The sequence below is a fragment of the Schistocerca nitens genome, chromosome 3 (assembly GCF_023898315.1).
Source record: "Schistocerca nitens isolate TAMUIC-IGC-003100 chromosome 3, iqSchNite1.1, whole genome shotgun sequence".
Lineage (NCBI taxonomy): Eukaryota > Metazoa > Arthropoda > Insecta > Orthoptera > Acrididae > Schistocerca > Schistocerca nitens.
This window is the reverse complement of record NC_064616.1, coordinates 673437062-673725419: the sequence shown is the minus strand read 5'-3', so window position 1 is coordinate 673725419 and position 288358 is coordinate 673437062.

Here is a 288358-nt window from a genome sequence, read left to right as displayed (position 1 = left end):
CATAACGCTACAAAGCCGCGCACCCATAGCACCTATATTCCACAGATACACATACGACACTACTCCCATATATTCCCAATGTGAGCGGAGGGAGAATACCTTTCCTGACAGACGGCTGATTCCACCCCGTGGGACATCCCATCCAGCAATACCATACGATATTTATATTCTTATTCAGACTACAAAACATTAATATACCCGTTCAGTTAACAATAATAGCTGAGATACTTCCCTAGGGGTTAATTATTAATGACTACTACAAAACTGGAATACTGTAAGGTGGATTTGAATGGAGTGCGTTGGTGCGTCTCATTGCCTTGTTACAATCGGTGTATTGTGTGATGCTTGGTTTCCACATTGTGTGTGGGAGAACACAGTGACAGTGGGCGGCGGTTGTTACGTGCATGGAATCTACGATGGGACTGAGTGGGACCTGGTTTTCAACAGTAATGACAGTGAACGACAGTCATCGCTTACACTCACAACCACAGTCGGGAACTGTCTTCTGGCAGAAGTGCAAGTGTTTCAGTTCAGATGTAGAAACGATGTGTTCTATAAATATTTAACGGAGTCTCTTCTCTCCTACAATAGTCACCCTGAACGTGCCCTTGCATTTGAACAGCCAGTTCTATCGACTGAACATGTTGTTAGCAGCTGTCATTGTTTCTGAGTAATCGAGTCTGACTCCACAGGTAACAGACACACACTATCTTATTCCGGAGTAACGTTTTGTTTACTGATATCTCTCTCACAATCACAAAAATACATGTTTAGTAGGGTCCTAAAGATTAATGGCCCTTGGCTAGAGCTCTATTTAGTTGATTGAACACTCATGATCACCTGTTGACCAACAGCAAGTGACTTACTCCTCGTTTACACAAAACCTATCACTGGGCATCGGGATGACATGCTCATCTAGGAGACATCACACACAGCTGCAACATGTTTTAACAATTAAGTAAATTAGCAGCAGCAGTAACTTTATTATGTTTATTTCAATTAGGAGCTTGGTATTAATATTGTAAGTAATGTCTTACAGCACTTAACAACTTTAGTTTTATCAAGAGTCTTTGTCTAGCTAAAATAAAATTAATTAGAATGGATGGCTTCGGATACCAACTGCATAATAAACTTATTCTAAAGCTTCAGAGTTGGTTAGTGTTCGAGCGTAGTTCCCAAGGCCACACAATGAAAGTATTTAAGTTCACCAAAAACATTAGAGTCATACAATGAGATGATTCAGATACATCCATGACCCTATCCAAACAACATTCGCGAAGTTGGAAGTGTTGATAGCATCGGCATTTGTTGGAAGTCCGACTGCTCACGTGACTTTCTTTAAGTTCATGAAAACAAATACGGACCATAAATTTCAGATTATTACAAACTATGTGACCCAATTGGTGCCCAAGTAATCTCATGTTCGTTTCTAACTTCGGTCTACCAACAGCACTCATGTGCAAAATCATACATACCCCTCGCTCGTCACGTGCGGCCTTAAACACAATGAGCCCGACCATTCCAGTATTCCACTATTCATAATCGTATAATTCTGTTACATTTTGTAGTCTAATTTCCACGTATTAATTACTGATATAGATCTAAATTCATCGTCGTATGGAATCTATCATGATGAATAAACTCGTGTCGCGAACTTTTCAGCATATCTTATTGGTTTGTGGCAACGGGTTGCTAATTGCTTTTTCGATTTTGCACAATTTACATTTCACAATAAAATCATATGATAATCTCATATATGTCATTATTGCGAGTGTTTGTTAGTGTGTGTGTGTGTGTGTGTGTGTGTGTGTGTGTGTGTGAAAGAGAGAATTAACATGTTTCTTACTCTTTCACGCTGAAACGGTTCAACGGATTTGGATAAAATTTGGAGGTAACTTATACCCTGAATTAACATATAGTCTACCTGATATATACCTGTCTATCAAAGGGACAGGCGTGGAAAGGAAGTGTAGACAACGCACGAATACCTATACTTTATTCATCCAGTACTTGAGAATAAGAGTACTTAGAGACTTGCAGCAAACTGTACACATAATATCAAACCTTTATAAAATATTTTATGGCTGACAACCTCCACAAAGTGACGAAAGGAAAAAAAAAGTTTATCACGTACTACACTTTCATTATTCATGCGGCATGATGCATAACATTTTAATTTATCGTATCTTTATTACTAACTATATTCGTGACATTGTTCAGATAGTATTCACATATACCACTGCATGTACCGGCAAAATTACATCATTCTACGACACACAGCTAAAGAGATATGACGTCACAAACGCTGAGCTGCATGAAATCTGCCGCATAATGCATGACGTTTATATTTACTGCTTCTTTGCTACTAAATTTATTCGCAACACATTTCGTAGACGGTATCCACATATATCGCTGAATGTACCTACCAAAGTGTATCATTTTACGACACACAGATATGACGTCAAATACTGAGCTGCGTGAGTAACTGCCACATCATGCATGAATTATTAATTTATTATTTATTTATTACTAACTCTATTCACAACATCATACGGTATCCACATATACCATTTGATCCACCTGAAAAATTATGTCACTGTAAAACACATAGTTCAGGGTATACGACGTCATAAACATTGTGCTGCGTGAAAGTGCAACTGCTGCGCGATATTCGCTAAAGATACAGCCGGCATGTGTGTAAAAGTACGTGTTAAATGGAAGTGAAATATATTTGGCAAATGCGTATGGGGTAAACCCACATGCAAAAAGCTGATCATATACCACTGGAAGGTTTTTGAACAAATTTAATACATACATTATTTGCGATCTGGAAGGAAATACTATGTTACTGTGGGTGTAAGAATCACCACCACCCCCTGTTAGGGAGGGATGAGAACGTGTAGAGAGAAAGGGGGGGGGGGAGATGGACAGAGAGTGCGAGAGGAGGAAACTAACAGAGAGAGGGAAAAGGAGGAGATGGGCAGAGAGAAGAGAGACGAAGAAATGGACAGAGAAATGGAAGAGGAGCAAACGGACAGAGCGGAGAGAGGAGGAGATGAACAGTAAGAGGGAGGAAGAGGAATTGGGCAGAGAGAGGGGGTAGAAGGAAGTCAAAATGGAGAGGCAGAGGGGGAGATGGACTAACAGAGGATTGGAATAAGTACATACACGGACATGTTTTTATAAGCAACTTCTTAAGGGTAACACCACAGGTCGGAGCTAATAATACGTAAAATATAATAGCACATTCAACATGTTAGATTTTGTGTGCTTTTTCACGTGGTGTAGCCGACTTAAGGTATGAAGTACAGAGTGCTAGTATATGAAGCTCAGTTAAATAAACGACAGAAAAATTTTATTGCGATACATGTAACTTCCCATAGGTTGATGTGCTATGTTATATGTTCGTATTTAATCTAAATGGAAATCGTTGATTAGCTGAAATTAATATTTTCCATCCTCTTGCGGGTCTGAAAATAATAGTGCAGTTCTGGATAGCAACTCATCTATTATTTCTCTTCAGTGACCGAGAGTTGATACATCGTTTATTAGTATAGTTGTCTGCATTTAATTGCCACTAATATTGCAGTGATCGTACTAATTCCTTGTTTTCAATTATCTTTAACTCTTGAAGTGAAAACCGCAAGAAAACGTCGACAGACAGGTAATTTTAATCAGAATGCACCTTAATATGGTGTAACAGGCATTTATTGCCCTTATACTTCTATTAGTTCTGTTATACTCTGTAGGTAATGCACTGCGTCTTTACTGTCATTTCCCAGCTGCCGTAAGTCCACCACTAAGCATGTCCAAAACTGGATTTGCCGGCATCTGCTTCTGGCGGCTGTCCGCTTGTCCGTCACTGGCAATCGGCGCCATGCTGAATCTGACAGTTGCCTCTGCCAGAGGCGTGCCCATCACTCGCGCGTCCTTGTCTGTCGTCTCAGAAGGTCCCTCCCGTCACTACTATGGTACTGCTATTAATGGCGTCTAGTGTGCGATTTTTTACTACGTACTTCATTCTCCTGTGTTTGTGGTCTCCTTTTCTATAAATCTAGGATAAAATCAAAGTCTAAGCCTGCAGTATCAGGCTGAACGCTAGCCAGTATATTCTCTCTCCGTGATTTTGTGGCTACATGGTACGTACTCGCATCGGAGTAGCACTATGGTGCATATACGCTACAGCAACGCCTTCTCGATCGCCTCTTTTGTGTTTTTGGTTTACCACATCAAAATAAGCTGCATGGTGATGAAACGGCCTCCGGCACCACTCCTCCCATAAGCTTCGTGTTTTGCCTAATACGCGATCTACGAAATTCGCACAATGCACCCACTCTTCTGTTTTATCTATACAGCAGTTCTGTGAGATCGAGAAAAGTAGTCCATGGGCCCGATGTCACAGTCCAGTGCACCACAGGCAGGTCGAATAGATCACTTTACTTCTTTCATATAATAACTTTTGTGTGAGACAGACTCAGCTGCTAACTAGTTATATTCTCGAATTAATCTTGATAGGCGCCTTAAGCAGAACCTAAATCCTTCATAAAGATCACGTTTCCATATGTTTTGAATGTCTTAACGTGTTCTTATATACAGGGTGTAAACGGTATAAGGCGCCAAAATTATACAGATGGCACATCTCGCAATGCTTGACAAAAGAAGTCTAGTAACATGTTTGCGTATTTCCTACGGTTGTCCCATAAAAAAAAACAGTTCGTCTCAGGTTAATGGTTTTGGAAAAGTAGATACTTGGCCGTGCACGTACGTAAGCAATCGGCTCCTGTTATTGCCCGCTGCGCGAGTTGACATCTCGAGCGTAAATCGTAAACACATGGGCAACTGCGGCCTGAGTGGCTGCGTCATTGTAATACACCGAGCGACGACAGTAGGCGGGTAACCTGTGCAGATGTTATTGCAACTCTGTTAACTGTTAGGATGGAAAGGAGATTTACTATGGCTAAACTATGCGATATGCATTTTATTTATGGCGAGGCAAAAGGCGTTGCTAGGGCAGCTGTACGAATTTATCGAGAACGCTTCCCACAACGACGACTTCCTGCAGGAAAGACATTTGCTGCCGTGCACCAAAGGTTTGTCATTGTAATTCTCTACTTGTATGCGATTATCATGCATTTACATCTTAATAAAGTACAGTAGTTATCTGCACCTTTGTAAATTTTCGTCCGTATGCGAAACGTATCTTCTGTTCTGATATGCTTTTCGTTTTTGTTACATCATGACAATACAACTGAGAGTACGTATTTAATTTCCTTAGATTGAGAGGTACTGGCTCTGTACTGCCCCGCGCAGAAGGCAGATGCCCACAACGCGCCGATTGTACATTGGAAGCTGAGGAAAGAATTCTGGACCACATCCAGGAGGATCCTTCTCAGAGTACTAGAAGCATCGCCCGCCACGTGGGTATATCGCACACTGTCGTTCATCGCACTTTGCAAGAGGAGCGTCTGCGGCCTTACCACATTCAACGCGTACAAGCATTGGAAGAACAAGATTTCCCTCCACGACGTGAATTCTCAGAGTGGTTTTTGTTACACAGTGCGCAGCATGATTTTGTCAACAAAATCCTCGTCACAGATGAAGCGTGTTTCACTCGCGACGGAATAACTAATTTCCATAACATGCGCACGTGAAGTGTAGACAATCCTCGCCACGTAGTGGCAAAACATTTTCAGCGACGATTTTCCGTAAATGTGTGGGCGGGTATGCTCGATAATTACATTATTGGGCCCTATGTTTTACCTGTACGTTTGACTGGTAACTATTACCGAACGTTTCTAGAGGAAACATTGTTACCAACGTTGTTAGAAGACATTCCGTTAGGCATACGTCATAACATGTGGTTCCTCCACGATGGTGCTCCACCCCACATTGGTCACAGAGTAAGCAGATTTTTGGATAGGTGATTTTCAGGACAATGGATCGGGGGTTCGGGTCCACGTCGATGGCCAGCACGCAGCCCTGATTTAAATCCACTGGATTTTTACTTTTGGGGCCATCTGAAGGAACTTGTTTATGCTGAGCCAGTAAATAATGTGGACGAATTGAAACACAAGATTTTAGATGCTGCCAATACCATAAAGGCCAATGTGTATGTGTGTGAACGAGTGCGACGAAACTGGGTCTTCTGTAATGAAGCATGTGTAGAAGTGAATGGTGGTCATTTCGAACATTTATTGTAGTATTTGTGTAAGAGGAAACTAAGTAATGGGTTTTCTTTTGGTTACGATGTTGTTGTACAGAAGGAAAATAATGTGAATTTAGTATTCGTTATGGCATTGCCGTAAAAAGGTGAAACAGTTGATTGTAATTAATGCACAACTATCTACTTGGTGATTGATTGAATTTGTACTAATGGAAATACATTGTGTTTGATATTAGCTAGTCATTACTACTACGACCTTCGTTATCGACTTGTTGAGAAATAGACTGGTTGTATTAAATTCACGTAAAGCGAATTACACATTCTTCACAACCCAAAAACCGTTTACATTCCTTTTTTCGGTTCCACCTGATTATCACACCACGTCGTTGTACACGTCTAATGATTTCAATCCTCTGGTCGGCTCGTTGCCTTTCTCTGGACGCCCCGTCATTGTAGGCAATAAGCTCGGTACGCCGTGTACTGTCGGTTGACTACGTAAACAGAAATGCGTATACTACCTACCCTACGAACATTAGGTTTTAACAATACAAAAATAAAGTACATGATACAAGAAAATGTCAGACTTTTTTGTCAAGCACACCGAGATGTATCATCTGTATAATTTTGGCGCCTTATACCGTTTACACCCTGTATACACAAACCTAAGTCCACAACTGCCAACACTGATTCCTGTTTTATCTGGGAATTTCATCATGATACTTTCTCGCTCGGATATCTCAACGTACTGTATACAACTGCAAACTGAGACGGAAATGTATAGATGCCAGTTGAACACATACCATGCTGTGCAGTCGTAGGTAAATGATTTTGTGAGGAACGTGGATGTGTAACACAATTTGGGTAGAAGTGTCAGACCAGCTGGGTTTGGCTAATTTGATTACTGATCGATACCTATTACATATTGTACACTTAACGAAGCACAGTCACGAACGTTCATTTGGGAACTGCAGCTGGGGTAGTATGATCCCAATTCTTTTTGCTGCCGTAATATTCTTGACATGAAGAAAATTTCGCCCCTTTCAAGTCAATTAGATGCTCTTCTCTGCAATTTTTTATAATAAATTATGTATTAACAAAATTTTTCTTTGGTTTTATTCCTTCCAATTCCCTCTGTAATATATTACAAAGAGGAAGATTAACTATAGTGATAAGATGGCATACTATTTGATATGAGAAAGAAAGTGACATCAATTTTAGTGACAGTAATGTACGCAAAAAAATTCCTGGTAGTGCCACTTGCATTTATAAGCATTTTGAATAGCTGTTTAACTTCTTATTGGAGGCTAAAAACTTTTCCACTAGCACCATCTAGCATATATTTAACTTTCACCATAAATGCTTTTTTGCTGTTTGAAATTTCCTACCAGAACCATCTTGCATTTTTAAATTTTCTGTCAGTTTCATCTTGAAATTTTTAAGTTACCTGCTAACCACAAATTTTTAAATCTCCCCCATTTGCCATCTTGGGTCTTTATATTTCCTGTTGTTTGCCATCTTGGACCTTTCAGCGACTTCAGCGCCAACTGCGGTCTGGAGTGCGTGTACGTATCCCACTAGCGTCGTCAAATAAACCAAGCTATATCACTCTGTAGTAAATCTGAAAGCCGCATCTTTGGAAATTGTGGGAACCAGCTAACTCTGTCGAACTATTGCACCAGGGAGTCAATGTTCATGTATACTGACGGCAGCGAGGTGTCGTACCTGATATTAGGTTATGAGTGTTTGTGTAAGACTTTTTATATTTTTCGGCTCTAAATTTTTCATCCTATAGCCAAAATCAAATCTACGAGCTACGTCTTGAAAATATGTAAACTAGCCTTTCCTAGAGTTATAGATTAATCAGCAACAATGTTAAGCCTACTTAATACAGTTGCTACCATATTTTCATGCACTTTCGGTCCTGCAGTCAGAGCAGCAGCACCGTATCTACCTATCCATCTCGTCATAACCTGCTTCACTTCACTCATTTTTCACACATTTTCCTTAATTTTGAGAAAAACACTGTTGTTCATTAGTCCGAAGAAATATTTTCAGTATCGTTCCATGCATTAATTGGAATATGCAGTTTCATCCTGGGAACTTGAAGGAAAGGTAATGTCCGGTGAATTTTGCTGGGATAAGACACTGCTTTAAGCTTCTGTAGTGAATCATGTAACTTTTATATCATAGAATGTGGATATAAGAGTCTTTGAAGCTCTCAGCTTATTGATGTTATGTAGTTGTACACTTTTATCCAGACATAATGGTATATCAGTGACAAATCCATGTAAATTTTCTGGATGCCTGAGATCCACTTCTAAAATGTACCTAATGTCTGCATCAACATGTTCATTACACCAAAACTGTCAACAGGCATCGACGAAAATCAGCGACTGGCAGGTTGTGTAACATGCCCCAACTGTACAGACTACGTGATATAAATCAAATTAATCTTGATTTTCATGAACTTATTGTGTGTGTGTGTGTGTGTGTGTGTGTGTGTGTGTGTGTGTGTGTGTGTGTGCGCTGTGGACAATACCACCTATGCGTTCACAACCATAAAATCGTAATTGTTCTATTGCACTTTCGCTTTAGTAGTTTTCAGCCAAGCCGGGTGAAATAGAGTAACGAGCATGATCCCGTTCAAATATTTTAAAGATGGAGGCTACAAAACTTTTTTAACCTATAAGTAAGAAATAGCACATCAGTTTAAAAAAAATCGGAATATTCTCTTAGTGTATACAAATGAATACATACCACACACTGTAAACTCTTTGGTACTCACCTTCTGTTATAGCTGTTCTTGTTAACAAACTTTTAAAATTTTCAATTTTGGGTAAGTGACCTTGCACTAAACATGGTTCGTTGCTTACCTACTGGTATGGAAAATTGACCTTCTGATTAACTAAATGCAGCTACGGATTACGAGAAAATATGCAATTAATATCTTATTTTAATCTGATTTCTGGTAAGTTGCATAGTTTTGAAGAGTGCAAGTGAAAAACTTCAGTGAATTGATAAATCGGAATTTTATATTGCATCTCCTCTTTTTTTTGCGATCAAGATATGGCCACTGTCATTACTAAGGTAATGGAGTTCGATGGGGACTGTGTGGTAACGCCTGTAGCTCACGTTGCAGCTTGTATGAGCAGTACCCCTACATATGTCAGAGAAATGGTAGAGGTCTCTGTGTTTAATATTACCTTTCTTAAAGTGTACCTGAAATATATGTCAACTGTCAGCTGATCGAAATGTTTATTATTCCTTGGGGCTTGTTTTCATCTTGTTATTTTGCATTAAAATTAGATTTACAGTCTCAGCGATTATATATAGCTGTTCGGTAAACTATTTCACGAAATAACTGCCTCTATACAATTTAAACCTGGAATATCCCTCATCACTGTCATAGCGGATGTAGTAGGATATTGTGAAGGGTGATTGTAATGCGAATCAGAGTCACGGCTACGATTACAAGTAGCAGCTTAGAACGAATTGCTACTTATTCTTTGTTAGCATAAATTACAAATGTCTGTTTCAGATTGTTACTACGATTGCTAAACTTTATAAACTTGTCCTTGCCACTTGCAGTTATACTATGGACCAGGTAAAACTAGGCTCAAACAGATAAATGTGCCTCTAACTTTTCCAGGGTTAAAAAGAGCAAGCTATAGTTCATATACTGTAACTGAATGGTAATAACGAATAGTGCTCCTATGTGCAAGCCTCAAAAAGTTCTTATGCAACAGAAGTGATATGCATCTGTAAAGGCAACCTGCAGCGTCAATACTGTTATATGTTTCTCGAAACTGTGGTATGTCACATATAACGGTACAATTGAAATTTCATTCTCGTTTTTCGTGTCATTGTCACCTATCCACTCGTAATCAGATTATATGGATGCTGTAGTCGTTTCCACAGCCATCTTCCTCTACATCTTCATCTTCATACTCCGCAAGTCACCGCATGGCGCAGGTTACTTTGTAACAACTAATTACTTCAGATACTGTTCCACTCACAAACAGAGCGAAGGATAAACGACCATCTATAGGCCTCCGTATGAGCCATAACTTACTCGTATTTCATCTTCATTGTACTTAAGCGAAATGTACGTTTGCCGGCAGTAGAATCGTTTCGCAGTCATTTTCAAATGCCGGCTTTCTAAATTTTATCAATATCATTTCACGGAAGTAACATTGTCTCAGCTCCAGGGATTCCTATTTGAGAGCACAAAGCATTTTCGTAACACTCATATGTCGAGTGAACCTACGGGTAACGTCTAGCATCCCCCACAGAAACGCTTTGACGTCTTCTTTTAATCCGACCTGGTAGGGGTCCCAAATCTCAATCAGTAGTCAAGAATGGGTTGCACTAATGTTCTATATGCGGTCTCGTTCATAGATAAACCGCAGTTCCCTAAAATTGTGACAGTAAACCGAAGTCTACCAATCGTGTCGCTACTACCATCCTCACGTGCTCGTTCCATTTCATATTGCTTTGCAGCGTTACGCCTAGATATTTAATCGACGTGACAGTGTCCAGAAGCACACTACTAACACTGTATTCAAACATTACGGGACCGTCTTAGCTACTCATCTGCTTCAAATTACATTTTTCTACATTAGACAGCTGCCATTCATCGCACTAACGAGAAATTTTGTTTCCATCTTGTATCCACCTCTTTCAGACACTCAGTGACGACACCTTCCCGTACACAACAGCGTTACCGGCAAACAGCAACAGATTGCTGCTCATATTGTCCGTCAGAACATTTATGCACATGACGATTTAGACCAGTCCAATCACGCTTACCTAAGGCACCCAAGACGGTACCCTTGTCTCTGATGAACACTAGCCGTCGCGTACAAAGGACTGGGGTCTATTACTTAAGACTTATGCCGTACCTCGCTTTGAAACCAGAACAGGCATGTTAGTTGCCCACAAACATTGGTTCAAATGGCTCTAAGCACAATGGGACTTAACATCTGAGGTCATCAGTCCCCCCGACTTAGGCCTACTTAAACCTAACTAACCTAAGGACATCACACACATTCATGGCCGAGGCAGGATTCTAACCTGCGACCGTAGCAGCTGCGTGGTTCTGGACCGAAGCGCCTAGAACCGCTAGACCACAACGGCCGGCAGAAGTCTTCGAGTCACTCACATATCCGAGAACTTCACCCATAATCTGTGACATTCATTAACATTAGACAATGGGGCGCTTTCCAGAAACCTGGGAAAATGGATTCTGCCTGTCGCCCTTCATCCGTGGTTCGCCGTATATCATTTGAGAAAAGAGTAAGCTGAGTTTTCCATGAAAAATGCTTTCTAAATCTGTACTGATTTGTCTCCAGAACATTTAGTATAATCGAACTGATGAGATGTTCCAGAATTCTGTAGGAAACTGATGCTAAGGATCAGCTACCCACCCAATAATATTACCTGCATCTAATTTAATGTGTTATGGTGCCAGTTCATGTTTTATTGCGAACTTGACACTAATAAAACAATATTACTAGGTTATCCTCAAAGTCGTTAACAATGTCTACCATGTTCAGCTTACTGAGAGACTTGTCTTCACTGGTCGAGAACAAAGCACCGCGTATTACAATTTAAGAAGTCTTCGAGCCACTCACATATCCGGGACGTAATCCATACTCTGTGACCTTCATTAACATTCGACAGTGATGCGGTTTGTGAAACGCTTTCCAGGAATCCCACACACCACAGCGTCATCAGCAAACAGCTACCGATTGCTGCCCACCCTGACTGTTAGATCATTTACGTATATGAAGATTAAGACCGGTCCTATTACACTTCCCTGGGGCACTTATCTCTGATGAACACTTGCTACTCTCAGAGCGGATACTGTAAAGGGCAGTCACTGTAGTCTTTGAAGTGCTGCTCTGATGAGGTAATAGTCAACACCTGCAGCTTGCAGACTCTCCAATAGTGAATCAAAAAACTTGTCTTAGCTACAGGAAGTAGATGAAATTGTTTTAATTCACAGGTATGGCAACGTCGGAATAGACTGGATAACTGGCAGAAAGAATGCAATTGAGTAATGGATATTACAAATGCGGGAACAGTAGACTGTGAATGACTTGCATAAGCAGAACTGTTTCAGGAAGAAGAAGAACCATCAATAGGTGGAAGATTTAAGATTATTCATAGTAACAAAAATGTCAGAAGTAAATAATTTTTGGAGACTAGCCAAATGTGTCGAATTTTCCTCACAATTGGATATGATTCTCGTGGGTGTGGAGCATGTCCGAAAGTGTAACAGAAAAACATAAAACATTTGAATATAATACTTACTACCCTGATCATTTGTCAGGAGATTGTCGAAATAGATGAATACAATGCGGTAAAATGGAACAGCTAATATTTACAGAATTAACACGTTGTCAGAATGAAACATTGTTATGCACTATTAATAAAATTATCATACACAAAATACCTGATCTCGACTGTTGTGACCAAGTGTTGTCAAAACTGAACTCAAACAGACGTTTTTCCTGAAGCTGGTTTAACAGTCTCTGTTGCTTAAATATTTGCGTGTAACGTTGCAAAGCGATATGAAATTTATAAAGTATTTAAGAACCATGGTATTGGAGGCGAATGGTCGATTTGAGATAGTTTTAGGAAAGTGTGATTCATCTGTATAGGAGACCGCATGTAGGACACTGGCGCGACCTATTCTTGAGTACTGCTCGAGTGTTTGAAATCTGTACCAGGTCGGATTAAAGGAAGACATCGAAACAATTCAGATTTGTTACAGATTCGACCAACATGTAAGTGTTATGGAGATGCTTCAGGAACTCAAATGGGAATCCCTGGAGGGAAGACGATGTTCTTTTCGAGGAACGCTATTGAGAAACATCTTCAAATTTTGTAGTCCTGTCTTCCTCCGTTGCGTGTAATATTACGGTGTATTGATGATTATTACTTTATGGACCGTCTGACAGCAACTGAATGAAATACGGTTTCATGTAATACGCGTTTCGCCTTTATTTTTGGCAGGTCATCTTCAGTGGATTGGTATATATACATATGTTTGCTATTTAGTTTACATTTTGCTAACTGTACCTATGGGTTGTAAACAGTTCAGGTTGTTGGTTTTTGCTATTATGAAGTAATATTTTGAACTGTACTTACAGGTTTCTTGGACGATTTTCTACATATTACTCTCCTCTTGCATTTTTGGTGTTGATTTTCTTCTTATAAATGCCAATTAGTGTTTTTCCCACGTTTCACAGCACTATGAACTGAACACTAATTTTGATACAATGTTTTGGTTTGTGTTGCTGACTGTCAGATGCTATTGCCATAGATCGAATGTTATTGCCATCTTTCGAGTGTAATTATTGAAGTATCTGTGATCTGTTTGTGTATGCATGTGTGTGTGTGTGTGTGTGTGTGTGTGTGTGTGTGTGTGTGTGTGTGTGTGTTTGTGTGTGTGTGTGTGTGTTTTGCCAACTTTCGAGTGTAATTATTGAAGTAGTTGAGATCTGTTTGTGTATGCATATGTGTGTGTGTGCGCGTGCGCGTGCATGTCCAGGAGACGCAGGTTTCGGCTGTAACTACCCCAAACCGACCCTCCCCTGTCGCTGTCACCCCATCGCCATTGGCAGACTTCCCACTGCTCCCTGCTCCACCTCCGACAGGCTCCAAGCCAGCACGGATATCGGCTCGCCCCTCCATGGTCTCTGTGCCACCCATAACCCCACCTTCTGCGTTATCCGCCCCTCAGGGGGAACTGCCCCCCCCCGCCATCTCCCTCACCATCCCATCTCCCAGCCCCCTCTCCACACTGTCCCCAATGCCTCCATCTCCCTTCTCATTCCCCACAAAGACCAGGTCCTCATTAAATCCCCCAATGATTCCTTCCACACCGATCTCCCCTCCCGAATTCCATGTATCCAATTTGGTCAATGAGTCACCCTCACCCCTACCACACCCCGTCCTCTACCTGACAGCCTCAACCCCCCCCCCCCCCACGTCCGTCAACCTTCACCACCCTGATCACGAAGCTCAGCCCCATGGTTGCAGAGGTTGAGGTGTTGGCAGAACTCAACTCCCAGCTCAATATCGAAATCCGCTCAGCCCATCACATCTTTAATAATGCCAGGCTGACTTATCTAATGTGGGTATTCACTGAATTCTCCCCCTCCATTGACCGCCTCCTTACAGAGGCAGCCCTCGTATACAATTGCCATCACAAAGTGGACCCCTCCCGTTTCCCAGTCCAATCCTACCGCTGGCAACGCTGCCTCAAGTACAATGACCATGTTACCTCCACCTGTAACAAGCCCCCTACCTGTCCGCACTGCAAAGCTACACATGTCTTACAGAACTGCCCAAACCTCTCCCTCTACCAGCTCCTGCAACACATGTAACGAACGTCATCATACCTGCAGCTCAAAGTGTAAAGCGAAACCGCCTCCTGTCACCCCTGAGCTCACGATCCCTTCCAATGGTCCTGCACCATTTCCCATATAGCCCTTGCTGCCCTTTACATCTTCCATCTTCCCACCTATGCCACCTACTCCCACAACCAGGCCCACTTCACATTCATACCCCTCACCACCCTCGTCTAACTCTCCACTCCCATGGTGCGACAACAATACAGTATCCTGTACCATAATATCCGCTCCCTGCCCACCCACAAACTCCTCTTCCTACACACCTTCCATCAGCACTTTGTGGATGCCTTCATCCTAAATGAAACCTTCCTTCAACCCCGTATCTCCATCTCCTCAGCTCCTTACACCCTTCACTGCACCAATAACCTGTACCATTTGGCGCATGCCAGGGTTGCTATAGGCCAACTCAAGCACCTCCTAGTTCGGCCCAAACCTCTCCTTAGCAATCCTTCTACGCATTTCACCCTCAGCCTCTTCTTACCCACCCTTACCGTCACCTGTGCCACCATTTGCGTCCGCCCTCGAACCCCCATCCCGTACAATTTCCTAGCCCACATTGTCCACATCTTCTCCACTTACGTGATTGCTGTTGACCTCAATATCCACAGCTGTGCTCATACCGACCTCAAGCAGTGGCATCGGTTTATCACAACCCTCCATGGTAACATAGTTCCCCCACCCCAGCACACCCAACCCGAATCCAACACCACCCCCGACGTGATCCTCACCTCTCCCAACCTACTAGGGCACATCACCACAGATGTCCTTGACCTCACTGGCAGTGACCATACTCCCGTTGTCCTTACTGTCTCTAATGGTCGCCATCCCCACCCCACTCCTCACCCTGAGATCCCTACTAAACTTGTTCATGATTACTCCCTTGCCAACTGGGATGCCTACAGGGACTCCATTCACACCCAGGTCGAAGGACACAGCCTTACCCTCCAATCTCCTGATGACATCTCCCGCACCGCTGCCTTCCTGCACCAGACCTTGTCTGATGCTGTCGCCACCCATATCCCCACCAAAGCCATCCACCCTCACCGCCCAGCCCTATCCCCACATTCCGTCCTTCTCCTTCATGAATCCCGTCGCCACTACCGCTCTTTTCTCCGCACTCGTGACCAGCCACCCTCACCTGCAACTGGCAATTACAACGACACATCCACAATGTGCTTACTGCGAAGAAATGCTGTGCATGGCGACAGACATGTACCCAACTCAACACCATGCTCCCAATAAATTCTTCCAGGTATTGGTCTGCTTTCCATCGCATTACTGGGAACAGCCCCACCCCTCAGTACCATCTTCTCCTTGATGACCTTCCCTTTCCTGCCAACCTCAGTAAGGCCAACCACTTTGCCTCTCACCTATCTGATATTTTTCCATCCCAGATGATCCCCAGTATGATTATTCCCTCTTCCATGACGTCATCGACTGTATGGACACCTCGGTTCCTCCCCTTGCTCCTAGCTTCCAGTACTTGGGCCACACACCACTGTCTGAACTTAACACTCCCATCACTACACAGGACATCAGTCTCACACTCTGCATTAAGCACAACACTGCTCCCAGCAACGACCACGTTACCTACTGCCACCTCAAACACTGCTCTCCCTCCTGCCTTGCAGTCCTTGCCACCCTCTACAATGTAATCCTTGCCACTGGCTTCTACCTCGACCTGTGGGAAACCTCCCGCATCCTGATGTTCTCCAAACCCAACAAACCTCCATCTGATGCCTCTTCCTATCACTCTATATGTCTCACCTCAGTGTTCAGCAAGCTCTTGGAATCCATCCTTACCCATTGCATCCATCACCACCTCCACAGACACCACCTCCTCCCCAACACCCAATGTGGCTTTCGACCTTCTATCTCTGCCAATGACCAACTCCTATGCCTCACTCACCTCCTCTCCCCCCAGCTTAACTCCCATCGCTCTGCCATATTCATCTCCCTTGACCTCAAAAAGGCCTACGACCATGTCTGGCATCCCAGTCTCCTGTTTAAACTCCAGATCTATGCCCTTCTTGTCAACTACTTCCATTTGATTGACTCCTTCCTCTCCCACCGCCCCTCCTATGTTACCACCCATAGCGCCGATTCCCGCACTTTCTATCCTTCTGTAGATGTGCCCCAGGACACTGTCCTCTCCCATCTTCTCTACCTCCTGTACATGGCAGATATGCCCCAACACCCCTCAACCTGCAGTACACCTCCTGCAGTATGCCAATGACACCACATTCCTTGCCTTCGCTCCTACCCTCCAATGGTCCCAACGCATTCTCCTTAATCACCTTCACCTTTTAGCTGCATGGTGTAATCAATGGCTGCTGAAAATCAATCCTTCCAAGACACAGGCAATCATTGTAGGTCGTATCACTCACTCCTTCCAGCTCCTTGATTTCTCCCTTACCATCTGTATCCATCCTGTCCACCTCTCCCCAACCCTCACCTACCTTGGCATCACCATTGACCATCACCTCAATTGGATCCCTCATCCAGTCCAAAGCCCACCACCGCCTGACTGCTCGACCTCCTCTCTGGCCGGACATGGGGATTGAACCCCTCTAACATCCTCCACACCTACAAATCCTTAATCCGTCCCCCTTTGTTATGCCAGTCCTGCCTGGATATCCGTTCCCCCCCCCCCCCCCCCCAAATTCTATAAGTCCCTACAGATCCTCGAGCGCCATGCACTCCGCCTCACCTTCCGAATAAGCCTCTCATCCCACATGTGGATCCTCTACGATCTGATTCCTTTCCCCCATCTGCTCCTAATCCTTGAACATATCCGCATACTCTACACCTCCCGCCGCCTTGATTCCCCTCATCCCCTGGTTGCTCCTCTCCACTGAAATGCCCACCCTCTGCTGCACCTTCACCGTTGTCCCCCCCCCAACCCTCCATCTTTACACCCTTCATCTCCTTTCCCAAGGTGGCTTCCGTTTACTACCCATCCTGGATGATGCCCTCTCTCCCTCCATTTATCCCTCCTATCAACTCTGATCCACATCTCCCCCTCCCTTCCTCTGCCCTTTCCCTGGGCTCCCTCTCCCCCTCCTTCCATCCTGTTTTTTCCACACCTACCCTCTCTCTGCCTCCCTTCTCTCCCCCGAGTCCTTTTGCATTTGCCTCCTCTGCCTTTCCCCATTCCCTCTCGCATCTGCCCTGTCTCCCTTTATGAGTCCTCTGCCTCCATCTATTGCCCCCTCCCTTTTCTCCTCTCCTCCCCCCGTTTGTCCCCCTCATCTGTCCAGATCCCCCGCCCCCCCCCCCCCCCCATCTGCCCTTGGCTGTGGTGTGTCATCTTCATGCCGACTTTTTAGTGAGTGCGTATTTTCCGAAGTGTTGTGAACGGAAATAATACTGTCGCTGGGTGTGATTTTTATATCTCTTGCGAACAGAAATCAGACTATCGCCGTGTTTTTGAATTGTCTGTCTACTATTTTACCTGTCTGCTTCCTGTGGATTTTATTAGCATCGCCAACTCTTTGTTTTATGTTTTGACTTTCAACATTTTACAATTTAAGTCACCGATTCATCGCCTGCTTTTATTGTTTCTTATTTTCTTATTATGTTTTAAAAATTCTGCTGGCTGAAGAGCAGTGTACTAAGCTGCTGCCAGCCCGCCGCCTTCGGGGGCAATCCAAATTCAATAAAGCAAAAAAGAAAATCAAGGTAAATAGGAATATAAAGAAAGGTAGGGAGGTATTTCTACTCACTAATAGCGACAAGAAACAGATTTAAGACTACCTGAGCGGTCAACATGAGAATTTCGTCTCCAACCCTGAAAATTCTGCGTGAGAGTGGATGAGATTCAAGAGAATCGTACAATATGCTTCATAAAGGTATGTGCCAAGCAAAGTCTGGAGGATGGGAAACACACCCCGTGGTTTCATAGCCGTGTTAGAAAGTTGCTACAAAAGTAAATGAAGCTTCACTGCAAATTTAAACGAAGCCCAAACCTCCCAAGCAAACAAAAACTGAATGAAGCTAAAATTAGCGTAAGGAGAGCCATACGTAAAGCATTGAACGAATTCAAAAGTAAAATTCCATCTGCCAATTTGGCAGAAAATTTTATGTTAAATCAGCAAACGGACGGAAATCATATGTCTAGACACTCTTTGGCCGTAAAGACACCGAAACGGAGGATCTACAACCACGTCAATACTACCATAAAATGCAAGCCACCTCACTGTGTGTGGCGGAGGATACTTTCGGTCCCACATAAAATTAATCGCAGGTAAGGTGGGTGCCAGACTGAGATTCATCGGAAGAATCCTCAGGAAATATAGACCACGCACAAAGAGGATTAATTTCAAATGCCCTCGTTGGACCAATATCTAGATAATGCTTGTTAGCCTGGGATTCGTACCAGCTAGAATTGATAGAGCAAGTAGAGAAAATCCAACGAAGTGCAGTGCGTTCCGTTAGAGGTTACTTTAGTAAGAACGAAGGCGTCACGGATGTGTTAAGCCAGCTCCACTGGCAGATAATGCAAGAGAGAGTTTCTTGTTTATGGTGTGGTTTACTATTAAAGTCCCGAGAGCCTACGTTCCTAACCGACTAAAGCAATATATTGCTTCCTACTACGTACATCTCACGAAAAGGACACGAAGGTAAAACTAGAGAGATTCGAGATGAGACAGCGGCTTCTTAACAATCGGTTTCCCGCAAACCATTCGTCACTGGAACCCGAAAAGAGGGAATTGACACTGATACACAAAGTACCCTCCGCCACCAACCGTAAGGTGGCTTCGGAATAAAGCTGTAGATGTAATGCAGAAAAATCTTATTGTAAGAGAAGCATGAATTATTTGAAACATATATTACTAGCGATAAGGCTTAACACGAAACATAAATGAACCATATCTTACGGAGGGGGTTTAAGCGCTCAGTGAACTATATCAAAGCACATAACGGTAAAGCTACCTAATTACACCACCCTATTTCAATCAATCCAGGATCTCACAACACATTTACTCAAATTGCATTTGTGCATTTGTGTAACTCATTTCACTGAAACGTAGAAATGAATTAAAGTGTACACTATATGATCAAAAGTATTCGGACACCCCTAAAACGTAAGTGTTTCATATTAGGTGCATTGTGCTGCCACATACTGCCAGTAACTCCATATCAGCATCCTCAGTAGTCATTACACATCGTCAGAGAGCAGAATGGGGCAATCCGCGGAACTCACGGACTTCGAACGTGGTCAGGTAATTGGTGTCATTTGTGTTGTCATACGTCCGTACCCGAGATTGCCGCACTCTTGAATATCCCTAGGTCCACTGTTTCCGATATGATAATGAAGTGGAAACGTGAAGGGACACGTACAACACAAAAACGGACACGCCGATCTCGTCTGTAGACTGATTGAGACCGCCGACAGTTAAAGAGGGTCGTAATGTGTAAAAAAGGTAGACATCTATCCAGACCGTCACACAGGAATTCCAAACTGCATCAGGATCAACTGCAAGTACTATGACAGTTAGGCGGGAGGTGAGAAAACTTGGATTTCATGGGCGAGCGAATGCTCATAAGCCACATATCATGCTGGTAAATGCCAAACGATGCCTCGCTTGGTGTAAGGAGCGTAAACATTGGTCGATTGCACAGTGGAAAAACATTGTGTGCAGTGATGAATCACGGTAAACAATATGACGATCTGGTTGCAGGGTGTGGGTGTGTCGGATGCCCGGCGAACGTCATCTGCCACCGTGTGTAGCGCCAACTGTAAAATTCGGAGGCAGTGATGTTATGGTGTGGTCGTATTTTTCATGGAGGGGCTTGCACCCCTTATTGTTTTTTGTGGCACTATCACAGCACAGACCTACGTTGATGTTTTAAGCTCGTTCTTGTTTCCCACTGTTGAAGAGCAATTCGGGGATGGCGACTACATCATTCAACACAATCGAGCATCTGTTCATAATGTACGGCCTGTGGTGTTGCTCCACGACAATAACATCCCTGTAATGGACTGGCCTGCACTGAGTCCTGACCTGAATCCTATAGAACACCTTTGAGATGTTTTGGAACGCCGACTTCATGCCAGGGCCGATCGTGGTGGACGAGCGGTTCTATGCGCTTCAGTCCGGAACCGCGCGACTGCTACGGTCACAGGTTCGAATCCTGCCTTGGGCATGGATATGTGTGATGTCCTTAGGTTAGTTAGGTTTAAGTAGTTCTAGCAGACTGATGACCTCAGATGTTTAGTCCCATAGTGCTCAGAGCCAGTTGAACCATTTGAACTTCGTACCAGGCCTCACAGACCGACATCGACACCCCTCCTCAGTGGAGCACTCTGTGAAGAATGGGCTGTCATTCCCCGAGAAACCTTCCAGCACCTGATTGAATGTGTGACTGCGAGAGTGGAAGCTGTCATCAATCCTAATGGTGGACCAACACCATATTGAATTCCAGCATTACCGATGGAGTGCGCCACGAACTTAAGTCATTTTCAGCCAGGTGTCCGGATACTTCTGATCATGTAGTGTATAACGCGAGACAAATATTTACATTAGACAATTGGTATGCAATGTGACTTTGCTACTATACAGAGAAATGGAAGTAAACTAAGCTGTGCCACATACATAACTAAATTAGTTAAATAATAATTTGGAACTGTGTAAGTCTTATTAGTTACTAGAAACTTTCTTCGAATATAGCCGTGAAAATGATTACTTTTAACAACTCATCGTAGAGGAAAATAACTTAGGTTCTTGAGAAAGACGCAACTTGTTTACTCATAATTCACACAAAAATACAATATTCTTCACTTTGGCTTTAAGTTTAAGAGTTTGGTTCTGCCTCACACATTGTAACGTGGCTATAGCAACAGCTTGCCAATCAGCATATAAGCAGTGCGTATACGGTGATCCAACCCTCGTTGCATTAGAAACAGCAAGCGTAGTTTCAAACGCGTTATCATCATTGCAAACTAGTGGACGGAGTTTGTTGCCTCATTGTCTCATCTTAACATTTCGCCCAGTCACATTTGTCTCCGAAGATCGGAAGTTGGCAGGTGACTGCTTGGCATGCAGTGATAGTCTACACTACTTTGATACTCTGAGTTCATCAATCTTTTCTGGTAATAACTAATTATGTCTTCAAAGATGTACATTTGCTAGGGTATCTAAATAATTGTGTATCTATTAATTTCACACTTATGTTGTTAACATTTTCGCTGGTTAATTAGACACACACATACACACAATATATATATATATATATATATATATATATATATATATATATATATATATATATATATGGTGTTTGTATAAAACTAATTGCACACGGACGATACAATGCAGAGGATGAAAGACAAAATGGTAGTTATGCACGTAGCTGATCCGTAACATGGTCACTACAGAAATTGGAATGGACCATTAGCAGGCGGAAATGTTAATTCTCGGGAAACAACTCCCTACAGTGCGTCCTGCAGAAGAGTAGGCAGCGAGGAGAGAGGAGGAAATAGAAACGTAAACAGAACAGAAAGAAACAAAAAGATGAAAAAGAGAATGAGGAGCGGAACTGAAAGGAGACAGAACAGGCGGAAGGGAAGAGTACTCCGTGCGCCAAATGAAAAATTAAAATGTGTGCTTTTAAAGAACGCTCTCTGTACAGAGAAAGTGGGAGATATCGAAAAAGGGTGGCGCAGGGGAAAGGAGGGAGGAGCTATCTGCAGATCTTGGTTCCACTACAGGCGCGCATTCGTTTGTCTGCGTGAGCGTGCGTGCGTGCGTATTGTTAGCGCTGGCTTCAAATGAATCGATTGGTTGCTGATGCTGCGGCGCCTAGTACATGCAGCAGCTCGCGGAGGCTGAACACGCCCTGCAACGTGGAGCGGCCGCGTCATTTTGAGCCCTCCGGCCTATGCGAGAACCAGTAATGTTGCCACAGGTATCACTCGGCTTAGTGTAACGTATTCAGACAAATGATACAGACGTTAGTGGTACAGTACTACTTCTTGTTCTAAATTTTTTTGTTTTAATACGTTTCAGTACATTTCAATACATTTTGGGCTCAGAAACGGGCGGTTCGGGCAATAAGTGGTGTAAGTTCACGAACCTCTTGTCGACCTCTGTTCACGAGTCTGGGTATTTTGACATTGGCCTCTCAATATGTATATTCCTTATTGTCGTTTCTTGTTACCAATATTACTTTACTCCCAAAAATAAGCAGCTTTCACTCGGTTAATACTCGGCAGAAATCAAACCTCCATTTGAATCGGACTTCCTTAACTCTAGTGCAAAAAGGTGTGCAGTATACTACTGCATCCATTTTCAATAAGCTGCCACTCTAATTCAAAAATCTTAGCAGTAATCCACGCGCTTTCAAATCGAAACTGAAGAGTTTCCTCGTGGGTCACTCCTTCTATTCTGTCGAGGAGTTCCTTGAAAAATTAAGCTGATTCTTTTTGATTGCTGATAGAGTTTACTTAAACTTATGGACAGACTTTTTTCAGGTTCATGAACGTTTATTTTTATGTGTTATTACTTTTATGTTGTGAGTTCATGTACTGACACGTTCCATGACCTTCGAGATTTGCTCCTCAATTTGGTCCTACGGAAGTTGACATTTAAATAAAAATAAAATTCGAATTCACTAGCTCTTTTCTTTCAGCTTTAGTACTGCTTACATAATTAGTTTAGCGATGTAAGCACAATAATCAACTGAAATATAATACTTCGCTGAGGTCACTATCCCACCAATACAAATCACTAATGCTCTAGTGTCCGACTCAGATGTGAGTAATGGTCAAGTTATTAATAGTGAAAGAAAAGTTCGTTACCTGGATGTGGTTGGCGCGGGGACGAGAGATGGTGGCTTCTAATTCATGGTTACCACCTTCTGACAGTGATCTGTCCGTCACATTAGCAAGCTACATTCGACAGCTCCAGATGATCTATAGTAAAGAAGTATCTTTTTCTATTGACAATTTGTTGGCTTTTGGGATGTGTCCATACAGCCATCTTAGTAGTGGAAAGACAATATGGCAGTGTGATTCGACAATTTAGAATATTCACTGAAGTAAATCCGTACGATGGTACGACGTTACATAGGGTGAGACTTGTCATATGAAGCCATGCAGTTTATTTTCGTGTCATTTATAACGATGCTAACATAAAGATAACACAACACTTAGTGTTCGAACGGAGAAACTCTCCGACCTGGTGCGAAATCGAACCGGGCCCATTCAATTAGTAATCTGGCGCGCTGACCCAATACCTACCGATTCCCACCCCTTTCGAGGATTTTATTAGCTCAGGGACTGGGTGTCTGTGTTGTCCTCATCATTTCATCATCATTTTTAAAAGTGGTGATATTGGACCGAGTAATGATTGGGAATTAGTACGGGCGCTGATAATTGTGCAGTTGAGCGGCCCACAAACCAATCATCATCATCATCATCATCAGCAGCAGCAGCAGCAGCAGCAGCAGCAGCTTTCATTGCGATAAGCAATGGCAACAATAAAAATCGATCTCTGCATTGCACAAGCCCTTAACCATTATTTACACGATTTAGCTGTACACCTGACACACGCTGCAAGAGAAATAGCATTTCTTTTCATACCACTAACACCGATCAAACTGAGTCAAGTTTTCGGTTTTAATTGGCGATTAAGTTAAACAACTAAGCTCTGAATAGAGAACTCGCCTATCTTACCTATAAAAATAGGATATTGTAAGTGTAAATTGTAACCATTGAAATGGTTTTTACGAAAATGTTTGTGAAAGATATTTCATTGATCATGATGATAGTTACTTAACAGTGTAAGATTAAAAACGGGTGAGTCCTTCGCTCTGTTACACGCTAAAATCTCCAGTCGAGCCGGCCGAAGTGGCCGTGCGGTTAAAGGCGCTGCAGCCTGGAACCGCGAGACCGCTACGGTCGCAGGTTCGAATCCTGCCTCGGGCATGGATGTTTGTGGTGTCATTAGGTTAGTTAGGTTTAACTAGTTCTAAGTTCTAGGGGGCTAATGACCTCAGCAGTTGAGTCCCATAGTGCTCAGAACCATTTGAACCATCTCCAGTCGAACAAAGCAGACTAATTTTTAAAACAATTACACACTCATTTCATCACCTGCTAGAGGGCAGATCAGCAAGATGGAAATGTGCATTCTGGGTCATGGGATGGGAGTAACATAGATTCTGGACCAAGTTGGATCTGAGACCGTCGGTTTGCCTACATGCAGTTGAAAACGCAGGACGTCATCATGCTCTGAATGAATTGTCGCCAGGCATATACTTTGTTTGTCTAAACACGATGAAGTCCTTACAGACACTCTCTGAGGGCTCTGAAGTGATATAATTTAGGACATTGTGCAGTGCAGTTCAAACAGGTAAAATTCGCATCAATCACAAAAAAGGAAACGAAAGAACAAAATATACTGAGATATGTACCTCAAATTATATTATGGAAGTGTGTGGTTACATTGTCATAATACATTACTTACATCTTTTCTACATCTACAAACAATATGGTAGTATTATATTTTCATAAAATATCTATGATGAGTGCGTAAAATTTTCAGCACATTATATTTAAATCTCTTCTACACCTATAACCAGTGTTTTACATTTTCTATTCTAATATTCTTACAGCACATAGGTTACAATTTCAGTCGATTACACTTAAAATGTAGGTTAAAATTTCATTTTGATCTATTTTAGCTTCAAATATACTTTAAATTAGTTCCTTCTGCACACATATTTGATGACTAACCCTGTCTTCTAGGAAATGAGCCCACGCTACAATACTCTTTGTATCATCGAATAAGACGCTTTTAGTGTACATTGCATTATGGAGGAAGCATTATACATCTTGAATGAAATTATATACCGAACAGTCGATTTATCAACATAATTTAATACACCTTCTCGGTAACCATCAATGCTTATTTCCGTAGCTGATCGGTGTTTCACACCTCCAGCTCCATGCATGGCACCTACTGTTTCAGTTTCGGCAATGTACAAAAAGCTCTCAGTCCTATGAATTCTGCTATAATGTCCCTTGGTCATTCATATTTGATTAAGTTCACTTTCTTTTGTGATGCACACCATGTTATAAATGTAATGATCGGGGTAACCGAAGAGTCAAATCACCTACACACATCACTTTTAGTGTCATATATACGTGAGGTAGTTGCGTCATACACTACTGGCCATTAAAATTGTTACACCACGAAGATGACGTGCTACAGACGCTAAATTTAACCGACAGGAAGAAGATGCTGTGATATGCAAATGATTAGCTTTTCAGAGCATTCACACAAAGTTGTCGCCGGTGGCGACACCTACAACGTGCAGACATGAGGAAAGTTTCCAACCGTTTTCTCATACACAAACAGCAGATGACCGGCGTTGCCTGGTGAAACGTTGTTGTCATGCCTTATGTATGGAGGAGAAATGCGTACCATCACGTTTCCGACTTTGATAAAGGTCGGACTGTAACCTATCGCGATTGCGGTTTATCGTATCGCGACATTGCTGCTCTCGTTGGTCGAGATCCAGTGACTGTTAGCAGAATATGGAATCGATGGGTTCAGGAGGGTAATACGGAACTCCGTGCTGGACCCCAACGGCCTCGTATCACTAGCAGTCGAGATGACAGGCATCTTATCTATATGGCTGTAACGGATCGTGGAGCCACGTCTCGATCCCTGAGTCAACAGATGGGGACGTTTGCAAGACAACAACCATCTGCACGAACAGATCGACGACGTTTGCAGCAGCATTGACTATCAGCTCGGAGACCATGGCTGCGGTTACCCTTGACGCTGCATCACAGACAGGAGCGCCTGTGATTGTGTACTCAACGACGAACCTGGGTGCACGAATGGAAATACGTCGTTTTACGGATGAATTCAGGTTCTTTTTACAGCATCATGATGGTCGCATCCGTGTTTGGCGACTTCGCGGTGAACGCACATTGGAAGCGTATCACCCTGCGTGATGGTGTGGGGTGCCATTGGTTACACGTCTCGGTCACCTCTTGTTCGCATTGACGGCACTTTGAACAGTGGATGTTTCATTTCAGGACTCTACCCTTCATTCGATCCCTGCGAAACCCTACATTTCAGCAGGATAATGCACGACCGTATGTTTCAGGTCCTGTACGGACCTTTCTGGATGCATAAAATGTTCAACTGCTGCCCTGGCCAGCACATTCTTCAGATCTCTCACCAATTGAAAACGTCTGGTCAATGGTGGCCCAGCAATTGGCTCGTCACAATACGCCAGTCACTACTCTTGATGAACTGTGGTATCGTGTTGAAGCTGCATGGGCAGCTGTACCTGTACACACCATCCAAGCTCTGCTTGACTCAATGCCCAGGCGTATCAAGGCAATTATTACGGCCAGAGGTGGTTGTTCTGGGTACTGATTTCTCAGGATCTATGCACCAAAACTGCGTGAAAATGTAATCACATGTCAGTTCTAGTACAATATATTTGTCCAATGAATACCCGTTTATCATCTGCATTTCTTCTTGGTGTAGCAATTTTAATGGTCAGTAGTGTATATTAAGTTATTCTTGTCTGCGTAACACATTTCAAAAAATTTCTCCCGCAAATTTCTTCAACATATAACAGGTGATCAAAAAGTCAGTATAGATTTGAAAACTGAATAAATCACGGAATAATGTAAATAGATAGGGACAAATTGACCCACATGCTTGGAATGACATAGGTTTTTATGAGAACCAAAAAATACAAAAGTTCAAAAAATATCCGACAGATGACGCTTCATCTAATCAGAACAGCAATAATTAGCATAACAAAGTAAGACAAAGCAAAGATGATGTTCTTTACAGGAAATGCTCAATATGTCCACTATCATTCTTTAGCTGTTATCGAGATATAGTGTTGTGAACAGCACTGTAAAGCATGTCCAGATTTATGGTGAGGCATTGGCGTCGGATGTTGTCTTTAAGCATCCATAGAGATGTCGGTCGATCACGATACACCTGCGACTTCAGGTAACCCCAAAGCCAATAATCGCACTGGCTGAGGTCTGGGGACCTGGGAGGCCAAGCATGACTAAAGTGGCGGCTGAGCACACGATCATCACCAAACGACGCGCGCAAGAGATCTTTCACGCGTCTGGCAATATGTGGTGTTTTTTTTTTTTGTTGTAATAAAATCCCATATCATTCCAAGCATGTGTGTCAACTTTTACCTTTCTGTCTACATTATACCTTGGTTTATTAAGTTTTCAAATTTATACTGACTTTTTGATCACCCGGTATTTATAATTGAAATCTACAACAGACACCTTATAAATGTCTAAAACACCAATTTCTAAAGCTCATGGATGTGTCAAAAACAATGCTAAGTCTAATTAATTCTGCAGCAATCACACTTTCGTTGTATACGACACTGCACTTGAAACTTGGTCTTGCAGTCGAATTAGCAGTCCCGATCTACGTCCTCAACGTGCTACGAATTTTACGTCACTTATTTGTCGCACATGATACCTACTTTTACTACGAACGCTGTTATTAATTAATGTGAATAATTCGTTTCCGTATCGTTTTCAGCATTCATACATTTCTCAGCATTAATACCAGTATATGGTTTCATTGAGGGAACTTGATACAATGATTATATTCAAGAAACTTAAAAATGGTTCAAATGGCTCTGAGCACTATGGGACTTAACATCTGTGGTCATCAGTCCCACAGAACTTAGAACTACTTAAACCTAACTAACCTAAGAACATCACACACATCCATGCCCAAGGCAGGATTCGAAGCTGCGACCGTAGCGGTCACCCGGTTCCGGACTGAAGTGCCTAGAACCGCACGGCCACATTGGCCGGCCAAGAAACTTAGCTTGGTATGAGATTACTGCTCAGGCACTGCTTTAATTTTCTATTGCGGATGACACAATTTTTTATAGTATAATGTGGAAATCAGCTTATATGGAGCTCCTGGCTTGTTGATTCTTGGTAGTGATATCACTTTCTTTGGGCATAACGGTAAATTGGAGTGATGTTCATGGATATTTTCTAGACACTCAACCATCTGGAATACTCATTACGTCGAAACTGGTCGTAGACAGCCATATGAAATCAGAAACGGTAGGTGACGCATCATTTTCCAGCTCTAGAGGCTATTGACATCGAGGTACTTAATACAAAATTCATTGTTATTTTCCTTATGATCAGCAGTGAATCTTTTGTTTGCAACAGCGTGTCTATTCGATAAGTGAGCAGTACCACCTCCGTAACCGTGCTCAACCAACTGTAACTGTTGTTTGTTCGTTACGTGTTGCAATTTCAGTAGTTTTCAAGAAAGCACTCCACGCTACACTACGTGAAGTCACACAATGCTTTGGATCCTGTTCGTAAATATTGGGAAATAGGGCTTAGAAGTTTTCCAAAGACATCAGCCAATTGCAAGCTGTTACTTTTCAAAAATAATTAAAGTAATATCGTCATGTCTTGCATTTAAAGGAACGTGAGACAGTGGACACGTTTTTGTGTCGAAATGATGTTCCACTGTGGTAGTTTTAGCAAATGTTTTCTATTTTTCCACGTTGATCACAAAAATGCCCTGGATCTATATTCACCGTGTTATTGTGCTCATTTTCTTTCACTTGTTTACAAAGGTTCATCATTGTAAAATGAGCATCATAACTGGTCGAAGTGTGAAACTCTACTGGCACTGTAAAATTAACTCAGCAACCTAAATTGCATGACCACATGCAGCTTTTCTCCGCTCTGGGACTGGGTCTTGCGTTGTCTTCTTCATCATTTCATCCCCACCCGGCCCGCAGGTCGCCCAATGTGGTATCGAATGTAATAAGACTTGCACCAAGGCGGCCGGACCTGCCTCATAAGGGGCCTCCCGGACAATGATGCCTACCACATGCAGCTCATCTAAATCTGCCGGTAAACCCACAGTGATCTCCGTGTGTCATAACAGTTTACTTGAAACGTGATCTCCGTGTGTCGCAACAGTTTACTTGAAACGTTCCTTGGATACGTGGAAAATGTGAGGGTTGAAGCTGGTGGTTGTGAAACAGTAGCGATCATTGCGATAGCTAGCAAGTTATGTGTCATTGTGAAAAAAGGATCTTACGAGCAAAAAATAGGTATATACAGCGTACAACTGATACCACTGCATTGATTTGAAGTTGCAGATACTGGTGGAATAAAGAAACAAATTATATGAAAATGAGATACAGCGAAAAAGTAATGAGAATTATGGACATGGTGGTATCAGATCGGGATATAAATTTTATTATAAGGAAGAATATGTTGGCACATCACGATGAGGTCGTGAGTTTGGAGAAGGGCAGTATGACTGTTAAGGTAAATGCTATGAAGAACAGAATGAAATTTGGATATATTGATGATCTGTTGCACAGAAGTTATAAGCGATGCTATGTGGCGATTATAAGCGAATGTTTTCGATACAAAACTGTAAGGCTGATATTAAAGCAGAAACGGAAAACAATAGTCAGATCTTTGGTGGAAAAAAAACCCACCAAACTGTGAAATGAGAGTTAAAGTAAAGGAAATTAATATAAATAACAATATGGTGAAAGTGAACAGTGAAGAATTTTATTTTGTAGTACGTGAATGTATTTGCAAATAGTTAGAATGTGATGAAGAATATTGGTAAATTATATAATGTCACTGACAGAACAAGAGTAATACATGAAGCAGTAGAAAGAGGGCTACATAATTTGTTTTCACGAAACAAGACGTATTATAGAAATGTACGAGATTAAGTGAAATTAACAAATAATCATTCAATACTAAGGACAAAAGTAAAGGCGTATTATGAGAATTCTGAAGTGTATTATGAGCAGGTTACATAGACGAAATGCAGTAGAAGTGGCGGATTCTGAATCCAAAATAATAAGAGGCATATATGATGTAATTGATGTTAAGAGATACCGTGGTAGTTAAGGGGAAGCCTACTGGCTCTGACAAGTTTAAACACGAGCTACCGACAAGAACATCTTCTTCGCAAACATACATATTAAATGTTCTTTAAAGATCCAGATATGACGCGTAATTCACTGTACATAGAACAATATGAGGGTAAGATTATTAAGAAAAACAATAGTTTTAAGAGTTATGAAATAACGTGTGTTCACTTCCATGTTTGTATACGATAAACAGTAGGAGTTGAATGAGCTCCGCGAGTGCCAAGGGTTAGACGTGTTGTGATGCCTGCAAGGCATTTAAAGAACCAGGGCGGTTGGAGAGGAGTGGCTGCCGGTGTGTGAGAACGAATCTATGCAGGCGTGATGTAATGAAGGACACATATCAATGTGTCTGCTAGTATAGAAACGAGGTGAAAGGTATTGACCTAAAAGAATGCCGATAAATGAACTTCATACGTATAACTGGTTTCATGTAGAGATTTATATTATTTATGTTTAAGTGATCAATTAAACGAATAATATCATGAATCATTAGGTAATGGACTTAGAAATTAAAACACATTTGAGGAAGATATTCAAAATATTAGTGTATCATATGATGACTTAGTTATTCATTATGGAACAATTAATTAAAGAAATGCGTTTAAAACAAGTATTCCTAAGTTAATGAAATTAACATTTGAAGAGTCTTTTGAATTTGCCACTTCAGTGCAATAAGAATGTTGTTATTAATACATTCAGTTTGGGAAACGTAAACAATTGTTATGATCTGGTTTCTAAGACTTGTGTTCTAGTTTCATATACTCTTATTAAACCTAACGGTCGGTGGAAACACGACCAAATTTGGAGCACATATAATCAGATGTGCATGAGCAGCCAAACCAGATGAGCAGTCAGCAACAAGAGACGCAGTTGGCATACGTACTCATGATGGCTGTCATCAGGGAAACACAGAGGGAAAAAAAATGGTTCAAATGGCTCTGAGCACTATGGGACTTAACATCTATGGTCGTCAGTCCCGTAGAACTTAGAACTACTTAAACCTAACTAACCTAAGAACATCACACACATCCATGCCCGAGGCAGGATTCGAACCTGCGACCGTAGCAGTCGCGCGGTTCCGGACTGAGCGCCTAGAACCGCTAGACACCCGCGGCCGGCACACAGAGGAAACATATGGCCTAGGATCAGCAACTTCGGCAGGCAAGTAGGAAAAAGAAAGTCCGTGCAGCATACGGTGGCCGATGCGCAGTGACCAGTTTCTGTCCAAAGCGCTGGGTAAGTTCATCCTTTTGTTTGGACGGGGAGGCCGACAAATGTTGTCCCCCTTATTCTCGATTACAGAATCGAGGTGTACGCCCTGTAGTCTTTCTCAAACGATTTTATAGAAACTATTCAGTAAAACAATTTCATTTGTACGTTATTTATAGTTTTGTATACGAGCTTCGTGATGAGGTGCCCATAATTTCGTTAATGGTCATAGTTTTTGAGATATTTGTATGGAAATAAGACATTGAGCGAAATTCGAAAAAATTTACAATGAAAAGTAGGGATCGCTGTGATTTTGTGTTTGGTGCATGTCACATAATATGTTGCTGTGTATAAAATGCAGGTAACATATTCAATATTTCTTCAGGTTTGGTTGGATGTCTCTATCTGACACCAAACTCGAGAAAACTGATCAGACGTAGCCCACTCATTTGCGATCGTGAGTGGCAGCGATAAGGCCAGAGTGAAATATCCACAGCATCCACATATTTCACAACCGGTTTGAAATTTAAAAATGAGATTTTATCACATTATGGCACGCAAGGAGGAGACTAATTTTCCATATGGTTATTACGCAAAACTTCATTATCTACAATGTTATTCTAGTAAGTACAAACTTCTTCGATGAAATAACGTAAGTTTGAAGGGTCATCGATAGGTGGTGAAACGAGAAATGCTATGGGTTTTGGTTCTACACAAGTGAAGGCATTGCCTCTACACAACATCTTAGTGAGGTGACACTTGTAAACTATACTGTGTTTTAGCAAAAGAAGCAAATTTGAATGTGGGAACAAGAAAAAGCAGTAGGTATTACCCAAAATTCGCCACTGATGTCGCTTTTCTGAAAGTTACAAATTCTTAACAAGGCAGGCGAAAATAAACAGCTGGTTTTGTTGTATTTTCAGCGAAATTCCTGTCAGATACTAACCAAAGAAAGGCTGGTAGACCTTTTTCAATGCTCAACATGCAAGAATGGTCTTGGAGGCGCTCTACTCAATATTTACAAAAAATGTGAGTGTAGACTTAAGTTTAGAATGGCACATCCCCTCCAGCGCTCATCATTTCCCCTACAGCGCCTGTTCGTAACCCCCACCACTACCGCTGTCCCCATGTGTACCCCACTTTCTGCACCTCCACCAGCCACCAAATTCTGCGTGGAACATAACAGCATTTCAAGCGAAGTCAATGTGTCATTGTCATGAGTCCTCAAATAACAAACTTGAGACATAAATACTCCATAAAAAGTGCAGGGTGAATGTTATAGCACCATAGTAAAGAAAAATAAAGTTCCCATATGTATTGTGTATAATGTGTACGTTTATTCTGGCTATTTAGTTCCAGTATTGTGTAAATTGGGGAAAAATGTTTTGATGGAATTCTTTGGGGCAGCGAAATATTCAATTGGTTTGAATGGCTCTGAGCGCTATGGGACTTAACTTCTGAGGTCATCAGTTCCTTAGAACTTAGAACTACTTAAACCTAACTAACCTAAGGACATCACACACATCCATGCCCAAGGCAGGATTCGAAACTGCGACCGAAGCGGTGGCGTGGCTCCAAATTGAAGCGCCTAGAACCGCTCGGCCACAACGGCCAGCGCAATTAGTAATAACATGTAATTTCATGTAAACATATATTTATAATAGTATGTTATATCATACAGATAACTGCGTACGCTTTCTTGTGGAACTCACTGAAAGTCGCTGCATGAGAATGATGATAAGAGAACAACTTCAATGGATGCTGCTATATCTGTCTTCCATTGCATAAACAAGGGAACAGCAGTCGGAGCTGTTCCCGGAAAACCACCCGGAAATGCAGACAGAGGCAGACTAGAATACTTTGTCTTATACAAATGGGGAACCGTGCTGACACCACGCGTCCGGGATGGCTTACTATTGATTCGCAGCTCTGCTTGCAGAGGTACCTCTTGTCAGAGATACCTTCTCTCTGTTAGTCGAAGCCTTTTATAGTTTCAGTAGTCGATCACTTAGTGCAAAACATTTTTGCTACATGCTCGTAATTTAGAATACGCGGAAGACAATATAATTTTGAAAACTGACACTTCGACAAGCAGCTTTCACAATTTAAATTAGCTGAATTCTTTCGCCAATGGAATATTAGTATCTAAAGACAGACGTAGTTCAGGACAGTAAATGAGAGAAATACATACCGAAATATTTAATAACTTTAGCTGTAGGTGAAGAGAGTATGAACAATGTTGTCTAAATAATGCTGCTACAGAAATTAGATAAGGATGAATAAATATCTACTAAATTTTGCAGCCTTGCGACTGAAATATAAAGAAATCCAAAAGATGACACTAAAAATCACATATTGAAGAAATAGTGAAAGAGACAAATCTATAGAGAGAAAGTGAGAGTGAGAGTGTGAGTGAGAATGAAGAAGGGATGGCGAGAGAGAGAGAGAGAGAGAGAGAGAGAGAGAGAGAGAGAGAGAGAGAGAGAGAGGAGGGGAGGGGAGGTGTTGGGGTAAGGTAGTGTAAAGATGCGTGAAAACAATTCGTTGTTCGAATGAGGTCTGACCATGTAATAGTGCCAGTTTAGGGGTCAATGACAACGCAACGTTTTAGAAAGAGAACTGGGAAGGATATGAGGAAGTCTCTACTTGTTGGAAACAAGATAGAACCGATGATTATAAGTCATCAAAATGGGTGCAGTTGTTTATTCTCACAGTAAAATATGTGTCATATCTCAAGCAACGTGTGGTGCCAATAGAAACCGAAGGCATACAAAGTTGGCATGTAATGACGAAGACAACAAGTGCCATCAAAGCCCATACTAAACCAGTTAAAAAGATTTGTTACTTTATATTCCAGTACCAGGCGTTCAGTTCGGTACATGAGCAGTACCAGAATTGGCTTGGGTTGCTTTGAGGGAGGAGACCTGACAGCGAGGTCATCGGTCTCATCGGATTAGGAAGGACGGGCAAGGATGTCGGTCGTGCGCTTCCAAAGGAACCATCCTGGCATTTCCCTGGAGCGATTTAGGGAAATCACGGGAAACGTAAATCAGGATGGCCGGACGCGGGATTGAACCGTCGTCCTCCCGAATGCGAGTCCAGTGTGCTAATCACTGCGCCACCTCGCTCGGTACCAGAGTTCGGTTTACATACAAAGTCATCCTAGGAATGTTTGATTTTGAGGAAGGTGAACTGTTGCGCAAAGAGATGGCGGAATACGGATATTCCATTTTCAAGTTGGTCGATACACCGAATAATATGAGGATAATAAGCATGTGCAAACAGTGCCAAGCAAAACCACGATCTGAATTAATAATGGTTGATGAAGGGTATTAGATCAATGGACAGAGCAGAGAAGACTGTTTGAAGAATGTAACTATAAATGCTGAACAAGCTATCGGAAATATAACTGATATCCCGAGAAAAATTACTGAAGGTCGGAAAACGAGAACTGCAATATATGCTGTTACAGTTGTCAGGCATGTTTGCAGAGCTACAAAGAGTAGATATTCAGAGAGGCTACTGGTGTTGCAGTTCCTATTTCCAGCAGCAATGCTACCACTTTCAGTCGTGCTGCAGTATAATCTTCTCTCCCCCACCCCCCTTCCCCTCCTCACACTATGAATATCTGGTAAAAATGTTTAATTACGATGGAAGTGACTCACTATCCTGGAGACAGAAACTGACCACATCTTCTATTATACAAGTAAAAATGGCAGGTTGTCAAGATAAGTACCCAACTTACCAGTAAAGACCAAGGACGACAACCAGATTCCAGCTGGGAGCCTATGATGCACGCCGACTCAAAGAGCCCTCATCGTCAAACGATCGACTTGGATGTTGACGATGCTGATGATGTGTGCCTTGTGTTCAGGTGTCCACTCCATTGCATTAGATGGACTGTTCACCGAATCTGAGTTTTAAGATTTTTCCGGCGAATTAAATATTTAAACAAATTTCGTGCTTGCAGCTGGTCGTCGTTCAAAATATTGCATGATATTTCAACTCAGCACCTGCCAGTCGTGTGAAGGTGAACCATTGAAGACTGACCGAGACGAACGAAGACAGACAGACTGACCGAGACGAACGAAGACAGACAGACAGACTGACCGAGACAGACGAACGAAGACAGACAGACAGACTGACCGAGACAGACGAACGAAGACAGACAGACAGACTGACCGAGACAGACGAACGAAGACAGACAGACAGACTGACCGAGACAGACGAACGAAGACAGACAGACAGACTGACCGAGACAGACGAACGAAGACAGACAGACAGACTGACCGAGACAGACGAACGAAGACAGACAGACAGACTGACCGAGACAGACGAACGAAGACAGACAGACAGACTGACCGAGACAGACGAACGAAGACAGACAGACAGACTGACCGAGACAGACGAACGAAGACAGACAGACAGACTGACCGAGACAGACGAACGAAGACAGACAGACAGACTGACCGAGACAGACGAACGAAGACAGACAGACAGACTGACCGAGACAGACGAACGAAGACAGACAGACAGACTGACCGAGACGAACGAAGACAGACAGACAGACTGACCGAGACGAACGAAGACAGACAGACAGACTGACCGAGACGAACGAAGACAGACAGACAGACTGACCGAGACGAACAAAGACAGACAGACAGACTGACCGAGACGAACGAAGACAGACAGACAGACTGACCGAGACGAACGAAGACAGACAGACAGACTGACCGAGACGAACGAAGACAGACAGACAGACTGACCGAGACGAACGAAGACAGACAGACAGACTGACCGAGACGAACGAAGACAGACAGACAGACTGACCGAGACGAACGAAGACAGACAGACAGACTGACCGAGACGAACGAAGACAGACAGACAGACTGACCGAGACGAACGAAGACAGACAGACAGACTGACCGAGACGAACGAAGACAGACAGACAGACTGACCGAGACGAACGAAGACAGACAGACAGACTGACCGAGACGAACGAAGACAGACAGACAGACTGACCGAGACGAACGAAGACAGACAGACAGACTGACCGAGACGAACGAAGACAGACAGACAGACTGACCGAGACGAACGAAGACAGACAGACAGACTGACCGAGACGAACGAAGACAGACAGACAGACTGACCGAGACGAACGAAGACAGACAGACAGACTGACCGAGACGAACGAAGACAGACAGACAGACTGACCGAGACGAACGAAGACAGACAGACAGACTGACCGAGACGAACGAAGACAGACAGACAGACTGACCGAGACGAACGAAGACAGACAGACAGACTGACCGAGACGAACGAAGACAGACAGACAGACTGACCGAGACGAACGAAGACAGACAGACAGACTGACCGAGACGAACGAAGACAGACAGACAGACTGACCGAGACGAACGAAGACAGACAGACAGACTGACCGAGACGAACGAAGACAGACAGACAGACTGACCGAGACGAACGAAGACAGACAGACAGACTGACCGAGACGAACGAAGACAGACAGACAGACTGACCGAGACGAACGAAGACAGACAGACAGACTGACCGAGACGAACGAAGACAGACAGACAGACTGACCGAGACGAACGAAGACAGACAGACAGACTGACCGAGACGAACGAAGACAGACAGACAGACTGACCGAGACGAACGAAGACAGACAGACAGACTGACCGAGACGAACGAAGACAGACAGACAGACTGACCGAGACGAACGAAGACAGACAGACAGACTGACCGAGACGAACGAAGACAGACAGACAGACTGACCGAGACGAACGAAGACAGACAGACAGACTGACCGAGACGAACGAAGACAGACAGACAGACTGACCGAGACGAACGAAGACAGACAGACAGACTGACCGAGACGAACGAAGACAGACAGACAGACTGACCGAGACGAACGAAGACAGACAGACAGACTGACCGAGACGAACGAAGACAGACAGACAGACTGACCGAGACGAACGAAGACAGACAGACAGACTGACCGAGACGAACGAAGACAGACAGACAGACTGACCGAGACGAACGAAGACAGACAGACAGACTGACCGAGACGAACGAAGACAGACAGACAGACTGACCGAGACGAACGAAGACAGACAGACAGACTGACCGAGACGAACGAAGACAGACAGACAGACTGACCGAGACGAACGAAGACAGACAGACAGACTGACCGAGACGAACGAAGACAGACAGACTGACCGAGACGAATGAAGACAGACAGACTGACCGAGACGAATGAAGACAGACAGACTGACCGAGACGAACGAAGACAGACAGACTGACCGAGACGAACGAAGACAGACAGACTGACCGAGACGAACGAAGACAGACAGACTGACCGAGACGAACGAAGACAGACAGACTGACCGAGACGAACGAAGACAGACAGACTGACCGAGACGAACGAAGACAGACAGATTGACCGAGACGAACGAAGACAGACAGACTGACCGAGACGAACGAAGACAGACAGACTGACCGAGACGAACGAAGACAGACAGACTGACCGAGACGAACGAAGACAGACAGACTGACCGAGACGAACGAAGACAGACAGACTGACCGAGACGAACGAAGACAGACAGACTGACCGAGACGAACGAAGACAGACTGACCGAGACGAACGAAGACAGACTGACTGACCGAGACGAACGAAGGCAGACTGACCGAGACGAACGAAGACTGACTGAGACGAACGAAGACTGAGACGAAGACAAGCTTCATTCCGCAGCGTATAGCACGCCTCGAGTATTCCGCGCATGTGTGAAAATTATGTTGACAGACGGACCACACTTCCCGGCGGCTGCGTCCTCGCTGGTGGAACCGCGGAAAGTTCGTTGGTTGGTTCAAAAGAGAAGGGAAGGGACCAAACTACGAGGTCATCCGTCCCCTGTTCCTGATAAAACAATGCCACAAGTGTGAGAATAAAACAGACGAGACATATAACACAAAACGGAAAGAAAGGAAAAACCACAAGAACGAAAGAAAGGCAACGCGCACTGAAAGGAACAAAAGAGGACAAGAAAACAACAGAGACGCCAGAAACAGAAGAGAGTGAAACAAGAAAGCAGATTACAGTGGTTGGCCGATCACGAGAATTAAAAGGAAAAGACGAAAAGCCAGCCACTCTGCATCAAATTAAAACCTCTACCCTAAAAGCACTAGGGTGGAGGACACAGAGGAACAAAGAACATGCACTAAAACTTAGGTCAAATTATAAAACCTATCCTCACCAATGAAACGTAATACTAAATCAGCCATTGAGGCGTTGTCAAATAAAATGAAGGGGCAACGAGTCCGGTGACCCAAGATTTCGTCGCTGGGCAGTCAAAGTGGGAGAGCGCACCAGAATGTGGGCCACTGTCAACCGGGCGACGCACCAACATTAGGCGGGTCTTCACGGCTCAAGACGTAACCGTGGGTGGTCCAAGTGTGGCCAATGTGGAGCCGGCCGAGGACTGCTGGTTCCCTGCGATAGGCCCGCATGGAATACGTCCACACATTCGAAGTCTCCTTAGCAACACGCAGTTTGTTGTGCGTTCTGTTATGCCAGTCCGTCTCCCAAAGCCGAAAACCCTGCGGCGTAAATCAGAACGCATGTCATGTTTAGAGATACCCATCTCCAGAAGCGGTTTCTGCGTAGCCTGTTTGGCCACCCTTTCGGCAAGTTCGTTGCCTGGGATGCCGACGTGTCCTGGGGTCCACACAAACACCACTGAACGACAGGACCGGTCCAGGGCATAGTTGGACTCCAGGATGGACGCCACGAAAGGATGGTGAGGGTAACACTGGTCGATAGCTTGCAGGCTGCTCAAGAAGTCAGTACACAGAAGAAACGATTCCTCAGGGCATGAACGGATATAATGAAGTGCACGAGATATGGCCACCAGCTCTGCAGTGAATACACTGTAGCCATCGGGCAAGGAATGCTGTTCAAAATGGCCACTCTGGACAAAGGCGGAGCCAACATTATTATCAGCCATCGAGCCGTCGGTGTAAACCACTTCAGAGCCCCAGAACACTTCAACAATTGAGAGGAAGCAACAGCGGACAGCCGCAGTGTTAACGGAGTCCTTATGGCCATGCGAAAGCTCCAGGTGAAGTTTCGGCCTACAGCTACACCAAGGTGGTATATGTGAATGGACCTCTTTGAGAGGTGGTGAAGGGAAGGACTGCAGACAGGAGCGATCACACGCAAACCGCAATCATTACCCTTGACCTGGGCCGCCTATGGGGGAGGTGAACCAGCATGGTTGGAAAAAGAAGACGGTAATTAGGATGTTCAGGAGAGCTATGAATGTGTGCAGCCTCCACCAGTACGTTTGTCACCGGACTCGCCCTAGAAGCTCTTGTCGCTAGTCTAACTCCGCAATGGTGCAATGGGTCGAGCAAACGCAATGCTGAGGGTGCCGCTCAACCATAAATCACACTCCCATAGTCAAGGCGGGATTGAAAAAGGGCTCTGTAGAGGTGCACCAGCGAGGAGCGATCTGCAGCCCAATTGGTGTTGCTCAGGCAGCGGAGTGCATTGAGGTGCTGGCAAAACTTCCGTTTAAGCTGACGAAGACGAGGAAGCCAAGTCAAAAGAGACATTGACCTAAGTATCGATATGTCCCAACCACAGTGATCGGATCGTCATTAAGGTAAAGTTCTGGTTCCAGATGAACGGTACAATGCTCACAGGAATGACACACGTCTTCATGGCCGAAAACTGGAAGCCATGGGCTTCAGAAGTCGTCTGCATACAGATAAGTTGAGATGGAGGGCCCGACAGCTGCTGCTAGACCGTTAATGGCCACTAAAAAGAGACACTCAATACAGAGCCCTGCGGGTCTTCATTCTCCTGGATATGGCTGGAACTATGGGAGGCACCAACTTGGACACGGAAAGTACGGAGCGACAGGACGTTTTGGATAAAAATCGGGAGCAGGTCCCAGAGACACCACTCATACAATGTGGCTAGGATATGACGTCGCCGGGTCAAAAAAGACGGCAACCAGGTGTTGGCCTCCGGAAAAGTCTGTTAGGATGGCAGACTCGAGGGACACAAGATTATAAGTGGTAGAGCGACCCTGGCGGAAGCCACCCTGACATGCAGCCTGTAGGCCACATGACTCGAAGACCCACCCCAACCGCCGACACACCATACGTTCCAGCAGCTTACAAAGAACGTTAGTGAGGCTGATGGGCCCATAGCCATCCTCATCAAGCTGGCTTTTACCGGGTTTGAGCACCAAAATGATGGTGCTCTGCCGCCATTGCGATGGAAAGACCCCATCGCACCAAATCCAGTTGAAGAGGACGAGGATATGTCGCTAGTAGTCATATGAGAGAAGTTTAATCATCTGGCTGTGGATCCGATCACACCCAGGAGCTTTGTTGAGGCAATGTGCAAGGGCACTGAGGAGCTCCCACACTGTAAGTGGGGCGTTATAGGATTCACTGTGAGAGGACCTCTAGCCGCCGTTTGAGAGTGCGAAATGCTGGGCGGTAATTCTCCGACGCAGAGGCTCGAGCAAAGTGCTCGGCAAAGAGCTCGGCAAAGAGCTCGGCAAAGAGCTCGGCAAACGTGCTTGCGTCGGTAGATAACACACCGTTTATGGTAACATGGGGAACACCTGTTGGTGTCTAGTACCCGAAAAGACGTTTGATCTTTGCCCAGACTTGGGAAGGTGACGTATAGCACCCAATGGTCGAGACGTATCTCTCCCATGCTTCCGTCGTTTGATAAGTTGGCGAATGCGGGCATGGAGCCGTTTAAAGGCTATGAGGTGCTCCATGGAAGGGTGCCGCTTATGCTGCTGTAGAGCTCGCCGACGCTCCTTAATTGCTTCAGCGTCTTCTGGCGACCACCAAGGGATTGCCTTATACTGGGGCACCCTAAAGAGCGAGGGATCGCGTTTTCTCCCGCAGAAACAATTGTTGGAATCACCTGCTCAACCATCAAATTGATGTTACCGTGTAGAGGGGATTCAACGGTAACAGCAGAGGTGAATGTTTCCCAGTCCGCCTTGTTTAAAACCCATCTAGACAGGCGTCTGTGGGCCTGACGCTGGGGCAGTGACAGGAAAATGGGGAAGTGGTCACTAACACACAGGTCGTCATGTCCTCCAGTGCATAGACGGAAGTCGTGGGCTGCAAATTGATAAATCAATGGCCGAGTAACTACCATGAGCCACACTGAAATGTGTGGCGGCCCCAGCGTTTAAGAGGCAGAGGTCGAACTGAGACAGTAAAGTTTCGACATCTCTGCCTCGGCCAGTAAGCACGGTGCCACTCCACAAGGGGTTATGGGCGTTAAGATCTCCTAAAAGTAGGAAAGGTTTACAGAGTTGATCAATCAGTGCAGCTAATACATTCAGGGGTACTGCACGATCTGGAGGGAGATATACATGCAGACAGTTATTTCCTGTGTCGTCCTTATTCGGACAACCACAGCTTCCAGAGGGCACAGTCTCACTTCAGACTGAGTTTAGGACATAAACGCAAACTCCACCTGACACTCGATTATAGTCACAAAGGTTCGTGTAATATCTCTTATGGCCGCGGAGGGCAGGGGTCCGCATTGCTGGGAACCAGATTTCGTGGAGGGCAATACAGATATCAGGTGTAAAGCTTAACCGTGGCCGTAGCTCAGCCAGGCGGTGGAAAAAACCGCCGCAATTCCACTGGAGGATGACGTCATCGTGATACTGGGAAGGCATGGAACATTCAATGAGGCAGTTTACGCCTCAGCGTCATCTGCTGCCACCGAATTATTGCCTGAGAAGTCTATATCCATTGTGTCTGATGGTCTGGCGAGATCTAGATCCTCAGCGGACGCTAGAATCTCCACCCGATTCTCAGACGCAGAGCTTGTAGGTAGCGGTGGTGTGGGTGCCACAACACTTTCCTTGGTATTAGGTGTCTTCTTTTTGGATTTCTCTCGCTGCTCCTTGGGTTTCTCTGACTGGGAGGTCTTCACTGGCTCAGTCTCCGGGTCTGAGGAAGAACTTGAAGCCCTATGACCAGCTACTTTTGAGCTCTTCATCCACTGGCGGATGTCATCTTTCCCACTAACAGAGATCTGGGAAGTGAGTAACCCAACGGACCTCTGCCTGGCGAGAGAAGCCGAAGAACACTTACGCTTCTCCAGCTTGGAAGTGGGGACGGACGACCCTGATGGTTGGGAGGGGTGGGGGGGGGGGGTGTTGCTCCCGAAGTGTAGGTGGTGCGGGAGCAACAGGGAAGGAAATGGCCCCCCACCATCAAGGGGCAGTCTTCCGGCTCTGAGAGGTGACTGGTGTTGGCGGACCTGATGGTGCCAGACCTATTGCAGCGGCGCCGTAAGTTGATGTCGTACGTACAGGAAGCAGGCGTTCAAATTTTCTCTTAGTCTCAGTGTAGGTCAGTCGGTCAAGGGTCTTTTACTCCATCATTTTGCTTTCTTTCTGGAGAATCCTGCAGTCTGGCGAGCAAGGCGAATGGTGCTCCCCACAGTTGACATAGATGGGAGGCGGGGCACATGGAGTATTGGATTGTGATGGTAGTCCGCAATCTCGACATGTGACTCTAGAAGTACAGAAGACATATGGCCGAACTTCCCGCACTTAAAGCACCGCATCAGGGGAGGGATATAGCGCTTTATGTCTACTGTTTGTAATTATGCAGTGAACTGGAGAGTTCTCTTACTTGCAATATATTCATAGCACCTAACTGCTCCGACATCGTTCGCATCTAAAGTTTCCAGAAGAACCTTTGCAATGGGGGTAGAGTTGGTAATTAACACTAACTTAGGGAGATAGTACATCATTGGTTTAAATACACTCCTGGAAATTGAAACAAGAACACCGTGAATTCATTGTCCCAGGAAGGGGAAACTTTATTGACACATTCCTGGGGTCAGATACATCACATGATCACAATGACAGAACCACAGGCACATAGACACAGGCAACAGAGCATGCACAATGTCGGCACTAGTACAGTGTATATCCACCTTTCGCAGCAATGCAGGCTGCTATTCTCCCATGGAGACGATCGTAGAGATGCTGGATGTAGTCCTGTGGAACGGCTTGCCATGCCATTTCCACCTGGCGTCTCAGTTGGACCAGCGTTCGTGCTGGACGTGCAGACCGCGTGAGACGACGCTTCATCCAGTCCCAAACATGCTCAATGGGGGACAGATCCGGAGATCTTGCTGGCCAGGGTAGTTGACGTACACCTTCTAGAGCACGTTGGGTGGCACGGGATACATGCGGACGTGCATTGTCCTGTTGGAACAGCAAGTTCCCTTGCCGGTCTAGGAATGGTAGAACGATGGGTTCGATGACGGTTTGGATGTACCGTGCACTATTCAGTGTCCCCTCGACGATCACCAGTGGTGTACGGCCAGTGTAGGAGATCGCTCCCCACACCATGATGCCGGGTGTTGCCCTGTGTGCCTCGGTCGTATGCAGTCCTGATTGTGGCGCTCACCTGCACGGCGCCAAACACGCATACGACCATCATTGGCACCAAGGCAGAAGCGACTCTTATCGCTGAAGACGACACGTCTCCATTCGTCCCTCCATTCACGCCTGTCGCGACACCACTGGAGGCGGGCTGCACGATGTTGGGGCGTGAGCGGAAGACGGCCTAACGGTGTGCGGGACCGTAGCCCAGCTTCATGGAGACGGTTGCGAATGGTCCTCGCCGATACCCCAGGAGCAACAGTGTCCCTAATTTGCTGGGAAGTGGCGGTGCGGTCCCCTACGGCACTGCGTAGGATCCTACGGTCTTGGCGTGCATCCGTGCGTCGCTGCGGTCCGGTCCCATGTCGACGGGCACGTGCACCTTCCGCCGACCACTGGCGACAACATCGATGTACTGTGGAGACCTCACGCCCCACGTGTTGAGCAATTCAGCGGTACGTCCACCCGGCCTCCCGCATGCCCACTATACGCCCTCGCTCCAAGTCCGTCAACTGCACATACGGTTCACGTCCACGCTGTCGCGGCATGCTACCAGTGTTAAAGACTGCGATGGAGCTCCGTGTGCCACGGCAAACTGGCTGACACTGACGGCGGCGGTGCACAAATGCTGCGCAGCTAGCGCCATTCGACGGCCAACACCGCGGTTCCTGGTGTGTCCGCTGTGCCGTGCGTGTGATCATTGCTTGTACAGCCCTCTCGCAGTGTCCGGAGCAAGTATGGTGGGTCTGACACACCGGTGTCAATGTGTTCTTTTTTCCATTTCCAGGAGTGTATCTTTTATGGCAGATGCATTCTCAGTAAATATGGTAGCTAACGTAAGTACAGTTCTCAACCATTACTGCAGCGTTAAGATCGGTTAATGAAACGCATTTCCAGAAAGTCTGACTCTATTGGGCTCGTTTTACAAGATGGTGGCCGTTCCTACCGTTCTATAGCGCGCTAAAAGGTAGTTACATTCACTTTTCAGGCTCGTACGCGTCTATTCCATACAGACTCGGAGCTACGATCAGATCTGTAATTCAGAATAGAGTCTTCAAAGGCTTAGCCGAGCGGTCTAGGCGCTGCAGTCGTGGACTGTGCGGCTGGTCCCGGCGGAGTTTCGAGTCCTCCCTTGGGCATGGGTGTGTGTGTGTGTTTACCCTTAGGATAATTTAGGTTCAGTAGTGTGTAAGCTTAGGGACTGGTGACCTTAGCAGTTAAGCCCCATAAGATTTCACACACGTTTGAACAGTCTTCAAAATAGAAGCATAATCGTCGTCTGCGATGCTAGCGTCAAGTGGAAATAGATACAATGTCATCTTTGGTGGGACTGTGCGGAAAACCCCCTACAGGCTGCTACTACAATCCCGTATCTCGACTACACAAAGGGGACGAGCCTTTTGCATCTAAGCACATCCCGCTTGCTTGTGTTACAAAGGATCTACTCTCGAGTCACTTCCACCACTCAGTTTGCCTCACCTAAAACCTCTCTTATCGGTCGTCCTTATCCTACGTCTTTATGTTAATGATTTAGATATATTGCAAGGTTCAGAATAGTACAAAAATGTAATATGTACCTTCTTTGGTTAAAAATCATTACAGTTTTGTTTAGTAATAAATATAACAGTACAAGAATATATACAGGGTGTCCTACTCGTAAACGACCATGGGGAAAGTGTTATAAAAACCTTAATAAGAAAAGGATATTAAACCAAATTTGTACCTGACAGATCTTCATGGTTGAGAAATGAAATTACATTACAGGAGGTGCTGGACGGGACTACCCGCCAACCTTACATGCAGTTCAACACGACGCTGCGTATGCGTGAATGGTAACATGTCAGGCACTTATCATGGTCAGTCTGTAACAGTTCATTAATAACTGTAAACTTGTAGGGACACAGGCCTGTGAAAGAGCTATGCGATACTCCACATTTCTGTGATAAACGGCGAAGAGACTTCATGGGTGACGGCAACAATTGTGTCTTGTTTACCTTACCCACATTGTCTTCCGATAACTTCTCACGGTCCCCGCCTACGCAAACCTAAAAATGTTCCTTCTGTTTCTTGCTTCATCACCAAGCCCTGAATACAGCGTTTAGATGGTTCTTGCCGACTACCGAAACGTTATAAAAATATTCGCTGAATGTGTTAATTGTGCCGCTTATTTATCACTGTTTCACAAGAATCACACCCTAATTCACAGAATATCGATACATCATTAGAGTCAAACAACAACTGTAGGAGCAGGTCGGACAGAATGCCACGAATGGTAGGCCACGCTACACTGAAACATGAGACCCATACACAGCTTGCTGACCTTCATTGTTCTGACGTTTCACAGATGCTGCCACGTCAACGGGTCATGTGAGAACATCCGCCATGAAATCCAATATTCAGGCAGCAACATCCACAAACACGCAGCGCCGTATTGAACTGGGTACGCAGATGGGTAGGCGGGTGGGGAGCTGGAGGAGGTACCTCTTGTAATGAACCTCATTTGTCAACCAATTTCCTCAAGAGAGGGATACCCTGCAAATAACATTAAAGGTTTCTTTTCGAACTTGCCTCTCAGATTGAAAGCTGTATGTGCATGTATGTGTGTGTGTGTGTGTGTGTGTGTGTGTGTGTGTGTGTGAGAGAGAGAGAGAGAGAGAGAGAGAGAGAGAGAGAGAAAGAAAGTAAGTATAGACTACTTTCATAGATAGGACGAATAAGCCCTGAAAAGCTAATGATACGCAGAATGTATACTTCTAATGCTCGAGAGAACAAACATAATAATGCTGCCTGACTCGTAAATTAAATAGAAGATAATCAGACAACAAGAAATCTCATACATTCAGCGCAAAGAAAAGATATGGAAGCCTCAATATTTAATATTTGTAGATAGCATATGAGGGTACTTTTTCGCGAATGACATTTGTTGCATTAAACATGTATTGGACTTCAGCTTGTAGCATCCACTTGTGCAGCGAGACAGACTCCGCGTTTGTGCACAGAAATTCACAATGGAGAAAACAGTTAATTAGTAGAAGGATCATATAAATATCCTAAATCCGTTTGCACGCATTACTGTACTAGGTAAGTGAGGCGGAGCAGCACAGTGTCTTGTAATAACAGTAATACAGCACGACGACGTTCTCAGTCCAATGTATATTTATCAAAATGACTTCGACTCATATGGTTAGTTTACGTGAGACGAGATGGCGGCCAACCAGCGTGGCACTTTCAAGTGGAGTAAATACAAGGAGTGGTAAGGTTCTTGGTAAAATGAAATCGTGACACGTGAATTTCATATCAGTGCACACAAAATAATAATTTAGAACGGCGCAGCGATTTTCACCCTACAACTTCAAGACTTGACTTAAAATCCAAAGCAACATCGTGTGAAAGACGTGATTCAGAATCTCTGAAAAACTAATCTTCACACTTCACGAGAGGTTGACATTTTTTAATTTATAATAGTAGGTAACAAAATAAATTAACATGTGACGCAATAAACAGATTACAAGCAGTGCATGGTAGGAACCTAAGCGCGTCTCTTACTTCGCTGAAGCAAGAGACCTGACACCTACTCGCTGACTAGAACAAGTAAACAATCCGACGCTAAACTAACCATCGACACAGTAGATGAACTGAGCTGATATCGCCAGATTCCTTACTTTATGCATTGTAGTGTCTGCTCAACAGCGTGGACCTTCTCCAGACAAAGGCAACTTCTTTTACAAACACAGCACAGAACGTCTCTTCGACTTTCCCTACAGAGTCCGAACAACGTGTGACCTAAGGTATGGGCATGCAACTTTCAAACGAGAAGCACGACATATGTCCCAAAATCTGCAAAAACAATCACTATTGGTTGATACAAAACCGACTCGTCAAAGCATATTGATCGTGCGAAGAAGTTGCTAAAGAGCTTGTATCTATAGACAAAAATTAGTTAAAGTAATTTCTCATAGAGAATGTAGTCCAATCAAAAAAGGGAAATTAGGGGAAAAAATTCATATAGTCGCACATGTTTGTATAGCAATAGGGAGCAGTGTAATGAATATAATGCTTAATATCCCAGTCGTTAGGGTGTCAGCGTAAGGGTTGTGGTGGGGGAGGGGGGGCTATTTAAAGGTCACTTTTTTGTTTTTCTTGAACACCTCGAAAATCGAATGTTTCACAGTACAAAATTAAACTGCATTACATTCCCTACAAAAAACACTTAATTCATTTTTTCTCTAGGACTGAGTTTCGGCGTTGCGGAGGACGGAAAATTCTCATATTATATAAAAAATAGATTAAATTTATTCGCAATTGCGAATAAGGACAACCATCATCAGCAGAATGGAATGACGATAGTGAAACTTTGTACCGGACCGGGACTCAAAGCCGGACTTCCCGCTTATCGCGAGCGGTCGCAAGTTCGTTTGTTGATCCTTCTACTATTTTTTTTTTTTTTTATTACAGAGGCCAACCAGCTCTCTGACCGAACACGCTGAGCTGCCGTGCCGGCACCATTTGCCTATCCGTGCACGACTCACAGTCAGACCCGAACTTCCATATGTCGTCAATCTTGCGTCTCTTCATCCATTATGTATACTCCCGTACAGGTCAGACGTTGTACTTTAAAGTCGCTTGCCCAGTATCGCCAAATAAATACGATATTGCAGTGCCTTTGTTATTCTCATTACGATGCATGCATGCATGTCCAAAGGAACTTTTCATATTAATGTATATTTCTAAATAACGATGGTTAAAAACAATTATTAAATGTTTGTTCCACATGTAAGTGCAGAAGAACGGTATTATGGGATAAATTGTGTTCCAGTACGTAACAGGGTGAAATGTCGAGGGTGAAGGTAGGTCGCCAGTCGTGATCACGCACTTCCTTCGTTCATAGGTTTGCAAAATGAATTGCAAGATGGCTTCCCATTCTCTCTATCACACTGTGTCACAAAAAGCAACTTAGGGTGTTTCACAAACTTACACCAACCGTTCCGCAGTTCGTCTTAGGGGTCACTGGAGACACAGTGTGCAGACAAGGCCGGGGGCGTTTATTTTCCACAAAGTGCGTTAATACTACGTGGAATTGAGACAAGAGTTACTGATAATACTTATGCAGGAAAATCATGCGGACAGAATGTGCATAAACCTCTGCACACTGTTCTACAATACTTGGAACAAATTGATTCTTGCTTATTCTGCATGGCTGATGTAAAGCTTTTCTGGGAAAGGCAACTTCCTCCATAGCGAGTGGTGCTCACTTTTCAGTTTACAGACGGACTATACCTCTTGAACATTTTCGGTCCAGTTCTCCTATGTGAGTAGACAAAATAGCATCACTGACTCTTGTTTATGTAGTGGATTTATTATCAATTTATTAAGTGATTACTTATTTGCAGTTCTTAAATAAGTTATCAAGTACAAAAGCTCAACAAATGGAGGTGTCATGTTTGTACCACACTCAAGAGTCTGCCCCAGGTGTAGCATGCTATCAAGATGAATTCTACAATGTCGATTTTACTGCCTCCACCAGTAATGGCCCTAATACTTTTCACAGCTTGAGGATATCAAGTGCATCACCCTAGCTGTAACTCCGTCAACACTCGACTAGTCTCAGAGGCTTACTTTCGTTCGATCTATAACAGGAGTTCACGTAAGTGTTATGGAACTTCACATTTTTCAGAATAAGTCAGTCAGTGTATTAAATCAGATTCTTGTTAAGACTTGAGTATGTTCAGTGCCATTCCATCAGACATATTTACACCTACCTTTCAAGATAATTATACTGTGGTTATGTAGTAAGTGGATCCACTAGATGCCACCCACTCTACAAATGCCACCAAGTCCTGAATGAAAGAGATCTATGCAGTCTACCAGCAACATAATTAAAGGTGAGAGAAATATCTACAACACGGTTACACGGCTTTACAATATGTTGCCAAATATTGGTAGCAGCAAGATGCCACATTTGCCAACCAATTCTCATTCCCTCCAGCACTGTATAGGTCACTGAGAATATCACACTAACAAATTAAGGACTTCTCAGACTGGAATGTATTTTACAAGAAAGCTCACTTAACAACTGCAAATAAGTACTCACTTATGAACGGAAAACAACGCCACTATACCAACACGAGCTCATTGAAGCTATATTGACCACTTTCGTAAGAGAACTGAACAGGAAATGCTGTCTGTAAACTTTAAAACGAGGAGCCCATTTGGTGGAGGAGGTAGTCTTTGTCGGAAGAACGCTACAAGTGCCGTGCAGGATGAGTACGAATGAAGTTACTCTATATCAGCGTAGAACAGTGTGCAGAGATTTACACAGAACATGTCCATATATTGTCTTGCGTTTGTGTTATTGGCAACTAATGTCTGCATACAATTCGGTTTCCACACTGTGGAAAATAAACAACCCCCGAGTGTGTATGCGCACTGTGTCGCCAGTAATTCATAATGCGAGCTTCGGAAGGGGCACTATAACTTCGTGAAATATCCTGCAGTAGTTTTTTGTGACTCAGTGTGGTAGAGAGAATTGGGAATTACCTGCTCGGCCTTCATTTTGCAGACTTATGACGGAGGAAAGTGCATGACCATAATTCGGTGACCTACCTTCGCTCACGCCTATAACATACATTCACGCCTTTCCATTCTGTTACGCTCTCAAAATACAGTTTCTGACTGCGGTTCAGTGTGGTACACACATCTAATATTTGTTCATAACCCATTCCCTTTAACAATAATCAACAATAACATACAATTGATACAATATTTTTAATTTTCGGCATTGTTCCATCCCCTTTGTGTGTAAAATATTAACGGTACAGGTCGCGGTTTTGGAGATATTAAAGAAAAACGTGAAAAGTGACCGGCACCCACTCGTCCATCACCCCTCCCCGCATCCCCACGCTCACACTCCACCGGTAACGATGTTTAGTATGTTGTTCATGACATCACCGCCCACCATCCCTTTGGCTTCACAAAAATTTGTGAGTACCCAATTTTCTTCCCAAATCGATGTTTTTTGGTCTTTGTCGACTAGGCTAATAGCAAATACACTAATGTGACAAAAATCATGGGATGCCTCCTAATATCGTGTCGGACCTTCTTTTGCACTTCGAAGTACATCAGTTCGACGTGGCGTAGACTCAACAAGTCGTTAGATGTCCACTGCAGTAATACTGAACCATGCTGCCTCTATAACCGTACATAAATGCGAAAGTGTTGCCGATGCAGGATTTTGTGCACGAATGTTCCTCTGGATTATGTCCCATAAATGTTCGATGGGATTCATGTTGGGCGATCTGGATGGCAAAATCATTCGCTCTTACTGTCCAGAACGTTCTTCGAATGGCTTTAAATGGTCTCCAAGTAGCGAAACATAACAATTTCCAGTCAATGATCGGTTCATTCCATGTAAATACAGCCCACATACTTACGGAGCCAACACCAGTTTGCACAGCGTTTTTTTTGACAATTTGGGTCCATGGTTTCGTGGGTTCTGCGCCACACTCTTACGGCAACATACAGCTATTACCAACTGAAATCTCAACTTATGTGACCAAGCCACGGTTTTCCGATCGTCTAGGGTCCAACCGATGTTGTCACGAGCCGAGGAGAGGCGCTACAGCCGATGTCGTGCAGTTAGCAAAGGCAGTCGCTTCGGTCGTCTGCTGCCGTAGCCTGTTATCGTCAGATTTCACCGCACTGTGCTTACGCTCTCCGTTGTCAAGTGAAGGCCGTCGGCCACTGTGTTGTCCGTGTTGAGAGGTAATACCTGAAATTTTGTATTGTCGGCGCACTCGTGACACTGTGGTTCGCGGAATATTGAATTACACAACGATTTTTTAAATGGGCTGTCCCGTGAGTCTAGCTCTAACTACAATTCCGTGTTCAGAATCTGTTAATTCCCGCCATGTCGGCATAATTACGTCGGAAACGTTTTCACACGTATCATCAGAGTACAAATAACAGCTCCACTTTTTTTTCCTTTATTGTATTTCAATTCCCCATCTGGGCGGGTTGGCAGCAGCATATGCGCTGCTCTTCAGCCAAAAGACATAGAACGAACAATAGGAGACATTTAAACGTAACAAAGGAGAGAATATGGTGAACATAGATATAAAAAAGGGGGAAAATCAGGGAAGGCAATAGACAAAAAACGGGGTGACTGTAAAATGGAGATAAACTGTTTAAAAGTAGCACACACAAAAAGCCACACACTGCGACAATTAAAAGAACACAAGGCACAGTATGACTGGAGCATAAAAGGTATCGACAGATGGCGTAGCACATAACAAACACTGACGGTGAACCTCAAGGCAGTAAACAATTAAAATCACACCTCTTGACGTACAGGAGAAAAAGCACTAATCACAACACTGATGTGGCACACTAACGATGATCAAAACGGATGATCTGCCAGGCGAAAGGAGATGAGGGAGACCGGAAAATGGGAGGGAGGGAGGGGAAGAGAGGGGGAGATGAGCGGGGGACGCGCTGAAGAGGGCCAGGTAGGGAGTGATGTGGCAAGGAAAGAGGCAAGTATGGGGTGCAGGGTCTCAGGGGTAGGGGGGGGGGGGGAGGGAAGGAGGAAAATCCACTCTGGGAGAAGGAGGGGAGAGGAAAAAGGGGGCCCTGGGGAGGGGGGGGACAAAGCCAGGCTATAGTTGGAAGGAAGGGTAGATGTCACGGCGAAGTTCGTCATCCGGGAGGGGGAGGCATTGGAAATTGCCCCGATGAAGGAGATGGAGGGTGTGGAGGTGGAGAGAGGGAGGGATACAGCGATAGAGGCTCGGCAATGGGTGGGGGGTGGAGAGGAAGGAGCAAAACCAGAGGGTGGGGGGGGATCAAGCCTGCGGATAATGTAAAGGATGCGGAGATGTTGGAGGAGGGGGTGGGGGAACGGGATCAGTTCATACAGGAGCCGTGTGGGGAAAGGAAGGCGGATACGGAAGGCAAGGCGGAGCCCATGGCGTTCAAGGATTAGAAGGGCCTTGTAAAAGCGGGTGGGAGCGGAGATCCAGGCAAGGCTGGCATAACAGAGGATAGGACGGATGAGGGATTTGTAGGTGTGGAGGATGGTAGAAGGATGCAATCCCTATGTCCGGACAGACAGGAGTTTCAGAACGCGGAAGCAGGAATGGGCTTTCTGCTGGACGGTCTGGAGATGAGGGGTCCAGGTGAGGTGTCGGTCGAGGGCAAGGCCAAGGTATCTCAGGGTGGGGGGTGAGCTGGATGGGACGACCATAAAGGTTGAGGTAGAAATCATGGAGGCGAAAGGAGTGAGTGGTGCAGCCTATGATGATTGCCTGGGTTTTGGAGGGGTTGAGACGGAGGAACCACTGGTTACACCAAGTGCTCCACCAATGCATTCACCTTATATACATTCTGTACACGATACTACCGCCATCTGTATATGTTCTGTATATGTACACTTGACAGCAAAAAAAGTGCGTCACTGCCGAATACAAATAACATAACGTAGCTGTGTTGCAGGTCCTCTAAACACCAAAAACCGGTGGGGTACAGTCGTTTAACTACACAGAATGGGTACCGCAAGAGACTACTAAGAGACCAAAGGTCTTTATGGCAGTCAGTCTAAGCGTCAAGTAATATCGTCATACAAAACATTAGAAAACACGTTCTTATCGATGAGACACCCCATAACATTCATAAACTAACCTTAATTACAACAAGTGACATTTCAAAAGTTCTGAGAGAACGGATTATTTTACATATATTGTACAGTAATCCTTAATCAAAATTAAATACTTGAGACAATATATGGAGTTACAAAGCTGTACGGCAATTGGAAAAATGTTTTTCGGTCTCTAAAAGGTTTTCCATCCACGTGCTGAAGGTCGCTCAACGGCGAGTGGCTCTGGAAACTGGATATTGGACGAACCAGTAGAAAAACGCGGTTAACGGCTACAAGCACTCTAAGGAAATCTCAACATTAACTGCGAATCACCAGTAATATCATCATAACACATCAACAGCTACGTGTACACAAATCTGAACTTTAAATGACATGACCAACGTCGTCGTTCTGGACCTGGATTCAAACCCAACACCTATAGCCATTGCTAACTAAGCTAAGCTTTGTTTGTGCCTTATTGAGACCAGATCACTAGGCATAAAGAGACGTGAAGTATAGACGTTTGCACCAGTATCAGTTATCAATTCAGATCCTGAAAATAAATGACGAAAATGTTTGTACTGAACTGGGAATCCTGTCAACAGTTACCGTCCTGGGAACTACCCCCAACGATGTTTTATATGGTGTCATTCACAATCAACAAGGGATGTTCATGCTTAAAATTGAAATGCCATCATATAAAGCTTGTGACAGGGATACAAACCCAGCACCTAATCGGATTGTTAACGAAGTACAGTCATGCTCAAAAGTATCTGAACGACCTGGATTGCATTTCGCATGATTCCCATGCAACCCACATAACGCAGCTGTTTAGCAGGACCTCTAATCGCTCCTTGATATAGTCGTTTGACTACTGAAAATGGTACCAACAAGTCACCATAGAAAACACTGCTCTGTACCGCAATAACTCAGGATGTAAAGTAATACCACGAAACTACAAATATCAGGGAACACCTCACCACAGATAAGACAGTCCTTAAGGCTTGTAAGCTCGCATTTATTGCAATAACTGACATACCTGAAATGTTAGCACTCTCATTATTACGTCAGATAGGTAATGCACGTAGTAAGTTCGTCGTATTCATGATTTCCTCTTCAAAGTAACATACCATACTTGTTATTTAACACAAAATGTCATTAAAATTTACGTTATTCACGAGCAGCTAGTTGAGAATATGTATGAACTTCAAATGACACGACGAACCGACTCGTTCTGCATATGGATTCAAACACAGATCATGCAAACTACGATTTCGTGACTGACGGAAATTAACAGTCATTCCTGACTAGGCATAACGAGACTGATATACCTCATTTTTGGACAGTATCAGTTAGCAAATATCAACTTTAAATTACATAAGGTAACATTTTTAACGGACGCGAATTCCTATCCAGCATCTATTGTCACTGTTAACGAACTACGAGAGATGTTACATATTGCTACTTCACAAGTAACTTACTTGAAATATCGTGAGGTAAAGCTTTGTGTTGTACAGGGATTAGAACCCAGAACGTAATTGGATTGTTATCGAAGCACAATCAACTGTGACATATCGGATTTTCTAGGCAGTAGCTAGATGTTTTAACTGAAATGACGAGACGAAACATTAATTTTTTCTTTTCCAGGAATCCAACCTGACACCTATCGCTGTTATATTCTAGAGAAAACGAACGTTAAGAATGGGTTTGTTACAGCAGCAGCGACATGTGAGCATGTTTGAACTAACAATAATATGACAAAGAGTTCAGTGCTGACTAGGAATCGAACCCCACACATATCGTTGTTGACTGCACACAAAGAGACGTCAGCTAACGAATTTTTCTCCACCAGCAGCTCGGAATAACATCCTTGAACTTACAGTTATCTCACAAATAGTTCTGTGTCTCACTGGGAGTCAAAAACGTCAGATATCGTTAGTGTTGACAACGAATGAAAATGCATTAACAATTATTATCCACCAGCAGATAGGTGTTCTCATGCTAGAGCTTGATAATACATAGTGAAAAGTTTAGTGCTGGGCCACGATTCCAACCCATTCATGCGCAATATGTGGAGATGTTGAGGAATCTGCAGTTTTGAACAAACAACAAGTTGTAGTAGAGCTGTATTGTCACGAAGGGATCAAATTCCGCGGTAAGGGCGGTCTGAGTTGCGTTCCCAGTTCAGAACCAATTTTATCGACATACAGAAGCTCAAATAAAAGACGGAATAAGTGTCCTGTGACCATACACAGGGTTTGTTTCGTCACTAGAAATAAGTAACTAGTATAAGAAAGGTTACTGGTGATAGTTTCTACATGTCGCGGCTCCTGACTTTATTGTGGTTCCACCTAACGTCTACTTGGTAGAGAAGGAATATCATGTTTAATGTGATTTTCAGACCACAATGCCATTATACCTTCTTCACTTGGCGTAGCCAGAAGAGAATAGAATCTGCCTCTCCCTATCAAAAAACATCGGCAGAAGTTGGAATGGAACCTAGACCACCAGCATATGAAACTATCATCAGCCAAACAGACTACCAAACACTCTTCTGTACGACTCACTTCTCTATCATAACACCGTTGCGGCACACAAGATGAGAATTCTGACACACAGACTCCCTGTAGTGGTTTGCAGGACGTTCAGTACATTCATTTAGTTGGTTGACAGAATCGCCATGAACTAGCTGCCTTGGCTACCCAGTGCATACATTTGACTATTTTGTAACCACCGAAATAAAATAACGTAACTGCCACCTACACAGAACTGCCAACAGTGTAGGATGCAGAAATTTAAACAGGAAGTTTTCCCTTCCATTTGAGCTACTCTATTGCGCTATCTATTTGTTGAAACCATCGTGCAGTGCAAAAGAATTGCTGTAACTGTCTGTCTCTCAGAAGTCTATATCCGGCCATATGCATTATCTCACAGCACTGTGGAACGCCGCAGATCTGCAGGAACTGTTGTTCACTTCCAGAGGAGCTGTAGCTACGTCACAGCTAGTAGTGTAACGGTAAGCGTCGCGCACTGTTGATAAGACGTCGCGAGTTTGGGTACATCCACTGCTACATTTTTTACAACTCCATACTGCTGTCTGCTGAAATTAGCACTTTAATGGAACTTTGAACATAATTCTCTTCACTTCTCAACACAAAATAATCGCATGTGGAAAAAAGGCTAGCTTCTGCGTCATTTTGTTCTTTTCAGGTTTAATAGTTGGCCAGGCAGCAGATGCATCTCGAAGCTTATGTATTATGTATGGGGAGAGTGCATCGTGCCAAAATAGTCAGAAAAGTATTTTCGACATTAGCTGTCGTCTGGCATTTTATTCTTCTTCAAACCTTGTTTGACAGCTTTAACTCAGAACAAGTTTTCTACATGCATGTAATCAGTATACTGCATTTGCGTTGTCAGACTATTATAGATAACATCAGAGAATTCGCATATATCGTTGATGAATAATTTCTCTCTCATGTTAACTAATGTTTTAACAACACTAAAAGAAACCGTACGAAAGTTGTGCACTGTATTATAAGAAATGAAATAAAACTACCCACAATAACCTTACGACGAAAGTCTGTTTTAACAAAACTGAGTATCTGTACACAAGCGTGCCTCTATCTGCACGAATTAGTAAAATACTACTCACTTAGATTTCGATTGGGTCTGTGTTTAAATGGTATGCTGTGTCATACTGAAGAGGTGTGCAAATGTGGCATTTCATAAATAAAGTTACGTATTCCTAGAAACCCAAGATTTGCTTGTCAGCAGCAGAAAGAGGCGTTACCTGTTGTGCAGCATTGTAAGTTTTTCACCATTGCACTATGAGCTGAAAGTATTTTCTTACGATCTGCTTATCGATGTTTGATCTGACTGCTTGCAGCTCTTACACAGAAGAGATAAAAACGTTACATTCAGCGAGGCTGGAATCGCGAACCACAACAGTCGTATTTCCACAGGTCAAAACGTCAACCCAGAGCTAGCGGATAGATACAGTTTGCGCTTTCTTCTTACGAGGGCAGTTGTGGCTAGAACTCGTAAACCGCTATTTACAGGGCGAGATTAGTTGCGATTGCCACGTTGAATGGCTTTGCTGGGCTGAAAACCGTACATTTACAATCTTCTGTTACACCTCAAGCGATAACAACTCAGGTTATTCAACGGAAATGACACGAGAAATCCAGTGAACTTTGAGGCTTAATTCCGTCCACACCAGGAAGTAACTCGTCGATCACAGAGTTGCCAAACATACCTTGCCTTGTTGCCAAATCCCAGTTACATTACCAGCAGGAAGAAGACGAACCGAGGTGATCCTACAGTGGGCTGGGAAGTGACCATAGCTGACGTCTCAAAGACGTGGCTGCTTTGGCCTGGAAGAAGTGAATCCGTCTGATTCACATTTCTGTAAATGGGTTTAGAGACTGGAGCGTAGTTGCTAATAATACTCAGAACTGACTGCAAACTAAGCCTCATAACTCAGTAACTGTCATAGTTGTTCTGATCTTTCTTTCGTAACTGTACTCAAAACTAAGAAACTCATTCACGGACGTTTTCGTGCCTCGCCGATAGTCCAGCTCAACAAACAAATAAAAATAAAAAGAGAATGTGTGTGTGTGTGTGTGTGTGTGTGTGTGTGTGTGTGTGAGAGAGAGAGAGAGAGAGAGAGAGACCGGGGGGGGGGGGGGAAATTGTTGTAAAGAAATTGAATACTGGTATGTAAAGACATCTTTCATTAAAATGACACGCTCCACATCATTACGAAATGTCGTATTAATGATCTATGGAACAAGTATTAATCTAATCTAATCATATCATATTGCTGACTATCCATGAAGCGTCATGAAGTACCGAAATTTTCGCCTATATCAGTAACCAAATCTAAACTTGAAAATAAAAGACGACAGTTTTCGTAATAAACTGGGACTCCTATCAAGACCGTTTCATCCCTGTTAACTAATCATGAAACATGTCTGATATATCTCAATTCAGAAGTAATGAAGTGTGTATGAAATTAAAAAAAAATGGTTCAAATGGCTCTGAGCACTATGGGACTCAACTGCTGTGGTTATCAGTCCCCTAGAACTTATAACTACTTAAACCTAACTAACCTAACGACATCACACACATCCATGCCCGAGGCAGGATTCGAACTTGCGACCGTAGCAGTCGCACGGTTCCGGACTGCGCGCCTAGAACCGCAAGACCACCGCGGCCGGCTATGAATTTAACGATGAAGTGCATGATGTGAAGTTCTGCGACGGAGATACGAACCCAAGACGTAATCGGATTGTTAACTAAGTAAAATCAAATGTTACGTATCGGTTTTTCTGGCCAGCTGCTAGGTGTTTAATCTAAAATAATGACACAAATTTTTTTGCCTGAGCGACAATCCAACCGCACTCCTATCGTTCTTCTTTATTGTTCACGAATATTGCTTAAGTATCAATTGCTTACTCACCAACAGTAAGATGTGTGTGTGTTTGTCCAGAAATTGTTGGCAACATGAACAGACATTAAAAATGCACGTTAATTTTCACTAGCAGGACGGTGTGCACGTGATAGGGCTTGAAATGAAATTATTAATATTTTTGCACTGGATCAGGATTCGGACCCACATATTTACCTGTGGAGGAGACCTAGAGAAAACTGCAGTCTTGGGAAAAGGAAGGAAATGATTGAACTATACTGTTCCGAGAGATTCAGATCCTCGAAAGAGGAGATACAAATTCGAATTACAGTCCAACACTAAATTTTTCAACGTCTCTAGTTCAGTCAAGTACAGTAAGAGCCCTGTTCCTTTAGACGGCTATCAGTTCATCAAGTAAAATAAAATTTTCCAACGTTAGTAAGTTTACTGGTGACAGTATTTCTGTTTACCCTGACCACCTATGTCATTTTCCAACGTAAACCGGCTCTGCCCAGTTTGGAATGAAGGAACGTGATGATTAATGCGGATTATGGATTATAACAGCTTTCTCTTGAGGTTACCAGAGGTAAAGTAAATATGTTTGTGCCTCTCAAAAGTAAATGCCTGAACCCACGCATTGCACTTGTGATAGTTCGTTCCACCAGATCATTGTGGCCACATTTGCCAGCCCCAGGAGTGTGCTTTAATGGATGATGTGCATAGCTTACTAAACTAGTCATGGTGGGAAAAAACGTGAGTCTATTAAATGGTTAAGTAGAAGCAAGCTTCTGACATGGAGATTATGCTCTTCTCATGTCAGCAGGATGTAAAGACTCTTCTAGGCGTCATAGCCTCGATTTGAAGCCATTTTGAAATTTTCCCTAATTCAGGAAATTTCTTAGTTCCAAAAAATCCACTGTGAAGTGTGAAGTTACCGGAAAATTCGATTATCACCGTCATTATTACTATCATTTTCTTCATACCGCTGCTGGAACATGTGTTCTTTAAGATCATTTAAGTCCTTTTGGTCATTATAGAAGTAGTTGCCCAAGAACAAGTTCTTTCCCTGGCTACGGAATCCTTTTCATGTTAATATCAAACATCAGTAATTACTCGTAGATCACATTAAAACTAAAGTAATTGTTGAAGACGTTACTCGATAACGAAAACCCGTTGCCTTTCTTCATTTACTTGCGCCTGGAAATGGCTGTCTAATACTGCCAAACGAAAAGCCAAGGGATCTTATTGCCTTCCAATATACGTCGCTGTCGGTTCTTCCATATGATTTGGTCGACGTGACCTATTTCAAGTTGTGTATTACACAAAATGTTTCAGAAAATGAATTGTTTTCCTTTGCAATAAACAGAAAGATTTTCATTCAAATCTATCCAAGTCCATAATTTTCGTAATATTAGGTCAAATTTAATAGTCGCTTCCATAATGTAAGGAAAGTATTTCACAGTTTCAAAACCCGCATCCGACTCGCTGTCCTTACACTTAGTCGCTAGCCATAAATTATAGCTCAAAGTGACACCAGTTTAAGTAACCTAATGTAGCGACGACTGTTTGCCAGTGCTCTTTCTCACCGGAAAATATGCAATTCACTCATTGGGCTCCATAAGTACGCTGTAACAGTAATTTCTGTGTGTATGCAATGCATACGGATTGTAGAATTATTTAATGGTGCTCTCTCTTCAACTTCTGTGTACAATATGCCTCATCTAAACGGGCCTTTATTATCGCAAGCCCTGGGCAGTGCAACATCATACTGCAACAGTAACGTGCTTATACTGACAGCCTCACTGTTCGTTTTAGCTGATTTTGTAATCATTTAAATAGAACAACATGACCTTACAGTGGGAGACATTTCGTCCCCCTTTTTCCTTCCGTGAAATTTGTCAGTAAGCTTTTTGCCTCGTAACCAGCGAAACGCGGCAGAGTACGGCTGGTAAACGATATACAAACCACAATTTGCTGCCGTAAACACGATTTATTTAAACATTGGCGTAGCTGAAGGAATTTAGTTTCTTCTTAAATCGTCTTATGCAGCAACGTTCACAGATATCTCAAATAGGAAAAACCCTTTATCCAGGTACGAAAGTTGTAAAACAAACTTCCCACAGTTTGTGTCAGGTTGATCTTTTCGTCTGATAGCACTGCGTAAGTATTTTGTGTAAGAGGTATTGAAGTAGTGTTCCTGCAGCTGTGGGAATCATTGGTAGAAAACGAGTTTCACACCAATGGGTACATTACTGATAAATTTTCAAAGTGATTATTAACCTAAGTCTGCGTTCGTCGACAAACAGAGCCGTAATTGGAATATTGAAGCTAGACTAGGTATGCTTGTCTTCCTTGAGTGGGCATTGGAAGGCGTTTACACACACGTATACTAGGGTAATCTCAAAGGTAAGGTCTCCTAAGGGACACGCAAGTGCCAACGCAGGAACAAACGAGAGATCCTTAATTTTAATGGCAAACGGAAACCACAGTGTTGGCTGGATGGTGGCAAAGTGATAAAGAGCAATAGGGATACGAAGGTCTCAGGTTCGATCCCTCACCAGTCCCACGATTTTTATGTGCCGTTTTACACATACGGGGTGTTTCAAAAATGACCGGTATATTTGAAACGGCAATAAAAACTAAACGAGCAGCGATAGAAATACACCGTTTGTTGCAATATGCTTGGGACAACAGTACATTTTCAGGCGGACAAACTTTCGAAATTACAGTAGTTACAATTTTCAACAACAGATGGCGCTGCAAGTGATGTGAAAGATATAGACGACAACGCAGTCTGTGGGTGCGCCATTCTGTACGTCGTCTTTCTGCTGTAAGCGTGTGCTGTTCACAACGTGCAAGTGTGCTGTGGACAACATGGTTTATTCCTTAGAACGGAGGATTTTTCTGGTGTTGGAATTCCACCGCCTAGAACACTGTGTTGTTGCAACAAGACGAAGTTTTCAACGGAGGTTTAATGTAACCAAAGGACCGAAAAGCGATACAATAAAGGATCTGTTTGAAAAATTTCAACGGACTGGGAACGTGACGGATGAACGTGCTGGAAAGGTAGGGCGACCGCGTACGGCAACCACAGAGGGCAACGCGCAGCTAGTGCAGCAGGTGATCCAACAGCGGCCTCGGGTTTCCGTTCGCCGTGTTGCAGCTGCGGTCCAAATGACGCCAACGTCCACGTATCGTCTCATGCGCCAGAGTTTACACCCCTATCCATACAAAATTCAAATGCGGCAACCCCTCAGCGCCGCTACCATTGCTGCACGAGAGACATTCGCTAACGATATAGTGCACAGGATTGATGACGGCGATATGCATGTGGGCAGCATTTGGTTTACTGACGAAGCTTATTTTTACCTGGACGGCTTCGTCAATAAACAGAACTGGCGCATATGGGGAACCGAAAAGCCCCATGTTGCAGTCCCATCGTCCCTGCATCCTCAAAAAGTACTGGTCTGGGCCGCCATTTCTTCCAAAGGAATCATTGGCCCATTTTTCAGATCCGAAACGATTACTGCATCACGCTATCTGGACATTCTTCGTGAATTTGTGGCGGTACAAACTGCCTTAGACGACACTGCGAACACCTCGTGGTTTATGCAAGATGGTGCCCGGCCTCATCGCACGGCCGACGTCTTTAATTTCCTGAATGAATATTTCGATGATCGTGTGATTGCTTTGGGATATCCGAAACATACAGGAGGCGGCGTGTATTGGCCTCCCTATTCGCCAGACATGAACCCCTGTGACTTCTTTCTGTGGGGACACTTGAAAGACCAGGTGTACCGCCAGAATCCAGAAACAATTGAACAGCTGAAGCAGTACATCTCATCTGCATGTGAAGCCATTCCGCCAGACACGTTGTCAAAGGTTTCGGGTAATTTCATTCAGAGACTACGCCATATTATTGCTACGCATGGTGGATATGTGGAAAATATCGTACTATAGAGTTTCCCCACACTGCAGCGCCATCTGTTGTTGAAAATTGTAAGTACTGTAATTTCGAAAGTTTGTCTGCCTGAAAATGTACTGTTGTCCCAAGCATATTGCAACAAACGGTGTATTTCTATCGCTGCTCGTTTAGTTTTTATTGCCGTTTCAAATATACCGGTCATTTTTGAAACACCCTGTACGTTCAAGAGTTGTGATTTCAGCAGGATGGTGACACTTGTCACACTGCGAAACAGTTGAGTTGGTCCATGAGGCCGAGGAAACTGGAGGGGTTTCCGTTAGGTTCTATTTAGAATATATGGAGGACCTGCCCGTAGTATGTCTGCGGTAGGTCACTGAAGCGTGTTATGTGACAGGAAAAAGGCACAGACCGTCCCATTCTACACGAAGAGTTGCAAGATCGGTGGACAAAGCCTTAGACCAATTTCCCACACATCAATTCCTTCTGTAGCTATGGAACTAAGCACAGCGGACAAAAAGTAAGTCACCCAAGATGACGTCTACTTGTACATGACAACTCTTCAGTTTACTCTTAACTGCCTGGCACAGGGCTCATCGAACCAGTTTCAAGCTATTTCTCTACCGTTCCACTAACTCACAGCGCGCGGTATATCGGTCTCTTAAATCTTTCCGTGCAAGCTCTGATTTACGTATTTTATTTCGATTATCAATTCTCCCTATGTAGGTCGGCGTCAACAAAACTTTTTCACATTCAGAGGAGAAAACTTTAAATGACAGATACACTACATTGCATAGAATCAAACCATGACATCAAAGTTTTTACTAAGAAAGGAGTATACAATTTTGTTTTATCGATTCAATCAAACGACGTTTACAGAAGCTCCACAATGGAACGTTGAACAAAACAGCTACAGTACTCCATAAGAGGACGGACAAGCGTAATGTGGGTAGTCTCTTTAGTGGATTTGTTACCTCTTCTACGTGTTCTCAAAATAAAACGCAGTCTTTGGTTCGTCTTTCCTACAGTATTATCGAGGTGATTTTTCGTAATTGTTATCCCTAGGTATTTAGTTGATTTGACGGACCTTCGATTTATATGGTTTCATCCTACTGTGTGACTGTAACGTAACTGATTAATTTTACAACTCATGTGGATGACGTCACACTTCTCCTCATTCTGAGTCACGGCCACTTTTCGTGCCACACAGTTATCTTGTCTAAATAATTTCACATTGGTTTTCATCTTTTGATGACTTTTCTAGATGGTAAATGACAGAATCATCTGAAAATCCAAGAGGGCTGCTCCTAAATCGTTTATGTAGGTTATATACAACGGAGATCCTGTAACAGAGTTCCTTGGGGAGCATCATACATTAATCGATGACTCGAAATTTGGTTGAAAATCCGAAGAAATTCTGGTCGTATGTTAAGTACACAAGCGGCAAGACGCAGTCAATACCTTCGTTGCGCAGTGCCGATGGTACTGTTACCGACGACTGTGCCGCTAAAGCGGAGTTATTGAACGCAGTTTTCCGAAATTCCTTCACCAGGGAAGACGAATGGAATATTCCAGAATTTGAAACACGAACAGCTGCTAGCATGAGTTTCTTAGAAGTAGATACCTTAGGGGTTGCCAAGCAACTCAAATCGCTTGATACTGACAAGCCTTCAGGTCCAGATTGTATACCGATTAGCTTCCTTCGAGATTACGCTGATACAATAGCTCCCTACTTACAGGGTGTTTCAAAAATGACCGGTATATTTGAAACGGCAATACAAACTAAACGAGCAGCGATAGAAATACACCGTTTGTTGCAATATGCTTGGGACAACAGTACATTTTCAGGCAGACAAACTTTCGAAATTACAGTACTTACAATTTTCAACAACAGATGGCGCTGCAGTGTGGGAAACTCTATAGTACGATATTTTCCACATACCCACCATGCGTAGCAATAATATGGCGTAGTCTCTGAATGAAATTACCCGAAACCTTTGACAACGTGTCTGGCGGAATGGCTTCACATGCAGATGAGATGTACTGCTTCAGCTGTTCAATTGTTTCTGGATTCTGGCGGTACACCTGGTCTTTCAAGTGTCCCCACAGAAAGTCACAGGGGTTCATGTCTGGCGAATAGGGAGGCCAATACACGCCGCCTCCTGTATGTTTCGGATATCCCAAAGCAATCACACGATCATCGAAATATTCATTCAGGAAATTAAAGACGTCGGCCGTGCGATGAGGCCGGGCACCATCTTGCATAAACCACGAGGTGTTCGCAGTGTCGTCTAAGGCAGTTTGTACCGCCACAAATTCACGAAGAATGTCCAGATAGCGTGATGCAGTAATCGTTTCGGATCTGAAAAATGGGCCAATGATTCCTTTGGAAGAAATGGCGGCCCAGACCAGTACTTTTTGAGGATGCAGGGACGATGGGACTGCAACATGGGGCTTTTCGGTTCCCCATGTGCGCCAGTTCTGTTTATTGACGAAGCCGTCCAGGTAAAAATAAGCTTCGTCAGTAAACCAAATGCTGCCCACATGCATATCGCCGTCATCAATCCTGTGCACTATATCGTTAGCGAATGTCTCTCGTGCAGCAATGGTAGCGGCGCTGAGGGGTTGCCGCGTTTGAATTTTGTATGGATAGGGGTGTAAACTCTGGCGCATGAGACGATACGTGGACGTTGGCGTCATTTGGACCGCAGCTGCAACACGGCGAACGGAAACCCGAGGCCGCTGTTGGATCACCTGCTGCACTAGCTGCGCGTTGCCCTCTGTGGTTGCCGTACGCGGTCGCCCTACCTTTCCAGCACGTTCATCCGTCACGTTCCCAGTCCGTTGAAATTTTTCAAACAGATCCTTTATTGTATCGCTTTTCGGTCCTTTGGTTACATTAAACCTCCGTTGAAAACTTCGTCTTGTTGCAACAACACAGTGTTCTAGGCGGTGGAATTCCAACACCAGAAAAATCCTCCATTCTAAGGAATAAACCATGTTGTCCACAGCACACTTGCACGTTGTGAACAGCACACGCTTACAGCAGAAAGACGACGTACAGAATGGCGCACCCACAGACTGCGTTGTCGTCTATATCTTTCACATCACTTGCAGCGCCATCTGTTGTTGAAAATTGTAACTACTGTAATTTCGAAAGTTTGTCCGCCTGAAAATGTACTGTTGTCCCAAGCATATTGCAACAAACGGTGTATTTCTATCGCTGCTCGTTTAGTTTTTATTGCTGTTTCAAATATACCGGTCATTTTTGAAACACCCTGTACTTCCCCTGGGGCAGTGTTTGTTGATGTGAAAAATGCCGAGTTGCACTCTGTCCGAAAGCCACGTAAAACTGTAGGTTACCCTATTAACTGGCTAGGTGAGTCAACTCGAAGGTCAGATGAAAGCAACAGCATACCACCTCCAACAAGTCCGTGCCAATTAAAGCACTGTGGTGTTCAAAACCACTCTTGCGACTGATGACTGCTTTACTTTCTATGGGTTCCAAAACTAATGATCTTCGGGTTATTAACATTTTTGTGTTTTTATGCTGTAGCTTTGATACCAGTAAACGTAAGTAACCGGCCGAGCACTGTCACCGTTCGAGTTGTCAAGGTGGTAGACGACGATGCTGTCGACCCCAGTTACAATTTCGGTCATGGCAATGTTTCAGTCGAATACCTCTGAGTCTTTCTGCGTATTTCAAGATATACTTTTATACACTTGGTACGCTTCCAAATTGATATCTGTTAGTGCTGTATTTAGCAACATGAATCAGATATGTTTTCCGTGCAATATATCGGACAACACGTCAGTGCAGCGAGATTTCGTTTATGTGTTGCGCATGGTGCAAGAAATATTTGTGTTTTGCTTGCTTATGTGATAGGTTTCACCCCACTGAATGCGAGCAAGCTCACGAATAGACTGTCAATAACTGGAATTACGCAATAACACACTTAAAAGTTGTATTTTTGCATTATGTATCCCGATGAAAACAGCTGTAAACAGGTTATGTGCCTACTTACTTATTATCGCGCTTCTCGATGCTTTCCTCAAAAAATTAAAATAAAAATAAAAAGGGAGAGAGAGACAGAGAGAGAAAACAAAAACGTATTTCAAATATCAGCTCAGTGACGCCATGTTGGTCTCGCGATGTAAAGCAAGGATAGTTGATAGGTAATATCTCCTTGTGCTTGCGATATGTATGGCTACAGGGTTCTTTGATTTCTCTCTGCGAACAACTAGAACAAAATTCAGTAACAAAGTGGTAAGAACACCTACTCAGTGCGCCAATTAAACACTCAGCCATTCTTGGTTATTTTGTTAATCGTCTGTAATGCAGTAAACATCCTTCATTACTGATTTGTTACTACTACCTTTGTTATTTTTATTCGTCACCTCAACAACTTTCCTATCACTCATTGCCGCCGATGCACGTAACGAATGGATCAGGATGAATGGAATGTGGGGTGTTTCGTCACGGAGAATATTCACATTTATCTCGGCGTCTTGTGTCAGGGTAATATGAAACTCTCAATAAGAAAAGACGACAATAACACCTAACTATATCTGTCCACTTAACACCATGACGACAGACAAATTGGCGTCTCGGTGTATTTTGATTATAATTCGTTAGCCATTTTGCGACCTCATTTTAATACCTCGTGGGAGCAGGCATAATATTTTGCTTTTTGAACACCGAACAATAACAAAAAAATATAGTAGATGGAAGGATACAAAGAAAAAAATCAGACTCATGGGTGTGGATCCAGTTCATCATAAGAAGACTAAACAAGAGGGAAACATTACGAAAGCAATGAATACGCTGGTTAGTATACATTGTTTGTATAGATCTGAAGATGAAAAAGCGCAGATCTGCACAGTGCCCGCATCTGCACTTTAGTTTCTTCCCTTCTGAATTATCAAATGAATTGATTATTACGTGGTACAGAATAATTTGGTAACCGTGTTTCTTACAGCTTCCATTCGCACCAACATTTTTCTACATTCTCGTGCAATTCATGAAATTCTACTTGTATGATCCCAAGACTGCACATAGATGCAATCGATTTCAAGGTGCAAAGTGTTTGTTATCTTACTTTTCGTGACAGGTTGGCAAAGTTGATTTCCAAAGACTTTTTATTGTACTCAAATAATCTTTTGTAACAAAGTAACAAGGTAAGTGTTTTATTCGTATATATTTTGTGGGAAACTGTAATCGTGATGGAAGATTACACACCTGAATGTTTGACACAGCTGGTAGGAGAAAACGCTGCAAATTAACCAGACCCCGCGCCTCTTCTCCGTATCCTCCTATGACACGAGCACAGGACTCTCCTCCTATAACGCTGTAGAGCTGTTCCTAGCACAGCTGAGAATTGGCAACATCGTCACAAACATTTGGCAACACTGTGACAGTGCAATCACTTCAGCGTATGGTACTGAACTGACTCGCTAAATTCATTTGATATTCCCTTTCCATTTGAATGACTCGTGGTATATAATCCTCACGTAAACTAAGACACTGAGACAAAAATTTCAATTGCTTGGCTAAAGAAATGCCATTCTTCACATAAGTGTCAACTTTTAATATCTTTCACGATGCGTTATGAGGCTGAGCGACCAATACCATGACGAGAGTGGCGTACTGGCAGCGGTGTGTCCGTAGCCCCCTGGTACCGCCCGTGTCTCGTGTTCCAACGGTTAAGAAAATCGTCAGTTCTAACCGTAGTAGGGACAGCGCGTGCGAGCTTTTTTGTGTATTATTTCGTGAAGCTGCGAATTCCCGGAAACAATTCTGTAACAAAGTCAGAAGAAAACCTTTACACCTCAAATCCTCTTGGCATCTCGACTCTAAGTTGTGTTAATGGTCGTATCGGCTTTCTGACTGCCAAGCTGCTATACAATACGAGCGTCTCTGAAGAAATTCGAATCGACCGTCTACGATACGAAATTCAATAATGTTCTTCACTTAAGACTCCCATGCCAGGGTGATAAGTATGAAGGAAATAAATTGATTAGCAAATCGCAAGAAAATACTTTCAGCTCATAGTGCAATGGTGAAAAACTTATAATGCTGCACAACAGGTAACGCCTCTTTCCGCTGCTAACAAACAAATGTTGGGTTTCTAGGAATACATAACTTTATTTAAGAAATGCCACATTTGCATACCACTTGAGTATGACACAGCATACCATTTAAACACAGACCCAATCGAAATCTAAGTGAGTAGTATTTTACTAATTCGTGCAGATAGAGGCACGCTTGTGTACAGATACTCAGTTTTGTTAAAACAGACTTTCGTCGTAAGGTTATTGTGGGTAGTTTTATTTCATTTCTTATAATACAGTGCACAACTTTCGTACGGTTTCTTTTAGTGTTGTTAAAACAGTTAACATGAGAGAGAAATTATTCATCAACGATGTATGCGAATTCTCTGATTTTATGTATAATAGTCTGACAACGCAAATGCAGTTTACTGATAACATGCATGTAGAAAACTTGTTCTGAGTTAAAGCTGTCAAACAAGGTTAGAAGAAGAATAAAATGCCACACGACAGATAATGTAAAAATACTTTTCTGACGTATTTTGGCACAATGCGCTCTCCCCATACATAGTACAGAAGTTTCGAGATGTATCTGCAGCCTGACCATCTATTAAACCTGAAAAGAACAAAATGTCGCAGAAGTTAGCCCTTTTTCCACATGCGACTATTTTGGGTTGACAAATGAAGAGAATTATGTTCAAAGTTCCATTAGATCGATAACTTCAGCAGACAGCAGTATGGAGTTTTGAAAAATGTAGCAGTGAATGTACCCAAACTCGCGACGTCTTATCAACAGAGCGCGACGCTTACCGTTACGCTACTAGCTGACACATAGCTACAACACCTCCAGAACTCAACAACAATTCCTCCAGAACTTGCGTATTGCACAGTGCTGTGAGCTATGCATATGGCCGGATATAGACTTCAGAGAGACAGACAGTTGCAGCAATTCTTTTGCACTGCACGATGGTTTCAACAAACAGATAGCGCAATAGAGTAGCTCAAATGGAAAGGAAAACTTTGTATTTCAATTTCTGCATCCTACACTGTTGGCAGTTCTGTGTAAGTGGCAGTTACGTTATTTTATTTCGGTGGTTACAAAATAGTCAAATGTATGCACTGGGTAGCCAAGGCAGCTAGTTCATGGCGATTCTGTCAACCAACTAAATGAATGTACTGAACATCCTGCAAACCACTACAGGGAGTCTGTGTGTCAGAATTCTCATCTTGTGTGCCGCAACGGTGTTATGATAGAGAAGTGAGTCGTACAGAAGAGTGTTTGGTAGTCTGTTGGGCTGATGATAGTTTCATATGCTGGTGGTCTAGGTTCCATTCCAACTTCTGCCGATGTTTTTTGATAGGGAGAGGCAGATTCTATTCTCTTCTGGCTACGCCAAGTGAAGAAGGTATAATGGCATTGTGGTCTGAAAATCACATTAAACATGATATTCCTTCTCTACCAAGTAGACGTTAGGTGGAACCACAATAAAGTCAGGAGCCGCGACATGTAGAAACTATCACCAGTAACCTTTCTTATACTAGTTACTTATTTCTAGTGACGAAACAAACCCTGTGTATGGTCACAGGACACTTATTCCGTCTTTTATTTGAGCTTCTGTATGTCGATAAAATTGGTTCTGAACTGGGAACGCAACTCAGACCGCCCTTACCGCGGAATTTGATCCCTTCGTGACAATACAGCTCTACTACAACTTGTTGTTTGTTCAAAACTGCAGATTCCTCAACATCTCCACATATTGCGCATGAATGGGTTGGAATCGTGGCCCAGCACTAAACTTTTCACTATGTATTATCAAGCTCTAGCATGAGAACACCTATCTGCTGGTGGATAATAATTGTTAATGCATTTTCATTCGTTGTCAACACTAACGATATCTGACGTTTTTGACTCCCAGTGAGACACAGAACTATTTGTGAGATAACTGTAAGTTCAAGGATGTTATTCCGAGCTGCTGGTGGAGAAAAATTCGTTAGCTGACGCCTCTTTGTGTGTAGTCAACAACGATATGTGTGGGGTTCGATTCCTAGTCAGCACTGAACTCTTTGTCGTATTATTGTTAGTTCAAACATGCTCACATGTCACTGCTGCTGTAACAAACCCATTTTTAACGTTCGTTTTCTCTAGAATATAACAGCGATAGGTGCCAGGTTGGAGTCCTGGAAAAAAAAAATTAATGTTTCGTCTCGTCACTTCAGTTAAAACATCTAGCTACTGCCTAGAAAATCCGATATGTCACAGTTGATTGTGCTTCGATAACAATCCGACTAGGTTCAGGGTTCGAATCCCTGTACAATACAAAGCTATACCTCACTGCATTTCAAGTAAGTTACTTGTGAAGTAGCAATATGTAGCATCTCTCGTAGTTCGTTAACAGGGACAATAGATGCTGGATAGGAATTCGCGTCCGTTAAAAATGTTACCTTATGTAATTTAAAGTTAATATTTGCTAACTGATACTGTCCAAAAATGAGGTATATCAGTCTCTTTATGCCTACAGTCTCTTTATGAAAACAGTAAGCAGATTCAGAAGGATGTAGGTTGCAGTAGGTACTGGGAGATGAAGAAGCTTGCACAGGATAGAGTAGCATGGAGAGCTGCATCAAACCAGTCTCAGGACTGAAGACCACAACAACAACATGCCTAGTGAGGAATGACTTAATTTCCGTCAGTCACGAAATCTTAGTTCGCATGATCTGGGTTTGAATCCATATGCAGAACGAGTCGGTTCGTCGTGTCATTTGAAGTTCATACTTATTCTCAACTAGCTGCTCGTGAATAACGTAAATTTTTAATGACATTTTGTGTTAAATAACAAGTATGGTATGTTACTTTGAAGAGGAAATAATGAATGCATTACCTATCTGACGTAATAATGGGTGTGCTAACATTTCAGGTATGTCAGTTATTGCAATAAATGCGAGCTTACAAGACTTAAGGACAGTCTTATCCGTCATGAGGTGTTCCCTGATATTTGTAGTATCGTGGTAGTATTTTACATCTTGAGTTATTGCGATATAGAGCAGTGTTTTCTAGTGGTGATTCAATAGTCGCCGGCCGAAGTGGCCGCGCGGTTCTGGCGCTGCAGTCTGGAGCCGCGAGACCGCTACGGTCGCAGGTTCGAATCCTGCCTCGGGCATGGATGTGTGTGATGTCCTTAGGTTAGTTAGGTTTAACTAGTTCTAAGTTCTAGGGGACTGATAACCTCAGCAGTTGAGTCCCATAGTGCTCAGAGCCATTTGAACCATTTTTGATTCAATAGTCAAACGACTGTACCAAGGAGCGATTAGAGGACCTGCTAGACAGCTGCGTTATGTAGGTCGCATGGAATCAGGTGAAATGCAATTCAGGTCGTTCGGATACTTTTGAGGACGACTGTACATAAAATCAGAAGTTAAATATGAAATGTTTTCACCAATAGCGAAATGCTTGAACCTTAATTGACGATAGAATTGTTTTTGCCTGGCTGGGATTTGAACCCAGCATCTAGCGCCGTCGTTTTCTAGCCAGTAACAGACGATAAATAGCTATTGTTGGTTCACCAGTAGCGAGATGTGCGCATGTTTAGCTAGATATCAGGCGACGAAAAGTTCTGTGCTGAATGGAATTCAAAGCCCACACACGAGGTCATGAAGAAACTTTAACTATAAAATTCTTTTCCAATAATATCTGGGAATGGCGTGTTTGTACTTTCAATGATGTGATGGAAAATACTCTGCTGGCTAGAAGTTGAATCCACAACATGTCGTCGTTGGTGATCACAACGGACACAACGTCAAACCCAAATCCGTTTTCACCAGTAGGTTGGAGAGGAATCTTTGAACTTGAAAAGATGTAAGGAAACGTTTGATCTTGTAATGTTGTGATAAAAAGCTCATCATGTGGCTGTGAGTTGAAACGAACACGTTACAGCTGACAACGCACGAAGAGACGTTGAAAATGCAACTATTTTTCACCAGTAGTTCGGAGTGCACATGCTAGGGCTTGAAATGAAATAATGAATATTTAGTGCTGATGAGGATTCGAAACCATATAGGTGCCTTTCGAGGACGCCTAGAAGAGTTTGCAATCTTCGGGAACACAGAGAAATCGAATTCTTGTCCCAGTACAGCACCACTATTTTCAACGTCTCAGTTTCAAATAAAGTAAGAGCCTTGTGAGCTTACATGGCCATTGGTTCATTAAATGAAATACGTTTTCTAGTTTACTACGGCTTGCTGGTGACAGAGTCTCTGCCTTACGGAGTTTCTCCATCTGTCACAGCTCAAACGAATGCCCAGTCGGAAGCGAAGGGATGTTATATTTACTGCGGATATTGAACTGCGGAGCTTACTGGCGTTCTGCACTTGGCGTTACTAGAGATGAAGGAGAGCTACTTGTGTGTGTTAAAAATCTACGCCTGACGTGAGATGTGAGCCTACACGTATTACACATCAATACAAGATTAATCCACCAGACCACAGACCCCCTGCCAAGCACATAATTATGAATTGCAGAGTATTCATTTAGATGTAGATGCAGATGGCAAGGGACGCGTAACAGGAATGAGGGCGGGATCTGGGAATGGATAGAAGTGCAGAAGTGCAAAATATAAGCGTGAAATGCTTGCAAAGTATTGCTTACTTAGATGTGTGCCACAGTTCGTTTTTTCTAGGACCGAGAGATAAGGAAGGACTGTTCTCAGAACGAAGAATGGGTTATAGGGAAGGGGAGATCAAAGAATACGGTTTCATAGGTGGTCAGAGGAATGATAGAGAGTAAAGATAGCAGCAATTAAAAGAGAAAATGTAGCGTCATTGGAAACCGCTAAATTTGTTTACAATGTTTTTGGGGAGTGTAATAGAAGGGCACCTGCGGCGATAGTGTCAGAGAGAGAGAGTGTTAGAGAGAAAGAAGAGATATTAACAACGAGTAAACCAAAATGTTCAAATGTGTGTGAAATCTTATGGGACTTAACTGCTAAGGTCATCAGTCCCTAATCTTACACACTACTTAACCTAGATTATCCTAAGGACAAACATACACATCTATGCCCGAGGGAGGTCTCGAACCTCCGCCGGGACCTGCCTCACAGTCTATGACTGCAGCGCCTCAAACCGCTCGGCTAATCCCGCGCGGCGAGGTAACATAATATTAAATCGTTGGCGTATTGTGTGGAGGACGGAGGGTGTATTCATGGATGGAGGGAAAGAGAGCGACGTATTTGAAATAACAAAAACTACTTTGACAAAGTCCATCTACGCTGATTAGTTTGTAAGTATGTAGACAGGGTATAAATGAAATCAAAATAGAATACTTGACAAACTGTGTATTCAAAAGAAACCCTCTTGAATTAAAAGGGCAACCCAAAGGAACGCTAACCCATATTGTATCTTTTCTGTTGCCACGCGATCTTCCACTAGCTCCCAATGAGGAAAAATGACGAAAAAGAAGACAAAACAAAACATTTTAAGAACTCTAATATTTTATCCAAAATCCTTCATTATTTTGTACTTCTATCACGCGTCTTGGCATAGAATGTATAAGCCGTCGGACGTAACAGCCTGAAGAAGCAACTTCCTCCCAAGCTTCCAGGACGCAGTCCCAAAGAGCGTCTGCAGTAGTTGGTTTGGTGGCCATGTCCCCTGTTAATGTTCTGGCGACCTCAGACCACATGTTTTCCATGGAGTTCATATCAGCCGCCCGTGGCGGCCAGTCCATGACGTTGACGCCAATCGTGGAGAGCCCCTGCTGAGCAAATGCAGACTTGTGAATGGGAGAATGGTCCTCTTCCAATGTGGCGTCCCCCTCTGCGTACAGCATTCGCACTGACGGAAGCATCACATTTTCCAGTATATGGGCATACTGCGCGCTGTCCAGAGTTCCTTCTATCCTGTGAAGAATTCCCGCCCCTCTCGCAGAAATCCAACCCCAGCAGGTAACAAATAGCCGGCCACTTCTTCTCGTCGTGGTTACATATTCGCGTCGATGGCGAGTCCCTTTCGGCCTGTAAACGATTCGTGGACCGTCGTTATTGGTGGAAACACCTTCTCATCAGTGAAAATGACGTTGACCCACGACGCCCTCAGAAGGAGCTCCGCAAATGCTAGCCGGTATAAAACGTTGTCTTCGCTGAGCTCTTTTTTCACGGTGGATCGTCGTGCATGCAGTCCAGCGTCCCTCAGCCTTCGGCGAATCGTGTCACTGGAGCCGGGGAAGTTGGTCTCCCGCCGCAACTGCTTCGACTTCAGAAATGGATTTTCTTTGCTCCTAGACACTAGGTCTCTGTCTTCCTGCTGTGAGATCACTCTGTTCCTGCCTGAGCCAGGAGCTCTGTTGGTGGTGCCTCTTTCAAGGCAGATCCTCCATCTCGTTGCAGTGGTATGTGGTACGCCATACCGTCTGCCAGCTTCTCTGATGGAACATCCTCCTTCCTCAATGAGAGCGACGACTCTACCTCTGCCGGCCAGAGTGGCAGAGCGGTTCTAGGCGCTTCAGTCTGTAACCGCGCGACCGCTACGGTCGCAGGTTCGAATCCTGCCTCGGGCATGGATGTGTGTGATGTCCTTAGGTTAGTTAGGTTTAAGTAGTTCTTAAGTTCTAGGGGACTAATGACCACAGCAGTTGAGTCCCATAGTGCTCAGAGCCATTTGAACCATTTTTTTGTCTCTGAAACAATACGTGCTGCACGACGGAATTTACTTTCTGCTGAGGCACTTCATTTACATCTCAATGATACACGACTTCTAGAGAACATTGTTCTTTACGGCAGTCAATCCACTTGTAAATTAACATCATGATATCGCAGATATTAGGCAACATGTTACTAGGGATGAGTAAGGCCTTAAGATTTGCAACTAAACTTGCTACTCCTAGCTACTATTGAATATGAAGTTGATTATTAACGTATCTTCATAACCATGTGTACGGCGTTCGACTCTCAGTCAGCATAGACGTTTTCGTCACCTTATTTCTAGTTAAACGTGTGCACATCTCGCTGATGGTGAACCAACATTGGATATATCTCGTCTGTTCCTGGTTAGACAACGACGGCGGTAGGCGCCGGGATCGAATCCCAGTCATGCAATACTACTTCAGTCATTTAAGGTTCCATCCCTACTACTGGTGACAGACTGTGATATCTACATTCTGATTTTACGTACTTATTCAACAATCCGATTAGTATTACATGAAGTTGATGCGAAACCACTCCCCATTGAACGACGTTCAGCATGTGTTGGGTAAACCTTTTAGACACCAAAGAACTTGTTTCCAATTGCCATACAACTTTATAAATCCATATACTGTCTCAAATATTTAATTGTGCATAACGATTACTGAACGATATATGTGACAAAACTAGTTGTCCCATAACATTTGAAATGTCACTTATTGTAATTAAGTTTAGTTTACAAACGTTAAGGACTGTCTGATCTCTTCTGTACTATCGTGGTGTTACTTTACATCTGGACAGACTGTCAAAGACTGGTGTTCTCTAGTAGTCTCTAGCGGTACCCATTGTGTATCTTACGACGACTGTACTGTGGAGGGCTGCGACTATGTGCAACACAGATATGCTATGTTGGTTGGATACAGTCAGGTGCAGCCTACATGTTGGAATTCAGGGGTGACCCACTTTTTTTGCTGTCGAGTGTACATATCGCTATCCCATGACTTTTGTCATATGAATGTATAATCATTGTGATTCATAAAAAGGAAAAATATGCTGTGAGGAAACAGACACATTTTTCGCTAATGCCAGGCGTTTGTTCTAATCTTAGTGCCACACGCCCCTCTGTCTCTTTGTTTGCTACGCTAAAGACTCGAATCTTTGTACTCTTCAACAGCGCTGCACCATAATTCATAGCTTTGTCAAAATACATCAGAACAGTTACACATCGATCCGCAGCATTTTTGAATTGTGACGTATGCATGCGATTCACAGAACTTGCGATAGCAAACATTCTGTATTGAGCAACGGAAAAAAAAATTGTATGCTTGCATATTGGAACAATACAGGCTACAGAAATATGAACTGTAGTTTATAATGTTTGTCGTGATACAATCGTTAATGATATTTTTCCCATATATTTGCTTAACGGATGTGAATAAGACTAACGCTGAAAGCTGCAATCGTAAATAAGTGCATACGCAAACAATAACTGAAAATGTTAGAGGTCATACACACAGAAATACGCACACGTATGCTCCCATACACATAATCATAAAACTGTACAGCTTCACTAAGCACACATACACATGGACAGAAAAATTGACGCACTCTCGCTCCCACATGCACGCGCACGCGCACACGCACAAGCACAGACGTTGTAGACACTTAACATCCATACGAGATGAGGTATTGTTCTCGTGACTAATCTACCACTCTAGGTGTTACTGAAGAAGCAAGTAAGGAATGCTAAAATGTCGACAGAACCGTGGGAGCCATACCTGACGGGACCAGGCTAAGCTGTAACAGCACAAGGTCTTCTCTCTTAGGGCATGGCGTACTGTGTTCCCAGCGAGATGAGTGTAAGTGGTCACTCGCAGCTGTAAAACAGGGCAATGAGTTTCGACATAAACGAAATGCTGTTAATTGTTAGCGGTACCTGGTTTAGAAGTGGCTTTTGTATTGCTTCCTTTGACGATAAACGTAACTGACAGCCGAATTATCCTAACACGTAGACTAACCAAAACATTTAATCTGGACTTGCTGTAGCCGCAGCTTCAACCTATCGGAAATGTCACTCAAAATCTGAACACTCTACTACATTCGAAGTTTTCCGCACAGTGAGAAATAAAATCGCTGCACACTGTACTTCCCATCTCTCTTTAGCGTTCACCATCGACTGTTTATTGAGAAATGTACATCCGGCCCATTCCAATTGTAAACGCAATGTAGAGTCACTGCCTTAAAGTACAGAGAGTTTTTTGTTACGGGAGAAATTATTTAGTATTGTTTCCAGGTGTCAGTCGAGTGTAGTGGTTGCACAGTGATACGGGTTCAGGTGTGAAAATACCTGCACGCCGAACAAGCACGTATCTGAACTAGGCGTAAATTGATTTTTTATTTAATGGAAACAGAAGTTTGAGATTTACTGGTGCACATACTAACGGTCACATAAAAGTAAATGTTATAGAGAGACGAAATTAGCAATAAACGTGGAAACCAGTAATTAAATTCAGCAGCTCGACTGAAGTGACTGACGTGTATTACTGCTTTAACACAGACAATCATTCACGTGACCTTCTTTCGGCGCAGTATTCAGAAAAATCTGTAAAATCATGAACCATGGAAAATATTTTGATAAAAGGCCTAGAATGTGGTTGTAACATACGATATTACCGAAAAAACAACCTGTCATACCTTGTTTTGGAGCTGAAGCAACCAAAATGGTTAGTACGAGCTGTTTATCGAGTTTCGTTATGTTTCACAGTCTTCGCGTTCCAGCAACTTTCATTTAGCATTTAACTGTTACTTCTCGCTACAATGAATGAAAGTGCTATCAAAACTGCTTATTTTGAGTCATAAATCGTGGTCGTGGCATGTCTGAAAGCACGATTGCTCGACATTCGACCATAGCCGTTTTCCTTTTATATACTACTGACACATTAAATAGGCACTGTCGATTTATAGAATTTTTTGCAACAAACAAAGCATTCATATGTGAGCCACTCGCTGTCCTGTCACCTTCCACTTTATACAGCGGAAGCAATGACGATTTCGTAAGCAATGTACTACTCGGCTGTGCTGGCTGCTAAAGGTCTCTCACCGTATGCCCTCTCTGCTCAGGGTATGAGAAAGTGAACAGATTTTAGTTATATACTGCGCATGTGCCACAACTTAATTTTGGTTGCTGTGGTGCCTCATACCTGGCTCTAGTCTTAAAAACGTATTCACGTCGAAAAGACGCATGAGTGTGGTATGTGAAAATAAGGTGTCACGGATGAATGACATTGTGAGAAAGGTTGACTATCTGAAAGAGCCAGGGAGGGAGGTGCGGCGTGGCGCTTGAAAACTCCACAAGGGCCGGCCCCGCTTTTATACTCTGTTCCGAAAGCCACAGTTCCTCGTCACCAGACGCTACGAGCGACATCGGACGCCACACATACCTTCTGCATGCCTGCGGTGCAGGACCTAGGCTGTGAAACATATTATTGTAACTTTTGTCTTCGCAGAACTTTTCAGCAAACAGAAAATCTTTCACCTATCACTCAATGGAGAATTGGCACTGTATTTACATGGGCAAATAACGATATTAAGTATTATCAATATTTTTATTAATCTGAACACTGTTCGCTCTAATAGGATTGTCGTTGAACAATGAAAGCAGTCTAATACCAATTCCGAAGTAAGTGGTGGATTAGTTGCTTAATACTATTTTTCACCCTCTGTTGCAAAAGACACTGCCTCAAATGTAACACTGTCCACCTTGAGTATCGATTTGATACTTGCATCCGCCATTTGAACAACTTCTTGTTGCAAGCACAGGAAAAGAGATGCTTGTAGCTCACCTTATTATAGCTCACCTTATTACACCCCTATGAAACTATTATAACTAGGTTCTTACGGTCGCCAAGCTCTGAAGGACCTAATTTAAATTTTATTAATTCTGAAATGTATTATGAGTTAAATATGCACTTCCGTTAACTGTTCTTTTTACCTAAAATGCAACAAGGAAGCAAGAAATAATGATTCTATGCATTTGCATAATCCATTTCAAGTGTTACACACTGTAAGCTGGTTAATTATTTTTACCTACAAAGTACTATTTTTTCAAATATTTTAAACTTTTTTCATCCTTATTCAGTAAAGATACTTGCGTCACTTTATTGGTGTCTTTAAATTCTTCATTTGTGTGACCATATTGTCCATAGTTGTTCTACAATTCCTGAGGGTATTTTCGTTCTGTCTTTGCAAGAGAAAGCGTGTTTTTTTTCTTCACAAGACACGTGTCGCTTTATTGAGGGAAAGCATCATCAGTGGTCCAGCAGTTAAAGATATTGACAATTTGATTTGTTTTTAAGATCGAAAAACAGTTTGTTAATAATATGTTGCTTTTTTACTTAAGGTTATTTCAGCTTGGTTTTTCGCCTATATCGGAAAATGTCGTCTGCTAGAACACCTTCGGTGTATTTCTTCATTAGATACTGACGTTTTTAGTTGCTCCGCAGAACTATGCATTTCTAATGTATTACACAGCACACATTTTCACATTCACTGTTTCCTGCTTATTTGTGTGTGTTTTGGTTTGTGTTTTGTATTGATGCCAACATAACATTACTACTAGTTTGTCGTCTGGTGGAAAAAGCACGCATTTTCTTGTAGCTGCAAAGACAGAACGAATATTCCATCAGGAAATATCAGTGTCTACTTACACCAGTAATTGAAATAATGACATTTTAGATACACGTGTTTCACCAGGACAATGGGCCCTGTTGTGTCCATATTTTGCTATACGTTTCAACTTTTGATCATTTAACGAGTCCTTTTCTCGCATTTATATACGTTAATCTTGATTTATTATGCACTTGTAAATTAATTTTTGTCCCAAAGACATCTTTTTCCCATATAATCATGCCTTTATATTTCATGTTACACTTTTATGCATATGTGAAAGTTACAAACGTATTTTATGAACTTGACAAAGATAAAAATTTTATACATACCTTGAAATATAACATCTGAAATTATTGAATACCTTTTATTATTGTTCTGCATTAATATGACATGTAAATTTACTGAAGTTTTGTTCATTCCCACTATTCCTTCAAGTCTGGTTTCTATTAGTCACTTTCTTGGTTCATATTTTCTGAGGTCTGTGATATTCTGTACTTTTAACGGTTTTGTAGATACAGGAAACTCTAAGTAATATCCATTAGTATTGGGGCAATTCACAATTTTAAAGGGACCATTACACACAAACTTGAACTTACTCATCTCGTGGTTGACCTCACTTAATTTGCCATGGGTTTAAACTAAAATTAGGTAATCTATGTCAAATTTTGTACTTTTTAACTTCTCATCATGCCTACGGACCCCTGCTTCAGCTTGCTTGTTCAACTTATCTTTAAGTAGCCCTTTCTTTTCATCAATGGTATTTTCTGTACATGGAGGAAGCCTTATCAATCATTCCATTAAACTTTGGGATTTACTTTGTAACACCTCGGTTCAGTTTACAGTGATAAAAGTTATAGAAAGAATAATTTAAAATTAAGAATAGAATTTTTAGAGGGGAAAATAGTGTAGAATCAGAGTTCGGTAATTGCAGATCAAAATTATAGTATATCAGCAAGTAGCTTAACGTCTAAGTACAGCAAAGCCACAGAAGTTCCGTCATGGAGAAGGCAGTGACGTTAAACTCTTGTGATGAAAAACCTATAAAAAGGCCTGATCGTCATTATTGCCGCCTTGTTTTCTTGATTGTTTCGTTAAAGGGCTGGGAATCCGTGTCAGTCAGTGAGACAATAATTAGATTGAACTTTATCGTGTTAAGATTCACGATAAACTGTTAGAATATTACGGAGATTAAAAGTGATGTAGTGTACGATCTGTGACTGTTGGTAGCAACGGAGTATTAAAGAGATTTTAGGCCTTTAGTGCTAGATTGGAACTTTACGGTCATATAGACGACAGAAACTCAAATTATCTGCTGATACGAGTGAATTCAGAGGTACCCGTATTCAGATATTAACGTGTGGACTTTTGAAAGTGTCGTGTGCCGTTAGTTGCGAATTCGGACGTAGAGCACGTGGATATCGGCATTTGCGGACTATTTAGATTCCTCCAGGCTAGGAACCTTTTAAATAGACCATCATCCATCACCATCTTAATCCCTGAATATAGAGTGAAAGTGAAACAAGAGTGTTGTACTTATTTCATTTACCTAGTACTAATCAGTGAAGGTTTTACGGAACCAAAGCTATTCAGCAGTAAGACAGCACCATCTAGCGGAAAGCGTAGGCATTAACTAACACGTTAACTGAAGTGAACGTTTATGTGTTTTACGGACTGCTTAATATGAACTTTTGTGACTCTTTGACGTCCCCACTCCCACCGCAAGGTGGCGCAGGCTGTCTCAATCATAAAAGGGGAGAGTTTTAGCTGGGCAAATTACTAAATAAAAGCGATATTTACAAGACTCGCAGTAATAGCAAAACACAAGGCCCGCACCTCATCGGAGAGTCGTCGCTGTCACGTCGGGAAGTAAAGCCGGAAAACCTACCGACGATACGTATCTACGAGCAGACGTCGACGTGAAGTACCTAAAAAGGGAACCACAAGAGAGTTGAGGATACTTCAACTTTCTCGCAAAATCTCTTCAAGAGAGAATCCTGTGCTCTCATGGTTCAAATCAAAGCACTCATAATGTTTTCAAATTCCCATACATATTTGCTCCAGGAATGGTGATAGTCGCGACAAGAGATACGACATAGCCAGCCTATGTCATTAATTTAACACACAGCTGGATTGATGGACTGGTCATATAATACTCTATGGATTATTTACACCTTATTTTAGTCCATCCCTTCATTTTGAGCATAATTTGGATCCATCATCAGAAAATATACTTGGATGTTTCCCCTCATTTACAAAATACTCCTTAGTCAGCTTGTTACAAATTACATATTACATATTATTCATATGTACACTCAGTTCTTAGCTATGGCATTATTTTTTGGGGGAACAAACGCACAAAATATGAACACAATTTTCAAATTCCAGAAACGAGCCATAATAATAATAACCAAAAATACTAGTAGAGCTCATTGTAAAGATCTGTTCAAAATACTGGGGATTTTAACTGCTCCATGTGAATACACTGATCAGTCAGTTGTACACATCAAAAATAACATTGGTAATTACTGCACATACAGCTCTGTCCATGACCATGCAACAAGAGACAGACTCAACTTACATTTACAAAGAAAAAATAAACATAAAACTCAAAACAGCATTTTCTACCAGGGAATAATACTGTACAATAAATTACCAAAAGAGATTAGAGGAATTGCAAAAATACACTTATTTAAAGAGGCACCTAAAAAGTACCTGTTATGAAATACATTTTATACATTGAAGGATTATTTAGATAAAACAAAGTAGGTGTTTGATTAAAAAACTGTTATACAAATAAATAATAGTTATTGTAAAACATCCCAACATTCCACATAACTTCATTATATGTTTTTCCCTTCTTTTTTCCATTCTTGAAATACTTACCCCCAAGCTATGCATAGCACAATACTAACACCTCTTCCTCTTTTTGAGCTCAACGTCTCACATTATGGAGGGATGCTGACTCAGTTTTTCAGGATAGCAAATGGGAAGTTGCGATACAGGAAATGGCCCCTTGATCACCAGTGTGTGTGTGTGTGTGTGTGTGTGTGTGTGTGTGTGTGTGTAGTGAGTTAAGTGTTATGAAACAATGTGTGTATAGTGTGTGCAGTGACTGATAGTGAGATATGAGTGAACAGTGTGGCATTACATTATTTAATAAGTTATTTGTAAAATAAGTGGAAGTGAGGCCAGTACGCTAAGTTACGCTGCAATATACTGCGGGAGTAATAACAAAAAACTACCACCGAGGGTGAAAAACGTCCTACTGCCAGATAACCAATACGAATGCAGTAGGATATTCGGAGCCATCCTTCTCCTTATGTGACAGCACTGGTGAAACTCCATGCAGAAAGACATCTATGGCAAAAAGAACAGGCTTCCCCTTTGAAAACGGAACGAGGAACGGTTCTGATCTGAGAGATCGCTTAAGTGTGGCAAAAAACAGCGTCGTAATCAAGAGACCACCGGAATGGAACCGCTTATCTCCGCAATAGTTTGAGCGGATGGTAAAGTTTTGGGGCATGGGGAATGAAACGGCCGTAATAGCTAATTTTTCCCATAAAGGATTTCCGTTCTTGAGATTCTGGGGCCCGGGCATGTTTGTCTATGGCTCGAACTTGCTACTTGGTAGGACAGATTCCCAGCCTGCTGATAATAAAACTAAGGTACTCAACGAACTGTAGGAAAACTTACACTTTTGGAGCTTACATTTGACGCCAGCCTCATTTAATCGAGGAAAGCAAGACTGCAAGTCCGGAAGGTCTTATGTGAAGTTTACCCGCGTAACATTCAATCCTACTCACGTGCAGGACAACCGTTTTCTCGGATATAACGTGGCTACGTCCTTAGAGAGACAGAAGATATCCCCACCAATTGCTTTCAACCTTACAGGAAGACTTTGCCCTCTAATATCATGCACCTTTGCTCTTTCTGGTATATCCAAGAGTCGCATTTATCTTTATGAATGCACCCCTCTGATCTGCATATCTTCTTCGATCGCTAACCTATGATAGTTACCTCTGTTCATCTAGTATGCAGCAGCACATGAATATCACCATTGAAAGGGCTGCTACAACACGTCTAGCAGCACGAAAGTATGAAAGTTTCACGTTTCTTCTGGTAAGTTACAAACATTGACCTTAGGAAAGGGACTATATGGCCTGTGGTTGGTTTATGCGGGGCACCAACAGCTGCAAAACCTGTTTCAACGTTACATTCCTTGATTTCAAGATGAAATTGAAGTTTCAAATTGCACTACTTATTGATATCAGAGTCTGCCAAACAATGAAACGAATGAGGGCCATGTGACCTATACCATTTCTCGATCACATTTTGCGCAAAGTTGAGGAATTTCTCCAAGTCCACAGGCGCGAGTATTTCACACCACATCTCTTGACACTCGCTATCGTGACCAGCAGAATGGCACTCTGCACGAGCACCTTTGATGAAGGAATCGTTCAGGCATTCGTTAGAAAATGATTTAGAAATACTATAGAAGGGTTTAATCTTGGTAATAGAAGTTCCACTACCCTCGCCAGTAAGTTCCGAAGATTTTTCGCATAGACCTCACATCTTGACATCCATCAAGTGACACTATTTAGAAATCCTCTGGAAATGTTAGTTGTCTTGCGTATAACGTAAAAAACACGATTTATTCGAAAAAGCACATTTTAACCGAAACTTTAATATCTACCGGTTCCGGTCGGGGACCATCTTCACAGGATAACTACCGCAAGTACAAACTGAAACGAGTAATGTACACCAAAAAATATAAAATAAAAGATGCGTATTAGATACGTAAGCATACTCTGTTCACGAATCCTTACAAGGTAAAAACAGATCCGATGAACACAATTATCATTTTTTCTGGCTGATACGAAGCCCAAAACGTCATCATAGGTGTAAGAAAAGAACAAAACATGTTCCACACAAGTCTAAGAGATTTGTTCAACGTAGCTATAGTTAACGTAATGATGTATAGAAAGATAAGAAACCGAAGAGATAAGAGCTGTATGGGGTAATCTCTGTAGAGTAAGTTTTGGACCATATCAAAACACGTTCTAGCGATATATATCAAAGTTTATACCTAGAATGAGTCGCAAGCTAATAAGAGATAGAACATCTTTGGAAGACATCTTAGTTGGCAAAAAATGTAAACAAAGAGGAAAATGAGGTTACAGTGAACAAACCGGTAACAGTCATATACAATGAAAACTTGCAGCTGTGAAAACGTAAATAATGAACTAGTAGCATGCTGGCCATACAATAAGCAAAAATACTGTAAATACAATTGTAATACTATTAAGAGAAATTAAAAACATATTGTAGGCAATGTCTACACTGAAGGAGGAGCTCTAACTATAAGCCCATAAACAGGTTAGCAGCAAGTAAGAAAGAAAGATATCCACTCATTCTCCTGTAGTTAACACTCTTCAATTTGTATTGTATGTGTTAAGTAAATTTGTGTGACAAATTTTTAAGATTTTTTATGTCAACCCCCTATCAAATCTAACAGCTTTGGTTTACGAACCTAAATCCTTTTTTGCTTATACACGCGTTTCTAAGGTTTAAATATATTCTGAAACCTTCAGTCTGTAAGCTATCTCTTCACCTTACAGTTCTTCCCCATAAATTTTCCTTCCCTATCCTCTTCTTTACACTTACATTAATTAGTTATTGTATGGCGGTACTTGAACCGTTCTCCCACTTTATTTATTGTCACTCACTGTGCTAGATTGTAGGCACAATTCAGTATAGCTGTATACTATATCTGCCTGATTCAGTATTTTTTTACGTTGAATAGTGATACATATTTTTGTAAATACAAGTATGTGTTATTATTGTTTCGTAATTGGTTTTAAAATCACCTAGTTAGAAGTTAGGTCTATTTAAAGGCCAGTACCTTTCTTTCGTCATAATTTTATTATACTACATTACAGTAAATAGTTCCTGTGGTTACTACTTTTGACCTGTTGTATTTTATTCTTACTTCCTATTTGATACCTGTTGTCACACCAACACCGACATGCTACGTAATTAAATTTTATTATATTTCCTATATGTGTTCGTTTCTTAGATTAACTTGCACACTATATAGATTATATGATGTTTACTCCTTATTCTGTAATTCACTATGTTTTTGGGCGTCATAGTTTTAATATTGATGGTTTTTAAATTCTCTTCTAGTATATGGTACTAAATGGTGTCCCTCTCCTGCTTTCTTAAAAGAAGGCAACTTCTTACTTAATATTCTCTGTGTACTACCCTTACATCTGTTCACAATGGATTTTTGTAATGACTGATGTGTAGCACGAGGTCTACATTTTACGTATATTGCCTACCATACCTTAGTATCGGCACATTATGCGTCGATGACAATACTTTTTCTGTAATGGTTGAAATAACCTGTTTGGATTTGTATTCATTCCACTAATGGAGTATTTTGTATTTACCCCTTGTTCAGTGGTTTGTAATGTTATGATGTGTGTCTGCGATCTACATTGTGCTATTACACATCGTAACATTAATTGTTCATTAGGTGTATCAGTATAGGCTACGATTCACACTACTGCAAAATGAATGTGTGCTAACTATGGTTGCTCACCTGAGACGACAATCACTTGCAGTGTGATCCCACGTTACGTACTTATTACTTACGTCATCAATTGAAGAGGGCTAACTAGATCAATATGAGTGGATATTTTCATTCTTACTTTTTGTTAACCTGTTTATGGGCTTATAGTTCAAGCCGTTAATTAGGTATAGACATTATCTACAATACGTTTTTATTTGTCGTTAATACTATAATTTTATTTACAGTCTTCTTTGACGGTTGTATGGTAAATTCGCTACTAGTTCATTATTTATGTTTTCACTGCTGTAAACTTTTTATTGTATATGACTATTACCGGTCTCTACACTGTAGCCTCGCGCCCCCTCTGCTTACATTTTATGCCGAGTAAGATGTATTTCAAAGATATTCTATATATCTCTTACCAACTTTCAACTTCTTCTAGATATGCACTTTGATATGTATCGATAGAACATGTTTTGATATGGGCCGAGTTATACTACAGACGCTACCCTGTACATCTCTTATCTCTTTGGTTTCTTATCTTTTTGTACATCATTGTGTAAACTGTTGTTACATTGAGCACATCTCTATTAGACTTCTGTGGAACATGCGGTGTTCTTTTATTATATCTATTACGTCGTTTTGGATTTTCTATCAGTGAGAAAAAATTGGTTTTTTTATTCACCTTGCCGAACCAGAGTGTCATGGAAATCTGATAAACACTTGGTGCTGTACACCCCAAGGAAACCTATCAAAGGCTTTTGGCAGAATGTTCGATACAGTCCTGTGCTGTATCCATACGAATAAAACACGGAATATCAAACTAGATTAGTGGCTGCATTGCAGAGTTCTCAGCAAATGGTGTGTTCGTCTTAAAGTACAGGAATTTCAGGTTTAAAAGTAGTTTCATGCATTTTATTTAGAAAGTAGTATTATAGCTTCTAATACAGGTGCCATTTCCCTCAGTTCACTTGACGGTGTTGGCTCCTGTCCTCCTGGGGTAAGTTAAATTGTTTAAACTGTGAATTCATAGTGGTTAGCGGGTAGATTGTTTGAACCTGAATGCCGGAAAGGTATTATTCAAACAACGGACTAGTAGGCTTAGATTAGGCTAGTACCCATAGTTTTAAAGTAGGCTGCAGAACACTTGTTTAAACTGAGATGTCTGAAAGGCAGTCGTTTACACTCAGTGGAAAATGGTCTTACGATTTTTGAATTGAAGTAACACTACACTGTGTGACATATGTGCTAGTCATTTTGAACTTCTCACCAAACTGAAACTTAGGGTAGCAATTAATTAAATGGTGAGGTCAGAGCGGAACTGATTAAGTTAGGAGAGGCAGTTTGGAATTCTACACTTAGAATAAGTGACCTGACTGCTATAAATAGTCCATATTTCCGTAGGACTGGGCTCTCTCTAGCAGGCAAGTCACTTCCCTTTGCCCCAGGGTCTTGTATTCTGACATCACAGAGACTGTGGCAGCATCCCAGGGTTTCTATAGTGCGGACAACAGCCCTGCTTCCACAGTGACGTCAGAGGAAAAACCAGTGGACATCATGAGCTATATGTTGAACACAAGTGACCTACAGTACTTCCACCAACATGACAATGCGCCATCTAGGAGCTTATAATTTCCCGCTAATTTATACTTAGGACAACAATCCTGTGTCATAGGACTGGGTAAATATCTAGACTATTTCTGAATTTCCCGCCAATTTTGAATTTGCCGCCATTTTGTACATGAGGCAACTGGTCTTTGGCAGAGACATGGAGGGGGGAGGGTGGGGAAGTCTGGTGACTTATAAATGACGTCATGAATGACGCCAACGATGACGTCACAGGTGGCCTGAGCGCGCCACAAACGATACTACCTACCTTCTCGCAGAGTGTGAGCATACGCCTTCGACTTCGGCCACTCTAGGTGCTGCAGCTTAAACAGTCCTGTTGTAGAACGCGGCGACCCGAAGTCGTGAGGCTGCCAAGAGCTGCAACTGGCACACAAAGGCAACGGCTTCGCTGACGCCATAGTTCGTCACTGCTGATACACACTCTCCTCCAAGCCTGCAGTTGCTCACCTCAGTGCTCGGCGCGCTGGTAGCCACCAACATAATCGAGAGGCAATAGCGTCACACTTGCTGCGAAACCGTCTCTGTATCAAAATGAAGAAGGGCCTGTTGTAAACATGAGTGATTCATAAACGGCTCTCTGAGAGGTCCCAGACACTACCAGGCCCACACGAGGAAGCGACATCTTTTCCTGACCTACGAACGGCTGCTTCTTCCACCAATGTCGGGATCAACACTTGGCCCTGACAGAGCTTTATAAGTTTGATTGTTTAGTCACCGAATATAATACCAACTGTATTATTTCTGACTTTAGCAGCCATCATATTTAGCTCCAAGATCTCTCGTCATAGCAACTGAGATTGCAGCATTAAGCAGATGAAATAATAAGTAGGGTGAGTTACCAGCAGCAGATGGTATGACCAATACCCCTTTCGTGGTAAAGACCGCATGAATTGTAGTTAGTCACTGTGACTGGCTGCTGTCTTCGGAGGTAGCGCGCCAAAACTCTAATTTTCTGTCATCAATGTTACAGAAATACATGCATTAAATTTCCTTTACATCCAATTATACGCATCTTTAAATAGCAGGCTAAGCTCTACTTATTTCCAAAGTTATAACAAAAAGCAAAACTAACAACAGAGGTTAAACGAAGAAGCAGACGGAGCATTTCCGGTATCTTCAAGTGCTGCCTAAACTGCGCGCCTAAGCGAATTACTCCGGAACGAGCAGCAATGAGGCACAGACGTGCTGTCTGGTGCGATCGGTTGCATTTAAGTTCTATAAAGAGATGTTAAGCCTAGAAACGTCAAAAGAATAAGTAAATGTGTGATCAGTTACCGGTATTCGGCGAGAAAACATGTAACATTATTATTGACGATGGATAAATATAACTTTCCATTTCACGTGTTCTGCTAGAATAACTAGGAGTGGAATCCAAAAAATGTCAAAGAAGCAGTCATGTAAGTAGTATCAGTCCCTCGCTAACAGTCCATCACAGCCTCAAGACAACGAACTACAAGCTACGTGCTATTTCCTGCACAAGGGGCATCTATAGGAGACTGGAGGTTGGTGAACTTTACATAAACTGCATACATTTCACTCAAAAAAGTGAAAGCAACTAGGCAACTTGCGTGTACTGCATTGCCAGTATAAATGGGAACAGTGACACATAATCTGTGGTAACACAGAGGAGGTAAATGGCTCCGAGCCCTATGGTACTTAACTTCTGAGGTCATTAGTGCCCTAGAACTTAGAACTACTTACACCTAACTAACCTAAGGACATCATCACACACATCCATGCTCGAGGCAGGATTATAACCTGCGACCATAGCGGTCACACGGTTCAAGACTGTAGCGCCTAGAACCGCTCGGCCACTCCGGCCGGCAGAGGAGGTAAATATTTCGAAAGGTATACAGAGTTTTTCTTAATTCTTTTACGCTCTATAATCCCTTTCCCCGGATGCATATCTCTAAACGTGAATGTGAGTGATACCTATTGCAATCTAAGGACTTGATGTCGGGCACTGACGAGTTTGCACCCCTTACATTCTGTTGTGCTCTCAACAGAACATAAGTACGGTTTCTGCAGTGAGCATAGAATTACAAGGATATCTAAGCTTTATAGAATGGCTTTCAAAAGTAGAGAAATGAAAGATAAATAGAGGGAGTGTGTGTGTGTGTTTGTTGCGAAGGAAGCGCTCTTTATATTCATACTTACTACATTTTTTCGATGTGTACACAAATCTTTGTGCTCTTATGAAACGATTTTATACTATTATTATCACAGAATATTATTTAAACTGAAACTCATGTCTAGTGACATTAAAGGTTTTGACAGGAAGAAATTGTGAGACAGAATATACTTACAAACAATTTGTTCCTTCGTTTACATAAAGATAGATCAATAAACGGTTGCTGCCTAAATATTCTACATCTACATCTATACTCCGCAAGCCACCCAACAGTGTGTGGCGGAGGGCACTTTACGTGCCACTGTCATTACCTCCCTTTCCTGTTCCAGTCGCGTATGGTTCGCGGGAAGAACGACTGTCTGAAAGCCTCCGTGCGCGCTCTAATCTCTCTAATTTTACATTCGTGATCCCCTCGGGAGGTATAAGTAGGGGGAAGCAATATATTCGATACCTCATCCAGAAACGCACCCTCTCGAAACCTGGCGCGCAAGCTACACCGCGATGCAGAGCGCCTCTCTTGCAGAGTCTGCTACTTGAGTTTATTAAACATCTCCGTAACGCTATCACGGTTACCAAATAACCCTGTGATGAAACGCGCCGCTCTTCTTTGGATCTTCTCTATCTCCTCCGTCAACCCGATCTGCTACGGATCCCACACTGATGAGCAATACTCAAGTATAGGTCGAAGGAGTGTTTTGTAAGCCACCTCCTTTGTTGATGGACTACATTTTCTAAGCACTCTCCCAATGAATCTCAACCTGGTACCCGCCCTACCAACAATTAATTTTATATGATCATTCCACTTCAAATCGTTCCGCACGCATACTCCCAGATATTTTACGGAAGTTCCTGCCAGTGTTTGTTCCGCTATCATATAATCATACAATAAAGGATCCTTCTTTCTATGTATAAGCAATACATTACATTTGTCTATGTTAAGGGACAGTTGCCACTCCCTGCACCAAGTGCCTATCCGCTGCAGATCTTCCTGCATTTCGCTACAATTTTCTAATGCTGTAACTTCTCTGTATACTACAGCATCATCCGCGAAAAGCCGCATGGAACTTCCGACACTATCTACTAGGTCATTTATATACACTCCTAGAAATTGAAATAAGAACACCGTGAATTCATTGTCCCAGGAAGGGGAAACTTTATTGACACATTCCTGGGGTCAGATACTTCACATGATCACACTGACAGAACCACAGGCACATAGACACAGGCAACAGAGCATGCACAATGTCGGCACTAGTACAGTGTATATCCACCTTTCGCAGCAATGCAGGCTGCTATTCTCCCATGGAGACGATCGTAGAGATGCTGGATGTAGTCCTGTGGAACGGCTTGCCATGCCATTTCCACCTGGCGCCTCAGTTGGACCAGCGTTCGTGCTGGACGTGCAGACCGCGTGAGACGACGCTTCAACCAGTCCCAAACATGCTCAATGGGGGACAGATCCGGAGATCTTGCTGGCCAGGGTAGTTGACTTATACCTTCTAGAGCACGTTGGGTGGCACGGGATACATGCGGACGTGCATTGTCCTGTTGGAACAGCAAGTTCCCTTGCCGGTCTAGGAATGGTAGAACGATGGGTTCGATGACGATTTGGATGTACCGTGCACTATTCAGTGTCCCCTCGACGATCACCAGTGGTGTACGGCCAGTGTAGGAGATCGCTCCCCACACCATGATGCCGGGTGTTGCCCTGTGTGACTCGGTCGTATGCAGTCCTGATTGTGGCGCTCACCTGCACGGCGCCAAACACGCATACGACCATCATTGGCACCAAGGCAGAAGCGACTCTCATCGCTGAAGACGACACGTCTCCATTCGTCCCTCCATTCACGCCTGTCGCGACACCACTGGAGGCGGGCTGCACGATGTTGGGGCGTGAGCGGAAGACGGCCTAACGGTGTGCGGGACCGTAGCCCAGCTTCATGGAGACGGTTGCGAATGGTCCTCGCCGATACCCCAGGAGCAACAGTGTCCCTAATTTGCTGGGAAGTGGCGGTGCGGTCCCCTACGGCACTGCGTAGGATCCTACGGTCTTGGCGTGCATCCGTGCGTCGCTGCGGTCCGGTCCCAGGTCGACGGGCACGTGTACCTTCCGCCGACCACTGGCGACAACATCGATGTACTGTGGAGACCTCACGCCCCACGTGTTGAGCAATTCGGCGGTACGTCCACCCGGCCTCCCGAATGCCCACTATACGCCCTCGCTCAAAGTCCGTCAACTGCACATACGGTTCACGTCCACGCTGTCGCGGCATGCTACCAGTGTTAAAGACTGCGATGGAGCTCCGTATGCCACGGCAAACTGGCTGACACTGACGGCGGCGGTGCACAAATGCTGCGCAGCTAGCGCCATTCGACGGCCAACACCGCGGTTCCTGGTGTGTCTGCTGTGCCGTGCGTGTGATCATTGCTTGTACAGCCCTCTCGCAGTGTCCGGAGCAAGTATGGTGGGTCTGACACACCGGTGTCAATGTGTTCTTTTTTCCATTTCCAGGAGTGTATATTGTGAAAAGCAATGGTCCCATAACACTCCCCTGTGGCACGCCAGAGGTTACTTTAACGTCTGTAGACGTCTGTCCATTGATAACAACATGCTGTGTTCTGTTTGCTAAAAACTCTACAATCCAGCCACACAGCTGGTCTGATATTCCGTAGGCTCTTACTTTGTTTATCAGGCGACAGTGCGGAACTGTATCGAACGCCTTCCGGAAGTCAAGAAAAATAGCATCTACCTGGGAGCCTGTATCTAATATTTTCTGGGTCTCATGAACAAATAACGCGAGTTGGATCTCACACGATCGCTGTTTCCGGAATCCATGTTGATTCCTACATAGCAGATTCTGGGTTTCCAAAAACGACATGATACTCGAGCAAAAAACATGTTCTAAAATTCTACAACAGATCGACGTCAGAGATATAGGTCTATAGTTCTGCGCATCTGCTCGACGACCCTTCTTAAAGACTGGGACTACCTGTGCTCTTTTCCAATCATTTGGAACCCTCCGTTCCTTTAGAGACTTGCGGTACATGGCTGTTAGAAGGGGGGCAAGTTCTTTCACGTACTCTGTGTAGAATCGAATTGGTATCCCGTCAGGTCCAGTGGACTTTCCTCTGTTGAGTGATTCCAGTTGCTTTTCTATTCCTTGGACACTTATTTCGATGTCAGCCATTTTTTCGTTTGTGCGAGGATTTAGAGAAGGAACTGCAGTGCGGTCTTCCTCTGTGAAACAGCTTTGGAAAAAGGTGTTTAGTATTTCAGCTTTACGCGTGTCATCCTCTGTTTCAATGCCATCATCATCCCGGAGTGTCTGGATATGCTGTTTCGAGCCACTTACTGATTTAACGTAAGACCAGAACTTCCTAGGATTTTCTGTCAAGTCGGTACATAGAATTTTACATAGCCCTCCTTACGTTAACTTTGACATCGCTTAGCTTCTGTTTGTCTGAGAGGGTTTGGCTGCGTTTAAACTTGGAGTGAAGCTCTCTTTGCTTTCGCAGTAGTTTCCTAACTTTGTTGTTGTACCACGGTGGGTTTTTCCCGTCCCTCACAGTTTTACTCGGCACGTGCCTGTCTAAAACGCATTTTACGATTGACTTGAACTTTTTTCATAAACACTCAACATTGTCAGTGTCGGAACAGAAATTTTCGTTTTGATCTGTTAGGTAGTCTGAAATCTGCCTTCTATTACTCTTGCTAAACAGATAAACCTTCCTCCCTTTTTTTATATTCCTATTAACTTCCATATTCAGGGATGCTGCAACGGCCTTATGATCACTGATTCCCTGTTCTGCACTTACAGAGTCGAAAAGTTCGGGTCTGTTTGTTATCAGTAGGTCCAAGATGTTATCTCCACGAGTCGGTTCTCTGTTTAATTGCTCGAGGTAATTTTCGGATAGTGCACTGAGTATAATGTCACTCGATGCTCTGTCCCTACCACCCATCCTAAACATCTGAGTGTCCCAGTCTATATCTGGTAAATTGAAATCTCCACCTAAGACTATAACATGCTGAGGAAATTTATGTGAAATGTATTCCAAATTTTCTCTCTGTTGTTCTGCCACTAACGCTGCTGAGTCTGGAGGTCGGTAAAAGGAGCCAATTATTAACCTAGCTCGGTTGTTGACTGTAACCTCCACCCATAATAATTCACAGGAACTATCCACTTCTACTTCACTACAGGATAAACTACTACTAACAGCGACGAACACTCCACCACCGGTTGCATGCAATCTATCCTTCCTAAACACCGTCTGTACCTTTGTAAAAATTTCGGCAGAATTTATCTCTGGCTTAAGCCAGCTTTCTGTACCTATTTTGTATTTTGCAGTAGTAAGTAGTCATGGAACGACGTCTGAGGAACATAGCATGTGTGTTTTGTGATTGTAGATATAGACAACAGAGGCGTACGAGGAACCATAAAAATTTCACGAAAGAGCATGAACAAGCTAAAGTAATAACTTTCTTGAAAAAGTGCTCAATTTTCCATAGAGTTATGTCTTTCACGTCTGTAACAGACGACTAAAACTCAGTATCATATATTTTCGCTTATCTGAACCCGTTTAGTTCCAAACAGTCCTGCTGAGTTAATGCACGTAAGATTCCTGCTGAATGAGCTCCACTACTATTGCAAAGGGTTCCTTTACCTACGTATTCTTTCTGTAGTCCTAAACAGTGGAGTCGTAAAACAGCTGAACTTAATAAGTGGATTAACGTACATATAGTGTAGAGTATGTTTTTAAAACGGATAGTAAAAGAAGTTTTGAGTAAATAAGTCCACATGAACATCCTTCCAAATTTCAATAGGCACAGTGGCGCACTTTTTTAACTATCACAGATAGAACAAACGTTACTAATTCAAGAAATACACATTTATCAACCGTATGTGGAACATCAATGTCAAAAGAATTATACTGTGAAAAGACCTGAAAACTAGTGTATTTGTAGAACTATAATTAAAACTTATAAAATTACATACACTTGTAGGTTCATGATTTTGTGAGATTTATTCTGTATGTCACATTTAAACAGCTGTAGCTACGTCCTCTACTGATTATAAGATAAATGTTTATTGAAATTTACTTGCTCGAATTTATCTGTACTATCAATTTCTGAAATTCTTAATGTTCCACAAAAAATACACTATCAGCCAAGCAGACATAACGTGGAAACGGCAAAGAAAATTCCATCATTGAAGCTACGTCGTCCACAGTATTACCTTGCGTTCGCCGTTATACATGAGATTTTATACTCATATTATGCATAAATTCTTTCTAAAACTTACACATGCCCCTCGGAAGACACGTTATTCCTCGCGCCCTGTTCCCTCTCTTCGGTATGCGGCTGTCGGCAATGCTTCAGCCAAAGTTTCTTCTTTGTAACTATAACAAAGCTCTCCAAACTTCAAAGAGGGGAGAAGGTTTTGTCTGAGATACCCGCTGGCACTGTGCTTTTACGCTCCTGGTTTTTGTTACAGTGTCGACCACACCCATTCACGATGTAATCTTTTGCCTACTATTTGACCAGATGCAGTGTTGACGGTGTACAAGGCACGGGGTACTTATTTTGAATTTTGACAAATCTCGCAACACTTCGTAAGTACATTCTGTGATAATATTGCGAACTGTATCATTTAGTTGCTGTTTTTGAGAATGCTCTATAAGACCTTAGCCATTTTATTCTGACTTTTCAAAATAAGTGAAAAGCCTTATTTAGACAATGAACTCTAGTGACATGTATTCTCGATCATTATCAAAATGAGGCTTACTAATTGCAATATGAATGTGACGGTATTCTAGTGATACAATCTTTCAGTGTTACCTTCAGTTTACAAATAAATGTCTTGTAAGTCTCAGTAGGGACTAAACGATAGAAGAAAAGAAAATGAAATAGGTAGACTGCCCGAGAACTTCAGAGACAAAGTCATAAACGAAATCTATTTCTTTGATTACACTGCAGCACTATAAACTCGCATTTTCTCTCATCGAACGTATTACACTTCATACGAAAGTTAAGTCGATCCTTTTCTTCAGAATGAAAAAAAAAATGAATATGTGATAACTGCCCCAAAAAGAAAAACAGACCCGTGTTAGAATCATTTTCTAATAAACAGGAGAGCAAATTTTTTCCTGTGTTGAGACATATATCGTGAAGTCCATTTAAGTAATGTAACAGAAATGAAATTACTTGTGCTGTAAAGTCTTTCAAAGACAGAAATAACACGGAGGCAATACATAATGGTGATCAATATTACGTGGACTTCTGGACATTGTTATGAGAAGCTACATTACAACTATAATTTAAACTTTACAAACAGGACAATAAAAAATTGAAGAAACTTGATGTTTTATGCTATCGATTTATTCCTGCAGGTGAATGTTTAGGAATGACCTTGCACAACCTACTATACAGATAGTTTCAATGACCACAAAAATCTTTCAATAGTGCAACTTTATGAAATTAGTTGTCCATTCCAATCCAGCATTATATTGCCCTACTGTAGATGTATCATCGAGCGGAATTCGACTGCTATTGTCCAGGAACTGTCGGAGTGCCTGTTGTTGCTCACGGTCCATCTCTCCATACCACTACCACGCTAATAGCACGTTTTCCAGAGGAATGTTACAAATGTCATATGCAGTCTTTAGACTAGAATGCTTATAGGAGCACACACTATTTAAGGTCAGGCTGAAAAATAATAACGTTATGTAAATTAATTCGAAAACTCCATTGAAAATACTGACAAACCTATCTTTAAACTTAAGCTACATTTCTTTACCATGACTGAGGACATATCATCTTCTTCTTATTTGATCACCCTGGTTTAGTCTTTCCAATGAAGTTCTTATTATTATCACTAGCGGTATTTTCTGTTGACATATTACCTTCATCCATTTTAAACAAATACCACTAAAGCGTCCGTAAGAATGAGTCGTCAGCTTATAGGCTGCATGCACATCAAAGAACTCAGAGAAATTGGCGCGTAAGTGAAGCAAATGGCAGTAGAACTTCACAGCTGAATCTTCACACTACGCAGTATAGCTAGAGTTGTAAAACTACCGTGGGCTACCGTAGACTATCGTAAGTAAGCGTGGACTACTGTAGTTTCCCTATTAGCTTTGGTCAGTTAAGTTGTAACCGCCTTACCTGTATGTTGGGTGTGTTTGATACCTGTCGAGTGTTATCTCATTTCGATCGCTTTGTTTGGCGTGCGATCTGCTTCTTACTAGGTTCCCCTAGAAACCGGCAGTGGTGAAACTTATAGAAACTGAGTGAGGATGTATAAATGTCATGTAACTTACTGAACATTTTTATTCTATGTAGTTATACTCCTGTCTGTTCCTTAAAAATAAACAGTATTTACAGCACTATTCAAACTGTCAATGGTTAATTTTGGTTTTAGACGAAAATTATTGATTTGTAACACGAGAGAGGAATGTTGTTGCAAAAATAAAAAGCAATACAGATTTATCATACAGCGCAAGAAAATGCAGTTTCCTCAAAAAGAAGGGAAAACAAAAACATATCAACCAGAGCTTCAATATTTCGTCGAGCTTGTTTAGAATAAGTTCCAGCAAATTATGAACAACTTTCGCATTTGTCAATAATAGTGCCCTGATAACCTCGGCGTTGAGTGCCCATAAGCGCCCATCAATAATAACAGGAAACTATGATCATGACGAAGAACGTTCTACCGAGTACAAAATAACAATAATTATACGTTTATGCATGCAATATGCACTTGCATCAAAAATAACTGATTCTGTTGCATAAAAGCGCAGAAATTACGCAGTGAACTGATTTTTATTAGCTATTAAATGGAATATATATTTTTAAGGATATAAAATACTCGGTGGATTGACACCGAAAGATATGCAACTTTCACCATATGAAAAACAAAAAGTAAGCAAAGAGAAGTCTTTGTCTCCCATTTTCTCTCTCACGGATTCATTGAAGTTGCTTTGCCTACATGCTGCCAGTGCTACCGGTAATCCTACCGTTTACTGCATCATTAATGCGCTGTACCAAAATTACCGAACCGTAGTTTTGTAGTTATGGTACAGCGTACAGGCAACCTAGCTACACTCCTGGAAATGGAAAAAAGAACACATTGACACCGGTGTGTCAGACCCACCATACTTGCTCCGGACACTGCGAGAGGGCTGTACAAGCAATGATCACACGCACGGCACAGCGGACACACCAGGAACCGCGGTGTTGGCCGTCGAATGGCGCTAGCTGCGCAGCATTTGTGCACCGCCGCCGTCAGTGTGAGCCAGTTTGCCGTGGCATACGGAGCTCCATCGCAGTCTTTAACACTGGTAGCATGCCGCGACAGCGTGGACATGAACCGTATGTGCAGTTGACGGACTTTGAGCGAGGGCGTATAGTGGGCATGCGGGAGGCCGGGTGGACGTACCGCCGAATTGCTCAACACGTGGGGCGTGAGGTCTCCACAGTACATCGATGTTGTCGCCAGTATCGGCGGAAGGTGCACGTGCCCGTCGACCTGGGACCGGACCGCAGCGACGCACGGATGCACGCCAAGACCGTAGGATCCTACGCAGTGCCGTAGGGGACCGCACCGCCACTTCCCAGCAAATTAGGGACACTGTTGCTCCTGGGGTATCGGCGAGGACCATTCGCAACCGTCTCCATGAAGCTGGGCTACGGTCCCGCACACCGTTAGGCCGTCTTCCGCTCACGCCCCAACATCGTGCAGCCCGCCTCCAGTGGTGTCGCGACAGGCGTGAATGGAGGGACGAATGGAGACGTGTCGTCTTCAGCGATGATAGTCGCTTCTGCCTTGGTGCCAATGATGGTCGTATGCGTGTTTGGCGCCGTGCAGGTGAGCGCCACAATCAGGACTGCATACGACCGAGGCACACAGGGCAACACCCGGCATCATGGTGTGGGGAGCGATCTCCTACACTGGCCGTACACCACTGGTGATCGTCGAGGGGACACTGAATAGTGCACGGTACATCCAAACCGTCATCGAACCCATCGTTCTACCATTCCTAGACCGGCAAGGGAACTTGCTGTCCCAACAGGACAATGCACGTCCGCATGTATCCCGTGCCACCCAACGTGCTCTAGAAGGTGTAAGTCAACTACCCTGGCCAGCAAGATCTCCGGATCTGTCCCCCATTGAGCATGTTTGGGACTGGATGAAGCGTCGTCTCACGTTGTCTGCACGTCCAGCACGAACGCTGGTCCAACTGAGGCGCCAGGTGGAAATGGCATGGCAAGCCGTTCCACAGGACTACATCCAGCATCTCTACGATCGTCTCCATGGGAGAATAGCAGCCTGCATTGCTGCGAAAGGTGGATATACACTGTACTAGTGCCGACATTGTGCATGCTCTGTTGCCTGTGTCTATGTGCCTGTGGTTCTGTCAGTGTGATGTGATGTATCTGACCCCAGGAATGTGTCAATAAAGTTTCCCCTTCCTGGGACAATGAATTCACGGTGTTCTTATTTCAATTTCCAGGAGTGTATTTAGCCGGCCGGAGTGGCCAAGCGGTTCTAGGCGCTACAGTCTGGAACCGCGCGACCGATACGGTCGCAGGTTCGAATCCTGCCTCGGGTATGGTTGTGTGTGATGTTCTTAGGTTAGTTAGGTTTAAGTAGTTCTAAGTTGTAGGGGACTTATGACCTCAGCAGCTGAGTCCCATAGTGCTCAGAGCCATTTTGAACCTAGCTATTTACAATAGAAATAAGAATTTTATCGTTTTCTTTGACAAAGTGGAGTGCAACGCTATTCCTATGGGAAGCATAACACTAGGTATTGCAACTTCATCCGTAGGACATCCATGTTACACTAGTTAAGATACGTATAGCACCTTTTGTAAGCGTAAACATTGGCCTGTAAGTTTTGCATCCATACATGACATGCACCTAGAAGGTTTTGCAACCGTTTGCCGTCTGCGAGGTCTAATTTAAAAGTATTATTGCATGCTTGGGAACCAGAAACATTTCTAAATTACAAGTAAGTATCGTAAAGCAACATACTATAAACTCATTTTCGTAAATTTATACACAAAGGTTGTTTTGCAAATGGGCCACTCGTATCATTACTATAAATTATTATATTACTATACTGCACACTACTACAAGTGTTATATTTCTGCTCGGAGTATTCACAGTGCGTATACCAGACTGATATTTCAATTTGATAGACTTAATTTTTTTTTAGGTTGGAACACAAAACGGGTGTTTTCATCTATTATTAGCAATGTGCCATTTTTCACCTCTTGGCTATGTTTCAGCAAATAATAAATGTACTATTTATGTTGTTATTATTTTCTTACTTTTTGTTAATTTAGGGAAACCAGTGCATTTTAAAATTATGTAAATCACGTAGCATATTTTTATTGGCAGTCATACCAGCGTGCGACAGCATTGCTGCTAGAAACCCCCTGGATTCTGTATTGTTTACATTCCATTTTGTTGGTGTGAGGAAACTTAGATGTCTCTGGCCTCATGTTGTATAACCGAGTCTAATGGTACAACAAATTTTTATTGTGGAGAAATTGTTTTCGCTGATTACAAGAAATGGTTGCGTGACAGGACGTTCAGTTATCATTTTTATAGTGAGAAAAACAATTCTCAATCGGCAAAAGATGTATCCTGTCTTCTAAACTAGAGCAGTGCACGATTAACGCACCACTGCAATATGTGTGAAGATTGTGATCGGATGAACAGAAACTGCGTCAGGATCTAAATTAATTTAGTACATTCCGAAGACAGGTATGAGAAGTCAGACTCTATGGAGAGGAGACAGTGTGTAGAATGTGTACCGTGTGGCAAGATGGAGAGATCTGTAATGCATCCTGAAACATACGAGGGTAGCTCTTGAAACTTTGAGCCTTCCATGATTACTGGTCATTGTTTCATTTCCAATAATGGAGGTCGATAGTGGTATCTATTGCTCTAAGCCTTTTTGCGATAGTAAATAAATGTTTGTAACTTTTCCATAAGATTTTGGCGACTTTTTACCTTCCAAAATTAGGCATCTATTTAGAGAATAGAGATACGAGAATTACTATCTTGAAGATGAAACTTGATCAAGGAGGTCAGTAACGACTTCTTCTCCAGGGAATAAGTTTCGAGACCGAATAATGATTGAAGAGCATTTACCCTTCACCTGTTGCTAAATTCAATTCGGTTTTGCTACCGGATCGGCAGCAATTTAGTAGAGCCTTCACAAAAATCACAGAGTTAAAAAGATAACCTGGCGTTGGATACCCTACTTCCTAACATCTGAGCAACGAACTCAGTGCGTTTCCGTCAGGGATAAAATTCTATAATCAGTATCAGATTCTCCAGGTCAGACGCACCACATGCACCTATTGCAGGCGAAAGAGTGATATTACCTGACAAAAGAACTAAAGTGTTTGAGATAATAATGTACTTTATTCTTAGGTGACAATTCTCCGTTCTTGGGAAAGGTAATCCGGAGACCCAACAGGATATCTATCAGAGAATAAAAACAATCCACAATGAGTCTTTCATTCTGGAACGTATTATGTGCTGTTTCGAAACTTCTTGGCAGATTGTGCTAGGTCGGGATGTGCACGTGGAACCCAGATATCCGCACTTAAAGTTCTTAATGCCTGAGATTTCATTTTTTATTTTATTTTTCCAACTTTTTTAGGTTTCTCTTTTTTTATATATTTTCCTCATTTTTCCCAATATGTCCAAGCGGCTATTTAACAGTAAAATATAAAATAAGTCTTCTCGTGAAACATTCTTCTTAATAAACAAACGTTAACTGGAAAAATACACAGATCACCCAGAGCATTATGATCACCTACGTAATGGCCATTAAGTCCACCTGTGGCACGGATAACAGCGGCGACGCGTCGTGGCATGGAAGCAATGAGGCCCCGGTAGGTTGCTGGAGGGAGTTGGCACCAAATCTGCACACACAGGCCACTTAACTCCCGTAAATTCTGGAAGGGGACGATGAGCTCTTGACGCCACGTTCAATCACAATCCAGATGTGTTCGATCGGATTCAGATCTGACGAGTTGTGGGCCAGCACGTCAACTGGAACTCTAAACTGTTTTCCTCGAACCACTCCTTGTGGTATGGCGCATTATCTTGTTGAAAAATGCCACTTTCATCGGGAAACATGATCGTTACGAAGGTATACATGGTCTGCAACCAGTGTACGATACTCCTTGGCCGTCATAGTGCCTTCCACATGTTCCATTGGACCCACAGATGCCAACGTGAAAGTTCCGCAGAGCGTAATCGGGCCGCAGCCAGCTCGTCTCTCTCCGTCATTACAGATGTCAAGACAGTGTTCCCCTGGAAGACGACGCATTCGCGCCCTCCTACCAGCATGATTGAGAAGGTATCGGTATTCTCCTGACCATGGAACGCTCTCCCACTGCGCCAGCCAGTGCCGATGGCCACTCGCCTATTTCAGTCGTAGTTGCCGATGTGATGTTAATATTGGCACATTCATGTGTCGTCGGCGGCGGAGGCTCATCGTTATGAGCGTTCGGTGGACTGTGAGTTCAGACACACTTTTACTCTGATCAGCACTAAAGTCTGATGTTAGTTCCACCGCAGTTCACCGCCAGTCCTGTTTTACCAGTCTGCTCAATCTACGACGTCCGACAGCTGTAATTAGTGGTGGCCTGCCAACACCACGGCGTCTGGACGTGGTTTCATCTTGGTTTCGCCACTTACTGAAGACAATCAACAAAGCATTTCTCCGACACCCGGCAAGTCGAGCAGTTTCAGAAGTACTCGTGCCGAACCTCCACAATCTGTCCTCGGTAAAACTCGTATAGATCGCGCGCCTTCCCCATTACACAAACAGACGGCACACTCACTGATACTATGTGCACCGTACAGGTGTCTGACTAGCAGTCATTCCTCTGTCGTTCCTGGCCAGGTGACGCTGCTATCGCCCCGACGGGTCTATATCGATAGGAAGTCGGTGGTCATAATGTTCTGGCTGATTAGTATACAGTCGTCTTGAAATCGTCGAGAAGTTCTTCTGAAATCCAAGATTACTATCTAAAAATATGTTTTGGAAAAATAACTCTTCATGGTAATCCAAATATTTTTGCCCATAGGTCCTTTCAGGAAACTAAAATGATTTTGGAAACAAAATTCTTCTTAGAAAGAAAAGAAACAAGTCTTTCTAGAAACGAAAATATTTGCTCCCATATTAATTAAATACGCTTCTAGGGATCTAAAAACTGAATAACAACGTTTTTCCTAGGTCGTGAAAGCAAATACCCTTCTAAAAAATGACATGATCTGTTGAATCTCGAAAACATAGTCCTCTTGAACTGCATTCCTCTACTGGTGCGCAATGATTCCGTATGTGTGTGTCCCTGCGCTTATCGATTGTAAGTGTATTGTTTTATACACTATAATATCAAAAGTATACGGACACCACTACGTACTGCGGAATTGACCAACAAATGTCCGAAACGTGGATCGGGCAGCATAAAAAGAGTTGCTAAGTACTGTGTTGCCTATGGAGAAGTATTAACAACAGAGAGGTCTGTGAACAGACCTTAGTGACTTCCAACGTGAAGTAGCTATTCGGTGTCACCTGAGTGACAAATCCTGTAGGAACACTTCAACCCTTATGAAGCTGCCGAAGTCGACTGTTCGCTATGTGGTTCTCAAGCGGAAACGCGAAGAATCAACCACAACTAAACCAAGACGGAAACCGACCATCGAGCATCACAAAGGGTGGTCGTATCTAATTGCGAGAAATAAGTGAGAGGAACCACTCTTGAGTTCGAAAGTGCTAGTAGCAGTCCACCTAGCACAATGACTGTGCATAAGGCTTTAAAATGAATGAGGTGCAACGATCGAGCAGCTGGTCATAAGGCACACATGTTTTTAGTCACTGCTACGAGACACTGGATGCAGTGGAAAGTGCGACGCCATTGAACAGTAATTTGGAGTGATGAATCAGGCTACAACCTGTGGCAGTCAGATGGAAGGGTTCAAATGGTTCAAATGGCTCTGAGCACTATGGGCCTTAACTTCTGAGGTCATCAGTCCCCTAGAACTTAGAACTACTTCAACCTAACTAAACTAAGGACATCACACACATCCATGCCCGAGGCAGGATTCGAACCAGCGACCGTAGCGGTCGCGCGGTTCCAGACTGTAGCGCCTACAGCCGCTCGGCCACTCCGGCCGGCCGATGGAAGGGTTTGGGTTTGGCGAATGTCTGGAGATCACCACCTGCCAACACGTGTAGTGCTATCAGTAAAGTACGGGGGAAATTGTGTTGTGGTATAGGGGTGTTTTCGTGATTAGCGTGTGGTCTTATTACGCTTAAGAAACCACTAAATCCTGGAGGATATCATCACACCTTACATCGTACAGCAGTGTGTGCTGCGCTCAGTTCGCAGACGATGATTGCTTGAGTTTGATAATGCACGCTGGCATAAAACACCATCTGTGAGGCAATGATTTGTGCACAATAACATTACTGAAATGGTCTGACCTTTCCAGGGTCCCGAACTGGTCCCAGTGGCCCAGCTTTTGGATGAGGTAGAACGTCGAGTTCGCTACAGACCCCAGCGTCCAATGTCGCTATCTTCTCTAGTTCAATATATTGAGGAAGAATTGGCTGTCACTCCTCCAAAGACCAACAGTCACTTCACTGAAAGTATCTCCAACAGACTTCAAGCCGTCATAAACGCGAAGAGTGAACCCACCTGATATTGTTGTCCGCTAATAGTTGTCGGGATACTTTTGATGAGATAGGGTTTGTTCCGCTATTAAATTTCTTGCCAGCCCTGGAAGTTAGATTACCTCTTTTAGAAAGCTTAAGTTCGGAGTGTTGTATTGAGGTAGTCCTGTACCCACTCCTTGTAGGTGGGATTTTGTTTTATGCAGGAACATTACGTGCTTAAAAACTGCATGAAGAATAGGTAAGATTGTGATTTCTGTGATATTCTGATTTGGTGATATAGTCTGTTGTAATTAATGAGGTAGTGAAAAATTACTTGTTTTTTGCGGGTCATTTCCATATTGTAAGTTGCGTCCATAATAAACAGCTGTCGGAATGGGAATCGATTATTTGGCATTTATTCCATAAGCGTGTTTACGAGAATTGTATCTTATGTAATTTTTCTTTGACTGAAAATGTAACATTAATCACTTAGTACCACATGGCTGCCATATAAAACTCGATTGTGGATTTTCCGCCACACCCTTTTCCAGTCGATGGTCAAATATTTTAGTTTTAGTTAGGCTCTCTATCATTAATTACATGTAAAAGGTTTTAGTTGTGGTTTGATGCGTCGAGTCCTGTTAGCAGCTACATTCCATATAGCTACATTCAGTAAGACAAGTCCCTACTTTGTTGGTGTGAAGTTGGTTTATGGCATTCAAAATGTAGATTGGAGTTCCATGAACAGCTTTATTTTGGCGCTATTGTTATTTTGCATCTCTCTGTTCCTTGCTTCGTGTAATAGAGGCATAGTATGGACTGAATTCACTTTATTTTTATTTTATCTGAGTATTTTAGAAATACTGTCGCGCCATTTGTGCCAACAGGTAATATAGTACGTAGAAGTTCCTTGCTTATTAACGAGGGCGGGAGATGCCAGACAGAGAGGGAGTCAAATGGTTCAAATGGCTCTGAGTACTATGGGACTCAACTGCTGAGGTCATTAGTCCCCTAGAACTTAGAACTAGTTAAACCTAACTAACCTAAGGACATCACAAACATCCATGCCCGAGGCAGGATTCGAACCTGCGACCGTAGCGGTCTTGCGGTTCCAGACTGCAGCGCCTTTAACCGCACGGCCACTTCGGCCGGCCAGAGAGGGAGTCCTCAACAAATGTAGTCCACCCACAAAAGAGGTAGCTTACGAAACCCTCGTTCGAACAATACCTGAGCATTGCTTCTCATTCTAGGATTCGTATGTCATAGGATTGATAGACGGAAAAGAGAAAATCCAAAGAACAGCAGGGCGCTTCGTAGCAGGTTCACTTGATGGCGTAAATGCGTCTCAGAGATACTCATTAATCTCCAGTGGCAGACACCAAAAAGGGATGTCGCTCACTTTGTATGGTTTACTGTTAAAATTCCTAGAGCGGACGTTCCCAGAAGATTCTACTAATATATTGCTTCATCCAACGTTCGTGCCGAAAAGACTATGAAGTTAAAATTATAGAGACTCGAGCTCACATGGGGGCTTGTCAGCAATCGTCCTTCTCGCAAGACCACTGAAGACTGCAACCGGAAAGGGCAGGACGACAGTGGTTCAGAAAATACCTTCCGCCACACATCACGCGGTGGATCACGGAGTTTGATTTTAGTTATAGATATAGCTTTCTATAAGGTAATATATTTTATTCAGAATGTATGTCTCTAAAAAGGTTGGCTTTTTGCATACGATTTAATATTTGTGATTGTGTTCTTGATGTGTCCTCCATAAAATGTTGAGTTCGCGGCTCCAGTTACCGAGGCAAATTTTTATGAACTTTGCCACAATTTTAAATCCCAATTATCTAGTTTTAGAACATTATTAATTCACATTTGTTGGAATTCTCTGGTTATGTGCTCAAGTCTGGCAGTGGGGTATGCTGGTAATTTATCGTAGCTCGAGCTGCATCTGCGTAACTGTAACATGTCTATCTAGGTGTCTATATTTCATTTGCCTTTCTAACGACAAAACTCCAGACAAATGGTTTTGATGTGAAAACTTTGTAAACACGACTAAGCAGCAGTTGAATACTAAAGACGTACGGAGTAGCTGATCTACATCTACTCGCATATCTTCAGCGGCATAGATAGTCCGCAAGGCACCATAAGGTATATGGCGGATGATAACTTCTATTTCTCTTATCTCGTCTTCCCTGTCGTTATGCGAAATACGGAAGTAGAATCTTTCTGCAATCAACAGCTAATACTCGCGTTTTTATCGAATCTACCGGTGACCGATCTAGCAGCACGTATCTGAATTGCTTCGATGTCTTCCTTCAGTCACACCAGGTGAGAATCCCGAACACTAGAACAGTACTCAAGAATGTGTCGCACAGTTGCTCTGTCAGCTGTCTTCTTTATAGAAGATATACTTTCCCTGAATTCTACCAATAAACCGACGTCCACCATTCACTTTCCCTACTACCGACCTGAAGAACTCAATCGAATTTGTTTTGCTTTGTAATGTTAGAACCAGATATTTAATCGACATGACTGTGTCAAGTACGTTCGAACATTACAACGTCTTTCCTTCACATATGGCCTACCTTACATTTTTATATTCTTAGAGCAAACTGTCATTCATCACACCGAATATCAATTCTAAGTTATCCTTCATCCTTCTAAAATCACTCATTGACGACAGTCGTTCATATACTATAGTATAATCAGCAAATGGTCGCACATTGATGCTCAATCTATTCGCCATATAGTGTATGTACATGGAGAACAAGAGCAGTGATATCACATCTGCCTCTGGCGCTCCTGACGATACCCTTGTTGTGATTAACACTCGCTGTCTAGGACTGTGCTTGGATCTCTCACTTAAGAAGTGTCCGAACGATTCACATATCCTGAGAACCTGTTCCATATGCTCGGACATTCGTTAATAGTCGCAGTGGGGCTATGTGTTAAATGCATTCCAGTAATCTCAAGAAACTTTATTATATTCGACCTTAGAATTGGGTAACTGAAGGTAGTAACGCCGTACAGGTTTCAACGTCACGTGCAGTTCAATGGTTAGTTTGTAAATATTCCGATGGTGACAGCACCGTGCAAGTAACGAATAACAAAGTGGGGAGATCTTCTGAATGCTTGTAGCATCCTTGAAACAGTATCAACCTCATTGTGAGCTGGACAGCCGTCAGAATGAAGTCGCGTCCTAAAAGTTTGCTTTCTATTGAAGCTGAATATTTTCCATGAGTTAAAGGAGGTAAGCATAAATTTCTAACGCCATCCTCATTTAATGCTTCGATTACTATGTGATTCAAATATATTCATTCACGTATTAATGCATATAAATACACTCCTGGAAATTGAAATAAGAACACCGTGAATTCATTGTCCCAGAAAGGGGAAACTTTATTGACACATTCCTGGGGTCAGATACATCACATGATCACACTGACAGAACCACAGGCACATAGACACAGGCAACAGAGCGTGCACAATGTCGGCACTAGTACAGTGTATATCCACCTTTCGCAGCAATGCAGGCTGCTATTCTCCCATGGAGACGATCGTAGAGATGCTGGATGTAGTCCTGTGGAACGGCTTGCCATGCCATTTCCACCTGGCGCCTCAGTTGGACCAGCGTTCGTGCTGGACGTGCAGACCGCGTGAGACGACGCTTCATCCAGTCCCAAACATGCTCAATGGGGGACAGATCCGGAGATCTTGCTGGCCAGGGTAGTTGACTTACACCTTCTAGAGCACGTTGGGTGGCACGGGATACATGCGGACGTGCATTGTCCTGTTGGAACAGCAAGTTCCCTTGCCGGTCTAGGAATGGTAGAACGATGGGTTCGATGACGGTTTGGATGTACCGTGCACTATTCAGTGTCCCCTCGACGATCACCAGTGGTGTACGGCCAGTGTAGGAGATCGCTCCCCACACCATGATGCCGGGTGTTGGCCCTGTGTGCCTCGGTCGTATGCAGTCCTGATTGTGGCGCTCACCTGCACGGCGCCAAACACGCATACGACCATCATTGGCACCAAGGCAGAAGCGACTCTCATCGCTGAAGACGACACGTCTCCATTCGTCCCTCCATTCACGCCTGTCGCGACACCACTGGAGGCGGGCTGCACGATGTTGGGGCGTGAGCGGAAGACGGCCTAACGGTGTGCGGGACCGTAGCCCAGCTTCATGGAGACGGTTGCGAATGGTCCTCGCCGATACCCCAGGAGCAACAGTGTCCCTAATTTGCTGGGAAGTGGCGGTGCGGTCCCCTACGGCACTGCGTAGGATCCTACGGTCTTGGCGTGCATCCGTGCGTCGCTGCGGTCCGGTCCCAGGTCGACGGGCACGTGCACCTTCCGCCGACCACTGGCGACAACATCGATGTACTGTGGAGACCTCACGCCCCACGTGTTGAGCAATTCGGCGGTACGTCCACCCGGCCTCCCGCATGCCCACTATACGCCCTCGCTCAAAGTCCGTCAACTGCACATACGGTTCATGTCCACGCTGTCGCGGCATGCTACCAGTGTTAAAGACTGCGATGGAGCTCCGTATGCCACGGCAAACTGGCTGACACTGACGGCGGCGGTGCACAAATGCTGAGCAGCTAGCGCCATTCGACGGCCAACACCGCGGTTCCTGGTGTGTCCGCTGTGCCGTGCGTGTGATCATTGCTTGTACAGCCCTCTCGCAGTGTCCGGAGCAAGTATGGTGGGTCTGACACACCGGTGTCAATGTGTTCTTTTTTCCATTTCCAGGAGTGTAGTTTGTAATATATTTCATTATTTTCTAGTAAATTTGATAAATACTGTGAAAGATACCTGCATGTAATAAATCATTTATGTATTTCTCTCATCGAGGTCACGATGTAGGAAAGTCCTGTCAAAACCCTCGTGCAAAGTGGACTGCTGAGGATCTACGGAAGGTCATTGAAGCAGATATATCTGGAATTACTGTTTCGGAGGCTTCAAAGATATTTAACATCCCAGGAAGGGCTCTTCGGGAGTGGCTGAACAAGGATGAAAGGAAGATGAAACTAGGAAACTTTGCCGTAAGCCTGTGTTGAATCCCAACACTAAAAAAGAATTTTAAGAAAAAACTGTTAGGCTGCAGGAAGTTGGTTTTGGTGTCACAAAAAAACCTATGCAACAAGGCAGCCCAAGTCGACTCCTCAAACTCGCGTCCGTCAACCCAAATTTAGGTTTTTCGTGAATTCCCTAAATCGCTCCAGGCAAATGCCGGGGTGGTTAATTTACAAGGGCGCGGCCGATTTCCTTGTTTACGTTACGGCAGGCTTGTGCAACTGTGTATGCAGACAGTGAAGTTATTTTGTGTCATTTGGTTTCGGTGTATTTCCAGACTGAATGTTGCTGCATCAAATTAATTATGGCAGTACTTTCCCTATGACACCAAATGGCTACGTCACTACAGAGGTTTCCTGCTCATTTTTGAGAGATCTCCACCAATTCCGGTTTTCTGGAAAGTGCTTGCTTCTCTTGGACGTCCAAAGAAGTCACATGGATGTCAGTGTACCGGATGTAGCCAAAGAACTAGGTATAAAGATACTCTGTGTTCCTGCCCATTGCAGTCATAATCTCCAGTCCCTCGAAAGAAGTCTTTTCAAATCTCTTAAACTCTACTGGACTGAGGCTGTTGACAATTTCCGTCGTCAGAATCCCGGATGATCACTTGGGAAGCCACACTTTCCAAAACTATTTTCTGAAGCATGGTACACAGCTGCCACTCCTGATAATGCTAGTTCTGTGTTTAGGACAACTGGAATTCTTCCATAAAACCCAAATGTTTTCTCAGAAACGTCATTTGCACCGAGTTCTGGGTCCGAGACAGCGATTTCACAAGTCAACTTGTGAATTCAAAAGGAGAAGTCTCCTGAGAAATCACCATTTCAGTAATTAATGGCAAGTCCAAGGATAGAAAGGAAAGCTACAACAGAGGGTCACTTAATGCCAAAGCAACAGTTCCAAACAGAGAGCAGTTTAACACTCATTCGTCAGCAGCATCAACATTTGGTCTTGCAAATGCTGCCAAGCACACTCCAAGTCCTGTAACAAAGACCTGTACTGCTGTGACTGTGGTGGCTACTTCTGCGACAAAAAGAGCAATAAGGATTGGATACTGTGAAACAATGTAAACCTTGATATTGTGAAACATGAGCTGACGGATCTGTAAAAATCTCAGGGCTGTGCACATTGAGCGAAGATAGCAGCGTTGAACTTGAAAGTGACTAAATTAGAAGTTTATTTATGCTTAAATTCTTTATTGTTTCCATAGTTGCTGGATGTATCACTTCCATTGGTGATTACAATGATGCATTTTTTCCTCATTTTATACTAATGTATGTCACGTTGGGCGTCATAAGTGTGAGAGAATTTCAAGGTGGCGTAATTAACTTCACTACTCCTTACAAACACTAGTTTTCCATTGCCTACATTAAAAGTTATATCTACAAAAATTCTAATATAGGCCAATTATTTTTAAAGGAATTCGTAAGGTAGGTATTAGGGCGGAACTCATTAAAAATTAGACATTTTGCGTATCTCTAGACAATATTAGGGACAATTAGCTGAATGCAGAGCATCATTACCTTCAGTGAGCCTATATTCCACATTTTTGCAGAAAATTGACGTTACGGATACTTGTCTGTGATTTTGCGCGTCCGTACATTTATGCTTCACATATATGATTCACATCCGCTTTTCTTAAGTTGCTGAGTCGTAGCGCTGGGCGAGAGTTTCGCAATAAATACAAGCTACGTTAAGGGCCAGTGCCGAAAGGCACTATCTCTAAAATCGAATTAGGATTTCAGCTGGACATAGCGACTTCTTTGTCTTCAATGGGCATCTCTCCCTCGACGCGGAGACCATAAGAAGGCCATCTATTTTAATTTTGGAAGTGATCCATGAGTGTCATGGTAAATTTTACATTGAGTAATTTAGCTACAGGGCTTCTGGCACTGTAATCATGCGACCAACGCCGAGAGGAACAACGATGTCACAGTCGAAGGTGGCGGAATCCAAAATGGTTTCCGTGGGACATTCAAAATTTTACTGCAACTAAAAATATTGTAGTGACGCGAAATAAATAAATAAATAAATAAATAAATAAATAAACAAGAGGTTTAAATGTATCCGATCAATTTGAATGTTGCGTAAATTGGCACCATGTTCAAAAATATCTGCACGTCCTTAATTATTTACCAAAAATACCTAAAAGGTATACTTTACAGTATTTCCATATGTGTGTTACGACGGCGATCAATTCGTAACGCGACACATTTTTTTCTAAAAGCATGTTGGTTTTATTCGGGATTCGAATACATCACATTATTTCCTACTCTTTCGGCTAAGAAATCCTATTTTTCAACATCATGTCCATTCCGTGCGACGGCCTTACGTCACCTTACTGAGAGGGCCTATATGCCCGCTTGGTACTGGTGTCAACGGATTGCTGCAGTAACAACCTCTCCGTAATCCACATACTGTTTCTCGCAGAGCAAACCTTGATTGGGCCAAACGGATGAAAGTTGGTAAGTGAGAGATCCGGGCTGTAGGGTGAATGGGGAAGAACAGTACAATGCAGTTTTGCGAGCTCCTCTCGGGTACACAAACTTATGTGAGGCCTTGAGTTGTTTTGGAGGAAGAGAAGTTCATTCGCCTTTTTAAAGCGACGAACACGCTGAAGCTGTTTCTTCAATTTCGTGAGGGTAGCACAATACACATCCGAGCTGATGGTTGCACCATAAGGGAGGACATCAAAAAGAATAACCCCTTCAGGGTCCATAAGCCCGTCGCCATGACTTTACTGGCTGAGGATGCGGCTTTGAACTTTTTCGTCGTAGGAGAGGTGGTGAGGCACCACGCCATGGACTTTCGTTTTGCTTCCGGCTCCTATGTTTCACTGTCTATGACTATATTTAACAAAATATTGTTATGTTCAGTCTTGTATCGTGATGGCACTTCCGCACAGTAGGTTCTTGGTCCTTCGTTGTTCTTTACTGTCTTGCGTTAGGCGGCGAAGGGTCCATCCAACTTGTGGACGAGTGTGTCAGCATTACCAATAGCGACATCTTGTTGAGCAGCGAGATGTTTGATTGTGATCCGTTCATTACTTCGAACCAAGCACCACTGCTTTCGGGGGCAGTTTACTATCCTGTTCATATCTGTTCTCTGTAGTGAGAGGATCAGGCTGTGGGTATTTGTTATAACTAATAATAACTAATTAATTTTATTGTTATTCGAAATACGCCACTTTCGGGCAAGATCATTGACAGCAGAGATAAGAAATGACTGCAAAAACAGGGCGGCTATAATTAAACTGTCCCTATTTAATAAGTTATAACACGGAAACTAATTACCGTACGAGGACCAAACTTGGTAGCAGTAACGTCAAGGATGTGGGGAAGAGAAATAATGCAGAATCAGTTGAATAGAAACACTTTTAATGTGCTGATACCTAAAGTACATAGTATCATTACATATCGGAACCATTACTGCTACAAAAGGGGTTCATTATGGCGCCTATCAGTGTGCAGAAAATTCTGAAAGCGCAGGATTGTATTCTGCACAGCAGAACGAAGCATGTCCGTAGGTATGCTGGCTACCTCTCTTGATATGCTGCGCTTCAAGTCAGCACAAGTGTGAATGTTCCTCTGGAAAACCCTGTCCGTCAGGTAGTCCCACAACCAGAAAACACACTGAATGAGATCAGGTCATCGTACCGACCAAGCATTTGGAAACGATCGGCTGATAATTCAGTCGTTTCGAAATGTGTTTCGGAGAAGCAGGTGAACTTCACGAGCGATTTGCGGTGGTGCCCATTTTGCATGCATACTGTTGAGTTCAATGTCTCTCTCTCTCAAGTAGAGCGGATATGACATGCAGGCGAAGCATATCGCAGAAACGCTGGCTAGTCAGACTGCACGTCTTTGGTCCTTGAGCGCCAACCTGTTTAAAAAAGAATAGGCCAATGATGACCGTAGCCGTGAAGCCATACTATACAGTGAGACGTTCACGTTACAGAGGAACTTCATGCACAATGACTAGATGTTAAGATCCCGACTCTCAGCTATTCTGTGTGTTCAGCTCACCCGTCAGAGAAAAATGAGCTTCGTCTGTCCATAGGATGGTCCTGGGCCAGCCCTCGTCAACTTCAATCCTTGCGAGAAAGTGGAGAGCGAAGTCAACAAGTCGTTGTGCGTCCTGTGGTGTAAGCTGCTGTACGGTATGGATCTTGTACGGATACCATTTCAGAATGGTTCGAAGCACCTTACGTAGAGTGGACCACGGGATGTTCATCTGTCGTGACAAAGCATGTGCACTGCCTGACGGTCGAGAATTGCGTGCAGTGATGTCTGCCATAGCAACAGCGATTTCACCAAACACCTGTGGTGCAACCAGTAATCGGCCTCTTCCTGGAGCGACGCCCAGTTGTCCAGTTGATTCGAGCTTCATCATGCTCCGCACAGCAGGTGGAGAATGAGGACCGTTCTCTAATTCTTTCAGCCGGCGATATTCTCGAAGTGTAGCCTCACCAATAATGCCCTGCTCCTTTTGTCCAAGCTCATGTTTACACGTCAACAAGTGCACTGCGACTTGTCAGGTGTGTGAGACCATGAATCACGATGGCTGATCACGGCACCTGGTGGCCATAGTTGGAACTGGACGGTGGCGCTGTGACGCATGGAAATCATATTTTGGACATTAATGCTACCAAGTTTGGTACTCGTACGATAATTAATTATAACGTGTTAAATAGGGTAAGTTTAATTACAATCTGCCGGTATTACCATTATTTACGAGGAAAGACACATTGGTAATACAAATTAGTGACGACATAGCATATTCTGCAATATGGCGGTAAGTATTAACGTAAGACTTTCACATTGCAGTGTGTGTTTAAATTATTGACGTCAAAGGAAACTGTGCAAAATAACGGGAAAATTTTAGTTCTGTAGGCTAATTATGTGTATGACAGAATGTCACCCCACTTAAAACTGCTAGCCAATGCTATTATAATGACTGGGTGCCACCAAGTTTCGTATCTTAATTGAAACCATCAGCAGCAAAGTATTAGAAATTTTCTGAAATTTTCCATAACTTTAGCTGATTTTTTTATACAAATTCCCAGTGTAAGTACAAAACTGAAGCCACTGCTACAGGGAAACACGTTTCCTGCACTCTTACACTGCCTACACTCGTCCTTCTGTGTGCAGTTACATTAAATATTCGGGTACATGAAATGTATTCGCAATTGCGTATAGGAACAACCATTAACTGTATAAGGGAACGACGTCATTGAAAATTTGTGGCGGACAGGGACTCGAACCCTGATTTCCCGTTTTACGCGAGTGGACGCCTTAATCGCTTTTTTTATTGTTACATGTAAATTAAAAGTGGAGAGGGGAAGAAAGGGGATCATTGCAATCAGCTACGTTGTTACATTACGGGGAATCAGTGGCGACCACTAAAAATGTGTACCGGACCGGGATTCGAACCCTGGATCTCCCGTTTACTAGGCAAGTGCGGTAACCACTGCGCGATCTTTTTATTTTAATATCTTGACGCTTTAGTATAGCACAGTCAAATCGTCATCTAATATAACCTGAAAATGGGAGAAAAAATTAAGATAGTCTAACAATAATAAATAAAAGGACAAAGGAAAAAAAAACGGAGAACATAGCCGACTAATCACCACCAAGCTTGCATGATATGTATCAACAATTGTTTTTATATAGTTTTTATATTTCAGTACTTTTCAATTTCTTTATTTTGTATTGACCACGAAATCAGATTATATTCTAAATGGCAAACTAGGAAAAATCCCAATTTAACTGCAAGAGTTGTATACGCTCATGTGTATATATACTTCATCTATATCCTCGATATCGAGGCATTGGCAAGCAAACCCAATAGACTGCACGTACTGCACGTGATCTCCCCCTCGCCATCTACAATATAAGGAACGATGTGTCCCAGCAACCACATAACGGTATGGGTTTTCGACCGTGGAAAGAAGGAAGAACCTGGGGGCAATATGATGTCTGTAGTGTATACAGTCTCAGAAGATTGAGTAAGGAAGGCCAATGTGTCCTAATCCAGGACCAATTTGCTATATGACCTCCACAAGTAAAGCGATGTATCATATCTGTAACTGTACGAGGACTACATAAATCCGCGCCGCTAAGCCCAATACGGAAAAGTCGCTCTTTCGTTGGAATCAAGTTATTTACTACCTTATACCACGAGAACGCTACGCGCATCGGCAAAATCGGAAGACTGACAATGAACCAAACTGATGTCCAGGTTGCCTGCGGCGATTCTCTTCCAACGAGGTTCCCGTAAGGGGCTGTTTCCCAACGAGCCTTTATTAATTTCATGGTGAGGACGGCTCTCCATAAAATATCAGCCCCTAAATAGCACACCGCATGATAAAAGTTACGAATGTGTTTTAAGTTATAATTTATGCGACCAACATCAATAGGGGGTTCAAGGCCCTAGCAGGACGGACACAGAGAAATAAACGAGGCGTGAATGTGTGAGTTCCTTGAGTCATTGTCAAAGCAGTACGACGGACTTAGAGCAATCTGCGTCTTCCTTCGTATATCAGTCAGGTCCAGCCCCCAAAGGAACGAGGCTTCGTGATCACCTCATACCGTAAGCGGAATATATGTCTTTTACATAAAAAACGACTAAACAAGTGTTTTAGTTTCTTCACCATCATCGAGGAAAGCGGATAAACTTGGTCACGTAATAAGCTTTGCGTAAGACATATGTATCCAGTATTCGGACTTCCTGCAGCAGAATAAGAGAACGCCTTTCATGCTCTAGTATCGCTCCCTGACTTCCACTTGAGCGCCGCCATTTTGAGTGGACAAAGATCAATGATAGCCCATGGAAGAACTGTGTCATCAAGACATGGCAAGGTAAGAAGACCGCATTTACCTTCATTAAGCAGTGCACCTGAACTTCGACAAAAGTCATCAATTACAGCCTTTAGTCGAGATATTTCCGCAGGGTTGCGGAGTAGAACCATTACGTCATCCGCGTATGCACGAACAGCTATAGACCCGCCGGAAAGCGTCCAATCTCTCAGCTGGAATGGTAGCATCCGAAGTAGGGGCACCAGAGAACACAAAAAAACTCATTGACAGCGGGCTTCCTTGAGGCACTCCCCTACGGATAATTATCGGTGGCGACAGTTGGCCATTAATATCATCCGATGCCGACATACCCGTAAACAGTTTTGGGGGCACTCGCCGTGTGTCAATATTAAACAAATTGCCTTCAGAATCCGAAGCAAAAGTCGTGATCAACACGATCAAATGCCTTTTCGAAGTCTAGAAAAGCAAAGGCACAAGGGACGGACGTTACTGCAGCAACCGAAACCATGTCGCGACACTCGACTATATGGGTAAGAATAGTTCGACCACGTACGCACCTTTGATGTTTTGCAACAATCGTCTCCATCATATCCGACATCTACTATTAACTGCCTTCGTCACTGTCTAAAGTTTAACAAAGTAATTTAGCGAAAACTCTCAGGGGCAGCCGGTCCAGGGCGTTTCGGGATTAAAAGAATTTTTCCCACTTTGGACGAGATCGCTGCTACTCGACCCTTAGCACTTCATTCAAAAGGGAGGTAATGGTAGCACCCAACAACAGCTAACAGCACACGTAAAATTCTTTGGGAAGTGCATCCAGAGCTAGGGACTTTTCTGAAGGCGATTGCACAATAGGTTTGTAAACTTCCACAGGCTGAAAGGTAGCTAAAAGCGTTTCATTATGTTCAGGTGTAATTGTAAAAGGTTTCACTGGACTCATTAATATCGTAAATGTCTACATAGTTCTGGTGTAAGAAACGCACCATATCAGCTTGCGCCATTACGATACATCCATTATTTCTCTAAAGAGAACGAATACAAGCGCGTCGGCGAGGGGTCCGATGCCGAAGCAAATGATGTAAGGAAGTCAGTTCTTTTGTCACTAACGGACGCGGCTTGGATCGTATTTTCAAACCTTCCATTGGTATTCTCTTCAACGTCACCAATTTTGTCTTTACACGCCTAACATCCACAATTCGCAGAGGGGCGTGATCTGAAGCACCATAAAGTTTTCGCAGAATGGGATAGTAATACACTATTGGCCATTGAAACTGCTACACCACGAAGATGTCGTGCTACAGACGCGAAATTTAACCGACAGGAAGAAGATGCTGTGATATGCAAATGATAAGCTTTTCAGAGCATTCACACAAGGTTGGCGCCGGTGGCGAAACCTACTACTTGGTGACATGAGGAAAGTTTCCAACCGCTTTCTCAGACACAAACAGCAGTTGACCGGCGTTGCCTGGTGAAACGTTGTTGTGATGCCTCGTGTAAGGAGGGAGGAGAAATGCGTACCATCACGTTTCCGACTTTGATAAAGGTCGGATTGTAGCCTATTGTGATTGCGGTTTATCGTATCGCGACATTGCTGCTCACGTTGGTCGACATCCAATGAATGTTAGCAGAATGTGGAATCGGTGGGTTCAGGAGGGTAATATGGAACGCCGTGCTGGATCCCAACGGCCTCGTATCACTAGCAGTCGAGATGACTGGCATCTTATCCGCTTGGCTGTAACGAATCGTGCAGCCACGAATCGATCCGTGACTCAACAGATGAAGACGTTCGGAAGACAGCAACCATTTGCACGAACAGTTCGACGACGTTTGCAGCAGCATGGACTATCAGCTCGGAAACCATGGCTGCGGTTACTCTTGACGCTGCATCACCGACATGAGCGCCTGCGATGGTGTACTCAACGACGAACCTGGGTGCACGAATGGCAAAACGTAATTTTTTCAGAGGAATCCAGATTCTGTTTACAGCATCATGATGATCGCATCTGTGTTTGGCGACATCGTGGTGAACGCACATTGGAAACATGTATTCGTCATCACCATACTGGCGTATCACCCGGCGTGATGGTATGGGGTGCCATTGGTTACACGTCTCGGTCACCTCTTGTTCGCATGGACAGCACTTTGAACAGTGGACATTACATTTCAGATGTGTTACGACCCGTGGCTGTACCCTTCATTCGATCCCTGCGAAACCCTACATTTCAGCAGGATGATACACGACCGTATGTTTCAGGTCCTGTACGGGCCTTTCTGGGGGGGGGGGTGTTGGGGGGGGAGTTGGGGGGCAGTTGGGGGGGGAGTTGGGAGGGAGTTGGGGGGGAATTGGGGGGGGGAGTTGGGGGGAGAGTTGGGGGGGGAATTGGGGGAGAGTTGGGGGGGATTGGGGGGAGAGTTGGGGGGGGGAGTTGGGGGGGGAGTTGGGGGGGGAGTTGGGGGGGGGAGTTGGGGGGGGGGGAGTTGGGGGGGGGAGTTGGGGGGGGAGTTGGGGGGGAGTTGGGGGGGGAGTTGGGGGGGAGTTGGGGGGGAGTTGGGGGGGAGTTGGGGGGGAGTTGGGGGGGGAGTAGGGGGGGGGAGTTGGGGGGGGAGTTGGGGGGGGGGAGTTGGGGGGGGAGTTGGGGGGGGGAGTTGGGGGGGGGGAGTTGGGGGGGGGAGTTGGGGGGGGGAGTTGGGGGGGGGAGTTGGGGGGGGAGTTGTGGGGGGGAGTTGGGGGGGGGAGTTGGGGGGGGAGTTGGGGGGGGGGGAGTTGGGGGGGGGGAGTTGGGGGGGGAGTTGGGGGGGGAGTTGGGGGGAGTTGGGGGGGGGGAGTTGGGGGGGGGGGAGGAGTTGGGGGGGAGGAGTTGGGGGGGGAGGAGTTGGGGGGGAGGAGTTGGGGGGGGGAGTTGGGGGGGGGGAGGAGTTGGGGGGGGGAGGAGTTGGGGGGGGGGAGGAGTTGGGGGGGGAGGAGTTGGGGGGGAGGAGTTGGGGGGGAGGAGTTGGGGGGGGGGGAGGAGTTGGGGGGGGAGGAGTTGGGGGGGAGGAGTTGGGGGGGAGGAGTTGGGGGGGAGAAGTTGGGGGGGGGAGGAGTTGGGGGGGAGGAGTTGGGGGGGGGAGTTGGGGGGCGGGGAGTTGGGGGGGGGAGTTGGGGGGGGGGGAGTTGGGGGGGGAGTTGGGTGGGGAGTTGGGGGAGGAGTTGGGGGGGAGGAGTTGGGGGGGAGGAGTTGGGGGGGAGGAGTTGGGGGGGGAGGAGTTGGGGGGGGAGGAGTTGGGGGGGGAGGAGTTGGGGGGGGGAGGAGTTGGGGGGGAGGAGTTGGGGGGGAGGAGTTGGGGGGGAGGAGTTGGGGGGGGAGGAGTTGGGGGGGGAGGAGTTGGGGGGGGAGGAGTTGGGGGGGGAGGAGTTGGGGGGGGAGGAGTTGGGGGGGGAGGAGTTGGGGGGGGAGGAGTTGGGGGGGAGGAGTTGGGGGGGAGGAGTTGGGGGGGAGGAGTTGGGGGGGGAGGAGTTGGGGGGGGAGGAGTTGGGGGGGAGGAGTTGGGGGGGAGGAGTTGGGGGGGGAGGAGTTGGGGGGGAGGAGTTGGGGGGGAGGAGTTGGGGGGGAGGAGTTGGGGGGGGAGGAGTTGGGGGGGAGGAGTTGGGGGGGAGGAGTTGGGGGGGGAGGAGTTGGGGGGGAGGAGTTGGGGGGGGAGGAGTTGGGGGGGGAGGAGTTGGGGGGGGAGGAGTTGGGGGGGAGGAGTTGGGGGGGAGGAGTTGGGGGGGAGTTGGGGGGGAGTTGGGGGGGGGGAGTTGGGGGGGGGGAGTTGGGGGGGGGTTGGGGGGGAGTTGGGGGGGAGTTGGGGGGGAGTTGGGGGGGAGTTGGGGGGGAGTTGGGGGGGAGTTGGGGGGGAGTTGGGGGGGAGTTGGGGGGGAGTTGGGGGGAGTTGGGGGGAGTTTGGGGGGAGTTTGGGGGGAGTTTGGGGGGAGTTTGGGGGGAGTTGGGGGGGAGTTGGGGGGGAGTTGGGGGGGAGTTGGGGGGGAGTTGGGGGTGACAGCTTCCTGTCCCACAGAAGGAAGGATATGTAATGCAGGTCCATTCACTATGGCGGAAACGTTCTGTGGAACTACCGACGGTAGCTAATTTTATTCTACTCGGGAGTTGCTGTAGGCGGTAAATTCGGGAAACCGTCGGCGGCTAAAGAGGAAGTAGGAGGAGGATATTGCACTGTCTCAGACTGTATCGGAGGACACAAAAATGAAGGGCGTCTCCGCTCCCTCTCCACACACAAGCAGCTCAGAAGGAGCCATCTCGCGAGCAGGAGGGATGTTGGAGATAACTTCTTCGCCAATCTCCGTACCACGGATGGGAGGTATCGTAGCATTCAGTGGAGTAGGGGACGTAACCGATGCGGAGGTGATTGGGGCAGAGGGCGCAGAAAAACACTCACCCATACCATGTTGAGTGCGACGTCGCTTGTTTGTCACAAGTTGTCTTACAGGTTCTGTCCTGGGGGCAATAGGATTCTGAACCAGTCGCGGAGGTAAAGGAGGAAATTCAGTTCCACTATTATCAGAGCTGCCATTTTGTTCACTATTATCTGAAGCAGAAGATGGTTCGACTTCGGAACAGGAACGAACAAGATCAGCAAGCGTCAATGTGCGACGCTGCATTAATGGCGACTTTAACACAAAAACCCTCCGCAGGCAATTAAATTGAAAGTGTCCACTTTCATTACATAGGAAGCAGGTTCCCTCCTGACCAGTATACGTGACACGAACGCGGTAACCACACACTTGTAAATGAGGTGGAATATTGCGTATGACATGCATTTTCACTTTACATATTCCACTATAACACTGTAATCTGTGTTGAGTAGGCCAACGTACACGACGGACGTTTTCCACGTTACCGTGAGGAGTCAATATGTCCTTTAGAAACTTGTCATCAACCTCCGGCGGGATGTCGAACACTAACATTTTTATAGTCTGTTTCAGCATCTGCGAGTGACACCATACGAACGGAATTCTCAATGTTCTTAAACGGGACTTGAGAACCATGTCACGATAGTAATCTTTTAACGTGAAGGGGATCCATAAATTTCACGTAAAACACGTACTCATCTGCGTCAAAGTAAGCGGTGTGGATCTGATAAGAGTTCACATGAATTGCTTCGACAAGCCAATAGTGAATTTCTAGAGACCCGGGCTGCGCGTGTCGCGTTGCTTTATTGAAAGTAAAACTCACAGTACCTTGTCGTGGAATACACGTGGCAACCATGGAAGTAGACGAACACAGAGAGTAAGGCGGAGCGGAGGCGCTACGACTCACTCCGCAGACAGAACACCACTAACGAGGAAAACTTCACACAAGCGACGCTGCGGCAAGTGAAATAAATAAGAACCTTCTCGCTCGGCATTCGAAGTGGAACTGATTTCGCTATAAGTACACAACTCATGGCCAGACCCAGACTTCCATACGTCTTCGTATCTGCGTCACAATCTGTACTTCTATACCATGCATGCATTTCCGTAGTAACAAATATCTTGTTAATAACACAGGCCTGTAATATTGTAAATTTTCGGGTGACATGAATATACATGATCTATACTGTGCATTAGCAGAGACTACCGACAGTGAGAGCTGCTGGGGTCTGTATATTAGAGTAGTCTATGATTTTGTGAAGTATTTGTCTGAAGTAATTTGACACAAATGTCGATTATGTAGCAACATGCGCGACCTTGCATTTTGGCAAGCCTCACCTGGACATGAGAAAAGAACATGTGGATTTTCTGCCCGGTCTATGATTTATGGGAGATTGAGAAAGTATTGGCTCGATGACTGAGTACTTTACTACAGTCTTATACTACTACTGTACTACGCCTTATACTACAGTCCAAACTTGCATTGAGTGATGCTTCAAAGCAGATCTGATCACATGCGGCCCGCTAATAGCTGTTGTGCAACCCGCCAAGAAGGTCAGAATTTTTGTATAACTACTTATACCTCTTCTGAAATGCAAATTTAAGTAAATCACGCAATCATTTTCAAAGGTGCGGCTCGCAGCTAATCTCTGCTTCTAGAAAGTAACTTTTGCCCACCTCTGCCTCAGAGGCATCCTTCATATTTAAGGTTCTGGAGGTTAAGAATTACCTCGAAGCCTCATTTCCTGTGTTGTTAGAGCAGTAATAGCTCCGACAAAGTCCAGTATACAACAGCGCCATTTAAGACGAAGCACAAATCGATAACTATTCAAGTCATAGGCACCTGCTTAAGTCATTCAATACAGTGGATCATATACCTGGTTCGTAATATTACTGAGAGAAAAACTGTATACGAAGAACCCTTCGCTCTGTTCAATGACGACCAAATTGTGATGTAACAATTACTAAATCCGACAGACCATTGGATTACAAACAATCATTTTACATACCGTACTAGAAACCTCAGGGAAAGGTTGAGCCGATGTTAATCTTATTTTCCAACGCAGTATAGTAAATAAACATGTATATGTACTATAAAAATGTTCAAATGTGTGGAAATTCCTAAGGGACCAAACTGTTGAGGTCATCGGTCCCTAGACCTACAGACCATTGAAACTAACCTACACTAAGGACAAACACACACCCAGGCCCGAGAGAGGACTCGAAAATCCATCGGGAGGGGCCGCGCTATTCGTGACATGGCGCCTCTAACGACGCGGCCACTCCGCGCGGGTATGTTCTATAAAGCTGTAAGATTTATTTAACAGCCGTAGTAGAACTGTTTTATGTGTTATTAAAATGAGACAGTACAAATGGATGTTATCATAGTTAGATGGTCATGGAGTGACATTCTGCAAGAATCAGTAGGCATAATTCTTTATTTAAGACCTCTAAAGTCAGCAATGTATGTGTGCGTTTTAACGTATGTAAGGATTGGCTTTGCACCTACCAACATGCCAATTTCTAGATTCGGCTTCTTACCAGTTTGCCAGTTACACAGCCTTTTCTACCAAGTTTTACACTAAATTTGGCAGTTAGCCAATTCCAGAGTTGGGTATCCTATCTCTTTACCTATTTGACAAAACCACTTCACCAGTTTGACAACTTTTCCTGGCAATTTTTACGACCCATTCGACAATTTTCGGATTTAGCATCCCATCAGATACCACCTGCAAAGCCAGTAATAACAGTGTCCTACCGATCTGCCAATTTTACAGCCTATACTACAAATTTCAGGACTTGGTGCCACTGGACTAATATTTTTCTCCATTTTGTAGAATTTGAAAGGCAGACAGAACATCTAACAACGCGCAGTAACAGGCAATGTCTTGCTTTGTAATGAATATGCAAACTTTTCAATAGTTTCTGCTATTTTGCCAAATATGCCATGGTGTCATTAACATATATGCACTGTAATTTCACAGTATCTCACGTTAACATTTACCACCATTTACAGAATATGCCACGACTTCATTAATTTATGTACTCTGTAATGGCCAACGGATGTGGGATTCACATACTTTATCGCCTCGCAGAACTACACTGAAAGTCTACATTATAAGATTGAAAGGTGCGTTGAGAAACTCTAGGGTCTTGCGTGATTCATAAGATCTGCATCTACATCTACATGGATACTCTGCAAATCGCATTTAAACGCCTGGCAGAGGGTTCATCGAACCACTTTCACGATTCTGTATTATTCCACTCTCGTGTAGCACACGGAAAAAACGAACACCTATATCTTCCCGTGCAAGCTCTGATTTTCCTTAATTTATTATCGTGATAGTTTCTCCCTATACAGGTCGGCGTCAACAAAATATTTTCGCAATCCGAGGAGGGAGTTGGTGATTGAAATTTCGTGAGAAGATTCCCGCCCAACGAAAAACGCCTTATTTTAAATGATGTCCACACCAAATCATGTATCATTTCAGTGACACTCTCTCCCCTATTTTACGATAATAAAAAACGGGCTGCCTTTCTTTGAACTCTTTCGATGTACTCCATCAGTCCTATCTGGTAAGGATCCCACACCGTGCACCAGTATTCTAAATGAGGACAGACAAACGTACTGTAGGCAATCTCTTTAGTAGATCTCTTACATTTTCTAAGTGTCTTGCAAATAAAACTCAGTCTTTAGTTAGCCTTGGCTCTGAGCACTGTGGGACTTAACATCTGTGGTCATCAGTCCCCTAGAACTTAGAACTACTTAAACCTAACTAACCTAAGGACATCACACACATCCATGCCCGAGGCAGGATTCGAACCTGCGACCGTAGCGGTCACGCGGTTCCAGACTGAAGCGCCTAGAACCGCACGGCCACACCGGCCGTCCTTTAGTTAGGCTTCCCCACAACATTTTCTATTTGTTTCTCCCAATTTAAGTTATTCGTAACTGTAATTCCTAGGTATTTGGTTGAATTTACAGCCTTTAGATCTGACTGACTTATCGTGTAACCGAAGTTTAACGGATCCTTTTGGCACTCATGTGGATGACCTCAAACTTTTCGTTATTTAGGGTCAGTTGCCAATTTTCGCACTGTACAGATATCTTTTCTAAATCGTTTTGCAATTTGTTTTTGTCTTCTGATGACTTTACTATTCGATAAACGACAGCGTCACCTGCAAACAACCTAAGGCGGCTGCTCAGATTGTATCCCAAATTATTTATACACGTAAGGAACAGCGAAGGCCTACCTTGCGGAACTCCAGTAATCACTTCTTTCTTACTCGATGACTATCCGTCAATTACTACGAACTGTGGCCTCTCTGACAGGAAATCACGAATCCAGTCACGTAACTGAGACGATGTTCCATAAGCACGCAATTACACTAAAAGCCGATTGTGTGGTACAGTGTCCAATGACTTGTGGGAATCCAGACATACAGAACCAATTTGAAATCCCTTGTCACTAGCACTCAACACTTCGTGCGAGTAAAGAGCTGGTTGTGTTTCACAAGAACGATGTTTCCTAGATCCGTGTTGACTGTGTGTCAATAGACCATTTTCTTCGAGGTAATTCATAATGTTCGAGCATAATATGACGTTAACGATATGGGCTTGTAATTTAGTGGATTACTCCTACTACCTTTCTTGAATATTGGTGTGACATCTCTTGGTACGGATCTTTTGCCGAGCGATTGGTTGTATATGATTGTTAAGTACGGAGCTTTTTTATCAGCATACACTGAAAGGAGCCTAACTGGTATACAATCTAGACCAGAAGACTTGCTTTTATTAAGTGATTTAAGTTGCTTCACTACTCGGAGCATATCTACCTCAAAGCTACTCAGGTTGGCAACTGTTCTTGATTGGAATTCTGGAGTATTTACTTCTTTGGTGAAGGAATTTTGGAAGGCTGTGTTTAGCAGCTCTGCTTCGGCAGCACTGTCTTCGGTCGTAACTCCATTACTATCCCACACAGAAGGCATTGATTGTGTCTTGCCGCTAGCATACTTCATATACGACCAGAGTCTCTTTAGATTCTCTGCCTGGTCTCCAGACAAAGTTTCGTTGTGGAAACTATTATAAGCCTGTCTCATTGTAATCCACACTAAATTTCGAAATTCTGTTAAAGATTGCCGATCTTGGATGTTTGCATCAGTTTAAATTTGGCGAAGATAAGACAAGAGAAATTAGGGCTCGTACAGAGGCGTTTAGGCAGTCCTTTCCTCTTGCTCTTTTTGTGAATGGAAAGGGAATGAAAGTGACTGCTAATGGTGAGAGATTGCAGGGCACTCTCACTTCTGATTCGATGTAATGCCGCTTAATCTTCTTAGGGAAGATAATAAGATAATCTTTATTACGAATCTGACTTCATACATCATAATGAAATGTTTGGCACTAGTTACGTCTCTTGCTTGTGTGCGCTAGTGAAGAAATATCGGTAAGCTTTATCTGGGTTCAAAGGAATAGGGTCCCGATTTAAACGACTGCAATAAAACTGCATGGTGACTGAGGGCCGAGGGGAGCGCGTTTGCGGAACCTGGGTGAAAACATTTGCGGACGGCCGAGTTCCGCGGTCTCATTGTGCAGACACGTTGGATGGCGCCAGCCGGTTGGGGGCCGCGTTCAGGTAGGGTGACTAGCACCGAGGAGACGCTGCTGCAACGAGCAATGAATTGAAGACCGACAATAAAGCAGAGGATGGGGTCTCTTTAGCAGGAAGCCGACAAGACAACTGTGAGCTTTCTGCGAATGTCTGTGGGACAGATCACTGGCGCCTAGATGTCCAGATTCTGACCAAAAACATTTTTGAAGGCACAAGGCTTTTAGCAATTTTTTGGCCGTTCTTTGGAAAGTTCAAAAATGGACGGAACAGGGGAGATAATCTTTTTATGGAGGGTTTGTGGTTCTATCCTGGTCATGTTAGCAAAATACAAGGCGCAAACGCGTGGGAAAAAGGCCGCGAAGCTGAATCTTCTTTTTCCTTTCTCCCAATTTACTTTAAAGTCTCTGACTGGTCAAGTCGATGTATGCAGAGCAAGGAGCAGTCTCCCATCTTCGAATGCGGCGCTCCAGCTCATGATTGGCTTGTGCTAAAGTGGGAGTAGTCTAAGATGTAAATGTGCTTTTCTACCAGGCTGGCGAGGTACGATGAGAGAAAAATAAGTGGTCTAGTAAAGTATTCGCTGCTACGGCGTAGATTTCCAATATATGTCTCTCAGCACCTTGTTCTTTCGAAGCATATTTTTCTTTTTGGAGTAGTAGAATATAGAGGCTTGATGGTGGCGTAGTTTTTGTGCCATACCATGGATTCATGTGTATGAATTAAGATAAAGCGATTAGTGTTGTGGTTAGCGTCGTGTGTCGATCCCCAGCTGATCACTTTGTCCACCATAGACCCCATATTAGTGAAAGCGTTGGTCAAATGAAAATGATTGTGTGATGTTTCTTTAGCCATTTTTTTGTCTTGTGATATTAAGAATGAATAAACCCATTGTTATTTAGATCACAACTCCTCCCTGTGTTCTGATTAACATTACCTATTAACATTACCTTTGTTATTTTTATTAAAGTCCAGATTATAAAAGAAAGTAGCAAGTTTGCAATGGTTCAAAATACTCTCCGCCACGCACAATAGGGTGGCTTGCGGAGTAGGTATGTGGATGGAGATGTAGAGCTGGATATGGAATCATTTGCGTGTTTGACATGGAATCATCACATCAGGATGACGTCTTCTCAGCTGACGTGCCATTAGAGTGGGCACTTCAGTCACTTTACTCACGAGGGACTCCTTGAGTGCAAGGTCGCAAACTGCGAACGATGTTTACGTCATTTGACGTCTCACATATGCCCGCATCTCGTGGTCGTGCGGTAGCGTTCTCGCTTCCCACACCCGGGTTCCCGGGTTCGATTCCCGGCGGGGTCAGGGATTTTCTCTGCCTCGTGATGGCTGGGTGTTGTGTGCTGTCCTTAGGTTCGTTAGGTTTAAGTAGTTCTAAGTTCTAGGGGACTGATGACCATAGATGTTAGGTCCCATAGTGCTCAGAGCCATTTGACCATTTTTGACGTCTCATATATTGTCTACTATTCAACCACAATATTGGCTGTGCGCCGGCGGTAGCTGAGTGGTCGGCGCGACGGACTGTCAATCCTAAGGACCCGGGTTCGATTTCGGGCTTGGTCGGAGATTTCCTCCGCTCAGGGACTGGGTGTTGTGTTGTCCTAATCATCATCATTCCATCCCCATCGACGCGCAAGTCATCGAAGTGGCGTCAAATCGAAAGACTTGCACCAGGTGAGCGTTCTGCCTGACGGGAGGCCCTCATCACACGCCATTAATATTATGCAATATTGGCTGCTAATGTCATCATGGAGCGGAAATGGAGGTATCCAATCCTGAGGACAGCATGAGGGCCGGCCGGAGTGGCCGAGCGGTTCTAGGCGCTACAGTCTGGTACCGCGCGACCGCTACGGTCGCAGGTTCGAATCCTGCCTCGGGCATGGATGTATGTGATGTCTTTAGGTTAGTTAGGTTTAAGTAGTTCTAAGTTTTGGGGGACTGATGACCTTAGGCGTTAAGTCCCATAGTGCTCAGAGCCATTTTTTTTCACAGCATGAGGCTCCGGAACGCAGCTGAACTGCTTAGTCCAAGAGTAACTCACAACAGGATTACAGTTCTAGTAGTGTTGATACAAAGCAGAGGAATGGAAATGATAAACAAAGCAAACATAGCACTATATCTACAACAACAGTTGCCGAAGTTAGCATTTCGTCAGAAAGGAACTCAAGGAATTTCATAGAGTGAGAAAAATGTGGCAGATGAAATATTAACGTTTCTGCAAGGGGGTCAGTGGAACGTAAGGTATCGTATTCGCTCGACAGTGCGAACAATGGACGTGAGGAGTACAATGACGACGACACGTGCTTAACAATTGAATGTGATGCTGAAACAGATGTCGAGCAACGTAGGTCATTATCCTTGTCACATAAGGAGTCACGAATTATATCTCCAGTGAAACGTAGTAAAGAAGAATTTTTGTCCAAGGAGCGGGTACCAAACGTAATTACGTACATGCAAGATCATCCATAGCATAGTAAAAAAAGAAAAAGAACAGATTGCGACCAAGTCGGCAGCAATATGACCGTGTAGTGCGTAATAAAAACTACAGACATTCAAGGGAAGACAACGCGCACGTGTTAAAAAACTGGCATTCGCGCGTTTCAGGGATGCTCGATACAGTTTACACGATATTGACCGACTACGTTATGCACGTCAAATTGCGCACGACAGATTACAGTGGTTTAAAGGCAACCGGTGCTACTAAACTTATAACACTTTGCTGGCGTCTGAGTGTTAACAGATAATTACCAAAAATGGTTTATTACGCACAGTATATGTTACCCTCTGAAAGGAGTTTTAGTAATTTGACCGAGATTACCTAACGGATAATTTGGAATCGAACCTTAATTCCGTAAGAATAGGTGTAGGTAAATATCAGAAAGAATTAATTTTGCAATGGGTAACAGTAAATGATTACTGTTAACTGGATTAGTTATACGGTCGCCAGCCTAGTTAGGCATAATAATGCAAAAGCATGATTCATAAAGAATCTATTTTTACTATTGCAAGAAATGAACTTTCATTAAACACTGTTCTATGAAGTGCAATAACCACATACGACTGGAGGAAGTACACAGGGGGAAGCAGCAGTTGTCACCTTATTATTTAAGCAGACAAGACTTGCAAATAAGCCCTTTCTCTTGTTTACCTCAATCATTACTTTAGTCTATAATTAATATGGCTCAAACCCGCCCTTCACTTCCTACACAAGGACAGACAGCACATGATGATAGGCAGGTACAATAACCACACACGTTCACTGTACAGAGCAATAAAGAACACACAGTATACAAACGTTCTATCTTTGTCACTCATTGATTACTTCAAGATCCATTAGCTAGAAATCTACTAATAAGATTTATCTTTTATTTATTATGTTGGAATAGAAATGTGGTCCACTTTGTTTGTTCTCAAAAGTAAATATTTGTCATGTCTAAATTATTCCTTTATCAATAGTTGTGAAAACTAGAACTGGACATGGACTTAGCCCTATTTCAATAGTTGCCTCTCAAGTAGTATAGGCATAATCAAAAGTCACTTGTAATTGGATTTTTACACTCTCTATAAAGCCAAATTGTTTCGTTTTCATGAATCAAAGCAATTATAGTAACTTTTTATAAACAAAGGCCTAAGTGAGCACCTCAAACTGGCTTTCCAATTTCTACTACACAAAGTACACGAAACTCACATATTTTTCCAGAATGCCATTAATAAATTCATTATCTAAGAAGGTTTTCTCATTTTAAACAGCACAAAAGTGTGGACTCTTAAAATGTCCATTACCATGAAGCTAACGAAACACTTTTCTGGGACAAACTGTGCACTAATTTTACTCACCTTACATGAATTTTAAAACAGTTAATTTGAGTAACCTTTCATAATATAATTTTAATGCATCAAACCAAAGGTTCATAGTATCACTTGTGAAGTAAATAGGTTTTGAAAGTAATTTTGACTCAGTAAACTTTAGCATTCTCTTTTGCTAAAATGATTTTTGGTTCACTTCCTAGCAAAGTTTTAAAACTTTCAAACTAAGATAGTCACTGTTATATGTATGAGAAATGAAGAATCTTTGACTCTCAGTGTACTGGCAGAAAGCTTTATCACACATCAAAAAATTTGCACTGCATTTTTGTTAATACTTTTATGCAAGAATCACTCTCGGAATTCATTAAGCAATGGTGAGGATCCTACTTGGACAGCTGCATAGGATACACACATGGGTGGAACACAATTCTTTCAGCTTTAAGATTATATTTCCACTGAACCTAATACAACATAACTGGTTCACACATGCTTATAGCCTATATCTGACCTTTTGTGAGTGTGACGATGTGGTTGTGCAATCGATATGACGAGTACGTGGCAGCTAGGTGGCCTTTCAATTGGCACAAATAAGCTCTATATATTACTTCTTAGCGATGATAATAATTTCTGAGCTTTTTCCAAAACGAAAGCACCATTTTAGAGCAACATATTACATCCGAGGCCGTTCCATTCCACTGGTAACACAACAGGCCTCACTCGGCACCTGCGCTGTTTACTCGTCACCGTCTCTCTGCCGACTGACCGGCGTGCTCTCTCGTTTGGCGCCCAGACGAACGCCACATCCACCTTTTCGTTCGCGATAACAACATTTTGGCGCGCGCTAACTCACTTCCGTTGTAGAGGGGGAGTACATTTACTTTTCAGTTTATACAATGCCAAGTCCCTATGTATGAACCAGTTTCAGCATAATTACAAATAGACATACTTTAAAAAACTTTGTCATTGAAGCATATTAAGAAACCTATACAATATTTATCTCATGAAAGACAATCTCCTCCAAATCATACAAAGCATTTAACACACAAAGAGCAACCATATTACAAATCCTATCGTTTCTCCACAGTAGACAAACGATATTACATGGGAAAGAATATACACTTTACACTATTCAGGATAAATCTGTACAAATTATTTGCAATATTAAAAAATAGTGTTACAAACTGAAAGAAGTAAAATAACGGAATCTGAAACAAAGCACAGACTTGACGATGTACACCAAACTGCAGAATCAGCCCGAAAATTTGTAGATCAGTTAAACAAACTTATGCCATCGTTCACTAAGAAATTTGTTTTCAGTTCCGACCAACTGGGATTTAAAGAGGAAATGCATATGGAAGGAACCTAGAAATTAGAGGTACCAAGAAAGATGTATCAAGATCAACTAACATCAGTGCTTTAACGCTTTCATAAACAATAATGTTGACCGTTAATCTGGATGGTAAATTGGCTGGAAAGTTATTTATTGTTCTGTCGAAAGTGGGAGGTGCTCTACCCCCTACGATTCTTTCTTGTATACGTGATCTTGCAAAGGCATTAGGGAATATTTATTTGTACCAGAGATGCTAGGCAAAGATTTATTGACGAAAGGCTAAGCTAGAGCCATATGAAATTTTATGGACCAAGTTGATGGTCAGACTATAGAACCTACAGAAGAAGCCATGGCTACTCATTATGATAGTAAGATGGCGGCCACTGAGTGACGCGCGTTTCTTTGGCTCGCGAGTTTTTCCGCTCATTGAAGGTGTTACAGAGAAGTGCGGCAGTCCACAACGTGTGCATCCGACTAAACAAGTGTTACTTGCCGTGGTGTGTTGTTCTCCGTTGATTACCACAAGTGATAAGTGATAAGTGAGTGAAAAATGGGAAGAGCATGAGTAAGCGGCAGCAGGCGAGGCCACAGGGGCGCAGGCAGCGCGGGCGCCCGGTCTCCGCCGGCAGGTGAGGCCTCGCTTCCCGACATCGGGGAGCTCGTCCGGTCCCAGGTGAGTGCGGCGCTGCACAGCAAAGACACGCTAGACGTAATCGTGCAGTCCATCACGGACTCTGTGACGGCCGCGGTCATGGACAAACTGCAAGAGTCTGTCGGGCGCAACAGCACCGAAATCCAGTCTCTTAAAAAGTGCCTGGCCGCACAAGAGAAAAAAGCCGCCGACCTAGAAGCTAAACTGTCTGCGGCCACCGATGAAATTGAGCAGTATCAGCGAAGGAACAGCTTGCGCTTGTTCGGGGTAGCTGAAAACGATCGTGAAAACACCAACGACCTGGCCATTAGCCTCGTGCGTGAAAAACTTGGCGTGCAGATCGACGTGTCCGATATTGACAGAAGCCACCGTGTTGGGCGCAGGATACCAGGTGCCATGAAACCCAGGCCCATAATAATTAAATTTGTGTCATACCGGAAAAGAGCTGAAGTGTTTGCTCAGAAAAGAAAACTCGCCAAGAGTGGGGTTACCCTGAGGGAAGATCTGACGCGCGAAAGACTAAAAGTTTTGAACACTGCGATTACACAGTTCGGCCTTCAAAATGTATGGACCCAGGATGGCAGGATCGTAGTTAAGACGGAAGGAGGGCGGAAAACGGTGACGAACATGTCCGAACTGAAAGACTGAGCGAAATCTCGCGAGACACAAAGTCTCATGTTGTACTCTGTCTAATATAAGTTAATTTTTATTCTTTCTTTTCATTTTTTTACGTAAATATTGCTTCGTTATTTCTATAAGTACCATAAGTACTCTATTTAAATCAGTCAATTGTTTCACATAAATATTGCTTCTTTATTTGTCTATCATAAGTGCTCATGTATATTCATATTGCCAGTCAAACGGGAATTAACATTCTCAATTAACAGGAATCTCCTTAACACCGCCTTTCTATATCTGTTATTTTCATCCTCGTCACTACCACTACTACTACTATTATCTTTTTCGTAACCACTACTGCCACTTTCCATCTTTCTTTTCGCTCCCTTCTCCCATACCTCCAGCTTGTCTTTCACCTTAAGCCCACAGACGCTTGAGTCAGTCACGACCTTGGACACACCTGTAAATATGTCTTCCCCCGCGAAATCCAGCTTTTGTCCCTCTTCCGGCCAACAGGTAAACGGAGCGCGCTCGGTCCTACAGGCGGCCACAATGGGACGGACCGGTTCCGGCGGCGGGCTCTTTGTGGCCCACGCGAACGCTCAGTCGCTAACGGCTCACTTCGACGAGTTCTGTGACCTGTTCTGCCAATCGCTGTTCCATATTATCCTCGTCTCTGAAACTTGGTTGAAACCAAACATTTCTTCCGACGCTTTCCGAATCACTGGTTACTCTCTCGTAAGGGCAGATCGTGAAACACGACGCGGGGGTGGTGTGGGTGCCTATGTTCGCTCTGATCTGAGACCTACTATACTATGCACATTGGATGCAAAGGGCGAAGGAGAAGCACAGTTCTTGTTTTTCGAAATAAATACATCAAATCAGAAACTGCTAATTGGAGTAATCTATAAACCTCCAAACGTCGGTGCTATGTCCTCCTTTCAGTCTGCCCTGCCCTCGCTCGTGACACTGTATGAACACATAATCATTATGGGCGACACAAACATCGACTTACAGTTAAAATCTCCCTCTGCAGAGAAACTAAGGAGACTGTTCCACTCCAATGATATGAGTTTAACACCGCTGGACCCAACTCATCACACGCCACACAGCCATACACTCATAGATATAATAGCAACAAAGCAACCAGATAAAATAATTCGCGCCAATCAGACATCCGCTCCGGGACTCTCTGCTCATGACGTGATATTCTTAAATTACTCAGTGCATACTACCAAAGAAAAACCTCACCTGGTAACCTACAGAAACCCAAAAAATGTTAACCATGTCGCTCTTCAAAAGGATTGCTCAGACATCCCTCGGCATGATATAAGCAATGAACCGACTCTAGACGGAAAAATTCGGGAATTATGTCGCAAAATTATTGCACTGTATGATAAACATGCTCCTCAACGCACTGTCAAGGTAAAGAGAGCTCCCGCTCCGTGGCTCACCACTGCATTACACCAGTTAATTAATAAACGTGATGCTGCACATAGGGCCTTCAAGCGTAACCCAACTCCCGAGGCGTACGAAGCTTATAGGAAACTCCGAAATAGAACCAAGCAAAGCGTGAGGAATTCCAAAATCAGACATGCCCGCTCTGTCGTATGCGGCATATCAAAACCTGCTGCACTGTGGAAAAAGCTGCGCAGTTTCGGTATAGGGAGGCGAAGATCTGACGCTGTTTATCAAGCGTCTGCAGAAGAATTAAATGATTTCTTCTCAACAGCTGTAAACTGCCACGCAGCGACAAATTACCAGCCCCAAGATATCAATCTCTCGAGAGACAAGTTTTTCCTAAAACTTGGCACTACCGGCACAGTACACAAGGCAATTATGAGAATCTCTTCTGAGGCATTAGGAAATGATGGAGTGAGCATTGGCATGATTAAGAACGTCGTAGACACTATTACTCCAGTTATCACAGACATCTTCAACCTGTCTCTTGTCAGTAGTACATATCCTACTGAGTGGAAGCAAAGTTTAATTCAACCTATACCCAAGACTGACAACCCTAAGTCGCCAGGTGACTACAGGCCGATCAGCATACTACCTGCAATATCTGTAGCCCTAGAATACATCGTCCATGAACAGCTGACGGATTACCTCAAAACTCATGACATCCACGACAAATATCAGTCAGGCTTTCGAAAGCACCATAGTACAGCAACTACATTAATCAAAGTAACTGATGACATTAAACATGCTATGGACAGACGTGAAGCTACCAACCTAACGCTGCTTGACTTTAGTAAGGCTTTTGATACAGTTGACTTTGAGATATTACTAATTAAATTAAGGAGCTGAATTTCTCAAACAGCGCAATACACTGGTTCGACAGCTACCTCAAAAACAGAAGTCAACAAGTCATTTGTGGGTCGGAAAAGTCATCATGGGAAAACGTGCGCTCTGGAGTTCCCCAAGGCTCCGTCCTTAGTCCATTACTCTTCTCACTGTACATTAATGATATTTCTTCAGTGATTCACTCCTGCAACTACCATCTATATGCCGACGACATCCAGCTGTACATAAGTGCAAGCCCCAAGAACATTGCTGACGCAGTAGCGAGTATGAACGCAGATCTTTGCTCTGTTTCTCGATGGGCACAGAACCTATGTCTGAAACTAAACCCCGAGAAATCCCAGGTCATACTTATATCTCATCCCAAGTTAATCAGTCGGTACTTTCGCGAAACAGTCCCTCAAATACTCCTCAATGGTAACCAACTACCATACCAAAAAACAGTAAAAGACCTTGGAATAATCTTGGATGAACACCTAAACTGGGAAGAACAAACAGTCACAGCTTGCCGGAAATCGCTCTCGTCCCTACATGCAATTCAAAAATTTAGAAAAATATTTCCAACCCATGTTAAACAAAAATTAGTCCAAACACTAGTCTTGCCTAATCTTTACAACTGTGATGTAGTTCAACACGGCACAAATAGTGAAAATTCGAGACGCCTCGAGCTAGTGATGAATGCTTGCGTTAGATACGTGTGCAATATACGGTTGTATGATCATATCAGTCCTTCATACTCCCAGCTAGGTTGGATACGCCCACATAAGGCACGCGATCTCCACACGATGTGCTTACTTCATCGATTTCTTAGCCACTGGTGCCCCCAATACTTATCTTCTCACATTAAACACCTATCATCATTCCACAACCGCAATACCAGATCGGATACGTCTAGCATCTTGGCTGTACCTTTACATAACACAAAATCTTTCTCCGTGTCATTCTCCATCTCAGCCATACGACTATGGAACGCGCACTCCTGTGATCTGCGTCTTATCCAGAACCACTCAACATTCAAGAGGGAACTCAAGACTTACATATTAGGGACGGTATAGCCACCATTGTTGTGCCCCTCTCATCTCTTTCTTTCTCCTCTCCACCATAGCTTCGAATTTTACCATTCTATTTCTCTTCCTGTAACCTACTACCTCTTCTATATCTCTTTCACCCCATTCTATCGTCTTATGTCTCTGCTTGATGAGAATAACTCACAAGCTGCAAGAATATATAACGAGAAAATTCCCAACTAGCAATAGGACTGACATTCATAAAAGAAAAATATGTTTACTTTCATATACATAGTCATTACTATTATTCTTATTATTATTGATTGTTATAATTATTTTTTGTTTGTTATAATTGTCATTGTACTACTTTTATAATATCTATTTTTTTTCTTTAACATTAATACTGTATTACATGTTATATGTCCTTAATGTTCTGTAGAAACTGAAATTTGTTGAATCTGAGTATGCCTGGTTAGGTGTAAGAGAGGGCCTGAAGGTCCTAATCTTGCCAGGTAAAATAAATGCATAAATAAATAAATATGTGATAATATGTATTGTAAGGGGCGATCAAATAGTTTCTGTTTGAGAGAGTTGTTGCAGGGTGTATGCAACGTAGCGGGATTCCGATGTCGGTATATAATCACCGACATGTAGGCTAGTGATTAGCGTGACATTAATGTCCTTCTGACGAGTGTACGATAAATGTGGAAACGTGAACTCTGGCTACGTCATTAACAAATGCATCGAAATAGAACCAACTTTCTGTTATTCTTTTCATGGCTGACGGTGGAAAAACACTGGTAAACGTAGTCTGGAGAATGAAGAACGTATACGAGGCTGGATGGCCGTCGAAAACCACCATTGTGGAATGGTGCGCCAAGTTTCATGCTCGTCGCGATTCGACACAAGACGTCGGTCTATCTGTGAAACCACTCTCATCCATTATGGAGAACCTCAAGTATGAGACACTTGAGCACTCACCCTGCAGTCCTGATCTCTCCTCATGCATTTAAAACGCCTTTAGTCTCTCGAAAATGGACTTCGAGGGTCGGTGATTCCGGTTGAATGTAGATGTGCGGCAGGCAGTTACAGACTTCTTCACGCAGCAGGACATGATGTTTTACTAAATGGGTATCTTCAACCTGGTGCATCAGTGGGATGTTTGCCTCAATGTTCACGGCAATTTTGCCTGACTGGCATACCGATTCTGGACCGTAAGGCCTTCGAATAGAAACCTTTTGATCGCCTCTTATAATTCACCATTACAGATAGGGTCTTGAATTTTATCGTACTTAGACTTATACCCTACCAGAGATAATAGTTTGTAAATAAAAAGAAATTTTTGAGTCATGTATGTATTTGTGTTCTTATGTTACAAATTTACTGCACAGAAATGTAGTCTTAAACTTAATAAAAATGAGTGCGTGGGATAAACACCATCCCCACAAGAATTTCGTAACAACGAACTTGTCATGCTATGATATACAAATAGAAACTTAGGTTGAAATGGATGAGTGCTTCGTCACTAGGCTCTCGTGAGAGTCGAGTGCTTTTATATATATATATATATATATATATATATATATATATATATATATATATATATATATATATATATATATATTATGGATTCATTTATGTTTGTGTTGCATATGTGCATGAAGATTAATAGTAAGAGAAAGGAGACGGTTTTTTAGGCAGTAGGTTCAAGGGACTGTTGCAGGATACGTCTCTGTACAATGTTGTTGATGGCAGTAGAGACTTAATGTATTTAATTTAGTCTAGCAGGAAACATTGATGTGACATTGTGCAATAAGTTATTCATTTTATGAAGTATGCATATGTCATAGAAACAGTGATTTGTGTAGTAGTTATACAGAGCGGGGCAAACAAAAGTGTCGCGGACGAGTGGATACGATTGGACGTGAATTTCTGGCAGTATTAATGGAGAAGAAAAAGACCTACAGATACTACCAAAAGGATGGAGCAACTGCCCAAGTAGCCTGCGGAACTTTGGAGCACATTTACACAATCATCACACCTGATTTTTTAGCAGAGATCAGTATGGTCGCGATCCTAGCTGAGCACCCAGGTCACCTGATCTGTCAGAGTGCGGTAGCTTTGTTTGGGGAGCCCTCAAGTGTTAAGTGTATCGCAACAACCCTCACAGTCTTCAAGAACTGCAGCAGAATATTTTGCAGCAGTTCCAGCAGTCCAGTTTCGATCCGCCTTCACCTACTTACTGATCAGGACCCAAAAGTGCCAAGAGATAAATGGTGGTCACTTTCAACATCTGCTACAGTCAGGTTAGCTCTGTATTTCCTTTCCTCTGCTGAGTTTCTTTATACCCTGGAACTCTGTTCTCTGTTCTCCGGGCTACTATTGTTTACCCTACTCTGTACAAACGTTTAACAGATGTAGGTTGTAAGTGAGTGTTGTAAATAGTAAATAGAATACTAGGAAGTAGTATAACTGTTGGACTGTGCGGCTGGTCCCGGCGGAGGTTCGAGTCCTCCCTCGGGCATGGGTGTGTGTGTGTTTGTCCTTAGGATAATTTAGGTTAAGTAGTGTGTAAGCTTAGGAACTGATGACCTTAGCAGTTCAGTCCCATAAGATTTCACACACATCTGAACATTTTGAGTATAACTGTTAGTTGAAGTAGAATGTGTAACCAGGGCAATAGTTAGTGAATGCTGTTTAATTCTTAGATCTAAGTGAAGTGACAAGCTAGATGTTAACAACGGCACAGAGCTCACCCAGCGGAACATGTCGGAAGTGACTCAACAGTTATGTTTACGGCTCCATGTCTTTACATCATATGACACTGACTCGAAGCAGCAATACACTGATATATGAAATGGATACGAGATCATCATTAGTCGTTACGTCACTATTAAACCGCTCCAGCTCCATCGAGATACAGTCAGTATGATACCAGAAAATCTGCATAAAGTACCTATCCAAGCTAGGGAAACGACATTATGGGAAAGAGTATTGGGTACTAGGAGAAGTTTTACGACGTATCATTGGTGTACTAACGGGTCAGCGAGATAGCCGAAAAGTGGGTGTGCTTTATATCATACTCATGGTCATTCGTGGGATGGATCGCATCCAGAGACTATTCTTCCATACCACGAATTTCCGATTGCCAAGCACGTGCTTCACCTCTAGGCCACCATTTCTCATGCGTCTCAGTTATTCATCTGTAGGATTTGATGAGTGAGTCTGCGACTATAATAATATGTGACAATATGCCGTATCGTTTGGTTACATTCACTCAGAAGCTTAAATTACTTACAACGCTAAGGGAAGGTAGGCGTTAGTATTTGATATAAACTATGCTAGATACCTCTACTTGTTAACGAGAAAAAGAGGTCTTAACTGACAGACACACAGATAGACGAACAACAAATGGTAAAAAACTACGATTTTAAGAATTAACGAGAAACCTAAATCGGGATTTTCAGACGGGGATCTGAACCACAGTGTATTAACTTCATAAACAGAAATTAACGATTGTCCCTAACAAAGAAGAAAGAACAGAAGCCGAGGGCGGTGTGACTTCTCAAAATGTAACGTTATGAATCTAGTGGCACAAAGAAAATGCTTTTCTTTTTTTAAGAACTGCCACCTGGGGATGTGTCAGTTTCCGTTGGTATATGATTCAACGCCTCCTCCCATAAACCATGGACCTTGTTGGTGGGGAGGCTTGTGTGCCTCAGCGATACAGATAGCTGTACCTTAGGAACAACCACAACGGAGGGGTACCTGTTGAGAGGACAGACAGACGTTTGGTTCCTGAAGAGGGGGAGCAGCCTTTTCAGTAGTTTCAGGGGCAACAGTCGGGAAGATTGACTGATCTGACTTTGTAACATTAACCAAAACGGCCTTGCTGTGATCGTACTGCGAACGGCGGAAAGCAAGGGGAAACTACAGCCGTAATTTTTCCCGAGGGTAAGCAGCTTTACTGTATGGTTAAATGATGATGGCGTTCTCTTGGGTAAAATATTCCGGAGGTGAAAAGTCCCCCATTCATATCTCGGGGCGGGGATTGCAGAGAAGGATGTCGTTATCAGGAGGAAGAAAACAGGCGTTCTATGGATCGGAGCGTGGAATGTCAGATCCCTTAATCGGGCAGATAGGTTAGAAAATTTAAGAAGGGAAATGAATAGGTTAAAGCTAGATATAGTGCGAATTAGTGAAGTTCGGAGGCAGGAGGAGCAAGACTTCTTGTCAGGTGAATTCAGGGTTATAAATACAAAATAAAATCGGGGTAATGCAGGAATAGGTTTAATAATGAATAAAAAAATGGGAGCGCGGGTAAGCTACTACGAACAGGATACCTGACGCATTATTGTAGTCAACATAGGCACGAAGCCCACGCCTACCACAGTTGAACAAGTTTATATGCCAACTAGCTCCGCAGATGACGAAGAATTTGAAGAAATGTATAATGAGATAAATAAAACTTTTCAGATAGTGAATGGAGGTGAAAATTTAATAGTTATGGGGGACAGGAATTCGATAGTAGGAAAAGGAAGAGAAGAAAAAGTAGTATGTGAATATGGAATGGGATTAAGGAATGAAAGTGGAAGCCACCTGGTCGAATTTTGCACAGAGCATAACCTAATCATAGGTAACACTTTGTTCAAGGTTAATGAAAGAAAGTTGTATACATGGAAAAGTCCTGGAGACACTGCAAGGTTTCGGATAGATTATATATTGGTAAGACAGGGATTTAAGAACCAAGTTTTAAATTGTAAGTTATTTCCAGGGCAGATGTGGACTCTGACCACAATCTACTGGTTATGAACTGTAGATTAAAACTGAAGAAACTGCCAAAAGTCGAAATTTAAGGAGATGGGACATGGATAACCTGAAAGAACCAGAGGTTGTAGAGAGTTTCACAGAGAGTATCAGGAAACGATTGACAAGAACGAGGAAAAGAAATACAACAGAAGAAGAATGGATAGCTTTGAGAGATGAAATAGTGAAGGCAGCAGATAATCAAGTAGGTAAAACGACGATGGCTAGTAGAAGTCCTTGTGTAACAAAAGAGATATTGAATTTAATTGATGAAAGGAGGAAATATAAAAATGCAGTAAATGAAAGAGGCAAAAAGGAAGACAAACTTCTCAAAAATGAGCTCTACTGGAAGTGCAAAATGGCTAAGCAGGGATGACTAGAGGACAAATGTGAGGATGCAGAGGCATATATCACTAGAAGTAAGATAGATAGTGCATAGAGGAAAATTATACAGACCTTTGGAGCCACTTGTGTGAATATCAAGAGCTCTGATGGAAAGCAGTTCGAAGCAAAGAAGGTAAGGCAGAAAGGTGGAAGGAGTATATTGAGAGTCTATACACGATCGATGTACTTGAGGGCAATATTATTGAAATGGAAGAGGACGTAGATGAAGATGAGATAGGAGGTGCGAAACTACGTAAGGAATTTGACAGAGCACTGAAAGACCTACGTCGAAACAAGGCCCCGGGAGTAGACAACATTCCATTAGATCTACTGATAGCCGTTGCAGAGCCAGCCCTGACAAAACTCTGCCATCTGGAGAGCAAGATATATGAGACAGGTGAAATACCCTCATACTTCAAGAAGAATATATTAATTCCAGTCCCAAAGAAAGCAAGTGTTGAAATGTGTGAAAATTACCGAACTATCAGTTTAATAAGCCACGGCTGCAAAATACTAACATCAATTCTTTACAGACGAATGGAAAAACTGGTAGAAGCCGACCTCGGGGAAGATCAGTTTGGATTCCGTAGAAATGTTGGAACACGTGAGGCAATACTGACCCCACGACTTATCTTAGAAGTAAGATTAAGGAAAGGCAAACCTATGTTTCTAGCATTTGTAGACTTAGAGAAAGCTTTTGACAATGTTGAATGGAATACTCTCCTTCAAATTCTAAAGGTGGTAGGTGTAAAATATCAGGAGCGAAAGGCTATTTACAATTTTTACAGAAACCAGATGGCAGTTATAAGAGTCGAGGGCATGAATGGGAAGCAGTGGTTAGGAAGGGAGTGAGACAAGGTTGTAGCCTTTCTCCGATGTCATTCAATCTGTATATTGAGCAAGTATTAAAGGAAATAAAAGAAAAATTTGTAGCATGAATTAAAATCCATGGAGAGGAAATAAAAACTTTGAGGTTTGCCGACGACACTGCAATTCTGTCAGAGACAGCAAAGGATCTAGAGGAGCAGTAGAATGGAATGGACAGTGTCTTGAAAGAAGGATATAAGATGAACATCAACAAAAGCAAAACGAGGATAATGGAATGTAGTCGAATTAATTCAGGAGATGCTAAGGGAAATAGATTATAAAATGAGACACTTAAGGTGGTAAATGAGTTCTGATATTTGGGAACCCAAATAACTGACAATGTTCGAAGTCGAGAGGATACAAAATGTGGACTGGCTATGGCAAGGAAAATGTTTCTGAAGAAGAGAAATTTGTTAACATCGTGTATAGATTTAAGTGTCAGGAAGTCCTTTCTGAAAGCATTTCCGTCTAATGTAGCCATGCATTGAAGTAAAACATGGACAATAAATAGTTTAGACAAGAAGAGAGTAGAAGCTTTCGAAACAGAAGAATTCTGAAGATTAGATGGGCAGATCAAGCAACTAGTGAAGAGGTACTGGATAGAATTGGAGAGAAAAGGAATTTGTGGCACAACTTGCCTAGAAGAAGGGATCGGTTGGTACAACACATTCTGAGGCATCAAGAGATCGCCTGCCGGAGTGGCCGTGCGGTTCTACGCGCTACAGTCTGGAACCGAGCGAACGCTACGGTCGCAGGTTCGATTCCTGCCTCGGGTATGGATGTGCATGATGTCCTTAGGTTAGTTAGGTTTAATTAGTTCTAAGTTCTAGGCGACTTACGGCCTCATAAGTTAAGTCGATTAGTGCTCAGGGTCATTTGAACCATCATTTTCATCAAGAGATCATCAGTTTAGTACTGGAGGGAAGCGCGGAGGATAGAAATCGTAGAGCGAGACCAAGGCACAGATTCAGAAGGATATAGGTTGCAGTAGTTACTCGGAGATGGAGAAGCTTGCACAGGATAGAGTAGCATGGAGAGCTGCATAACATCCGTCTCTGGACTGAAGACCACAACAGCAACAACAACAACAGTATTCAACAACTGAGGCCCCTTGTGGTCACAACGTACGAAAAGCGAGCAAGGAAACTGCAACTAGTCTATCTACTGTATGAGAACGCCCGTCTACACTTTGCTGATTTTACCTAAGAACCTATTCAGGAGCTTGGTTGCAAAGCAATCTCTGTCGCACTACTACTTCTGATCTAGCGCCATCAAACGTTTGTCGTCCTCGTTCTTTATCGAACAACCATCAGCAAAATTTATTTGTGGACCGAAATGTATAATGGTAGTACAGTAAAGTTAATGTGATTTATTGTTTCCTGTACGAGATTCAGTTGAACACAAATATTTCTCGAGACAGTGTCTTTCTAATTGGATTACTGTTACCAATATGCGCACCATTTTTGTCCAATTATTAATTTGAAAAATATTTAAAGACTTGCTCTCTTGCATGTTCCTTTTTACTTTAGTAAGTGTCTTCTTAGTGTATCTTCTCTGTTGTTTCACTTCCAGGCGTACTGCGGTGAGCTTTTATATAGTACGTTGTAACAATTGGTTCAAATGGCTCTAAGCACTATGAGACTTAACATCTGAGGTCATCAGTCCCCCAGACTCAGAACTATTTAAACCTAACTAACCTAATGACATGACACAGATCCATGCCCGAGGCAGGATTCGAACCTGCGACCATAGCAGCAGCGCGGTTTCGGACTGAAGCGCCTAGCACCGCTCGGCCACAGCGGCCGGCCACATTGTAACAGTTTTATTACTAACTGTAATCTGTGTAATATCATGCTCACGTTGCCATATGCATCTGAATGAATGTCTCATCGACTGAGGAAGTATTTCAGCATTCAAGAGCTGATCTGGAATCAGAAGATAACTATTTAATCATCCAGATGCTTCTCTTGGGTATAGATGCGTTTGTTTTGTAGCCATAGGTTTGGCACAAACGTTACTTTCTTCACCAGCATGAATTTCTTAGCAGTGTGACATCAGCTATCCCAGTAAGATCACCCCAAATCATATACGTTACTCGAGTCGACGGTTCAGTTGAGCGAAGCGTTTCTGTGACTGGAGCACATATTAAAAATGCTATCTTTTGGGCATCCATAGCCAAAATGTAAGTATAAAATCAATTTTGGAAATTTACTTAAATACACACGAGGAATAAGATTTAAAAGTATACTATGAATCCCAAAAGTGGGTCAAATGGAATTCTTGTAAGTGGAACAAAATTTGTTTTCGCTTTCTGTACATCTCACGTTGCATTTTTTGTTACGCGTACAAAAGAAAAAAGTAAAGTGAAGGATCTGAGACGAATTCGTACCCAATTAATGGTCAGGGTCTTACCGGGAATGCCAAAGCGCCCTTTCGAAAATTAATGGTTACTTAACAGTTGGGTGTGGACAGAGTTGCACCAAGTGGCTTTGGCTGCGAGGGCGTGTTTACGAGGAGCTACTCCTGCCGGGTACTTCACTGCCTGAACAGCCGACCTGAGAAGAGGATTTGCCGCTTAATTGTAAGCCGGCTTTGGGACGCTCTAAAAAAGGAGAAAAAATAAATGCAGATGGTGTTAGAGGTGCTAAATTCATCTTCAGCTCTTAGCCTAATAAGGCATACATAATTATTAAGCGGAGTCCGTCAAAGGCTGTTGCCTGCCTCCTTACTACAGAGCCCCTACTTGCCTTGATTAAAAGGGATTTTCGCTTTTAATTGTACTGACAGCCTATTTAAAAATTAAGCGGGAATTTTAATTTTGTTTCTCCAAGTGTACTAGGTTTTGTCTTTGCATCAGCTAAGAGTAAGGCATAATTTTCTAATGAAAAATCAAAATATGAGCACTTGTCACTCTGTTTACTAACTGAAATGAGATACGGGTGCAATGTTGCTATTACTGAGTTAAGGAATTGGCAGAATCTTATACCTTTATGTATTGCCAATTACAGTGGAAAATTCCTTTCCTGTTCCAACTCGTCAAATGGACGTTAAACACATTGTTCCAAATAGTATTTCAGACATTTATCGTATAAGATGTGAGATTTCGATAGATATTTAAGTAGTGGTTTTGTGTTGTTTACTAACAGTTTTTGTAGATACTTTAAACTAATTAGGGGACTGAAGGTGAAGGAGAGAGGTCCTAGAAGGGTGAAGGTCAGAGGCGTTCCGTTAAATGTGCGTAGTCGATTCACATTCCCTGCTAATAGTGGCGTTCAAACATCGCTACGCCGCAAAATTCCCATAGCTACCTGCCGATGCTGGTTTTATAAGCCGATGGTGTATAACATAAGTTTAGTAATTGTAGCTATGTCTCTGTGTTTGTAAAGAGACTGTAGTATTTACACATGAAATTTCGTGATACAGAACTGAAAGATAGAGGAAAGAATTAAGGTGGACGAAGATTTTAAATAGTTAGGAAGACGTGTTGATCTCAGATTACATTCTTCTGAAGATAATTTTATGAATTTTGTAGAGAAAGAAGTCATGATAAACAGGAGTGGCAAGTCGAACCGAAGGGACAAGTTTCTGTTGCAGATGCTGTGGTAAATCTCATTGTACTTTTGTGGTTGATGAATATGTGTAATTTTAGAAGAACTGTGGATACGCGACGTGTGCGCGTTGTGACCTGTTAAGGAAACTGAACAACCTCTGGGCCCGAATGAGGCTGGAGCTGCTGTAGATGCAATGAGATAGATTACACCTGATGCAAGATATCAGAGTGGAATTGCGAGTCACTGCATTGACTAGTTTAGCGAGGTACTTCCGACTTTTCATAAAGATATTCGTTGTACCTTAGCCGTTTCTGAAAATGAAAGGAAGATAATGAAGTCTGATAGTATTATTAATAGTATTTCATATTTAACAAGGGTATCTTCGGTACCAGATGGTAAAGATACGGCTAAAATGTGTGGGAGTGTAGCTGAGCTAAGTTTGAAGTTGTAGGATTTTGTGTGTGTAGAGAGAGAGAGTGCCCGAAGGCCGATAAAATGGGGATGTGCAGGTGTTGTCACAGTTGTAACATGTAAATACGAAGATCAATGTATCACAGAGATCCACATCATTTTAAACAACCAAAAGATTTTGTACTTGACAGACACGTCGGTTGATGTAGACGGTTTGTTTGACATTACAAACAAAATGATTTTTAAAGTAATTGAACAAGCCCAGTCGCTAGAGCGGTGCAATATTATACTAATGTGGTATTCGATTTATCAATGTGTATTAAAAGAGACACTAATGTACGAAGAATAACCAGTACTCCAGTAGCGGCTGAGTAGGGCAGCTGGATGGCGGAAACAGACAGCACTTGATGTGGCGGCACACGTGCCGGGGCAAGTCGAGCAGGGAAGATGTGGTGAACAAATGTTTACAGATCATTCAGTGTCTGTTTTGTGTATGGACTTTCTTAGAGACCGGTTGAGAGCAATCCATGTGGCAACAGCAGTAATATAGCCCAATACATTATCACATTCGTGACGATTTCCCGAAACGGTGAGGTGTTACAGTTTCTATACCCCTAACACGATAACCCTAACACGATAATCCCCCCCATGAACCATGGACCTTGCCGTTGGTGGGGAGGCTTGCGTGCCTCAGCGATACAGATGGCCATACCGTAGGTGCAACAACAACGGAGGGGCATCTGTTGAGAGGCCAGACAAACATGTGGTTCCTGAAGAGGGGCAGCAGCCTTTTCAGTAGTTGCAGGGGCAACAGTCCGGATGATTGACTGATCTGGCCTTGTAACATTAACCAAAACGGCCTTGCTGTGCTGGTACTGCGAACGGCTGAAAGCAAGGGGAAACTACAGCCGTAATTTTTCCCGAGGACATGCAGCTCTACTGTATGATTAAATGATGATGGCGTCCTCTTGGGTAAAATATTCCGGAGGTAAAATAGTCCCCCATTCGGATCTCCGGGCGGGGACTACTCAAGAGGACGTCGTTATCAGGAGAAAGAAAACTGGCGTTCTACGGATCGGAGCGTGGAATGTCAGATCACTTAATCGGGCAGGTAGGTTAGAAAATTTAAAAAGGGAAATGGATAGGTTAAAGTTAGATATAGTGGGAATTAGTGAAGTTCGGTGGCAGGAGGAACAAGACTTTTGGTCAGGTGATTACAGGGTTATAAATACAAAATCAAATAGGGGTAATGCAGGAGTAGGTTTAATAATGAATAAAAGAATAGGAGTGCGGGTTAGCTACTACAAACAGCATAGTGAACGCATTATTGTGGCCAAGATAGACACAAAGCCCATGCCTACTACAGTAGTACAAGTTTATATGCCAACTAGCTCTGCAGATGATGAAGAAATAGATGAAATGTATGACGAGATAAAAGAAATTATTCAGGTAGTGAAGGGAGACGAAAATTTAATAGTCATGGGTGACTGGAATTCGTCAGTAGGAAAAGGGAGAGAAGGAAACATAGTAGGTGAATATGGATTGGGGGGAAGGAATGAAAGAGGAAGCCGCCTTGTAGAATTTTGCACAGAGCATAACTTAATCATAGCTAACACTTGGTTCAAGAATCATGAAAGGAGGCTGTATACATGGAAGAAGCCTGGAGATACTGACAGGTTTCAGATAGATTATATAATGGTAAGACAGAGATTCAGGAACCAGGTTTTAAATTGTAAGACATTTCCAGGGGCAGATGTGGATTCTGACCACAATCTATTGGTTATGAACTGCAGATTGAAACTGAAGAAACTGCAAAAAGGTGGGAATTTAAGGAGATGGGATCTGGATAAACTGAAAGAACCAGAGGTTGTAGAGAGTTTCAAGGAGAGCATAAGGGAACAATTGACAGGAATGGGGGAAAGTAATACAGTAGAAGAAGAATGGGTAGCTCTGAGGGATGAAGTGGTGAAGGCAGCAGACGATCAAGTAGGTAAAAAGACGAGGGCTAATAGAAATCCTTGGGTAACAGAAGAAATATTGAATTTAATTGATGAAAGGAGAAAATATAAAAATGCAGTAAATGAAGCAGGCAAAAAGGAATACAAACGTCTCAAAAATGAAATCGACAGGAAGTGCAAAATGGCTAAGCAGGGATGGCTAGAGGACAAATGTAAGGATGTAGAGGCTTGTCTCACTAGGGGTAAGATAGATACTGCCTACAGGAAAATTAAAGAGACCTTTCGAGAGAAGAGAACCACTTGTATGAATATCAAGAGCTCAGATGGAAACCCAGTTCTAAGCAAAGAAGGGAAGGCAGAAAGGTGGAAGGAGTATATAGAGGGTTTATACAAGGGAGATGTACTTGAGGAAAAAATTATGGAAATGGAAGAGGATGTAGATGAAGATGAAATGGGAGATAAGATACTGCGTGAAGAGTTTGAGAGAGCACTGAAAGACCTGAGTCGAAACAAGGCCCCGGGAGTAGACAACATTCCATTAGAACTACTGATGGCCTCGGGAGAGCCAGTCCTGAAAAAACTCTACCATCTGGTGAGCAAGATGTATGAGACAGGCGAAATACCCTCAGACTTCAAGAAGAATATAATAATTCCAATCCCAAAGAAAGCAGGTGTTGACAGATGTGAAAATTACCGAACTATCAGTTTAATAAGTCACAGCTGCAAAATACTAACGCGAATTCTTTACAGACGAATGGAAAAACTGGTAGAAGCCGACCTCGGGGATGATCAGTTTGGATTCCGTAGAAATGTTGGAACACGCGAGGCAATACTGACCTTACGACTTATCTTGGAAGAAAGATTAAGAAAAGGCAAACCTACGTTTCTAGCATTTGTAGACTTAGAGAAAGCTTTTGACAATGTTGACTGGAATACTCTCTTTCAAATTCTGAAGGTGGCAGGGGTAAAATACAGGGAGCGAAAGGCTATTTACAATTTGTACAGAAACCAGATGGCAGTTATAAGAGTCGAGGGGCATGAAAGGGAAGCAGTGGTTGGGAAGGGAGTGAGACAGGGTTGTAGCCTCTCCCCGATGTTATTCAATCTGTATATTGAGCAAGCAGTAAAGGAAACAAAAGAAAAATTCGGAGTAGGTATTAAAATTCATGGAGAAGAAGTAAAAACTTTGAGGTTCGCCGATGAGATTGTAATTCTGTCAGAGACAGCAAAGGACTTGGAAGAGCAGTTGAACGGAATGGACAGTGTCTTGAAAGGAGGATATAAGATGAACATCAACAAAAGCAAAACGAGGATAATGGAATGTAGTCAAATTAAGTCGGGTGATGCTGAGGGAATTAGATTAGGAAATGAGACACTTAAAGTAGTAAAGGAGTTTTGCTATTTAGGGAGTAAAATAACCGATGATGGTCGAAGTAGAGAGGATATAAAATGTAGACTGGCAATGGCAAGGAAATCGTTTCTGAAGAAGAGAAATTTGTTAACATCGAGTATAGATTTAAGTGTCAGGAAGTCGTTTCTGAAAGTATTTGTATGGAGTGTAGCCATGTATGGAAGTGAAACATGGACGATAACCAGTTTGGACAAGAAGCGAATAGAAGCTTTCGAAATGTGGTGCTACAGAAGAATGCTGAAGATAAGGTGGGTAGATCACGTAACTAATGAGGAGGTATTGAATAGGATTGGGGAGAAGAGAAGTTTGTGGCACAACTTGACTAGAAGAAGGGATCGGTTGGTAGGACATGTTTTGAGGCATCAAGGGATCATAAATTTAGCATTGGAGGGCAGCGTGGAGGGTAAAAATCGTAGAGGGAGACCAAGAGATCAATACACTAAGCAGATTCAGAAGGATGTAGGTTGCAGTAGGTACTGGGAGATGAAGAAGCTTGCACAGGATAGAGTAGCATGGAGAGCTGCATCAAACCAGTCTCAGGACTGAAGACCACAACAACAACAACAAACACGATAATATTTACTGAATTTTACAGAGATTTGTGATTAAAACATAGCACAAATTAGACGGAACATCTTTAATTTTGCTTAGCTACTACACTTAATGAGTCCGAAAACCATACATTTAAGAAGCAATACCAGACCGACTAGACAGTCAATAAACTACTTATTTGCTACCAATACAATTTTCTGTAACTGATTTTATAATCAAGAATGAGCTCATTTTGTTACTTCGTTATGGCTTCTTCGTTGTATAAATGTGACGCATTAACAGTCAACGAAACATAAAAACGAAGTCCTAAAGTCTGGTCAGAGTAGCAACAAATGCTGATTAGAGAAAACAAAACAAAAAACGGGAAGAAGAAAATTAGGGAAACAAAACTAATTAGTATTTCATTGGATCAGTCCCTTACAATACGTATTCAAACAAACAACAATTTTTTTCTCGCCCAAGACACGAACAGATTCTAGCTGTTGCAAGCGGTACATCATACGTACAGTCGTGCTCAAAAGTATCCGACCGACCTGAATTGCATTTCATCTGATTCGCATGCAACCCACATAACGCAGCTGTCTAGCAGGTCCTCGAATCGCTCCTAGGTACAGTCATTTGACTATTGAAAATGGTTCCAACAAGTAAGCACTAGAAAACACTACTCTGTATCGCAATAACTCAAGATCTAAAGTAACACTACGATACTACAAATATCAGGGAACACCTTATCACAGGTAAGACTGTCCTTAAGGCTTGTAAGCTCACATTTATTACAATAAATGACATACCTGAAATCATACCACTCTCATCATTACGTCAGATAGGTAATGCATGTTTGACAACTCTGTGATCGACGAGTTACTTCCTGGTGTGCACGGAATTAAGCCTCAAAGTTCACTTCATTTTACCTGTCATTTCCATTGAATGAGTAGCATGGAGAGCTGCATCAAACCAGTCTCAGGACTGAAGACAACAACAACAACAACAACAACAACAATCCGAGTTATTATCGGTTGAGGTGTAACAAAAGATTGTAAATTTACGGTTTTCAGCCCAAGAAAGTCGTTGCACGTGGAAATCGCAACTAATCTCGTCTTTTAAATAGCGGTTTACGAGTTCTAGCTACTATTGGTCTCGTAAGAGGAATCTAGGTCACATTCTTCTCCGCCAGCTCTGTGGTAACGTTCTGACCTGTGAAAATGCGTCTGTTACGGTTCGCAGTACCAGTCTCACTGAGTGTAGCGTTTGTATCCCTTATGTGAAAGAGCTACAAACGGTCAGATCAAACATCGATAAGGAAATCGCAAGAAAATACTGTCGGCTCACAGTGCAATGGTGAGAAACTTAGACTTTCGTCGTAAGGTTATTGCGGGAAGCTTTATTTCATTTCTTATAATACAGTTCACAATTTTCTTAAGGTTTCCTTTAGTGATGTTGAAACAATAGTAAACATGAGAGAGAAATTAATCATTAACGGTATATGTGAATTCTCTGATGTTATCTATAACAGTCTGAAAATGCACATGCGTTTTACTGATTAAATGCATGTAGAAAACTTGTTCTGAGTTAAAGCTGTCAAACAAGGTTTGAAGAAGAATAAAATGCTACTACCAGACGACAGCTAATGTAGAAAGTACTTTTCCGACGTATTTTGGCACGATGCGCTCTACCCATACATAATACAAAAGTTTCGAGATGCATCTACTGTCTGGCTGTCTGTTAAACCTGAAATGAACAAAATGTCGCAGAAGTTAGCCCCTTTTCCACATACGACTATTTTGGGTTGAGACGTGAAGGGAATTATGTTAAAAGTTCCATTAGATTGATAACTTTAGCAGACAGCAGAATTGCGTTTTAAAACAATATGGCAGTGAATGTACTCGAACTCGCGACATCTTATCTACCGCGCGGGATAGTTAGCATTACGCTACTAGTTGACACATAGGCACAAGAGCTCCAAAACTCCAAAACAATTCCTCCAGAACTTCTGCATTCCACAGCGCTGTGAGCTAATGTATGTGGCTGGGTGTAGAATTCTGAGAGACAAACAGTTATATCTTTTCTTTTGCACTGCACGACGTTTTCAACAAACAGATAGCGCAATAGAGTCGCTCAAGTGGAAAGGAACACTTCCTATTTAAATTTCTGCATCCTACACTCTTGGCAGTTCTGTGTTGGTGGCAGTTACGTGATTTTATTTTGGTGATTACAAAATAAAGTTGAATGTATGCACTGGGGAGCCGAGTCAGCTAGTTCATGGTGATTAGGTCAACCAAGGAAATGAATTTACTGAACATGCTGCAAATTGATACAGGGACCCTGTGTGTCAGAATTCTTAGCCAGTGTGGCACATCAGCGTTATGATAGAAAAATGAGCCACTCCAAAGAGGATTTGGTGGTCTCTTGCGCTGATGATAGGTTCATAAATGTATGGTCTGGGTTCGATTCCAACTTCGGTCAGTGATTTTAGATAGGGAGAGACAGATTCCATTCTCTTCTGTCTACACCAAGTGAAGAAGATATAATGGAATTGTGGTCTGAAATTCACATTAAAAAAGATGTTCCTTCTCTACCAAGTAGACGTTAGGTTGAGCCACAATAAAGTCTGGAGTGGCGGCATGTAGAAACTCTATCATCAGTAACCTTTGTTATACTAGTAATTTATTTCTAGTGACGAAACAAACGCTATGTAGGATCACAGGACACTTACAGCATCTTTTATCTGAGCTTCTGTCTGTCGATAAGATTGGGCCGGCCGAAGTGACCGCGCGGTTCTGGCGCTGCAGTCTGGAACCGCGAGACCGCTACGGTCGCAGGTTCGAGTCCTGCCTCGGGCATGGATGTGTGTGATGTCCTTAGGTTAGTTAGGTTTAACTAGTTCTAAGTTCTAGGGGACTAATGACCTCAGTAGTTGAGGCCCATAGTGCTCAGAGCCATTTGAGCCCATTTGATAAAATTGGTTCTGAACTGGAATTGCAACCGAGACCGCCCTTAACGCGGAATTTGTTCCCTTCGTGACAATACAGCTCGGCTACAATTTGTTGTTTATTTAAAATTGCAGATTCCTCAACATATCCACATATTGCGAGTGAATGGGTTCGAATCCTGGCGCGACACTAAAGATTTCATTATGTGTTATCAAGATCTACCATGAGAACAATTATCTGCTGGTGGATAATACTCTCGATGTTTAATGTATTTTCATTCGTTGTCAACACTAACGATATTTGACGTTTTTGACTCCCAGTGAGACACAGAACTATTTGCGAGATCACTGTAAGTTCAAGATGTTATTCCGAGCTGCTGGTGGAGAAAACTTCGGTAGCTGACGTCTCTTTGTGTGTAGTCAACAACAATATGTGTGGGGCTCTATTACCAGTCAGCACTGAACTCGTAGTCATATTATTTCTAGTTCAAACATGCTCACATGTCGCTGCTGGTGCAACAAACCTGTATTTAACGTTCGTTTTCTCTAGAATAAAACAGCGATAGGTGCTGGGTTGGAGTCCTGGGAAGGAAAAAATTAATGTTTCGTCTCGTCATTTCAGTTGAAACATCTAGCTACTTCTGAGAAAATACGATATGTCACAGTTGATTGTGCTTCGATATCTATCCGATTAGGTTCTGGGTTCGAATCCCTGTCCAACACAAAGTTTTTACCTCACTGCATTTCAAATAAGTTACTTGTTAAGAAGCAATATTTAACATCTCTCGCAGTTCGTTAACAGGGACAATAGGTGCTGGGTAGGAATTCGCGTCCGTTAAAAATGTTTGCGTGCTGTAATTTAAAGTTGATATTTGCTAACTGATACCGTCTAAAATCGAGGTATATCACTCTCTGTATGCCTAATCAGGAATGACTGTTAGTTTCCGTCAGTCACGAAATCTTTGCTTAGTCTGCATGACCTGGGTTTGATTCCATATGCAGAACGAGACGGTTCGTCGTCTCATTTGAAGTTCATACATATTCTCAACTAGCTGCTCGTGAATAACTTAAATTTTTAAAGTCATTTTGTGTTAAATAATAAGTACGGTATGTCACTTTGATGAGGAAATCATGAATACGACGAACTTACTACGTGCATTACCTATCTGACGTAATGATGAGAGTGGTAAGATTTCGTGTATGTCATTTATTGTAATAAGTGTGAGCTTACAAGCCTTAAGGACAGTCTTACCTGTGATAAGGTGTTCCCTGATATTTGTAGTATCGTAATATTACTTTACATCTTGAGTTATTGCGATACAGAGTAGTGTTTTCTAGTGGTGACTTGTTGGAACCATTTTCAACAGTCAAACGACTATACCAAGGAGCGTTTAGAGGACCTGCTAGACAGCTGCGTTATGTGGGTTGCATGCGAATCAGGCGAAATGCAATTCAGATCGTTCGGATACTTTTGAGCATGACTGTACCATCAAGTGCAGATATAGCCTGCTTGATACAATTTTTCATTGTTCCCCGGAAATAGAAGTCGAGGCCAGACGGCGAGTGTGACCTAGCTGACCATTCAGCTTCCACATGGGTGTCTGATTACTGTTTTATTGGGAACAAGATTCCGTGCTACTTGGCGAGGAGATGTAATGCAGTGGACGGGTGCACCAGCCTCTGGCATTTACATTACTTACCTCTTTCTTAAATCATTTTCGTCGAGCAGAGCAAGTAGTTCGTCCCGTAGGAAATTGATGTACGTTCTCCCGTTCAAACTGCCTTCAAATAAATGGGGACCAGCAACACACTTACCTAAAATACCACCCCAGCAACTGACGGTCCGTCGGTGCTGATGGTCTGCTTTACACATCCAACAGGGGTTCACAGAGTTCAATAATATCAGTCAGTATGACTTGGCACATATGTGCAGCAAAACCTTAATTCTCCTGTAAAGTGGCCTTATCATCCACTGAAAGCCTTTGGTGCCCGTGCAGGTGATGTGGGTCTATGCCAGAGTATTTTAAAATGTGACTTACCGTGATGCGTGAGATTTGCAGTTCCTTAACGAGCGTCCTTGTAGTCATGTGTGGCTTTGTGTGTACCATATCTAACGCGGTGACACGGCTACGATTTCGCACAGGACTGCTTCGCTAGCGTTTCGCCGGATGCAAATTCCCTGTCTCGAGCTCGTTGTACTAGAGCCTGAAAAGTGTCTGCACAAGGACGTATCCCTTCTCGTTTCAGATGAATTTCAGCGTACACCCGAGCTGTCTCCCTGGCAACTTCATTGTACATGCCCTAAGAAACAAAACTCGTAGTATGGAATTTTCTCAGAAAGCTCCACCACAGTAACAACTATACAGGAAGCCTGTAGCAGAAATCCTTACAAGAACTGATCCATTGTAAAAATATTGTTGATTAATGAGCTTTATGCCGGTTATTCGCGCCTTTCCTGCACGATATTTCAACTGCGTGCCTTGCAGTCTTCTCCAGGTGCTGTCTGATACTGATTCCAGTGTGGAACGAGCCCCGTACATGTAACAAAGGACGTACGTAAAATGGTACCTCAGACAACAGACACAATATCTGAGGACGTTCTTCCGAGTCTCGACAGGCAATTTGAACACAATCGGCCGGAAAATAACACTGCAGCCGCTCCTGGAGGGGCAAGAACTTCGGACGGAACGCTTAACACAGCACACAACGGTAACAGAACGCCCTAATTCATAGAAGGTCTCAAATGACGACAATCTGAAGACAAAAGGTCTAGCACGACTTGGACTGCATTCAGAACTTAATTCAGCAATATTGACAACGGATAATAATCACAAAGTACGCGCACAGCGTTCGAACAGCCGTGGCTGTGGGAAAACGCTACAGCCGCTGCTATTGGTCGGCGCACACCACGGATAGAGCACCTGACGCGACCCGGACTGCCGAGGGAACGCCTATCACAACATAGGCATAAATACCGGACACTTCGCACACTAATATCAATATCAGACAGCACCTAAAGAAGACGCTGTTGAAATATCTTGCAGGAAACACGCGAATAACAGGCAGAAACATTATTTAATCAATGTGACAGCGCCTCACCGGAAAAGCCGGAAGTATTACGTGCTTTCACTTCTCTGTAGGTTACATAGTTTGTTGCTAAGGTTACAACTGATTTTGCTTCTGTAAGAGTCAACCTTCAACTGACTCCCTGTTATTGTAGCTGTTCCAACAATCAAAGCGATTGCACTGCGAAGAAATTAAGAATAAAAATGTCAAAAACACGAGGGATTTATTTTAAGCCATGTTTTAAAGTAGAGAGATCGTTTTGGAATGGTCCTTATTACTTCTCTCGTTAGTTGTCTTGTAGTTGTATGGATTCATTGCCTTGTGTGATAATATTAGAAGAGAGCCGGCCGGAGTGGCCGGGCGGTTCTAGGCGCTGCAGTCTGGAACCGCGCGACTGCTACGGTCGCAGGTTCGAATTCTGCCTCGGGCATGGATGTGTGTGACGTCCTTAGGTTAGTTAGGTTTAAGTAGTTCTAAGTTCTAGGAGACTGATGACCTGAGAAGTTAAGTCCCATACTGCTCAGAGCCATTTGAACCATTAGAAGAGATATTAGAATATGCCCGTTATGTAGACGATGTTGCGTCGTGTCTCAAAGTTGAGTCAAGCGACGTTAAAAAGAAATCTTGCTTGAGATTTAAACTGTCATCATTAACTTAAATTTTATGCCTACTGCTGGTTGAAGGTTTCCCATATTATTTTCAATGTATTAAGGTATTCAGCGACACGTATTCATGCTTCTCCTGCTGATTTTACCTCAATTTTTAGCATTGTCGTTCTTCTGAATCTTCTTGCACGTCGGCAAGATCATGTATTTTGCACATGTTGAAGTAGTTTAATTACACTGAAGCTGTCAGTAAACTGCTCTGTTTATATGTTATGCCCCCACTGTAAAACATGGTTTTCCTCTTGACAGCTCTAAAGAATAGATTATATCCTATGTCTCAACCGACAACAAGTATAATGATGGGGAAGCCCCAAGTGCTCCAAAAAGCAGCGTTGATAGCACTACTCTGCAAGTGGAACAGACAATCACGTAAGTGTTCTTGTTTATCAGACGTAGTACCTTTAAATTTCGTTGAATTTTGGAACATTATGTTTCTGATGCTCTGTTGTGAAGTAAAATTCACTCGCTCTCATACCACGTCAAAGATCGTGTCAAGACATGTTCTTCCCAATGACATGTTGTTCCAAATCAACAATGATTCATTTGGGCCTTGGTTGCAATATCAACAGAGACTCCTCAAGGCTATAGTAGTTAAAACCATGAAGGCTGTATTCGACCGCAGTGTTATTTCTTGACACCGAACTCAGTGTTTACTAGAAGAATAATTAGCAGTGTTTTAATAGAGAAACGAGTTACTACACTTTGAGGAGCACGAAACTGAATACTAGCTTTTGCGCTGAACCCTGTACACTTTTAATCTTCACAAGACCATTGGTTTCTCGCGGACGAAGATTTACAATGGGGAACACAATGTACCTTCTGCTCTTTGATGTAATTAGAAATGTCCAGTATCCTGTTATGTCCGCCTGGGTGGTTAGCGTAGATGGATACCATGTGGAGGACCCGTGTTCGCTTCCCGGTACGGCCAAGAATTTTTCCTTGGTGGGAGAGCTGTTAAAGGATGCGCTTGTGATGCCAATTGGGAAGCTACAAGAACGTGAAATATCCGCTACACGGTCTGGAAATTTGGCGAAGCTGCCGGGAGAGCAGTGTGCTGACCACATTCCCCTCCATACCGCATGCGTATGACGCCACAAGGATGAGGATGACACGGTGGGTCGTCGACATCACTTGTCCCCTCAAGGCCTACACGAAACGCTCGAAAAATATCCTGTTATGCGTGAAGCACATATTCAACAGTTGAGGCCTACACGAAACGCTCGAAAAATATCCTGTTATGCGTGAAGCACATATTCAACAGTTTTCTGCAGCGTCTGCTACAGAGATCCTCATATTAATATCAGCACCACTCTATTAACAATAAAATAAAAATAAAAATGATGAACATCATGTACTGCGTAAAGCATATACTCGAAATGTTTAAAAATGACCCATAACACTGGCGATACACCTTCCCACTCGCAGCAAAGTGGAATGAAAACCAATCTACAGTATTTACATATTATGTAATTCATGGTGAAGTACCATCGTGCATCCGTGTCCTTTAGTAGAAGAGGATTTTTTGGGCTCACACAGTGGTAAATCAGGTCCCCTAAATACACTCCTGGAAATGGAAAAAAGAACACATTGACTCCGGTGTGTCAGACCCACCATACTTGCTCCGGACACTGCGAGAGGGCTGTACAAGCAATGATCACACGCACGGCACAGCGGACACACCAGGAACCGCGGTGTTGGCCGTCGAATGGCGCTAGCTGCGCAGCATTTGTGCACCGCCGCCGTCAGTGTCAGCCAGTTTGCCGTGGCATACGGAGCTCCATCGCAGTCTTTAACACTGGTAGCATGCCGCGACAGCGTGGACGTGAACCGTATGTGCAGTTGACGGACTTTGAGCGAGGGCGTATAGTGGGCATGCGGGAGGCCGGGTGGACGTACCGCCGAATTGCTCAACACGTGGGGCGTGAGGTCTCCACAGTACATCGATGTTGTCGCCAGTGGTCGGCGGAAGGTGCACGTGCCCGTCGACCTGGGACCGGACCGCAGCGACGCACGGATGCACGCCAAGACCGTAGGATCCTACGCAGTGCCGTAGGGGACCGCACCGCCACTTCCCAGCAAATTAGGGACACTGTTGCTCCTGGGGTATCGGCGAGGACCATTCGCAACCGTCTCCATGAAGCTGGGCTACAGTCCCGCACACCGTTAGGCCGTCTTCCGCTCACGCCCCAACATCGTGCAGCCCGCCTCCAGTGGTGTCGCGACAGGCGTGAATGGAGGGACGAATGGAGACGTGTCGTCTTCAGCGATGAGAGTCGCTTCTGCCTTGGTGCCAATGATGGTCGTATGCGTGTTTGGCGCCGTGCAGGTGAGCGCCACAATCAGGACTGCATACGACCGAGGCACACAGGGCCAACACCCGGCATCATGGTGTGGGGAGCGATCTCCTACACTGGCCGTACACCACTGGTGATCGTCGAGGGGACACTGAATAGTGCACGGTACATCCAAACCGTCATCGAACCCATCGTTCTACCATTCCTAGACCGGCAAGGGAACATGCTGTTCCAACAGGACAATGCACGTCCGCATGTATCCCGTGCCACCCAACGTGCTCTAGAAGGTGCAAGTCAACTACCATGGCCAGCAAGATCTCCGGATCTGTCCCCCATTGACCATGTTTGGGACTGGATGAAGCGTCGTCTCACGCGGTCTGCACGTCCAGCACGAACGCTGGTCTAGCTGAGGCGCCAGGTGGAAATGGCATGGCAAGCCGTTCCACAGGACTACATCCAGCATCTCTACGATCGTCTCCATGGGAGAATGGCAGCCTGCATCGCTGCGAAAGGTGGATATACACTGTACTAGTGCCGACATTGTGCATGCTCTGTTGCCTGTGTCTATGTGCCTGTGGTTTTGTCAGTGTGATCATGTGATGTATCTGACCCCAGGAATGTGTCAATAAAGTTTCCCCTTCCTGGGACAATGAATTCACGGTGTTCTTATTTCAATTTCCAGGAGTGTATATCCAATATACAGCTTCCTACCAGAATATTATTATACGCTTCACAATAAATGTTTCATTAAGGGTGACTATACTTCTTTAGAACGATCTAGCGATACCATGGAATATTTTATTTAGCTGAAGTTGGTTAATAGCTGACACATTATTCTCTTCAGCATGGTAGACCACTGGTGATCTGTTATACTCTGTTCAAAGAATGATAATGTCATACGTATGTCAGAAGTTGTAGCTCACAATATTAGGCGTGAAAGAGAAGGAAGAATGTCCCGTTAACGACGGGATCATTAAAGGGGCATGCAGTACCGTGTAGGGCAAGAACGGCGAGGGAAATGATCATGCCTTCTTTAGATGAGCAGTAACCGCACTGACGTCAAACAGCTTAAAAAAAACCACGAAAAGGCATAAAAATGGATGACTGGACAGTATGTTTGGACACTGCCTCTCTTGAATACATGAACAACAGCGTCACCTCACTCAGTATGCGAGTATTTGCTTACAGTATCGAAGTGAGAAAATTTATTGGTACTGTGCATGAAAGAATGAATTACTTTTGATTTAACTGTCTGCGGAAAAGCTCCGAAAATTGTAACGGTTAAAATGCGTTTCTATATCTAAGAGAAGCGACAAGCATTTTTCGCAGTCGCCTTGCGTAGCAGACTCGTAGCGCTTCAGACTAAAAGAATGGGACGTTATGTTGTGCTGTGAGAATTTCTTCAACTACTTGAACAGTTAGATCTTGGGAGTTCCATGTAGCGTGGACGCGTGTTCTCTGAGGTGAAGAGAGTCATGGGATAACGATATGCGCATTTACAAATGACGGCGAGATCGCGTACACAAGGTATAAAAGAGCAGTGCATTGGCGGAGCTGTCATTTGTACTCAGGAGACTCGCGTGAATAGATTTATGACGTTACTATGGGTGCACGATGGAAATTAACAGACTTCAAACGCTGAATGGTATTTGGAGCTAGAAGCATGGATCATTCCATTTCGGTATTCCGAGATCCACAGTATCAAGAGTGTACCGAGGATATCAGATTTCAGGCATTATCTCTCACCATTGACGACGCAATAACCGACGGCCGTCAGTCAACGACCGACAGCAGCGTCATTTACGTAGAGTTGTCAGTGCTAACAGACAAGCAAAACTGCGTGAAGTAGTCGCAGAAATCAATGTGGGGCGTACGAAGAACATATCCGTTAGGACAGGGCACCGAAATTTTGCGTTATTGGGCTAAGGCAGCAGACGACCGACGCGAATGTCTTTGTTAACAGCACGATGCCGGCAACGCCTCTCCTGGGCTCGTGATCATGTCGGTTGGACCCTAGACGCGTGGAAAACCGTGCATTGTTCAAATAGGTCCCGATTTTAGTTGATAAGAGCTGATGTTTGGGTTCAAGTGAGACACAGACCCAAAGAATCCATGGACTGATTCACAGATTCTAGGCGTAGGTACGGATGTATAATTCTGTTAATAAGTGTGATTTATGAATAATTTGACAAAGGGTTAGCTAAATTAGCAATGTGAGGGGTCTTTATTCAGGATGTGACGGGAGGAAAATTTAAGTGTAAAACTTATTGCCACATTTAAATTTTACTCAAAAATTCAAATGAATTGCACACTTATTATCTAATGACAAACATTTTTTATTGAGAAAGAATGTAATTGCACATTGGCACTGTCGAAAGCAGCACGAAGCTGTAAGACATCTGCACTTACTGCCTCGAACCTGATTGCAAAAGAGCATCCAGTGATTCACTTGTCCCAGAAACAAAATTCATAGATATCAGCAGAACTGATTTCCGGATATGGTGCTGAATTCACTTAATATTCTCTTGCAATATCGATGAAATATTCTAAACCAGGGCCGGGAATTGGGTGTGAAACTGCACGCGAGATGGATGTGCGGGCAGGATGCGGGTCCAGGCTCGGCTTTGTTCGGTTCTTCTCGGAAGTACCCAATACAGTGCGAAATTTCGTTTAGTGTTCCAGTGTGGTATTATTCAGTCGGCACGGCTCTTTTCAGTTTGGCAGACTCGTGGTATCAGTGCTGTTTAGCCTGCACTAATTGTTCGCGGTATGCAGAACGTTCGCATGTCCAGTAGCAATTTGCACAGAAAGAGAAAGTCTAGCTGTTGATACGTGTCAAGCTGTAGCCAGCGTCGTCTTTCATTCTTTTTCACTCAGCACACTTAATTATTCGATATGATGAGCCTAAGTGATAGATAAATTCCGATGTATCTGGAAAAGAGCGGCGTTATCCATAGGTGTGCATGATGATTGTAGAGGATTTCCGTTAATTCTAAAGTGAATGTTGAATTCATTCTTCAGGTAGCTAGCGGAGAGTGAAAGCATGGCCCTTGCAGTTTCTACTCGCCTCGGCTTGCCCTCAGCGACCAAAGCGAGTGAGCAAACGCACGTGCCGGGAGGTGAACATCGGCCGCCCAAAAATCTGTGAGCAGTAGCCCGCTGTCGCATTCAGTGCAGCAGAGGGCAGCATGTGCCTTTGATAAGATTAGCAATACTCGGGGAAGAAAGCGTCTGCGTGCTGACTTCAGTGAACTCACCCAGCCCTCACCAGTGGCGAATATGAATAAGGAGTTTTCTCTGAAGGAACAGACCACCCACTCAAATGGTATGTTCGGTACGATAGCATCGAACTGATCTGATGTAGCCAAGGGGTGCCTCCACCGGCGAGACATTTGTCTCGTGCCGATGGGCCGCCGCACCCTGAGCGTAAACACTGAGAAGGCAAAGTTAAAGGGAGTTTTGGCGAGACACCCTTTTGACAGGTCGAAACTCGAAATAATTTGGAGTGTTGAATTGCCATAAGACCGCACTCATAAGTTTTTGGAACGAGGAATTGTGATCTTCCGAAAAGGGTTTTCGGACCTTCCAGAACAAGAATGTTTGGAGTTACCGGATTGGAGAAATCAAGTACGTGATCTCAGATTGGTCAACATGGCATTTTTGGCGGCTCAGTCCACGAAGGAGCAGGAGAGAAAAGCATCAGACACAGATGATCATCAAAAGGAGCAGAGAGAGGACACTTTTTCGGTATAGCGCAGATAGAGGACATTTCTTCACCGGAAGGTGTAGAGACAACACTTCTTTGCCTCAAAGAGAAGAGAGGTCAAGTCTGGAAATCGAGGTGGGCAAGCGATTCACGAGCAGATGGACCGCGTAATGTTGGCGTCCATCTCCGCCTACGACCTCGACACGCACCGCCTCCCACAGTTGATGTAAGTTTCATAGTAAACCGGCGTACGAAATTCCAACAGGATGGTAGGCACGTTGTTTTACATTGATTAACCAGTCACTGTATGTTGACCGCTTGGCAATGATTTTTACTCTTTTGAGTTCTATTTCCCTTTACTCACGAACATTCCAATCCATTCATCACCCCAAGTTTAATTTCGAATTTAGTAGTCGGTTAATACGATTTCTTATACGTTCGTCCTGTTGTGTGAGAACTTTTCCGGTATTTTCCTTTCAAAGATCCATAATTATCACACAGTCATATGTGTAAATGCACTTATTCTCCTGCGATGAGTATTTTATACTTGTTTATTGTGAGCAATCATTGATTATAAAACCAAAAAATATAGATGATTTTTAACCTTTGTTTTTATCCCTTTCATGGAATATCAACGAATGGAATACAGTTGTCTTTAGTGACGAGTCCCGTTTAGAACTGAGCCTCGATGACCAGCTGAGACACCTTTAAAAGTCTAAGAAGTCCTCGACAGCTGCAGGATGCCAATCTGAGTGTCGCCTGCCATATGGACCGACAAATAGTAGAGATGCTCTTGGGTGCCATTTCTTTTAGTATCAGGCACCCTTACACCACACCGTTACGTCGATGATATTCTACGCCACGTTATGTTGCCCTTCATGGCTACCAATCCTGGGATTATATTTCAGCAAGATAATTACCGCCCGCACACGGCAAGAGTTTCTACTGCTTGTCTTCGTGCTTTACAAACCCTAACTTGGCCACCAAGGACACCACATCTCTCCCCAATTGAGCATGTTTGGAGGATTATGCCAGGGCCGTTCACCCAGTTAGGGATTTTGACGATCTAATGCTCCAACTTAACAGAATTTGACATGGTACCCTTCAGGAAAATTTAATGTAGCAGGAAATGAAACAGATGAATGGGAATGTAGACGTCTAAAATTGAGATTGATAGGAGCTGCAAAATGGCTAAGCAGGAGTGGCTACATGACAAATGTGTGTAAATCACAATATCCTTTTAAGTAAACTAGAATATTATAGTATAACAGGAAATGCTGCAAAATGGTTCAAATCTTATATCTCTGGCAGGAAACAAAGGGTGTTATTAGGAAAGAGACATGTATCAAGCTATCAGGCCTCATCCAACTGGGAACTAATTACATGTGGGGTCCCACAAGGTTCCATTTTGGGGCCCTTACTTTTTCTTGTGTATATCAATGACCTTTCATCAGTAACATTACCAGATGCCAAGTTTGTTTTGTTTGCCGATGATACAAACATTGCAATAAATAGCAAGTCAAATGTAGTCTTAGAAAGATCAGCCAATAAAATATTTGTGGACATTAATCACTGGTTCCTAGCCAATTCTTTGTCACTAAACTTTGAAAAAACACACTACATGCAGTTCAGAACTTGTAAGGGGTGTCCCAAGAGTATATGTCTAACATACGATGACAAGAAGATAGAAGAAGTGGACAGTGTTAAATTCTTGGGATTACAGCTTGATAATAAATTCAACTGGGAGGAGCACACCACAGAACTGCTGAAGCGTCTTAACAAATCTCTGTTTGCAATGCGAATTTTGTCAGACATAGGGGATATAAAAATGAAAAAGCTGGCATACTATGCTTACTTTCATTCCATAATGTCATATGGGATTATTTTTTGGGGTAATTCATCAAGCCAAGCTAAAGTTTTCTGGGCACAAAAACGTGCAGTGAGAGTTATATGTGGTGTGAACTCATGAACATCCTGCAGAAGCCTGTTTAGAGAACTAGGGATACTAACTACTGCTTCCCAATATATTTATTCCTTAATGAAATTTGTCATTAAAAATATATCACTTTTTCAAACCAACAGCTCAATTCATGGAATCAATACTAGAAATAAGAATAATCTTCACAAGGATTTAAAGTCACTTAGTCTTGTACAAAAAGGTGTGCATTATTCAGGAACACACATTTTCAATAACTTGCCAGCAACCATAAAAATCTTAACAACCAATGAAATTCAGTTTAAGAGAAGCCTAAAGGATTTATTGGTGGCCAACTCCTTCTACTCCATTGATGAATTTCTTAGTAAAACCAACTGATTTGTATATAAGTACAACATAACTTCTGCACAATTTCAGTGCAGTAATGTGTTCATTGAAAATTTGTGTGTGTGTGTGTGTGTGTGTGTGTGTGTGTGTGTGTGTGTGTTAGTATAATCTAACTTCTGCACCATTTCAGTGCAGTAATGTGTTCATTGTAAATAAGTATTACAGTAGTTGTATTACCTTATAAATAAATAAAAAACTTTTTTATTTTAAATTCAGTGCATTAGTATTTGTAAAATTACTCTTAGTGTTCATTAAAAAATGACGATCATTCCACTTGGGACCTGTGGAATGGTACATTAGCTTATTTGTTTTAATTGTAAATATTTGTCATGTATTGTTGTTTTTCTGACATGTTCCACATCCTGGAGGACCTCCTCACTACGGATCAATTGGAATGAAAGTAAATCTAATCTAATCTAATCTATAGAAGGGCGTTTAACTCGGTTGAAGATAGATACCACCTACAGGATAACTGAAGAGGCCTTTGGAGGAAAGAGAAGCAGCTGTATGAATATCAAAAGTTCAGACGGAAAACCAGTGCTAAGCAATGAAGGGAAAGCTTAGAGGCCGAAGAAACATATAGCAGGGCTATACTAGGTAAATGAACTTGAAAGCAATGTTATAAAAAGGGAAGATGACGTAGATGAAAATGACGTGGAACATATGATGCTAAGAGACGAGTCTGGCAGAGTTCTGAAAGACCTAAGCTGAAACAACGCTCCCAGTGTAGACGACGTTTCCTCAGAACTGCTAATATCCTTGGGAGAGACAGGCATGACTAATGTATTCCACCTGATGTGCGAAACAGGGGAAATAATCTCAGACTTCAAGAAGACTATAATGATTCCATTTACCGAAGTATCATTTTAATGAATCATGGTTGCAAAATACTAACACGAATTATTTACAGAAGAAGAGAGAAAGGTAAAAGCTGACCTCGGTGAATATCAGTTTGGGATTCAGAGAAGTTTTGGAATAACGAGACAATATTGATCCTACAACGTGTCTTAGTAGGTAGGTTAAGGAAAGATAAACCTTCTTTTCTAGCATTTGCAGATGCAAAAAAAAAAAAAAAATGGAATACGCGAGACAATACTGATCCTACGACGTATCTCGTTAGATAGGTTAAGGAAATGCAAAACATCATTCATAGCACTTGTAGACTTAAAGAAAACTTTTCGAAATGTTGACTGGGATATACTCTTTGGAATTCTGAAGGCACCAGGGGTAAAATACAGGGAGTGAAAGGTTATAGCATGTGTCGAGACCAAACGGCATTTATGAGTCGAAGGGCATGAAAGGAAAACAGTGGTTGAGAAGATAGTGCCACAGGGTTGTAGTCTATCTCAGATGTTACCGATTCTGTATATTGAGGAAACTGTGAAATTAAACATGTAGAGATTTGGAAAAGTAATGACAGTTCAAGGAAAAGTAAAGACTTCGAGGTTTACCCGATGACACCATAATTCTGCCACAGACAGCAGAAGTGCAGTTCAACAGAATTGACAATGTCTTCAAAGGAGAATAAAAGATTAACATTGACGAAATGAATACAAGGGTGACTGAATGAAGTGGGATTAAATCAGACGATGCTCGGGAAATATGATTAGGAAACGAGACACGGAAAGTAGTAGATGAATTTTGCTACTTGCGCAGTGAAAATCTTTTCTTGTAGTTGCCAATCTACATTTAACATGCTCTCTAATTTGGCCCAAGTAGAGGGGATATAAAATGTAGCATAGCAATAGTAGGAAAAGCTTTTCTGAAAAAGAGAAATTTGTTAATGTCGAATGTATATTTATGTGTAAGAAAGTATTTTCTAAAGATGTTGTTTGGAGTGCAGCGATGCACAGAAGTGAAACGTGGATGATAAGCAGGTCAGACAATAAGTGAATAGGGGTAGATTGCGTAATGAATGAGAAGGTAATGAGTTTAACTGTGGACAAAAGGAATTTGTGGCACAATGTGATTAAAAGGAGGAATATGTTAATAGGACACATTCTGATTTATCAAGGAGTCGTCAATTTAGTACTGGATGGAAGAAATGCGGGGGGAGGGAAAGGGTAAAATTTGCGGCAGTACACCAAGAGACGAGTAAGGTAAGCAGGTTCATATGGATGTAGGTTGCAGTAGTTATTCGAAGATGAAGAGGCTTACACAGGATAGACAAACTTTGAGAACTGAGTCAGACCAGACTCCGAACTGTAAACCAGTACAACAGCATGTGATGCTGAGTTCATGAATTTCATTATTCAGCTCTTTAAAGGTAGTTCCTTATGTAATGGCGTAGCTATACTGAAAATAGTCTTTACAAACGAAATATTAATATAAATAAATGAAATTAAACGAAGTGCAGCTATGGAACTCCATGGCAGATACTTCATCAGCTATCGATCGGCAAATAGAATTTATTATTATCTTCTTTTCTTTCTCAGACCTTAGGCCTGGTTAAAAATGGAAAGTGACTTCCTTTTAACTGTACGGTATAGGTTATATTGCATTTAGGAACTTTCGGATAATTGAACATGTATCAATAATTACGGATTTCTGTAGTTGTATATATAAGTTTGGATGTAGCTGTATTGCGTTGATGTACTGGTGGATATTGTGTGGCATGACTCCTGTAGTTGATAGTATAATTGGTATAATGTCAACTTTATCCTGATGCCACATGTCCTTGACTTCCTCAGCCAGTTGGATGTATTTTTCAATCTTTTCTCCTGTTTTCTTTTGTATATTTGTTGTATTGGGTATGGATATTTCGATTACTTGTGTTAATTTCTTCTTTTTATTGGTGAGTATGATGTCAGGTTTGTTATGTGGTGTTGTTTTATCTGTTATAATGGTTCTGTTCCAGTATAATTTGTATTCATCATTCTCCAGTATATTTTGTGGTGCATAGTTGTATGTGGGAACGTGTTGTTTTATAAGTTTATGTTGTAAGGCAAGCTGTTGATGTATTATTTTTGCTACATTGTCATGTCTTCTGGGGTATTCTGTATTTGCTAGTATTGTACACCCGCTTGTGATGTGATCTACTGTTTCTATTTGTTGTTTACAAAGTCTGCATTTATCTGTTGTGGTATTGGGATCTTTAATAATATGCTTGCTATAATATCTGGTGTTTATTGTTTGATCCTGTATTGCAATCACGAATCCTTCCGTCTCACTGTATATATTGCCTTTTGTTAGCCATGTGTTGGATGTGTCTTGATCGATGTGTGGCTGTGTTAGATGATACGGGTGCTTGCCATGTAGTGTTTTCTTTTTCCAATTTACTTTCTTCGTATCTGTTGATGTTATGTGATCTAAAGGGTTGTAGAAGTGGTTATGAAATTGCAGTGCTGTAGCCGATGTATTTATATGAGTGATTGCTTTGTGTATTTTGCTAGTTTCTGCTCGTTCTAGAAAGAATTTTCTTAAATTGTCTACCTGTCCATAATGTAGGTTTTTTATGTCGATAAATCCTCTTCCTCCTTCCTTTCTGCTTAATGTGAATCTTTCAGTTGCTGTATGTATGTGATGTATTCTATATTTGTGGCATTGTGATCGTGTAAGTGTATTGAGTGCTTCTAGGTCTGTATTACTCCATTTCAGTACTCCAAATGAATAGGTCAATATTGGTATAGCATAAGTATTTATAGCTTTTGTCTTGTTTCTTGCTGTCAATTCTGTTTTCAGTATTTTTGTTAGTATTTGTATATATTTTTCTTTTAGTTCTTATTTAATATTTGTATTATCTGTTCCTATTTTTTGTCTGTATCCTAGATACTTATAGGCATCTGTTTTTTCCATCGCTTCTATGCAGTCGCTGTGGTTATTCAATATCCAATCTTTCTGTTTAGTGTGTTTTCCCTTGACTATGCTATTTTTCTTATATTTGTCTGTTCCAAAAGCCATATTTATATCATTGCTGAATACTTCTGTTAAGTTTAGTAATTGGTTGAGTTGTTGATTTTTTGCTGCCAGTAGTTTTAGATCATCCATGTACAGCAAATGTGTGATTTTGTGTGGGTATGTTCCAGTAATATTGTATCCATAATTTGTATTATTTAGCATGTTGGATAGTGGGTTCAGAGCAAGGCAGAACCAGAAAGGACTTAATGAGTCTCCTTGGTATATTCCACGCTTAATCTGTATTGGCTGTGATGTGATATTATTTGAATTTGTTTGGATATTAAGTGTGGTTTTCCAATTTTTCATTACTATGTTTAGGAACTGTATCAATTTAGGATATACTTTGTATATTTCCAATATTTGTAGTAACCATGAGTGGGGTACACTATCAAAAGCTTTTAGGTAATCAATGTATGCGTAGTGTAGCGACCTTTGTTTAGTTTTAGCTTGATATGTCACCTCTGCATCTATTATCAGTTGCTCTTTACATTCTCGTGCTCCTTTGCAATTTATTTATAATTTTGTTCTGTGTTGTATGTGTCATTAATTTCTGTGTAATGACTGAAGTTAATATTTTGTATATTGTTGGTAGGCATGTTATGGGGCGATATTTAGCTGGGTTTGCTGTGTCTGCTTGATCTTTAGGTTTCAGGTAAGTTATTCCATGTGTAAGTGTATCAGGGAATGTGTATGGGTCTGCAATGTAACTGTTAAATAATTTAGTTAGATGTGAATGTGTTGAGGTGAACTTCTTTAGCCAGAAATTTGCTATTTTATCTTTACCAGGGGCTTTCCAATTGTGAGTAGAATTAATTGCTTGGGTGACTTCATGTTGCAAAATGATCACTTCAGGCATTTGTGGTATCATCTTGTATGTGTCTGTTTCTGCTTGTATCCACCGTGCATGCCTGTTATGTTGTACCGCATTTGACCATATGTTTCTCCAGAAGTGTTCCTGTACCGGGTTTGACCATATGTTTCTCCAGAAGTGTTCCATGTCTTTTATGTTTGGTGGATTGTCTATTTTAATGTGTGTGTTATCTATTGTCTGGTAAAATTTCTTTTGGTTTGTGTTGAATGTTTGGTTTTGTTTCCTTCTATTTTCACTTTTTTTGTATCTTCTAAGTTGTTCGGCCAATGCTTGTAATTTCTGCTTCTTTTCATCTAATTGCTCTATCGCTTCTTGTTGCGAGATTTTACCTAAACTTTTTCGTTTTTTTTCTGAGATTTCATTTCTTATAAATTGTGTACGCTGTCCGATGTCTTTTCTCAGTTTTCCTATTCTGATCTGTAGCCTGTGTTGCCATGCTGGTTTTGTGGGTTTCTTCTGTGTGTTGGTTGGTTCTGATCTCTGATTAGTGTGTATATTTAGTGTAGTGAGTGCTCCTATATAAACCAGTAGTTGTAACTCTTCCATAGTTGTGTTTTCATTTATTTTGTTGTGTATGATTGTTTTCATAGTTTTTATTGTTGTTTCGACTTGTGGGTTATTTGGCGGTCTATGCAAGAATGGTCTAATGTCTGTATTTGTGTCTTTGTATTCTATATATGTCAGCTGAAATTTTTCTTCTATATCTAACATGTGTGTCACTTCATGTTCTATTTGTGCTTGTTCTGGTGGCTGTCTTAAGATTTCGTTTTCCTCTGATTGTTTAATTGATGCGTGTTGTTCTTTGTTTATTTGCTCTGGGATGTTTGAGTACATTACTGTATTTTCTTCTTCTTCTGATTGCACATTATTTTGTTCCAGTATTTATTGTACTTGTTGTTTGATGTTTTCTAATTCTGACTGGGGTATCCTGTTATTTTTTATTATTACACGGATCTGATCAGCTAGTCGTTGTTCTGTTAAAAATTTTAATTCTGGGTATCTGGTAATAAATGTTGTGTATACTTGTGATCTGTATCCAGTTGTGTTGGTTCCTAGGTTTGTTGCTTGGTAATAACAGAACATGAGGTGTCGATTAACTTCATCTGACCATCTCATCCTCTGTCTTTGTTTTCCTTCTAGGGTGGTTGCAGGAAGCATATCCTGCAAAACACCTCTATTTGGATTTAAATCATTTTCCAGTTGGCTAGCAGTGTCGTTACCATTGTGGGCGGGCATAGGGTTCAAGTGTCGGCCCCGACCATGACGGTGCTTGTCCGAGGCTTCTTTAATTTTGTCCCGAACCAACTAATCACACTAAAAGGGGGGTTAGCCCTATTAGTGGTTTGTTCTTTTCGTCGCCTTTTACGACTGGCAGAACATACCGGAGGCCTATTCTTTTCCCGGGCCTTATTATTATTATAATTATTATTACTGCTATTATTATTGTTATAATTAATTGTTTCGTATGTCCTTTAACGTTCTCTATTTTCACACATGAACTTCAATTAAGTAGCTGAAAAAATGGAAGCGTTAATGCCTAGAGGTATGGGATATTCACATCTACCTCTACCGTTCTTGTCGAGAGCTGATGCTAAAAAAAATTGTGATGCAAAAGCAAATCGGCACCCAGTTCTGCAAATTTAACATGCTAACGACAAATACATTTGTGTCACAGTAATTACTGGAGGGGTAACACGCAGATGACAATGTTGTTCCTTGGAACACTTCTAAGACAGTCACCTGTAATAGAGGTTTAATGTATTCTGTAACTCCGGTAATTACAAAAACTGCTCCCGAAAAGTAAGGTTTTTCACAAGTGAAAAAGATGTCCGAAGGTACGATATGGCCATGTACTTAGGAATAAAAACTGTATGGAAAATTAAAGTGAGGCTATGGAGAAAATCTTGTCAATACTGTATTCAATGCTCTACAATAAGTTGCACTGTTGTACACTGCACAACAATAATCAGTAAGTGAAATCCATTTAAGAAGAGGTTTATTAAACATCAGTTACAAGTTACGTACATTCTGAAAGAGACGCTATTGCAAACTAAAACAAATTTCCTTTTTCAAGACAAGGGAAATTGTTAAATCATTAAAAACGTTTAGTTCATTCGCAAAGATCAGATGTTCCATGGTAGGAGACCTTTTGTTGCAAGCTACGAGATGCTGTACGACCACAAATTATAGCTTAATAGCCCACACATTGCTTAGCTCGTTTCAGAAACATATAGAACTCCACTCAGCATAAAATTCAGTAACTGGAGAATTAACAGTATCATGCAGATAACTTTAATATACTACAAGCACTTAAAAATTTATAGTTAAAGTGTTTATAAATGCTGCACAAAACACAACCTCATACAGAACAAGAGAAACAATAGAAAATTCCGGAATTTGCTAATAACGCTCTACTGCGCATTCCTTCGTGTAATTGTTAAATCTGGTTCTAGATTAAAACACCGATCAGAACACATCAAGTTTTTCCAGGCACACTATCGTCAAGTTAGAACTCTCTTTCGTACTGTATTGACACTATGTTTCACCCATGGATGGGTGGCATCAACGAGTCTAGAATGGTTTGCTGCTGGCTCCAGTGCATAAACCGAAAATGGTGGCTTACGTTTCATGAGAATGGTTCTTACGCCTTTCTAATAGTTTATGCAGTTGACGAAAATCAGGATTTTTAATTTCTTTTATGTACACGTCTGAACTGGCAACAAAATCCTAGAATTATCGACTGTGGGTCTTTTTCCAAACATGATTTCAAACAAGGTTTGCATATCTTTTGATGAGTTCGGTTCAAATACTTTTAGCGATACTCACAGTTGTCTGCTTTCTAAATGTCGAACTATTTTCTACAACAAAAATATCTGAAAAGATTCTAAAGGACCATTAAAGACAGCGACTTCTATTTTATTCGTCATTAGATAACGAACTAAAACAGTAATGAGTATACTGATTAGTATAATTTGTGTTATAACTGTGGAAGTAATAACAGTTTAACATGCAACATTACATTCTCGTTTTTATCTCCAGGTTTGTTCGCGCGTCGGCTGACATTAATTTTACATTAAGTGGTATGATTAAAGCAAACTTGATTGATTAGCATGCACCGTAGAATAATTATAAATTGTGTCTCTTTGCTGTCCACTCCAACCGTCATATTTCTGCATTCCTGCTATAGTCTTGAAGTGCTACGCGTGTGCAAATACATCATATCCCCAACTGTTTCGAGTAAAAAGCTAAAATATCGATCGTATTTTGTAGTTGATTTTTCTTGTGCCAAAATTAAAGTTCGTTATAACTGAATAATACCGAGCGTCTAATCCATTTGAATATTCTTGTAATCTCTGTTCATCACAAAATATCCTCCATGATAATTTGTTACCAAACTAAATTTGACACCCGAATGTCGAAATATCTCGAGTCCGGCCTTAGAAGCCAACGCGTTACGGCTACTCTTCGCACTGATTAGCTTAAGAAAGACGCAGTTCTGGGTAAAATGTGGATTAATACCGAATGTACCGTTTTTTCGGTTTAACTTAATCATGAATCCATTCATGGATGCAAATTCGGGTGTTTTGTCTGCTTCTCTGATGAACGCGTACTGCACAGTATTCAGTCTGTCAGTGGTAGACATATCCATGTGTTATTAGATAACAACAATAAAGCAGTTTATACTTACCAAAGCGATAAACAGTGGACGTCGCTGAGACCACGCGAATGAGGAAAGGATACGCTTAACCGGCAGCCTCAACGTTTTTAGTGGAACAGAGGACCGCAAGGTGCTACGCAGCTCGAAAGGCGGAAAGCGGCGAAGAGATTTTTGAATCGAACTGCCATTACTGATGACGCAGAAAGTGAAACGAATTTCTATTCGTTTAGCCATATAATTTTACCATACTCATGAAATCAGGTTTGCAGAAAATTATATACCACTGGAGTACTTCCATATATTGGAAGGACCCGAGGTGCTACAGAGCCTCCTGTACATTGTTGTCAGCCTCTGCAAATCGTCGGGCACATATTCTGAAGGTGCTCGACTAATGACTACATGTTTCGAATCACCTTACTGATCAACTACTATCTCGGAACGAATTAAACTACTCTTTTCCTTGTGCTGTTTTCCATTTTTCTAGGACTTCTTCATCTTCTCCCCGGGTTACCTTTCTTATTTTTTCGGCAGTGTTTTCTCATTTTTTTATATTTTCTGCTTTAAGAGCCTTTTGAATATAGTACTTTATTTATAATTTAGTTTCTGTATGTTGTTTCATTCTAATTATTTCCTTATTAGTACAATCCATGCTAGTGTTAACTTCTTTTTCCATAAACAAAGGAATATTTGTGTATTCAGCATGTTCTCGTTCATTCGGCAGAGGCGTCCTAAGAAAATTACTCTTCGCATTTGTATTGTAAACCATCTCACCACTTGATATTTTGAACCTAATATACCGTCTTTCAGGTATTCCTGCTATGTCCAGCTTGAAGCTCTTTGTTGAACATTCACATACACATAAAAATTCCGATCTTTGCACTGTAGGATAGTGTGTTACTTTTGTATTTCTAGGGATGCATTTGTTGTTACAAAAACGGGGTCGTTTTTTTAAGTAAGAAACAACTGCGCATAGTGCTCGCGCAGAGTGTTTGATGACACCGGTTCGAGATCTGCAGTTTTCTGCTGGTCTCCCACAGCACTTGTAGAAGGTTTCAACTTTCTGTCTGAGTTGGTGGTGCTGCATTATTTGCCGCCATGCCAAGTAATAATAATTTCGCTGACTATGGAATACGTTCCATCATTCGATTTTTAAATGCAGTGAAAGTCCGCCCTGCATAAAATTTAACCACGAATTGTTGCAGTGTAAGGGGAAGATGTGATGAGTATTGGAAATATGCGTAAGTGGTACCAATAGTTCGAAGAAGGAAGGAAGAATGTTTATTATGAGAATCGATCTGGAAGGCCTACTGTCATCGGTCAAGAGTTGACACAAAAAGTTGATGAGAAGATTCGTCGAAACAGGCAAATCTATTGACCAGCTTCGTCAACATTTCCCTCGGGTAACTAGCCCATTAATTAATGCATTTGTTACTGACAAACTTCAATACAAGAAGTGTTCGTCCCAAGATTGTTCGCAGACGAACGCCAAACAAAGTGTGCGCCACATTCTCCGCCATTTTTGGGGCTTGTAACAGTCCAAGATTTACAGCAATTTGTAACTCATTTTATGTTACATACTTGCGTTTCTGTATATGTTGGTGCATTTTTGGCATTTGTCGTGAAATTTAACCTTGAAGAATTTAAAATGGGAGCTAAAGACGTTGACAACATTTTATGGCCATTGTCACCAATTTCTCACACTGTATTAATGGATAACAAGTAATTAACATCGAACGACGTGGTAAAGAGACACCACATGCCCACACGATTGACCTCGAACTGTTCCAGAGGACAAGAGCATACATATTCACCCCTGGAGTGTCACATGAGACAAGCAGCCATTGCTGACCGCATGGCGACCGCAGCCGCAAATTAGGATCAATGCCGCACCCACAGCGTCTACTGCGACCTGTTTGCTGGAGGGTTAGCTACGAGCAACCACGACTTTCGCCAGGCGTCCGGTGCCGTCTCATTTCTCTACAGCCCGCTATCGGTGGTGAAACGACTGATGCAAGGGGAGGAATTAAGGGGTAAACATCTATTTACTAATGAGATCTGATTTCACTTTCGCTTAAGTGAAGGTTGTTTGCAAGTGTCCCGTCTACCAGGATCGCTGTTATTAATAGTTGGTATCGTGTATCGACGTGCACAGTTGATCCCAGTCATTAAGATTTTGGGATCCATGTTTTAGTGTCACCGTACATTTCTGATATTTCTTGACGGAACAACGTGACCGCCATAATCATACCCCAGAATCAGGAAAGAAACTCAGCTGATAGACACACCTTTTAGCACAAAGTTCCGTTGGAATCTTTGGAGACATTGGAAAAATAAAACTGAATTTCGGAAGCCCAAGGAAAAAGCAAAATCCTAATAGAAATTACAAATATGGCGTGAAGGAACACCGTTTTGTGAATACAGCTCCTTCTTGTCAAAGTTATAGATATTTTAACAATTTAAAAATCGTTTCTTCACGGATTACGTCGCAATCTGTTCCGGATTCACACGGGTATGTTATTCCCGTGACTCTTACAGCCGTTTAGCCAGATGGAATAGTAAAAATCACCTATATTCCAGTCACATTTTCAAACAATATGGGATTCGTACAACTGCCAAATAATGCAACAAGCGCTAGATCCAAGCTCATTCCTTACTACTTAGTAACAGAGCTGCAGTGGTAAACTCCATAGCCGAAGAACAAGCTATGATCAATTTATAGCGATGGTGGTCATTCAAAAACTTTCTATTTTGGTTGGTTGGTCAATGTACACTTGGAAGCACAAGTTTCAGGACGGTGGAAATTGCAGCCAGTATGCAAGTGTGATACAGAACTTCAGTATCACTAACTTCAGCTATAGCAGACAGAGCTACAAAAACTACTGTGTTATAGTGGGAGTCATAACGAAGATACTGAGAAAGATAGCCTAACATCCTAACATGGCCGTTTTCCGACCTTTAGGTTTGCCTGCTGCTCTAAAAGTATTTTAGTTTTTTCTATTATCTTCAACATAATGTAACGTCTGTCCTTGGCGAAGATATATCGTCAAAATATTTCTAACCCGTATTTCATACGACCTCATTAGATTTGACAACCATTATAAAGATTGAGTAGTTACTAACAATAACTGCAATTTCACGTTAAAAGTATGACCACGTAAGATTTCTAATGAGAGAGAAATTTAAAACACCTAAGCCTATCAACCTGTATATTATTCTCTCACACAGAGTGAGATAGTCCTCCTTTCAGCTCACACGTGAACACTGACACTGTGAGTGGTCAAAAAGCTGTCTTGATACATCTAAAATGGTTCATAATGCTCTGAACACTTGATGAATAACGAAATATCATCATAAAAGGGAATTAATCCTCCATCTTCGATAGACTCTTTTGTTTCTCGAACATAGTTACTAAGTGTAAAAGATATATAAAAAACCTTTGGGGCCTTACAGGAATATTTGTTCAGCTGAAATTAAATGTCGTGTGACTAGGGCCTCCCGACGGGTAGACCGTTCCCCGGGTGCAAGTCTTTCGATTGGACGTCACTTCGGCGACTTGTGCGTCGATTAGAATGAAATGATGATGTTTAGGACAACACAACACCCAGTCCCTGAGCGGAGAAAATCTCCGACCCAGCCGGTAATCGAACCCGGGCCCTTAGGGTTGACGTTCTATCGCGCTGATCACTCAGCTACCGGGGGCGGACTGTTCAATTGCCTGTTGCATACTTATCGATTTCCATCACCATTGCCCCAGAACTTATATATAGAATAATTTTAAAACTTGCCTTATATTCCCGTCATTGGTGATACAGACCTTCTACAGCAATCATCCTTCCATTCATTAGTCACTCATAAATCGTATTATTTTTTTTACTGACGTGCTTCGCCACATCGCCACGTGCCACGTTTACTGTTCACATACACGGAACGAGGGTCTATAGCGGTACGAGGACAGGATCAGAGGAAACCCATCGCCAAGTAGTTATAAATCTTCATTCATTATTATAAAAGGTCTTGTATTTTATTATATGTTGCAGTTTATCTAAACGCATGATTCAAATCACAGTTTGAACTGTATCTAGACGACAGCACGACAAGCAGTTCTTGAAATGAGAAAATTAGATTTTCCGACGTAACTGTCGTCTTTCATCAAGCATCGAGTAATATAGATACGTCATACGTATCTGCATCACTCCCACATTCATTTCATACGTACGCCAGCGCCTGTGTTACTGTGTTCTGCAGACATTCAATATTTCCCAGTTGTACAATAAGATGTAATTTTCAGTCCCTGCCCAATAATTACATTACAGGTCCTTTAAGCGTATATTTGCCTAATGTGGCAGTTGTGATTTTCACCCATCAGCCCCGTCGTTCAAGACTGTGGCATTTTTATATTTTTCAATGATCTGAAATTTCTGCTTTCTTCCTTAATCAGTCAGTGGCCAGTCAGAGAGACAGGCTCAAATCGTGTGAAAATCTGATTTAGTAACAACGTATTCTGCCTACAATCAGGCTACTAGCATTGTTGTCCCTCAAGTCGTTGACATGTGACACGAGCAGCCGTGGTCTAATAGTATACTGTGCCACAGTCAAGTAGACTGTGTGTCTGTTGATGATTATTCGTGCTAGATAACAACTGCCTCTTTGTCGTTAGATAAAATACCATTCCCGTCAAAAAACGAACTACACATTGAACGAGCAAATATCTTTGATAGGAAATCACTGTCTGATACTGAATGGATTTTTGGATCTGAACGTAGTGTCCAAGTAGCCAGATATCAATAGCGTCCGTGGCAACCACCCAGTCGGTACTTTTCAGTCCATGTTAATTACTATGAGTACACTGTTCCGTTCTAGAAGTTTCGTTGTATTTTCGGAACTGTTAAACATCTATTATAATATTGTGTAATTTATGGTGCAATTAAAACTGCAGTGGTGAAGACGTAGAACAAGAATCCGCTTGGAACACTCAAATGGAATCTGTGATAGTAGTACAGCCGAAGCAATTTAAGTTCTATAGAACTTTTGTTCTTCAGTAAATACGTGTTCTACGTCAGTGCTGACTCTTCCAAAAAGCCTCTATTATAAAATCATACAGCCCCTCCATAAAATTACAGTTTTCTAACAAAATGTGAGCTAAATTCTAAATATAGCTCGTATATTTCCTATCATATTTATTATTACAGTATATACATGTCACTTTTTGCCATCAGTCTTCTGACTGGTTTCATGCGGCCAGCCACCATTTCCTCAGACGAGCCGATCTTGTCATGTCAAAACAGTCCTCATGTCAAACACATTCAATTATTTGATGACTATATTCCAGTCTGTGCCTTCTCCTACAATTTTTTCTCTCTAAGGCTCCCGCTGTTACCATGATAGTTATTCGTTGATGCCTCAACACATGCCCCGTCGTCCTGTGCTTTCATATAGTCCGCATTTTCCTTATATTCCTTTCCTAGACGATTTGGAGGAGAAATTCCTAATTTCCTAATGGTCCACTGTTTCCAACATCCACCTGTTAGACCCCATCTCAGATGCTTCCATCCTCTTCTCACAGTCTACGTACAGCCCGTGATTCACGTCGACACAATCTCATAAACTTGTTTCTGAAATTAATGTGTATGTTTGAAGACAGGAAATCATTTATTTCAGATCTAGGAGAACTACTTCAATTCATAACTTGATTGATTAAAATAATTTTTAAATGACAGAAGTTAAAGGAAAAAGAATGTTAGTTAGTAAGGAGTACGGGAAACTCGTTTGTTGTATTGGCAAAAATTGTATGTTTTTATCTACCAAGAATTTTTAAGTAGTAGTTTATTTCAAAATTGGCATTACTTTTTGTTAAATTTGTCGTCGGAAATTTTCACAAAAATAACTAGACAGTTTGTGGCAGAATAGCGTATATGTAAGAGACAAATGCAGTGATATGTCTCTTTCGAATTTCTAAAAATAACGTTGTGAAAGTACATAGAGCTCGGTGATCTTAGTGATGTTGCTGCAGCAGTTAGAATGGCGCACCGCCGGCAATTAACACTACAAAAAATCGACAGAGCCAATAAATACAACCTGTAAGCTCACTCGTTCCACAACATTTCGACAGACAACGGGCGAATAACTTACAGAATGCGTAATGTACCATCTTAATCTTCTTGTATACGAAGAAAGTATCAAGAAAATACAAAAATGGTGGTTGCCAAACTGAGAACATCCATCAGAGTTGATTTCAAATATTTACGCTACAAAGTTTCAACTCTATTAATAATCCTAAATATCTGTTAACAGCTATAGAATCTATCTAGTCTTACTAAGGATACTCAAATAATATATAATGAGTTAAGGGTAACATAAAGTTATATTGCCAGAAAAAGGGAGACTGATTATATGTCAGTTTATTGTGCTAAATCTATATTCACTCAGTGCAGAACTACAAGATTATCCCATTCCCTTAAATTTAATTATTTAATACATGTACGATGTCTATAATTTGTATTTTTTGATTATACTTCTTCCATGATATCAACAACGTTAACTGGTGCCCTTGCCATCGATTCTTTCTGTAAAGGGTAATTAAATTTAATTTAATGTACAAAGAGTCATTTAAATATTTATCTATACTCTGGCCACGTATTCATCTCTTTCATGTCATGAAACTGGAATAGAAGGGAGAACCGATAGAGGTACTCAGGGTACCCTCCGCCACACACCGTCAGGTGGCTTGCGGAGTGTGGATGTAGATGTAGATTTAAATATTTATCTATGCTCTGGCCACATATTCATCTCTTTCATGTCATGATTATTTTCGTAAGTAACGATCACTGCAATTCATAATTACCTTGGCCTTAATAGCTTTTTCGTTATACTATTAATGGTGACACTCTAAATGTATTACATTTTTTATTAGAAATTATTATTGTAAGTTTAATTTGTACTCAACAAATATAATACATTTAGAGTGTCACCATCGATAGTACAACAAAAAAATATGAAGAATAAGGTAATTATGTATTACCGAGATCGTTACTTACGAAAATAATCATCTCATGAAAGAAATGAATATGTGGCCAGAGTATAGATAAAATTTAAATGGCTTTTCGTATATTAAATTGAATTTAATTGCCTTTTATAGAAAGAATCGGTGCCAATGGCACCAGTTAATGTTATTGATATATAGTACTAGTACAATCATAAAATACAAATTGTAGACATCACACACGTATTAATTAATTACATTTAAGGGAATGGGATAATCTTCACTATTTGTAGTTGAAATATCTATCTAAATGATAATCTACAAAAAAAAAAAAAACACAAAATACGGGGAATCTTAAGAATTCTATTTTATTAATGATATTTGTGAAGTACATTTTAATTCATACGATATATTGAGGAAAATGTGAAGCATTATTCAGACTTCGTCAATGAAGACTGCAGTAGCTGCATGAAGTTTACATACACCGATTAGTTCAGTCGTTTTATTACCTGCTTCTGCAGGGACGTAGAAGTCCGGAAAAAGTCCGTGGTCCTCTCGATATGTTTGCCGATGGGTCTCATCCGACGTGTGGAGGAGGATCTGCCGGCGGCTATTGAGCGCACGGGGCGCAGCCGACTGCAATCACGGTTCATTTCGGCACGAATAACGCCTGCCGCCAGGGTTCAGAGGCCATCCTCGGTTTCTACAGACGGCTGAATGAACTGCTGACGACAGGTAGCCTCGCATGCAGGGTGGAGGCTGAGTTGTATTGCAGCATCGTCCCCAGAACCAATCATGGTTTTCAGAAGAGAGTATGTGTAATGAAATGTGCAGACAGTTCTATGACGGTCTTGGACTCGGATTCATTCATTTGCTCTATCGGGTGGAGGATTACAATATCGACGATAATAAATCACGCCAGAGTGGCTTCTAAGGTTGCGAAGTACTTGTGTCTCGTATATGTGGAATTTTTAGATGGAGAAACTCTTCCACAGGTCCGATAAAAAAGTGTTACCGATTTTGGGGAGGAAATAATATCTGTTCTATTAATTAGAGAAAGTAGTATTCCTTATTGCAGATCTCAGAAACAATATGTTGGAGTATTAGTTAACTGCTGGGGTGTTCACAGGAACGTCACTGAAAAAGTCTCGTTCACAAACGGTAGTCCGCAGCTCGTGGTCGTGCGGTAGCGTTCTCGCTTCCCACGCCCGGGTTCCCGGGTTCGATTCCCGGCGGGGTCAGGGATTTTCTCTGCCTCGTGATGACTGGGTGTTGTGTGATGTCCTTAGGCTAGTTAGGTTCAAGTAGTTCTAAGTTCTAGGGGACTGATGACCATAGATGTTAAGTCCCATAGTACTCAGAGCCATTTGAACCATTTGAACCACAAACGGTAATAAAGCCCATCTGATACTATGAACAGAAAGGTGGCTGAAGTCAGAAGGACTGGACACAAGTAACTAAAGATCGCGAAATTAAATATTAATATTAGAAGAAATACTCGATCTGTTTCATGCTAAACAATGTTAAACAATGCCGAAGAGGTGCTGTAGGTAACGACTACTGCGTTATTGCGATACCGCCCCAGTTGTAGTGGAGCTTTCCGCTTCCGTCGTCATTCGCTCGCAGACTAATGAACACCAAGTGATATGTGAGATAGTCTGGATGCAGATCCATGTTAAAGGTGTCTCATCAAAGGCAATCGGGCGCGGACTTTGTTGAGGTACTAGGAGGAGATCTCAGGTTACTACCTAGAGAACGGAAAACTAAAGTGATTAGTACAGGCAATAAGGACAGGGATGTGAGTGATATAGTTAAAATACCATATTCGAAAATTACCGTGAGCAATAATATAAATGACTCTTGAGGGTAACATCTAACATCTCCTGGTTACAAACAGGCCCGAATATTTCGATTCAGTTAACGTAAAGCAGTGAATTAGCATCACTGCCTACGGGTGTCAATACGATTACCTGAGCAGTCAGCATCAAACATTCGTGACTGAGATTGGAAATATGTAAATGGTGAAAATTCAGAACTATTGCGCAGAACTCCTTTGACCGCTGTGTGCCGGACAAATTTTTGATTGATATGAAACATCAGTCGTGTTTCAATAGTCGCATTAGAGGTTTACTCCGAAAACAAAAAGCGCTTTACCACAGATTTGAACGTAGCCAAAGCCGCGTTGTTAATATACACAAGATCAACACGAGCGCGAAGAGATCGATGCGTAGAGCTTTTAACGAGTCAAAACGTAAAATTCTGCCCTATCAATGTGCCGAAAAATCGTTAGTAGTTTATGTTTTACGTTAAGTCGGTAAGCAGGTTAAAGACCTCTACACTGGTAACTGGTGTCCATATTAGGACTAGGACTGGGATTACAGAAAACTGAAATAATAAATTCCGTTTTTCAAAATGGTACCATTAAGCATGAACATACTGTGATAATTCATTTCAATCGTTGCACAAACATCAAAATGACATATCGAGATAAGTGACTGCAGAATAGAAAATCAGCTGAAATCTGTCAAAAGGAGAAGGGTAATTGGATGTGATGGGATACCTATACGACTCTATCCAGAGTATGCGTAAGATCTTGCTCGTCTTCTTGCAGCAGTCTATGGTAGGCCGCTCTAGAAACGAAGCATTCCAAGTGGTAGCACAAACGCACAGGTAATTCCAGTTTTCATGAAGAATCTTTGAACAGACGCGCAAAACTATAGGAAAATATCAGTGACGTAAATCTGTCGTAAGCTTTTTGAAAACGTATTGTGGTCACGTATTATTAATACGTTTGACATACCGAAGACCGACAACAACAGACACAATAATATATGAGACATCACAACACCCCATTTCTCAAAAGCAGCAGCACTTACATACATGCTCCACAGCCCAAACACAGTGCCATGAGATACAGACTATTACCCAAAAGAAATAAATACCATAAGACAAATAGCCACAGACAATGGATACAAAGAAAACTTAGTAACAAAGCTGAACAATAAAATCGAGAAACAGAAAGGAACAAACATCCAGTTGTCACTAACTCAAGGATAGAATCCCCCACAAACATACATATAAAATACAATAACAGGAACAATACAAAGTGTGAAAGAAACAGAAACCAAAATATTGTACAAAATGACATACAACCACGAATAAACACATAGAATATCCAATTAAAAAAAGCACATAAAAATAGCCCACGAAACCAACAATTCAGTTCAAAAAGACTTTCGAAAAATATAGGAAAAACTGATCTATATCAGAAGTCAGGAGTATACCACCTGAAATGTAATACGTGTGACGGAAGCTACAAAAATTAAACCAGGAGGACATTTGACACCACATACAAGGGACATGTAACACCATCGAAGTATAGGAAAATTCATTCAACTTTTGCTGAATACTTACACCAACACCATCATAAAATTACAGCCAGAGACAAAGACATTGAAATCATAAGGATAAACAACAACAAAAAACACCTCCTCGGCTTGCAAGAAAACAACCGCTTTCGAAAACCAATAACAGAAAGATAACAACTCATAAATGATCAGACCAACCTGGAAAACCACAAACTCTTTAAACTAATTGACCATTTAATATAATATTAAGTATAGACATACACCCACAGACTCCATTTACCCCTACCATCTCTTCCGAGGCTCTGTCGTATAATCACCATCCAGGCCCATACCTGCCCTTCCCGCCTCCCCGCCAAGGAAAAGAGCGCGCGCACGTGCGAATTAAATAAAATAAAATGTAGTTTCACTAGTTGATACCATTCACAACGTAAACAAAAACAAACGTGCAGACATAAACACTGTAATACTGTGCCGACTGAGAAACACATAACCTCAGTTAAATTTACAAAAGTGAAGTGGAAATAACCCAAATGCAGCGTAAGAAATGCTGCAGAATGGCAAAAACTGCAAAGTGTGTTTGTGGAACGAAGTCTTTCGACATCAACCGCTGGTAGCAACAAGACAAAAAACAGTGGTTTGGAGAATATGAAAAGAAACACCGTAAGTAACTTGCACTCCAACTTTATTAACAAAACGGTGTTTTTAACGTAAAACAACCACAACTTACAAACACATGTATCCAATTTGCAGAATAACCACGGAAGATGCTTTATAAATAAAAGTGAAACGTGTTTGCCATAATTCTCTTCAATTAAACTTCAGTAAGCTCAAGAAGAAAAACCAACAATAACTGATCACGTATTATTAATTATATAGAGACCAAAAACCTGCTCTCTAGAAAATAAAATCTATTTCTGAAACAAAATTCTCGTGAACCGTAAGGTATATCCGGTTGGCAGTACACAGTAGTTTAGCCAATTCAATTCAGGACCACACGCGAGCACTGTGACATCTGCAACAATCTGACGCTTTGAGTTCACTGTTATCGATCATCCTCCACATAGTCCACACTTGGCCCCATCCAATTTTCCTCTGTTTTCAAAACTTAAAGAACATCTTCGAGGATTCCATTTTGGTAATGATGAAGCGATACACGCAGAGATAAGTTGAGCTCAGTCAACAAAGTCGAACCTTCTACACTGACGGTGTTAAGAAACTGGTCTCTCGTTGGGATAAATGTACCCATTGCCAGACTGACTACGTTGAGAAATAAATATATAGTCACGAAGAATAAATGCACAGAGTGTTAAAAACATTTCTTTTATTTAAAAAGCTTTAAGGGTTTGTGAAGAAAAACTCCCCGTACCGTTGTAAGAGATACAGAGGCGAGCTAGTGTGCCGGGACTTACCCATTTCACTACTACTAGCGCCATTTAACTTTGAGGCTTAGAATTTAGAGTGATAGACCATTTTGATTGGAACTTACCGTAGAAGTCCGATAGGGAAATTATTATTATTGTCAGGAATATTATTATTATATTATTATGTTGGTGGGTGTGAACTTTTACTGACTATATTAATTAGTTCCCACTAAAAAATTTTATTTATAGGCATAGTTCTTGATCTCACCGAGTAAATAACAGATAGTAACGTTTCATTTCAGTGAATACGAAGAGTACTGTGACTTACACACTGGAAATTATGGTCAGTATGTTCTCCGTCGCTTTTTGGCTGACTGCAGAAATAGTTTTCAGGCTCTTGTGACATGGAGAAGCTTTAGTTTATTTATTCTACCCGTCACCGCACGTATGGTTTTAATCACCCGGTAAACTGAACTGTGAAAATGATCGGTAAATAACAGCGAACTCGGTAAGCACTAACAGGCTACCAAAGTGAAATATGCCGGAACCAGTGCGAGAAGAGCTTTAAGATTTTCTCGTGAGTGTGGAGACTAAATTCGGAATATTTGTCACAGTAACCTTCAACGTGATGGAAGGAGTGAAGAAGGCGTCACTACATTGCAACTACCACTGGCGCTGGGCTTAGGAGAAGGCGGTGCATCGTCACAGAGCTACGGAGCTGCGTGGACCTGCAAGCTACTGCGCACGCTCACCGGTGCACAGCCCCAGCATGGAGTTATTGCAGTAAGCGGTAATCGGCGCCATCCTCACCACAGCTGTTGCTACTACCGCCTGCATTACGTCGCAAAGCGTCGCATCACGTTTGCGGGTACACTGTACCGACATCGATCGTCGAGGTAAAGCAATTAAGTTAAGTCAACAAAACTTAAAGTATTTGTTAACTGCTTCTAACAGGCTATTAAAAATGGAAACTAATGTTAAGGCTGATGTGAAGGTTAAGAAGGAACCAGTGTCTGATGATTAAACTTCAGGATTAAATTATACTTAAATTAATGAGGATAATTCAGTCGAAGGAATAAATTCAAAATCTGACTGTGATTTGTCAAAAGCAGAATTTGAGGTAAATTTCAGTGTTAATGAGAAGTTTTTAGTGACAAGGCAACTGAAGCTGAAGTCAAAGAAGGTAATGTAGAATTAACAGAGAGAATTAACAGAATTATAAGATAATTAAACTGGTTTCAGTATCGCCTAAATTCAGCCACGTCAGGAAATGCTCCTTTAAAAATCTCCTTTAAAAATGGTGGAAATGCCAAGTGGCAAGGTATAGGCCAAACCTGAATGTAATTACTTTTATCTAAACTTGAATCACATCCTAAAGAGGTGAACAGTAAGCTTGAATCTAGTAGTAAAGAAATAAAGGCTTGGAGTAAAGAACTAACCTATGAAATGACCACAAAACTGAATAGCTTGGATTATAAAATTAATTATAACCACCAAGATCTGCAAGTCAAAGCAGGGCAACAGCTAAACAAATTGCATAGTACTTTTAAAACGGAAATTGATGAAGTTCGCAAAGATGTCAAAATTGCAGATGAACTTGAGGAAGGGAAGTTGTCAGAAACAACTGTCAATGAATCCAGATTTTGCTCTGAACGATTTGTGGAAGTAAATAATAAAGTAAATGCTTGTCGAAAGTATATTAGGAAAGTGAAGTCTGACTGTGTGAAATTATGTAATGATGTAGATAAAAAAATTTCTGACAGAGTGCGGACAGTAGAACTACAAGTAGAGGAACTAAATATTAGCATTACTAGTTTTGAGAGAGTTCTGGAGTGGCAAAAGGTTTACTGTAAGTCGTGGAGCAGTTAAAGCGTTATCTAGAAAGTGGGTTTCGTGGCTGCCACATCTGACAGAAAATAAGTGATAAACATAGGACTAGAATGTAAGCTGCCTTGGTATATGCAGAAAAGAATCATTTCCGCACTTAGAGATAATGTGGATAAGTTCATTCAATATCTGGAGCGAGTAGAAAGAGTTGCTGCTGTTGAGGAGTAGGTGCGAAATAATAAGTGTTCTAACAATCACGTAAACATGCGAAATAATGACAGTGGGAACGTGAATGTTAGAAATATGGAGGATCAGAATACACGATCTAGTTATCGTGGTCGAGGCTGTGGTAGAGGAAGAGCAGGCCACTGCCACCGCGCTTTCGCATTAATAATTATAACGATGCCAAGAATGTAAGTAATGTGCCGTTGCTACAAGACGAAGAGCAGAATGCCACCCTATCTCATTTTAAATCGAATGAACACAATAGGCCGCGTGTGGGGAACTAAGTCCTGTCTATGAGGAAGCAGGCGCCCACCAGGCGGAAAAAGTAACACAGCCAGTAACAGAAACACGGACTACAGTCAGTCAGCGCACGCAAATCGATAACAGGGATAATGAAACAGGAACAGGCAGCACTAGTGATGTGCTAAACTACTCTCATTATGTAGCTGACAGCATTTTCGATATATTAGATAAATGGGTAAAGAAGGAATTAGAACGCTACAGGTAATAGGGAAGAACCAATTAACGGGTTTTAATCAGATAACGACGAAGATGTAGTAAAGTCTTACATCTTTCACAACGATGGCAATCCGAAGGCTAAAGTTTCGGTAGAGAAAGTAGAGTCAGTTTTGCAAGGTTTTGAAGACGAAGAGTTGTTGGATGTAGGGGGTAGCAATAATAATGAGGTTAAGGAACTTATTGGCTGTATGGACTTACCATAAACCGAAAAAGCCGACGACAGTGTTATAGATATCAATGTTGCACAGGGACGCAGTTGCTCAGAGATAGAGAGTAGGCTAGCGGATGTGCAGCAAACGAATGCAGAGAAAGTCGTCAAGTGCTTTGATTTAAAACTGGTGGGGTGGCTGGAAAATGTAGCTGCGGATGTAGAGCTTGATGATACTACGAATCTAAGAGTAAATGTACTTGCAACTGAACAAAATTACTTTAGCTGGTAACAGACTGAAAAGGATTTATTACAAGACTTTTATAAGGAATTTGTACACAAACTACGTATAAGAACTCCCCATATTATAAAAAGTAACATCTCAGGAGTAACAGTGCGTTGTCTTCTTGATAGTGGCAGTGAATAAAATGATTAGTCCCAAGCTTTCTTTGATTCTGTTCCTAAAAAGACTGAACTAACTGTGAGGAAACTAAGTGGATTAAGAACAGTAGGTCCGACTGGAAAAGTTTCTAGACCAATACAGCACGAAGTTTTGATACCAATTGGTGTAGGTAACATATGAAATTTCTGATAAAAGAGCACTCGACAGAAAAAGACGGCATGACGCAAAATATTCCCCCCCCCCCCCATTGATGAATTAATGTTAGTCAAAACTAAATAAAATCTAAAAAAATTTCAGAGGAGAAAATGAAGCTTATGCATGTTTATCGAGGAAAATTCAAGACAACAGGTATGCCTCATGCGAACGCATACCGTTTGGAATACCCGAAAAGTAAGAGAGAACTGGGCCTACGAAACATTGTAGATCTGAAGCCTATCATAACTCACAGAAATTAAATTCTTTAAGGGGTCTGCCTCTGTGGTAGATACACAGTTTGGCCTAATGTGAGGTCCCAGCTGGATGAAACTTTATTTCCTTTCGAGTTTCATTCTCTTCTTCTATTCTATCTATAGTATATAAGTAATATATGCTGTTAGTTTGTAATGTCTTCCTAGTTAGTAAGAATGATTCCCGAAAATGACTATACCTGGATGATGACTTACAAGAAAATATGAGAGGTAACTTGCAGTAGTAAATTATAATTACTAAAGTAACAGTAGGTAACTAGGAGCACCAGTGATAGAAAAATAATGGTTGAAGTAAATAAATAATAAATGAGATCCACAAAAAGGGTTAGTAACAGTAAAAATGCAGATACTTTGCGATAAGAAAAGTAATTCAAGCTGTAAATTTCAGGAATCTGGAACAACAAACTCCGTATAAACTAATAATTTTCAATTGGAATTAAGATTGTCTGTAGGTAAGGGAGGGTAATAAACTGATGCAACTATAGGCAAGTCGAAGTGTTTGATATTAATTAAAGGAGATGTGTGGAAGTGGTGTGAGGATCACACCAAAAATATATGCAAAAAATGAGACCAGTAGGCTGACAAAGATTAAAGGGAGAAAGAAGTGTCGAAATATATTTATAACTGAAAATAGGGAGAAATAGGAATACGTAAGTCAGTAGGCTGAAATATATGATAAAATGGTGTAAAAGTGGTGAACAGTTCCCTCGCATCTCGTAAAAAAGCCTGAGAAACACGTAATTTTGTGTAAGGCAGATGGTCATTTAACATACAAATATTGACACATACAGACAACAATACAGGTAAATGAATGTGTTAAGAAATGCAGATTGTAGAGTATTGGCATAGTGTATTAAAACTGCTGTTTGATTATGTGTGTGACAACTCAAAGTAACTGCTGCCGAACAAATGACTTGTTTTGCATACTAGTCTGTAAGAAAAACTGAGCCCTACGATGATATAACCTACAAAGGTTGTTCAGTTGTGTGAGTAAAACAACATATAAGTTAATGAAGTAAATTGCAAACTAGTCAACAATGTGTCTATTTTAAAAACCTATGTTGATTAATGAAGTAAATTGCAAACTAGTCAACAATGTGTCTATTTTAAAAACCTATGTTGATTTTCAAAGCATAATAGCTGTGGTTAAAAAAATTTGCAAAGTTTGTGATGCAAGCTTAATAATGAAGTGATCTGTCAAGATTTTGCGACATAACGTATTGTCAGCAATCATTTTGAAAAAGTTAATAATAGTTTTCCAAATAAATTTTTTTTAAAAAAAGAGAAACGAAAACGTTCATTGTGATAAATTCTCAATTGCTTATTTAAATTGTAGTATGAAAATATAATATAGAATGTGTTTTGTCCTCCATTACATGAAAGATGAGAATAGAAGCTTAGGCTATGTTATCTGGTTCTCAGAGACACGGAGTCGTCACGAAAGGCAGCCAACAAGCTGTGTTGGAGAAAAAACCGAGAAGATGTACAACAGTGAATCCTCCGCTTTCCTTTTTGTAATTATATCAAGAAGAATGCCATACATAGTCTCTTCCCACACACTACCTTAAATGTTGTAGTAAAAGTGTTTCATAAGTACACACACAACAGTGCCTAAGACTATGATTAAATGCGTGAGCACTGAAAAGTGAAAAGTTTTTGTGTTTCCCTTTCTGGTAAAGACTGAAAATTCCAAATCAAAAAATTAATTTCTAATAATCGAAAATTTTGTTTCATGTCTCTATATTATTTATGTACATGGTTTGTAAAAATCCACTGTATATTACTTTTGTGGGTTTAATATTAAGGAAAATTTTGAAAAATCAATTTCATTTAAAAGAATCTTAAAGACGCAGATCAGAGGTCATGTTCTACTGTCAGTTCCATTCTAAGAATTCTAGCCCATAAAGTCTAAATGCAGTCGAGCTAAAACTTGTTCAGTTACTAAAGCGAAATTAACTCAATTCACATATGGCGCAGATCGCACAGTTTGAATATTAAGCTCGTGAAGATACGTAATGAATTCAGTAATAACTGTCAATTAAGTTAATATTACACCGTATTGAATTTAATTAGAGTCTGATTTATATATTATATATTGAAGGTTTCACTCCTTTCAAAGTATTTCTCGATAAAACAAAAACATAACCTAAGGGTCGGTTTCCGCGTAGTTTAGACGTAGGTTTACAGACAAATTTAAGACATTTCTTTAAGTACTAAGTGAAGAAGTTAGGTTATTTTCATTACTCATATATATAGTAGTGCCACATCTAATTGTGGAATTAAAGGTTTTAGTTCTACCTTTCATTTCCTTTCAAAACGCGTGAAGTAAGTATCGCGCATACACGATTTTAAGGCTAATTTTTCGGGTAAACAAGTTTTGATTTTTGACGTTAGCTTAACTGCATTACGTTAGAATATTAATAATATACATGTACATTAGTGTTCCACATAACTGTAGTGACTTTTGTGATCTATAGTAAATAGAATATTACTGTTATTGACTAGATAAATTTTGTAAAAATATTGTAAACAACCATGAGCGAGAAGTGTATGAGCTGCTGTAGGAAAGTCAGTTCTGGGGTTCTGTGCAGCTGTTGTGGCAGATTGTTACATTGGGGTGGATTTAGTGGCATGAGAATCGCGGAAGTAAATGGGTCTTTTCGATGGTATTGCTGGTTATGTTCAAGGGATAGCAAAATAGCGGAACAGGAAGGGAAGATTAGAACCCTTCAGGCTGAAATGGATAGTGCTAGGGAGGAACTGATGAGGTTAATGGGAGAGGAGGGTGAAGACAGGTGGGAAGTGGTAGCAAGAAACAGGGGCCACAAAAAAGAGAACAGTATCTTACAGTTTCGTCATTGGCACCAACAATTGATTTGACTTGCTACCTGAGTCAGCTAAGGAAGAGGCTCAAGTAGATGTAAGCGTAGTCATCACTCAACAGACTTTCACTTGGAAACCAACTGTTGAAAAAAAAGTAGAAAGTAGGAGGAAAGTTCTCTTGTTAGGTAGTAGCCATGGAAGAGGTGTGGGCCAGATCTTGCAGGAAAAATTAGGTGACGGGTACCAGGTCACAAGTATTTTCAAGCCCAGTGCATGTCTTAGCCAAGTGATACAGGATGTAGGATCATTATGCAAGGGTTTTACAAAGCAGGATCATGTTGTGGTAGTGGGTGGAGCGGGAAACAGTATTGATAGGGATCAGGGCTACAATATTGAGTGTGGCCTCGTAAAAATAGCATCTGCAACGAACCATACTAAGCTAACATGTCTTAGTTCCCGCTTTCATGCGGGTTGACCGGCGACGTTTGAACAGCTCTGCCAGGATGGTCAATATGGAGCTAGGACAGCTGCTTCGGGCGGCTAGTTCGTCAGGCATAGGTTTGGCTCGTGCTGATGGTATTGGTAATTGGGACTTCACAAGATATGGCCTACATCTCAATAGGAAAGGGAAGGGTAAACTGGGTGGGATGGTAGCAAAATGTTTAAGGGGGGGGGGGGCACTGAAACTCATGGGAGTACTTTTTTAGGCTAAGATCAGTGTCCAATCGTCCTTCATTGATTGAAATTAAGATTAATGAGAAGTTCAGAGAGGCAGGTACTAGAGATGTGAAAATATCACAAGATTCTCATAACAGGACAGTGAATAATAATGTTAGTATGTCACAAGATTCACATAAAAGCACAGTGAAAAATAATGTTAATATATTGCATCAGAATATCAGGGGATTAAAAAACAAAGTAGATGAACTTCTTGTTTGTTTAGAAGGTTTAGAAACTGAGGGTGGAATAGAAGTACTATGCCTGACTGAACATCATATAATCACAGGTATGGGAACGGCAAACGTATGTAGATGTAAGCTTTCAGCATATGTAAATAGAGACACTATGGAGAGAGGAGGAGTTGCCATGTATGTTAAAATCAGTCATAGTGTGAAAAATTTGGAAACTAAAACATTTTGCGTAGAGCAACATATAAGAGCATGTGCATGTGAGCTTAAGTTAAATAATGGCATTTTTACAATTCTAGCCATGTATAGGTCCCACTTGGGAAATTTTCAACTATTTTTGAAAAACTTGGATTCTTTGCTGTGCTATATGTAAGACAGAAAAGCAAATTATTGTTTGGGGGAATTTCAATGTAGATTTTCTGAAAGAGTCCGATAGAAAGCATGACCTTGAAGTATTACTTGATTCTTTCGATTTGACATCAGTTATTGATTTTTATACTTGGGTGGTACAGGAAACCAGCACACTGATAGATAATGTTTTCATAGACCAAGATAAATTTAATCAAATTAAAACTTTTTCTGTTAAGAATGCTCTGTCTGATTATGATGCACAGCTAGTTACAATATATGATATAGCTCCATACAGTAGTGCAAAAGAGTCCTCCAAAATAATGCATTCAATCAACGTTTTAACAATTCCAAATTTTAGGGAAAGCTTGCAACATTTTGACTGCGAAGAGGTGTACAGGGAACATGATGCTGTTATAAAATTTCACCTATTTCTTGATACCTCTGTGAGTATATTTGAAAACAGTTTCCCTAAGAAAACAGTGAAATATAATATTAAGAAACCATGTAAAAAACCATGGATTACTGTAGGAATAAAAATACCTTGTAAACAGAAAAGGGAAACGTATCTTATAGCTAGGAGTAGTAATGATCCCGAAACAGTGAAACATCATAAAAACTACTGCACTGTATTAAGAAAAGTTATTAATATAGCCAGAAGTACGTGCATTGTGTCTGAGATTAGCACATCTGATAATAAAATTAAAAGTATTCTGAATATTGTGGAAAGGGAAACAGGGCAGCCGAGAGCACAAGAAGGCTGTATTTCTATCATACACAATGAAAAGTTTGTTAACAAGAAGTCAGAAGTAGAAAACATTTTAACAACCATTTTTAAGTCTTGTAGAGAAAATAGGACACAGCTATTCATTAGAAAATGCACGGCAGTATATGGAAGAGGCAGTACCTATGCAATTTGATAAAATTGAAATTCAAGCCACCCCTCCTACTTAAATTAGGAAAATAATAAATTCACTCAAAAGTAAAAACTCACATGGGATTGATGGCTTTTCCAACAGAGTACTAAAAGCTCGTTCCCAACAAATAAGTAGGATTCTCAGCCACATATGTAGTAGCTCACTGAACAGGGCATTTTTCCAGATAGACTGAAATACAGAATTGTTAAACCATTGCATAAAAAAGGGGATAGATCTGATGCTGACAACTACTGCACAATCTAATTTCTGACAGTTTTATCCAAAATTCTTGAAAAAGTAATGTATTCAAGATTAGCATCACATATTTGTAAAAATGAAGAACTAACAAAATGTCAGTTTGGTTTTCAGAAAGGCTTTTCAACAGAAAATGCTATATACGCTTTCATTGATCAACTATTAAATGCAGTAAATAACCGAACATCACCCACTGGGGTATTTTGTGATCTCTAAAAGGCTTTTGATTGTGTCAATCATGAAATTCTTCTAGATAAGGTTAAGTATTGTGGTATGAGTGGGACAGTGCACAAATGGTTTCATTCATACATAACTGGAAGAGTGCAGAAGGCTGAAATTAACAGTACAGATAGTCTTAAAAAACCAGCAGAGTCCTCTAACTGGGGAGGTATCAAGAATGGTGTCCCACAGTGTTCAGTCTTGGATGCCTTATTGGTCTTAATATATATTAACGACTTGCCACTCTACATTTATGAAGATGCAAAGTTAGTTCTTTTTGCTGATGATACAAGTATAGTAATCACACCCAAGAAGCAAGAATCAGCTGAGGAAATTGCAAATATCTTTCAGAAAATTATTAAGTGGTTCTCTGCAAATGGACTCTCACTACATTTTGAAGAAACACGATTTATACAATTCTGTACAGTAAATGGCATAAAGCCATTGATAAATGTAGACTATGAAGGAAAGTCTGTTTCTAAAGCAGAATACTCAAAATTTCTGGGTGTGTGCACTGTCGAGAAATTGAATTGGAAGAAACACATAGATGATCTGCTGAACAGTTAGGTTCAGCTACTTACGCTAGTAGGGTTATTGCAAATTTTGGTGATAAACATATTGGCAAATTAGCTTACTATATCTACATTCATTAACTTCTTTCATACAGCATCACATTTTGGGGCAATGAGACATTAAGAGAGAAAGTATTCATTGAACAAAAGCGTGTAATCAGAATGATAGCTGGAGCCAATCCAAGATCACCTTGCAGACATTTATTTAAGGAACTTGGGATATTCACAGTACCTTCGCAATACATATATTCACTTATGAAATTTGTCATTAACAACCCATCCCAATTCAAAAATAACAGCGAAGTGCATAGCTACAACACTAGAAGAAAGGATTATATTCACTATTCTGGATTAAATCTTACATTGGCACAGAAAGGGGTGAATTATGCTGCCACAAAAATATTTTTTCATTTGCCAAATAGTATTAAAAGCAATAGAAACCAACAATTAAAATCAAATTTTAAGAATATCTGAATGACAATTCCTTCTACTCAATAGATGAATTCTTAGACGCGAAGAAGTAACTGTAAAAAAATAAAAAAATACAAAATAAATAGAAAAAAAATTATTTAGTGTAAAGGAAAGTTATGTTAAAGCGACACATTCCACATCATTACGAAATGTATTCATGATCTAAGGAACAAGGATTAATGTATGTATGTATAAATTAAGAAGATTGTAAATTTTTAAAGGACAGAGATATTAACTAGTACTTTTTCGAGAGAGAGGCCATTGTGATTTTGCTATCTGTGCCTAGAAGGGTTGGCAGCACAGGTTCCGTTCTGCGGTTCGCTGCACCCGCAAATAAATACGGGCTGAGGGGCAGTGAGCAGAGACGCTTGGTACCGAGCTGTGAATCTCTCTGCCTCAGTCAAACGCTAGCATTCGCTGTGCCACGAATAACGTCAGAGCTAAGCACCCACCAAACGCATGTTTTCGGTAAAAGTAGGAAGTGAACTCGTGAGGACTTTACTCCACCCTGGGTCGCATTGTTTTCATAGAAGTAACTGCTTGCGTGCTGCCCATAACGTTGACGAAACCGCGTGGAAAGTAGACATATTACTTTCCACTTTTTATGACGAGGTTTGATGGTTGGAAGTCAGGGTAATAGGCCATTTTACTTGTAACTTACCGTACAGATCGCCTCTGAACCGCTAATAGTGCTCTTTCCGAGTGAGATACTTTTATTATTATTATCAGGAATATTATTATGCTTGTGCATGTGAACTTTTACTGACTATATTAATCAGTTCGAACTCAAAACTTTTATTTGTAGTCATAGTTCCTGATTCTGCTGAGTAAATAGCAAATAGGAACATTTTCTTTCAGTGAGTACAAACTGTAATGTGGACTTGCATACTGGAAACTATGGTCTGTATGTTTTCCATCGTTTCCTGGTTGACCGAAAAAATAGTTTCCAGGCTCTTGTGCTTTTAACAGCATTAAAACGTACTGTATAAAACGTAGACTCTAAGAAGTGAAGTAGTCTTCCATCGAAGAACCAAACCACCGTTGATCACTGAGAATGATGTTGATAAATCATCTGTATTGGTTATTATTCACCCTAAGTGTTACAGATACTACTGACCATTAAAATTGCTACACCACGGAGATGACGTGCTACAGACACGAAATTTAACCGACAGGAAGAAGATGCTGTGATATGAAAATGATTAGCTTTTCAGAGCATTCACACAAGGTTGGCGCCGGTGGCGACAGCTACAACGTCCTGACATGAGGAAAGTGTCCAACCGATTTCTCATACACAAACAGCAGTTGGCCGGCGTTGCCTGGTGAAACGTTGTTCTGATGCCTCGTGTAAGGAGGAGAAATCCGTACCATCACGTTTCCGACTTTGATAAAGGTCGGATTGTAGCCTATCGCGATTGCGGTTTACCGTATCGCGACATTGCTGCTCGCGTTGGTCGAGATCCACTGACTGTTAGCAGAATATGGAATAGGTGGGTTCAGGAGGGTAATACGGAACGCCATGCTGGGTCCCAACGGCCTCGTATCACTAGCAGTCAAGATGACAGGCATCTTATCCGCATGGCTGTAACGGATCGTGCAGCCACGTCTCGATCCCTGAATCAACAGATGGGGACGTTTGCAAGACAACAACCACCTTCACGAACAGTTCGACGACGTTTGCAGCAGCATGGAATATCAGCTCGGAGACCATGGCTGCGGTTACCCTTGACGCTGCATCACAGACAGGAGCGCCTACGATGGTGTACTGAACGACGAACCTTGGTGCACGAATGGCAAAAAGTCATTTTTTCGGATGAATCCAGGTTCTGTTTACAGCATCATGATGGTCGCATCCGTGTTTGGCGACATCGCGGTGAACGCACATTGGAAGCGTGTATTCGTCATCTCCATACTGGCGTATCACCCTGCGTGATGGTATGGGGTGCCATTGGTCACACGTCTCGGTCACCTCTTGTTCGCATTGACGGCACTTTGAACAGTGGACGTTACATTTCAGATGTTTTACGACCCGTGAGTCTACCCTTCATTCGATCACTGCGAAACCATACATTTCAGCAGGATAATGCACGACCGCATGTTGCAGGTCCTGTACGGGCCTTTCTGGATACAGAAAATGTTCAACTGCCGTCCTGGCCAGCACATTCTACAGATCTCTCACCAATGCAAAACGTCTTGTCAATGGTGGCCGAGCAACTGGCTCGTCACAATACGCCAGTCACTACCCTTGATGAACTGTGGTATCGTGTTGAAGTTGCATGGGCAGCTGTACCTGTACACGCCATCCAAGCTCTGACTCAATTCCCAGGCGTACCAAGGCCGTTATTACGTCAGAGGTAGTTGTTCTGGGTACTGATTTTTCAGGATCTATGCACCCAAATTGCGTAAAAATGTAATCACATGTCAGTTCTAATATAATATAGTTGTCCAATGAATACCCGTTTATCATCTTCATTTCTTCTTGGTGTAGCAATTTTAATGTCCAGTAGTGTATATTACCGTTTCCGAAAATGGTAGCACGAAGAAGAAGACAGAATTACAATGATATTTATCCCATGAATTGGGGACATGACACTAAACAAATAACTGGAATTACAGAATAAATGCCTATTTACCGAGAAATTTCAGTATGGAGTGAAGCCGTCATGTGCTGCAATCGAAGAGTCCAGGTGTTGTGGCATGGGATCAGAGAGGCACTGGACATGCTGCTGTGGAACACTGCTTTGTAGGCTCATCCACAAAGTATTGAAGGTGGTTGCTGGAGGTCCAGAACAAGAAAACTGCCAAAAGACAATATAAATATTCGAAGGGCATAATGTCAGAGGAACGTTGAGGCCAGGGAGCAGCATGCAGGATGGACCGTGACTCGTACTCCAATACCTCACCGATGTACTGGTTGATGTTTAGACTGTGCTGAATACGGAGAAGGAGAGGTCGCTCACTATAGCCAGTTGTGCCCCAAACCATGACGCTTGGCTTTTATTCCGCTATGTCGCTCAACAGTGCAGTCTGTCCTATTGCGTTCAGCATGGTAGCGTGTATCACGTACGCTGGCATCACTGCAGAAGAAAGCTGAAGCAGGGCTCGTCCGGAAACCCTACATTTAATCACTCAGCATGTCAGTGGCGCCGTTCGCGAGCCCATCCCTGTCTGACATTTGTTGTCTTCTGGTCATTACAGAAAAAGTCCGTTGCTTTTCTTAGCTGATATCATTAATGATTGTGAAGGAGGTTAAAGTTTCATGTTTCCCAGTTCTTGCTTAAACATAACCTGGGATTTGCAAAGATTGGCATCTTTTCTTTGAAACATTCAACCACCTTGCTGAGGGGGCTACCTCTTTCACCATACTGAATGGATTTAGTTTTCTTGCCCAGGTTACTCTGCCAATCGTGATAAAATATTGTAGTTCTGTTAGTCTTCTATAAACAATATCGTCACTCATCGTCTGTACAAGTGTCATACCGAACACACATTAAATGAAATATTAAGCTCTAGTTAATTTGGTAATAAAGACATTGTCACGCTACGGACTGAACGATTGGACTTCTATACGACCACGTCGTAGCAACCATTATTACTCAGCGGACTCATTTCACGTACTAAGATAAAATAGACTGCTCGGATATTCTAAATATGAGAGGTGTCTCTTACGGAATTTAATGCAATGAATTCATAATCATTTTAAACATATGGCGATACTGACACGACTGGAGAATTCTTTAAATTCTCTAGGATAACACGGTAAGTTCCATAAACTGATTTCCCAGTATCTTCGCTGAGTGGAAGAGGGATCAAAATAACTGATCATGTATCTCTGTTTATACGTAGATACTCGACCGTTTCTGAGAGAACGACGGTCAAAGTTTTTGAAGTGCTGTATATGCCTTTTAGCGTGTAATTAGCCCAGTAGGAGTTGTGGCACAGTGGGTAGCGTCATAGCTTCACGCTTTTGCACCCAGTGTTCGAAACCTGACTATTACTTTTATTTTTGTTTTTCACTTTTCTGCTCATGGCTGTAGAAGATTATTAGACGAACGTTTTCAAAAAAAGTTCAAATGTGTGTGAATTCCTAAGGGACCAAACTGCTATGGTCATCGGTGTCTAGACTTACACTTTACTTAAACTAACTTATAATAAGAACAACACACACACCCATGGCCGAGGGAGAACTCGAACCTCCGGCGGGAGGGTCCGCACAGTTCGTGACATGGCGCCTCTATCCGCGTGGCCACTCCGCGCGGCACGAATGTTTTCCAGTGTGTATTCAAACCACGTTGTCCTTATTCGTCTACTCATTGTATGTTTGGTGAATCAGTTTTATAAAAAATGAAAGAGAAAATTATTTGAAAATATTTTTTTCCAATTTTTCTATTGTATCTACATTCATAGTGAATTGTAAAGTGCTAGTTTTCGGTAAAGCTATCCGCTATGCGTGGTTTCCTCGAAGTTATTACCAATTTGTGAAATCTTTGGCAGTGTTAACGAAGTTTTTTCCCCGAGTGAGATTCATATGAAGATACGTTACTGTGGCAAACCTGCCTTCGCGCGATGCTCGTGGTATTTGGAATTTCTATGTTTCATTTGTTTCTACGGCCAATATCGAAGAGAAAGCAACAAATCCTATTGATGAATAAACATGAGAATGAAATATTAGAATTAATTTAAAAATTGATGTAAGACTCAAATATAACAATATGATAATTTAAAAAGCTTGTAATCCCTGAAAATACCATACACACGTACTATAAAATAAATGCATGACACTTACTGTGGAGTCCTGTTGTAAATTTACAATTAATATAACGCCCTTGCATCGTATAACTTGATAAGAACCATTCGTGTGGGGTAACCTTCTACGTACAGGGTCAGATAAATGATAAAATAAAATAAAGTGATGTAAATGAAAAGAGTAATTGGATTCTGAACATGGAGCGCAAAAGTGAGAGCCCGTTACGCTAGCAATTTTGCCACCACTTCGGTTGAGATAATTGCGAAAGAAAACGTCGAAAACTGTGACCGTCGTTTTCTTGGAAGCATCGAGTATCAAGGGGTAAGCCGATACACGTGTTCGCTTATTTTGACTCCTCTTCCACTGAGGGAAGTTTCCAGGAAATCGGCTTATGGCTCTTGAACCGTTCTCCTCGTCAGTGTAATTAGAAGCATGCGATTAAAGCGGGAGCTTACGGATGGACAAGGGAAGCACAGAGGCACTCTGTTAAACAATTCCAATGACATCGGTTTTCTGAGAATCGTAAGCATGCACATAGGGATTCGTTGCCCTCAGTGAATTGAGCGCCCTCTGATAGAAAGGATGTTTAACTGTAAAACCCAGATTCGAAAACACTTAGTGGACAGTCACATACAAAGCATTGGTTCAACCCAGGGCATGCCATACTGGCTTCGCGCAGACTGTTGACGAAGAGGCATTACGTCGTTAGGAATACGGAAAGCGAGAAGCGTAAACGAGAAGACTACAAGTGCGTTATCAAAACAAGGAAGTTATCAAATCCCTCTGATGAAATAAAAAGAATGCAGCTGTTGTAAGCTATTCTTGTTGCTGGTCGTTTTGTAGTATTGTGAGCAAAAGAAGTTATGGTGTTACTGCTGAATGTAAAAATGCTTGATATAAGACTGTGGATATCGTTTATCACAGATTTTCGAAAGCAATAGAATGATAGCGCAAATGGCTGTTGCGTTACATTATAGCTAATCCTGTTAATGTTAGCGATATAGGTGTTTGTTCGAATCATTTCCTCCCGGAATATTATGAATGGGACTTAAAAAATGAGCTCCTGGACTTGACTTTCAAACGAAAATTAAAGGGTGACTTTGTGCCGGCCGAAAATATTCCAAATTGGCACGAGTATGCATGCGAGATTGTCGCAAGCACCTGCAAGAACAATGTACATGTAACTGGCAGATATTCATTCTCATTAGAAACATGCGTCTGTACACAGCGACAGAAAAAAATCACAACATCAAAAAATAAGTAATGTAGAGTAAACAAATTTCGGGAATATATTTGACATAGTGTTTATAAATGAATATCGGGGTTTTAACACTTTATAATATTTATCATAATAAACTTACAGTTATAAATGATAAGTCAAATGAAAGACCAACTCAAACAATTTTTCCAAGAACCTTATAAATGTTAAATGTGAGCACCATTTGTCACACGGCACACATCAAGTCTATAGCCGAGTTCTTCCCAAACGTTGAGAAGTGTGTTTTCAGTGATTGTAGCAACAGCTGCTACAATCCGGTTTCTTAATTCAGGGAGGTATGCTCGTAGTGGAGGCACGTACACACGATCCTTGATGAAGCCCCAAAGGAAAAAATCGCATGGCGTTAGGTCGAGTAACGTGGAGGCCATGCAAAATCCTGATAATCCTGATAATATCAACGTTTGGGAAGAACTCGGCTATAGACTTGATGTGTGCCGGCCGAAGTGGCCGTGCGGTTAAAGGCACTACAGTCTGGAACCGCAAGACCGCTACGGTCGCAGGTTCGAATCCTGTCTCGGGCATGGATGTTTGTGATGTCCTTAGGTTAGTTAGGTTTAACTAGTTCTAAGTTCTAGGGGACTAATGACCTCAGAAGTTGAGTCCCATAGTGCTCAGAGCCATTTGAACCATTTGAACTTGATGTGTGCCATGTGACGAATGGTGCTCACATTGAACATTTATAAGGTTCTAGGTAAAACTGCTTCAATTGCTCTTTCATTTGGCATATAATTTGATGTGTCGGCAGCTGGGCCAACACCTTGTAGAATGAAGTGGCTGAAAGTGCACGCTAAACTAACGCAGACGGGCGTGAAGTACTGGAACATGAGACTTATTAATGAATAAGAAGAACAGTACGTAGCTGGAATAATATACTTAACTTTATTCTCTTGTTAGAATACATCTCTTGAATAGTAGTAAGCTATAAGCACTGATACAAATGGCGCCTTGCTAGGTAGTAGCTATGGAATAAGCTGAAGGCTATTCTATCAGTCTCTCGGCAAATGAGAGGAAGACTTGGTAGGTCTGGTCGCAAGCTATGTCGTCCGTACAACTGGGGCGAGGTCTATTCCGTATCTTGTGACCTGCCATGTGGTGGCGCTAGGATTGCGATTACACAGTGGCGACACGCGGGTCCGACATGTACTACAGGACCGCGGCCGATTTAAGTTACCACCTAGCAAGTGTGGTGTCTAGCGGTGACACCACATAATTTATAACTGTAAGTTTGATATAATAAATATTACAGAGCGTTAAAACCCCGATTTCATTTATAACACCCTGTATTTAAGTGATTAACATTGCAACAACACAGATTAATGTAAGCACGAGATAAACCATTGTAAATGTGAAATGCTGATACATTAATAACTGGTGTAACCGCCAGAATGTTGAACGCAAGCATTCAATTGTGCATGCATCATTTCGTACAGGTGCCGGATGTCAGTTTGCGGGATGGAGTTCTATGCCTGCTGCACTTGGTCGATACAGGGACGGTTCTTGCTGTTCGTGGATGACGCTGGACGAGTTGTCGTCCGATGATGGCCAATATGTACTCGATTAGAGACAGATCTGGTGATAGAGCAGACCAAGGCAACATTTCAACACTCTTTACAGGATGATGGGTTACACCAGCGGTGTGTGGACGAGCTCAATCCTGTTGGAAAATACTCCCTGGAGTACTGTTCATGATTGGCAGTACAACAGGCCGAATCACCTGACTGACGTACAAATTTCCACTCTGGGTGCGTGGGATAACCACGACAGTGCTCCTACTGTCATAAGAAATCGCAACCCAGGTGTAGGTTCAGTGTGACTAGCACGTAGACAGGTTGGTTGCAAGCCATCACTGGCCTCCTTGTAATCTAGACGCAGCTATCGCTGGCATCGAGTCAGAACCAGTTTTCATCGGGAATCACAAAAGACCACCATCCTGCCCTCCAATGAGCTCTCGCTTGACACCACAGAAGTCACAAATGGCGATGGTTTGGGGTTCAGTGGGATGAACGATATGGGGTGGTCTGTCTCAGGGCTGTCCCTGACGTGACCTATTTGTAACAGTTAGTTGTATCACTGTGATGCTGTTCAAGTTGCTGCTACAGGTGAAGAACAATGCGCCTGACCCAAACGCTAACACGATAGTCTGGAACTCTCGGTAGTGCCACGTGGCCGTCCGGAAACCGGTATTCTTGCGACCGTACATCCTCGTGTCCTTCACGGCCAGCAACCTGGCTACATTCGTGCCAAGTCCTTCTGAAATATAACAGAAGGAACATCGAGCTACTCGCAGCCATACAAACGATCTCGGTTAAACTCAGTGGTGTGCTGATAATGGGGTCTTTATCTCCTTAAAGGCGTCGTTGACTAATATCAAATCACCACGTCCAATGTCAGAGGTAACCAACACTGAAGACCGTTACAGCGTGCTCTTAAATCAAACCTGACCTGCTTCTTTATAGTGGCGCCACTGGTGCCACTCTTATCCTAATGGCATAAAATTTGAATAAAAATCATCTTTCAGATGCAGAATCACGCCTACCAACTTTCACATATGCTGCGCAACTTCTGCTTGACATTGCGATTTTTTTTATCCGTCGGTGTATTCTCCGTTTCGTAATTACTCGCACATTGTTTTTATAACGATTAAAAACGATTCATTTCTAAACCAGTAACAAAAACTACTACTACTACTACAATAACAATAATAATAACAACGCTATTTTAAAACAGATTTGTTTTGTCAATAGATAACACCAGCAAGGAATCGACGATGTGAAAAGAGAAAAGTACGAAACAGAGCGCTGTGCGCTTTAGAAGCTTTATCTCCAAATAAAATTAAATTTAATCAGTTGACCAGCACAGATGTACACTATGTAATAAAAAGTATCCGGATACCTGGCTAAAAATGACTTACAAGTTCGTAGTGCCCTCCATCGGTAATTCTGGAATTCAGTATGGTGTTGGCCCACCCTTAGCCTTGATGACAGCTTCCACTCTCACAGGTATACGTTCAATCAGCTGCTGGAAGGTTTTTTGGGGAATGGCAGCCCATTCGCCGCTGAGTGCTGCACTAAAGATAGGTATCGATGTCGGTCAGTGAGGCCCGGCACGAAGTTGGCTTTCCAAAAAATCCCAAAGTTGTTCTATAGTATCCAGGCCAGGACTCTGTGCAAGCATTACATGGATGCTATTGTCGTGTAACAACTCCGCCACAGGCCGTGCATTATGAACAGGTGCTCGATCGTGTTGAAAGATGCAATCGCCATCTCCGAACTGCTATTCAACAGTGGGAAGCAAGAATGTGCTTAAAAACATCAACGTGGGCCTGTGCTGTGATAGTGCCACGCGAAACAACAAGGGGTGCAAGCCCCCTCCATGAAAAACACGACCACACCATAACAATACCGCCTCCGATTTTTAATGTTGGCACTACACACGCTAACAGATTACGTTCACCGGCCATTCGCCACACCCACACCCTGCCATCGGATCGCAACATTGTGCACCGTGATTCGTCACTCTACACAAGATTGTTCCACTGTTCAATCGTCCAGTGTTTACGCTCCTTACGCCAAAGGAGGCGTCGTTTAGCATTTACTGGCGTGATGTGTGGCTTATGAGCTGCCGCTCATGTGTGATGGTCTGGATAGATGACTGCCTATCACACATTACGATACTCTTCAACTGTCGGTGGTCTCTGTCAGTCAACAGGTGAGGTCGGCATGTACGCTTTTGTGCTGTACGTGTCCCTTCACATTTCCACTTCACTATCACATTCGAAACAGTGGACACAGGGGCGTTCAGGAGAGTGGAAATCTCGCATTCAGACGTATGACACAAGTGACACCCAATCACCTGACCATGATCGAAGTCCGTGTGTTCCGCGGAGCGCCCCATTCTGCTCTCTCACGATGTCTAATTGCTACTGAGGTCGTTGATATGGAGTACCTGGCAATAGGTGGCAGCACAATGCACCCAATATGAACAACATATGTTTTTGCTGGTGTCGAGATACTTTTGATCACATTGTGTAGTTCTCGAATTAGACGTTACTGCTACAGAGAAAATAGAGAGATTAAAAACTAAAATAAAAATGCTGAGGAAAGAAAGCTACGGTTTGAAAAGAAGTAACAAAGTCCTACAGGCCAACTTTTTAAAGTATGTTGTAGAAGTAAACATATGAGTTGCTTCTAGAATGAAACAAAGAATTAGAAGTAATCTAAGTAGCATTTTGTCTTAGTGTTCAATACCAGGCCAGACTCGATATTTACTTAGTAATAAAAATAGAATGAAGTGAGGTCCGTAAGATATTGCTAATGCTCTCATCTTGAGAACTCTCTCACCCAGAGCTTACACTTACATGCTGAAAAAGAACAGCCCTGTGGCTTACCGGTCAACACTTAAGATATGGGACAAACAGTTCAAGGGCAGACACAGGTATTCTGAAAGAAGTTCTGGATCTTATGAAAGATAAAATAGAAACATTGAAACCTCTAGAAAAAGTAGGAGACCTATGTTTTGAAGAGACGAGTACAGATGGTCGCGCATGCTGTACCCCATGAAAAGCCACAATTTTAAGAAAAAATTCGTTACCATGACCATTGTTAGTGGTTTGTTGTCATCGTGGAAAGTGGAAACAGCCTGTATTTTTGGAAGGAGAGACAGCATTGGTCGTATATTTTTGTTTATTATCGCAAAATCGATTTTCGGTCACTTCGTGACCATCTTCAGTGTTGTAATATATAACTTAAATTAGTAAGCACTGGTGTCAATAAGCATTACGGCGATCACATAGCTCAGTCTATGTGATCGCCGTAATGCTTATTGACACCAGTGCTTACTAATTTAAGTTATATATTACAGCACTGAAGATGGTCACGAAGTGACCGAAAATCGATTTTGCGATAGTAAAAAAAAATATACGACCAATGCTGTCTCTCCTTCCAAGTATACCCATTATCTGGTCGTAGTGCACAGGACACTATGGAGTCGCCAATCAAGCCTGTATTTTGACTGAGATATTACAGTGACTATGAAGTTACTGCAAAACAAATAATGCATCACGAAGCAGCTGGAACCCTAACTACGATAGTAGTTTGTAATATGGGAGCAATAATTCCAAGGTCTAGAGGGAGCTTCGAATTCCTACAACAAAAACATACGTTACAAACCCTATGGTAGAGCTAACGGCGTTGCCGCAGTGGTAACACCGGTTCCCGTCAGATTACCTAAGTTAAGCGCTGTCTGGCTGGGCTATCACTTGGATGGGTGACCATCCGGTCTGCCGAGCGCTGTTGGCAAGCGGGGTGCATTCAGTCCTTGTGAGGCAAACTGAGGAGCTACCTGATTGAGAAGTAACGGCTCCGCTCTCAGAAACTGACATACGGCCGGAAGAGCGGTGTGCTGACCACACGTCCCTCCATATCCGCATCCAGGGACGCCTATGGGCTGAGGATGACACGGCGGCCGGTCGGTAATGTTGGGCCTTCCTCGCCTGTTGGGGAGGAGAGGATGGCTGGAGCTAGGGGTGTGTGGGTTTCCTGTGATGTCGCGAATTTGCTGAAATTGCATTGGAATGATGTTTTAGATGATAGAGTAACTCCGCCCAACATCACAGTCATGAACAAGAAGCTTTTTGAAAATCTGTTAGGAACATAGTGTAGGAATTTAAGCATCATACATCTCAACAGGGTCGCTCACGTAGAAGTAAGAGGACGAGCTCGGCACTACGTATTATTGGCAGCCCAGCTGGTTTCACACCGTTGTGTCCGAGCTGTTAAACACGCGATAAACAAGGGAAAAGAACGAAAATTTTATTGAAATGACCAATGATACCTTTGATGTTTTAGACACAAGGGTTTTCCTGAGAATGAGAAGGCATCTCTTCAAAATTGCTATGGACTAAATTTTCTAAGACGCTTCCTCGAGGTTTGTTCTAACAGGCACTGTAGAAAAAAAACAACGTTTCCTGCCATTTCGGAAGGGTTTAATAATTTCAGTAAACTCTCCATTTGAACATTAAAGTGGCGTAAAGAATGTGGGAGCTTCGTACATCTTGACCTCCAGGGTGAACCAGGACGGAGAAATTTTTTCAAAGATTTGTGGTCAAAAAGCAGGTTTCGAAGTGAAAAATAGAATGCCGCTTCTAATAATGACTGAAACTGCAGAAGATATCCACTTGACGGCAAACAACTCGTTATGGACACCGCGAATGGGCTACGGTCACAGGTTTCTCCAAGAGAAGAAACCGGACAGGATTTCACGAACTTCGACACAAAGGAGCTGCGTATTACCGTAACTAGAAATATGACAGCTGGTTTGGATTGCACTGATTTCAGCAGGGAAGAAATACATCTGTTGCAGTTTGCTAGTGACGAACCAGCAATTATTCTGAAGATACACTAAAATATCTTGCGAGTTACACAGCATTTAAATGTACGCACATTGACAGTCCCTTGAGTTCAGTCTCAGAGAAACTTCTTCCGCATTCAGAGTACATCACCGCTGATGACTGTATCTCCATAATGTCCAGAGCTGGGCTCACTTCTCCTTCAATCGACTGGTTCAACAATATAAAGGATTTTGAAGTGATATTTTGCAGTTTTAAGTAAGTGTAATGGAGCAATACAAAAGCTAATTGCTACTATAACCTCAAACTTAGTCGAAAAGCATCAAAAAATCGTTTTCTCTATCAAGGAGAAAACCTTTCATTATAATAAGGCATCTGAACACAAAAGCTAACCAGAAAACTAAAACACTTGCCGCGAAAGAAAACTTCGTTGGGTTGCGTCTTCATCAGCCTGAGATACTGTATTTATGAACGCAGTAAGATGTTCTATCTCTTAATATCACGTCTTTGAAGGTGCTTGCAATAGTGCCATACAAGTTTTTTTCTCATTCTTTTAGATTTAACCAATGCCTAATAATGTGCTTCAGCTCTTAGTAATGCGCAAGTCATGAGGCTGGTGTTAAAAGTCTCGAGGCAGAACAGCATTCCAGCTGACGACAACCAGGTCACCCAATAGCAGCGTTACCCCCCGGAGTGGCCTACCTCATTGTCTTGTGATCAAACTACCAAACGTATGTTATGGACAAAGAAACCAAAAGACCGCTTTAATACAAGGATATAAGATCGCTGAAGGCGATTAGATGAAAGAATGATAACTGGAAATTTGGACTACGAAGGGACAGTAGCGTGAACTATCGCTCATGGTGCAAAAGAAAAAGTTCGCTACATCGGAAGAAATTCATTCAGTTTCTGTTAGTCAATCTTTATACGAATGGTTGCGAGATCTCGGCTGTTCAGTATAAAATGTCGAATCAAAACAACTTCAGCCGTTCTTATTTTATTTGAGCAAACAGTTCCTGCGCTACCCCACGCCATCTTCAGGCCCCCTGACCGATATGTAGGAAGAATCCCACCTCTGGTACTGTCAAAATAGGGCCTGAAACGGTACCACCATTCGCTTTAAACGGCAATCGATGCTTACGTTATACCTCACCGAGGAATTTTTGAAACTTGTGATGTTAAGATAACCTAATGGAAACAGAAAATTCAAACTGTGATTCGTTTCCGAAACACTCCAGCAAAGAATAAACAACAGTAAACGGGTGGGTCAGCAACGGACGTTCTCCCAGCAAAAACGCAAGTTGTAACACTGCATATTAAAACCATTTACCAGCTTTATTGGGCTTTCTTGTGTCAACAAAACGATAATGCAGAAGGCGGTGCTAAACTAATCTAGCCTTCCTTGACACACATACTAAACTCTCTCCGTATATCTGTTCATACTACAACACAGTTACCAAACATTGCAGATAAGTGTGCTACTAACAAACAATTGGCCAACGTGATAGTAAACAGTAACAGAAGCCTCTCAACAACACGTACATTAAATGAACTAGATGTAAGAGTTTATAAAACCAATTAAAGACACACATGAAACTAGTAGCAATGTTGAACAAGGAAAAGCTTGAAATGATTCTGAATTTAAATCAGGGGGTCTGCTAATGATCATAATCTATAACTTCATTACTTAGTACAGGGTCTCTATGCCTGTGCATTAACCAACTTGCATTAGAATAGATAACATAGTAAATAGTTCTTTCTTAAACTCGGCTTGACGCAACTAGACAGAATGCAAATCTAGCTACAGTGGCTCTAAAGGAGCCGTTGCATTGCTTCATTAACTAACTAGCCTAGTACATGAGGGCCGTTAAACTCACATGGTTTGAAGAATCATGCTCATTAACAAAACTACACCAGTATGTATGAGAAATGGTAAGCATTCTTATCATTAATTATTAATTAAGTAAAGCACAACAAACTATAACTCTTTAAATGACAAATGTGCCTGGACAAGAAGGCTTTTGACCTACTCAAAAGTATACTTGGCTGTGCAAATGACAACACAACATTAAATTCAAGTTCAACCACTTTCTCTTAATAAATTAGGGCACTCGGAATTACATTCACTAATAGAGGATTTCTGTCTAGGTTTGTGATTTGGAATAATCGCATGTGTAAGACAGAGTTTTGAGCAATACCACGATTATTATTACAAAATCAACCAATTTTCACAAATACCTGGTCCATTTACTGAGTGCCAAATATAAACAGTTTAGTGGAAGGCTGGTGGCACTCGTGACGTAATTTGCAGTGGCTATTACTCTGGCGGCGATGCAGTCATAGCAATACTGTTGGCCTCGCCCTGTTAAATATTTTCTTGGCGTTCGAATTATATTTATAGGGCCAAAAACCATGCCATGATAATGGTATCACCAAATTCATCATCTGATGCCTATAAATACTGCCATTAAGCTCTTCTGGCCTCAAAACTAAAGCAATATGATCCGCTGCTGCTAGCGAGGTGTTAACCACAGCACTGCTCAGCCCAGACTTACCCGTCACAAAGGACGATTGCCACTTGCGTGACAACCCTTTTACTCTCCGCCAGGCTACTTCAGTAGCTGCGGGGCTTCCTCATATCTTTTACATTCAACCCAACGTCCCCTATCTATGGACCAAGTCATTTACAGTACATTATATAACAATCACTACAGTAGTTGATTAAATCCACAAGTTTAATTTAAACAATATCGTTCAAAAGTTCACATAACTGAAATATACATACATAGTCAAAGTATTTCCATGACAGATAAAACATTCTACGTAAGCAACACTACAAATTGACATAGAAATATCGACGCAGATACAAAATAGGTCATAAATAGGTGTTACAGACCCAGCATTTAGTGACTGATATCTGTAGATGTCATTTTAACACAGTGATCCCTTCGATCACCGAATGTCATCACAGCTTGCACAAAGCAACCTGATTGAGACAAGACAATGTTCCAGAGGATCAAGGATACTCACACCCAGACTATGGCCTCAAGAGTGGCATAAAGAGAAACCGCCAGGGGCAGCTGAAGGCGGAGGGCCGTTTTTCTGCAAGGAGAGGGATAGCACCATTCGGATAGTCAATAGATTCGACTAGAAAAAGTGGGAAATAGCGGATTAGCAGCATGCATTGCTAGAGAACATATGTGGAACCGTGCATCCATATCGCACGGAAAGACATTCGGATTGGGAACTAGGTAATGGGTTGCTGATCTCAAATGAAATAAACCACAGTCGGTCTCTTCTAAACGCCACACAAGTACCTGTACAACCTAAACTAGAAAGCAGAAGCAAAAAAAAAATTGACATTGGTAATCCATGAAATCTTAAAGAATGAAAGGGGGTGAAAAAACTTACCCTTTTCAGACGGAAAGCGACGAAATGGCATGCGTGCCACCAGTCAGCCCTCAGGAGGCGGTGTCGAACCATAGACGCATACATGTCCACACCAGTTGCAGTACTCCAACGTTGTGTCAGCATTATGGACAAAGCTGTTCTGTCCACTATGGCCATTCAGACACGATGGTGGTCATACAATGAGGTGACAAAAGTCATGCGATCCCTCCTAATGTAGTATCGGACCTCTTTTTGCCCGGTGGAGTGCAGCAGCACGTGCCAAGACTCAACAAGACGCTGGAAGTCTCCTGCTGAAATATTGACCCATGCTGTCCCTAGAACCGTCGATAACTGCGAAGGTGATGCCGGTCCATGTTTCTGTGCACGAACTAGCTTCTAGATTGTGTCCCATTAATGTTCGATCGGATTCATGTCCAGCGATCTTGGTAGCAAAATCATTCGCTTGAATTGTCCAGAATGGTCATCGAAACAAATTACGAAAAACAGTAGCCCGGTGGCATGGCGAATTGTGATACATAAAACATGCATCGTTTTTTGGGAGTTTGATGTCCATGAATGGTTGCAAATGGTCTCCAAGTACTCAAACAAAACCAGGACCCAGTTAATTCCATGTAAACACAGCCACCACCAGCTTGCAAATTGCCTTGTTGACGACCTGGGTCCATGGCTTCGTGGGATCTGCGCCACACTCAAACCCTACCATCAGCTCTCACAAGATGTAATCCAGACTCATCCAACCGTGCCATAATAATACAATCGTCTACGGTCCAACAAATATGGTCACGAGTCCAGGAGAGGTGCTGCTGGCGATGTCGTGCTGTTAAAAAAGGCACTCTCGTCGGTCAGCTACTGCCACAGCCCGTTAACTGCAAATTTCGCCTCACTGTCCTAACGGATCTGTTCCCCTTACGCCCCTTATTGATTTATAGCGTTTACTTCAAACAGCGTTGATTGTCAGTTAGCACTGACAATTCTACTCGACCGTCAGTGTTCTTGGTCATTAAGTTAAGGCTGACGGCCAACGTGTTGGATACGTGAGATTTAATTCGTGAAATCTGGTATTCTCGGCACACTCTTGACATTGTGAACCTCGGAATATTGAATTCCCTAACAATCTCAGAAATTTAATGTCCCACGCGTCTAGCTGCAACTAGCATTCCACGTTGAAAGTCTGTTAATTCCCATCGTGCGTCCATAACCACGTCAGAAAACTTTTTGCATGAATCACCTGAGTACAAATGACAGCTCCGCCAATGCATTGCCCTTCTATACCTTGTATACGTGATACTACCGCTATCTGTACATGTTCGTGGTCTATCCACTAGTTCCACCCACGCATCATTATCGTAACTGCGTTTCACGTAAGGACCACAGCACCACGGAACTACAAACCTGTTATCCGGAGTCTAATCATTCAGTCCCGTTCGAGCTCATTGCCTTGGAGATAATCCACCCTTTGATGTCAACGAGGCATACCACTACATGCTTGCAAGTTTCCAATTATATTGAATGCTCTGCACCGACTGGGAGTGGTCCTACACTGATTCATATGTGAGAGGAAGTATTAGTTACATATTTATGTTTAGGCCTAACTATACTGAATTATTCAAATCTGATGCTGTTTCATAACGTTAATAACAGTGTACTGAATATTAATAACACAAATTTGTCGGGATACAACCAGAAGAAAGAATTTTTAATGGTTTAAAACGACATACTAATGACTGTAGATATGGTGAGAAGGAGCTGTTTCGTAACTATGAATCTGAGCAAACTAGAAGGATATCATGGAGCCTGAGGTATGCACACTGTTCAACAGATGCAAAAGATCTCCTATGTTGGTATCACTGATTTGAGATAATCAACTTTTTCATTCTTTTTCTGTAAAATTTATGTAGAGCTCTGACTGTCTTATCCGTGGTAGAGATTATCAGGAGCAGAATGTTAAAATATTTATCTTAAAAACGGATAATTAACAGCATACACAAATGGAAAGACATGCACTAAGGCTTTTCTGTACCTAGGTTTCTTCAAAATTTATTTCACTGTTTTCATTAGTCTTTTGTAGGTTGAAAAATTTAAAATGCTGTAGAAAACGCTATATTGTGTACATTTAATGTCTAGGATTTATATTTGCAGCGTGATCTTCATACAGAGTGCACTATTTACCACATTTACACGCTTAACAAATACGTCCTGAACCTTTCCTTATACCCGCTAGGTATGCTGTACACGTATTAAGCTGTCTCTTTCATTTTGCTACTCTGTGATACTTCACTATAATAAGCATACTACATTTTTAGGAATTTCGCTGGTATTAAGGTAGGCTATTTCAAGCAGTATGTTGTTGACTGCTATTGACGCAGTCATAATTTTACCTGTGTTGTCTAGTACCTTGTATTATGTTATGGTCCACTTTCTGTTTCTTTTGAAGATGACTGGTAAATATTGTATTACACTGTTACTTTCTCAAATAATATTCAGCATTGCTATATTTGTGTATTCATTTTCCTATGCTATCATAGATCCATGAATGGATATAGGCTACGTCGATCTGTCCCGGTAAACTTATATATCTCTTTCACAGCCATAAATTACTCCTCATTTAATAAAAGCAACAGCGTTCTCAGGTATTTCTTATTTCATCTAATTCTAATAAGAGATACTACGCCGCTTCCTAAGCATTTACCATAATCGTACACTACAGATCGATGCTACACCCTGTAACTGTTCAGTTCCCTCATTATGCACTTTTTCTTCATCTGAATAACATCTTCATTTGAATTAGCTACTCGTCCTGGGTCTGTCTCTCATATCTTACTCCAAAAAGTATGAAATACATACGGCTAATGTGGCTTACACCAACCAGTTCCGTTGACTTAATTGTTTCCAGCCCAAATGCTTTTGTATGAGCAATTCTTCTTAGCATCAATGGTCCGTTATATACCGAAAAGAATTTTTGACATAGCCTCTTTTTCTTGTTCAACAGTCTGAAACATCTTGCTATGTCTTTTTGACGCACATGATATTTTCGCAACATGGACTTCATGTCAGCATGCTTCTTTCGCATGCATCCTGCATCTTGTAGTCTTCACAACGCCTGATTGATCAACTCTTCGCCCTGTTGTCATGTCCTTGGTGTAAAATCGACTATTTTTCTCAGTTTGTCTTGTGGTTGACGATTGTTACATACGAAGGGCGCACGAACATAATAGTGTGTTGAATCACATTCATTACATCTTGAACGTCCTTCAAAAATACGTCCCACGTGGTGTGTTGTTTGCTGCAGTATGTTCTGCACAAGTTTCCAAGATCTTTCATTATTCATTTTGTAATACACTCCTGGAAATGGAAAAAAGAACACATTGACACCGGTGTGTCAGACCCACCATACTTGCTCCGGACACTGCGAGAGGGCTGTACAAGCAATGATCACACGCACGGCACAGCGGACACACCAGGAACCGCGGTGTTGGCCGTCGAATGGCGCTAGCTGCGCAGCATTTGTGCACCGCCGCCGTCAGTGTCAGCCAGTTTTCCGTGGCATACGGAGCTCCATCGCAGTCTTTAACACTGGTAGCATGCTGCGACAGCGTGGACGTGAACCGTATGTGCAGTTGACGGACTTTGAGCGAGGGCGTATAGTGGGCATGCGGGAGGCCGGGTGGACGTACCGCCGAATTGCTCAACACGTGGGGCGTGAGGTCTCCACAGTACATCGATGTTGTCGCCAGTGGTCTGCGGAAGGTGCACGTGCCCGTCGACCTGGGACCGGACCGCAGCGACGCACGGATGCACGCCAAGACCGTAGGATCCTACGCAGTGCCGTAGGGGACCGCACCGCCACTTCCCAGCTAATTAGGGACACTGTTGCTCCTGGGGTATCGGCGAGGACCATTCGCAACCGTCTCCATGAAGCTGGGCTACGGTCCCGCACACCGTTAGGCCGTCTTCCGCTCACGCCCCAACATCGTGCAGCCCGCCTCCAGTGGTGTCGCGACAGGCGTGAATGGAGGGACGAATGGAGACGTGTCGTCTTGAGCGATGAGAGTCGCTTCTGCCTTGGTGCCAATGATGGTCGTATGCGTGTTTGGCGTCGTGCAGATGAGCGCCACAATCAGGACTGCATACGACCGAGGCACACAGGGCCAACACCCGGCATCATGGTGTGGGGAGCGATCTCCTACACTGGCCGTACACCACTGGTGATCGTCGAGGGGACACTGAATAGTGCACGGTACATCCAAACCGTCATCGAACCCATCGTTCTACCATTCCTAGACCGGCAAGGGAACTTGCTGTTCCAACAGGACAATGCACGTCCGCATGTATCCCGTGCCACCCAACGTGCTCTAGAAGGTGTAAGTCAACTACCCTGGCCAGCAAGATCTCCGGATCTGTCCCCCATTGAGCATGTTTGGGACTGGATGAAGCGTCGTCTCACGCGGTCTGCACGCCCAGCACGAACGCTGGTCCAACTGAGGCGCCAGGTGGAAATGGCATGGCAAGCCGTTCCACAGGACTACATCCAGCATCTCTACGATCGTCTCCATGGGAGAATAGCAGCCTGCATTGCTGCGAAAGGTGGATATACACTGTACTAGTGCCGACATTGTGCATGCTCTGTTGCCTGTGTCTATGTGCCTGTGGTTCTGTCGGTGTGATCATGTGATGTATCTGACCCCAGGAATGTGTCAATAAAGTTTCCCCTTCCTGGGACAATGAATTCACGGTGTTCTTATTTCAATTTCCAGGAGTGTATTTGAAGTCACATGGTACTATGAAATAAAAATCGGCTTGGTTCCATGTCTCCTTAGTACTGATTTCTATTGTTTTCACCTGAACAGGGGACTATTATTTAAGATCAATTTGTGTACGCGTGCAACTTGCACCAGAAGGCTCCTGCATACTGTCAGCGCCATTGCTTTCTACAATGGCGTGAGAATAACAAATTTTGATATGAGCTCAACATCCAGTGATGGAGTGTTATGGTGTGAAACAGCTGGTTCGGCCACTCCGTTTCTAACATTCACTGAATTTCAATACAAATTTTGCATCTGCAGGCAAGTGGGATCGCATTAGGAGGTATAAAAAATATCTGATGGGCTCTCACTATATATGACTATAGAAAGTTTTTGATCGTTCCTGGCTTTGGTGAGAATACTTCGCCATTAGTACGTGGGATTTTCATAACTCTTTCCTTTTTTCTCAAAGTAATATTTTGAAATTGTTCCAACTGTTTATCCTTTTTCTGATGGATTTCACCTCTAATCACTTCCTTCTCTTCCTGAGAGTATGTTTCGTGGTCGTGGGTCCTGCTTAAGTTTCCTTCTAGAAACTCCTCTTGTTCGAAGCAAAGATTCAAGCATCTCGCTGCAATTTGTGCTCGAGTAGCCTGCTCCTCAGAACAGGTGTGTATTTCCTTCTCTTTCTGTAGAATGACCTCACCTCTGTCGAGATGTAATATCACTTGATTGCTATGCAAAATGTCCATACTGATTACGAAGTCAGTGGCCAGTTTAGGTACCACCAAGAAATTTCCGATTAATGTGTGTCCTTCACAAACAAATTCCAGTCTAGTCTATCGTGACTTCACTTCAGTCAATTTGGCTACTATTGCTCCTTTGATTCTCTGTTTCGTTATTAACAACACAGGCCAACAAAGTTCTTGTCCATCTTTGAAATGCTGTATCAGCTATTGCCAAAAATTGACTTCCACTGTCGAATATCCCTTTCCACTGTACTTCAGTCATCCAGTATTTGCGAATGGGAGCACTTAGAAACTTGCAACAAACTTTACACATAATATCAAACCCTTGACAAACTTGTTTCGCTGACAACGCCTACAAAATAACGAAAGGAGTGAAGTTCATCACTTACTACATTTTCGCTCTTCATGCAGCAAAACTGCCGCATGAAGCATATCGTTTTAATTTATTGCTTCATGTGTGAAAAGCTAATTCGTGTCACATTTTCCGGACTGTATTTTACCAGAATAATTACGTCAATGTACAGCACATACTTCTGGAGATCTGACGTAATAAACATTCAGATACGTGAAAAATTTTGCCTTCATGTATGACGTTTTAATTTATCACTTTGTTACTACTAACTCTATGCACAACACATTTCGCAGACTGTAGCCACATACAACACTGGATGTATGTACGAAATAATTTCACTGTACAGCACGTCGTTGAGGATATACGACGTTATAAGCATTGAGCTGCATGAAAATGAAACTGCAGGGCGAAATTCGCTGGACATACAGATGAAATATGTGTAGAAATACGTGTGTAGTGTGTTAAAATATGTGAAATATATTTCACATATGCGTATCCGGGCAGAGCCATGGGTGAAAAGCTAATCTCTACCTCTGGAATGATTTCAGTCACATTTGGTACACATATTATTTACGATCTGTAAAGAAATACTATATGGGTAAGAATCATCAGTCCCCTATTGGGGTGAGCTTGATAACGTGGAGAGATGAGGGGGGAGGAGAAGGTAGACTAAGACATAGGCCGAGATAGGAGGAGGAGGAGATAGACAGAGAAAGGGGAGGAAAATGAAATGAGACGAACGTGTGGCATTGTTGGCTGGGAGACCCCATCTGGGGAAGTTCGGTCGTCGAGTTGCAAGTCTTATGTCAAGTGACGCCACATTGGGCGACTTGGGGGTCGGTGATGATGAAAGGATGGTGAGGATGACTCATTACCCAGTCTACGAGTGGAGGAAATCTCCAAGCCGGTCGGGAATCGAACCCCGGCCAGCTCCATGGTAGACACACTAGTTACCACTCATCTAAGCAAGTAGTCGATAGAGAAGGAGGAATGGATGGAGAGACACGAGAAGAATATATGGACAGAGAAAGTAAAGAGAAGGAGAATGGACAGAGACAGAGGAGGAGAGGTATTCGAGAGAGGGAGGAGGAGAAATGGACAGATGAAAGGATGAGTTGGAGGTGGACAGAGAGAGGGGAGAGGTGATGAGGGTACAGAAGGAAAAGGTTATAAGAGAGAGAGGGAGGAGGAGATAGACAGAGAGAGGGGGAGGAGGTGGTGGAATGTAGGAGGGGGAGGAAGAAATTGACAAAGAGATGGGGAGGAGCAGCAGATGGATAGAGGAAGGAGGAACAGATTTATAGAGACATGGAGAAGGAGAGGGACAGAGACGGGTTGAAGGAGGGATGGACAGAGAGAGGTGGGAGAAGGAGATGGACTAATAGATGACTGGAATATATATTAGGTTAGTGCATAAGTTTGCAGCGTTTATTTATTTATTTAGTTTTTTCTTGCCTGTCGGTATTCCGATTGCTATTAGAAAATGGAATGCCAAGTATAGAATCAGAACATCTCCGACCTATTCTTCTATTTGGGTTCAGCACAGCGGTGACAGAAACGGAGGCAGCCAGAAACTTTTGCACTTTGGGTGAAGATAGTGGCATTTGGCAGAGCATGGCAAGAAATGGTTTTTTCATTTTAAAGAGAATGTTTTTGACGTTAATGACTCTCCACGTCCGGGAAAACCTTCGGCGTTGATGAAAATCGTTTAAACGCATTAATCCATAATGATACAAGTCAGTGTGATGAACTGTGATCATTCCACTATAGTGTGACATTTGCGTGCTATGGGGAAGGTTCAAAAATCGGGTGCATGGTTACACATGGTACAGCATGCTTCGAAGCCGAAATCACAAAAATTATCGGGTGGCCATGTGTGCACCTCCACTTGCTCGTCATCAATTGGCACATGAAAAACACCCTCCATTCCTATCCTTCATCGTCACTGGCGACAAGAAATGATATTTCTATACTAACGTAAGGAAAAGAAAGAAATGGTTGAGCCCAAACAAAGCAGGAACTCCTCGTACAAAGACCTGCCCGCATTCACTAAAGATAACATTGTGCATCTGGTGGAGCAGTGACGGTTTGATGTACTAAGAATTGCTTCACCGAGATGTAACCATCACTACTGACATTTATTGTATACAAGTGAGACGTCTAGCAGACATAGTCGAATAGGAGTGATGCTACTCCACTATAACACCCGCCTACAATCTACGAGACTAACAAAAGACAATATACAGGATCTACTTCACGGTCCAACAGCACTATACAGGAGTTAGGTTGGGAAGCCATTCTGCACCCACCTTATTCACCTGATCTTGTGCCCTCAGATTTTCTTCTTTCCACTCTCTATCGAACAGCCTTCAAGGAACTTCGTTTCCGGATGAAAATTCACTATGAACATGGCTCGTCTAGTTTTTGGCCTCAAAACCAAGTCATTTCTATAGTCGCGGCATCGAAAAAATACCCCAAAGTTGGAATACTGCTGTAAGTAGTAATGGAGACTATTTCATTGATAACTGAAGTCTCCGTTATGTGTCTGTTGTGTTTATTAAACTTATGGAAAAACACATTGAACGTACGTACCAACGCAATACATTCCATGGCAACGCCGTCTACCCAGTCACTATGCAAAATAAAAGACTTCGGGTTCATGGCTGTTCCTCAGTATGAGTCTGAGACGCTCGGCATGACTGTCCTAATGCTGGATCGTACGCTGCCTTAAAAGCTCTTTTGCAACAACTGTGACTGTTAGTCAGTACCTCTGCAGGATTTTCGGACACTCATGGGTGTCATAAAATGTGCGAGTCTGATGTCTGCCAAGGGTCTGGAGCAAATGATAAAGAAATTCAAAAAGGCTGATTCTTTAGAAGTGCAGTGTGGCAGGGGCAGAGAAACAATTCATCCGACGTCAGTAGGAATGGTCGATCGGAGGTGGACAAATATGTAGTACGTGGAGAACTGCCGGAACTTTGGACATGTCTATGAGCACGGTACATCAAATTCTACGAAATATCCTGCCGTAGTATCTATACAAAGCTACTCATACTCAGAAATTTCTTCATTCTGACCTGCCAGTAAGCCAATCGTTCCTTCCAGAATTTCTTGCACGCGTGGACGTAGACAATGAATCTCCATGGAACATTCTGTCGACAGAAGTCCATTTCAAAAGACATTTCAAAGCACATAATTGCTGAATATGGACAACGGGAAATCCACTCGCACATTAACCACTACCGCTTCGTGCCGTAAAGGTTATTGTGTGGAACGGGTTCCCGATATCGTAGCGCCATGGTTTTTCGAGAAGATAGGTCCGTGTTGCGTCCACCGTCACTGGTAAAGGCTATTAGAGTCTTTTATGCTCTAACGTCATTCCAGCACTTCAACAGAGTGGATGTGTAGGTAGGATCATTATGCACGATGACGCTGCCCCGCAGCCGGTGAAGCAGCTGCTGCAAAGGCATTTTGGTAATACTATAATTATCAGCCGTTATTTCCCTACAGCCTGGCTGTCCTGATCATTTGCTCTTAATCCGAGTGACTTAGGTCTGTGAATTTATCTGAAAGATGCTGTGTTTAGTGCACCGATTACAAACGCAGGTAATTTGAAGGCACGCATTGCGCAACACATTGCATTCTGAACGTGACCTTTGAGACACCACCATGTGTTGTGGAATATGCTGTTTCTCGGTATCAAGTTACGGCAGAAAACGGTGAACATGTCTTGCACCATAATGACCTCGGTTAAAACTCGCTGTCATTATTGGTTTTTATGTTGTTTTTGGCCTCAGGACATACAAAACCGATGTCAGTGTTGGTTTTTTCGGTTTTTGGTTTCATGACAATTAAAAACTGATTTTTCCCATTCGACGTGGTACGACCTTGCCGTCGTGGATGGCCGTACCTAACTAATAGTGATACAACTGTTGACTACCCACCACACCACTGCCCTCGAATTGCGATTCGTCTGTCATTCGTAGCCGAACATTGCAGTTCCCAGCACGTCATTTTACGTTAAACGTAAATCACACCTTACTTTAGATTATCAATTAAACTTTTATTATTTAACATTTTAGCATTGTTTCACTCATACTCGAGGCCTACACGATATAACAAAGTCGACACTGCTCATGTTGCAGGAAAAACCAATAATATGTGAAAATTCAGTATCAATTTCAGTTTATTGTACGAATTTTTGACCGGTTATCTGGAAACTCTAAACAGATCGTATATATTCAATAATCATAGTGACATACAATGAGTTTTGTTTTTTGTATAGTAATTAATTATTTTAAAACAAACATTCCCTAAATTTAATGTAGAAATAAAACAAAAAAATAAAAGTAAGAATGAATTAAAAAACATAAAAGGAATTAACTCAAATACCAAGTGAATAACTCCAGCTTACATTACTACGTATGTTACTCGGAATAACTCGAAGCTGCCCGACTAACTACAAGTATACCTGCTTCTTAACATACACTATATGATCATAGTATCTGGACATCTGGCTGAAAATGACTTACAAGTTCGTGGCGCCCTCCGTCGGTAATGCTGGAATTTCAGTACGGTGTTGGCCTACCCTTAACCTTGATGACAGCTTCCACTCCCGCAGGCATACGTTCAGTCAAGTGCTGGAAAGTTTCTTAAAGAATGGCAGCCCATTCTTCACGGAGTGCTGCACTGAGGAGAGGTATCGATGTCGTTCGGTGAGGCGGCACGAAGTCGGCGTCCCAAAACACCCCAGAAATGTTGTATAGGATTCAGGTCAGGACTCTGTGCAGGTCAGTCCATTACAGGGATGTTGTTGTCGTGAAGCCACTCCACCACAGGCCGTGCATTATGAACAGGTGCTCAATCGTGTTAAAAGATGCGATCGCCATCCCCGAATTGCTATTCAACAGTGGGAAGCAGTAAGGTGCTAAAACATCAACGTAGGCCTGTAATGTGATAGTTCCACGCAAGACAACAAGGGGTGCAAGCCCCCTCCATGAAAAACACGACCACACCGTAACACCACCGCCTCCGAATTTTACTGTTGTCTCTACACACGCTGGCAGATGACGTTCACCTGGGATGCGCCATACCCACACCCTGCCACCGGATCGCCACACTGTGTACCGTGATTCGTCACTCCACACAACGTTTTTCCAGTGTTCACTCGTCCAATGTTTAAGTTCCTTACACCAAGCGAGGCGTCGTTTGGCAATTACCAGCGTGATGTGTGGCTTATGAGCAGCCGCTCGACCATGAAATCCAAGTTTTCTCACCTCCCACTTAACTGTCATAGTCCTTTCAGTGGATCCTAATGCAATTTGGAATTTCTGTGTGATGGTCTGGATAGATGTCTGCCTAATACACATTACGAGATTCTTCATCTGTCGGCGGTTTCTGTCAGTCAACAGACGAGGTCGGCTTTAGTGATGTACGTGTCCCTTCACGTTTCCACTCCAGTATCACATCGGACCTAGGGATGGTTAGGAATGTGGAAATCTCGCGTTCAGACGTACGGCACAAGTGTGACATTCGAAGTCCGTGAGATCCGCGGAGCGCCCCATTCTGCTCCTTCACGATGTCTAATGGCTAGTGAGGTCGTTGATGTGGTGTACCTGGCATTTGGTGGTAGCACAATGCACGTAATATGAAAAACGTATGTTTTTGAGCGTGTCCGAATACTTTAGATCACACAGTGTATTTTCGCTGCGCTATTCTACATTACCTCAGCAATCCTCGAGTCTACACATACTTTAAAGTTCCTATTAATTAAATTTATATGTGCCTATCATTTCTTTAATGGAAGAAACGCTTCTTGTGATCTATTGACGTTATTTCGATGTTCAGAGCGCCACCTGCATCTTATAGACCGAAAGTTAAGCAGCTGCGTTTTAGATATTCTATGTGTAATCATATTAACTGTAGTCCACAAGTTTTGGTCACTTACAATTGTTTGCAGATCGCAGTCTTACTGCCTGCTGTCTCTCTCTACTTAAAAAAAGGGACAATTGAAAACTATATGATCAGCAGAGCTTTCCTCTTTGCACGATGAAACGATTTGGGATATGGACCGTGACCCGTTAACACATGAACCGTGCTTCGACTAGGGCGATGTCGCGCAGTTAGAGCATGTTCCTGCCGTCCGGTATGGCTGAGCGATTCTAGGCGATTCAGTCTGGAACCGCGTGACCGCTACGGTCGCAGGTTCGAATCCTGCCTCGGGCATGCATGTGTGTGTTGTCCTTAGGTTAGTTATGTTTAAGTAGATCTAAGTTCTACGGGCTAATGAGCTCAGATGTTAAGTCCCATAGTGCTCAGAGCCATTTGAACCATTTGAGCGTGTTCCTGATGCTTGGGAATTTGTTGTAAACCTATCTTGTATTGCTTCTGATGCCCTAGTCAGACTACCACTCAACTAACGTCGAGGCTCGTAAGTGTCTTTCATCAGTACTATGAGTTCCTGTGATGGCATACGTAAGATCATATTGTCCACGCCCTAACCAATACAGCGATGCCCTGAAACGTACCATGATACATACCGAAAATATCCCGAGAATCACCTGTAACCCTCGACAGGTGTAGTGAGAAAGTCACCTGAGAGCCTCAGAGTACGCTCCGCCAAATTCGTCGCAGCGTTGTTTTGTAACTTTCTGGTCAAAGGCGATGCGCCCTGGATGTGGCAGCGAAGCCCATAACGGCGTTGAAAATTGCTTCGTTATATGACAATATGACGCTAATTTATAGGCAGCAGTTCCAGCACCGTCAAAATTATGTATAATTTTAGCAGCTTTCTGAGTAACAGATTTTACATGTTCTGGAAAGTTTATTTTCTTGTGTATAAGAATGCCTAAATATCTATAAACAGTGCTGTGTTTTACAGGGATTCCGTCAAGCCTCAGGGAAGGATTTCTGGCAAGAAAAAGTCTTCCCTTCAGAAATATGTATGTTGTTTTATGAACAGCTATATCAGTTAGTTGCCCTTGCACCAATGCTTCTTCTGAGGAAGCAACTCATTCACCTTTTTCTCAAGTCTCCCCGTGCAGTATGCAGACACAACTACTAGTATCTCACCTGCGTATGCAACAAAACCTTCAATCGCATCTGCACCGTCTAGTAGATGTAGCAGGGGTTCTGTGCTAAGATCCCAGAACCACAGACCACATATGGAGCCTTGAAGACAGCCCTAGGTACCATTTTAGATTACCTTGTTCTGTCCGCAATCCAACGGTTGCTACGTCCGCTACAATAATCTACAGAGCCCTTATACAGACATTTGGGGACACCTGGATGTCGGAGGCGTGCAAACATCTCAGGCCACCGAAATTTGTCGAATGCGCCTACTATGACAATCATAAGCGCGATTGCATACTTCTCAGTCGAATTGTCTACAATATGAAGTGCTTCGTTAACCGCATCATATATAAACTTCCATTTCTGTATCCATATTGAAATTGGATTATGTTCAAGATATCCCTATGCGCCTGAAAACGGTCACAGACCAGACGTTTCCGAACTTTGGATAAAATGTTTAATAAGTAAATACACTGATGAGTCGAAGCATTGCTCCCACTGGCCACCGCGACGCTGGATGCCGCCTGGTGGCTTTGTGGGCACGTGACACGGTAGCAAAAGTATGTAAGCGGAGTAAACACGGACGGGGAACACCGTAGTGAAGATATGGGCCGATAACGGGAAACCCATTGAGATAAGCGAATTCGACAAAGTGCAGATTATTACGCAGAGCTTGTACGCGAGTATCTGAATAACAAGAAGCTGGTCGAATGTCCACGTGCTAGTGTCATGAGCAGCTACGAAAATAGAGGTACAGCGAAACTATTACTAGGCGCTAAATGGTTGGACGACCACCACTCTTCACAGAACATTGGATTCAGAGGATTGTCTGCCTGTAAATTAGGATATATGATGATCCGTGGCATCTCTGCCGTAAGAGCACAATGCTGATGCTCGCACCAGTATTTAGAAACACACCGTTCACCGCACATGGAGCTCCGGAGTGGACCAGCAATGCGTGTTCACATGTTGACCCAAAGACATCTTTAATTACAACTGAAGTGGGCACGGGATCATCTGGGTTAGACCGTCGACCAATGGAATCGTGTGGCTCTTCGGGTGAATCACATTTTTGCAATACTAGCTCTATGGTCGTCTCCACAAACGTCTTCATCTAGACAAACGGCTGGTCGAAACTTGCGGCGCCCCACGGATGCAGGCTGGTGGGAGTAGTATTAAGCTATGAGAGACATTCTCCTGCGCTTGCATGAGGCTTGTGGTAGTAATCGAAGATACGCTGACAGCTGTGGACCCCATGCGTCCCTTTATGCATGATGTCTTCCCCCACGGCGATGTCATCTTCCAGCAAGATAATTGTCCGTGTCTCTTAGCCAGAACCGTGCTACAGTGGTTTGAGGAGCATTATAGTGAACTCATATTGATGTCTCGGTTACCAAGTTCGCCTGATGTAAATCCTATGGCACCCATCTGGGTCGCCATTGGGTGTCATCACCAGTACGAAAATCAGCGGCCCGTTATTTACGCGAATTACATGACTTCTGCGTAGACATCTAATGCCACATATCTCCACAAACCTACCCAAAGCTGTCGGATCCCTAATATACGGAATCTGTGATTTTTTTCGTTCCAAGGACGGACAAACAAGCTGTTGACCAGCTGGTCATAATGTTTCCGCTCATCAGTGTAGGTCGGTGATTCCCTTTTTAATCACGACTTCTCTAGTTCTTTCCCATATCATTGGAATCCTATTAATTCGCAAACTCCTCGTTTAGTAATGCAATCAAATATGGGCTGCCAGTGGACCTACCATCCTCACAACCCCAGGGTAAATGCCATTGGGACCAGCTCACATTCCAGTTTTGAGCTTGGAAATTGTGATAATAGCTTCTTCTTGAGCGAATCGTATCACCAACATTTGAGCGTCGTATTAAGTACCTAGTTCACTTCTAAGTTGTGCCTGTATTTCACTATCTGGCTTAGTTTTTCATCAGGATGCAGCGTGGTTAGCAGATATTCTTCTGACTCCCTGTATCCAGGCATCATTGAGTAATTCTCTTCATGAACTGTGGACATGTCAGTAGATTCCTTAACCTTTTCAGTCAATAGCTTATGTGGTCTTTCCCATATGTCAGTATAGTGCTCCTACCTTATCTACATAAGGTACGATGGGATGATAATACAGGATCTATATGCCTACTACAATCCGCTTTATCTGCGCATCCTACACTTCTACTGTGACCATGTTCTTGTCACACGTATGTGTTGTCTTAGTTTCAGTGAATTTTCTGCATGCAATGACAATGGGAGACATTGCCTCAACGTGGCCGGTAACTGTCAACATATCCGCAGAGAAATGTGGGAGCCAGTTGTTTCCAGAATAAGGTTCTTGCAAACAGCTGGTCAATCAGTTTTCACATTTCAGTCATATCCAGTTTACTTCGTGCAACATTTATCTGTAGTATCTTTATCCTTTCATCTATTTCGAGTGTAAACGAAGCACTTCGGAGAGGAGAGGAGCGTCCATATGCTTTTACAGAATCCACTTATAAATGCTTAATGTCGAATGATGCATTTCATCTCGTGAACACCTGCCGAAGGGGTCACATAATGATTCAAACTCTGTTGGCAAGTTATTTACTATCAAAAGAAACTTGTATTATGCCCCAGGAGTAGGATACGTAATAGATTTCCTCTTGGGATGCCCAACCCTTACAATATGTCTAAAAGCAACATGAAGTACAATGGATTCTCCAAACGACTTAACTTGACATTAACTTCGGAATTATTATAAATTTTGGCTATATGTAATTGTGTATCATTTTTATAGGCCTCGAAATGCTAGAAATATTTTTTGTATTTGATAGAGAAATCTTATTTTCACTGCCCTTCACTGTTTTGCGATTCTTATACTCATGAGTATTACCACTGTCACAACACTCTGATTCACGCGGAAACATGGGAGGATCTGCAGATGATATCGAAGCTGCGAGTGTGTCTGCTGCTAATCCAGGTGCTGTGTCGATATCATCATGATCATCACCATCTTTATCGTACCCTTTGGCAGGAGCTCCATGTACATACGGTATCGAGTTGGGCAGCTGACAATTCGGGAAGCCTTCCGTTGAAGGCGTTGCAGCACCAAGAGCATCTCTTCTGTCAGCAGCCCTCACAGCTTGGATTGATGCTGGTGTTCCCCACGTAGTCTCGCCTTGAACGAAATTCACGACCTTCATCTGGTGTGATTTTGCACGTGATGATGAAGAGCTCTCTTGTCCTGTGGATAGGTCATTGTGAGTTTTACTGTCTGTGTTTAAGCTTCCTGAGTGTTGAGCTTCACTTGCACATAATTGCTCCAGCTCAAATTCGTTAATCACGCAACATATCTTCGTCTGCGTTATTACCCATTTAAGAGACTGTCCTCTAAGTTACTTCACAACTGATATCTCTAATCCCTTTTGCGGTATCGTGTCATCTGTGAAATTAATGAAGTGAAGATGTTGCTTCCCAGTAAAATCTGTAGTTATTGGTGCTGGAATTTTATCATAATGTGACACTCCTCTATTTGACACTATAATCCCAAGTTATTGATTCCAGGCTTAGGCACGGCATTAACTTTTAAAGATTTTTCAGTGAAGCATCGATCCATCTCATCCTCTGACGTCCTCTTCTTCTAGTTCCTTCAATCTTCCCCAGCATTAATGTTTTTTCTAGGGAGGCATGCCTTAGCACTGTGTGTCCAAAGTAGGTCATCTTTTGTTTTAACATTAGACCTTCCAGGGAGAAATCTGATTTATTTGCTCCAATATTGATCTGTTGGTTCTCTTTGCAGTCGATGGAACTCTAAGAAGTTTCCTCCAACACCACAATTCGAAAGAGTCAATTCTTCGTCGTTCAGCCTTTCTAACGATCCTGGTCTCACATCCATACATCACAACTGGAAAGACCATAGCCCTCACAATACGGGTCTTTGTTGCTAGTGTTATATATCTAGACCTTATAACCTTGTCAAGGTTTGACATCGCCTGTCTACCGAGCAACAAGCGTCTCCGGATTTCATGGCTGCAGTCGCCATCAGCAGAGATTTGGGAACCGAGATAACTGAGTGTAGTCACTACCTCCATGGTTTCTCCTGCTATATCCTACGAATTGGCAGGTGTAGTTGCCATAATATTAGTTTTCTTCACATTCAGCCTAAGACCGGCCTTTTCACTTTCGTCTTTCACCTTCAGCAAGAGTGTTCTCAATTCTTCTTCACTTTCTTCCAACAGGATCGTATCATCCGCGTACCTGAGGTTGTTTACATTTATTCCAGCTATTTTAATTCCTGTTTCTCCTTCATCTGGCGTCGCATTCCTCATCACATGTTCTGCATACAGATTAAATAAGCACGGTGACAGTATGCAACCCCTTTCTGAATCTTTATCCATTTCGTTGTTCCATACGTAGTTCTCACCGTGGCTTCTTGGTCAAGGTACAAACTACGTATCAGATGAATGAAGTGATCTCATGCACTTAGCTTTGCTCAATTAACTATTTGCATCTATATCTCAGTAGGTAATTGTCACATATTAAGATAAACATTCATTCACAGTCAAACTAACACCAACGCCTACTCAAAGGTTACTTTGTCACGGTCTTATGCAGATTCAGCCAAAAAGCAAAGCTTAGTAGGTAATCTTCCGGGAGCGCAACTGCCGTCCATCCGTACTGTTCCCCAATCTAACCGCTAGTCCTCAACAATGGCGAGCTGTCCGCTCCTCCTTCTCCCCAACTAAACCGCTTGTGACGTCAGCCACAATCTCGACCCTTAAAACAGGCACATTTTACTTTATACTTTCCCTGTCGCTGTCTGCGCAAATCCACTTTTGATTTTCACTCTTCTGCAAAAATGGTTTAAATGGCTCTGAGCACTATGGGACTTAACATCTGAGGTCATCAGTCCCCTAGAACTTGGAACTACTTAAACCTAACCTAACCTAAGGACAGCACACACATCCATGCCCGAGGCAGGATTCTAACCTGCAAACGTAGCGGTCGCGCGGTTCCAGAGCACTCTTCTGCAAATTTTACTCTGGCCCTCTGCTCTAATTTAAAGTTTTTACCAACGGACTACTTTTTTGCTCTTCAGTAGCCTCTGGTCGGACCAGTCCATCTTCTCCATCCCCAAGGGGTGCCCGCCTGTGGATGCTGCTTCGTATTTCTAAGCTGCCCCTCGCTTTTCTGTGTCTTTCCGCCTTCACGTTCTTGCAACTTAGCGTGCTAGCCTACCGCGCCCGACTCGGCTCTTATCGTAACCCTTTGGCACGCTACCTCCGCTCTGTCCGTCCGTCTGCCATCCCGTTGCATTCTAATCGGCGCTCGCTTAATTAAAAAGGCTTAAAACTAGTGCTTATGTGAAGCGTGGTCATTCGTGCACAGCACATTGCCACGTTTCACTGTTTCTGACAGCAACACTTCAATATACAGGTTTTTTATTTGTGTTAGTACTAATTTTCAATAGGATATCAAAATAACTGTCCTCAGCTACACAGATCAGCAGGTGCAACGCATTACTCTGCTCTCTTTAGCGGAGATGTAGTTCCTAATTCTTCAGAGTCTGGCGAGACTGAACGAGAATGCGAAAAGCTGTGGAAAGGGTATGCTCCGGCAGCACATTTACTTGGGAAAGATTTGAAAGATTTATCTTCGTACGTTTACATACGAATTTGAAGATTAAACATCAGAGGCCAGTTGTGATGAAGCTAATCATTCAGAGTTATGTCAACTCTCCTAATACACTTAGTGAAATACCATAAGATAGTCACAGCAACGGTAAATATTCAAAAAACTCAATCCATTATCGACTGTCAGATTCGAGAGATGTGGAATTTGCGGAACATTGTGGTCTTTTCTGTCTTTACACAGCCCAAATGAACTTGTTGAACATTGGCCTTCAAGAGAAGTCCCTCCAATCACACAGGTCTCTATCACATTATGTTATGAGAATATGTAGTTTTCATCTCGAAAATACTTCCCTTCAGTCACAACACTGAGAATAACAGTGTAATAGGTTTATTAAAAAATAAAAACATTTTCCATAATCCCTGTACAGCATTGCACAGTGCATTTAAACCATATAAAACGCCCCGTACCGACAGAAAGTACGATTACGTCAAGTTCCTGGGTTCATTACGTGTTCTTACCTATCACCATACTAGGGTACATCCAGCATTGTTGAACATGATCGTTCTGATATTCAAGGTGTTTTGATCTGGGTAGGCATAACGTTACATGGGCGTACGACCTCCAGATCTTTGAAGACGAGGGCCGAAATGTGGTAAAAAAATACAATGGGACGCGAACAGGCGACCATGAGATTAGAATGCACGACGATTACCTACAGACCACGGGCTCCCACAATCCGAGAACATCTCGGAAGTAGACAACACTTCTTTCCAACACTTCTGCATCTTACAGTGTTGTCAGATTGTGCAGATGGCCGGACTTAGAGTTGTCAGGGGCGGTCAGTTTCATTGGCCACCTTAAGTGAACGACTCGGACTTAGTCACTGTGGCGGCCGGCCGGCGGTCAGTTTTTATGTCTAAGACTGTACATATGGTCGTGATGAGGTTAGAGGCAGGAGGACAAAGCATTGTCCGAATGGAAAACGGTTTCGAAAGGGGAACTATAATTGGAATACAGTAGGTGTGCAAACACTGGATGTAAGCACAGGACAGGTTATACCAGAACCAATTCAAAAGAAAACTTGCAATTGGAATTTGATGCAACTTGCGATAAGAGGATTGAAGTATCAGATATGTGTGAGTGTAGATCAGAAGCACCGAAAGAATGGCAGGTTATATTTTCACATGGCAATGGCCGACAAAGAGATAAGGAACAAGAGGAGGAGATATTTGTGAAGAAACTCAGTCAAATGTACGACATGTTTCACGATTAGGAATCGAAGATGGTAGTGACCTGAAGGAGGCTCTACCGCCATTAAACTGAAGGAAGCAGATAAAGGGTATTAGTCCAAAGATGCTTGATGTAGATGAAATAATAGCATCTGCAGTTTATGTAGAAGGACTCTATCCAGCGAAGATGGTAACTTTTTTGAAGGAGGTGAACATAATCCAAAAGTAAGATTAGTCGAAAGCCTAGCTGGTTCCATTTTTTAATTAGAAAAGGTAGAATTTTATGTTAATGAGAACGGTTCAGTTAGTATTAGTGATGCCGAAGTTGGATTCCCTGATCAAGATAGATATAATGAAACAGACAACGTCGAAAGCATTTCAGAGGACAGGGAAAATGAGGAAGATGAGGTATCTGGTGACGGATAACAAATTTGGTCCAAAATACATATCTAGATATTGATGAGATACAGGATAATATAGTAACCCCGTGGGTGGATGACGATAATGTAGTTCACGATTCTCATTGTTTCGTGATACAAGAGGAGTATAGATTCCAAGAAGATATTTTATTATAATGGCGGAATACGAATCTGAACTATAATGATAGTAAAACTCAGGATAGTGAGAATAAAGGGGAAACGTGAATCCTACAAGCTGTATTTACAGAGGTTACCGCCGCTCGTGAGGACTCACTAATGACAGAAGTTAAAAGATGACGGGAAAAAATCGAGATGCTAATAATGTCCAACAGAGAGAAAAGCAGTGACAGCTATAAAAGACAGGGGGAGGAAGAAACCTCCAGACAATGGGTCATTAAGTAAAAATAGAATGGATTAACATGGAAATATCTTGTCGTAGAAAGGGATTTGTTGTGGGATACTAAAAAATTATTCTGGTGTAGGAATTATGCCAGCAATGGCGTGAAATAGGTAGTTTATGACGTACATGTTGTCAGGACATTTACGAATGACGCGGAAAACATGTATTGGAATTTGAAAACAATCTGAATGCTTTGAAACATGAGAAATCCTGAAGAGACTTTGCGAGAAAATAAATCCATTGGTTCAGTAGACGTTTCTATAGAGTTAACTCCACATACATAATCTACCGCTGAAGAAAAGGAAGAAGTGCGTAGAACTAAGATGTGTAAGCAAACAGAACATAGGATCTGTAGGCATGATGAAAAATTAAAGAGTGCGAAATTTAATATTGGTGATATGGGTCTGGATGAGATCACCCACGAGATAAGTAAGTTCAGGTTCGGGCATAATAGTCCAGTTGTAACTGATAACTATCATAATACAAATTCATATTGTTTAGAGTTTTCTGTATCAATAAAACCATTATGAGTACCGAATATTGCAGATCTAAGAAAATGTGCACCAAGAATTGTGACTGAAATAGACAGACTTGAAGGAATAATCATTTTGGAGCACAAAAAAGGTAACAAGTGTTATTTATATCGTTGCATAATACTATTTTCTTCGTCAAAGATCTATAATATATCTGGCAGGATTCAGATATGGTCATTACGAACATGAAATGTAAAGGTATGATTACAAGAGCAAAAAAGTCTTTGTTACAGAAGTTTGTTTACTAGTCAGTGACAAAGAACGAGGAATATTTAAAATTTTGAGAAAAAGACTCACTATGTAAGCAAAATATGAAAAAAATGCGAAATGAACACGAGGGAATAAAGGACACTACTGAGTGCGTTGTCCTTTTACAAAGTGGTAGCATAACATATCATGATATTTTAATTATTTGTGCTTTATAGACACTGATGAAGTGACATAGATGCTTGCAGTAGACAAGAATGAAAGCAAGCTTAAAATAAATCAAGGAATTTTTATTTGTAAGCGAAAGAAGTTACTAAACATTACGAAAAGTAACATTTTAAAATCATGAAACAAGCACACAGTGAAAAATAAGTGCCCATATGAAATTTCCTGGCAGATTAAAACTGTGTGCCGGACCGAGACTCGAACTCGGGAGCTTTACCTTTCGGGGGCAAGTGCTCTGCCAACTTTTTTGTTTTGTTTTTCATTTTGTTCAGTATAGTTTGTTGCGTTTCGGCGGCAAGTGCTCTACCAACTTTTTTGTTTTGTTTTTCATTTTGTTCAGTATAGTTCGTTGCGTTTGGTCTGTGCGGACGTCACATGGTGTCCGTTCAAGTTGATCGTTGATTCCTTTACTCAGTATTTTTTTATACAGAGGACAATCGGCCCTCTGACCGAACATCCTGAGCTACTGTGCCGGCTACCAACTGAGCTACCCAAGCACGACTCACGCCCCGTCCTCGGGGCCCTTGCCTCCCGAGTTCGAGTCTCGGTCCGGCACAGAGTTTTAATCTGACAGGAAGTTTCATATCAGCGCACACTCCGCTGCTGAGTGAAAGTCTCATTCTGGAAACATCCCCCAGATTGTGGCTAAGCCATGTCTCCGCTATATCCTTTCTTTCAGGAGTGCTAGTTCTGCAAGGTTCGCAGGAGAGCTTCTGTAAAGTTTGGAAGATAGGAGACGAGGTACTGGCGGAATTAAAACTGTGAGGACGGGGCGTGAGTTGTGCTTGGGTATCTCAGTTGGTAGAGCACTTGCCTGCGAAAGGCAAAGGTCCTGAGTTCGAGTCTCGGTCCGGCACACATTTTTAACCTGCCAGGAAGTTTCATATCAGAGCACACTCCGCTGCAGAGTGAAAATCTCATTCTGGAAGTGTCCATACGATTGACACACATGCTAATGTATATACAGTTCACAGTCTTGTATAGAAGATGAATATGATGGTTACATATGCAGATGAAAATTGATTAATAGAAAGTTTTTCAAAATTATAATTGTACTGCAAATGCGCGTTTTTTTATTTGTGTCGTTTAGTAAATAAGACAACTGATACACCAACTGACAGACGAAAATGTAGTTGTTGTGAGACATCTTCTTGCGGCGGCATGTGTAATGGAAAAACCATGTCAGGCACCTGAACAATAAATGTTTTAAAATTGCTTTCGATACAAATACCGATTGATTAGTTTAATAACAAGACATGGAGATTTGCAACGGAGATATCTTTGTAAACTTTTAAACTCTAACACTTTCATATGTGCATTATTTAAAATTGATGGAAAGATCCAGTATCGTATTTAGCAAAATCTAATGACTGCGGTGCTCCAAGGGTTTCACTGATGCTTCAGTTAACAGAGAAATTAATGCAGCAGACATCTCACAATCGGACAGACGATTGGCTTGGGGCGACGAGTAGCTTTGTGCGCACTCGAAGCGGAAGAGATAGAACGGCGAAACTGTGAGCGGTGTAGGCGCTTGTTGGTAGCTGTGGATGTAAAAATTATTGTAGTGCTGACAGTGCGTATAATCTTCATCAAACTGGTGTGTCGTCTCATTTATGCCCTATTAAGTCATCAATGCACTCATCAAGTCATAGACGTAAGAATTTCCAGACTTATGACTGTGAACATTTGCGAGCCATGACAGCAGCTGAAACAATTACGCTAAGGCGTGCTATTTGCTTGGCATGCATTAAGTAATAAAAAATGTGAAAAAACCTGTGTAAGACCGCTTCAACGACACAACCATAAGTTCACTTCCGTCGACGAAGATCAGGACAAGAATTGACTTTATCTTTGTTCAGTAACTTATTGTAAGGAGTACCTGTCACGTTAGGCCACAGTAAAAAAATAATTAAATTCAGCATTATAGTTTGTTAGCAAGAGTGATTTGACTTTTATCTGATATATCCATCACTGTAGTATCCTTAATACTTTGCCATCTTATTTAAAATAATAATCTGAATAAAAATTACGATCTTTAGAAACGTAGTAATATCTCTAGAAAATAATATTTCAGAATACAACGCTAATAAGGCAGTTTGTTGAAGCAACAGTTTTAAGTAGCTATGTCTTGTGTCACTTCAGCTTTTGTATTTACTGAAGTTAATTCACTAACTGAAAGTTCATAATGCAATTAATAATTTTTAATAATTATTTACCTTACACTGCAAAGATGACTGCCAGAATATGGCATTAGAGTCAGTTTGGCTTGCTCCCATCTTAAGAATTTGGGTACAAAGTACAGTTCACGACTTTTATTTCTAAAACAAGGTGAATTTCAGAATTATTTTTAGGCAGATTAACTCCTTTGGAGCTCGGCGACCATGAGAACCGTCATTTATTTCTCTGCATTTGCAGCTCTGGCTGTTAAACGAGTAGATGTATCGTTGTTGCTAAATAATTGTAATCCAAATACTGCAGTGAGTGATAGGACGAAACGTGTGTGTACAGTGATAACTTTTGCGAAGGCTAAAATTAAGGTCTGTGCTGCAGCGAAGAACACGAGCCATGATTCCACAGGCGGCAGCTTCAGCGCCAGATTTCACGAGCAGCATCCGACGACGCAGGAACACAGCTGTCGTTATTCAGTATAAAGGTTTTGACCATATTCGGTAAATTTAGACTACATCAACCCTGGATTACTAAAAATTCGTAAAATTAACGTTTGCTGTTGGTACCAATTCGCCGTTTCTGCCAATTTTGTATTGTCAGTGTAGGATGAAAAACAGGACATTTGGTGCTTATTTTGAATGTGACGTACCACTGGAAACGTTATAACGGTAATGAACTAGCGTATAAACTATGAATTATGACCTCCCTTGAATAAACGAAGCAACTTTAAAATAACTGTTAAATAAGAAACTTCAAGCCATTGCACGCAATTTGTTGCCTCTTAAAAGCAGAGATTGAGTATATGTAAAATTGTGAGGATTTGATAAAACGGTCCATAAAAATAGTACACTCTGCATAATACCTGACGCTGTGACTTTCCTTTTGATAGCGTCCATTAGCCTTTAGATATTCTGCAGAAAGAAAGAGCGGTATTTACAATCTCTTCGTTAATTGAAGTAACTGCAGTCAGCTTGGTAGACGAGACGTGCTTCGCTAAGCAAACACGTGTTGTTTGCCAACGTCGCAGCGTTTGTTAATTTTTTTTCGTCACAGATCGAATTTTACGGCTTGATATTAGATTAGGGAAAGAAAAACTTTACATACCACAGTCCGCGATGTGCCTCAACAATTGTTTACTCGGCAAATATGTCGCCTCACAATTCCAGAAATACAGTGTAGCGAAATGTGGTATCTACCTGAATAACAAAGACCGTAATGACTGGTTTTCAGTGTTTGTGTGCTTTGCCTTTTGTTCTTTTTTCTTGGCTTTTGTGTTTCACTCACTGGACTATATCCTGTAAAATTGTTGCCGTACTTTTGAGTCTCGTCTAAATATTTGGTGTTACCTTCTGTGTGTTGTCCGCTCTATTCACTTATCATTATGAAGCTCTTAAAAGACGGTTAGTTCAAGAATATTCTTTGATGCCGGAGAACAGAGTATATAAACTGTTATGGGAAGCTTCGATGGGCGACATGTCGCCAAATCACATTTTGGCGGAAAAAAAAACACTGGCATGTAACGATTTGTTACCAGAGACATCACTGCGTTTGCTATGGCTAAGTCAGCTTCCTTTTTAATTAACACCGTCCTAGCTGCACGTATTGATTTATCACTGGCAGCTTTGGCAAATAAAGTGGAAGCGATGGCTCTGTATTCGGAGCGAAATGGTTGCAGCATTGTACAGCAGACAAGCATGGCTGCGAGCACCGAATCATTGAAGGAAGACAGTGTGGCCCAGTCACAAGAATTTCACCTGCCACTTCTGCGGTAAAACAACTTACGGCAAGTGTGAGAGAACTGTATGCCTCAGTGGCAGCATGCAACGGGAGCCGACGTACAAACGTGAAGCTAAAAAAAAGGCATCTGAGCGGGGAGAGTCGAGTAATAAGTCTTCCTATTGGTACCATCGGCGTTTTCGAAAGAAAGCACGTCAGTGTAACATTCCGTGTGCTCACCAAATTCCTTCAACGACCCCAAAAAAGCGTAGGCGTCCGTCCACGTGGCGATACATCTTCATTTTCGTCTATGCCTACTGTGCCAGTTTTCAAGTAGTCGCACGATTCTGAACATAAGCAACGCGGACATACGTGAGTATACCACTGAAGAAGATTTCCGCAGGGTCTTTATTTGACGATCCGTTTTCACTTACAGAGCAGAAGGACACAATCCAGAGATACAAAGGCATGCACGGGACTATTTACAGGCTTCGCTTACGGGACAGAAAGACATAGTCCAGAGGTACAAGGGTATGCACGGGACTGTTTACGGGCCTATGGAGGGCGTCGACTTTTATGTTTCAAGGAAGTATGCAAGAAAACGAAGCACAGACCTCGTTGGACGGATCTGAAAACTATAGTTTCGAATAGAAACTATTTGCGGATAGAATGCAGCTACAGAAATACTTCGGATCTGATTGTTCCACGGATGTGCCATATCTACGGTTGTTTGCAACGTCCGGCCGGAGTCGCCGAGCGGTTCTAGGCGCTTCAGTCTGGAACTGGGCGACCGCTACGGTCGCAGGTTCGAATCCTACCTCGGGCATGGATATGTGTGATGTAGTTAGGTTTAAGTTGTTCTACATTCTAGGGGACTGATGACCTCAGAAGTTAAGTCCCATTGTGCTCAGAGCCATTTGAACCATTTTTTTTGTTTGTAACGGACAAAATTTCACGAAAGACATTTTTGATGGACGCTAGCCCTGACTGCAGCATTTTACCGGAAGGTCTTTCACGGGAAGTGGTTCTAAGGTGACAATTCTGCTAACGGCAGCAAATAATTCGGGAAAAAAATTTCTGGACGGAAGATTTGGTCACTTTATTTAAGACTACAGCGTCCATTCACATGGCCTTTTATTGTAGTGAATGTAACAGAGGCGATTTAGGAGCTGACGTTCTGCCTTTCTTCAAACTGACTCCCAACTTGTTGGCAAACTGTCTCCTCGAAGTGGCAGAGTTAGAGTTACCAGTGGATATGGCTCAGTTCTGCAGGAATTCACGGAGATTATGGAGGTTAGTAACTCTGCGACGATTTGAGGGCATGAGACACTACACTATATTCGGACCTCGACCAGAGGTTTGTTGGCTGCTCGACCACGCAGACTCGTGCCAGATAAATTTGCCATGGCAGAAAAAGACATTAAATTAGTAAAGGCATTTTACCTCTGTCTGACAGAAAATGGGTATTGCTTGTACTTTTAACTTAAAAAAAGGACGGGAACTGGTGCATGTGCGGGGATTGTAGGATTCTTAACTCCCGTACTATTCCCGACAAATATTCATTGCCTCAGAAGGGGGACAGCAGCAGTACCGCAACAGGGCTAAAATGTTCAGTGTAATAGACTGCTGCAAGAAGTATGCATCCCTGTGATGTAGGTCGCACAAAGAGGGCCACTATCAATACTCCATTTGGTGTGTTCCATTTCCACTTTATGCCTTTTGGGCTGAAAAATGCCGCAAAATCCTTTCAGAAGTTTATCCGCCAGGTGCTAAGAGGCCTGCCTTTTTTATTCCGTTCTGAACAACATGAGGCGAACCTAAGAACCCCATTCCAAAGATTTAAGGATCTAGGTGGGGTGGGGAAGGGGGGAGGGAGGTTATCAACAAAGACAAATTTATTTTCGGCAAAGACAGTCAAGTTTCCAGATTTCATCGTTTCGGCGGAAGATCTGTCTCCAAATTTGGACAGGATGCAGGTTAATCGTGAATTTCCTGTCGCTAAATTCTTCAAGCACAAGGTTTCTAGGAACAATAGATTTTTGCTGCGTCGTCTTCTACAAGCAACTGCGAAACGGGACTATACAGAGTCAAATTTATCTCTTGGATGAAAAGGGTACCTTCGACTGAAAGATTGTTAGAGGTCTTCAACGAAGTAATAGACGCCGTGACCCTACTATTCATAACGCCAGACTCACAGTTACGGTCGATGTAAGTCAGGAGGCAATAGGCGCGGCCTTACAGCTGAGGGTTCATTGTTAGTGGCAATTTTTTCTCCCTTCTCTTCACAGATTCACAGCGTAAGTGGTGTGCCACCGATCGAGAATTGCTTGCCGTACGTGGGATGGTACAGTTCTTCATAGAGTCCGCGAAGAGTAATTTCATTACCATCTACAATGACCATATGCCACTCGTAGAAGAGCAAGCAGGACGATATTTTCATGTCGATATACTGTCACACGTATACTCGAAGGTTGAATAGGACATACAGGGAATTCTGAGACAATGAACTTCCGGTTAACGGAGTCTAGATGAAAGGCACTTTTGGTGAATATGGAGAAACATTTAACTGTCAAGTACTGTTGGACGTAGAAATCGAAGAAGAAGCGCATAAAAAAATTTCTTGCACCAAGGGTGACAGAAACAGCTCGCGGTCGATACAACAACCACTCTGTCGTTGTGACAAAAAGAATGGCAATTTGAGGCTTTTTCTGTACGCTCGGAAAGCTAACAAAGCATTCGAGCCAGAAAGAGATCGCCCAGCAAATATGGACGAAATCTTACAAAAGTTTAGAGAAGCGAAATTCTTTACAAGTCTACATTTAACACCAGGATGCTATCAAATCATACTACATCCAGAATCAAAACCATACATCTCCTGTTCATGTGACTGAAGATACGAAGTACAGAACGTTGCCTTTTGGCTTAAACATGCCTATGTCGGCGTTCATTATGACCGTGGACTGAATGTTAAGGGAAGAATTACTAAGATTATGGTATATGTGGACGACATTTTGATAACTAGCGAGACAAGAGAGGAGCAAACAAGGACGTAGGAAGAGATATTTGAAGGGTGTGCACTCACAAGTGCGAGACTTAACTTCAGAAAATCTGAGTTTGGGCAGAATGTGATACCGTTCTTAGGACACTTAATACATCAGGAATGAATTGGGTCTGAACCAGACAAGCTGAGGGCTACAAGGGATTCACAAATAGCGAATAACAGGAAACAATTAAAAAGATCCTTTGGTATCTGTGGTTTCTACTGTCAATTCGTCGATGAACGAATTTGGAATAATGAGGCACTACACAGACTATTAAAAGAAGCTACGCGTTGTTTCGGACGACTGAATGCACAGACGACATTGTAAAAATAAAAAATAAATTATGTGAAGCACCAATATTATCTCTCACCTGGACATGCCGAAACCCCTTTACGTAGGATCTGGCCCATCAGACTACGGGTTGAGTGTCCAATTATATCAATAGGAAGAGGAAAATAGAAAACAAATGACAATGACAGTGGCTGTTAGTAGTCGTGTGTTAACTGCGCATAAGCCGAAGTATTCTGTAATGGAAAAAGTGAAGGCCGTAGATTTACGTTTCATAACGTTTAGGTATTACCTTGCCAGATGAAAGTCAGTTGTAGTGATGGATCATAAAACTCTGTCGTTTACGTTGACAAGTAAGCTGCGAAATGGCAAATTAACGAGATGGACGCTTGCTCTTGAAGAATTTGATTTTGGCTTACGGCATGTATTGGGCACGCAACAGACAGTGCCAGATGAACTTTCACGCTTTCAAGTAGGTCTAGAAAATCAACCCACACTTTCAGACGTGCAGGATTAGAAAATGTTTCTAATAAATAGGGTCATGCTCGAAGGAAGAGTGCTGAGAATATTAAAGACCATTAGGAGAGAGCAGAATGAAGACGAGAAATTGTTAGTGATTAAAGGAAACATAACAGCATAAGTGAAGAAAAGATCAGGAGTTATTCTATTATGCATGACAGCTTGTTATACGACAAAATAAGGGACTTAAAGAAGGATGGAGAGTATGTATCCCCAAACAAGGCACAGAAAACATAGAGTGATACATCCAGTTCAGCTGCGGGCATTTCGGTCCAAAAAAGTGTGTGTAAAAACTTGGGCGAAAATTTTGGGTCTCTAATATGTCTAGGCACACAAGGCATCTGCTGAGAAGTTGTGAAGTGTGTCAGAAAACGAAAACAACGACAGCACAGCGCAAAGGTTTCACGCATGTTGTATTGCCATAAGAATGTGTAGAATATTAGAATTACATACAACTACATGTGAATGTCATGAAGCAAGAATATCAATGCTCGTATATTTAGGAAATGATAGGCCTCTTTTATAGACAGTGCTATACGTTTACTTCAGTTTTCTTGTTAAATTTTAGAAAAGATGCGTTGTATGTCTCTGCTTGAAATGAATTAAATTTAAGTTCATATAAACGAATTATGTATGCACCAACTTATTTACTGCCGTTTGTTCCAAGACGTGGAAGAGGCGACACTGGCGCTCTATGATAATGTAAACACTTCCTAGGGCTCGTGCAGTCAAATGAGTGATAAGGTCGACCCAGTATCTGATATACTTCCATAGTCTCTGCCAAATCGTTAAAACTCTTGCTACACCGCAGTCATCACCACCAATGGTTGCGAATGCAGTCCCACTACAACAAAAATTTTACAGAACTAGCATCACAGTATCGCAGTACATACTGATACACTACATGCACCCATCAGTGAAGTGATTAGTGATGCAGTCATCGTGCCCAACAATGAAGACACACCCCAACATATTCTACCTGTTGACGCAGCTACGGAAATACATCTACAACCCTCACAGAAATGACAGTGAGATCGTAGAGGGGAGGAAGACCCCGACGACCAACGAGATAAAGTGGGAGAAGTATTATATGTCCGCGCCACCCAAGAACGGCACATCAGCCACCAACACGTAAGCTTCAGTGCTAACTTATACACAACTACCAACAAAGGGACTTTCTTTATAATTGTTGAAAGTAGAGACAGAAATGTAGGCAGGCTGAACCCTACGATGCAAGGCAAGCTTATTAGATAGGAATGTGAGTCATTATTCAAGCAACTAATCAGTATTACACACAGGAAGGGAAGAAATGTGTGAAAATTGAGACTGTACCTGAATTAACATCAGGTGCTTTGGTTCAACGTTCTCTCTTAGGCAAAGCTGAATTGGAGGACAATACACCGAAATTTCAAGGCATCGCCATGAACGTTGACACCTCCCTTACGGAGGACGCATTGCTAATGGAAATGAGGTGTTGCGGCACAGTCACTTCCATTAGTCAATTTAGTATAATTATAAACCTGAACAGAGAAAAGCTAACAAAGCAGTCACCAGTTTGTGTTGTGACGTTTAAATCACAGTACCTCCGATAGTCTGTTTATGGTTATGGAGTTCGATATCCAGTGGACGTGTATATACACTATGTGATCAAAAGTATCGGGATACAAACGTTTTTCATATTACGTGCATCGTGCTGCCACCTACTGCCAGGTATTCCGTATCAGCGACACTAGTAGTCAGTAGACATCGTGAGAGAGCAGAATTGGGCGATCCGCGGAACTCACGGACTTCGAACGTGGTCAGTTGACTGGGTATCACTTGGATCATACGTCTGTACGCGAGATTTCCACATTACTAAATATCCCTAGGTCCACTGTTTACGGTGTGATAGTGAAGTGGAAACGTGAAGGGACACGTACAGCACAAAAACGTACAGGCCGACCTCTTCTGTTGACTGACAGAGACGGCCGACAGTTGAAGAAGGTCGTAATGTTTAATACGCAGACATCTATCCACACCATCACATAGGAATTCCAAACTACATCGGGATCCACTGCAAGTACTATGACAGTTAGGCGGGAGGTGACAAAACTTGGATTTCTTGGTCGAGCGGCTGATCATAAGCCACACATTACGACGGTAAATGCCAAACGACGCATCGTTTGGTGTAAGGAGCGTAAACATTGGACGATTGAACAGTGGAAAAATATTGTGTGGAGTGACGAATCACGGTAAACAATGTGACGATCCGATGGCAGGGTGTGGGTATGGGGAATGCCCGGTGAACATCATCTGCCAGCGTGTGTAGTGTCGAAGAAAATTGGGAGGGGTTTGTGTTACGGTGTGCTCATGTTTTTCATGGAGGGGGCTTGCACCCCTTGTTGCTTAGCGTGGCACACATTACAGGCCTACATTGATGTTTCAAGCTTCCCGTTGTAGAAGAGCAATTCGGGGATGGCGATTACATGATCGAGCACCTGTTCATAATGCTCGGCCTGTGGTGTAGTGGTTACACCACAATAACATCCCTGTAATGGACTGGCCTGCACAAAGTCCTGACCTGAAACCTATATAACACCTCTCGTGATGTTTTGGAACGCCGACTTCGTACCTGGCCTCGCCGACCGACCTCGATACTTTTTCTCAGTGCAGCACTCCGTGAAGAATGGGCTGCCATTCCCCAAGAAACCTTCCAGCAACTGATTGAACGTATGCCTGCGAGAGTGTAAGCTATCATCAACGCTAAGAGTAGACCAACACCATACTGAATTCCAGCATTACCCATGGAGGGCGCCACGAACTTGTAAATCATTTTCAGCCAGGTGTTCGGATGCTTTTGATCACATAGTGTACCCTCTGTTTTACAGTGACGTAATTGTTTGTGATTTGGACATGGAACCAATCAGTACTGAAGTAACACAAGATATGCATACTAAACTGGCCCACATAGGAGTGATGCCTGTGGTAGGTCTAATCAGCCAACCTGTATTCACTGAGCCGGTGGTCACAGTGCTTTACCTTGAACCTGCCCAGTGTGTCTCAGTCACTCGGGAACAAATGTATCAATCAAAACTCTGCCTTCCTAATGCTCCAATGGGTTCCAACCGCTGCCTACCACAATATCACAGGCTCAACAAGCAGAGTTGGCCGAGACAGACAGCCTTCGACATTTTCTTCTCGAAAAAAAACGTTGACTTTTGTGTTATCATCGAAACATGGAAAAAACGACCGAATCGTTCGCACTCCCGAGCTACTCTGTCGTTAGAGAAGATATAGGTGGCGGCCATGGTTGGACAGCACTGTTAATAAACTTTTCCATTGTCAATACTTTCACTCAACATGATACATTAGATATGGTGAGTATCTGCCTATGGATCAAGATCATGCATCTGAACTTGGTCTCAACATACGAGTATAAAGCTCCTAATGAAAGACTTTTCAATCAACAGTTAACAACATTAATAGGCTCCATTGGAAAACCTTTCAGCTCCTTCACTATCCATTCACTGTGGGGCTGCGGGATCGCTAACAAAATGGCAAAAATGATGTGTCCACCGAACGTGGCGCAGAAAAAATACCCAAATATTAAATGAATATGATGTTTGTTATAACACATATAAACAGTGTTCTTCGATGGGAGTTATTTTGAAACAAAAAACTGAAAACTTGTCACTTCTTGTCTAGTAAAAGAACGACGATACTGAATGAATAGGGCACAAATCGCAGAATATCTGAGTGACCACCATCAAACGTTCATTTCTGAGGAAGAGGATGTGGAACAAAAATGGAAAAAATTCAGAAACATCGTCCAGTACGCCTTAGATAAGTTCGTACCGACTAAGGTCCAAAGCGAGGGGAAAGATCCACCGTGGTATAACAATCATGTACGAAAGGTACTACGGAAACAAAGAAAGCTTCACCATAGGTTTAAGAGTAGTCGAATCATAGCTGATAAGGAAAAGCTGAACGAAGCGAAAAAGAGCGTAAAGAGAGCAATGAGAGAAGCATTCAACGAATTCGAACATAAAACATTGGCAAACAATCTAAACAAGAACCCTAAAAAGTTTTGGTCATATGTAAAATCGGTAAGCGGATCTAAATCCCCTATTCAGTCACTCGTTGACCACGATGGCACCGAAACAGAGGACGACCGAAGAAAGGCAGAAATACTGAATTCAGTGTTCCGAAACTGTTTCACTGCGGAAAATCGTAACACGGTCCCTGACTTCAGCCGTCGCACGGACGCCAAAATGGAAAATATTGAAATAAACGATATCGGAATTGAAAAACAACTGCTATCACTTAGTAGCGGAAAAGCATCCGGACCAGACGAGATACCCTTAAGATTCTACAGTGATTATGCTAAAGAACTTGCCCCCTTTCTATCAGCAATTTATCGTAGATCTCTGGAAGAACGTAAAGTACCTAGCGACTGGAAGAAAGCACAGGTCGTTCCCATTTTCAAGAAGGGTCATAAATCAGATGCGAATAATTATAGGCCTATTTCACTTACGTCAATCTGTTGTAGAATAATGGAACATGTTTTGTGTTCTCGTATTATGACGTTCTTAGATAATACAAATCTCCTTCATCATAACCAACATGGATTCCGCAAACAGAGATCATGTGAAACCCAGCTCGCCCTATTTGCCCAAGAAATTCACAGTGCCGTAGACACTGGCGAGCAGATTGATGCCGTATTCCTGGACTTCAGGAAGGCATTTGATACGGTTCCGCACTTACGTTTAGTGAAAAAAATACGTGCTTACGGAATATCGGACCAGGTTTGTGATTGGATTCAGGATTTCCTAGAAGAAAGAACACAACATGTCATTCTTAACGGTTCAAAATCTGCAGATGTAGAGGTAATTTCGGGAGTACCGCAAGGAAGCGTGATAGGACCTTTATTGTTTACAATATACATAAATGACTTAGTTGACAACATCGGTAGCTCCGTGAGGCTATTTGCAGATGACACGGTTGTCTACAAGAAAGTAGCAACATCAGAAGACTCGTACGTACTCCAGGAAGACCTGCAGAGGATTAATGAATGGTGCGACAGCTGGCAGCTTTCCCTAAACGTAGATAAATGTAATATAATGCGCATACATAGGGGCAGAAAGCCATTCCAGTACGATTATGCCATAGGTGGTAAATCATTGGAAGCGGTAACGACCGTAAAATACTTAGGAGTTACTATCCGGAGCGATCTGAAGTGGAATGATCACATAAAACAAATAGTGGGAAAAGCAGGCGCCAGGTTGAGATTCATAGGAAGAATTCTAAGAAAATGTGACTCATCGACGAAAGAAGTAGCTTACAAAACGCTTGTTCGTCCGATTCTTGAGTATTGCTCATCAGTATGGGACCCTTACCAGGTTGGATTAATAGAAGAGATAGACATGATCCAGCGAAAAGCAGCGCGATTCGTCATGGGGACATTTAGTCAGCGCGAGAGCGTTACGGAGATGCTGAACAAGCTCCAGTGGCGGACACTTCAAGAAAGGCGTTACGCAATACGGAGAGGTTTATTATCGAAATTACGAGAGAGCACATTCCGGGAAGAGATGGGCAACATATTACTACCGCCCACATATATCTCGCGTAATGATCACAACGAAAAGATCCGAGAAATTAGAGCAAATACGGAGACTTACAAGCAGTCGTTCTTCCCACGCACAATTCGTGAATGGAACAGGGAAGGGGGGATCAGATAGTGGTACAATAAGTACCCTCCGCCACACACCGTAAGGTGGCTCGCGGAGTATAGATGTAGATGTAGATGTAGAAGGCCTGAAAATGTCACAGTAAATTTAAATTTCCAAATTTCAGTGTCCATATATTAAGCATGCCATAATCAAAGTCCGGAAGGGATGTGCTAAAATTAAAGTGCTGAGAGGATGAGATAAAGTTAAAGCTCTGAAGGGAAGCAAGAAGTTTAAGTGTGGCATATTGCCGATGAAAAACAAAGATAAATATTACAAAGACCTATTACTGGTCACAGCGTTGGATGCCGTGTCTCTTCAATGTAGACGCCACGAATGGTGTACGTCCAGAGCTGACATCTCCCCGAGCCTAAGGTCGTTGTGGATGCCTTCGTCGTCGTAGCGGCAGCTACAGAGTGAGATCTGATTGTGTGAACACTTTCGCAATCGGTGCCTGGCCCAAGAAACTCACTCGGAGAGAACTGCTGGAGTGTAGCCCACGCACCAGCGTAAATACTACCTGGGCGCTAGGACAGTGCAGATACCACATTCGGTGACGCAAGATAAAATGTTCCCGCCGCCACTGACCTCTGGCGGTGCTTGGGATGCCACCTGGTGACCGGGTGGAGCACGGCCATCCACTGTCTGTCGTCTGAAGAGCTGTTCCCTGTGAGGTCCGGGTCCGAATAACCTGTCTGTGTTGTTAGCTGCTGACTGAGTAAGCGCAAGATTTTGATACAACAAAAAATCCTTTGTTACTATCACGAAGCGTGCGTGGTGCACAAGGAAGGGTCCAAGGGTAGTGACGCCGCTAGCAGTGCCAATTGGGTAATCTCAAGCAAATGACAAGGCTTATATACCTTAAGTTGTACCCACACACTACTGTTACGACAATCGGGCTTATTGCCATTTAGGAACACCTGATATTCGCACAGACGACCACAGAAGACACAGTAGTCTTTCTCTCTAATAGTATGTCAGCATTACAACTGATTATAAATCTTTATAATAGCTGTACCAACCCCATAGTTGCAGCAATTATTCACGTTGTGTTTCGGTTGAAGATGAGCTATCGAAAGATCACGATGTATGCAGGAAAAGCTACTCTGGGATACCTCGAATTGAAAAAGTAGATTTCATAACAATGCATACATTCCTACATGGGGATGTTAAATATGATACATTCCCTCTTACAGATATGATACCCATGCTCGGCGAACTTCATGACAGTTGTAGCATGACTGAAATTTAAATACTGGAAGTTCAACACACACCTCTGTCGACTCATCCTAAGTCCCACATGTCTATATCTCACGCAGAGGAAGAAGTTTCTGACTCTTTATTCTTTCAATGTCCTCTGAGTACGTAAAACATAAACGTACTTGCAAGTGATATCCGGTGTTTTGGTCGTCAGTTCCCATGAAGCGTGCAAACTTTATTAATATCCAATGAAATAGTAACACATAAAATACTGTACGACTTTGTCAACAGAGCCAATATCCAAATACAGCTCCTTGTGCTCCTAATCCACTGCTCTCGATAACTAGAAAACCAGGAGAAGAAGAAAGCACAATTGACTGACTACCTTCCCACGTACTACACAGCAGAACATGGAACGTAGAGCCTATAAATGTTTATAACTATTTCCTCTAATATCATTGTATCTGAATGCTAGTGTATCTATACGTATGACTGTAATATCAAAATAAGGTTCTTGTATGATGTTCTCATGTTCTGTACAGACGGCAGTCATAGACCAGCAAAAATATTCTATCCTCTATAGGTAGCTTCTGAAACAATTGTTACACGACATCCAAGAAAAGTTCTATCATTAATTTAAATGCATAGACATTAATATGGATTCAATTGCGAATATCTCATATGAGTATCAGCAGTGATTTATCACTCCTTACGTGTTACCAGTAGAGTTTTTATTGCACCTACTCTACCTCTGTGTGTCCTGTGTTAAATTTTCGTCTTGTTTACTTGCTTGAATATACAGTGTAAGTGAAAATTTGGCATTTGGTAAGCCTATGTAACTTCATGCGAAGGTACAACTTAAACTAATCTATACTCTCATATGCCCGCATCTCGTGGTCGTGCGGTAGCGTTCTCGCTTCCCACGCCCGGGTTCCCGGGTTCGATTCCCGGCGGGGTCAGGGATTTTCTCTGCCTCGTGATGGCTGGGTGTTGTGTGCTGTCCTTAGGTTAGTTAGGTTTAAGTAGTTCTAAGTTCTAGGGGACTTATGACCACAGCAGTTGAGTCCCATAGTGCTCAGAGCCATTTGAACCATTTTACTCTCATATCTCGAAAACAAACTCTAGTACTTTCGGTGTTGATATGGCTGTATGGGCACATTCCAAAAGACAATAAAGTGAAAAAGATATCGTACTTAGTCTGTTGCAATGAATCACAATGATGTCGTGATAAGGAACCTTTAAATTCAGGACTTGCAGCACTCGTTAAGTCGTGTGCCAGGATTCAGCGGCCATAATGTTCCTGCGAGCAGAAGCATATGGCATGCCTGGTGTATTGTATTTGTAATAAGGGGCTAGCCGAAGGCGACAGGGTGCAGCATTCGTCCGTGGCGGCAGAGACAGTTGAGCAGAGCACGATAACCTATAACAGCGTTCGGAGCTTCAGGCAGCCCTGGTGCAGCCGGCGACCTCGATCACCTGGGCAGAGCAGCGGGCAGCTTCATCGCTGCAATAACGCAACACGGTGCCATAGCAGTTGGTGTGCGAGGAAGGCGAATCGTCAGCTCGCAGATAGTGAAGTGGTTGTAGGTGCGTGGGCACCATATCAATCCGTAGTGTCTCCCGGTGCATGAACCTGTTAGTCAGAGGACATGTTCTGAACGCGTGATTTCATTGGTGTTTCCTTCCAGCAATACTGAGTTTCTCAAAAAACATTCGTATTGGTAAATTTTGTCTTTGGTGGTTGCTTAATTATAAATTGTTGTACTGAAAAAGGCGCCTAGGATGCAGCAAACCAATGCCTTTGCATGTAATTAAAAATACCTCACTATTAATGTGGACATTTTTTAAGCTTTGCTAATTTCAATTATGTCTGTTTTTTAATTTTTATATATACATGGTCAAAATGTAACTTACTTACAGTTTTGCAGATAGTATTCCAAGAGATTTGGAAAGGGACTGAAACCAAATAAGACTTTCAAATGTCGTGATTTGCTGTAAACAAATTACGTCATGTACAAGCAAACTTAGTAAGAATTATGAATTGATAGTGATGAATGATTGCGATGTGTCAGTTCTTTTAAAATATTGGCAACGCGACGACTAATGTAAAGGTGACAGAGCCGTTGTACTGTAATTCCTGAGCAGGGTTCTATTTCTGGAATTTTTCCATCACATTTTGAGCAATTTGGTTTTTCTCTTCTCCTTCATTACGTTGGGATATTTTTCTCACATTTAAAAAACTCCTTTGTTCTTGTTTGTCTCAAAAACATTTAGTGAAGGAAATTAGGAGTTCAGATATCGACCCTATCAGAGACAGCCAAAATCTACTAGTTGATAGCACACTGAACCGGTATTCGGAGTCACAAAGGCTCAAATCTGCATCCGACTATCCTGATTCGGTTTTCCTTAATTTCCTACATCACTCCACGTAAATTTCAGGATGGTTCACTAATGAGCACACAGCTGATTTCCTTTCTCATCCTCGGAACAATCCGCGCTTGTGCTCCGTCTCTAATGACCTTAATGTCGCTGGATCCAAAGACCCTAATTTCTCTCATCTCCGCGAATCTACACACATAAAAACCAGTTTTGCATCACCTCGGTTCCGGGAGTTCCGGAACCTGACAGAAAACTGGAATAGAGATCGATATAAACATCATTTCCGCCATTTTTATTGCTCACGAACACCACACATTGCATGTTGTTCCACCATACAGCAAGACCTTCAGAGGTGGTGGTCCAGACTGCTGTACACAGCGGTACTTCTAATACCCGTTTGCACGTCCTCGTGCATTGATGCATGCCTTTATTCGTCGTGGCATACTATCCACAAGTTCATCAAGGCACTGTTTGTCCAGATTGTCCCACACCTCAACGGCGATTCGGCGTAGATCCCTCAGAGTGGTCGATGGGTCACGTCGTCCGTAAAGAGCCCTTTTCAATCTATCCCAGGCATTGTCGATAGGGTTCATGCCTGGAGAGAATGCTGACCACTCTGGTCGAGCGATGTCGTTATCCTGAAGGAAGTCATTCACAAGATGTGCACGTTGGGGGTGCGAATTTTCGTCCATGAAGACGAATGCCTCACCAACATGCCGCCGATATGGTTGCACTATCGGAGGATGGCATTCACGTATCGTACAGTGGATACGGCGCCTTCCATGAACACCAGAGGCGTACGTAGGCCCCACATAATGTCACACAAAAACAGCAGGGAACCTCCTCCTTGTTGCATTTGATGGATAGAGTTTCTAAGGCGTTCAGCCTGACTAGGTGGCCTCCAAACACGTCTCCGACGATTGTCTGATTGAAGGCATATGCGACACTCATCGGTGAAGAGAACGTGATATCAATCCTGAGCTGTTCATTCGGCATGTTTTTGGGCCCATCTGTACCGCGTGAACGAACCCCGGTGTTGACCGTCTAGGCATATTGAACTATAGACAACACAGGCCGTGTACCTCCTTCCTGGTGAAATGACTGGAACTGATCGGCTTTCGGGAGCCCCCCACCCCCACCCTCGTCTAATAGGCGCTGCTGCTCATGCATGGAATAATAGCCTCGTTGGAATAATTTCGCTTGTGAGTAAGGTAAACTAAACCAAGTACTGTCAGATCAGTGTGAACGTCCTTTTTAGACTGATTTAGTGACATCTCCGAAGAGTCAAAGGGACTGTGTCAGTGATGAAATATCCACAGTAAACGTCTATCTTTAGAAGTTCTGAGAACCGGGGTGATGCAAAACTTTTTTGATGTGTGTACCTCAATGCTTCGCTGATCCACCAAGTTAGCAACACTGACGGGAAAGTCTCATTGTATTAGATAAGTACCCCTTTCTGTACGTCGTTTGCTTTGGCAAGTGAGTTATCCCTGTGTGAGGATTCTTAAATAGACAATCGTGAGCTTGTGCGCGGACGCGATCAGGAATAAAAAACAATAATTTCTTGATCATTTAGATAGTCACGGTATGATTTTAAATTAAGAACGACCAGTAAGTAACTGACCAGCAATAGCAAACTCGATTAAAAATGTATGAAGTGCGTGAATGCAGTTGCAGAGCGAATGTGATTAGCCTCGTTGGAATAATTTCGCGTGTGAGTAAGGTCAATTAAACCAAGTACTGTCAGATCATTGTGAACGTCCTTCGTAGACTGATTGCATTGTTCTAGCATTCTACAAGTAAACCTAAGTCTGTTATCTAACCACTTAGGATATCGTTGTATTGTATTGTATTATATGTTAACCGGGGGCCTAGAAAGGACGAAGAGGCTCCGTCCCCTCCGCAGCCGCAGTGGTCCAAAAACCCATGACGTCTACCGCAGTCCACTTAACCCCTCCTCCGTTCCGCACCAAACCACCCTTTCAGGGTTATTGTGCGGTTAGGCCTCCGGTGGACCCCCCAGGGAACGTCGCACACCAGACGAGTGTAACCACTATGTTTGCCTGGTAGAGTAATGGTGGTGTGTGCGTACGTGGTCAACTTGTTTGCGCAGCAATCGCCGACATAGTATAGAGGCGGAATAAGTGGAACCAGCCCGCATACGCCGAGGCAGATGGAAAATGCCTAAAAACCATCCACAGACTGCCTGGCTCACCCGACCTCGACACAGTCCGTCGGGCGGATTCGTGTCAGGGACCAGGCGCACCTTCCCAATCTGGAAAGCCGTGCGTTAGACCGCAAGGCTAACCGGGTGGGCTAGGATATCGTTAGGGATTTCAAGATTTCGGGGTCCACAGTGTAAAGAAAGTGCCGAGAATGCCGAATTTCAGGCATTATCTCTCAGCACCGACAACGCAATGGTCAAGCGCCTTCACTCAACGACCGAGTGCAGCGACATTTGCGTAGATTTATCAGTGCAAACAGACATGAAACACTATGTGAAATAACCGCAGAATTCAATGTAGGAAGTACGACGCTCGTATCCTTTCGGACAGTGTTGAGAAATTTGTCGTTAATGGGCTATGGCCGGCCCGAGTGGCCGAGCGGTTTTAGACGCTTCAGTCCGGAACCTCGCGACCGCTACGGTGGTAGGTTTGCATCCTGCATTGGGCATGGATGTGTGTCATGTCCTTAGGTTAGTTAGGTTTAAGTAGTTCTAAGTTCTAGGGGACTGATGACCTCCGATGTTAAGTCCTATAGTGCACAGAGCCATTTGAACCATTTGGATGGGCTATGGTAGCAGATGACCGACGCGAGTGCCGTTGCTAACGGCACTGCATGGTTTGCAGTGCCTGGCCTGGGTTCCTGACCATACCTGTTGGACCATAGACGACTGGAAAGCGGTGTGACCTGGTCAAATGAGTCCCGATTTCAGTTTGTAAGAGCTGATGATAGCGTTCGAGTGTGGCCCAGATTTTAAGAGACCATGGCCCCAAGTTGTCAACAAGGCACTGAACATGCTGCCAGTGGCTCGATAATGTTGTGGGCAGTATTCACATGGAACGGGCTAGGTCCTGTCGTCCAACTGAAGCGATCATTGACTTGAAGTGGCTATGTTCGGCTACATGGAGACCATTATCTTCATTTGAAGAACGTACCGGACAGTTCAAGCGAATGAGTTAGCCACGCAGATCGCTTGGCATGAATACCATCGAACATATATGGGACGTAATGCAGAGATCAGTCGTACAAAAAAATCTGCACCGGCAACACTTCCGCAATTATGGATTGCTATAGAGGCAGCATGGCTCAGTATTTCTGCTGGGGACTTGCAACGACTTTTTGAGTCCATGCCACATCAAGTTCCTGCATTACATCGGGAAAAAGGAGGTGCGACACTATGTTAGGAGCTATCCCATGACTTCTTTCACATCAATTTACAGTAATTTAAGTGAACCTTACGTAAGACAAAATTAACCGACGATGACAAATTAAGAGCCGATAACCAAGAAAACTTACTCCCGTATCTCTAAGAACATTCCAGTATGGACGCCATGAACAACGATCACTTAAATGGTTCTGTGGGCCATCTAATTATTTGTATCTTTTCATAGAGAGTCCCATGGAAGTAATATGTTGGGGCTGCACTAAATTCGTATATTCTACAGTTAATAGTGTCTTTTGAATGTTTATCGGTAGGCATTCATGATATAACTGACGCCTCCCATCAAGCCATTTAAGTTTTTCGTCATTCCCACGACGCTCTCTCATATATCAAACAAATCTAAAACAATTCCTGATGTCCTTCTCTATAAACGTTCAGCATTCTCTGTTTCCCGAATTAGGTATGGGATCCACACACATCAGCAACATTCTAGGATGAGTGCTTTTAGGGGATCTTCTTTGTAGAGTGACTGCATTTTTTTGTATTGTACAATGAACCGAAGTCTGTCACATGCTTTACCTAGAACGGGACCCGTTTGATGAGTCCCCCCCCCCCCCCAATTGTTATGCACCGCTATTTGTGTGAATTAGGTGACTTCTTTTGCGATCTGCAGTGCTTGTGTTATTTCGAATTACGATGCAAAGTTGCTTTGGACATGCCTCCATGCATGCACTGCGACGACTACAGCCGTTATGAGATACATATTATGTAATCTGTCCAAAGGAACTTTGCATCTCAGTTCGGTATAACACCGGGACTGAATATCATATATATCCGCCGACACCGTACAAGCGACTTTCAAATAAACTGTCTCACTTGTACGGGAATATACATAATGGACGTACAAGTACAGGTTGCAGGTTGCAGACACATGGTTGGCGACGTATGGAGGTTTGGATCTGGCCGTGGGCTGTGCGCGCGTGGGCAAATGGTAAGGCGACTGCCAACAATAAGCGGGAGTTTCAGGCGCCAGTCCCGGTCCACCACAGATGTTCATCGTCGTCATTCCATTCTAATGGCTGTCCATATTCTCAAGTGCGAATACTTTTAATGTACTACACGATTGGGTGTTCTAATTGCACAATTTAACTTCTCTGGTCGTTTTAAAGCAATTTCTCAATCTCTGAATGACCATCTACATCTACATCTGCATCATACTCCGCAAGCCACCTAACGGTGTGTGGCGGAGAGTACTTTCGGTACCAGTACCTGATCCCTCCAACCCTGTTCCACTCGCGAATAGTGCGTGGGAAGAATGATTGTCGGTAAGCCTCTGTACTGGCCATAATTTCTCGAATTTTTTCCTTGTGGTCAGTACGCGAGATAGGGAAAATAATATGTTGTCCGACTGCTCCTGAAAAGTGGCGTCTGCCAGTGGAGTTTGTTTAGCATCTCCGTAACGCTCTCTCACCAGCTAAAACACCCCGCGACGAAACGCGCCGCTCTTCGTTGGATCTTCTCTATCTCCTCTATCAGGCCTACCTAATAGGGATCCCACATAGATGAACAATACTTAAGAATCGGGCCAACACGCGCCTTATAAGCCACTTCTTTCGTGGATGAGTTACATTTCCTTAAGATTCTTCCGATTAATCTGAGTCTAGTGCCTGCTTTTCTCATTATCTGTTTCATGTGGTCATTCCATTTAAGGTCGTTCTGGATAGTTACGCCTAGATATTTTACGGCATACGCTGTCTCCAGCTGTTTGTCATCAATAGTGTAGCTGTACAGTAGTTGATATCTTTTCCTATGTATGCGCAATATATTACATTTATTTACGTTCAGGGTCAACTGCCAGAGCTTGCACCATTCATCAATTCTCAGCAGGTAGTTCTGCAAATTCTACTATCTTCTGTCTTCTGGCATTGCTGATTTGGTATAACCTTGAAGAGCATCCGTTACGGTCCTATCACACTACCCTATGGTACTCCGGATACTACCTTTACATCTGTCGATTTAGTTCCTTTGAGAGCGACGTTTTGAGTTCTGTCTGCAAGAAAGTCTTGAATCCAATCGCAAGTCTGCTACGATACTCCGCAACCTCGTTTTTTTTTTTTTTTCATTAAATGGCAATGCGGGACAGTGTAAAATGCCTTACTGAAATCAAGGAACACGGCATCAATCTGAGCGTCGTTGTCCACTGCACTGTGAATTTCATGGGGGAACAGAGCGAGCTGTTTCGCTGGATCTCTGTTTGCGGAATCCATGTTGATTTTTATAGAGGAGACGTTCATTTTCCAAGAACGTCATAATCCTTCAGCATAAAACATGTTCCATTATTCTGCAACAGATTGACGTCAACGATATATGTCTATAATTGTGAGGATCTGTCTTACGGCCTTTCTTAAAAACGGGACTGACGTGCGCTTTTTTTCCAGTCGTTAGGTACTTTTCGTTGCTTAAGCGATCTACGATAAATTACTGCTAGAATTGGAGCAAGTTCTTTCGCAGACCATGAAATCTGATAAAGACTTAAATAACTCGATATGCGTAAAACGTTTCTTCATAGACAGCAGCATCATCAGCGAAAGTCGGGGATTAGTAATTGATATTGAATGGGCACAACATATAAAAACTGCAGATGAATATGAAACGTGAAAAATACAGTTTTATGACGGCCGTCAAGTGGTCTGACATGTTAGAAATATGGATGATTATTGCTACTAACGTCAGAACTGCTTGTTGATTACGTCGCTGCTATGGAAGTATCTGTCTTTTTCGAATGTTACTGAGTTCAGTTCAGTCAGTGCTTAAGACTGTGAAAGGGTGCACAGAGTTAGTTTATCCTTATGTGAGTGTTTGTAAGTAGTGGCGCGTCCTTTGTGTTCAGATGTTCAGTGAAACCTCGGAGAAAAGTTGATTCTGTAAAATATAAGCATATGTAGATAAACAGTCATTCTTCGTTTCTGTCTCGTTTTAGATCATTTTGCCTGCACTTTCAGTGAATTCTTATAATATGAAAAACTTTTAAGTCTTCCAGATAGCACGCGTAAATGCAAAACCGTGGTGCTTGAGCTGACTTACGACCTGCAGCAGGGACGGGCAAGTGGAAACGTCACTAGTAATATGTTCATTTGTTTTGGTGGAAGGAAGGGCCAGCTAAGATGCGAGTCGGACACAGACGGAAACTCACAAATTGGCTCGAAATGAAAAGCTGGAGCCCACAACCAAAGTATTTAACACTTTTTCCTTCATTGTAATGGAATTATTTTCTCAGAATCACTTATCAGTGAATTCAGTTATTTATTGCGCTTAGGTGTTAATGCACATATTTACCAGTTCTTGGATTTTTTCATTTGTTTCAAAGTGGAATAAACGGCATTCAATACCTTTTACAAAAAATTTCTGTTTTAAGCTTGGAACAAAAATGTGAAATTAGGAAGCGTCGTAGGAGAATGGCTGAACTCGAATTAAAACAAGCCGAGAGATGACATTTTATGGGTGTTTAATGTAAATATACACAAAATTTTGTATCTGCACAGGCGTTAAAACGTCGTTGCACTACACATTAGACGCAGATACACTCTGGCCTACGGCGGCTCGATATTAGTCGGGGAACAGCAACCTATGAGAGGGAAACGAACTCGCCGTGAGAATCGATCTACGGGAATCAGAGAGATCGAACCCAGGTAGCGACGAAGACGGAAAGAACTCAGCGGGACGGCTAATGGATAAGCACTCGGCACAGCACACAGAATGATACACTAGGTGGGGGTCACGGTGATCGAATTCCGAGTAAGCACTACTGCCGCACGCAGGTATAACTCCTCCGCCACTGGGTCTGCCCGCACTATCAGGCTGCGCTACCCACACCAGCTCGTCTGCATTCATCGTGACGTCCGCTGACGGTGATACTAAATAAAAGAAATAGTTGGATTTGAGGTTGCATTTATACAAATTAACTATTTTGTCTTCCGTGTTTGCTATTTTTTAAGGGTAAAGACACAAACTGGACATGCACTGGCGTGTCGGATCTGTTACCTAACACATAAGGTTAAGAAGCATGAGGAATCTACTGCACATACGAATGGTTTTTTAGATTTATTAGTCCCTGGAAAAACAGAAGTTATTCTTAACTCAGCTTTCGGATAGAATATTAGAGACATTATGATAACGTAAGAAAAAATTTTATGTTATTTCCAAACCAACTGACTGTATTAAGTTCTGCGGTGAGTTTGAGTTTTTCTTACGTAGACAGGATGAAACAGCAGAATCTGACAATGCGGGAATATTCAGAGGGGTAATAAATTTCACTTCAGCCTTATTTGCAGTAGTAAAAGAGCGCATGAACAAGGCTAGAATCTGTTAGGGTACATCCGAGAATATAAAAACTGATTTACTAGTGTGTATGTTACATTTATGTCATGAGGAAATTTATGCAGAAATAGCTATGGCAAGTTTAGTGTTTTTTGTTGTATTTCTTTATGTATTATCAACTGAAAAGACTGCTAAAAAGATTTTGAACGTTTTTAAATCCATCTGGTAACGATACCCCCTGCTGAGCAGATTGCATTAAAAAAAAAGTCGTCGATGTCGTCCAAGAACAGAAAAAAAAGTAACATCTCAATGTTATGAGTGTGCATGCGTCGTGCGCGGCCAGCATTGAGGGGGTCCAAACAACTGTAAGAGAAGTTTATTATTTCGCATATTGTGTCCACTGTTAGACAAATCAACTGAACTTAATTATTTCTCAACCTCCAAGTCAAAACAAGCAAATAAAACGGTATTTCAGTCCTATTGCAGAGATACCAATATTCTTATCTCATTCACCTCAAAGAGTTTCTATTCTAGATGAAACTGTGATACAAAAGTCCTTTCGGATCAGCCACAAGTAGAACTTCCGAGCGAGAACGGTTCTTACCCTTCATGAGAGTAAAGAAGCCATTCTAGAACGTCTTCAATACATTGAAGACAGCAGCAACCACACAATACATGTGAATCGAGCAAATGGTCTGAGGTTGAACCTGCAATAGGCAAAATTTTCCTTCTGTTCGAAGGTATTTTATAAAACAAGACCCCATGTGGATACCTTGTACATCTCGTTACAAAAAGGAATCACTGAGCCCGTCTCAAAAAACAAGCAAGAAAGTCATTCGGAAACAAAATTTTGAAAATTATAGAAAACATAGATAATTTCAGAATCTAGGAACAAACTAATGTACTAAAAAGAGGATGCGACGACATGTATACAACAAGGAATGTAGCAGCATAGGAAGTATGTGACATAATAATTCAGCAGAGCAAACAGAGAGTTGAATTCTCCAGTCGCTCATTGGCCTCTAATTTACTTGACCACCACATTTTAGCTTCACTGAAGAATATATTTCCCAAATAAATTATTTCTGCTGTCGTGCAGCCCTATTCATCGTTAAATAAAGCTAATTTAGGAACTGCATTAGGTATCTTTTGTTCTCGAAATGATTTCAAGGAATGAAAAGTGCAATTGCCCTTCTGAAGTTGTTAATTGAAAAGAACGTGCAAGAAACTTTTGGTGACGTTTGAAATTATTGAAATTAGTAACTACTACCCCAATTAAAACATGTGAAGCAGAGAGGTGTTTCTCGACTTCGCCGCAGATTAAAATGTTTCTTAGGAGTACCAAGGATGAAGTTAAACTGTCTGCTCTTTTCACGCTATCTATTGGAAAGAAAATGATACCTAAGCTTCCAGATTTCAACAAGAGTCATGGACAGATTCACCATGAAAAAGGAAACATAGATGGACTTTCTCAAAATGGTTCAAATGGCTCTGAGCACTATGGGACTTAACATCTATGGTCATCAGTCCCCTAGAACTTAGAACTACTTAAACCTAACTAACCTATGGACATCACACAACACCCAGCCATCACGAGGCAGAGAAAATCCCTGACCCCGCCGGGAATCGAACCCGGGAACCCGGGCGTGGGAAGCGAGAACGCTACCGCACGACCACGAGATGCGGGCTAGACTTTCTCATAAATATACCCTTCCAAGAGATTCAGCCCCATGAACGTCTCAGGCTCATTTTAACGTAATTTTACACCTACATCAATTTTTAAGTAATTTAGGAACTTAAATTATTTGGAAAGGTAATTTGCATAATCCAGTAAAAGTAGTCAACCCCTTTTCGTTTTAGCCACCAGCTGCCACTGACATTTGTGTTTTAATTTATCGTATGCTCCGTAGTTTATTAACAGAGCGAAATACGTCAATACTTCAGTTTCATCTAACTCATGGAGGAGAAATTGAGGAAAATTATCAATCTGAGCTGAAAAAAAAACAGACAAAATATGTTCCTAGACGACGAAAAACCTTTGGGGCGCACCTAACAAAATGTGTTGCATTTAGTAAGTAGATATGCAATTTTTTCAAATCATATGAGCGCTAAGGAGACGGACAGGAATGCAGGACACGATATGTGATATTATCTGTTTCGTAACGTATATCGCGAGAACATACGAAGAAGAATTACTGAATTTCAACCACTGATCAAGAGAGAGAAAATTTAATTTATGCTTCCATGAAAACATGTAAAGAAAGAAAAGTACACATAAAACGGAAACAATATCAGTGTATAAGACTAACTGTGCCAATGCTGGCCTGAAGATCCGAAAACTAGATACTTATCAATAAAAGTAAGTGTAGAAACTGTAACGTAGCAAGTTATTACGAGATAATATTCGATGAAGTAAGGCACGCAGCCGTATAGCAAGGTGGCTTCAGGATGGCTACGTTTTTTCTTCGCTCTGACTCACAGGGCAGCTGACTACTCTACCAGCCGTGAGAACGGACTCAAGTAACATATAGTCGGTACGAAAATTCATACACCCTACGAATCTAAATAAACCATAGTAATTTCCACCCGATTTTGTTCAAACTTAGTACGCAATCTTTTGTTATTAAGGGACGGATCCTATTAAAATTTCAGACTTTTATGTATAATAGTTATGGGGATTGAGAAAATTACTTAAATGTCCTAAAACCGACACTTATGTTTCAAAACTCAGGAACAATAACTAAATGTCTTTTATTATAATCTGAACTCATAACAAAGCTCACAGTATATAAAATCACTTAACTGGAATTTTTTTTCAAAACTTTAATTACTCTACGTTATATAGTATAAAAATCATATAGAACTATTATTTGCATATTTTTTTGTGTGTGAATACATGAGAATGAATGAGAGAGTGTATGCGGGCCATACGTTAAAACTTAATGTCATTTTATGTAAAACCTTATAAAATTGAACCGTGGAAAAATTGGGTTGCAACCACGATGCTGATGTATGTCGATGGGTACTTGCTTTTGTAAGAGAACAGCCAGAATGAAAGTACGAAGCGGAAAAAGTTCCTACATTAATTGATAGAATATATTGCATTTCGTTCTATTTTATTAAACAATGCATTAGAAATTGAAATTGTAATGACGTAAATGAGTATCTGGTTAGTGATTGGATAAGTCAAGTTTTTGCTGCGAGAATGATCTGGAAGGATCATTCTGATTGGTCATTGAGATCAAAAGCCAATTAGAATTAAGCCGTTCCCGTGTACAGATAGTTGGATAGACAGACAGGATAGGATCATTGAGAGTGTCGCCTGCTAACCAGTTTCCGAGTAACACCATGTCCATCGGTCGTTCTTTCGTCTCCTTACTCTCTCTCTCTGTCACTTTCATCGAACAGTTGACCTACCTCTATATTTCTCCCTTCCGACGTCCCTTCCCTGTGCAGTAGTAGATACACCCTAGGCAGTGTAAATCAGAATTGATGAAACCACTATCTAATACCTACCACAAAGAGACCGTGTAACTCAAGTTGCAAATCAGTTCCCGTAAGTTCATTTCCCGGTCTCACGCACTGCTTTCCGGAGCGGGAAGGAGCGCCTGGTCCCCGGCACGAATTCACCTAGTGGACTTGCGTCGAGGTCCGATGAGCCGGCAAGTCTGTGGATGGTTTTTAGGCGGTTTTCCATCTGCCTCGGCGAATGAGCTCTGGTTCCCCTTATTCCGCCTCAGCTACACTATGTCGGCGATTGCTGGGCAAATATGTTCTCCACGTACGCGTACATCACCATTACTCTACCACGCCGCAGAAACACTTACAGTTTCTAATTGAAACTGAACCGCTGGACTAACAAACTCACCAAGTTGTCATTTCGTATTCTGTAATATCTGTTTCAAGTCTGTACGTGAAAGACAGAAAATATAATGATATTATAAATTAAACGGAAGTTGTTTGTAATCAGCCTATTCTAGTACGCAGTTGTCTGGATATCAACCACACACATGTATTCAGATATCCTAAGCTTTTGACTTTGTAAGTTATCTATACACAATGTATTTTATCCCTGTGTACGAAATCTTTTTATGCGATTCAAACAACCTGTTTTGTCGGACAGGTGTGTTGGATTGAATGCTGTCTCTGGATGAATTATAGTATTAGCAAAGAAAAGGAAGGTTTACATTTCGTACTCTTCTATGTTATTTCGTAAGTGTAGAAAAATTCTACTACATCCGGTACTCAAGACGTTATTGCGAACTAAAAAAAAAAAAAAAAAAAAAAAAAAAAAAAAAAAAAAAAAAAACCATTGATAAATTCCTAAGCGCGAATGGCCATATACAGAGTGAGTCACGTAAGATGTAACACTTCTTTTATTTCGTGAACTATTACACATATCAAAACGCAGTTCTCGACAAATCTTAGAGCGTAGAGGGGCACGTATGTTTATGTTTGGTTAATGTTTTTAGCGCTTGTATCAAGTGAGATACTGAAGTAAATAAATAGAACCGTACACTTTTTATAATTGAATTCGATAGCTCTTGTAAAGACAGTTACATTGATATAGCATTTGTTAATGTTGACGTTGAAAGCTGTCGTAAAAATAATCGAGAACTATCCTGGAATGTGAGAGCACGGTGGCCGGAAACGGCATTAGCGATGCAAACACTGCCAAGCATTCGTCTCGTACGAGGCTTCGTAGTTGTATACCGTTAGATAGGCCTGCGCTACTAGGATAAAGCTTTATTTCCCCTTGAACCTACTTACAACCTAGATTCTGTTTCACCTACGAATGTTGTATATGGATATGAGACACGAGCTGCAATCTAAAGTATCACTAAGGGCTTAGAAGAACTATTTCGCATTTGTGTATCACCCCAGATTTACGTGGGCTGAAACAGAGATATCAAGTGTTCATTCTTCGAAGATAAAGAGGTCTTATAGGCGGCAAAAAGCAACTATTGTATTAAATATTTGAATGTTAGAAGGCAGATTTGACCTATAATTTCCTGTTCGTAACTGTGTGCTTCTTAGAGGTGAAACACATGTTGTCGAACAACTGTCTGTACCTGCACGACTCTAAATTGTATCATATGAGTAATGTTCTTTGAACGAAAAATTTTACTAAGATACTTTAGCGACCGGTGTACACCGAAAAATAAATATTCTTCTTTACGAAACGTCGTTTCATGCTGAACGTTGGCGCGTAATGACGCTGTTATCAACTACGATGTCGACTTATTTGATATTGCAATGCAATTTCTTACACACGTAAATGACATAAACAATTTATTAACTATCATTTGCTAACCATGCAAATCACATAACATAAATTTTGACATAAAAAAATAACTTTACGCTTCATTGAAGCATGTGTTCAAACTTTTACCACGGGCTGAATGGCACATGTGCAGTCGCCATTCGAAAGGTCGATGAACGGATGTAATTACGGTAGGAGATAGGGTTGAGCATGCACTGGCGATTCGACGATACATGTCGTCTGACGTAGCTTGGGTTTAGTCGTAGACTGCATCTTATAGTGCTCCCCAAAAAAAGAAATTGAGAGGAGTCAAATCGGAGGACTTCGCAGGCCATTTGACAACAGAATTTCGTCCCATCCAGCATCTAGGAAAGTTCTCATTCAGTATTAGCGATACAATAAGGGGTGAGTGAGATGGACAACCATGATGTTGCAGCCATAAACACTCACTATGTAATTTCCTATCATGCTGCACCAGATGTTTACGCTCTACGGCAGTTGATGTTGCACCTGACCAAGCCAGTGTCAACATCCCCCAAACAGGAAAACTGGTATCTTTTGGCATTACATCCATGTGCACACGCATACCACCATCTTCTATTTGCAACAAGAGGGGATAAGCCTGGGGTCCCCCATCAGTGGAACCTTAGCCAAGATTTTCTTGGGTCATATAGAGAACACAATGCTCAATAACATTGTAAAACAAGGAGTGTACTAAATAATGTACTGTACCGATATGTGGGTGGCATAATCAGTCTTGTAGATGAAACACAAAAAGTGATAGAAGAGCTACACAGTAACATCAACACAGTACACCCACAAATCCACTTCACAGTGGAAATCGGAAAAAAAAGAAACTAAATTTCTAGGATCTTACAGTTACATGAAACAACCACCAACACGAATTCGCCATTTGCAGAAAACCGACATCCACAAGCACTTTTATCCATAGCTCATCCAACCACAAGACAGTGCATTAATATGCCAGTCTCACACACATGCTCCTCATGATAAACATAACACCTCCAAAACCAGAAAAAATACACACAGGAGTTAAGTATAACCAAACAAATTGCTGTCTAAAATAGCTACAAAACAGACATCAAAAACAAAGTCAGCAACAAGGGAAAAATGTAACATGAAAATAGCGGCCACCGGTTCAAGGGCACAACCAAAGGATCCGAAAACCCAGACTCAGAACACACAGATAAGACAGCAGACCACACCACATCAGGAAAAAGAGACAGATAGTACACACTAACATACAATAACAAAATATCACTGGAAACATCTTCATAAAGCAAGGGATCCCAATTAACATTCAGAACAAATAACACACTTGAGGAAGACTAAGACCGGAGAAAAAAACCTCACACAAATTCAGCAATGCTGGAATATATCAACTCACATGCAACCCCTGTCGCGCCCAATAGATAGGACAAACAAGCAGAATTTTCCGAACGAGGTACACAGAGCACGTGAGAGCTCTAAAGAGTGGAAGCACACATTCAGCTTTCGCAGAACACCTAATAAACAAAACCATAACCCCACTAATATCGAAAGCGATCTAAACATTTTGAAACACAGCAACAGTATACACCGACAACTAACAAAGGAAAAAATTACTACATACAAAAACCTATAGTGGAAAGAAAAAGTGTAACAAAAGAAAACACACTTTTCAACAACAGACTCTTTACCACTCTGAGAGAAGTGACCGAGGACAGAGAACAGAAAGTACACACACGCAAAATAACCACTTCACCACCACACACAGAGACGTAAATAAAGAACGGAAGTCGTCATAACTCCCGCTACAGTTTTCATTGTCTTCTCGCAACATGCGATACGTCTCTCGCGAGACGCGCGAACGGCAAGAGGCGTAATGTTCTGGATCATAAACAAAGTGCGGAAGTTTTGAATCTCTGCGTATAGAATCAGCTACGGGCCGTCCAACGAACATGAGTACACGAATAATTTAGTAACAGCCCAGTACACACCAAAACTGTATTCAACAACACTACAGCAACCGTAAGTGTATAACGCTGACATACATAGCTCACCTTTACTGTTTGTTTACTAACAGTCTCTCACACAGTTGCAGATGACATGATGTACGCGGAGGAAAAAACGGCAACACAAAGAGCACAGAAAATATGCCGCAAACAGAGACAATAATTCTTGAAAAGATGCCGTGACATACAATAAAGAAGGTAGCATGAAAGTATCTACACAAACTATATTTAAAAAAGATGAACAGTAAAAGGGTAATAATGTGTTACTATGTTTGTATAACTATGATATTTTCTACTTGTTTTAGATTTAAGAGTCGCGTCCCAGCACAGCCTCACTATACCAGAATGAAGTAAGTGCGAACTGCGTAGCGCAATCGGGAGTTTAAAGACAATGGGTTAGTTATAAATTGCTGTCAACCTTTATATCGGACATGAGAGGGAGAGAATCTGTTTGGTTTGAAGCAAATAAGTTTCCTCAAAATAAGTTACAGAATTGCAATAGGCAGAAAAGATTGATTAGTTTCTATCAAGTTTATTCTCACATATGCTTATGTGAGGTGTTGGACCATAAACCCCTTAGTAAGATTCAGTCTATTTACTCAGACTTGCTACTTCAGATCTAATTGCCGGTACATATAAGAAACAAGTACAAAGCAATCACTTGTTCTTGGTTAGCACTGAAATCCCTCTCAGTAATTGAGACTAAGACTGAGAGCCTCTGTTCAACACTATTCCAATGAAACTCTAAAATTCCTGTTTGACCTGCAGTTCTTGAGTGTTCACCACAGTCTATCACCGTCTTCTCATAGTTTCTATCACCGTCTTTTCATAGTTGAAGTCTTTATCAGCTGTATCGGCTGCTATGGTCCTACTCGGCCCCGCTGGCGTCTCGCTGCGGAATCTCGAAACTGCTGGCACTGGCTCTGAATCTGCATCTGAATGTCTGCCTCTAGATATTCCGCTGCCTGACCTTTTATTTCGTTTCTCATGTACTTGGGTGCCCACAAGTTAATTTGTTTCACACGACCCTTTCATTTCTAAGTAATCGGATTGCACAAGAATGTCTATGGTTCCACACGACACTCTCGTTTCTAATTGTTCGGCTTGCGCAAGAATGCCTTCGGTTCCACATGACACTTTCGTTTCTAGCTGCACACAACTTAATTTGGTTCCACACGAGTCTTTTCCGCATGTGACTGACATTCTCTCTTGCTCTATTATCGCCCTGGTGTTTGCATCTTCCATTGCGCAAGTTTGATTCATGCTGCTTCCTCTGGCAGGAGGTGAAACACTAAGTTATTTGATCAACAAGTCATACTTGGCAGCCTCCGCCGCTTATCTTGTCCCTACGTCCTGGTGGACTATTTCTTAATGTCGGCTGGCTGTTTACCTATGGAGCCTTGACTCGTATTATGGTCACAAAAGAAAGAATAAAATTAAAATTTTCTATGGTCACAACATAAGGAATGCAATGAGGATGGTGATATTTACCGCCGAATCTAGTTAGGGGAATAAATAAGTAAACAAATAACCAAGTGTTTTACGTCAAGGCGGACTCACAATTCCCATATTGTGGTTTTTCTATGCAAATACGGATCAGATGGAAGAGTTCCAAGACAAAGTTATTGTTCAATAGTGCATGTTATCCAAATTTATGTTAACGTGGTTCGTAAACGTTGATTTATCATTAAAGCTCACACACTAAAAAACGTAGGGTCGTGTCTCAGTTGTTGAGGTGTAAAGATAAGATTATGTATGACGTTCGAAATCACTGTCACCGGGTGCCTGATGATGATAGGCAGGGACACTCCGTCGATGCAGGATGCAAATAATACTCTTCTCGCTGATTCCACATTCTTTGGCTATATGTCTCGTACCACTTCGCGGATTCATTAGCGTCGTTGCCAAAACAGCTTCTTCGTGTTTTCTGTCAGCTGCAGTCTTCTTCCTTGTTCTCTTTTCGACGTACCGAGCGAGGTGGCGCAGTGGTTAGCACACTGGACTCGCATTCGGGAGGACGACGGTTCAATCCCGTCTCCGGCCATCCTGATTTAGGTTTTCCGTGATTTCCCTAAATCGCTTCAGGCAAATGCCGGGATGGATCCTTTGAAAGGGCACGGCCGATTTCCTTCCCCATCCTTCCCTAACCCGAGCTTGCGCTCCGCCTCTAATGACCTCGTTGTCGACGGGACGATAAACACTAAATCTCCTCCTCCTCCTCTTTTCGACGTACAATCAGCCTGTCCGCACTAACATCTTAATAACTCCTGCAATTGCCTGGCGCGTCGGATGTAGCGATCCGGATAGATAGCCCTATACCGCTGTACTGTTTTACGGCATTTCTTTTACTTGCACCATATAAAAATATTATATCGAACTTTTGGTCATGGTGTACATGTCAGCTCGGAACAAACGCTGAAACACATATGAGCGGTTTGCGGTGCAGACACGTAAAATGGCAAGAGTGTAGACATTCTGACACAGCGTAGCACGAGAGCTCTGCTTGGTGGTGTTTGCACAGCTAATACCAATTCCGTCCACGATGCTCTCAAATTTTACGACTTTTCTCGATCCCTTTTACGACACTTTTCAACGTCAACATTAAGAAACTATATATGACTGTAATTGTCTTCTCAAGAGCTATGGAATACCGTTATCGAAAGTATAAATTTCCGTTTAAAAAACCGTACTTGCTTCAATATCTCCGTTGATACCAGCGCTAGAAACATTAAATACGCAAAAATACGTCCAATCGACGCTCTAACATTTGCCGAAAACCGCGTTTTGATATGTGTAACCGTCCACGAAATAAAAGGGGTTTTACGTCTTAAGAGAGTCGCCATGTATTATGTTGTGCAAAACTTCACGACAAAAGTAACTTTCGCCTGCTAAGTAACATAGTTTGATAAAACGTGGACCGTATATAGAACAAAACTGCTAAGTATAATACGGAAGGTAACTGAAAGAGCAGGCCAGAGTGGCCGTGCGGTTCTAGGCGCTACAGTCTGGAGCCGAGCGACCGCTACGGTCGCAGGCTCGAATCCTGCCTCGGGCATGGATGTGTGTGATGTCCTTAGGTTAGTTAGGTTTAATTAGTTTTAAGTTCTAGGCGACTGATGACCTCAGAAATTAAGTCGCATAGTGCTCAGACCCATTTGAACCATTGAACTGAAAGAAATGCGCAATTAGACAAACAGAAACGATACTTTTATTCAAAACCAAAAATTATTACAATCAAGTCACCGCGATTTATGATGGTCCCCAGGATGTAACAATAGGCGGCACACGATTCTTAATAGCGTATGTTACCACCACTGTCGACAGTGCGTGCTCTGTTGGCCACAAGATTGGTAAGGGGTGTTCTTATAGTAGGGCGTTCCATTCCTTCGCCAGCGCGGTTGACAACTGTTGGATGGTCGGTGGTGCATGTGAATGTGCTGAAGTACGTCTTCCCACGCCCCCTCACACGTGTTCGATCAGATTTAAGTCGGCGGAACGGACAGGCTAATCCATTCCCTGAGTATTCTTTCGTTCCAAGAGGTCCTCCAATTGCGCTGTTCAATGCGGTCGCTTACTGTCATTCACATAAATGAACTCATGGTCGAAACAACCTTGAAAAGATGAATGGAGCGAAGGAACACACAGTCACAATGACGTTGGCTAGTGACTGTATCGTACTGGATGTTCTGAACATCAGTGCGCCCATGCAACATTATGTCTCCCCAACCCTGAACACATGGAGTACCAAAACCATCATATTCGACAGTGTTCCTAGGTGCATTACGTATTTCCTGCTCTCGCCATACGAATATACGTCCAGAATAACTACTCGAACTGAAAATGATCTCATACGAGAAGAGCGGGCGACCCAACAACTCGTTGTCCAAATCCCTATGTTTTTGGCACCATCGCAAACGGTGCCGCCAATGTGCGGGTGTTAGCGGAACGCCAGGTACTGGTCCTCGGGCAAAGAGACCACCCTCATACAGTCGCCGTGCCACTTTGGAGCGTGAGATTTCTTGCGTTTCAGTCCTGTTAAATTTGTTTGCAGTTGCAGCCGGTGTCTGATGTCGGTCCCTTCTAGCCGGATGCGGAATGTAATGATCATCTGCTGCTGTAGTTGACCTTGGTCGAACTCCTCCTCTCTTTCAGCCAGCAGTGCCTATAGTTCGGATCACTCCCCAAGCACGTGAAATAATGCAATGAGCAGTATCAGTCTCCTTAACTACAACCGTCCTTCTTTCAGCTTTCCGATGATTTTTCACAGTGTAAAGTCATCCAGATATTGTCTGCTGGCCATGTTGTAATGAAGACAACCACCACAGTGCACCTTGGTGCTCGTTGATTGACGTAGACTGTCTTTCCCCGTTTCTGTAACTGCGTCGTGCTGCGGGCTCAGCCTGATTTGGTGCTATAGTTATGCTGGCCTCAAGCCCTGTGACTTCAACTTTTCTGTACAGTACTGGGAGTCCTCTGGCAACATGCTCCCACAGTTTTATCTCGTCCTTAAGTTTTACACAGCAATGTAGTAGTGGTATCTTAGACGGTCACTGCCGGCTGCTGGTGGCCGAGCGGTTCTGGCGCTACAGTCTGGAACCGCGCGACCGCTACGGTCGCAGGTTCGAATCCTGCCTCGGGCATGGATGTGTGTGTTGTCCTTAGGTTAGTTAGGTTTAAGTAGTTCTAAGTTCTAGGGGACTTATGACCTCAGCAGTTGAGTCCCATAGTGCTCAGAGCCATTTGAACCATTTTTTTAGACGGTCACTGTGCAGTATTTCGTTGACACTACGACGTAGTATAATTTTTGGGCTGCAAAAATGCCTTGAAATCAGTCATGATTCATCAGTAAATGATCGAAATCCTTCACAGGTAGCGAAACAATTAATTTGTACTGCATGAAATATCACTAACAGCCTGCGATGAATAATTCAAAAATATGCACTTAGCTGCCAACAGATCCGTCCACTTCTTGAGTCAGTGCAGTGAGGAATTCATACAGAAGAATAGGGGATGTAAACACGACAAAAGATGTCACAATTTCCAGGGTTTCAAGGTGAGTTAAGTCGCACAATGCCGCATATTCTGGTAGCAGAGTGAAAACAAGGGGACTCAGGGTAGGCAATCGGATTACGTGATGACACAACGCTCAGTATGGTGCGCAGTAATCACGTCTGCATCAGCGTAAGTGTTAATGCATTACTTTGCACCTAGCTACGTGGCGCAGTAGTTAGCACTCTGAACTCGTATTTGGTTCAAACAAAACAAAAGGGATCAAAAACAATAGAGGTAATGACTGACCACTGAGTTTGGAATTTTGGATTGTGGTACATTCGGACATTTTAAAATTTAGTCTGTATTACCCTTGCTGTCAAATACTACCGCTGAACAACTGTTCCCCAGTATTGGCGACTGCAGAGTTATCTCCCCACATTCCCAACTTAATGTCCACACAGTACATTCGCAGTGCCCCTGCCCATTACAATCATTACTCGCGGCAAACAATCTTACCGAGCCCCGTTAGAGTTCGGGCAATGCGTGTGCATCCAGCACAGAAGAAGAAGGTCAATGGCCGGTTAGCCTTAACTATATGAAGATGGTATCTGTTCTTTCGGATGCACGTAATCTCTCTTTGGCGTAAACCATGTTGACGAGAAACTTGCCTAGAGCTTGTACTGTTATTCGTCTTTATATCCTGTAGAACCCAGTCCCCCACATCTGGTGTACGTGTAGTAAGTCGTCTTCCTGCACATTCGTCTGCCTGAAAGCACCCATGATGACACAAACGCCCAAGAAGTGCTTCAGTTGTTGTGTGACAAGGTTGGTATCAGTCAGGGTACTTGTTTTGGTATAGTTGTGCTGCCTGACGAACGTTTCCATCTTCTTGGCCGTATAAAATAACCATTTCAGATTTTTTTCTGACTTGAGTACCAGACGATTCGGTTGCTTACAGTACCCTATGTCTGTGACACAGCCTGCAACACACAAGAAACACCCATGGTTAGAGGAACTGTCATTTGTCAGCGCCATATACCGTGGCAATTATGCATTTCCTGATATATGTCTATAGGACATTTTTTCCTCCATTTCCGGTCGGGGATCCGTCGCTGTAGTTTGGCAGTTTCATTTATGTTCACCCCGTATACACATGGTGGGCCATTTTAATCCATAATGGAGAATCACTCAGGATGGAGATGAGATACAGCAAGATGTTTTAGGAGAAAGTTGTAGGTGGCAAATCGTATCACGTATTGCTACTAACCTGATTTTCAAGGGGATTTGGAGGTTAAAGTGATTTTTTTAATAGGGAACCCTAATATTTGATTTAAGATTTGAAAAGAGCGGAAAATGTTACGTATAAAATGATACATTATTGACGGTCCCGGCTAGGTTCAGTGACGGTCAAATAAGCAAATATGTCTTGAGGTTCTAATAGGGATTAACTTGGAATAGAGGAGGGATACAGCAAAATAAAACGTTAGATACAAATTGGAAGAAGGATGCCGAGGAATGAGAGGTGAGGCGACTCACTAAACGACTTGAAAATCAGTTATCTATGTTTTATTTTGTCTTGAAAATGCCGCAAGAATACTTATAAGTTGTGATGTTTTTATTTTTACGAATAAACACGTTAATAAAAACTTAAAGTTCAAACGTCTTTTCGCTCTTTCCAAATCCGATGTCACAAATGGGGGTTTTCATGAAATAAAACTCAACTTTAGAGTGGCATTCGATAATAACCTTTAAGATCTCTTGTGCCCCTTCTAATTTACAAATAACACTCCATTTTGTTGTATCCCTCCTCTGTTCTTAATTAATCCCTACTAGAACTAAAAATATATTTGCTTATTTGGCGTTCATTGAACTTTGCCATGATCTTGAATAATGTATCATTGTACAGGGAGGACCTACCTGTCTTTCAACAGGATATTTATCATGTTATACATTACGTTTGTTCTGAGAACTGTATACACCTTACTAGCACTTGTTATGGCGTCCCATTTTTGCAGCCACCAAACCTTGAGGCATTTGATTTTCTGTACACTTGGGGATCTTATTCTGCAGTTACACCCGGAGAATTGAGAAAAAAAAACAGAACAGAAAATTGTGTGGTAAGAAGGCAGTGGTAGCTAACACAAGCAAATAGGCAATGAGAACTGAAATAATATTCTTACACCAGAAGATAGCACTGTGTGTGCCATACGCTGAGAATGGGTGGCAGCTACTGCATATCAAATACATTACTAAAATCAGAAGCTGATAGAGTGTGTGAGTAAAGGGTGTCAGCTGCTATATATTAAACTGGTACTGTATCACCAAAAGCTGACAGTGCGTGTGTGCAATGGGTGTCAGCTACTGGATCTCCATCATTTTATATTTCGTTAATATAAGCACCAAACGAAATTGTAAAAATCAGCGCCATACATCTTATGAGACCTTGCTGATTAGGCATACACACAAGTCTTATCATATCCTTTCGTACATAATCATGGCATCATTTCTGATTATGCCTCTCAAATGGGTGGAAATGTATGTAGGTGACAATTCCATGATCGATTAGAATTGTCATCATTTATGGTCCTAGGGCCTTATCTTCCCCTTGAATGTTTATTTTCAACTATTTAAATCCAATCTCCATCTTCTCACATGTGCCTATCTCAAATGTATTAATGTAGATGTGTCTCATGAAAACAGAATACTGTTCAATTTAAGGAATGCTTAACACAATAAAATCTGGTTCAACATCCACAATGTCACTTTCTGCTACACTTTTCTCAAGTTAATCACTGTACATAACATTACTAATCCCATTTATTCGCTATATTCGATGCCATAAATTCATTTGGTGGAACAAGCCTGTTAGGTGAAAAACATGACATAAGCGGAAGTTCATGATTACAGCCCCAATTCATAAATAGAGGTATTACATGCATAGTCTTTTAAAAAATGAACCACCCTCCTTTCGTCAGGCCTTCATTTCGCAGAGTTAATCGAACTCACCCATTTAATTGCGCAGTGGGTGTGGGCTACTGCATCTTAAAACGGTATTGTAGCAGCACAAGCTGACAATGTGTGAATGCTGTGGGTGACTGACACTGGATATCCCTTATTTTATGTACTGTTACAGATAAGCATCAGAACAGTTTATAACAAATTGCACCATGCATCACCAGAGACCTTGCTAACAGCATAGAAACGCATCTTAGCCCAGTCCCGCTTACATAAACATCGCGTCACTTTTGGTTATGTCTCCTACATTTCGAACAAGTATATGTTTATGTATTATGACTATGTAATGTTCCTTATTATAGAGAGCAACATATCTCAGTGTTTTTATTGTGATCTATAGCTATCACCTACTGTCAGAATGTGCAGAACAGGATTTTCCTCCTTCTCCATGCATTCCCTACATTATATTTTATATTTTCGAGAATAAGGGCTTATCTGCGTTCAGACAATCACATGCAAACATTACCTATTGTGTGTCTCAGCTTGCTGAGCAGACAAATAAGTCCATACTTGACAAAGCTGCTGAAAAAGTTCCCCTCTGCTCTCCTCGCCTTCTGTGCCCGCTGTTAACTTTTGATAATCACATTCAGCCATTACTGATTGGCTTTGAAAATGGTATGAAATTACGAAAAAACTGAGGTCGTTTGGATCCTTTTGAACTTTTCTCTAGTTAAGCAAAATTAAGATCCTTGGGCTACTTTTGAACATGGTGATATTTTTCGTGTTTCAGGTGAAGCTTACACATTTGTGTGCGTTTATGTGTATTTGTGAAGTATTTTTGACACATAATATAGATGTGGTGTCACCGCTAGACACCACACTTGCTAGGTGGTAACTTAAATCGGCCGCGGTCCTGTAGTACATGTCGGACCCGCGTGTCGCCACTATGTAATCGCAAACGTAGCGCCACCACAGGGCAGGTCACAAGACACGGACTTGACCTCGCCCCAGTTGTACGGACGACATAGCTTGCGACTAGACCTACCAAGTATTCCTCTCATTTGCCGAGAGACAGATTAAATAGCCTTCAGCTAGTCCATCGCTACTACCTAGCAAGGCGCCATGTGTATTATTGCTAATTGCTTACTACTATGCAAGAGATGTATTTCAACAAGAACAAGACTACATTAAAGTTAAGTATATTAAAATCTCTCTTCTTTTCTTTATAGTTTTCATCCAGTCTCCTGTTTCAGAATTTACGCCCGTCTGCGTTAGTTTCGCGTGCACCTAGCCACTCATTGTGTCGAGACCTTAGGGAATCGACACAACAATATTTTGGCGCCGAGGAGTGGTGCCGCGCCCACGTTGCAGTCTTTGTGTTATATTTGCTCTAATTTGCTTGTGTCATGGCTTCGCCGCATTCTCCAGATGTACTGTCCGAATTTTTTCGCTTGCAGAATCAGCAGACGCAGGCGTTATTGGAAGCCCTTGGACAGCTCGTCCAGGGTCAACGTGCGCTGCAAACCGATGCGGCGGCAGCCGCTTCTTCGCTACCGCAGCCACACAACGCTGTCGCACCGCCATTTAGGCCCTTTGAGGCCACAACCGAAAGCTGGACTGAGTGGGCCGATCAGTTCAACTTCCACCTCACTGCTTATGGAATTCAAGGTAAAGAGCGGCAGCCGTTTTTGCTTTCTTGTGTCGGTGTGTCTACCTACCGGGTGATAGTGAAATTGTTTCCCCGACGCGACGTAGCAACTCTGACCTACGAGGAAATTTTGTCGGCTTTAGATGCCTATTTCAAAGAAACAGTAAATGTAGTTGCAAAACGGTATACGTTTTTTCGTACAAAACGTACGGCCGGTCAGACTAATAGGGAGTGGGTAGCAACTTTGCAAGGACTTACTAGAGACTGCGCGTTTGCCTGTGAATGTGGCCTCCCATATTCCGATACTATGGTGCGTGATGCAATTGCACAGAACGTTTCTGATGTTCGCATAAGGGAACAGATTTTGAAGCTAGTTAATCCCTCCCTGCAACAAGTGATAGACATATTGGACAGGCAAGACACACTTGACTTTGCTCAGGAATCATTTGAAACTTCGCCAGCAGTGTGTCACATTAATCGGCCCGCTGCACGGGACGCTAAGCGGCCCTCGCGCCCGACTTCACAGCGGCCGCCTAGCTTGCAACCACGTGCGCCGCGTAAGCAAGCAAATGCAGTGAAATCTTGCCCGCGGTGTGCAACTAGACATTCGCGTGAAAATTGCCCGTCACGCCAAGCTATTTGCTTTTACTGTCACAAGAAAGGACATGTACAAAGTGTTTGCCGGAAAAAGTTAAGATCAGACAATCGCACAAATTCCAGGCCCTTTGCTTCGCGCCGGAATCGAACCCAGGACAATCAGGCTCGTGGACCTTCGCCCATGGACATTCATGTAGTTCATGCCCACCCGTCCAGTGACACTTTAGCTAACAGTGACTGTGTTCGTCCCACCCAAAGTGTGCGTCGACGTCGCCGGAAATCCCGTAAAGTCGCAAGTGCTTCTGTACCTGTCTCAGTTCACATTGCACGAGACAGTCGCTCTTGTCGTCAACAAGACAATAAACTTTTTGTGGACTTAGACTTTGCAGGAAAAGTGATACCATTCCAGCTCGATACCGGAGCTGCAGTTTCATTGCTCAATCACGACACGTACAAACAACTGGGCGCCCCGCCGTTGCGTGCCGCAAATGTTACGTTAACTAGTTACTCAGGACAGCATATACCTGTGTTAGGACAGTGCAGCCTTATTGCAACATACAAGGGACAGACAAAACTTGTATCATTTTATGTTCTTCGTTCCTCTAGTGCAGTGAACTTGTTTGGTTTAGATTTGTTTCAATTATTTAATATGTCTATTGTAAATCAGGTCCTATCAGTGAATCAGACTGTGCCTTCCGCCAGTGTTTCTAGTCTTTGTGAAGAATTTGCAGACATTTTTGCACCGGGCCTTGGTTGCGCTAAGAACTATGAAGCGCATTTGGAACTGAAAGACAACGCGCAACCAGAATTTTTCAGAGCGCGCAATGTTCCCCACGCATTGCGTGATGAGGTCGCAAGAACATTGCACGATTTAGAATCTCAAGGTGTAATTGAACGTGTGCAGGCTTCTCTCTGGGCCTCACCCTTAGTAATTTTGCCAAAACCTTCCGGAAAATTGAGACTTTGTGTGGACTTCAAGGCAACTGTGAATCCACAACTTGTGACTGCTACTTTTCCTTTGCCCCGCCCGGAAGATCTTTTTGACAAACTGTGCCCGGGAAAATATTTTTCAAAATTGGACCTAGCAGATGCGTACTTGCAAATACCTGTGGACGAAGAATCCCAGCGCGTCTTAGTGGTAAACACGCATCTTGGCTTGTCTCGCTTCAAAAGACTGCCATTCGGGTGTGCATCCGCCCCTGCTTTATTTCAGCAATAATTACAAACTATTTGTGCGTCGGTCCCTACTGCTGCGAACTATCTGGACGATATTGTGATCTCAGGAAAGACAGAAGCCGAACATTTGCAGAATCTCCGAACATTATTTCAGGTATTGCGTCAGAATGGTCTTCGCTTGAGGAAGGACAAATGTGTGTTTTTTGCTCGTGACTTACCGTACCTGGGGCATGTCATAAATGCCCAAGGAATACATCCGAGTCCAGAGCACCTTCGTGCCATTCAGGACTTGCCGTCACCGCAGAACTTAAAACAGCTACAGAGTGTGCTGGGTAAGGTAAATTATTATCATCGGTTTGTGCGCAATGCTTCTTCTATTTCAGCTCCGCTTCATCGCTTACGCCGTACAGGTGTTCCGTTCGTCTGGACGACGGAATGCGAACGCGCCTTTCGCCAGTTGAAATCGGCGTTACTTTCAAATACTTGCCTTACGCCATTCGATCCCCGAAAACCCCTTTTGTTGATGGTCGATGCATCGGATTTCGGGATCGGTGCTGTGCTTGCGCACAAGGATGGCTCGCATGATCGCCCTATTGCCTTTGCGTCCAAATTGCTCTCATCTGCGCAAAGAAATTATTCACAAATAGAGAAAGAAGCTTTAGCTCTCGTGTTTGGTGTTACCAAGTTCCATGACTTCTTGTATGGTCGTCACTTTACCATCATCACGGACCACAAACCGTTGACATCACTTTTTCATCCGAACAAGCCTGTACCTCCACGTACAGCGCAGAAATTAATTCGCTGGTCTCTTTTTCTCTCGCAGTACCGCTACGATATCTTGTATCGGTCCACTGCTAAGCACGGAAACGCTGATGCGTTGTCCCGTTTGCCTGTTGCTGAGGATAAAACATTCGATTCTTCCGAACTTGCTTGCATGTTCATTGATTCGGAAGCCGATGACGTGGTCGCATCGTTTCCGATTGATTTTCGTCGTGTAGCTACTGCCACAGCTGCTGACCCTGTCCTTGCTTCCGTTTTGCGTTTTGTTGCTACGCAATGGCCCTTGTCAAAGTCACGGATCGAGGATCCTTTGGTTCGCCGTTTTTTTGCTCACAAGGAGAGACTTTTTGTACGACGTGGTGTTTTGTTGTTGCGTTCCGATAATGATCAGTCCCGAGTCGTGGTCCCACGTTCGTTACAGTCCTCTGTCTTACGGCTTCTTCACCAAGGACATTGGGGTATAGTGCGAACGAAACAACTTGCTCGACAGCTCTGTACTTGGTTCGGAATCGATGCTGCGATTGCGAATATGTGCTCCTCTTGCGTGGCGTGTGCCGAACAACAATCCGCACCGCCGCGGAAATTCTTTGCATGGCCGAAAGCCACTTCCCCTTGGCAACGCTTGCACATCGATTTTGCTGGTCCATTCTGGAATGCTCGATGGTTGGTTGTGGTCGATGCTTTCAGTAATTTTCCTTTTGTTGTCCGGATGTCTTCCACGACGTCTTCTGCCACAATCCAAGCCTTGTCTGCTATCTTTTGCATTGAAGGTCTTCCGCAGACTATTGTTTCCGACAATGGCCCACAATTCATGTCCGCAGAATTTCAGTCATTCTGCAAGGCCAATGGTATTCAACATCTGACATCCGCGCCGTTTTCGCCTCAGTCAAACGGTGCCGCTGAACGATTGGTCCGGACTTTCAAGTCACAGATGTTGAAATTGAAAGAATCGCATTCTCGGGAGGACGCTTTGTTGCTCTTTTTGTCCTCATATCGCTCTCAGCCTCGCGATGGTCGCTCGCCGGCTGAATTGCTCCATGGTCGTCCTCATCGAACTCTGATGTCTTTGCTGCATCCGCCACATCAGGTTCCTGTGCAGCGGCAGACTCCTGCTTTTGCTCCTGGCGACGTTGTCTATTATCGCAACTATCGCGGTTCACAGCGTTGGCTCGCAGGGCGCATTCTTCGCTGCCTCGGCCGCGCGATGTATTTGGTTTTGGGGGCCTCTGGTGAGGTGCGTCGGCATCTCAATCAGCTGCGCCTCTGTCGTCGCCTGGGTTCTGCCGCTCCCCGTCTGCTTTCAGCGACGGAGCCGTCCGGTCAGCGCCTTGGGGACCCATCTACTGGCTCGCCTCATCCCCAGGTGTTACCGACGATGCCTTCCAGTTTGCCTCATGGCGTCGCGCCGCCGCAGCCGCCGCCGGCGCCGCCAGCAGCGGACGCTTCGCTGCAGCCGCCTCGCGCCTCCCTGGGTCACGCGCCGCCGCTTGCTTCCCGTGACCAGCCGTCCTCCGCCATGGACCTCTTGCCCGCTCCGGACCAGATGTCGTCTTCGCCCGTCGGGTGCTCCGACCACATGGGGGTCGACCCTTCTGTCTCATTACGTGCGCATACACCTCATGTTGACGTGCACCCTGGACTAGGTTTGCAGGCGTTTCCTAGCTCCCCTCGGACCGAATGGCCGGGTGCGGGTGGCACAGCCTCGCCTGTTGTTAGGCTCCCCACCTCATCGCATACGTCAACATGGGGTCCTCCCCACGGCGGGCGGAAGCCTTATCTCACGACCGTTCGCCGATTTGCGGGGGAGGAATGTGGTGTCACCGCTAGACACCACACTTGCTAGGTGGTAACTTAAATCGGCCGCGGTCCTGTAGTACATGTCGGACCCGCGTGTCGCCACTATGTAATCGCAAACGTAGCGCCACCACAGGGCAGGTCACAAGACACGGACTTGACCTCGCCCCAGTTGTACGGACGACATAGCTTGCGACTAGACCTACCAAGTATTCCTCTCATTTGCCGAGAGACAGATTAAATAGCCTTCAGCTAGTCCATCGCTACTACCTAGCAAGGCGCCATGTGTATTATTGCTAATTGCTTACTACTATGCAAGAGATGTATTTCAACAAGAACAAGACTACATTAAAGTTAAGTATATTAAAATCTCTCTTCTTTTCTTTATAGTTTTCATCCAGTCTCCTGTTTCAGAATTTACGCCCGTCTGCGTTAGTTTCGCGTGCACCTAGCCACTCATTGTGTCGAGACCTTAGGGAATCGACACAACAATAGACGTTCGGATATTTTCAAAATAATGCAAATTTACGTAATTCAAGTCATTCGGAAACTCATGAACATGGTGGTAAAGCTTGTTCAGATACTTTTGATTATGGCATCATTTTCTTTTATTGGTGTGAAGTGTTTGTATTTTTGATAAATCATAGATGTGGAAACACTTAAAGTACAGCTTTTATAGTCAGCCGATGTGGCCGAGCGGTTCTAGGAGCTTCAGTCTAGAACCGAGCGACCGCTACAGTTGCAGGTTCGAATCCTGCCTCGGGCATGGATGTGTGTGATGTCCTTAGGTTAGTTAGGTTTAAGTAGTTCTACGTTCTAGAGGACTGATAAGCTCAGATGTTAAGTCCCATAGTGCTCAGAGCCATTTGAACACCTCTTATATATTTTCCATAAATAATACTGTTCGGCACAAGTGGGCAAGCTTCGCCATCTAGAATTTTTTAAATATCCCCGTCATTTTTAGATTTAGCATAAGTGCATTAGTTCCACCACCTTGGACTATTTCTTTACTATCCATCACTACCTTCTTGGAAATTCTTTGATTTTCCACCACCATCATCACGCTTTTTTTAATTTCCTTTTATTGGCATCTGTTTCGGCAACTGTAGCACCAAAGTCATATTGGATTTCGCCTATATCAGCGCCGACTAGTGGTGGCTGCTTGGACTATGCTTTGGAAGCCTTATAGCTATTCTACAAACATTTAACGTAGAACGCCCACCGAATTCAAAGCCCGGCGATGAAGAACGCAGGGTTTCATCTTACGAGTCGTGAACAGCCGTTGACAACGAGGTCATTAGAGACGGAGCACAAGTTCAGATTAGGAAGGGATGGGGGAGAAAATCAGGCCGGCCGGTGTGGCCGAACGGTACTAGGCCCTACAGTCTGGAGCCGAGAGACCGCTACGGTCGCAGGTTCGATTCCTGCCTCGGGCATGGATGTGTGTGATGTCCTTAGGCTAGTTAGGTTTAAGTAGTTCTAAGTTCTAGGGGAGTGATGACCTCAGATGTTAAGTCCCATAGTGCTCAGAGCCATTTGAACCATTTTTGAGAAAATCAGCCGTCCCCTTTCAAAGGAACTATCCTGACATTTGCCTGAAGCAGTTTAGGGAAATCATGGAACACGTAAAATTTTGATGCTGCAGGCTGGTTTGAACCGTCCTCCTCCCAAATACGACTCCAAGATGGTAACGACAGTGCCACCGCGCTCGGTTTGGTTCGGGGTACACAATCAACAACTTTATTGTTGAATAGTAGAAAAAACTTTTGCGGAGTAATTAGCTAAGCAATGTGATGTGGAGTGTAGTGTGCTGTGACTAGAGTAGTATTCGATGGGAGTTCTAAGGGGAATTTGTAGCCCCTATTTTTGACATATTTTGTATCTGTATTGATATTTCTATCTAAATTTGTAGTATTGCTTATGTATGATGTATCTGTCATGGCAATTATTTGGCTATGTAAACATGTTTCAGTTATGAGAAACTTATGAAAGATGTTTTTTAAATTATTCTTGAGGATTTAAATAACTAATGGAATTATTGTTATGTAATGTACTGCAAATGACATAGTCCATAGTTAGGGAACGTAGTGTTGAGTGTAAAAGATATAGGGAAGCCCCGCACCTACGGAAGTAGCCTGACGGAGTGGAAAACGTGTGATTGGCGCACAGGTGGCAACTCATCCTTTGTGACGGGTATGGAGTCTGGGCTGAGCAGTACTGTGGTTAGCACCTCGATAGCAGTAACGGATCATTGTGGCTCAGATTCCTGGAATTCTGAGGCCAGTAGGGCTTATGGGAAGTATTTATGGACCTTCGATGCTGCATTTGGTGATATCATAATCATGGCATTGCTTTTGGACTTACAAATATAATTCCGACGTCAAGAAGTTATGTAACAGGGCGAGACCAACAGTACTGCTATGACTGCATCGCCGCCAAGTTAAGAGCCACTGCAAATTGTACCACGAGTACCACCAGCCATCCTCTAAATTGTTTATATTTGGCACTCTGTAAATGGACAAGATATTTTTGAAATTTGGTTTATTTTATGATAATAATTATTGTGTTGCTAAAAACTTTATCTTACACCCGTGATTATCCCAAATCACAAACGTGGACAGGAACCCTATCCTAGTGAATTTAATTCCGACTGTCCTACTTTATTATGAGAAAGTGGTTGAACCTGAATTTAATGTTGTGTTGCCATTTGCACAGCCAATTTTACTTTTGAGTATGCCAAAAGACTTCTTGTCAAAGCACGATTGTTATTTAAAGAGTTATAGTTTGTTATGCTTTACTTAATTAGTAATTATTGATAAGAATACTTACCATTTTTCATAAATACTGGTTTAATATTATTCATGAGCGTGGTTCTAAGACCATGAGAGTTAAAGGGCCCTCATGTACTAGGCTAATTACTTAATGAAGCAATGCAAAGGCTCCTTCAGAGCCACTTTAGTTAGATTTGCATTCTTTTGAGTTGGGTCAAACAGAGTTTAAGAAAGAACTATTTACTATGTTATCTAATCTAATGGAAGTTGGTTAATGCTCAAGCATAGAGAACCTGTACTAAGTAGTGAAGTTATATACACTCCTGGAAATGGAAAAAAGAACACATTGACACCGGTGTGTCAGACCCACCATACTTGCTCCGGACACTGCGAGAGGGCTGTACAAGCAATGATCACACGCACGGCACAGCGGACACACCAGGAACCGCGGTGTTGGCCGTCGAATGGCGCTAGCTGCGCAGCATTTGTGCACCGCCGCCGTCAGTGTCAGCCAGTTTGCCGTGGCATACGGAGCTCCATCGCAGTCTTTAACACTGGTAGCATGCCGCGACAGCGTGGACGTGAACCGTATGTGCAGTTGACGGACTTTGAGCGAGGGCGTATAGTGGGCATGCGGGAGGCCGGGTGGACGTACCGCCGAATTGCTCAACACGTGGGGCGTGAGGTCTCCACAGTACATCGATGTTGTCGCCAGTGGTCGGCGGAAGGTGCACGTGCCCGTCGACCTGGGACCGGACCGCAGCGACGCACGGATGCACGCCAAGACCCTAGGATCCTACGCAGTGCCGTAGGGGACCGCACCGCCACTTCCCAGCAAATTAGGGACACTGTTGCTCCTGGGGTATCGGCGAGGACCATTCGCAACCGTCTCCATGAAGCTGGGCTACGGTCCCGCACACCGTTAGGCCGTCTTCCGCTCACGCCCCAACATCGTGCAGCCCGCCTCCAGTGGTGTCGCGACAGGCGTGAATGGAGGGACGAATGGAGACGTGTCGTCTTCAGCGATGAGAGTCGCTTCTGCCTTGGTGCCAATGATGGTCGTATGCGTGTTTGGCGCCGTGCAGGTGAGCGCCACAATCAGGACTGCATACGACCGAGGCACACAGGGCCAACACCCGGCATCATGGTGTGGGGAGCGATATCCTACACTGGCCGTACACCACTGGTGATCGTCGAGGGGACACTGAATAGTGCACGGTACATCCAAACCGTCATCGAACCCATCGTTCTACCATTCCTAGACCGGCAAGGGAACTTGCTGTTCCAACAGGACAATGCACGTCCGCATGTATCCCATGCCACCCAACGTGCTCTAGAAGGTGTAAGTCAACTACCCTGGCCAGCAAGATCTCCGGATCTGTCCCCCATTGAGCATGTTTGGGACTGGATGAAGCGTCGTCTCACGCGGTCTGCACGTCCAGCACGAACGCTGGTCCAACTGAGGCGCCAGGTGGAAATGGCATGGCAAGCCGTTCCACAGGACTACATCCAGCATCTCTACGATCGTCTCCATGGGAGAATAGCAGCCTGCATTGCTGCGAAAGGTGGATATACACTGTACTAGTGCCGACATTTTGCATGCTCTGTTGCCTGTGTCTATGTGCCTGTGGTTCTGTCAGTGTGATCATGTGATGTATCTGACCCAAGGAATGTGTCAATAAAGTTTCCCCTTCCTGGGACAATGAATTCACGGTGTTCTTATTTCAATTTCCAGGAGTGTATTATGATTCTTAGCACACCCCCTGACTTAAATTCAGCATCATTTCAAGCTTTTCCTTGTTCACTATTGCTACTAGTTTCATGTGTGTTGGTAATTGGTTTTATAGACTGTTACATCTAGTTCATTTAAGGTACGTCTTATTGAGAGGCATATGTTACTATTTACTAACTCATTGGCCATTTGTTTGTTAGTAGCACATTTAGCTGCACGGTTAGGTTACTATGTTGTAGTATGAACAGAGAGAGAGGAAAGAGTTTAGTGTGTGTGTCAAGGATGGTTATGTTAGCCTTAGCATTATCTTCTGCTTTATCATTTTGCCCGACACGAAAATGCCTAATTAGGCTGGCGACCTGTTTTAATATGTAATGTTACAACTTGCTTTTGTACTGGGAGAACGTCTGTTCCTGACCCACCTGTTGCTGTTGTTTATACTCTGCTCGAGTGTTTCAGAAACGAATCCCAGTTGGATTGTTCTGTTTCCATTAGGTTATCTGACGGTCACAACTTTCAAAAATTCCTGGCAGAGGTATAATGTTAGCATAGACTGCCGTTTTGAGGTTACAAACTGAGGTCGTTTATCATGGCGAGGAATCGGACGATTAATATGAATCTATAAAAAAAATAAAGGGAGGTTTTTTATGAAAATGCTATAAACAACAGCATAGTTCACACAATCTGGCAAAATATTTATAAATGGACCAACAGGGAAATAATGCTGCGGACCACAGAGCAAGAATAAATGAATATTTATCTAAAACATCGATACACATGTAGGCATTAATAATATGTCACACCAGATTCATGTTAGTACCCTGTCTGAAAAATTCCCCATATTCCCTACAGGTTGGAAAGAAATTACCCTTCCAGTTAGAATAGCCTTCTCCGAATGTTAAGCACTCTAACAGCAAATAGTTAATATCTAAAAAAAAGTATGTACCCGAAGACTTAACACTGCGTAATATATATTCCATTACGACCTCTACTGAAAGAAACTCCTTCGTACATAATAATTTTCCTAAGACATTACCTTTATTAATCTTATATCAAGTTAAATCAGCTTAAAACCTGGTATAGAATCCTGCAACATAAATTTTCCATCATCTACCAGGAGATGTGGAATGCGTAACAAGTAAATATATCATGTTTTCATTAAAAAAAATTTCTCGAGAACACATTATACTCTGTAAATGAATATTCTTTAGAAACTACAAGCAGAAATAATTAAAAAGGATAGGGTGTGCAGTTTCTGTGGTGTGCTGTAGCAACTAGATTGCTTTAGAAGAGGTCGAGCAGATACTACAACACGCACACAAAATATTCGTGATTTCTTAAAACTTGAATGTGATAAATACTTTGTAAACAATCAGAATCCACATAGATGACGTATTTGGTACTGTCGCTGACGCTTATAAGATTTAGCACTTCGTCGCTGCAGATTTATAATTTCACATCTGAGGACAATAATCTTTAACTGGATATAAAGTTCTGAATAACTGTTCTATTAGCATGCAGCCTCGGTCTGCACCACGACGATACTATAATCTTTAGTGAAGATTACAAAAGGTTGCTCATTACAGATAAACTGGGGGAGAGCGATAGTGCCTTCGGACATAATTAACTGTCCAGCTGCCGCGGCGCAAGGAAAAAAATTTTGGGCGAGTCTGTGCCGACATCTCAGATTCGCCGCTGCGTCTGTCAGCGACTGCCTTTACTCGTGGTGCTGTCGTGAGGTACCAACTTTTGCACGAGACCTCGTTATGCAAATGACACCCAATTACTACTGCTTCACTTAACATATCTTTTCTGATAACTCTACTCATTTATAAATTATAAGAATGTAGCAAATATGTGTAGCCGTCGCAAATAGAAGAGCAGAATAGGCGCGTTGATTGAATATTAGTCACCTTCTGGTTGCTTTGCAGGGCTGTAGTTGGCATGGATGTGATACAAAACCGTAATATGGGTCCACCGCTGCCGTGAGAAATGGCAGTGAAGCGACGGGTACGGGCCAGTCTACTCTATGTAATCAGCGCAGAAGGGCGCATTAGTACAAAGTAGCTATCGTATTTGGCCGCGCCCATGACAACGTCATAAATGAAATTGACATTTTTCCTGGTGTTTCAATGCATACTGTCCTACGGTTCTACAAGGAGTGGAATACCAGCTCTAGACATGTAACACGGGGTAAGACCAGTAGTCGTGCAAAGATCCTAACCGACAGTGCCTAGACGAGTGTCACGCTTTGTTAACGACAATCTGGTTCAAGTCCTACAGCAGTTCCTCCTGTCAATGAGTGCACGTGCTCTTTATCTACACTCCTGGAAATTGAAATAAGAACACCGTGAATTCATTGTCCCAGGAAGGGGAAACTTTATTGACACATTCCTGGGGTCAGATACATCACATGATCACACTGACAGAACCACAGGCACATAGACACAGGCAACAGAGCATGCACAATGTCGGCACTAGTACAGTGTACATCCACCTTTCGCAGCAATGCAGGCTGCTATTCTCCCATGGAGACGATCGTAGAGATGCTGGATGTAGTCCCGTGGAACGGCTTGCCATGCCATTTCCACCTGGCGCCTCAGTTGGACCAGCGTTCGTGCTGGACGTGCAGACCGCGTGAGACGACGCTTCATCCAGTCCCAAACATGCTCAATGGGGGACAGATCCGGAGATCTTGCTGGCCAGGGTAGTTGACTTACACCTTCTAGAGCACGTTGGGTGGCACGGGATACATGCGGACGTGCATTGTCCTGTTGGAACAGCAAGTTCCCTTGCCGGTCTAGGAATGGTAGAACGATGGGTTCGATGACGGTTTGGATGTACCGTGCATTATTCAGTGTCCCCTCGACGATCACCAGTGGTGTACGGCCAGTGTAGGAGATCGCTCCCCACACCATGATGCCGGGTGTTGGCCCTGTGTGCCTCGGTCGTATGCAGTCCTGATTGTGGCGCTCACCTGCACGGCGCCAAACACGCATACGACCATCATTGGCACCAAGGCAGAAGCGACTCTCATCGCTGAAGACGACACGTCTCCATTCGTCCCTCCATTCACGCCTGTCGCGACACCACTGGAGGCGGGCTGCACGATGTTGGGGCGTGAGCGGAAGACGGCCTAACGGTGTGCGGGACCGTAGCCCAGCTTCATGGAGACGGTTGCGAATGGTCCTCGCCGATACCCCAGGAGCAACAGTGTCCCTAATTTGTTGGGAAGTGGCGGTGCGGTCCCCTACGGCACTGCGTAGGATCCTACGGTCTTGGCGTGCATCCGTGCGTCGCTGCGGTCCGGTCCCAGGTCGACGGGCACGTGCACCTTCCGCCGACCACTGGCGACAACATCGATGTACTGTGGAGACCTCACGCCCCACGTGTTGAGCAATTCGGCGGTACGTCCACCCGGCCTCCCGCATGCCCACTATACGCCCTCGCTCAAAGTCCGTCAACTGCACATACGGTTCACGTCCACGCTGTCGCGGCATGCTACCAGTGTTAAAGACTGCGATGGAGCTCCGTATGCCACGGCAAACTGGCTGACACTGACGGCGGCGGTGCACAAATGCTGCGCAGCTAGCTCCATTCGACGGCCAACACCGCGGTTCCTGGTGTGTCCGCTGTGCCGTGCGTGTGATCATTGCTTGTACAGCCCTCTCGCAGTGTCCGGAGCAAGTATGGTGGGTCTGACACACCGGTGTCAATGTGTTCTTTTTTCCATTTCCAGGAGTGTAGTTTCTGAGCGAGCTCAGCAAAGGAAACCGCCTGTAATTTACATTTTGTGGCAAGAACATCCCATGAGCCCATTGCTCAAAGCGCCATGTAAAGTTGCACTTTCTCAGTGGACCAAACAACACAGAAACTGAACAGGAGTTAATTGCACGCATTTAGAGTGGCTTGAAAAGTCTCAGTTTTGTCTCTTTTCTAATGAAATAGGATATCGAGTACATCGATGCCCAATTAGATCTTAAACACGCTGGATATGGGGAGAATAGTTAAGGTTGTACGTTATTTTTTGATGTTTGAGAATTATTTGTCGTTCGATGACTTGGACTCACTCATTCAGATCACCATGAACATGAACAAGGATGTTTATACAAACATTCTTTGTGACAAACTGATGCCCTTTCTTGTACCTCTCCATGATAAGTATGCCGTGGTTACTCAAGTCTTCCGATATGACAACA